Below are 267,236 nucleotides of genomic sequence, written 5' to 3'. Positions count from 1 at the left end.
TCTAGTTAAGAGACATGGCAGATTCCTATTCTTAAGGAAGGAATCCAGTTATTGGAGGATATTGGCCAGAGCTGCATCTGGAGGAAGGCAGATGTGAGAGGAGCCAGCGAGATCTTCCTCTAGGACATGAAGCCCTGATTATCCCAGAGTCCTGAGCTGAGTTGAAGTCAGGGAATCAAGCACTTAGTTAAGAGGGTCACAGCAGCACAGAGTCAAGAAGATTGTCACATGTGCTCTATCTTCCATAATTAAAGTCAGAAGTTAGCTCACAAAATATGAAAATGCATTTTGGGAAAATGTGAGATTTACTTTTGCCAAAAAGACTCATTTCAAAAGCTCATCTATTTCTTTTTTGTATGTCTAAACAGATGTCAAAGGTGCCTTGAACCACATCAGCATAATTATATTTTTCAAAAAATTCAAAGTACTAGTCTCCCGTAGAAATACACTTATGAAAATCGATGTTTCACCAAAAACTATAAAAGGAAGAAGCCGATCTCAACTGACAATTTTAATTATCAAAAGTTTACTGTTATTAAGTAGATTATTTTGCACAAATTAATGTAGAACAAATTGGAACTGGTAATTAGAAGCAAAGATAGATAGATAGATAGATAGATAGATAGATAGATAGATAGATAGATAGATAGATAGATATTTAACTGTCGTTGTAACTTACATTTATTTTCTAAACAGAATGACCTGAACTTTTTAAATGATGGAAAAAAGTTGTACCATTTTCTCCCCCACACACACATGTATATCACTAAGCTAACCAAGAATTTAAAATATTTAAATATTAATAATTATATGTAATATTTAAAATGTTTCCCTTACAAGTTATCTCATATTGGGAAATGTACAAGGAGAGCAAATATGTGATGAATCTTATACAGTAATTCTAAGATAAAATGTGTTCAAGGTGTTAACCTTGAACTGACCAATGATAACCACTAGACAGTTTCTAAATGTCCTTGTCCAATAAAAGGAACTAGGTTTTCTTAAAGAAATGGCTGACCTGGGGGCTGGGCAGGGAAAGTATGAGATGTGCCAGAAAATAAGAGAATTTTCACGAATGATGGAAACCTATGAAAAAGACACAGTTGACAATACGAAAAGGCTTTAACTGGCCAAAGTTATAAAACTTGAGAATCAAATTAAAGATATAAATGAATTATACCTCACCAAATAAGAGTCTATACTGATATAAACAATAAACAAATAAAAAGGAAAAGTTCTACCTTAGAGCTCTACTAATACATGTTGAAGAAATAATAGAATTAGCAAATTGTTATTCGGTAGCCATCATAGTAATAGTAATAATTGATTTAAGGTAAGAAGCATAAAGGAATAAAATTTTAATGTGGAACAGGATATTTATATGTGTGTGTGTGTGTGTGTGTGTATGTGTGTATGTATGCAAGTTAACTTTTTATATACATACACATATATATACACACACGCATACATATACATACACATGTACATACATAGAGAGAGAGGAGAAAGAATGGCAGAGAAAATGTGATAGAATACTAACAATGAAGGGATTTGGACAAAGGAGATATAAATTTCTATGTACTTTTTCCTAACTGTTCTGCAAAGATGTCACTGTATCAAAATTTAAAAGTTACCCCAAATTTCATCAATTCAGATCCTATTAATTCAGCCTCTAATATAGTATCTTCATTTGTTAACTAATGTTTTACTCTTAAAATTATTATTCAGGATTTGTGTAGACTTCCAATGGCTATACATTCAACACAAGAGAGCTGTTGAGTGTTTTTTTTTAAGGAGGGTGCAGCTCACAGTGGCCCAGGAGGGGACTGAGCTAGTAGCACAACCTTGGTTCTACTAGTACCACGCTCTAACCTGCTGAGCTAACCAGCCACCCCGAAAGTATTCCTTAAATAGTTTCAACATCTGGTAAAGATGAAAAACTAATAATAAAGACTAGAGTTTAATTTTTTTAAATATTAAATATTTATTGCAAGTTAACTTTTTACAGAACCAGATAGTATTCTAGGCTCTCAGGTCAAAATGACGCTTGCCAGGAAGGAAATACCAAGTGGCCATGCATTCAGTGAAGGAAGAAAGCCACTGAGCACTTGCATGTATGGGGGAAGAACAAATCCTTTCTTTGATGTTGATCAGTGTACTCCTATCAATTTTATCTACCAGTCCTTTGTGGAACACCTTTAGTGGGCAAAGCCTGTGTTCAGGCTCTGTGTAAAAGATAATACAAATAAAACACAGACTCTATCTTCCAGGAATTTAAATTTAGAGAGAAAAGAAGAGGAGGAGGAAAATGATATATTCATAATTAATGTTAATATAACAGAAAAAAATGGAACTATGGGAAAAAATAAGGAAGAAAAGATTAAATCTCACTGGGAAGTGTGTATTATGGTTTCTAGAAGGATACATGATCTGCCCCTTTAAGGATGCACCTTTTATTTTACAGCTATTAAGAGGGGATAGGGTGACCTAGACAGAGGAATCTCTTTTTAAAAAAAAGAAAAAAAAGAGTCTGGAAAAATGCAGATTATATTTTGAGAAAAGATAGTAAAAGCATAGGGTGAAGTTACAAACATAGGCCAGTCGAGTGTTCTTCCCTGCCTTGCCATTCTTTGGAATTCAGGATCCTGTGAACTCACAGAGACTCCTTCAGTTTCTGGAAGGGTACAGTTCAAGACATCTCGACAAATTAATATGAAACATGTGTTTTGTTTTGTTTTCCCATAATTCCAGGCTAAGAGTCATCAGATGCAATCGTGAGATCATAAAGATTGAGCCCTGGTGATCATTCTCATAATAAAAAGAAAATTTTATTAGACGTGAACCTGGAAATTATATCTGGCATTAAAAATAACTGTTGGCAACAGAGTTAAAAAAATGACATTTTGGTTTATTTTATGTGAACAGCACATCCATTTCTAATCAGTATTCACATAACACTAACGGCAAGGATAATGTTTTGTAAGGTTACTTTTTGCCTTGTTTATTAAAATATAAAACAATACCTGGTTTTGATAGTTGCCATTCATGATAATCTATTATAAAGACCTTTTAGGGTGGGAAACTAAAATATCTAAGCATAGACAATGTGATTGATATAAATATTGTGGAGGAGATACTTTTCTAAGATGTGACCATGGCCTGATCTGGAAGCTGGACCCAGGCCAGCAGGGGGAGACTGCTTCCTGCAAACCCACCTTGCTTTGAAACTGTCTGATGGTAATCGATATTCATTCTGACAGAAACCAGCGCCCCTCCCCTGCCTCCCACTACTTGTCAGAACAAGGATTTCATGGTAGGGCAGGACCTGGACAAGTAGAGCAGAGGAGGTGGCGTAGGTTTTCATTTGAGAAATCCTACACGAGGGCAGCGGAAAAGTAAAAGGCTGAAGAGTTCACTGATTGGATGGGAAAGATGAAGGAAAGAGGAATCCAGGCCACATACAGGAATGACGTCAGTGAGTGATGGTGACACTAACAAACAGGAGGAAATTTAGAATGGAAGGTGGTAAATTCATTTTGGTCATGCTGATCTGAACTGCTTTAAAGTGAGAAGACGTACAGCAGGCAGTTAGATAACCACCTCTAACGTTGGAGGCGTCCACAGCACATAAGTAGAGATAACCTGAAGTTTATGAGACCACACAGGGAAAGTATATACTGTAGAATAAAAAAGAAGTGTAAAAGCATGAATTGTGGGAAATACCAAGATTTAAAGGGCAGGTAACAAAAGGGAGTGTGAAACTGAGATAGAAACGAAATAAAGGCATGAAGGAAAACCAGCAAAGTTTGGGACCATGGAGTTCAGGGGGAGGAAAGAGTCTGAAGTAGAAAGAAATGACAATATGTGTTCAATGCAGAATCATGTCTCACAGTGGGCTGCTGCAATGAAGTCAGTGAGCGATAGAGCCAGAAGCAGCTTTAGAGATCATCTAGTCTGGTCTGAACCTCTCATTTTGCTAATAGGAAATTGAAGTTCAGAGAAATTTGGTGCCCATCTCATAGTGAACTACTAATGGCAGAGCTGGAGTTTGAGCAAAATCTGTTAATAGCAACACCAGGACTCACAAAAGTGTTATTGAAAGTTGGTAGTGAAAACTATACCTGAGGCCAGTATCCAGGTATTCTTAAGATAACACATAAAGACAGTACAGTTTTTACAAAAGCACTTTTTAATTTCCAGGGATATATTGGCCTGGACATCTTATGAGCATCAATTTTGCATAATTTGCAAATCTTTAAAATGTGCATGAGGCACTTTATCACAACACAGAAGGACAATGGACCGCTCCACTCCTCTCTGCTTGAGGACCAGACTCTAGGATTAGACACAGGCAGGACGCTTCCCATAGATCCCGTAACTCCCTTCCACATCCACCTCACAGTGACAGCATGAATCACTGCTGAGGGAGGAGACATTTGCAGCTATGAGACAAACAGTAGACAATTACGGGCACCTGCCTAGAAGTTAAGGTATGGCATGGCATGGTCTTCTATCCCTACCGCCACAGAAATGTGTGTGTGCGTGTGTGTGTATGTGTGTGTGTGTGTCAATAAAAATGTTTACTCTAGATATACTGAATAATTTTATACTGAGTCAATTCTTATGTTAAATAATCCTACGAAAAATGTAAACTGTTGTTTGGAAAGGGAATGTCAAGTTGGTTTCCACTTTTTATGCCAAAACCGATGAAGTGAATGTATTGCAGTCACTGTAGGTTTATTCCTTTCATAGCTTTGACAGACATTACTGAAATTAAACATTTTAATTTAAAAAATTTGAAGATTATAACTTTCGTAAAGTTGAAACAGTTAAAGGTCTTCCTTTCGGAATGGTGTTTGTGGCCTTTTTAAAGGGAAATATATGTGTTTTGTATTTTATCTATAGTAGAATTTAAAGATATATTCTGTAGACTGAAGATTTCATATGAAATAATGCTGTCAGAAAAGAAAGTCAGTACTTGTCCTACAGATTCTGAAAATGTATGGAACACGATTCCCAAAAATATAACAAGCAACCTAGCAATTTTCAGGGAACAAAAAAATAAGAAGAGTGATGTAAAGGAAATTTTCCCTTCATTTTCCACTGGGATAGTGGAAGCAGCAAGAGTCAAGGGTTGCATTCTGTTATTTTGGCAGTTACAGTGTTGGTGGTGGTGTGGTTTTCAGGGGAAGGAGGGCTCTTGTTCATTTCCAATGCAGTATTTACTGTGAGGTAATAGTAAACATAAATGTTTTGTTGAAATTTTTCATATTTTATCACATAACTCAGATTTCTTAATTATTGTATTTTAAGATAACTCTTAAATGGCAAAGCATATTATAATCAAGATTTATGAAGCCATTGTACAAAGTCATTACTTCCATTCTCCCAGATATTTTTAGGCTTTAGTAAAACATAGTTTTAGTTTAAGCAAGGAGGAGAAAGATGTGAAAACACTATACCAATTTAGACACGAACATAATTTTCACAAATATAGTAAAGATACCTAGTTTATTGCCATATGTTAAAATTCTTAAGGTAAAATGATGTTCAGCCTTTAGAGGAAGCTGTTGTGTATAGCGAACTCCACAATCTTGTCCACACAGAAAAAAGGCAATGGCTTTAAAAATGGACTAAAATACACACATCAACCCAAATGTCACATATGATGCCTTTTTTTAAATTTCCACAATGTTACCGCAATCTTGGCATAAAATGAAATAAATTCCCAAATATAAATAGTCAACCACGTTGATCTAGAGATCAGTGTTGCTTTGGAACTTTTCTCGGTATTAGATAGAAAGCACAAGTGTTGACTACTTTATAAAAGGCACTGAATCAGTTGTTACAGGATACAACAACTACACCCTGTACTTACAAGAAAATAGCAGAGTGTCTCAGGAGCTAAGAGAAACCTGAGTCCAAGCAGTGTCTCACTGCTGCCCTAATACTGACGTACCAGGTCAAATCACTACACTTACTTGTTTCATTACCTTTAAAAAATAGTGGTAGTATATTACTGCAAGTGTCCCAAATATAACTCTAATTTTCTGAGAAAGGTACAAGTTCTCCTGGAATTGGTCCACTAACAGAATACTTCCAATATAGTATTATTAAAGGTAATTCCTTATAGATCGCTAGGAAGATGCCTTGGAAGAATTAAGGATTTACGTATTTGAAACTCGGGGGAATATTTTCTTTCCAAAGACACTTTATTGATACTTATAAAAACAGGACACTCACTGTATTTGAAAACATAGATATGGCCAAACTGAAGTGATGTCTCAAGTTTGAGACTATCTATAAAATTTTGTTAAGAATTAAGCAATTTATTTCTCTTGAGATAGAAGTAAAGTCAAACAAATATCTAAGCTAAAGACTATTCAGTTAGATTTTATAATGCAATGAATTAGAATAAACAATTGCAATTAATTACCATTGTGATTTCCTAAGATAATAAAAACAACAATTTTTTGAGAAAATTTTAATTTGAAAGAAGTTTAAATATTACTAGAAAATAGAAGTGATTGTCAATCTCAATAGTCTTATCAAGAAATTATACAATTAAGTCTTGTACTTCAATCATGGTTTACCTGGCCCTCTGGTTGCAAAAAAAATGAAAGTTTCTTGAAATACTGTTAAAAAGGTTCTTTGAATTTCACACTAAACTTAAAATTGTTATTTAACATATCTAAGACTGCCATATTTTCTTGGCAATAAATCATTGGCATTTAGCAGCAGACACCCAATTCCACAGTCCTTATAGTTACTATTTCCCCCAAACTGTTCAAATCCTATCCTTAGGGTCTGTTACAGGTCCACTCCTGTCACCAACTGTCTTAGACATTCCCTACAAGCAGAGCCTGAGAAGAGGATTCTCATTCAAGACTTATTGAGTGAGTATTCTCCAGAGGAGAGGAAAGAAGTCAGACTAGGGTAGGGGTCAAAGCTAAGAGAAAATGTAGTTTCAGCTGGAGACTGCTTTCAGCCTGATCTCATAGGAAAACTCTAGAGTACAAATCACCCTAGAGTTGGTCACAGTGCCCTCTTGTCATTCAGACATTGGCTGAAGACTGCCGCTGGAGGATGGTGCATAACTTTCCAGGTGACGTGCACACCATCATCTCAGGGTGTTTTTTTAGAGAAGAGGGTCAGCTACGAACTGTTAGTAGTCAGCACTCATAGTAGCTGGGGCATGGGTATGTTAGTTGAACAAAGAGGATTTATAATACAGCATCTATAAATCACATTGTGTGCTCACCACCCAGAGTCAGTTCTCTTTCCATCACCATATATCGGATCCCCTTTACCCTCATCTACCACCACCCCGCCCCACCCTCTGGTAACCACTAAACTATTGTCTATGAGTTTTTGTTTCTTCATTTGTTTGTCTTACTCTTTTGTTGTTTTCAGTTTTATACACCTGAAACCTATGTAACTCTACTAACATTGTCAACCCAATAAACTTTAGTTAAAAATAAAAAATAAGAAAAGAGCATCTGGACAAGGTAGTGCAGCATAGACTATGGCCACACTTCAGAACCGGGTTACTAAGAGTTGCTACCTCTTCCATAATCAGGAAGTCACTCGTTTCACAACTATCTTTTCACAGCTATAATCTGTCACTCCAGCAAGGCAAATACCACACATAAGAAGCCACCACACAAAAAAATCCCTATATTCCTGCTACTAATATTATCTCAACATCCAAGCCAGATTGTTCCAATCTGCATCCAAAAACCAGATGCTCTCCACATTGCTTCTCAATATGGACAAAATAGTAGCTCATGGTCCCTGGGGCTTCTGCTAATACTCCAGCAAGGGGAAGAAGTTCCACAGATATGCTTGCCAACAGAAGCAGCAAAACAGCAAATCCAGATGCCATATGAGTACATCTGACTGACTAAGCCTAAATCACTGCTGGACTCTAATTGCAAGGAGTTTAGGAAACAGTCTTATGGTCCTTCAGCCTCTTCATTCTGGAAGGCATGCCAAAAAGAGGGAGTAATGGATGGTCAGCATCAGTCCACCATATCCACCTCCATCCACTCTTGTTATTCAGACTCTATCTCCCAATACTTAAACTTCCAAATAAAAACATCAGTACCAACAACAGGCTGACACCTAAAATAATCCAACCTATCCCCAGGAAACATGTCCTCTCAGTCTTTATATGGCGGAAAATATCTTAATTTTGCCTTCATTCTCGGGTTATCGTTTAGCTGTATAGAATTCTAGGTTGACGATGATTTTACATCAGAACATTGAAATTATATTTCACTGTCTTGTAGCATTGATTTCAGCTGCTAAGAAATCTGTTGCCAGTCTAATCAGCCTTCCTTCATAATGTATCTGGCTTTTCTCTCTGGTGAACTAGGTTTTTCTCTTCTTATTTGATATTCTTCAATTTTGCTATGGTTTATCCAGGTGCAATTTATTTTTCTCTTTCCTGATAGATCTAGGTGTACTCCTTCAACCTGAGGACTGTCTTCAATTCTAGGAAGTTCTGAGTCATTGCCTCTTTTAATACCATCGTTTGCCCTATTCTCTTATTCTTTTTTTCCTGGAATTTTATCAGCATATGTTAGTAAGTTTTTAAATTTTATCTTCTATGGACCATAGCATTCTTTAAAATTTTTCATCTCTTTATCTCTCTATGCTTAATTTTACTCTGTTTTTCATCAATCTTTCAATTAACTATTTTTCAAGTTGATGATTACATCATTCACTCTTTTAGCTGCCTTTTTAAAAACCTCAGTTTCTACAAATTTTACTACTTTTAAATATTCTTTTCTGGTTTGTTTCCAAAGAAACCTGTTCTTTTTTATATGCTTAGTCATTGCCCTTATGGTCTCAGATATTTTTGTGTCTACAATATGCATACAAACTCTAGGTTACTGCATTCTCTAACTCTTCTTCATGTCACTTATTCTGCTTGTTGTTTATCATTTTTAGATATATATGGGGGAGAAGCTTATTTTCCAAGAAAGTCGAATGTTCCCTGGGTTGTCAAGGAATCCTACAGAGCAATTTTGAGTTTTCTTCTTCCGAGCCCTGTGGGGGCTCACACGTCTAGGACCACCTTGTGTGATTTTTTTTCTCTTGGCGCCCTGAGTTAATTGGGAAGTCCAGCTCCAGCTTCTGCAGAGACAACGCCCTCGTCAGGCCTTCACAGCTCATCTAAGTCACTGACCTGTGTTTGAATTTCTTCCTTATTAATTTACCTGATGATTCCACTTTCCTTGGAGCTCTAGTATATATGTAAGGGTTTTGTTTTTGCTTTTGCTTGTTTTGGTTTTGGTTGTTATATTTTATTTGTAATTTTCATATATTGAAACTTGGGAAGGATTTCCCATATCTGCTTAGTCTGTCATAGCAATCAAAAATATTCTGTCAATGACCTGTTTGTCTTCTATTTACTGAAGAAGAAAAAAAATAAGGGCAGTGTCAACATCTCTCTCGAACTTGAAGCAGAATTGTTAGCAATAAGACTCTTTAGCTGATCTAACTTGTAATTTCGTAGATAGGAGATGGATGCTAGACAGAAATAGGAGAAGGCTCCCCATTATATTTTATTTCCCCTTTTATACACCTTCAGTTGTTGGGAAAATATTTTTGGAGAGAAGAATATCGGTCTATGCCAAACACACTGCAGTTAGAACGCAGATGTCATACTGTCTTATGGTAAGAAAATAATTTATTATATAATCGAGGTCTTTGATAAACAAAAAGTTAATGAGCATAAGCCCAGTTGCTGGAATTCCTAGTAATTTGAAAATGTATTTCTCCCTGGAGAGTCCTTTCAGCATCTTGCCACGCTTCAGCACGCTACCTCAGCCTCTTCTCCGTGTTCCCCAGTCAACACAAAAGGGACCTCACGCAAAGGCGCTTCGTCTTCAATAGAGCCTTGTTGGCCCAACCCCCAAATAACAACAGATCAAGGAAAAGCAGGCCCATATTTCTCAATAAGTAAGGGTGCTAACTGCAGGGGTCACTGACCTGCCTCATACAATTGCATTGAGACTCTCCCCTGGCATTGTTTAATTTGTCTAAACCTCAGATGTACAGAGTCCAGCTGAGCAGGGACTTCTCTTAGGTACAGAAAACTAAGAAAAGGGACCCCAGGGAACTCTTCCTTCACATGACATCAAGTGGGCATTTCCAGTTCCCCCTTTATAAAGAAGAAGAGTCAATAAGTTTGAATCCTCTGGACCCAAATGTTCCTTCTACTGGTTAGTCATATGTGTGTCAAGATTTTGAATTACATAGGGTTTTTCTCCTCCTTCACTTTCTATTCTGATTTGATTTTGATACTGTTGTTTTCATTCTTTGTAGAAGTTAACTCATTATCTCTTCTTCAATCTTCTAAAAATACAACATTAGGATCAAGTAAAACAGTAAGGGAATGTGAGAGAACCGGAGATTACTCTTCCAAAATTAGTTTCTTTGCTTTGATTTCAACAAGTTCAGGTCCTCTGCGGGTGTACTGATCCTCCAGAAAAATCTTAGGAAATGAAGTTTAGCTATCTTTATATAATATTAAATTACGGACACAAATGCCTTTGTAATTCAAATGCAACATTTGTTGTTATTGTTGTTGTTGCTTTTAATAGCAACCATTACACAAAGAATGAAGTAATTTTTCAGAGAAGATACTTTGTCCTAATTGAGGGTTGAACATCAGGAATTATTTATAAAATATCTTTCTGTATTTTAAGATTGAGCTTCAAAGCAACTCCTTTCTCTATTCTGGGGAAAACACATTAGAACTTGAAAATGAGCCATTTGCAGATGTTTTAGAGTGAGAATATGTGTTTCCTTTGAAAAACTTTTGAATATATGTCTCAGCCAAGATATAATCAACCAAGATCTGCTGATTGTTTTGGAGATTTTTTTTGCCTAAATTGATTTAACTGACCTGTGACTCTATACTAAGTTTTATTTTCTTTAAATGTGTGTATGTGATTGGCCAGGAAATTCTCAATAAATATCAATCAGAAGCTGAATCTCCTTCCTGATTATTGATTCAAGCTGGATAACAAACCAAGAAATGACTGGATTGGGTTTGGCTACACTTAGCATATTGACTCAGAGATGGCTCTAGATAGAGTAATAAAAACTTTCACATGCCAAACACTCCTCTAGGTTCTGAGGTCAGTGCTGTAGTCTCACACTTGTTCTCATGAAGTTTATGTTGGAGTGAGAGACAGATAATAAACAAGTAAATAAAGGAACACATACACAATACACAAGAATGTCAAACAGCTCTGAGATCAATGAAGATCAAATAGGTAATGTGATGGTAAAAAGGTATGTAGAAGTAGGGTTATTTAAATTGGATCATCAGGGGAAGACTTTTTTTTTAATTTATATTTTAAATTTATTGGGGTGACAATTGTTAGTAAAATTACATAGATTTCAGGTGTACAATTCTGTATTACATCTGATGAGGTATTATTGTGCTGACTTCTTCAGCCATGAGAAAATCAATGGAAGAGCATTCCAAGCAAAGAAAAGCACAAGAGCTTAGGCCCTGAAGCAGAAATAAGGTTGGAATAGTGAGCAACAGGAAGACTATATGTAACTAAGGTATATGAGTGAGGGAGAAAGTGATTGCAAATGCAATTTGGACAAGGTGGGCTCCAAAACCATGCAGGGCCTTTTACATGTCAATAAGCACTTTGAATTTGATTTTAAATGTGACAGGAAGTCATTTTGGGGTTTTGAATAAAAGCTTTCCTTGACTGTATTTATTGTGTTTCCCCCAAAATAAGACTTAGCCAGACCATCAGCTCTAATGCGTCTTTTGGAGCAAAAATTAATATAAGACCCAGTATTATATTACATTATATTATGTTATGTTATATTATATATTATAAAGACCCAGTCTTATATTATAGTAAAATAGGACTGAATCTTTGATTAATTTTTGCTCCAAAAGATGCATTAGAGCTGACGGTCTGGCTAGGTCTTATTTTCAGGGAAACACGGTATATGATCTGAGTATAAACTGGAATCAACTACAAACTTTTGACTCTTGTATCTTCATAGCATTTATCCTAACATGTATTTGTGAGGTTTTTTGGTTTTGTTTGTTTTTGTTGTTGTTTCACGTCTGCCTTCTCCCTGTAAGCTCCATCAGAGTAGGAAAGAGACTATTTTTGTCTACCACTGATTTTCCAGAAGCAAACTGAGAGTCTAGCACATACATGGTGGGTGCTCAATATATGTTAGTTGAATAAATGACTGCATTAAATGTTTATTAGCAATTCTTGTGAAGGTCAGAGGATACTGAAATAAACCTCTCCATGTAATAACTATAAGACAGTTCCATCAGGTGAACTGTCAGTTCCAGGCATTATCCAACTTACTCAGCACCACTGTGTCCACTGAGCCCAGAAAAGACACACTTTTATGTACTTTTCACTATCATATGAAATCAGTGTACTTGTTCCTAATAAGACATAGAGAACCCAAAGAATAAAAAATATTGCCAACACAGAAAGAAAATAAAACTATATCGGTAGCTCCACAGGTAGGATTTAAATAGCTATTATTTTATATGGAAAGAGCTCTATCATGATTTCTGTCGTAAGGTGCAGTTCAGCAGATTGAACAGACCAAAACTATATTAGTAAGTAAAAGAACTAAAAGGATTTTATGGCCATTCCCTTCAAGTAATTCTGCACTAAGCAGAATCATTACAGCCTAAAACTTTGAAACAATAAAACCGACAGTAGTTTCATTCAAGGAGACAATCTTTCTGCTCTAAAGACATTTAGAATCATTTCAGCGAATCAGTCTGTGTATGTCTTCCTAGAAAGAGAGGATTATAATAACCACAGCCATGCCCAGCCTCTCTCCTCAGTGGCTATCTGCTGATTCCAACCAAACTTCCAATCTACCTGTGTGTATGTCTGTGTGTTTCAGAGTTGGGATGGAGTATGCTTTTCCAGTACCTTACTTGTTAAGGAACTGAACTCATATTTGAATTTGCCAAGGGTGACCACTAAAAACAAATAACAAGGAGGTCATAAGAATATTCACATAAGCATTTACCTCTTGTGGTTTCAGGGAGGTAGGGAGAATCCTTATTATCAAAATCTATCCCATTACTTGAAATTCTCTTAGAATTTCACCTTTTCATTTGTCCACTAGAATCAAGACAAATTCAGTGGAAGGGGTAATATACTTTCATATATTTACATATTCTCACTCAGATGTAAATAATTACCTGCTATCACGATGTCCAAGTCTTCCCTGAAAGGAAGTTTAGCTGTGGAGGAAGAGGCATACTTAGTCTCTAAAAGAGGACCTGCCTGGAATAAAGGAGAGTTTGAAGGTAGCAAATACAGAATCTTTGTTCTCTCACAAACTTCCTGGGATCATCTCTGCTTAGAAGTTACACTTGTTCCTAGAAATGGCGGCCAGATACCTGAACTATTCAGGAGAGGTGATAAAATAATGTAAATTCAATGAAAGAAAAAAACGTCATGTAGAGATTGCGTGAGGGCCCAAGATCGTTGGATTATTTCGTTGGTTTCATGTTAAAAGGAAAACTTGAAACAATTTCAAAAAAGAATCTGTACTTTAACATCTACTACATTTCTCTGTGATTCAATTTCTCCTTTGGAAACTAGTATATGGTTATTTATTTGTCATAAATTGTTTTTTATCTCTTGCTATGCGCCAGACACTGTTCTTGGTGCTGAGGATACAAAGATAATGGAGACCAAGGCCTTGCTCTCAAGTTGTATACTGACCAGTGGAGAGACAGAGGGCAAATTAACAATGACAGTATAATTCATCTCCTCAAGAGTAGGCACTTTTGATGTTTTTATGTAATTCTCTGTCCCCAGTGCCTAAAACACTGGCAGGCATACAGTATATGCTCAGCATGTTGAATGTTGAGTGAATATAATAATTGCTGTAATGGAAATAACACTAATATAAGAGCTGCACACAGGAAATGGTATTTGGATTGAGACTTGAGCATTAATAGGAAATTTCCCAGTAGGCAGAATGCATACAGAGAGAGGGCATTCTTGGCAGAGAAGAGCTTACCCAGGGCACAGAAGTGTGAGCGAGCATAGTATATTCAGAAATACAGGTAAGTTAGTAGGGATGAAGCATTAAGTGCAAAAGAGGGAGTGACAAGAGATGAAACTAGAAAGGTAAGCAGGAGCCATATTGGGAAGGGCCAATTGGTTTCTAAAACAGACTTGAAATTGAACTGCACGTTGATGAAAAACACTGGGAAACTTTGATCGAGAGAAGTATATAGCAGTTCACATGTATTGAACATATGAACAGTTAGGACAGAGGGTGGGTGAATTAGAGGGTGTCAATACTTGAAGCCAGGAGACCAACTAGAGGCCACCGTGATAGCATTTGTGATAGCCCGCGAGGGCCTGAACTACGGCAATGAGGGGAGAGAAGAAGATGAGAGGACAAATACAATCAGTGTTTTCAAGTGAGACTAAAGGGCTTGGAAATTTGACCTGGAAGTGAAAAACAGAAGAGAAATCTAGGTTTTTCCCTCAGATTTGGGCTTGAGCTCTGGGGTACATGGTTGGGCGATTAGTAAAGAGAGGAAGTAACGCGGGTCACTACACCAGAGATGAACAAATCTGACAGGGTGTTAGGATCCCAATTCCCCCCTGATGGGTGGGGCCTGAAATGGATAGAGCTTGGTGTGAACATGCCCACTAATGCCACAGCCACCTTGCCCAACTCTCATGTGTTTTCATGGTCAATACAAAAGTGCTCCTGCACCTTCTTCAGCTTTTTGCTCTAATTCCAGGTCTACTTGTCTGGAGTACTGACATGTTTCTTAGGCAAAGGGCATTGTATCTCAGCCAGTGCCTGGGAGTCTTTTGATGATGCAAAATGACACAACCCCTACTCCTTCTTACCACTTCCTTTGGAGGACAATGACAGTATACTCAAGAAATCTAATCATTTGGCTATTAATATTAATCCATATAAATCCCAAAATTTGGCACATTGTTTGGATATGATCTGGATTGCTGGTCACCTTTCTCATGGGCCAGGCCTATAACAAGAATATGACCCAGGTTCTCCAAACTTTCACCATAGAGGTGTTCAGTATGCCAAGTTCACATGCAGAATAGAAAGAAAAAAAATCACACCCTGGCACCCCTACAAGAACTTAAAAAGGCACATTGGAATGGTCTTAAACTTTCAATGATAAACGAAATATCACATTAAAAAAAGGCTTCAGGTAATAACTTAAAAATCCAGGTACCTATATGTATGTTATTAATTTATTGAATCTCTTACAGTATTCTAGTATAACTAAACATTTCATTATATTGAAATATGTAATTTTTACAGTAATCATCTGTTTGTTCCTTTTCAACTGATCAGTGACTTGTTAGGAAGAGCCATCTCTCAGAATCTCCTGAGAAAGCTTTTTGTTTGGTTTTGGGTTGTTTTGTTGTTTCCTAATACACCTGCCCACATGCACTAATTAGATCTCTGAAGACAGAGTCTGGACATGTGCACTTTTTAAATTTTTCATTTTGATATCATTTTAAACTAAAAGAAAGCTGCAAAAAATAGTACAAAGAATCGCCATATGCTCTTTGTTGAGTTCTTGTTATCTGTTGCTGTGTAACAAACATCCCCAAAGTAGTGACTTAAAATAACAGTTATTTTTTAGCTCACAGATCTGCAACTTGGGAAAGTCTCAGGGGGAATACAGCACTAGCAGGGGAAGTGGATCTAACTCTAAGACGTCTCCTCCTTAGGTAGCAAATGAGTGCTGCCATGAGCTCAGGGCTCCACCTAAGAGCTGAGGACCTCAGTTCCTTTCCATGTGGACCTCTACACATAGGCTTCTCTGTGGGCTGCTTGAGCTTCCTCTGAGCATGACAGCTGGGTTCCAAGAGTGAACATGCAAAGAACCAGGCAGTAGCTAGACTGCCTTTTGTTTTCTAGCCTGGAAAGTCATATAGCATCATTTCTGCCATCCACATGCCCACCCAAATTTGAAGAGGGGAAACAGACCCCTTACACAAGTAAAAGGATGAGAGGTATTATTGTCAGTATTTTTGCAAAACACAATGTTTCACACCCAGGATCACCAATTGTTTACATTTTGCCCCATTTGTTGTATTATTCTCTCTATCTAGCTATCGATCTCTACATATATAGAATATCTATACATAGAGAGACATATTTAAGTGTGTATTTCTTTTTTTTTTCTTTTAAAATGTAATATATTTTAAAGGAGGGGCATCGTCTTATATAACCACAGTATAGTTACCAAAAATCAGGAAATTCGACATTGATACATTACTGTTATTTAATCTGTAATCCATGTTTAAATTTTACCAATTGCTCCCACCCTCTCCTTCCAAATCCTTAAAATCCATGCATGCATATATTTTTTTAATCTCCTAGGGTGATTCTGGTGGGCAGTCTTAGTCTAGAATAACATGTAAATATTTGGAGACAGATAGACCCAAATTCATATCCTAGAGTTGTCATTTACCAGAAGCAAAACCTTGAGCAAATTACTTTAGTTCTCCATACCTCAATTTTCTCATTAATAAAAATGAGAACATTGTTGGCTACATCCTAGAATTGAGGAAAAAAAATGTGTACGGCACTGGCTCCTCAACAAATGTTAGTTTTATCCTCTTTCGATCCTTAAAATTACCAGTCAAATAATCACATAGAATGTGGAGCCACAGGTGGCAGTGTCTACACCACCTTTGTTCCACCTTCACTTAACTCTAACTTCATAGTGAAGCAATTGAATAGAAATTCATGCTTTTCACCACGGCTGCAGTCACTTTTTTGGGTATATTGTTTGAGTCTAATTCATGGATTCGCTCCCACACAAACCAATTAGCTTTTGTTTTGTTCCCTGCTCTCAAAACACACCAGCTTTCTTGAATGCACAGGCAACTGGAGAATTAAGCAAGAGCAGAAGAATGAATGGTAAGGAAGTTATGCCTGTTCTCTTAGCACAGAAGTGCCCCTTATCCCTGGGAATGTGTTCCAAGTGGAGGCCTAAAACTGTGTGTAGTACCAACCCTACATATGCTATGTTTTTTCCCCATACATACATACCTGTGATAAAGTTTAATTTATAAATTAGTAAGAGATTAACAATAACTAATAATAAATTAGAACAATTACAACAATACAGTGTAATAAAAGTTATGTGAACATAGCCTCTCTCTCAAAATATCTCATCGTACTGTAAGTCCTCACTTAACCTTGTGGATAGGTTCTTGGAAACTGCCAGTTGCTATAATGGAGAGTTTAGTTCCTATGGCATATTTCTAGTCATAAAAACATCACCAAACTTCTAAATAAAGACCCAAAACACTTCAAATAGTAAACACTGAAATAAATGTGAGCTACACATACATTTCAGAGGGACTAATAAAAACAAATAAGAGAGTCATTTTCCAACTTGCTTTTCCCCGTTCAGGGTCTCAGGTGGCCATAGACCATCCACATGCTCAGGGCTCCAGGTGGGAACCCACCCTGGACAGGACCCCCTTCCATCGCAGGGCACATCAGACATTCACTCTGTCACATGCACATCTTTGGGATGTGAGAGGAAAGTGGAGTCCCCAGAGAAAACCCACGCAAACGTGGGGAGGACACGCAAGCTCCACACAGACAGTGGTCAGTCCGGGAATCCATTTTTTTTTCATCAACGTGAAAACAAATTGATGATGAACTAAATAGCATTATTCGAAGGCGTGATGTACTGTACTCACCCTTGCTGTGATGATATGAGATGATACAATGCCTATGTGATGAGATGAAGTGAGGCGAGTGACACAGACAGGCATTGTGACATAGAGAGGCTACTATAAGCATTACAAGCACTGTGATGCCAGCCACAGTTGATCTGATAATTGAAACAGTTGTTAAATGACTGACAGGCAGAAATATCTACAGCATGAAGACACTGAAAAAAGAGATGATTCACATCAGGGGCAGGATGGAATTGACATCGTGAGGTTTTATCACCTACTCAGAATGGCGTGCGTGCTATTTAAAACTTGTGAATTGTTTATTTCTGAAAATTTCCATTTAATACTTTTGGCCAATATTCGACTGCTGGTAACTGGAACCTCAGAAAGTGAAACCATGGCTAAGGGGGGACTACTGTACATATCAAATAGCACCATCCTCCAAATAGGAAGATGGTTTTTCATGGTGTATTTGGTAAGTACTAAAAAGGAAGTGCAAGCATAGATTTCTCATTGGGTCTTTCATTATCACTATTTAAACATAACCTAAAGGAAGAAAATTCTTATTGCTTTTTTTTTCTTACTGTTCAATATGCCCTAGGATGTTTACTACTATTGGCTCTGCAATTTAATCATAGCTCATTAGAGTTCTATGGGTTTTCTCTGCGAGAGATTTCATTCAAGGTGACTGTATTAACATTTACAGCTCTGTGGCTATCATATCCATTGATGATACCACCATTAAACAACCCTTTTCACAATATATAAACACTGTAGTTTAAAGGTCCCTAAGCAACTTGGTCCCTTTTATCAAGAGCCACCAGACTTTTAAATGCCTTTAGTCTATTATTTACTGTGGTTTATAAAAATGGGTAATTAATTCTTGGCACACTGCTTTAGTCTGGTTCTAACAAGTATGAGTCCATTTACATGCATGTGTGTTTAGATTAATATGAAGCAATGCTCAGGCTCATCTTCAGACTTTGTTGCTGGGAGATACAGAAGGACCCCTGGGGCTAACTCGACTTCTGTTTATTGTCATAAGAGACAACATAGATGAACATGGCTGGACTGGTCACAGTGTCAGTAACAGATCCCAACCCAGAATGCTTTACCTTAGCAGTTGAACCAGGAAAGTCACCTAAATATGTATAAACTTTGATGATGCAGATACTATTGTCAACACTGGTCCTGCCTAAAAGTCAAAGATCTTTAAGTTCTGGCCAATTTCACAAAATCACAAAACTTGGTACAAAACTGCAGTCAAAAGATGTAAACTTGCACACACAAAAAAATCAAGGGAGCCATACCGTGTGACAGATGAAGCTTTGCTGTCGATATTTTGTATTCCGTCCTAATGTATCTCGAGGCCAACACCCCTGCGGTGGTCCTGAACTCTGTACTGTCACATAACAGAGGCCAGTCTCCTCATTTAGCATCCAGGAACATTAGGATAGCCTAAAACAGCCTCGAGGAGACCCTGTGAAGAGCCTCGGTGTCCCTATTACCTCCGTCCTGAGTCAGGTTGCACACTTCAGAGTTTGTATTTTTAATTTATAGCTAATAATTTGCTTCTTTGGTGGTGGAATTCCAAACTGAAGCTATACTGCATGCTTGGGCTGGAATGACTAACTCTTCTGCAGAGATGGTCGTAGCTTAGCATCTTATTTAGATACTATGTGCTTCTTCTTAAGGGAGACAACCGTTTTACAGGTAAAAGCCTGCAGGTCACATCTTCAGTAAAGTTTTAAAGGGATAATTCTTTTAGCAATACTTCACATTGCAGATTTTAAGACATCTGCATACTGTAACATATTTATCATTGGGTAAAGTCAGTTGAGGTTAGAATAGTTTGTCAAGTGATAAGTACAACTTATTCTAATTACCAGTTAACTAGAAGCCTGAGATTTTAAAATCCCCAAATTTTAATTCTATCCAAAATATTTTCAACAGTTATGTGATTTTGTCTTTATTCCTAATTACACTGCAATAGTTGGAAGGTATAGAGTTTCAGAGACAAATAAGTATTTGTTTAATTGAGCCACTACTTTTTCCTTGAATAGCTGTGATGTTTTTACTAACCAGCAAACCCTAAAATATTCAGTACACACACACACACACACACACACACACACACATGAAAGAAGATTAAAGTATACATATAAGAAAAATTATTTTCTTCCTTTATTTTTTGAAGTTGTTTAGTCAATGCAAAATCAGTAACACAATAGATAATCTGCTAAGCAAAAGCCATACCAAATGATTCTCCTAAATTTCTTTTTCTACAAAAAGTAAATTCTGTCAAATTTTAAATAAATGACTGTTTAGACTCAAGCTTATTTAGTCACATGTGAGTACTTTTATCCTAAAGAGAAAGTTGTAGAATTTTGACTAAGGCACAGTACCAGTTGCAGCTGTGGATGAAATTGTCCAGAGTGTCTGAGGCAAAAAAACAACTATTACATCAGTGAATCCTAGCTTTCAGATACTATAAAATTTTAAGGCCAGAAAACTTTTATACTTACAAGAAATGTTTTGAAAGTGAGTGGGAGCGCTGAAATGCAAGAAACATTATATTGAGATGCAAATTGCCCTCTGGTGAAAAGGGCAGTCTGTTTAGAACTTTGTACCTTAAGATTTGCTAGATGAGGTCATTCCGTGTACTGAATAAACCAAACAAGCTGCTAGCTGATCGTATTCCCTCTACTAGAGAAACCACAAAATGCCTGCCCCATCCACAGGCTTCTTCAGCTCCATATATGTGAGAGAATCACAGCTGACTGTGGAGCAGGGTGGGATGTCGGACCCAAAGGAAACCCATGCATAGGGTGGTGAGCAGCCTGTGACATAATCTGATCACAGAGGTCTGCCAAGAGCTCAATCAAGTCTTGTCATTTTTTCTGTCTTTTTTGGATGTGTACCATCAGCAAAAAGAATAAGCAGCAGCTAGTAGGTTTGAAGCATTTTAGATGACCCTTATCTATTATGTTGGATAAAATAAGACAAAGCACCTGATTAGACACGTAAAGCAGGTGCCCCTGTATTCCATATCAAAGGAATCGTCACCATGGCAAATCTTTTATCCCCTATTTATTACCATTTGTAATAAAAGACTTGGTCACTTGGTGTATACATAAAGAATAGACTCGTATATGTATAATGTATACACATTATAACACAATAATACAATGATCACACATGAAGCCATCACCCAACCAAGAAATAAAATGTTGTTTGCCTCTGTTCATGTATTTCCTCCTCATCCCATTTTCCTGCTTCCTGTCCAGAGCAACACTGATCACTATCCTAAATGGTGTTTATCATTCTATTAATTTTGAAAACTTTGTCATAAATACTGTATGTATGCATTCAACATTAACCATACACAATTTATCTAGAGGGTTATATGTTACTTTACTTTATTTTCATATTACATTTGCTTTATTGTATTAATCTTCCATAATTTATTAATAAATTGTTTTTTAAAAAAAATTTTATAAAAGAAAACAATACCATGACCTGTGCTGCTATGAGCTTTTTCCTAATTGCTCCTGACATAAAAGTACAAAATTTTTTCCTTGGCATACCTAGGAGTGAAACTGCTGGATTGGATTGTACTCGGATGCAAAAGTTCTGCTTTTCAAGATAATGCCCAATGGTTTTCCAATGTGATGGTACAAATCTTTACAATGGAGTTTGTGAGATTCATGAAGAGTGAGTTAACGGTAGTACAAGTAAACTGACATGAAGTAGAAAATCAAATACAAGACAAGTGGCCATAAACACACAAATAGGTCAATGTCAATGTAAGCCCAGCCCTGCAATAGAGTGCTGTTTCTGGTAGATGCGGGAAGAGTAACAGCAGAGATCCAGAGCTATTGCTAGATACTGAAACATTCTAATCTCTGAGAGCTGGCTGGGTGGCACTGGGCAACACCTCCAGTCAAGTGTTACATAGAAATGGTGATGTTAGGCATTGTTCTCCCCTTCTCAACTGTATTGGGAAAGATTTATCATTTTACCATAAAGTGTATTCTTTTTCTGTTGATTAAGGAAGTCCCAGTGAACCCTACCGTTTCCCCAAAAATAAGACCTAGATGGACCATCCGCTCTAATGCGTCTTTTGGAGCAACAATTAATATAAGACCCGGTATTATAGTATATTAATTTATATTATATTATTATATTATATTATATTATATTATATTATATTATATTATATTATATTATATTATATTATATTATGACCCGGGCTTATATTATAGTAAAATAAGACCAGGTCTTATGTTAATTTTTGCTCCAAAAGACGCATTCGAGCTGATGGTCCAGCTAGGTCTTATTTTCGGGGAAACAGTAGTTTCCTAAGGGATTTGTTTTTTTATCAAAAAATAGGTATTGGATTTTATTGAATATTTTTTTGGCATCTATCAAGGTTACTATTTTTTCCTTTTATTTTTTTGCTATTAATGTAGTAAATTATTTTTTATATGTTAAAGCAATATTTCCGTTCTTCCCAGAATAAACCTAAATTTGTTGGGTTATTTTCTTGGGGATTCTGCATCTGCGCATATGAGATAAACTTTCTTTTTTTTGAAATGTCCTGGACAGGGCTTGGTATCAGTGTTACACTGGCTTCAAAAAATGAATTAGATGTTTTCCTTTTTTCTCTATTCTTGGGAAGATTTTAAGCTTTTAATGAGTCTTACTCCAATGTTTGGAAGATTTTATTAGTGAGTCCTTCTGGGCCTGGAATTTTCTTTGTGGGAAGGTTTTTGTTTCTGTTTTATTACAGTTTAAATATATTTAACATAAAATAGACTAACATACAATTTAGATTTCCTATCTCTTTCTGTACAAATTTATATATTTCAACTAAATTTTCAAATTTATTGGCATAAAGTTGTACATAATATCCTCTTTTTAATGTCCGTGTGATTTTATGTTAATGATTTTTACCTTCTCTAGTTTTTTTCTTGATCAGTTTTGCTAGATATTTATCAATATTAGTAGTATTGATTTTCTCTGGTATATATATGTTTGTTTACAATTTCGTTAATTTCTGTTCTTTTCTTAATATATTTCTTTCCTTCTACATTCTTTGAGTTTAATTTGCTGGATTTTTTATTGTAACTTTTGCAATGGATGCCTACTTAATAAAATTTCAGACTTTCTTTACTTTTGATACATATATTTAAGATTATAAATTTCCCTCAGACCACTGCTTTAGCTGAATCCCACAAGTTTTAATAATGTATTTTTATTATCTCTTATTTTTAAATATTTTGCAATTTTTATTATTATTCTACCTTTAAACATGGGCTATTTAGAAATGTATTACTACTTTTTCTGCTCTACCCAGAGAGGGGTTCATATGACATTGTTTTGAGTTTCTATCATAACTTAAAGGGAAACTCACCATTTCCAGGGCCTTTGAAGTACTGAAGGAGAAGGATGTCCTCAAATTCATTGCAGCAGAGACAGACTTAAGTGGCACCAACCTTGACTTTCAAATGGAACAGTTCATTTCAAAAGGAAAAGTGATGGCATCAATGACATAAATCTGCAGAGAACCTGGGAGAAGTTTCTACTGGCAGCTCCTGCCATCGTTGCTCTTGAAAACCTTGGCTGATGTCAGTGTCAAATCCTCCAGGAATACAGGCCAGCGAGCCGTGTGGAAGTTTGCTGCTGCCACCAGGGCCGTGCTATTACTGCTGGTGGCTTCACTCCTGGAACCTTTACTACCCAGATCCCAGCAGCCGTCCAGGAGCTATGACTTCCGGTGGTTACCGCTCCCGTGGCTGACTCCCAGCCTCTCACAAAGGCGTCTTAGGTTAACCTGCCTACCACTGCTCTGTGTAACACAGCCTCTCCCCCGCACTATGTGGACATGGCCCATCGTACAACACTGGAGGAAGCTCCCTCAGGGGGTCTCAGGTGGCGGATGCAGGCCGGGAAGTACCGCGCATGCCCGGCACCATCTCGCGTGAAATGCATGAGCCGTCACACCTGGTTTCCTTCTGCAGCGCTCCTGAAGGGACTGAAAAGGAAAGCTAGGCCGCTGCAGAAAAGGCTGTGACCGAGGAGGAATTTCAGGGCGAATAGACTGCTTCAGCTCTGGAATTTACTGCTGAGCAACCTGAGGTCATAGACTGGTCTGAACACGAGGTGCCCTCCTGCCGTGTCTGTAGTTCCTTCCCGGAGCCGGGAGCATCCGCCAGCCACTGAAGCCTGGTCCGCGGCTAAGGGGTAGGAACAACCACTGAGTGGTCTTAAGCTCTTCTTCTTCATTCTGAAACATAGAATAGAAATAATGGTGATGGGAAAAACATTTTCTAAAGAAACAAACATGGATTGCTTATTTCTATTCGTTTAGGGATTTGTCTCGCTGTATTTTTGTTATTCATTTCTAACGCCGTTCCACTGTGATCAGAGAATATACTTTGATTGAACACTTGGAAAAGTTGTGACTTCCTTGACAGTTCAGATACTTACATGATTATTTTAAGTGTTCCATGTGAACTCGAATAGAATGTGTATGATACAGGTGTTGAGTTCAGCAGGGAGTTTTATCCACACCTGTTCTTCTAGATTTCTGTATGTCTACTGATTGTTTTGTCTGTTGTATCAGTTACTGAGACAGGTATGTTAAGTTCTTTTATGATCTCGGTTTTGCCTATTTCTTTTTGTTTGTTTGTTTATGTCCATTGTGTTTTACACGTTTGGTGACTATGTATACAAATTTAGGAGTGTTATACATTCCTGGTGGACCATGTCTTTCATCCTTTCAAATGCCCCTCTTTGTTTTTGGTAATAATTTTTGCCTTAATGTCTACACTGACTTTTATTAGCATGGGCAAGCTTTCTTTTTGTTGGTGTTTGCATAGAATAATTTTCCATCCTTTTGCTTTCAACTTCTCTGGGCCTTATATTTAAGGTATATTATTTTTTCATTTCTTTTTGGTACAATATGACAATCCTGGCTCTATTTTCCTAGAATAGAGAAAGAATTTTAACTGCAACATCTGGTCCATGTACAATTAATGTAATATTGAAATATTTAGGTTATATCTACCATCTTACTCCTCCTTTTTCCTTGTCTTGCTCTATTGATTAAATCTGGCCAGCTACAGGCCAAATCTACCTACATTCATTTGTTTACATATTGTTTATGGTTGCTTTTACACTGCAATATCAGAACTGAACTGATACTTGTTAAGTAATGAGCTGTTTCACCGTAGAGTGGTATTCTAACACATGAGAAATAAAGTTTTCTGAAAATTCTTTGATATGTAAAATCTTATGGAAAGTAGGATAAAATATCTGTAATACATATATACAATAATGGAATCACATTCAGAGCTTCTAAAGTCAATATGTTAGAAAAAGGAGATAAGGAAAGAAACTCCAAAATAAAATGAACAAAAAATTTGAACATGTATTTCATGAATAAGGATACCCAAATGGCCAATAAGCATATGAAATATGTATTCAACTTTATTAGACATCAGAAAAATGAACATTAAAACCACAATTCAATAAAGCCCATCTACTACAGTGTCCAAATTTTTTTGAGGCAGAAAATAACAATTATTAGTAAGGCTATGGCCAACCAGAATTTTTATACACTGCTGGTAGGAATGTAAATTGATACAATCCTTTGAGAACTCTTTGGCAGCATTTACTGAAACTGAACATATGCCTACCTTACGACCTAGCACTTCTATGCATACCCAACAGCACTTCATGCACATGTTCACCAAAAGATGTAGACGCCAGTGTTCTTAGTGGTGCTATTTATAATTGCACAAAACTAAAAACTACTCAAATGACCATCAACAGCAGCTTGAATAAATAAATTGTGCTCTTTTTCCAGAGAGGACTATTAACACAATGTAAAGGAGCAAACTGCACGTAAGAATAAATATTAAAAACGTAACATTGAGTGAAAGAAGCTGTACACAAAAACGTGCATAGTAGATGGTTCTATTTGCATAAAGTTCAAAGTGAGGCAAAACTAATCTATACTGCAAGAAGTCAAGAAAGTGATTTCCTTCTGGAGGGGTGTGGTGACTTGGAGGAGTTCGGAGGCATTTTCTGGGTACCAGTAGTGTTATGTTTCTTGATCTTAGTACTGGTTACAGGTATGGTTAGTTTCTGAAAATTCTTCCATCTGCACACTTATGATTAGTGTACTTTTTTCTATTATGGTATTCTTCAATACGTATTTTTTAATTTTATGGAGATTTAATTTGATTAGGAGCATACTTCTACATTTAGTCATTAAGAAATAATGTGATTATTTAGACAGAAGTTTAAAATATGTCTTTACTATGCATCTGATTTTACTTTTCTCTGAGGCAAACTAACATATTTAGTATATATAGTACAGAGTAGTTATCAGTGCAATTGCTTATGCCCGACAAAGCTTCCACCACCGCTTGTTACCTTTCTTTACTATATTGTTATACATTAAATATTTGATTATGAGTAAGAAAACAATATGCTCAAGATGGGAAGAATAAAACTTCATTGTATCTCCTTTCTGAGAAACCAGATGTTAGGCAAAATAAACTAAATACAATTAAAATAAAATATATAGATGGGGAAAAAATCTCAATTGCACTGTGATTATTGGAAGCATAATTGGATGCCTCCCTTTCTAAAATATATATCATTAGATTAAAAATACTTGTATACCTTTAGGACCAACAAATTACCTAAACCATATTCAGAAATATTTAAAAGTTAAAGGGAATTGTATGAGAGTATATTCCTCAGTTCATCATGCATAGAAAAAAAAAAGAGTGTTTCCTCTTTGAAGTAATTATGCTATCATTTAATCATCAGAAAACTAAAGTGCAAATAATCCAGATTCTCTTATTTCCTTCCTTTACACTATATAAAAGTTCATGTTTTTAATGAATGAAATTAGTTGGACAGTAAACAGTGAAAGCAATTGTTGGAAACAACTATTCATTATAGCAAAATTCCTATGATCAGAGAGTTAAAGAATTTATATAAAGTTTACTGCAGTTACATTATCATATTATTTGCTATGCAAATTATAACTTCCTAAGAATACATACCCTTTTATCATCTTATTCCCCATACCTTCTAAAGGTCTGCTTTAGAGTGGTAAATGAACATGCAATGAATTTCCATCACCAAAAGGGGTTCCTTTGAGCCTCTTTATAGTCAATCCCTTCCTACCACCCCAAAACTCTGGTAACTAATGATCTGCTTTCAATCATTACAACAGTGCCTTTTCCAAAATGTCACAAAAGTAAAACCATAAAGTATGTAGTCTTATGTGTCTGGCTTCTTTCACTTCACATAATATTTTTGAGATCATGCATGTTATTAAATATATCAATAATTTGTTCCTTTCTATTGCTAACTAATACTCCATTACATGGATTTATCACATTTGCTTATCCAGTCACCAGTAGATTGATATTTAGGCAGTTCCCAGTTTGAGGCTATTATGAATATGCCATACCGTGTTTCCCCGAAAGTAAGACTTAGCCGGACCGTCAGCTCTAATGCATCTTTTGGAGCAAAATTTAGTATAAGACCCGGTGTTATCTTACTATAAGACCCAGTCTTATATAATATGGTATAATATAATATAATATAATATAATAGCAGGTCTTATATTAATTTTTGCTCCAAAAGATGCATTAGAGCTGATGGTATGGCTAGATCTTATTTTCGGGGAAGCAACGGTTATAAAGCTGTTATGAATATTTGCACATAAGTGTTTGTATGGGCAAATATTTTCATATTAGTTAAGTAAATACCCAGGAGTGAGCTTATTGGGTCATATGGTAAATGCATCTTTAACTTTATAAGAAAGTGCCAAAATATGTTGCAAAGTGTCCCTACTATTTTGCATTCCTATGTGCAGTGTATGAGTATTACAGTTTTTTCACATAGTTGCTAAAACTTGAATAGTCAGGCTTTTTAAATTTTGCTATTTTAGTAAGTGTGTAGAATTATCTCATTGTGGTTTAAATTTGCATGGCTAATAATATTGAATATCTTTTTATGTGCTTGTTTGTCATTTGTATATCTGCTTTGGTAAAGTGTTCAAATCTCTTACCCTTTTTTTGAACTGGGTTTTTTTTTTTTTTGGCATCATATTATTAAGTTGTAGAAGTTGTTTATATATTCAGGACATGATTTGTATATTCTGGACATACATATTTTGCAAATGTTTTTTTCCCAGGCTGTTGTTTGACTTTTAATTTCTTAACCATACCTTGAAGTTTTTCCTCTGGTATCATGCTCATTACTTAATTGACTCATTCATTTATTCATTCATTTACTCACTTGTTCATTTAGCAAATGCATATTGGGTACCTACTGTGCATCACAGTCCAAAAAATAAATAAATAGAAATAAATCTTTCTCCCTCTCCATGGGAAAATCATCTTGGATTAACCATTTAACACTGATCTGGAAATGTGAAATGCCAGCTATGTTACGAGCCAACATTACTTATAGCAAAAATGATGCTGGAAGGACAGGAGTAAACCACAAATATCCAGTGGGAACCCACAAGGAAGCTTTGTGGCTTCCCTGAGAGTATTGCTTTTGTAATGGGTGTACTTTTTCTTGTGGATTACTAGAAGACATTCTCATGAGACAAATACAACAAATATTATGGGACATGGACCATCTCAGCAAGTGTAGTACCTGCATCCATTGATGGGAGCTTTTTCCTTAAACCTGAGCTGTCACTTGAAGGGCTAGAGTAGAGGTTCCGAACTACTGTGGGAACTCCTATTGCTGACATACTTGATACTGTCCTCCCATTGTCTCCCACATGTCTGGCAAAGCTGAATGAATCTTGTGCTACAATGGCTTAGTGAGTCCAATGAGTATAATTAGCTACTTGAACCCAAGATTACTGCTGCTGGTCAAGCTGAGTGAGTTAGTTTCGAACATATTGCACATAATGACCAAAACAAAGACCCTGCTTTGGTTTCACTTATCTTCCATCCTAGATGGGGAAGACAGACAACAAATAAGTTCAAAATCACGTCAGATGGTAATGCTCTGTTGAAAATCCAGCAACATATGGGAGATAATGAAGGACAGTGAGGAGAAGTTGACATTTTATATAGAGTGTTCAGGGAGGGCTCTGTGACAAAATAACATTTGAGCACAAATTTCAAAGACATGAGGCAGCAATCATTGTAGATATCTGTGGAAGAACTTTCCAGGCAGAGGAAACAGCAAGTGCAGTGGTCCTTAGCAGAAATGTGGTTAGCATGTTTAAGAAACAGCTGGTACGGAGGGGCAAAGAGATGGAGAAATAAGGCCATAAAGCTATGGGAGGGCAGATCTTATAGAGCCTTATAAGCCATCTGAGATGAATGGGAGGCCTTGACGATTCTGAGCAGGGAGTATGACGGGAGCTGCCATATGAAGGACAGACAGTGAGATCCAGGATCTAAATAGGGAACCACGTTAAGCTATTGCAAGAATCCAAGTGGGAGACAGCAGGGGGCAGGGCAACTAGAACCCTGCACTGCAAGTGGTAAAAAGTGGTCAGGTTCCAGATATGTTTTGAAGGCTGGGTTTTGTGTCTGGGTTGACTTTTTGACATGAGGAAAAAGAAAAAGGAGTCAAGGTCGATTGTAAGGTTTTTGATGTAAGCATCCAGATGAATAACTTGCCACAGATTGAAATGGGGAAAAGTGGAAGAGTAATTTTGGCAGTAAAATTAAGAGTTCCTTTTGGATATGTTAGTCACTCGTTAGACATCTAAAGAGAGATGTTATATAGATAGTTGGATGCTGAGTTTCTGGAAAGCTTGAGAATACAGTATAAATGTTGGAGTCATCAGGGTATGGATGGTATTTGGAGCCAAGGAAGAAGTCCAAGGACTGAACCCAAATAAGTTGATTTAATTGAGCATAAAAATTTCAACAGATTTACAAATCTGTTCTTCTTAAGAATTTTGTGATTTTTAGTAAAGTCGCTCAAGGGGCCCTATACAAAGTTTGTGTGGAGTATACATAAACAGTCTTCACTTGCATGTGTGCTACTAACAAAAAGACAATTCCAAAAATGCAGGGCTTCAAGCTGGACGAAGATCTTGGAAAATACTTTTTTCTCAGTTTTCCTCAAAGGAGAGAAAAAACAGCATTCTTTCTCGAATGCTTATGTTCATGTCAGGACATAGTTCACATAAAAATGGACTGTTAATTCAACACAAAACATTTCACCCAACTTAATTTTTTATTGTCTCTACCACCTGTTGTTATGAAACAGAAAATTAAGTTTGCATAAAAGTCACATATGCGGGATCACCATGACCAATGATTGTATTTACATTCTTTATGAAAACAATCAGAGGGAAATCTGCATATAGCCAAAATATTTATATTCAAGCACAGAAAGGTAAAAGTTCTCAGGCTGCACAAAGAGCTCCCAGAGTTTGCCTGAGGAGTGGGGAACTGAATGCCTAGAAATAGCAGAATCTTACTTTTCACTGTACCCCTTTTGTGCTCATTGTGCATATATTCCCTTTTTAAGGAAATATACTATTTGATACAACATAAATCAGGTACAATTAATTAAATTTAAATTAAGCATAAGATCTTAATGGGGCTGGAAATACTGAGATCATCAACTACTACAGAGCCAAAAAGTCCAAATGGTTTCTACCATCATTAAATTTATTGTTTCGGGTTCTATCAACCATATTAACATTTTTGGGGGTTTTTTTTACCCCCTTTCTATTGCCCCTGAAAAGCAACTTTAATGTTATTGCTTTAGAGCCAATCATTTTTTTTTTCTTTTCCCCTCTTCTATTAGTTCTTGCAAGACAAACTCCTAACTAGGTTAAGAACATCACAGAATATAAGCATTTGAAAGATTATGATTTCTTACTACATGTAACTCAAAATAAAAATGACACTGAGGGAAAAAAAGCATTATTTTTAAAATGAAAGAAAACATACATGGATGGGTAAGTGTAGTTAACCTCTTTCTAGATTACCAGAATATTTTTTTGGAGATCCCTCTTTGCAAAATGCTTTAAGCGCCTGCTTAGTCGGTCTGTTACATAGACCAGCAGTTTTAACTGAGTCATTATCTACGTGTTACTAATCTCCCTTTTATTTATCTTTCCCTTTGATTCTTCTCTAGTATTCTGTACATACTCTCATGCACCTCACCCTAGATCATAATTTGTGTAAGGCGAAGGGACAGTTAATACCCCCCTGCTGTGTAACAACAGCAATCTGCCCATCAAAAGGTATGGAAGAGGGCATTAAAAGTAAGGAAAATATTTCACGATGAGCATATTATAGCAGATAAAACAGCTTATCTCCACAGCAGATTCATTCAAATAATATGTGATGATATATTTGTATTCATTTAGGAATCCTGATGATATTTAGGGATATCAATCATCCATAAATTTAAGACTCGGGCAACCTTGCTTCCATCTCCTGTTGACTAGAATGACAAACATCTTTGCATTAGATTGCCTTTGTTTCTCTAATTTTTCAAACTAATTATTTTAGAGTGTCCTTACTGACATCCCATATCTCTTTCTGCTTCATTATGTTCAAATTAGAGAATACTGGATCTACAGATTGATGTCGCAGCAAACCTGATTGGGACACTGTCACTAAGCTTTGCTGTTCTATTCTTAGAAGTAATAGAAGGCTTGGGAGAACAAGGGTGAATCATAATTATTTAGAGGGAAGCCATGGCTTTGTGGCCTCCCTGAGGGTTTTGCTCTTATAATGGGTGTACTTTTTCATGTGGATTCCTAGAAGATAGTCTCATGGGACAAATGCAGTAAATATTATGAGACATGAACCTTCTAAGCAAGGGTGGTACCTGCACCCATCAATGGAGTCTGTTTCCCTAAATCTGAGGTGAAGGGCTAGAGAAGAGGTTTCTGGGCTGCTGTGGGAACACTGCTGATGACACACTTGATTCTGTCTTCCCCGGGGTCTCCTGTATGTGTCTTACCAAGTTCCTACCCCAGAAGTTTGTGTTTGGATGTTGTAATGGGAAAAAACTTTTTCAGTTTTGAAGCTTATAAAATCTTTGTAAAAGTCTCTCTCTCTCTCTCTCTCTCTCTCTCTCTCTCTCTCTCTCTCTCTCTCTCTCTCTCTCTCTCAGAATTGGACTAGGACTTGGCCAGACTCCCATGACATGAGCTTTCATAAGACAACTGAATCTTTAGACTCTTCCCACTAAACAGTCTGTATATTTCTTTAAGTTACTCAGGGACTGAAAAAGAGTCATAGCTGCATGTTGTCTGGGTTCTGGTTGTCATAATAGAAAACATCTCTGAATTTTTTCTGTCAGATTTGGCCAGTTTTGTGGAACACCCAGAATAAGAGCATCACCCAGGCTTCTTTGCTCCTTGGAAATCACTTATTATTCTCTAAAATGCAGCAGAAAAGCATGTATCTAGGTAAAGCGTTTTAAAACAAGAACTAGATATTTTATTCATTCAAAATCAAATTTAGTGACTATACTAACATTTACACAAAAGGGGGGGAGTAAGACTCTTTACCATGATTTTTATTATATAAAATATGTGACTGTAATTTACTCATATATAATTCAAGAAATGATTTACTTATTTACATCAAAGATAATTCTAATATTCTTTCTTTAAATCAGGTTTGTAAGATATTTAAGGTGCACAATTTGTACATTTTAAAACATTTTTACACCTGAGAAACCATCGCTATAATCAACATCAAGAATATATTCACCACTCCCAGAAGTTTCCTAGTGTCCCATTGATAATCCCACCCTCTTGTTCCACTCCGGTGGCCTTTCCTCTATCCCCAAGCAATCAGTGACCCACTTTCTGTTATAGATTAGTTTGCATTTACTAGAATTTTATGTAAGTGTAATTAGATAACATGTAATTTTTGTCTGGATTCTTTCACCCAGAGTAATGATCTTTAGAGCCATCCATTTGCTGTATGCACCAGTAATACTTTCCTTTTTATGGCTGAGTATTATTCTATTTTATGGACATACCACAATGTGTTTATTCATTCACCGTTAATGAACATTTTGGGCTGCTTCTAGTTTTTGGCTGTTAAAAAAAAGATGCTATGAATATTTGTGTTCAAATATTTAGATGAACTATGCTTTCATTACTCTAGTGTGAATAACTAGGAGTGAAATGGCTGGATTATAAAGTAGGTGTATGTTTAACTTTTTGCGAAACCGCCGAAGTGTTCTCCTCCCTACTTCCTAATGGTAGAAGTAGGGAGGAGAACACTTTGGGAGTTCCAGTGGCTACACATTCTTGCCAACACATGATATGGGCAGTCTTTTTTATGTGGACGTATAGTGATATCTCAGTGTGGTTTTAGTTTACGTGACATTGAGCATCTTCTCACATGCTTATGTGCCATCCATAAATTTCTCACGAAGTGTCTATTAAATCTTTTGCTATTTCTATTCTAGTGCTTGTATTCGTATTAAGTGTTGAGCATTTTTGTATGTTCTGGGTAGAAGTATTTTATGAGAAAGGTGTGTTACAAATATTTTTCCCAGTCTATGGCTCATTTTTCATAACAGTGTCTTTTGAGGAGCAGAAGTTCTTACCTTTAAATAAATCCAATTTATCAATTTATTCTTTTTTGGATGGTGCTTTTGGTATTGTAGCTAAGAAAAATGTGGTCACCATCTTTGGTGTCATCTTTAAGAAATCCAAGATCACACATTTTCTTCTAGATATTTTATAGACTTAGGTTTTGTATTTAGGTCTGTAATCCATTTTGAGTTAATTTTTGTGCATCGTGCCAGGTGTAAATCAAAGTTCATTCTCTTGCACATGAATATCCAATTGTTACAGCACCATTTGTTGAAAAGATTATATTTTCCCCACTGAAATCGCCTTTGCACTTTTGTCTAAACTCAAGTATATATATATATATATATATATATATATATACACACATATATATAGATATATACATAGATATATAGATATATAGATATATAGATATATAGATATATAGATATATAGATATATAGATATATAGATATATAGATATATAGATATAGTGCCAAAAAATGTATACACATTTTAAGAAAGGAAAAAACTATTAAAATTGTAATAATCAGTATATACCGATAACAAATGATAAATACAAGTCATGTGTATACATTTTTTGGCACCCCCAGTATATATGGATTCTTTGTTATGTTCCATTATTGTTTACCTATTTTTGCACCATTACTGCAGTATCTTGATTACTATAGATTTATAACAAGTCTTGAAGTCAGTTAGTATATGTCTTCCAATTTTATCATTCTTTCTAACATAGCCTATTCTAGTCCTTTGCATTACAATACAAATTTTAGAATTAGTTTGTCAATTCCTACAAAAATGTCTACTGGGATTTTGATTGAAAATTGACTTGAATCTATAGGTCATTTGGGAGGTAGGATAATGACGTTCTAACAATATTGAATATCTGATCCATGTACATGGTATATCTCTCCATTTATTCAGGTCTTCCTTAATTTTCCCCGGCAATGTTCTTGTATTTCTAATGCTAGTGCAGTGCCTGGAACCCAGCATTAATTCTGTTATATTTTGTTGAACTAAATTTGTTGATATAAACCTATAAAGAGAAAAATCAAGCCTTATCTTCAACTTTTAATAAAAGCATGCAATATACAGTAGCCCTGCAAAAGTCATTTTAATTATTGATGCATTTTAACAGTAATGCCATTTAAAATTTTATATAACTTTATATTGATTAGCTAACATCTACTTAGACAATCTTGCTCAATTCCCAAATCAGTCGTCCTTTGGTCTTTGGCATGGTTGCTGAATAGGTTTATATATTTAATTACATTTTGATCGTGTTTCATTTCCCATCTTCTCTTGCCCTGGAGAGGCGGGTATAAAGTTAATCTTATTTTACATAAATTTTTATTAATTGTCCTTTTGTATATTCTGACCAACAATAGTCATATTCTCACCCATTCCTTTTCCTCTACCTCCACATAGTTTCTACTCCATGAATAAGTGACTTCATGGCTATATATTATCAGACTGTTCTACTCAGCATACCCCAATATTCATGAAGCATAGAACTGAACTTATTTTTCCAATGCTACAATATGCATTCAATATCTGGAACAAATACAATAATTCTTGTTTCCCTTCCTTCACTCAAAAATTATACATGTAGCAGTCTTATGCATATTTCAAGTGATTCAGACCATAATGTTTTTCTTTCCTTAAATAATTATATTTTGAAATGTATCACTGATTATTTTCCCTCATCTGGATAGAAATGATATATCTTTAAAAGTTAATTTTTAAATGCCTTAGTTAGTAATAACAATATAATATGTAGTAACATCTAATAAGAGAAATGGGTAAAAAAGCAAAACTTAAGTCGTTAAGCTATGATATTACTTTTCACAAACAGAGAACAGAGGAAGTTGGAAATTTTTATATCGAAATTTTTTTTAAATTTAGTACAAAAACCTTAAGCTGTGAATTACAAATCAGATAGAAGAAAAAAAGACTATAGGGTGGTTATATGCTTCCCATGACTTGCTGACAGGAGGATTAAATTTAGAATTAAAGTGTATAATAGGTCTAAAGAACAGGTTATCTGAAATTGTTACTTTTAAAGAAATATGCTGTGGTATATTTTAACTAATATTTAATAGTAGAAAGCAGAACTAAACAGACTAGAACAAGCAGTTTAGCAAATATTGAAAATTTACTTTGTCTATTAAGTGGAAAATAAGCCTAATTTTATTCTATCATCCTCTTTTTGGAGTTTTAAAGGTTCTACCCTTAAATTTACTTGTTTTCTTTCAACTAGTTTTAGCTATCTTAAACTGGAGGGCTATTTTTCTGAAGTGAAATCTTGGGCCAACAAGATGGGTACCATCTTGCTTCAGGAGAATTTACTTCTATCTAGGACTGGAGAACTTTACTGTCATCTAAGTGATAACATATTACAGGAGAGAAACAGACTTCAACAAATCTGTTAAAAACTATTTGACAGTGGATACAGTTAACTCTACAGTGATATCATTGCCTGTACTCCAAAGTGACGTCAAATTTATCTGACTACTAGCAGTTTTTACTCCTTATCAAAGTCCATGAGATTCTAAAACCACCTCGGGGTCAAGGCTAAGTTATTGGCCCAGCTGTGGTCAAGATAGGTCTTTATCAACAAATCAATCAACTCAGGGAGGATGGGAAGATAATATATTTTATGTAGCCAGAGAAAAAAATGAATAAATTATAGTTTTACACATATAAAAAACTAAAGCAGTATTTTTTCAGGGCATGGTCCATGACTGCCTTTTCAGAAATATCTGAAGGGACTCTAGAATTTTCATTTTTAACGAACTTCCCAAGTAATTATTATGCACATTATTATTTGAGGTCATTGTTCTGAAGTTTGTAACTTAGTCCATTAGCAAATAAGTAAAGTACAAGATACTTCTTGTAGCATATACACGATAAACAAAAAAGGAATTAGAGGAGAAATCTGTGTGGCTGGCTACCAGAAATTGTCAATGAAAATATGGAACTAAGCTGAAACGTAAGGGAAAAGAAGAAAATGCTCCCTTTAGATTTTAGAAGCAGAATGATAGAAGGCAAAGAAAAGAAGGGATAAGCCTGTTGTGTGAAAAATCTGAAAGAGAATGGCCAGAGTCTTATATAGAACATAAGGTGGGGGATAGTGGTGGTTCATACTGGATAGCCAAGATGAAATCATATAGATAAAGTAGTTTGGCAAAGGAATTTTAGTCTTGATGTGGTATTCATTTTCTTAAATTTGATGATGATATGATAAAAACCAGTTTAAGGAATTTGATCTGACAATTGTATAGATAAAATAAAAATAAGCACACACACACACACACACACACACACACACACGAGTTTGTACCAACTGGACAAACAGTTAACCAAGTTTACTATTTGTAAGTGCTGAAAAGGCTGCGTGAAAAAGTTAGACGACCTGAACTTGTCGCCAACAATTCATGGCTCTTGCATCATGACAATGCACCAGCTCACACGGCACTGTCTGTGAGGGAGTTTTTAACATGTAAACAAATAACTGTATTGGAACATCCTCCCTACTCACCTGATCTGGCCCCCAATGACTTCTTTCCTTACCCGAAGAGAAAGGAAATTTTGAAAGGAAGACATTTTGATGACAATCCGGACATCAAGGGTAAAATGTGACGACAGCTCTAATGGCCATTCCAGAAAAAGGAGTTCCAAAATTGCTTTGAAGGGTGGACTAGGCACTAGCATCGGTGCATAGCTTCCCAAGGGGAGTACTTCAAAGGTGACCATAGTGGTATTCAGCAATGAAGTATCTAGCACTTTTTCTAGGATGAGTTCACGAACTTAATTGTCCGAACTCATATGTATATATATATATATATGTATATATACATATATATGTATATATATATGTACATATGTATATATATGTATATATACATATATATGTGAATTAGTCATAGAAAACAACAGAAGCAAAAATTTAGCCAAGTAACAGCTTTACTAATAATGCACTGAGATAGATCTAGTCTCAGTGTACAGATGGAATAAATGTGAGAGAAAATATTTTCACTATCTCCACTGATTATTCCTTATACCAGAGAAGAGGACCTTATACTCAAGAATTCACTATCCTTTTTCTCTCAATGAAAAGAAACATAAAAACAGGGGGAAATCTAAAAAGTCAATTTATGTTGTTATCCATAATAAATAACTGCAGATATTTAATAGCCAAATGATTTCACAAAGGTTACTCTTCCATTTAACAAATCAGACTCAAGAAAAGTCTTGCTATATAAAAATGGCATTGCATTAAGATAATAGATACCAATTTCTATTCACTGCCATATTCTGCTCTTACCCTAACAGTGTGTCTATTGGTTCATTAAATTGGCATATAACACATAAAGATTCAGTCAATCTTTAGTAATCCAGATATTAAAAATAAACACATTCTGAAAGATTTCATTTTGCATATTACATGCATGTCTAAAGGAGCTGTTGTCTTCATAAAATTGACTTTGTCACACATGTTTTCTTTTAAAGATTAGATTATTTACGAATTCACTGTATTGCCATTATAGTAACAACTCTTCCTATTTTATATCTTTAGGACCTGATGTTGCATATATTTTAGAAACTCTTCTCTTGAGGAATTCTAAGACCAAAACACTTAGAAAATACTGGGAAGATTGCCTTGGGGAATCATTATGTGCACTTCAGGCAAAGCTTGCAGGGGAAGCAGTCAGTCTAAAAGAAAATCTATGCAAGGGAAGTGGATGAGACTATTTCTAGTAATGTGTATGTGAACAAGCTGCACTTATCATTACGGTTTAACATTTTTTGTTTACTCAATATTAACATTATGTATGTAGCAGATGATGTTGATGCCTCTACCTTTCCCTCAGCCCACCTGAGTGCACCCAAAGCTGAAGTACACAGTATCTAGCAAGCTCGCATCCCACCTCAAAGGTCTGTCTCTCTTCAATGTTTTTCGTTAATTTTGACCCAGTGTGATGAGGTAGTACTGGAATGCTGAAGAGTTAAGACCACAAGGTCCATCTTCAAACAAAAGGGGATGAGAGTTCATAGATAAATGCTCCAACCGTCCTGTCATCCAGAAGGACAGGCCAGGAGTGTTGCATTTATTTCTTAATGTGTTCCCACTAGGGTTGAACCCTAGTAGCAATAGCCCGCTCATTAACTCACGTTTTTCTTGGCTTTTCTTACCTTCTTTTCCCTCTTTCCAACTTTATTAATTTGGGTTCCCTCAAAGGTTTATCTCTTGGGGAAATCCAAACTCAGCAATGTACTAATTTAAAATGAGACCTGTTTATAGAAAATGTGTCCAAGAAATTCTGCTGCTACACAGAATTAAATTAGATCAGTCCTCCAAGGGTATCTAACAGGTAAGCCATAATTTATTTCAACACTTCTTTACCATTCATAGAGGGTATTATTATCCAAGAAATAAAATCATCATGTTTATTAATGGTCTCCAGTAATTTATTAGCATTCCTTATGTATAGTTTTGCACGTGCTACAGTTGTCAAACAGGACCTGAGTGTCAACCCCTAATGAATATAGTCTAGAATATACTGGGAGAAAATGCTTGCCGTATTTCATAGCTAAAATACGAGTATCCGTGAAGGCATATGTCAATAATAGCATACCTAAGCAGCTTGACATTTAAAATCTTGCTAGATGTGGAATTACCTGGTAGAAGTATGCTAGTGAGATAGTTATGAGTTAGAGTGGAAAAGTTAAGATGAAAGAGAATGTAGCGAGATCTACCTTATCAGTGTCTCTAAGATGCTGTATCTATCTCTCCAATGTAAAAGCACTCTGAGTTGGTAGCTTTATTTCCTGTCTTCAGTTGCTCTCTCTTATTCTTGTCCACTGACCTATTCTTTGAGTCAATTTTTTTTTTAAATCAGAGCAGATATTAGAAATGGAAAAATAGAAGAGTTATGAAGGCAGACGGATATTAGACAGTAGTTTACTCAAACCACCATCTTTTCTTCCTCACTTTCCTGTCTCCAAATCTCCACATTTAAAGCAACTTCCTCACTTTAAAGTAAAAATACAAAAAACTCTTTCGGTATTGGGGAAGTAGCATTTTACACAAGCAACGAGATGCTATTTTAAAACTTTGATAATTCAAACCTCACTTTCCCAAGTTGAGAGTATGGTTCGTAATGCCTACTTAGAATGAATAATTTATAATAAACATGCTTTTTTCTTGCTTTCATATCTCATTTTGATTTTTGCAACATTATCTCTGATATTTTGCAGAGTTCTCCAAAAGTATGCATAGTATATAACGGCAGTTATCAGAAATTCTTCATAGCATTTCATCACCTCTATCTTCCATTCCAAAATTACTGATTTTAGAGTTTCTTTTCAGCACTAATGACCATCACTAAAATATTTGGATGCTTTTTTATGTGATCTAAAAATATTAACAGTGAATGGCAAAGTAACAGAATTGCAGTCACCATAGTCCCTAGAACAAAGTCCTAATTCCTATGCACAATAGATCAGCTCCCAGAATGCTACAGTAATGATAGACATGTCTATCAACTTAAGTGGCATCACCATGTGGCGGTAGTGTAAACACAATGTGCAAATCACTTGCCAACCTTGAAATTATTCTTTATTTTGTCTTTTATATGCTATAGATAACACACATGCTTTCACATTTTTTTATAAAGATTTCATTAATATTTTATATTACTTGGTTGGTTGATTTACATGATTCAAATTCCCATAAGACAGACATAGTGTATTTACATTAATTTTTCAGAAAAATTCTAAATCACAATGTGTCTAGGTTCAAGACTGGTGATAAATAAAAAAGTATGGTCTCTAGTAATAAAATGATGCAAATATTTTTATAATTGTTATGACAAGTAAGTATGAATTTTTACCTATTATATTAACATCTTAAGAACCTGTAAGAAACAAAGTAAAGAAAGACCAGTTAAACAACAACAGAACAAGACATCTATACAATCTGCACCTAGGTAGAGGTGGAACCATAAATGAGTAAAGAAGAAAAAAATGCCTTATTTGTTCTGGGAGATCTGGAAATAAGCATAATGAAATAGTAAAATATGTGACTATTCGGCTATAATCTTAGCTTTAAACAAAAATTATATTTTACTTGTACTAAAATCTCCTCCAATTCAATAAATTTTATGTGTTTATTTTAGATACAAACTATAATTTGTTAACAAGAAATTGAGTTCATTTTCATATTTCTTTATTCCAGTATGGCCTGTGAAATTTTGACGAATAACTTGGCAAAAGTAAAAGTAAATTTGGCTTACTTCATAGTTGTTATCTATTTTCTGAACACACACACACAAAAATTATGCAGGGAATGTTTTAACTCTAAAAAGGATACATTTCTCTATAATTATAGTGCCTTATCTTGCTTGGCTGAGCAAGTGTGAAAAAGAAGCTCTCTGCATGTATGACGATAAACTAAGTGCACAAACTATTAGGAACGGATGGTGGATATTAATAGAAAAGCTGGCTGTGAAAAACTATTCTTCATTTAGTTAAATATGCTATGAAATAACAAAATAATTACAAACTAGAGAAATTGACTTTGCAGGCATCTTTGGTGATGTCTATTTAAAAAGCATCACTTGCTCTTTTTCCATTTAGTTTTTAAGTGAAATGAATTAACAGTAGAAATCCTTGAACTTCAAAAACCAACCTCTATGAGGACACCAAGTTACTTGAGATCCCCTTCATGAACCAGGTGCTATATGAATCACTGAGCCGTAAAACTGGGTGTTCCCAGCAGCCGTCCACCACCAAGTGGAGATTGCACATTTATTAGATGGGGCTCAAACAACTACTGAGGGCACAAGTAAGTGGTATCAGCAATGACTCTGTCTGGTTTGGCACACCCCTCTCACGAAGGCTCCTGGATACTCTGGACATAGGAAGGAAGAAGACAGAAAAGAAAGTAGCAGAAAAATCCATTAATGGAATGACTGGAGACATGATTTCCTGCAGGAACAGTAGTAACTAACCATGTTGTAGAGCACTCTTTCCCAAAGTGCACTCCATAGAACACTAGCTTTGTGACTGCTACTAGCTATTATACATGCACACACAGAGATGCGTCTGTAGTCAGTTAAGTTTGAGAAACTGAGTTCAACAAAATGAATTTAGTTTTGGGTCCTTGCATATTCATATATAGTTTTTCCTCACCTCTGAGATTTCTGTCCTGTGTTTGATTATATCACCAACAGTGAGTCTTCTTAATGAACTTGAAGAATTCTGTGCATGTCTATATGTCTTTAAAATATATGACCTTAGAACATGTATGTCTATAGAATATAGTTTGTAATTCAATATTCAAAAATTATGCAGGGAATTATGCAGGGAATAAGCAAAATAATGAGCTCCAAAGTCATTAGAAATAATCCTTTTCTTGGAATAATTTTGTCTGTAACTTGCAATGCATTTAGACTCAATTCTTTTAGTGTATTTTCAATTTTTAAATATTGCTGTTTCAAATTTGTTTTGTGACTATGTACATACTTACACAATCAAGAAGTTGAAGCTGTATAACTAAAAAAGTTAAAGTCTTATTACCATTTCTCCTTTATCTACCTTAATCCCTTTTCCCCTATAGGCTCTTTATGTTAATTTCTAGTTTCTCCTTTCAGTATTTATTTTTATAAATAAACAAATACACGTGCACACTCCCCTTTTTCTACGCAAGGTGATGTACAATAGATATAGATATATAGATATAGATATAGATACAGATATACATAGATATAGGTATAGGTATAGATTTATCATTTTGTACCTTGCTTTATTCACTTAACATTATATCTTAGGACTCAAACCACATTGGTGTGTAGAGAATTTTCCTCATTCCTTTATATGTCTACCTAGTATTCCATTGTGAGGTATACCATACCATTTGGGTTGTGTTTTATTTTTCTTTATTACTATTACAAATATATATACACATATATATGTATACATACATATATATATACACACATATATATGTATATATACATATGTATGTAATTGAATTTATATGTGTATATACATCTGTGTGTGTGTGTGTGTGTGTGTGTGTGTGTGTGATCTTTAGTATGCATACAGAGGGTGCCAAGGAAAGGAAAATACTGTATTAAAATTGTAATAATATATACCGATAACAAAAGATGAATACAAGTCATGTGTATACATTTTTGTGGTAACCCCAGTATATAGCACATATTATATACCCAAATACAATGAATAATATTTTGGTAATGTCATTTCTATTTATATGAGTATGTTCTTAGATTACATTCCTAGAAGTTGGAATGCTGGATCAAAGGGTAAATTAATATGTAATTTGGCAAAATATTGCCAAATTTCTTTTTTATAAGGGATGTAACAATTTTGTATTCCCATCAGCACTATACGAGAGTGCCTATTTCACAACAACCTGGCCAACAGAACAAAGTGCCCAACATTTGGATTGTTTTCAATCTGATAGGTTAGAAATGGTATCCCAACATAGTTTTAATTTGCATTTGTTTCTATACTGAGTTGAGCATCTTTAAATATCTTGACACATCTTTAAACTCAATTTTTACTTCTTCTTGTGAACTGCCTGTCTTTTTCCCATATTTCTGAAACTATTGGTCTTTTTCTTTCCTGTTTTTGGTACTTTCTTTATATATTAGAAATATAAGATGAAAATACCTTCTTCACAATGTGTGATTTTTCTTTTACTTTGTTTATGGTGATTTGCCATGCAGTTATTTTTAAATAATCAGACATATTAATCCTTCCTTAAATGAGAAGACCATGAAGTTTTAGCTGTTTCCCAAATAATGGTGATAAATTTTGAATTACCCCTGAGGATGTAATTAAGGGTCAGAAATGTGTGATGGTTTACCAGCATTCACCCATTGAATTAGAGGAAGTGGTTCTTGGGCTGGAGTCCAGCCTCCTGATTTTTTCCATTTTCCTACACTAGTTTAACTAAGGGCTCATTGGTCTCTACATTCACAAATCACCATGGTAATGATAAAGAATTATGTTCTGTTTCTTCTTCTTTTTAATGAGCAAACATTCCTTTTTGTATCTTACCTCTTTTTTGGAAACCTAACCAGGAGTAACTTGGACATTTTCTTGCTGGATGGAGAAAAAGCACAGGTGGAAATAGAAAGATGGCATTTGCAGTCCCTTCATTACACATCCCTTTCTCCACATGCAATAAAGAAGGACTGCTACATAGATATCATTTTCCATGTGCCTTACTCCAACGTTTTCCAATATTGTAGACTGTCTTATTGCACACTCTCCCTCTCCAAATTGGATATTTAAAAGTAATAGGAGCGTTTTCTACTAAAGTTGAATCTTAACATACAATGTAATCACATCATCATAACTTTTCATTCAGTCCAATCACATAAATATTGCTTGCAATAATTACTATGAACACTTTTTAAGATGTGTTAAAAGCTGAAGAGGAGAAAATAAAGCAGTACGAATGTAGGATATTTATACTTGTATCTCTGGACAACAATCGATTCAATGATCCATTTCCTACACACAAACACACACACACACACACACACACACATACACGCACGCACCCCTACATTTTTTGATGTCTGTTTACACTTACCCCAATGATTCTACTTTCTTTCTCTACCACCTTTGTTTCAATTCTGCATTCTCTGATTTCACTTTTTCTCATCTTTCTGACCCAAAATTGACCAGATGGGTTAAGAAACCAAAGAAATCAATGTAGCAAGCACTTCTTTACAATGCAATAAATATTTCACGTATTTTGGTTAGTAAAAAGGGCCAAAACTGCTTAACATGATCTTTTTTACTGCCTTGTCTTTAATATTTTAAAAGGTTTTTGTGCTCACCACTTTTATAAAGACAAATTATTCAAATAATGACTCATTAGTGTACAATTTCTTTAACTAACAATTATACTTTATTCTTTTTTAACCTTAAGAACTCAATTATATATTTGTTAAACACATTTTTAAAAATTTCTTCTATAACCAAGCAAAGCACGTTTCAGTTGCATTCACTAAATCATTGTATGGAAGAAGTATCATAAATCACAGTACTGTGTTTAATAACATATAAATCCAATTCTTCATTTATACTAAAAATTCACTGTACTGATCCATCTGTAACCAAGTACATTGTTGACGGAATCAGCACTAAAGCTATCAAAACATTATTTAATCATATAAATATCATTGGCCAACAGAAGCTAGTAAAACAGAGTAAAGTACATGCCTTGATTCTTTCATAATTGAACACTAAGAGTTCAATAAATGTTAGCCAACTGATTCACTCCAATTAATATCTTAAATTGCAGAATTATAGATCAAAGCACAAATTCTAGACTGTAAGAAATAAAATATATATCTATGGTTAAGTAATTTTGCAGCATTCAAGTCATTTTCACAAGTCACCAGATCTTCCAAATGTTTTTGAGCCTGAAAAGTCTCGCCTCACTGTTGTTCTCTAATAAGTCTCCCTGATCCTAGATGTTACTTTGTCTTTTTCTCAACTCCATATCTTTTAAAGCTGAGTGAATCTGCCCAGAGCATCATACTAATTTTCAAAGTATGTTTAGCCTACAATATTTAGCAACATGGGTCTAAATTGACCATTTTCCTGGAATTTTCCAGACAATTACCTCGACTTTCACTTTACTTTGCTTCTGTAATCATATCCTTAATATATACAAAATGTAATATGTGTTTTACATAAATGAAAATGTTTAAAAAAGCCTTAAAAGTTATAGTGGATTGAAATGTACCCTCCACCCACCCCCCAAAAAATATGTCCAGATCTTAACCCTGGTATCTGTTAATGTGACCTTTTGTGGAAAGAGTGTCTTTATGGGTTTAATGAAGTTAAGGATCTTGAGATGAGATCATCCTGGGTTTAGAATGAGCCCTAAATTCTATGGCTGGTGTCTTTATAAGAAAAAGGAGAGGGAAATTTGAGATACAGACGTACAGAGAAGGTGATGTGAAAGTGGAACAGAGATGGGTGTGATGTGTCTGTAAGCCAAGTGGTACTAAGGATAGCTCACCAGCAGCTGCCGGAAGCTGGGAGAGAGGCAGAGAATGGATTCTACTTCAGGGTCTCCAGAAGGAGCCAACCCTGTTGACACTTTAAGTTTGGGCTTCTGACCTCCAGAACTGTGAGGGAATAAACTTTCGTTGTTCTAAGCCACTAAATTTGTGATAATTTGTTGTTAGAACATCCCTGGGAAAGTAATACAAATGGTTAAACAATAAGATCAATATTAGTTGCAGAGACTCTAAAACGGGTGATTCACACGCACAGCAGTGTGTATAGGCTACCCCAACTTCCAGTTTCCACCTGCAGTTTTACTTGTACAAATTTACAAATCAGTGCTTTCAAAACTATTCAGAGTTTTCAAGCTGGACGGCTCGCATAATCCTCCAAATTTTAGAGGCTATTTGGAAAACATTCTCTTATCTTCTTATCATACCATTGTTTCCTTTTGCTCCATCTCCCAAAAAGTTTCACTCAGTTAACTGCCAAGGGAAGATTTCGGAAAGATATGTCCCCCTGTTCTCTGATGAATGCCATTTGCAACACAAAGAAAAGGATATTTCTTATGTGGTCCACCGTGGAAGAGGAGTACATACTAGACAGTTACTCTGTTCTCTCAGTCTCTGGGTTGCAGAAGAAACTCCTGGATCCCTGGAAGAACAATATTCCTCAAAGACATGCCTGAATTCTTTTGGTTGAGTTCTTGGATAGTCTATGGCTATTTTTGGTCATAGATGGTTCTCCTGAATATAGGCCAAGCAATATATTCCCAGGAAGGAATAGCATAAATCATAGATTGTTCCCAATGCCTCCATCTTAGGATTCTTTTATTGATTTGCTCAATCAACAATTATTTAGCCTCTGTTTTGATTTGGGCACTGAGTTCGGTACAGGGAACACAAAATCATTTAAGAAATGGGCCTTTCCTGTAAGTGGATAGAGGAATTAGAGAGTAATGAAATAAATTACAGTGTGGTATTAAAAAGAACTGTTACAGAGATATGGACAAAATGTTATGAAAACAAAAAGAATGGAACAACTAACTCTGCCTGGCAGGACTTAGAAAGACATCACCATATCACTTCCAGGAAGGATCTTCTGAGGAGGCTGTTGCCACATGAAAGATGTAGAAGGCAGTGGAGGGGAAATGAGAACAAAGGGGAGGGGTTGTGAAATTTTCCAGGATTCTTACACACCTTGTGAAAGAGTGTGTGTTCTCTGGAATCAAAGGGAGATTTAGCTTATTCAAATGAATCCCAATTTATATACTTGCAATGGTGAACATTAAGTTATTGAAATCTGAATTGGCAATAGCAAGAGGGGTTAGAATCAACCAGAAACAGCCAAGTCAACAAGCTACAGGTCTTCCTCCCAGTCTTGGTGGCTGCTCTGTAGAGTCCCTGAGTGCTGTTGGCTGTTTTCCTAAAGAAAGCCTGGGGCCACATACCCAGCATAGCTTTATATTACTGAAGAAGAAAATGTTCTGGAAGAGAAGAGGAGGAGGCAGCTCTAGTCCAAGCAGAGAAAAAAATCAAGCTCATCACGAAAGACAGAGATTCTAAAACAAAACATTCACATATCTTAATGCTAAACCCACTGGATTGTTTATTGTTTTATCGCCTTAGTTAATTATTGCTCAGCTCTGCATTTACATGTGCCTGTGTGGGAAGTGTACAGAGACATTTCTATAAAGCAATGAAAGTAGGTTGTAAACAAACCTGCCTGAACCCCCAGGTTTAAATAAAGGTTTTTCTGAATAATCATCCAGAAAAGTCATCTACTGTTGTAGTGAGATGCCCAGCTACAAACAAAACTTGGGTTTCTATTTCTTTTTTTATTTTCTGGTTACAAGTGTGTCAGATACTCTCCTAGGAATCACTGGAAGTGGCCCCAACCTGAACAGTAGTGGGCATCTTGGAATAGTTGGAGGCTGATGCCAAGAATGGTAATTCATTTTTGAGGCATAGAAAGTAGCCCCTTTCAGAAAGGGGGGTGGGCGGGGAGGAAGTATCCAAAAATGAAAGCTTGAGGAGTGTATCTCTTAAGAAAGTGTTGAATAGTTCCCTTGTACAGTAAAAGGGGTTTATTTCAACTTTGTTTAAGTGTTGATGAGAAAAAGCTGCTTATCTCCTAATGATCCCTGTGGCTGTGAGAAAGGGGGTTGTTGTTGGATTCCTCGGAGGCAGATGCTTAATTCAACCCTGAGCAGTGCCTGGAGCTTCTGGGATCCTGAGGGTGCGGCAGTCAAAGAACCGGGCACTGAGAAGTGGAAGTGAAGATGTGTTCATGTAACTACATCAAACGGGTAGGGCAGGTGTCATCACCCCGCTGAATCTCCATCTACCAAAACAGGACGCCACAGAGAAGGTCTAAAACTGATCAATAAAAATAACTGTAGACATAGCATTGAGAAATACGGAAGTAGACACCAGAAGAAACAACCAAAGGAGTTGAAAATGGCTCGCTTTGGACACCTGGAATGAAGATGACAGCAGGTTTGGCCAAGGGACATCCATATTTTTAATATAAACCTTTATTATAAATAATGAACATGCATTCCTTTTTCTAAAAGTGTTTAAACTTAAGGAAACAAAAGGCAAGAATACTCTGTCATCTGAAAAAAAATCCAAAACTGGTGTTTCATTTAATGATAATTAGGTACATTTCAAATAAATCCATGTATTTGCATCCCTTTTTAAAAAAATCTAGTAATTTTATATTTTTTGCATAACTCCTAATTAGCAGGTAAAAACATCCATGGACCTTCATGAATCAGATTCACAATCAGACGTAGAGGCTGGCTGCCCAGCGGCACTGGTCGGGGTTGATTTAGTATCTGCCTCTCAGGACATTTTCCTGGGTTTTGTCCATGTTTTCTCTCTGCCTCCTTGTCTAGGCCTATGTAGCCATCATTCCTGGCTTTGACTTCATCTCATTATCTCCAGAGCTGTACATCAGTGGGTCTCTGACATGACTGAACATTAAATCACCGAGGGGAATTTCTTAGAAATAGTAATACCCAGACCCACCCCAGATGAATTAAATTCAAATAACTGGGTGCAGGGCCCAAGTTGTGGCATCATTTAAAACTTCCCAGATGATGCTAGTGGTCCACCAGTTTTCCTAACCACGGCTGCAGACGCTTGTTTCTGTTGTGGCTCTGTTGTCTGGAATGCGGTGTGGTGATTAAGTCACACACACCGTATGTGCGTATGACACTCTGTATGTCTGTATGACACAAAGACATACAGAGCATGGAAGAATATTTTCATCCCTGCCTGGCCCTTCCCTGTGTCAGGGCCTTGAAACGTGCTGCTAGAGACTGAACATTTGTGTCGCTCCAAATTTCATATATTGAAACCCAATGTGATGGTGTATGAAAGTAGGGCCTTTGGGACATGATTAGGTCATGAGAATGGAGCCCTCATGAATGAGATTAGAGCCTTTCTAAAAGAGGCCCAAGAGCGCTTCCTTGCCTCTTCTCCCAGGAGAAGACCCAGGGAGAACATGGCCATCTAGGAACCAGGTAGTGAGCTCTCACCAGACAGCAAGTCTGTTAGTGCTTTGCTCTTGGACTTTCCAGCCTCTCAATTGTGAGAAATAATTGTTTGTTGTTTAAGTCAGTCAGTGTATTGTATTTTTGTTATAGTGGTACAAAAAGATTAAGGTAGTGCCTACTCCAATATGGAATCTGTCTTTATGTCTCCTTTATTAATATTAAAGTGTTTACATTGCTATCTCTTTGCTTTTGTTTTGCATATATCCAATCTATTTGGCTGAGCCCAGTAAAACAATTAGAGTAGAGAGAAACACCTAGATGATTGCGGGTAATAAAAATGTATACCAGACATATGCAGATTTTTTTTAAAAAAAATGTCTTTCATTGGAACTTGTGGAAAGTGCCTCAGTTCTTGAATTTATTTTGGTAGCAGAGAAAGGGACCTGACTTGATTCATAAGATATGGCTTCATTTCAGCTAGTGTCCCAGAAGCTATGTGAGATTTTTTTGTTTGTTTGTTTTATATGAAGTTTCCTTGGTTTTGTCTTCTTAGAAGCAGGAACTCTTCTGCCAAAAGTACATGACTTGTAGTTTATTCACAAATTTTTTCTCTGAAAGTGGTTTTATGGTGTTCTTAATAAAAACCACAATTCATAACACTTGGTTTTCTGAAAACTAAATTTATATGTATGTACAAGTATGTGTGTAAAGTATGTCTCTATCTGGTGTTTATTAAGAATTATTTGAAAATAACTCCTTTTTTCTATTATCGTTTGACTGTTTTTATGAAAATTAAAATTTATGAAAATTAACCTTTCTTATGAATATTTCTTCAAATAATTTTAGTGAATGTAACCATAAATTTACAGTTATATAATTATGACAGTTCAATGTTTACTTTTTAAATTCTAAAACTCATATTTTGTTGCAATGAAAAAAATAAGATCTAATCCAAATTAAACCTCAAAATTTCATTTTTTACAAATAACTTATATCAGAAAAAAAATAATTTAGTAGAGCTGCAAGAGACAAATAGATTCATTTTAATTTAACCCTTTGTCTTTGACCACTTTCTGATGGCAAGTAATAATAAATGGTAAAATACAGTGAACAATAATGATGCAAAAAAAGCAAAAAGACATAAAGTATTGATACTTTCTGTTCCTTTTTTGCATTGTCAGTGGATCTTGTTTTCATGTAATATATAAAAAATGCATATGCACCAGTGAAAGACTAAAGCTATGGTTAACATAATAATAACATGAAATATTTTGTAGAATTGGCGCTTCTGGAAGTGAGATGTATCCATTTTCTATACTCAGGAATTTAACTGTGGTCTGTCTAGTCCAAAGAAAGTGATAAAATTAAAGACTTTACCTGGAGGTGTGGATTGTCTATCACCTTTCAAAATTTCAAAGTAGATTATAGCAACCTGCTTAAAGAATATATTATTTAATACCATTTATGTTTTAAAAAAAGATTAGCCTCTAGAAGCACAAGTCAAATGGAAATTAATTACATTAGTAAAATTAAAATTAGAAACTGAAGAAAAGACTGCTTTTTAAAGATATAGCTCTTTTCCTATTTTCTATGCACCTAGTCAGACTTCTACTCTTATCTAAAAGTGCAAGTTCTCTTCAAGACAGGCTCAGCAGGGACCGTATTTGGGTCAAATAATTTATTGTAATACAGGATATATTACTATAACATTTTCTTCGCAAAATTGACTACATTTGATACAACTATTTTAAAAAATAGGTAATTTGTACAATAAATCTGTTGCCCTGATTTATGAAAGAAAATAAAAGTCTTTTTTCCTAAAAGGGTTTTATATACTATGCTATAATTCTTAAAAATCCCAGTTCTCCTCTTTCTAATCATCTTATGTTTTAAAACCTGTTGCACTGAAAAGAAAAGATGCCCATCTCAAGTCTCACATCCTCTGAGAGTTTCATATTAATTTCATCCTCAGTGATTTTGTCTGGTTTGTTGAAAAATGAGATGAGATATCTGGGCGGTTATTCCAGAATCTAGGAGTGAAGATAGGGAGGGAGGGATGGGACTGGTCCATTGGCTACAAGGAATAGAACAAAGAAATATACTCAAGACAGTAGGCAGGGGCATGGTGGGTTCAACTGGTGGTCTATCCAACATCCAATCCCCTCTTTCCTCTTTCCCCACCTTGATTTCAATTATCCAACCTATGCTGAACTCTAGTGATAGATCCTGAATAGTAAGCCAATCTGTATATGGCATTCCTCTCCAAATATTTTTTAATTGTTTTTTATATTTTTCAATTACAGTTGACTTTCAATATTACATTCGTTTCAAGCATATAGCATAGTGGTTAGACATTTACGTGTATATAACTGACACATGCACAAATATTTTTTATCTAGGTTTGGGTGTGCATCAGGCCCAATCAGAATGAAGGAAAGGACATATTCCATGGTTTAGGGAAAGAGTTTTTTATTTTTCTCTATTGTATGTGAGTAATGAAGGTGGTTACCCCATTTGCTGCCCGTTGTATCTTACAACCATGAAAGAAGCCAACTTAAGGACAAAGCTGACAATGGAGAGTGGAAAGCAGTCACAGAGAAAACTAAATCGTACCTTACCTCTGATCATATAAATGCTCTTCATTACTACCCTATCTATAGACATGGGTATGTGTGATAAATTTTGTCCTTATTTAAGCCCATTTGGGCTGTCATTCCTGTTACCCACAGCCAGAAGCATTCTAGTCTTGACAAAGTTATAATCAAAGTTGACAGTCCAGCTGAAGCAGCAATCTGAAGGATGTCCATATAAAGAGAGAAAGCAAGAAGAAGATATGGGACAGAAACTAGAGATGCCAAAAGAGAAAAAGTAGATTCAGAATGGAGAGCAGGGCAAGTCTAGAGCAAAGTTTCTCAACTTAGCACTATTGACATTTGGGATGGATACGTCTTTGTTGTTGGAAGCTGTCCTGTGCATGATAAAATGTTTAGCGACATCTCTTGCCTCTGCCCATTAGATGCCAGTAGCTCCCACACACACACACTGACATACACAGTATGACAATTAAAAATATTTTCAGACATTGCCAAACATACCCTGGGAGACCAAATAGCCGTTTGTGAGAACCATAGGTCTAGAGGAATTCTCTGAGGCTCTGTGACCATAGATGCATGGCTTTAATAGAGCAAACTGCAAGTTTGCCTGGGGTGGGGACAGATAAAATAATGGTATTATTGTTCAGACAATCTCCTGTGTGTCCAGTGGCACTAAATTATTGTGCCACTCATTTTGGACCTTTTATGGTCTGCTACCAATTAAGTAACTTCGTGATTTGGTTTCTTCAGAAAGAAAATGGGCACAACAATAGCTAGTCCCTGCATCACAGAGTTATTAGGAGGATCAAATAGGATAATGCATATAAAATGCTTCAAAAAGTGCCTAGCATGTAGTAATTTTAAATGAATGTTAGCTATTATTAATTATTATTAATATTTTTATTATTAGATCAAACCCATCCCCTCAGGAGCCATGGCTTCTGTGGGACTTCAGGTAATTAGGCAGAGGCTGCTGTGGGTTACAGAATCTTGGAAGTTTTTATTGACTTCATAGCATAGGGTGATAAGCAATGAGGATGTCTCAGGTTCAAGGTTCACGTGTAAGATTTTTCTGAGGTTTACATAAACAAAACAACTTTCCTCAGGATAAAAATCTTTCACCGTCCTTTCTAAGTTGACTTCTTCCTCATTCTATTAAGTGACAATCCACCTCTGTACTGGAGTGCAAGAGACAAGGAGAGAAATCCTACAAATATAACCATTTTCTCCAATACCAATATTTTTACCTGGGGAGGAGTTATGAGGGAAGAGAGTAGAGGCTCAATCTTATCTTCTTTATGATTCTCTCTCAATTCTCTTCACCTTGCTAAGCACAATGTACATTCATTTATTCAACTCATTCAATAAATATATATTGAAAATCTAGGATGTACAAGCGAGTGATGAATGTGGTTGTAGGAAATTGGTCCCAGAGCAGTGAGGGTGTGGAGGAGGTGCTGATCTTGGGACGCCTGGTTGCCCATTAAAAGAACATGGCATTCTACTCTGAGAAAGATAAGTTGGTAGGTTTTAAAAGCTTTTGCCAGAAAAGTGATCTGATTTCATGTTATGTACCTAGTAGGCACTTTATTAACACTTGTATAAATCGCATTATTAGCCAGTGTTTACTAAGAATTAACTACATGTTAATGGCTATACCAACTAAAAGCAGATCTTTGGAGGGACTTCTGATTTGGGGGTCATAAAGAGATCAGTAATTGTTCTCCCTAGAGAATAATATAAAACTAGGGGGCAATGTCAAAAATAATTAATTTAGGGGATTGGAAATTGCCAAAGGCAGACTACAAATTGAAAAGAACTTATACTTGATAAACTGTGAGCAAGAAGAGTCTGTGGCAGGAGACTGTTGCCTGGATCAGCTCCCTTCTTTCCCCCCCAAGCTTGGTGGTTAAAAAGCTGCAGCTTTGCTGTCAGAGGGCAGACTCAATTTGGGGCAAAGTTGTGAATTGAGTTGAGAATGAACAGGGAACTCCCACAGCTTTATAACTTTGAGGTTTTACTTTTGCAAGTAATTTATCAGCGTGATTCTCAAAGTGAGAGATCCTGGAAATGAGAGATCCTGGAAATGTGGCTAGTGTAAATGAGGAACGTAACGTTTTATATTTTATTTTAATTCATTTAAAATTTAAAAGCCCTACATGGCTACCGTATCGGACAGTGCAGATTTATAAATCAAAGTCAAGGATGAATGATCAGGAACCTGAGGGCAGCTGCCCCAATTAAAAATTGGGATCCACTGCCCAGTGTCAGACTGCCAGCCAGTTTTCATCTCTGGAACTCATTGATTAAAGGAGAGGCTCAAACACCATGAATAAGCACCCTGCAACATCACAGTAAAAATATATGATAATGATCCATCCAATCCTTCCTCAAAGGAACCTATAGCTTTTTATGAGGTATGCCAATTAAATTCACAGACTCATCCTAGGAAAAAGTGCTACATACCTCACTGCTGAATATCACTACGGTCACCTTCAAAGTACTCCCCTTGGGAAGCTACCATGTTTCCCTGAAAATAAGACCTAGTCAGACCATCAGCTCTAATGAGTCTTTTGGAGCAAAAATTAATATAAGACCTGGTCTTATTTTAATACAATATAAGATGGGGTATAATGTAATATAATATAATACCCGGTCTTATTTTAATATAACATAAGACCGGGTCTAAAATATAATATAATATAATATAATATAATATAATATAATATAATATAATATAATATAATTCAATGTAATATAATATCGGGTCGTACATTAATTTTTGCTCCAAAAGACGAATTAAAGCTGATGGTCCGGCGAGGTCTTATTTTGGGGGAAACATGGTATGCACCGTCACGAGCGCCTAGTCCATCCACCCTTAAAGTGTCCTGTGAGCTGGTGCATCGTCATGATGCAAGAGCCATGAATTGTTGGCGAAAAGTTCAGGTTGTTTTCATCTAACTTTTTCACGCAGCCTTTTCTGCACTTCCAAATAGAAAACTGGTTAGTTGTCCAATTGGTACAAATTCATAATCAATAATCCCTCTGATATCAAAAAAGCTTAGCAACATTGTTTTGACTCTTGATTTCGACTGAGGCAACATCGGTTGTGGAGAATTGGCTGACTTCCATTGTGCACTTTGACACTTTGTTTCAGAGTCATATTGGTACACCCGTGTTTCATCAACAGTGATAACACAGCCCAAAACATCGTCTTGCCTCTCCAAAAGGTCTTGGCAAACCTGGTATTCTCCTTTGCTTTTGTTCATCAGTGAGCTCCTTCAGGGTCATTTTTGCACACACCTTTCTCATGCCAAGATTTTCAGTTAAGATTTTCCTAACTGTTTCTCTATCAGTGTTTATTTGGTCTGCTATGCTTCTCACAGTCAGCCAACAATTTTGATGCACAATTCAATGAATTTTTGCAATGTTTTCATCAGTTCCGCTCGTTACTGCCCGCCCTGACCTCTCTTCATCAGTGATGCGTTCGCTCTCCTCAGAGAAACTTTTAATCCATTTGTACACTGCCTTTTTCTTCATAGCACCATCCCTATAAACTTGGACTAGCATGTCCCTGATTTCACTTCTACTCTTGCCAAATTTAACAAGAAATTTAATGTTTGTTCGTTGCTCTAATTCAAGCTCAGACATTCTCAGGACGGCACAGAAAAATATACAACAGTAATAATGAACATTACTCAGCAAGACACCTCCACACGTCGACATGAACACAGCTGTGAGACACTGATATACCAAGGTTATGAAACCTTAGCGAGCTGTTTGTACAGTGCTGCCAATGTAAGTGAATGGTGGCAAGTTCACGAACTTAATTGGCAGACCTCGTATTCAGGTAGCTACACCAGGAAAAAAGGAACAGTAAGACATTGAGGATTGTAAGATTCAGAGTTTAAGTTGACTTCATTTTTGTAAACAGTGACCACAGTACAGTGTCACACACACAAAAGCAGTCCAAGCCTACTGGAGATACATAGGTAGGTTGTAGTAATGAGGAAGTACAGACAATGTGTAACATACTTTTTAATGCAGAGCCGTGTTTCTCAATCTTTTGTTCATTGTCACCCTTCGAAGGAAACTTTTTTGACATCTTTTTTCCTAATAGCCTCTTCCTCCTTGAAATTAAATACTTAGCAATAAGATTTTGTTGGGTAGAGTTGAGTTTTGTAGGGCCACAAACCATTGTAATAACCAAGATATTTTCACCCTCCCCTACCCAAGAGCCAACACTCATTGTATATGGACAAGGTGAAAAGTACTATTGTAGGCGCTATAAGGAATAAAAGTCTAAATTAGACACAGTCTCTTCAGAACTCTATTAGCAAGGAGAGGATCAAGCATAATAATACAGAAGGCCATAGAAAGTAGAGTTTGTCAGATTGGCAAGATGCAGTGAGAGTTTCATTCCAAGTGCGGTTTTTGCTGCAAAGACCATTGCACCTAATTCTCTGATTTATGACAACATAAACCCACAGACAGATGATACCCCACAGGTTTGAGGAGAACATTTCTCCTGCTTTACATGAACAGAGCAGCTCTTCAAATAACTACCTTCTTTTTCACCCACTACACATCAATCAGACACCACCCATGAGACCAATAATGTTTTATTTTCCAGTAGGCTATGGGACAAGTTGTACTTTTAAGTGTTTCAGAGGTTTGAGTCGGGATTAGCTGGCATTTCTAGGAAATGATGAGAAACCTGTTCTTTAGCAGTGACTATGCTCTTGAAATGAAAGCCTCGGGTTTCAATGTTTAATTGTCATGTGGAGAAGTAGAAGCATGGAATTTCTAAAATTCCCATACTTTAAAAGAATCAGAAGGAAGTAAAAAGAATAAGAAACTACTGGATAGCTTTGGAAGATGGGCTTATAACAGGGCAACATTGGTGCCTCCTGCTATGTTGCTAGGCATCAAACTATTGTTTTTCAGATACCACCAAATTCCCTCACTCTAAAATCATAAATGCCAAAATCTTTAAAAGCAGTGGATCTTACAGACATTAACTGAATTATTTAGTATTATAACCTCTCTCTGAACACCTCTCAGAAATATTGATAATAAGCCTTCGTGGATCAAATCTATTTTTAAAAAATCCCTTGATTTCCACCTTTGGTAAATAAAGCTACTTTACAGAGCAGGTGGGTCTCTAATGCTGACTCCTTATCAGCAGCAGCCACTAACCAGAAGGAGCTGAATGATGCTCAGGAGAGGGCTAAACTGAGGATCAGAGGACCACTTGGGCTCCTCTGTAAGCTACTCTCGGAAGTTCCTCTCTGCGCTCGATTTTCCTCCGTCTTCACAGTTCATGTTCTTCTACCATTTTAAACGTTCCCGAGGATAAAATTCCAAACCCCTGGCAATATTTTTTAATTTGAAATCTATTAGCTTTTATTGTAAAATAATACATGATTCTTAGAAAATGTGAAAAAAAAATAAGCAAAAATAAAATACAGCTTAAATACTTATAATTCCAACTACCCAGAGGAAACTACTGTTAACTTTTTGTTATATATTGTTCCAAACTTTTCCATGGACCCCCCAAAAATCTAACACTATATACATACATACATATATATATATATATATATATATATATATATATAGTTTTGAATATAATATTCAAAACAATTGTCATCTAACAAATATATTTGCACAGCACCATCTATTCAAACAGCTGCATAGCATTCTAATTTGTTTAACAAATTGCTACTATTTTTATAAATACAGATAGATATGCCCTTATTTTCCCATTGCAAACAACATTTAAGGACTCTATCTGGTGCTAAATATTTGTGCATCTCTTTATTTCCTTAAGAAAATCTGTATTTTAAAACACTAGATTTTTTAAAAAAATACTTTTTCCTAGTTGTTTAAAAAAGAGAAAAAGAATAAGACAAAGAATCCTAGAATCTTTAAAAGTCATGTGGTGTATTTGAATATGGCTGTGTTTCACGGTTAATGATTTATTTGCAGTTTTTAAGCCATATACTTCCAAAAAATCATTGAAACTGGTTACAGGCAAATTTATATACATGCATATAGAAAAGCATTAAAAGTAAAAGAGATGAGAAACCATATAATGTAAGGAAGAAGCCATGAGTTAATTTTCAGTTAATTTTAATATTCTAGCAGCCAAGGTAAAAAGAAAACATTACAGGTGAGGAAATTCTTATTGTCTGATAAAAAGAAGCACATCAATTCAAAAGAGTCAAACTTTTCTGGCACTAGGGATAAAGAAATGTACCCCATGTGTCTTTATATGAAGACATTGATCAATGACAATTTTTCATCCAACATTTCTTTTTTTATAAAGCCAAGAGGACAATATCACACTTTACTTCAGGGAAAACATTTTGATGAGAAAATCTAGTATAGTCCAAGTAGATGGCTTTTGATCTAACTTGCTACAAAGATAGAACTGAGAGGAACTTATCACAATGGTCCCATGGATGGCTTGCCCCCAGCGTCTCTCACTTTAATCATAAACTGGCAGAAGCTAAATAGTTGGGGACTCCAGGACTCCCTGACAGCAGGGTCAACATTTACCTCAGATCTTTGAATTTGTTCAAAAGCCTGCATGACCACGAAGGTGAAACCCATAGAGCCAGACGGAGGTGACTGGGCCTGGAAATGTGTAAGGTCAGCTATTATGGTCAATGGGCTGCCTTGACCACAGAGGAATCTCAGGAGAATTTGAGTAGAATGAAAGCTGCCAACACAAAAGCCCTGAGGTTTCACTAAATGTGTAATGAGGCCTTGTGTAGACAGTGGGAAATTAGAGATACTTACCCCAAGGCAGCCGGTTGGGACCCCTGCTGACAATAATTAATTTGGAGCAGTAGTGCTTCCTGCTTACCCAGCCAGAATGAGTTCACTACAAAATGTACAGCCAAGTTGGCTGCATAAAAATATTTAAGATATTCACTATTTGAATGTTGGATTTCATCAGCCAAGAAAGCTCCCTTTGGTTCTTGTAACAGTATCAGGTAACCGGGAGGAAGGGCTCCCCCAATCCGTGATGGTACCACCAGTTTAGAGAAGCTGTTCACTTGCCTGTTTGCTACAGCAAAAGGACAGGCATCCAAATGATCTGAAGAATAACAATCAGGCTATTGGGTTATGTGGATGAGAAGAGAGAGTAGAACAGAGCTTCCTTTTGTCTCTATCTGAAGTGAAGCAGAATACCGTCTACCCATCTTGATTCTGCCAGGAGTGTTGTGAAGGATTCCTATGCATTGAAAAGGTCCCTATCCAATTGCGGCGTTCTTAACGCCTTCATTTAGCCATTCAAACTGAAAGACAGAAATACTGAGGAACAGAATAAATTTAAGGGAGAAGTGGTTATTTTAACCCTTACTTCAAATTCAAGGTTAAAGCGAATATTTCTGAGAAAATGACCGATGGGGAAATTATCTTCAGTAAAGATTTTCTAGAGTTGTTTTTTGCAGTTGAATCCAAGCATTTCATTCTTTCGACACTTACGTCATTGAACATGTAACTTATTTTTAAAACTGTAAAATTTTTCTTTAGATTGAATTAAGCTAAGTACTAGCAAAAGCAGTATACATTGATGCTTCTATACTACTCTTTTTAAAAAGAATAAATAAATAAATTCACAGGAAAAGAAAAATACCTATTAACATGGAACTTTTTTTATCTTTACCTTTGCTTCTACCCCAATTTTTTTCAAGAGTCTAGACCAGCGCTGTTTAATACTTTTGCTACTAGCCACATGATACTATTTATACTTAAATGTAAATAAAAATTAATTAAAATGAAATAATATTAAGAGTTCAGTTCCTCAGGCTCATAAGCCACATACGAAATGCTCAATGGCCACACGTGTCTACTGGATACAAGTTGGACTGCACGCATATCGGACATTTTCATCACAAAAAGTCCTGTTGGACAGATGTGGTCTAAACAACTTAAAAAGCGATCGAAGCCTTGCCTGTAAAGAAAATTACATGAAAACTTGCTGGGGGAAACAGTTGGCTTATAATACACCTGCTGATTAAAGAGTCTCAATTTGTTGGAGTTTAATTACAAAATGGCTTTTTTCTTTCAACTGTACCCACAAGCAATATTAGATCAAATTTATTTCTCTAGCTAGGTGATTGCTACTTTAACAATGTCTTAAATTGGTTCCATCAACATTTTCAGTTACTAGAACCATCTTTTTGCCAGTATTTAGGCCTTGATGCTATTTCTTGTTTTTTTTAATTTGAATCTCACACTTGACTCAAAGCTCTTGTCGTCTCTCATGCCTTTCCACAACCCCAAGCAAGAGTTAGTGTTTGAGGTGGAGAAGAGCGTGTAGTTTGTCTCCGAGACACCTCTTTTTCTTCCTTCTGCAGTCATTTGCCACTCTGGATTTGGGAGCAAAATGGGCATGGACTAGGGGAACTAATATTCTCCTTATTTGCGTTGCCGCCATGGCATTGGTGAGGCAGGTCCCCACTTCTAGTTTAGGCTGATTGCAACTGGTTCTGGTGGCCTCTCAGGACATGGTGGCTTCTGTATAAGTGATGTACACGTGAAGTTTCACGCTGGACCTCTCTATGACTGACATCCTCCCAGTCTCCCAAGGCCCATCCAAGGGGCAACTTACTTACTTTAGCCTCATCACAACATGTCTTCAAACACAGTCGAGCACTTCCCTCTTCTTTCCCATCGTGAGGGAGGAGAACTGAAAAGAAAAGTATCAGGAAGGAACATCCTGTCCTCTCCCTGCTTAGGTTAAGTACCTGAGGGCCTGCAAAGTAAACTAACAAGAACAGACTTAACAGGAGAACATATACACAGGTTTTATTAGTATTTACATACACCGGAACCCACAGATAAGAAGTGAAACTCAAAGAAGTGGTTAGATTCATGGGGTTATATATCCTTTCAACAACAACAACAAAAATGGGTTTGAGCTTCAAGAGATGATAAATTATGGGGAAATAACTAACAAATATATGGGACAACTAATGGAAGATAAGGGCTATTTAGTAAGGTCAGTTTATGAAAAGCCATTTTGATGTCTACTCCCCACCTACAGTGACAAGAGTTGCTCTTCTCACCCTGGTTGGGGGGGAGGGCAGGAACCAAAGGAAGATTTATGCCCTGCTTTGAGGTAGATAAATGGATGGCAGAGAATTCTCCCTGCATGTGTAGATTTTCAGTTGCCTTTAGCTCAAAGTAATCCTTATGCCAAAGTGACATGTTTGGGGGTGGAGGGGGAGTGAAAGCTATTCTAATACCATTCAAAAGCTATTCTAATACCATTCAAAAGCTTACTATACTTTTAACAACGGAATCAGTCTCCAGATTCTGCAGCTAAGTAAATATCCAGAGGAAGACATTTTTTTGCAACACCCACCCCCCCATCTTCATGAAAATTTTATTGAAGCTGACTCAGCTTGGCTCAATGGATGGAAAAGCACCACTGTCTCCTCCTCCTTCAAGGGAAAGGGAGGGAGGACCCTCCAACCATAAATTGTGAATGTTCTTCCTCCCTCAAGTTCCGGGACAGCAGGAGGAAATTGGGTGTGGGGAGTGGAAGGTAGATGGGAACTAGCAGTGGTGGTAGGGACAAATGCCACTTTATAAGCCCCAACAGTGATTAATGGTTTAAAAATACTTAGTGCCTTGTGTCTTCAGCTTTGGGTTTCAGCCACAAGACAACAAGAGAAGTCATACTCTACATTCTCTTAGTCATGCAATAAATATTAAAATCAACCTTAAATTTATGCCTTAAATTTTCCATCCTACCACAGTAAAGAAGATTGTTAGTCATTCGGAGGTATGTTCCAGAACAATTTCCAAGTCATTACAAGTAAAACAGTTTACCTTTTGATACTTGATATTTTATGGTTTCAAATTTGCTGTTTGCAGCCAACCCTAGGGGTGAAAAGCTATAATTCATCTGGATAGAGAAATGACACAGCCACCCAGTTTCTCACAGTGAGACTATATTGGCTTCTTTGACCAGACTGTGTGAGATGGAGCCAGCCAATAACTAAGAATGAGGGTAATCAGTTCATCTGAGAGGAGGCCCAGTGCAGGTCAAGTTCTACCTGAATACCTGAGGATTGCCCCTGAATAACAGGTACTTATATTTGGATGAATCAACTCTAACATAGTGGCTAAAAGCATGTGCTTCAGAGTCAAGTGCTTCAGCTGATAGTCCATTGCAAACCCACATTAACTCTGTGAACATAAGCCAATTGTGAACTTTTTGAGCCCCTGTATAATCATACCGAAAATGATGTCTCCTGTGTAGCTGTGAAGGTAATACATGGTGATGCAAATGTAAGACTTGCATTGTACTTAAACAGTTATTATTAAATTTTAAATTTGCCTTCTAACAATTAGAATGAATTATTATAAAGGCTTTGGAAGGAAGGGGGCCTAGGGGAGGAGGGGGAGGAGACATTTAAGGAAATATTTGGCACGCTAACTTGTGATCAGTAATTTTACCATTTACTATTTTACCATTTACCATTTACACACTGCCCAACTTCTGAATAGTACTGTTCTCCACCACTAGCCTGTGCTTCCCAAAGTGGTTTTATCTTCAGGCACCACAGCATTTTTGCTGTAATATTCTTTTTTTGTAAAATCACATTGCTGTATGACATTTATCTGGATTGCTTTGTCCAAAGGAACTACTGAGACTAATTGCCTTTTGGAGTGTATATCTCTTTGTGTAATGTGCTGTAAATGATAAAATCAAAAAGAGTCAGATCATAAAATTTTACATAGAAACAAATTTAATACTAAGAAAGGCCTCCTACATATAAATGTTTTTACCTCCAACACACTATTGGTAACAGCACTAGAATAAAGGGAAATCTTTTCACTGAAATGGAAATTGGACAGCAAAATCACAGTGTTAAAAATTTAAGTAAAAAAGGAATTTACTTTTTAAATTCTTGTTCATGTGGCAAAAGTCTTTGAATTAAGTTTATTTTCTATGAGAAGGCAACTCTGAGAAACTAATGTAGGCACTTGCTATGGACTGACCTGTATTCCTCCAAAATTCATATGTTGAAGCCTTAATCCCCAGTGTGATGCTATTTAGAGATGGGTCCTATAGAAGACAAGTAGGTTAAGATGAGGTCATGAGGATGGGGCCCTCTTGATGGATTAATGCCCTCATAATAAGAGAGACCAGAGAGCGCTCTCTCTCTCTTGCTCGCTCTCTCTCTCTCTGTCTCTCTGTCTCTCTGTCTCTGTCTCTGTCTCTCTCTCTCCCCCCCCCCCACCTCCCAACACTGCGTGCCATGTGAGGACAGAGAGAAGGCAACCATCTACAAACCAAGAAAAGAGTCCTCACTAGAAACTGATCTTGCTGGCAACTTGATCTTGGATTTCTAGCCTCCAGAACTGTGAGAACTATTTGTTTTGCTCTTTAAGCCACTCAGGGTGTGCACACCATGGAAACAGTGAGTTCCATAGCATCATGTGACATGAAGAATTTTTGTAGCATATACCAGGGGTGCCAAAAAAATGTATGCACATTTTAAGAAAGGAAAAAACTGTTAAAATTGTAGTACTCAATATATACCAATAACAAAAGATAAATACAAGTCATGTGCATACATTTTTTTTTGGCACCCCTGGTATTTATTCATGCACAATTTTGGATGAGAGTTGAAGAAATTTAGGGGGAAAATGCTTAAAGCTCATATGTGACTAGTTTTGTCAACATACAGAAATAATTGAAGCAAATATAATGTCATTTTGATACAAGTTTTGTAAAATTGTACAAATCTTCCTAATAGTCATGGATCAGATTGCATTACAGATTTGAGGTTCTTTTTTTTTTTTTAATTCAGGCATATAAGCTTTGATTTAATATTAAAGTGTTAATATTAATACCTTCTTCTGTTGAAGTACCATTTTATATTTCAACCATGCTGCTTTTTTATTCAATTTGAGAACTTCTGCTTTTTAATGGAGGGTCTAGACTATTTGGGAATTGTTCCTTTGGAACCTCTTGAATGTTCCTGTCCTCCTTGGCCTCAGATAATTTCCTCACATACAAGCATTGATCCATACTCAGAAGAAAACTCTAGGAAATTCTCTGCAGATCTCTGAAGTTCCCTGCAGCTCCCTTCTCTTAATCAAGTACTCTGCCCTATAAACATTTTTTTAGTTGAGATATAATTGTCATATAACATTGTGCATGTGTAAGGTGTATAATGTGATTATTTAATACATTTATATAATTGCACTATGATTACCACCGTAGCATCAGCTAACACCTCTATCATGTCACATAATTACCTTTTATTTTTTAATGGTGGGAACAATTAAGGTCTAGTCTCTTAGCAACTTTGAAATGTATAACACAGTATCGTTGAATATAATCACCATGCTGCGTATTAGATTCCCAGAACTTATCTACTAGTTGCAAGTACGTACCCTTATACAACATCTCCCCAATTTCCTCACTCCCCAGTCCCTGGTGACCACCATTCTACTCTCTGTTTTAATGATTTCAGCTTTTTTTTAAAATCCATATATAAGTGATATCATGTGGTATTTGTCTTTCTCTGTCTCATTTATCTCACTTAGCATAATGTCTTATAACCTTTTCCATCTTAGCCTACCTGATTTCTCAGCTCCATCTCCTCATCTCAGGGGCACCATCAGCTTCCACCTAGGTTCTTCCTCCCTTTGCCCTGGCCTAGAAACTCTCGCAGGCAGTAAAATGGGACAATCATAGATCTCATTTGTTTCTCCTTTCTCAGGAACTCCTTCCTTGTTTGTTTTATGTCCCATGTCTTGATAAACTATTGTTTCATGTATTTTGTTCAGATTTTGTGGTTCAGGCAAGAGGGTAAACTCGGTTCCCTGTTACTACAAAGGCCTCCCGCCTTGATTTCTAGCAGGAAGCTTAAATGAGCTCTGGTAAAGCCTTGTTCGTCGTCTCCCAGTTGATGGACATGGAATCCTTGATTGCCTTCAGCTAATTCCATGATGCTTCCCAATCCACTAATAGATTCCGATCCACTAATGGTGCAGTTTCACTTCTGCTCCAACTAGACAGTGACCTGCAGCCAGGAATGGCCCTTCAGCATGCCGCCCGCTCTTCCTGACTCCAACTAAGAACACTCTCTGGGTAGACAGGAACGCTCTCGGGGTAGGATCTCCATGACCTAGAATAGAGGAGCACAGGTGAGAGGGGGAGGTGCCAGAGCCACCCAGTATGTGTAATTTGAAGATCCTTTGCCGTTGACAATTGATGTGTTATCTTCTCATTGTACTTTCACTTAAGCTCAATGTATTCAAACCCTTTACACACTGTATATAAACTGTCTTCGAAAAAAAGACATATGACCTTCAGGCTTTTATGGCTTCTTCCTTCCCTATCCAAGGCCCTCCCCTATCATTCACAGACCAGAAAGAACATAATCCAAGGTCCTAGGCCGCCATAGTGCCCCCAACACCACTCAAATCCATTTGATACCACCAGGGGCCTCAGTGGACCCCTGGGGAGAAGCCAGTTCACCTCCCCGTGCCCTGATGTCTGCTGCCAACAGTGCCTCTCAGTCCTGTGCACACAGGGGTGAACAATTAGAGCTCAGTTTGGCCTTAGGTGATCCATTTTGGGAAGATGTCTGAGCAGTCGTCAGAAGCAGACTGGGGGCTTAAAAGCATGCCCGTGCATTTGTACAGGGAATTCCGTGGTTCTAGAGAACATGGAGAAGGTGTAGCAGTGGGGAAAGGTGGAGAACAGAGACTCCCGGTGTGCAGGTGCCCTGGCCCAGTGAGAAGGGGGCAGCGGGAGGACAGGGCACCCAGGGCAGGGGCTCCAGCTGGAGCTGGAGCTCGGTGGTGCTGCCTCGTTATAAAACTCTTATTAAGGAACCATATCTAAATGTATTTAATTATTTAAATACTTCTGGTAAGAGGCCTGGTTTTCTGTAGATAAGATAAATTACTTGGACAAATCAGACTCATAAATTTAATGACAACAAATAATTTTTATCTAAAAACACCAGAAGACTTTAGCAGAAAAATGTTTCCCCTCATTGGTCAAGTGGCTTTGGGGCAGACAGTGACTAAAATACCAAAGAAGTGTCTGGGGAGCAGATTGCCAGAACTAGAATGAAATAAAGTACGCGTCTTCAAAAACAGAATACTGGAAATCCATTTTAACTAGCATTTGTTTATGAGAGCTACAGGTGTATTTGTCTGCAAGGAAATAGTTCCAAGAAATTTTTATTCCGGTGATGGGCTTGGACATCGAATGGATGTCCTCATATAATAAGTGAATTATTAAGGAAGATCTTTATGCAACCATAAGGTGTCATGGGAAGGTAAAGAAGTGCTGTCTGCGAAGGCTTCCTTCAATTCATTTCACCTCAAGCATTTGTTCCAACTTCGCTAGAATATGAATTTGTCGTGTGGAACTAAAGGGAAATCGTCCAGATAAAAATCTGACCAAACCCTGCCAAGATAATTCCTCACTAGATTTGTTTATACACATTTGCAGCTAACTGAAAGGCAGTTTATTATTTCTCTGGGGGAGGAAAGCTTCCTATTTTGTAGAACTAATCCCAAAAGGGTTTTTGTAAATTAGTAAAATCTTTTTATTATCTGGGTGAGTAACAAAATTAAGAGATTTTTGCATGTTTCTCTTATGACATCCTTAAATACAATTCACAAACCAAATGGGAAGCATAGCTTCATTAACACATGACAGAAGGAAAAGTGTCATATCTGCAAAGAGCTTGGAAAAGTTAAAAACTGTAATATAATTTTTGCAATGTGTTACAGTGCCAGTAAAAGACAGAAACCAGGTTTGATTCAAAGTCATACAATAACAACACAGATGGAGAGCTGCCCCTTTTCTGATTCAAACTAGCTTTAGGTGATGGCTCTAAAAATGCACCTACATTCTGAAAATTAGAGCCTAATCATTGTGTTGAAATTCTGATATGGAAAACTTCATGTAGATTCAAAATCCATTAAGATTAAAAATAATTTCAATGTGTTTTTTTTTTATCTCTGAGGGGCAAAAAAGAAGAGCTGCTTTAAATACAATTTCAACTATTACAAATACTTTCCATAAATGATTGAAAAAATGATTTTAATGTTTTTAAATCACATACCTACATGAACAAAATGTTTCTTTGATAGTGACTATCAAGAAAGTGAAGAGATCATCATCCAAAAGTATTAAATCAGGAATTAAATATAGCCATTGAAAACATTAAGCCTAATATCAAAATATTATGTTTATGAAAACAAGTACAAGATTTTTTTATATTACAAACCCTGAAAGATTTTATTTGGAAATTTTAAGCACACTCAATATTTAATATCTACAAAGTATATATTTAAAACATACAAAATAAATGTAATGGATCTTTTCACTAAACATCATATAGATGCCCCAGGTCCCCTTTTGTTTACTCCAGTGTATTGTACATTATAATTTAGTAGTTTTCTATATATTACATAATGTTAATAATAGAACTGGTCATGAAGGACTATTTTTGAGAGTGAAGGTTCATAATGCAAATTTCTTTGGAGTCAGAGAGACCCAAAGGACTCAGGCAACTCTAATTCTCTATATCCCAATCCCCCCAAGGACAACTTTGGGGACTCAGAATACATGGAGTATTCAACTGCTCTGGGGGTCTGTGCCCCTAACCCCAACATTGTTCAAGGGTCAACTGTAATAGTAATTCAGACAATAATAATTCAGGTAATGGTTTTTTTGAGATTCAGAAAGTGTTTTGCATGTTTTGTGTTTTTCCTCTGGACAGGTTTGTAAATACTTTTGACTTCCCAGACTGTATATATCCCTGAGCCTAGACTTGGGAATTACTTCATGTTGTCAACATATAAAGGCATTGACAAATATGTTGGACTGCAATATGGTTATTTAAAAGCTCTTTTATGCTTGAAATCATTTTTAGTTGTAGTATTTTCTTAAAAGGATTTTTCCTTTTAAATGTAACAAGTGTTCAAAGTAATGATATTAGCTCTGGACAAATAACACAGCACTAAAATAGAAAAATCATTTCTCTTTACAAAGTATCTCTATCATTCGTTGCCTCCATGAACTGAGAAGTAATTAAATAGTATGTTAGCTTCTGTGTTAAAAACAAACATGAAAATAATCCGCCATCCTGCTAAAGGTTAACGGTTGGGAAAACGGTAAAATAAAATTGTAAGACAATATGTTAACGTTCTGGTTGGGTTGCAGATGTGATAACTTAGCATGACCAGAAGTCTTGGCAGTACTGAACTTCATTCTTTCACAACGACATGAATATAATGGCAGAGAGGGAAATGTCTTTCAAAGTGCATCCTTGATCAGGACAAATGAGTCCATTGAGGCAAAATGTGATCCGTATCAAAGACTTTTCTTTCTAGGGGTTTACACTGTCATAGAAAAAAATGAATGTAAATTTCTCACGAATTGCAGCATTACGTATTCCATGAGACATAAAAGAAGCAAGCAGTACTTCATTGTTTAGTTGAAATTGTAGACATCATTATAGCCTTCTTTCTCATGTATTATACCATTCAAAGGGATAACTGTACTTTCTTTGTAAAAATAGAACAAGACCAAAAATTACCCTCTGTGACTTTGTAATAGTTTTACTACTTTAAAGTAATGATTGAAGTAGGTCATAGAGATGGGAAGAAATGGAGGGAGGAGGCTAATAACTGGTAAATTTAGTCCATTTTGTTTGGTATATGGTTAGTCATCAGAAAAATTAAATCAATAAATTATAAAAAGCTTTTGCAATTTTACATTTAGAAGAAGACGGCAGGTATCATTTTTGTGGCTTTATTTTTTTATTTAGTTGCAATTTACATATAATGAATTGCACATATTTTAAGTGAGTTGAGTTTTGAGAAATGTATACATCCATATAACTGAAATACATACACGTATAACTTATCAGAAGGGCCCCACATTTAGTTTAGTGCTCTGCTATTATTTGCTGTCTTGAAATTCTTAATAATTTTATGTTGAACTTGTGTTTTATAAATTGAGTCTGTTTGGACAGTGGAGCAATATGTATGTGTGCCATTCTTGTCAGCCCATTCACATATGTCCTTTGCAATGCCCCATGAGGACAAAATTCGAGAAAACAAATTATATAAGTGGGAGATCAGAGGGACTCAAAGTGAGATAAGCAGGTTACCTCTGGAAATGAATAAGCATGGGCACCAACAGCCTCAGAGGCCATGCTTTCCATTCCAACCAGAACTTGCTTCAAACACAGAAAGAAAGCAATGGGGTTCTAAGAAACATCAGCGACCAAGGAACCTTCATTAGTTGGTTCATGGCTTTAGATCCAAGAGCAAAATTTAATTATTACAGCAGATCTGATACAGAGCTTCATAACTCTTCTATAAATTGGTATTCCAATTTAGTCCATATACATATATGAGAAGTATATTTTGGTGTAATTTGAGTAGGTTTTACACTATCTTATTCATTGTTTTGGCATTCTTTGAAATAAAGAGCTCACTTTACTGTCAGCAGCAGGCTTTGCTGTTCATTCTCAATCCCAGGGACCTGACTCCTGGGAGGTGGGAAATCACCTATCTTTCTCACAGCTTCTTACCACAAACCCAAGAACCCAAGTACTGTGTTGATCTAATGCAAGATGTGCTACAATAATAGCCTTTGTCCTGCGTCCTTCACCTCCTTCAGTTTCTCTCTCTCTCTCTCTCTCTCTCTGTCTCTCTCTCTCTCTCTCTCTCTCTCTCTCTCTCTCTCTCTCTCTCTCTCGGCATCGCATACATTTGTACTGTAAAAAGGAAGAGAAACAGTATAGAGTCATTCATTATAGGCCATGTGTTGGTTTATTTTGTTTTTTAAGAAAATGTCTGCTATATTTTCAAATAGTCCATCAGTTTATTTGTCTGATTAGTTTCTTACCTTGGTCTTATAGCCAAAAGTTACGTTTTGGATTTAATGTGTAAAAATCCAAAAGACCATATCCATGTGTTTAACTCTGGGATTCGAGTCTTCTAGGAGATTTTGTTTACAACTCTACAAGTTTGGTCATTAAAATGATTTTAAATTTTATGTTACACATATCCATATATAAACCAATATCTTCCCTCCCACAAACACCTGAGCCATATCCAACTCGGAAACTCTGTTTTTTGGGACTTACAAAATAAAATAGATAAAAATTTTCTTGTTAAATTCATTCCTCGATTTTCAGTTTTGAACTAAACATTTTTGAGTGTTTTTAATTCAAAGTTGAGACTTTCACCACACACGCACACAATACCAGCAACCTCACCTTGTTGCTGTGAAGTGGTCTCCACCTTCTTGCCCTCCCAGCCTCACTCACATCATCATTCTGACTGAGGCAGAAAAAGAGGTCATAGAAGGTCATGTTATTGAAGCTTCTTCCAATTTTAAGCATCCTCAGTCATTTCACAAGGAATTGGAATTTCAAGCACACGGATGGGTTTGAGGCTGGTTGCATAATGCACTGCGTAGAGCATAGTAATCGAAAAATTCTGTGAAATTGTATCGTTTGCAAAGCAACCTGAGTCTCTCTAGACCTTTTTTCTTTCTTTTTTTAATTGGGGAACAGTGTGTTTCTCCAGGGCCCACCAGCTCCAAGTCGTTGTCCTTCAAATCTAGTTGTGGAGGACACAGCTCAGCTCCAAGTTCAGTCGTCATTTTCAATCTTTAGTTGCAGGGGACGCAGCCCACCATCCCATGTGGGAATTGAACCAGCAACCTTATTGTTCAGAGCTCGCTCTCTAACCAACTGAGCCATGTGCCAGCCTCTCCGGAAGCTCAGCGGCAGCTCGTTGTCTTCAATCTAGTTGTGGAGCATGCAGCTCACTGGCCCATGTGGGAATCAAACCGGCAACCCTGTTGTTCAGAGCTCACGCTCTAACCAACTGAGCCATCTGGCATTTGTATTTGCATAAGCAGAACTAGAAAAAATATTGAACAACTTTTTACCAGTTTGAGTCACATTCAGTAGTTATTTTTCATTTATCCTTTTCAGAGCTAGAGTAGCACATTGTCTAAGAACAGGCTTTGGGGTTACACTGTCTGTTCAGTGACTTGCTAGTTGGGTGGGGTTAGGCATATTACTAACCTCCCCAAGTTTTAGATTTCTTATCAACAAAATGGGGAATCAAAGTCGATAATTTATGTAAAGCATTTAGCATAGTGCCTGGCAATAGTAAATATTCAATAAATTTTATTTATTAAAATAACAGAGCAAATCACACTAACAGTCTTTGCTAATATATACAGTATGTTCAAATCACAGATCACCAGAACAGTGGAAAGTAAGTCTTAGGATCATCCTGCAAATGGTCTGTTGCCATGAATTAGACACAGTTTGAGGAAATGTATTTTAGTCCAGGTTAAGAAATAAATTCCTAATAAACGAATGGGACTATATGAAACTTAAAAGCTTCTGCACAGCAAAAGAAACCATCAACAAAATAAAGAGGCAACCAACTGAATGGGAGAAGATTTTTGCAAACAGTGCCTCCGATAAGGGGCTAATATCCAAAATATATAAGGAACTCATGAAACTCAACAACAAAAAAACAAACAACCCAATTGAAAAATGGGCAGACAACCTGAAGAGGACATACAAATGGCAAATAGACATATGAAAAAATGCTCAACATCACTAATCATCAGAGAAATGCAAATACAAACCACAATGAGATATCACCTCACCCCAGTCAGAATGGCTATCATCAACAAGACAAATAGTAACAAGTGTTGGAGAGGCTGTGGAGAAAAAGGAACCCTCATACACTGTTGGTGGGAATGCAGATTTGTGCAGCCGCTATGGAAGGCAGTGTGAAGGTTCCTCAAAAAATTACCATATGACCCAGCAATCCCTCTCCTGGGTATCTACCAAAAAAAATCTGAAAACATTTATACATAAAGATACGTGTGCTCCAATGTTCATTGAAGCTTTGTTTACGGTGGCCAAGACATGGAAACAACCAAAATGTCCTTCGATAGATGAATGGATAAAGAAGTTGTGGTATGTATACACAATGGAATACTATTCAGTGATAAGAAAAGATGACATAGGAACATTTGTGACAACATGGATGGATCTTGAGAGTATAATGCTAAGCGAAATAAGTCAGACAGAAAAAGCAGAGAACCATATGATTTCACTGATAGGTGGTATATAAACCAAAAACAACAAGAGAACAAGACAAACAAATGAGAAACAAAAACTCATAGACACAGACTATAGTTTAGTGGTTACCAGAGGATAATTGGGGTGGGGAGTGGGAGATGAGGGTAAGGGGGATCAAATATATGGTGATGGAAGGAGAACTGACTCTGGGTGGTGAACACACAATGGAATTTATAGATGATGTAATACAGAATTGTATACCTGAAATTTGTGTAATTTTACTAACAATTGTCACCCCAATAAATTTTTTAAAAAAGGAAAGAAATAAATTCCTCAGATTAATTGAAAATACATGAAGGGCAAGCAATGAAAGTTCTACACAGTGTGATTTTTGTTCACTATAACTTTCTGAAAATTGGAATTCTTTCTCAGAATGGTCAAAAAGGCTTGTAGTGAATACAGGGACATATATTTATAAAATGCTTATAATTGGATTAAATATTTCTAGGTACTTGAATTGTACAAACTATAACTGTATCACATATTTTAGGTATCACTTCAAAAATTTAAACTAGTGCACTAGAGACTTTTGAACTGGCCATTACGAAACTCATAAAGCGTCCATCATGCCAGAACATTTAATGCTATAAAAAAATAACACCATGATTCATTGACATGTATAAACTTTATGAAGAATTCAGTGTATCTCAAGTTGCATTCTAGGAACTGAAAACCATTAAGATTAAATCCGAGCCTTCAATGAATTCATAATCTAAAAGGAAACACACAAACAAATAACTTAATGTATCTATTAAGTGCTATAATAAACATATTTAAATAGCTGGGGAAGCAAAAAGAGAGACAAAGGAAATGAAGTGGAATGGGGAGATGGTAGGAACCTAGAAAGCTAGAGAGAACTGAGGAAGAGTGAATGTATGTGGCGTGCTTGTTTTCCCTCTGACATATCATCTTTTAGAACAGACCAAAACACCCATACACGATTTTCTCACGTGGCTCAGAAATGCAAGTTTAAAGATAAACAGACCTTCCTGACCTTATCTCTCCTCCCTTACCAATCACTAATACATCCCTGACTTGTCTATCCCTGCACTTTCATTCCACTCCCTTTCATATCTACGTCTTTCCCCATTTGGTATTTGTGATCTAGTCTACCTGCAAAATTTTGGGTTTCAATGATTCCTTTCATGCATAAACAATCACAACTAATACTTTAGAATTTTCTTTTCCAATTTAGTTTCTAAATAAATATTGGGTTTCAGTGATTCCTTTCATGCATAAACAATCACAACTAATACTTTAGAATTTTCTTTTCCAATTTAGTTTCTAAATAAATAAAGATCTATATAGATATTTATTTAGATATGTGCGTACAGATATGATGAGAAGGAAAAAAAAAACTACTGATTTAAAACACACTATTGTTCAACCTGGGCGGATCATGGGAAAATTAAGACTCTTTTGTTTCACTAAAAACCCTGATAGATTGGCATATATAAATATGAGACTGGGAATACTTCAGATTTAATCATAGTGAAATATGAAGTGTGACAATTAAGTTCATGAACTTGTCACCGTTCACTTGCATTGGCAGCACTGTACAAACAGCTCGCTAAGGTTTTATAACCTTGGTATATCAGTGTCTCACAGCTGTGTTCGTGTCAAAATATGAAGGTGTCTTGTTGAGTGGCGTTCATTTTTGCTGTTGTGTGTTTTGAGTGCCGTCACGAGAATGTCTGAGCTTGAATTAGAGCAACGAACAAAAATTAAATTTGTTGTTAAACTTGGCAAGAGCAGAAGTGAAATCAGAGACATATTAGTCCAAGTTTATGGGGATGGTGCCATGAAGAAAAAGGCAGTGTACAAATGGATTAAATGTTTCTCTGAGGGGAGAGAACACATCACTGATGAAGAGAGGTCAGGGCGGCCAGTAATGAGCGGAACTGATGAAAAAATTGCAAAAATTCATTGAATTGTACATCAAAATCGTTGGCTGACTGTGAGAAGCATAGCAGACCAAGTAAACATTGATAGAGAAACAGTTAGGAAAATCTTAACTGAAAATCTTGGCATGAGAAAAGTGTGTGCAAAAATGGTCTTGAAGAACCTCTTGCATCACGACAATGCACCAGCTCACAGGGCACCGTCTGTGAGGGAGTTTTTAGCCAGTAAACAAATAACTGTATTGGAACACACTCCCTACTCACCTGATCTGCCCCCCAATGACTTCTTTCTTTACCCAAAGAAAAGGAAATATTGAAAGAAAGATATTTTGATGACATTCCAGGACATCAAGGGTACTACTACGACGACAGTTTTGATGGCCATTCCGGAAAAAAAGAGTTCCAAAATTGCATTAAAGGGTGCATTAGGCATTGGCGTCGGTACATAACTTCCCAAGGGAAGTATTTCGAAGGTGACCATTGTGATATTCAGCAATGAGGTATGTAGCACTTCTTCTAGGATGAGTTCTCATAATTAATTGTCAGACCTCATATATTAAGCATTGCTTTCTCTATAAGTAATATAAGAAATAGAAATAGAAATTTACCTTTGATTAAACTAGAGAAATCTGAACCTCCAAATCAAAAACAAAAGAAGGGTTATGAAATCTTGTGAAGGTCAAACAGGAAGGACAGGAAGATATGAAGAGAGGACGATCACAGCTGTAAAACTCTAAAAAACCAGGGGACATACTTCTCTAAGTCAGTGGCATGCCCTACGATATTTTGAAGAATTATTTCATACTTGAAACAAGACCAGTGAAGTGTGTAAGCTAATACTGGAAGCCTCCTTGGTTCCTATTTGGCATCAAGTCTGAGAGAGCGGAGCTAATTTAAGAAACGTATAGACAAGCTATGTTTCCGCAGTCTTTGGACTGGGAGATGAAGATAAAGATAAAAACAGCCTAAATGCCATTTGTAATTGATGACAAAGAAATAATAGCTAAAAGAATTTATGCAGCCTCTTGTCATAAGTAGAATTCCTGTTAGTCTGGATCATAATGCTCTCTTCTCTTTTTCAAGCTCTCCTGAAAATAGATTATCCAGGAACAATTCACCTCATTTAAAAATGAAGAATAGTTAAAAGAGAAAATGACATAGATCTATTTTTTAAAGGAGGAAAGCAACAAGGAAACTAAAAGGTGTGTAGATCAATTACCCAAGAAAAAATGACATGGGGCAAATACAAACTGTAGGAGTGTGAGATGAGTATCAAGGTTCACTTTTTCCTATATATTTACCAGTTATTTCAACCCCATTTGTTGAAAAGATTTGTTTTTATGTATCCTTATGTCAATACCATTGTGTCTTGATTACTATAGCTTCATAGTAATTCTTGAAATCAGATGGTGAAAGTCCTCTAACTTTGTTCCTCTTTTGCAGGACATTTTAGCTATTCCAAGTTCCCTCTCTCTCTCTCTCTGTCTCTCTTTCTCTCTCTCTCTCTCTCTCTCTCTCTCTGTCTGTCTGTAGAGAAAGAGAGCAAAACTTGATAATTCAAGAGACAAAACAATTGTTCATGGTATTTATATGGAATTACCCACAATCACCTCGAATATTGACTATACTGTCTTATTTTCTGTATTCTTGATCTTCTGGTATCTGGGGCCTTGCTGATCAGAGAGGAATTGCCCCTCCTACAGTTAGCTATTTCCTGGAGATAATGCAGGACTTGCCTAGGAGCATGTCTTTGATATGCAAACAACCAATTCAAGTGCATACCCTCGTCTGCCTCATTTTATCAGGTTCCTGCACTCTGGGAACACCATCCCCTTCCCCTAATCACCTCACAGCAAGGTTAGTTACTGGACAACTAGGAACCACCCCTAACAACCCAGCGACAGTTACTGTGAGAAATAGGAAAAGGAATTGATTACGATTAAGTCAGAGTGCTGTTGAAGACCCAGATAAAGTAGGAATTCATAGACATATAATGGAGTCAATCATTATGGTTTTGCAATATTCTCTACCGACATTCAGAATATCAGGAAAGTAAGCTCTAAATTAAAATGTCCTGAATTCTCAGTTGTGATGTTTTCTCTTTTCTAACTAACCAGACTATAAGGTCCTTGAGAGTGGAGATGTGTGTACACAGCTTCTAATGCTTTCAGCTCCTTGCTCAGTGCCATGTACAAATGAGTGCTTAATATGTAAATATTAATAAATATGATATGGATATTTCCTGTTTCTTCAGGTGCAGACTATAATAGTGTTAAAAATATCTAATGTCACAGGAAGTTCATTTTTTCATTCCTATCATATGAACTAAAATATGTTTCCTAATTTATTAGCACACATTAGTCAAAGTAGTCAAAGTTTTCAACTCTTAGCAAAATAAAATTAACATAACATAAAAATTCATATAACATAACAGGCATATAAAGAGTCAAAAACTACTCTGAACTCCTTCACAAATTTATAATAGCAGCTATCCAGCCTCCTGGTAAGAATGCCAGTCAAAATGGGGAGCAGGTAGAAGAAGTCTACTAAATGGAGAAAGTAAGAGATCCAGATGGATGGATAGAGAGACCCATAGATTGAACAAAAGAAATTCAGAAGAATATCCATCAAATACCCTGAACAACCAAGGTAACAAGGCAGCTCAGAAAGAAAATATAAAAATGTCCAGAAAATAAACTTAAAGATATGGAAATACGTGACTTAAATGACAGAGAATTCAAGATTGCAGTTCTGAAAAAACTCAACAAGACGCAAGAAAACTCCGATAGACAGAAATAAACAAAAATAAAATATATGAACAAAATGAATATTTTACTGAAGAGCTTGAAAAAAATCTGAAAACATTTATCCATAAAGATAAATGTTCATGGCAGCATTATTCACGGTGGCCAAGGCATGGCAACAATTGAAGTGTCCTTCAATAGATATTAGATAAAGAAAATGTGGTAATATACACAATGGAATACTACTTGGCCAGAAGAAAAGGTGAAATACTGCAATCTGCGACAACATGGGTAGATCTTGAGATTATCATGCTAAGTGAAATGTCAATCAGAGAAGTTGACAACTGTATGATTTCACTCATATGTGGGATATAGAACTGAGCAACAAATGAGACAAACAAACAAACGAAAACTCATGGAAACACACCATACTTTACTGGTTACCAGAGGGAAAGGGGGGATGGCGAGAGGTAGAAGAGGGTAAAGGGGATCAGGGGATTATATATGTGGTGACGGAAAGAGATTTGACTGGGTGGTGAACATACAATGCAATATAAAAATGATGTAGTATAGAATTGTACACTTGAATCCTGTATAATTTTATTAACCAGTGTTACTCCAATAAGTTTAATTTTAAATTTGTTTTAAAAAAAGAAAGAACCTCAGAAGAGAAGCAAAGAAGCGTATTACTATATCAAGGAAAGAGAAGACAAGAAGTAGAAATCTGTTTATTATAAAAGTGTAGTCTCCAGGCAAAGAGATAGAGCTTTAGGACAAACAGGATGGATTTTGAACCCTGGGAATTTGGGGATGTTGAGGTGGGTTCTGACTGTGAGCCATGTGACTAAGACTCAAAGCCCACCCAATTAAATAATAGAATATCAAATTCATACTGCAAACAATAAGAATTCTATTCTTTTCATTTGAACTACACAATAATTTTGCTTATTTAAAATGCTCCAATTTGGGATCAATCACACTGACATATTGTGAGTCTTGGATATGAAAGAAGCACTAAGAAAGTTCATAATGAGCATGAACTGAAATCTAACTTCAGAGATAAGCTTGACGTCAAACTCCGAAGATGGTATTTCATTATCAGCAACCTGTCTGTACCACTGAGCCATCAGAGCTGTTTGTTTGAGGTAACATTGTGTACAGCCTTTGTGTTTCACAGACAATCTATGCTACAGAAATAAGACATAGTGAATAGGAAACTTCTGAGTCATTTTGACTTAACTGAGCTCCACATAATCTCCATCCCAGTGTTCAGGCCTCTGAAGCAAACCGAATGCAAGTGGAAGGTAGAAAACGAAGATATGTGAGATCAGTGCATGAAACAGGGGTGACCAATGGTTACATATATTTTGGATCAAGTTCTTATTACAGAAATTGTATTATTGTCTTTTTTAATTAAGTGTTTATAGGAATAATTAATAACTATGCTATTATGGTTTTCAAATACTATATTCTTTCTAAACAGCCATGGAGACTTGGCTATATTCATGAAGAAATGGCCATGGATACTTGGCTATATTCTGAGGCAGTTACAAAACATAAATGTGGGTATAACTCTTTTAAGGTAGTTGTTAGTATATTCTCTTCCTCTTCCTCTTGTACGATCTCTTTTCTTTCGCAAACAGTAGCAACTACTATTGTAGTGGTTTTCAATTCTGGATTTGCATCAAAATTACCTGCAAAACTTTTTTAAAATATTGATGCTGGACCCTTATTCCCAGATATTCTGATTCTATGGAACCCATGCAGGGTCTAGAAATATATACCTTTTTCCATAGGATATTCTGAGGCACTGCTAGGGATGAAAACTCCTGTCTTAATTTTCACCCTGAACAATCTATAGATACTACATAAATTAAAAGCAGCAGGAAACCTGATGGTTTCTGTGGATATCATTTGATTCCAGGAATGACTCCAACTGAGATGTATATAACAGTATTAATGACCTTATTTGAGAGTTGGTAGGTTAATATACATCGAACTCCTCACACATCCTCAGACCTGGTTGAGGATGAGGGCTCAATGAAAAGATTTGATACCAAGATTTGATACTGGCTGCATTCACCAAGCCAGTATAGACTGATAACCAGCCTTCTCAAAGTTCTGTTTCATTATTATTATTAGTTTCAGGTGTACAAAACAATGTAATAGTTACACATTTATACCCCTCACAAAGTGAGAACCTCCCTCCCCCAATCTACTACCCCTCTGACATCGTATATAGCTGTTATAGTTCCACTGACTCTATTCCTTATGCTGTTCTCCACATCTTATGATGATAGATAGATAGATAGATAGATAGATAGATAGATAGATAGATAGATAGATAGACAGACAGACAGACAGACAGACAGACAGACAGACAGACGTACATGCACACATAGATACATAGATAGATAAAGATATGTAATAGTTGACATTCATTATTATTCAGCTTCAGGTGTACAGTGCAGTGATCAGGCATCTACACCGCCCATGAAGTGGTCTCCCTAACAAGACAAGGGTCCATCGGATACCCTACAAAATATTTACAACATTGTTGATTATATTCCCCGAACTGTCTTTCGTATCCCCGTGGCAATCTTGTGGTTACTGATTGTGCTTTGTAATCCCCTCACCTGCTCCCTTATCCCCACCCACCTCCCATCTAGCAACCCTCAGTTTTTCCTGTGTATCTCTGAGACTGTTTCTGATTAGTTTGTTCATTTATTCTAGTCTTTAGATTCCACATATAAGTGAGATCATATGGTATTTGTCTTTCTCCATCTGACTTATTTCACTTAGAATAATATTCTCTAGGTCCATCCATATCATTGCAAATGGTAAGATTTCATTCTTCTTTATGGCCCAGTAATACTCCATTGTATAAATGTACCACAGTTTCTTAACCTAAAGAAACAAGAAAAATCTCAAATCAACAGCTTATCCTTACACCTAAGGGAATTGGAAAAAGAACAGCAAAATAACCACAAAGGGAGTATAAGGAGGGAGATAATAAAGGTCAGAGCAGAAATCAATGAAATAGACACCAGAAAACAATAAAAAACATCAATGAAGCCAAGAGTTGGTTTTTGAGAAAATAAACAAAGTCAACAAACCTTTAGCCAGGCTCATCAGAGAGAGAGAGAGAGAGAGAGAGAGAGAGCCCAAATTAGTAAAATCAAAAATGGAAGAGGAGAAGTAACAACAGACACCACAGAAATACAAAAAACTAAGAAAATACTATGAGCAACTATACGCCAACAAATTAGACAATCTGGAAGAAATGAATAATTTTCCAGAAGCATACAACCTTCCAAGGCTAACTCAAGAAGAATCAAAGTTCTTGACAAAAGTGGCATCCTGTAAAGATTTAAGGAATTTACTGACCAAGGAGGATACAAAGAAAAAAAATAAGCTCTCCTCCCTCAGACAATGAAATTTGAATTATACCTGTTCTGTCTTTTCTGAGCATAATGTGACTATTTCCCTGAGAACTAGTGTGTTTTCTCTTTGTAGATGACATATATAATCTTCTCTTGTTCCCCTTTTTCTTTGAAAACCAGGAAACCTAGTTTTTTTGCCTCTAAGCTTTAGTAACTATGTAAAACACTATGGCCGGCCTGTTTATACTCTTTCTTCCCTGTGTTGTATTATTCTGTATTTTCCCTCTTTCAGATTTTATTTAAAGATTTATCATTTTATTACATGACTTAGTTTAATTTTCCATTGTGTCAGCTCAATATGGAAAGTGTTTGATGATATTGAAATCATTTCTAAATAGTAACATGATAAGCAAAATATTTTAATTCTCAGCCAAAAAAATATTGACAGGTTATCATGATGAGCCTTCCTGAGCCTCTTTGAAACTAAAACAACAAAGAGGTAAATTCTATAATCAGAAGGTGTCAGCATCACCTCCAGAGCTAACCTCAATTACAGTTCATTCTAAACTCAAATTTCTCCAAATTGGGGACGAGTAGCGCTTATCTTACTTGGTTACTTGTAGGAGGCTGGGAGATAAGATGACAGCGCAGTCACCCGGTTGTACACAGGACAAAGCACACAGATGACATTTGTAATCATAGAAACACTGATTTACACCAGCTTTCCTATTGTAATTTCCTAGAGTAGCAGCTCTTATTTTGATTAAAGTATGTAATGTTTTGACTTATCATTGGCTAGGAAGAAACCTGGTGTGTTTTCTAAAAAATTTCTCCAGAAATTTTTCAAAATCTGTTCAGAACAAAGATCGCTCAGACCCTTGTAAATATATTCAATACATATGCAAAGAAAGCAAAGTTTTTCTTTGTACTTAAAAAAGTTGTTCTCACAGATTTCTAAAGTGAAATCGCACTGGAGTCTTAGAAAATGCTTTTATTCTCCTGGTATATTGTGATACTGTTGCCAGAAAATTAATTAGAAAAGGCCAAAGGTTTATTCCTACTCATTATTACAATAACACAGAAAATGTACTCAGTAGAGAATCAGTCAGATAAACCCTCCAGAAGCCTAGGATGATTTCATCACTGCCAATACAAGGTTATATTTTACAACGTCGAATCCAGATGAGGAGAGTAAAACATAATCTGCCATCTTGAAGCTTCATCATAGCAAGAGATGGTGTGATAAACACAATGTTTACCCTCTGTCTACATCTTACCCTCAGGTATCCTATTTAGTGAAAGTTATTGTTGGAGCTAATGCCTTTTTCTTTATTTATTTTAAGAATTTGTTTAAGCAAAAAAAAATGATTCTAATTGGGCAGCGCCAAACCACAAGCAGTTAGGAGTGTTCCACCAACAGGAGCCAGAGGCAGGAGTTTTTTAGAGAAAAGGTGGAAGCAAATAAAGGAAGTTACTGATTGGCTATAGTTTAAAGCCTAGTTGGCTGCTTGTGATTAGTTGTCCTAAGGTTTCAATTTCATAAACTTGAGGCATTTACAGGCTTAGATTTTGGTTTGTTTATGTAGGCTACCTCAGCATTAGAGCCACATCAATCTAATGGCCTCCTTGTTTAATTAATTTGACAACTCCTGATAGGAAAGCCAAATCCAGACCACTTGGATGACAGAATCTGGAGGAAAAACCTATGCATCAAATTTTAAGCTCCCCAGGTGATTCCATTAAGCAGCCAAATTTGATGTCCAATTTCACATAAAACCAATTAATTAAATTATGTTTAAGTTATATATAATTAGAATCAAGACTCTCATTAGAGAATGGGTAAAATAACCCAATCAATCAATCAATGATCTAATTCAGAGACCACTTTTGGTAATAAGTGTCCTTCTTTTTCTAGTGATAATCCTTGTCTTTAACACAAGAACCTGAATTAGTGTTTTAATGGTAAAAACTGGGGCAAAGTCTATAAAATCTTTTATTATTAATTTTATTCAGGATGATTCTTGAGAAATACTATACTCTTAGATGAATTTTAGAGAGAAATTTCAGAGTCAAATCATTATTCTAAAATAAAAGAAGAATCTAAAAGACAAAATTTGTTTATAAAATATTTAAGGGGAGGGCCTATTTAAAAACACACAATTTGTTCAGAATAAAAACACAATGAGTAAATTCAAATGATTCTTGAAAAATAACTTGAACAAGCAATAATTTTGTTTTGCTCAAGAAAACTGGCATTTTAAGGAGGGAGGAAGCAATAAATAACAAAATTTATTTATCTGTCATGGATCTGTTTCTAAGGAGAAGTAAACAGGGTTTGCCATTTCCGTCTGATTTTCTGAAATCTGATTGATTTTAATTCATTGGGTAGATAGACAGTGTTATAAGTATATATAAAATACCTGAAGATCCAGGCATTAGAAATAAACTCTTAATTATACTGTGTCAACTTAATTTAGATTTTCAAAAGGAAGAATTGAGGTACAAAAACATTGAGTGACTCATTTAAAGTCATCAAGTAAATTCAGTTAGTAGCAGAGAGAGAAATAAAGTTAAAGTTTACTAATTTAGTATTATAATACTGACATTATGTCAGTACCCCAGAATCCAAGTAGGTTTACACAATAACCTCTTTTTCCACGAATGCATCTCAGTTGATACAAATTATAGTTCAAGACCCCTGCCAGAGTTTCAAATATCTCTTAAAAGAAGAAAACACTTATACCGCTTTTATAGCTCTGCTCTTTGAGATTTTCAAAACTAATGGTGAGATTTAGTCTTTTGACATTGGTGAATGGAAACATTCATCCCTGATGGGGAAGAAAGCTACCACATCCAGTAAACTGAACAAATTTTTCAAGAACGATTCATGTTTATGGAAAGATCTACATGTAGTGTTCCAAAGTCTGCCTTTTTGAGCCATCTGCTATGTCTGTCATGAAACCAGCTGCATAAACCAGCACCTGGCCTTTCCAGAAATTGCCTGTTTTGCATCCATGAATCATATCGCTGACCTCATCAAGTGGCTGCTAACTCTAATCTCGCCATCAAAATTGGAGTTTTCTGACACAGCAAGGGCAATGACTACTGATCAGGAATGGGTTGTGTAGGGAAAATGGACTGCTTGTTTTCATGAGGATACTAGCCTCAAACTGGAATCTCTATAGTAATTTCATGGTTCCCTCTTTATTTACTGCAGAGCTAAATTTTAAGATTATTGAAAAGTAAAACCCAACATTACTTACATAAAAGATGGGCAAATATGTATAGCTGAAACTCCTGATCATAGGCAATTTAGATGGTATCTGGCATCAAAAAAGACTGACGTTTCATGTTTATTTTATAGCTTGATGTTTATTTCTTTTAGCTTAATTCCATGAGCCTTATCAATTACTCCCTAGCCTATGCCAGTCAAGAAGTCAGTATCCCAGGAGAACTTAGCCTTCCCCTTATGGAAATGATTTACCATGTCCACCCCCCCCAAAAAAAAAATCACCTCCAGTGCCTTGCCTTTCTCTAAGTTGGGGAGTACCACCCAATTTCCAGACATTAGCCTTCTCTTTTCCAGAGATAAGGAATTATATCCATATAAGGACTCACCAGTTATTAAAGTCTGAGACTCTTCCTGGTCTCCATATTCTTGTTCTGTTAAACCCTATTCCCTGGTCTCTTGTCCTAATACACCACCCCCTCCAGAGCGATGCTCTAACTCTTCAGTAGCCTTCCCATGACACCTTTGACTCTGAGGTCACCATCCCTTGACTCCAATGTCAGTTTCATCTTTTAAATGTATCGTAGTACTTAGTTTTCTCCTATTTAATGTTAAGTCACTTTGCTTTCTCTAGTTTATAACCTCATGCTTCCTTCTCTGTGCCTCATCTACCAAGCTTTCTAGGTACTGTGCCATTTTTTCCTGACCAATCGTCTCTGCAGGCCACCACCCAGTACTGACAGCTGTGCATGAAAACACATATTATATACAAGCTAGGAATTATGCATATTTACCAAGTAGAACAAAGGCGATCCTTTAAAAAATAATAAATGGTCTTTACTTCACATGCAAACAAGGATATCTCTATAATAATTAAATGGGCAACTCACTGAGAGACAACTTTAAAAATAATAAATAAAACCTAGAGAGAAAAACAACGTGTTCACAACAACAGATGGTCAAAAAATACAACACATATAAAACGTTTGGGTAACAACCAATTTTCTGAGTGAAGTAGAAAAGGCCAAACAAAATACACTAGGGATCTTTGTAAACAAAACAAGATGTGCATTTTGCAGAGAATCACTTCAGTGAAATAGAAAGATACCCAACCTATAGTAATTTAAAATAATTATTTGACTCCTCTTGGAAATAACTTTTACAAAAATTGATTTTCCTCCCACTGCTCAGTCTTTTAATGAATAATGTAAACCCAAAACATTTTAACTGGTGCACTACTCAATGTGACTTGCTATAATTAGTTTCACATGTGACTCTTGTGCAATTACTAAAGAAAAATGAAGAGATCTTAAGGTTAACAATGATTTATCATGTTTTATCTTTGTTCTCACACTGTGTATGCACACACACACACACATGCACACATAAACTTTAAAATCATCCTGGGAATAATAACCAGGGTCATGTAAGTTTATATCCTTTAGGGGGCCAGGGGTCAGGACGGGTTATACAGTAATTGTGTAAAGAAACTTCCGATGTCCCTTTCTTCTTAGGAAGCAGTGGTGTTAAGGCAGAAATCACTCTTTCAGATCAAACTGGTGTCATGCCCTTGAAGGAAATATAGTATAAGGACCATGAACCTAAAACTGGAAATATTTATAACGAACATGCCTAAGAATGTGGAGCAGAGTCAATTAATGCCTGAGAGCAAGCTGGGAAAGGGGACTGAGTTGTTAGAGGGCGCTGTTGACAGTCCTCTGAGCAATGCTGCTAAGCTATTTGCTCTCTGATAGCAGTTGAGTCCACCATTTCTCAAACATAATAACAAAAGTTATCTTCCTGGTCATGACCATGAGCTGTAAATGTAAACAGATCTAGGTTAAAATCCTGCCCACTCAAAGACCATGCAAGCTCTTGTAACTTTGAACAAGTTACTCAATACTCTAAGTCTTAATTTCTTTATCTGAAAAATAGGGATAATAATACCTTCCCCATAATTACTATCAAACATAAAGCTCTTGACTCTGGTGTTTGGCAGCGAGTAAGTGCTCAACAAATCTTATCTAAAATAATGAACATTAATAATATTAGTAAGCTGATATTTAGAAGCATTCCATTTGTTTCTCCCCAGGTTTCCTTTGGTTCTCACATGACCCCCCCCGCCCAGACATTCATGGGTTGGCTGAGAGGGACCCATTGAACTGCAAGCTCCCTGGGCTACCTCCCTCTGGTTGTCAAACTCTTAACTATGTGAATACAATCTAAATCCAGGCAAGTATTTATGCAAAATCACTCTGTATTTCTGCAATTTCTGCTCTATCTTCTGTGTGTCTAGCAATTTAGTGTAAGTCCTTTGGCAGTGACAAAAAGACCTTGCCGAAGAGACCATAGGCTGAATTCATGAACAGGTTAAGGGAAGTGCCATTATCCCACCTAGAAAGGGAAATATAATTAAAAAAAAAAAAATAGACATAAACCTACTCCAGGACAAGCAGCTACAAACCAGGACATGGTTCAGTTAGGAAATCTATAAAAAGTTAACTGTAGCATGATTGGTAGAATAGCAACGTGGAACAGAAATCAAGTTCTAGAAAGAAGACAGCATCATGGATTGGATAGTTGTGATGGTTAGTTTTGTGTGTCAACTTGACTGGCCCAAGGGATGCCCAGGTAGCGGGTTAAACATTATTTCTGGTGTGTCTGTGAGGGTGTCTCCAGAAAAGATTAGCATTTGAATTGATGAACTGAGTAAAGCAGATGGCCCTGCCTACTGTGGGTGGACACCGTCCCATCCTTTGAGGGCCTGAATAGAACAAAAAGGTAGAGGAAGATTAAATTCACTCTCTATCTAACTGACTGATTGGGAGCATTGATCTTCTTCTGTCCTGGGCACGTGTGGTTCTCAGGCCTTCTGACTCAGATTGGAATCTACCCCATCAACCTCTGGCTGTCAGTCCTTTAAACTACACCATCAGCTTTTCTCAGACTCCAGCTTGCAGATGGAAAATCATGTCACTTCTCAGCTTCCAAAATCACTTGAGCCAATACTTTATAATAAAGCTCTTTATATACATATATAAAAGGTTTATTTTTATGTATATACATATGTGTGTATATATATATGTGTGTGTGTATATATATATATATATATATATATATATATATATATATATATATAAAGAGATTATATATATGTGTGTGTATATATATTGGTGTCTCCTATTGGTTCTGTTTCTTTGGGGAACCCTAACTCTAAGTAGCATATTTTCCCTTGTACCCTGTGTTAAAAGATGCAGGTTAGTAGCTATCCAAGTTCTACAGAAGAATATGTTTAGATAACTTCCTCGGCCAGGAAAACCATGTTCATTACCTGTACCAACATAAGAAAATGGGATATTGCCTCTAAAATTTTCTTACAGTTTACCTACCTCCCAGGCTAACGAGTCCACGATGAAAGTGGCCGCTAACACCTATTTTCTATATGATCCCTGTGGATAGGTGTCAGTTGTGTGACTTCAAGAGATATTAAGTTATTTCTGTAACACTAGAAGCATAACAATTGCAGTGGAAAAACAAAAATGAAAACTAGGAAGCCTTTTCCAATAAGAAGGACCCAAGCCCAGTAAAGGGCAGCACCTCCAGGTCATTGAGAATCTAGCCTGGGGTCTCTCCAAGCTCATTGAGCAATGTGCTGTAGGCCTGCTGACCTCCTTGAGACTGTAACAACACACAACTTCACAACCGTGGCATCCACTCTTGTCAGCCTGACATTATCTTGTAAATATTTCCCTAGACCAAAATACAAACTACGTTTAAAACCTAGTATCTTATTTCTTAATATTCTGCTATCTTCAATAAAAAAGCAGGCCACTCATTATGACCTGTTATTTACTTTTATAGATATTGCCTATAAAACACATCTTTGAAACTTAATGACTACGTTTTGATGTCCATTACCTAGAAAGCACTTGTGTTTGCTTCTTGGCTTCTACAGCATATCACTTTGTGTTCGAAGTGCCTAAGGAAATATGAAGAAATACATCTGAAAACATTCACAATTTTATCCAGGGACCTAATAGGAAAATATCCAAAGGACTTATTCAAAAGAATGCCAGAGTAGGAACCATTAACATGCACACACGTCTCTGGGCTCCTGTCTTGACAGCCAACTGCTTTGTGGGTGGTGGTAGCTTAAAAGAGATCTGACATAGTACGTCGTGACATGTCCATGAACATGAGCTCTAGTACAGCAAAAATAATGCGTATTTTTTATACCACATCCCCTGCCGCTCACTGTGTTAAAGCTTCACTTTTTCCATTTCCCCTTTAATTCAGTGGGATAAGAAAAAAGGCCAATCCTTGCCTTGTTCCATCTCCTTATTTCTAAACCATTAATTTATCACTTTCCTTCCAGTTGTCTTCATTTTAATTTCAAATTTTTTTCTCCAAATCACCAACTGAACTCTGAGAAGGATGGTGACCATGTAGGATAACCTAATAACTGATTGTAACTTTTCTTGTTCCCCTCAACCCTGAGAGTCATTTCCCTTCATATCCATGATTTATTAATGCATTCATCTATTCAATTCACCATGTATTGACTTCCTACTATCATGGCCAGTGTATTTCCATGCTAGGGTTGCCGTGACAATGTACCACGGACTGAGTAATTTACAATCCAGAAATGTATTGGCTTATGGTTCTGAAGGCTAGAAGTCCAAAATCCAGGTGACAGCAGGGTTGATTCCTTCTGAAGACTATGAAGGAAGGATCTGTTCTTGACATCTGGCCTGGGCTTATAGATGACCATCTTTTCCCTATGTTTCTTTACATTATCTTCCTTTTCTTTGGGTCTGGGTTCAAATTTCCCTTTTTTGATAAGGACACCCATCATGATGGATGAGGGGCCCACCCTTCTCCAGGATAACCTCCTCTTAACTAATCATATCTACGAAAGCCCTAGTTCCAAACTAAGTCACGTTCTGAGGGTTTGGGCATTAGGACTTTAATATATGGATTTGGGTCAATGAAGAGGGAGACAATTTGACCCATAATAGCCAGGTGCAATGCTAAACACTGAGGACAAAGACCCCATGTAACACCTCCCTTCCTCTCCCACAATCTAAGCAGAGGCCATTGCCTCAGACTTTGTTGTAAAAACAAGGCTCATTCCATGGAAGCTCCATCAATTGTCATCTTCTTCACCTCCTTATTATGTGTAATTCCTCACATATTTTTTGTCCTTCTATCCTTCTTTAAAACGAGTCCCTCCCATGTCCTAGATTCCAAACTTCCCCAACTATTAAGAAAACTAAAAACCCACCTTCATCTTCTCTCTCCAGCATTTTCACTTTCCCATTGATTCATTTTCCCATGCTTGTAAAGAAGCAAAGATTTTTTCATCCTGAAAATTTCATTTTGGGGGACCTCTGGATCTACCAGAAACTAGCCAAAAATAAGCCTCACTAAGCTAAGGCTTCCAAACAGTTTTGATGATGATCCCATCGTTTCTTTCTCAGACAGTGTTAAAATTATCTTGTTTTGTCCTCTACCCTCTTAAATTCATTGTCCAGGGTACTGCAAATTTAAACTGACAAAAGACGGATTACCAGGAAAAAAGGAACATACATTTTATTAATATTTGACATGCATAAGAGTTCATTGAAAATAAGTGGAACTCAAAGAATTGCTTAGGGTCCGGGGGTTTATATACCATCTGAACGAGGGTTTAGGCTTTGAGCGATAATGAATTGTGGCAAAGTGACAAGGAAATATATAGGGTAACTAATAGAAGCTAAAGGTTATTTTAGTAAGGTTTGTTTATACAGACTCACCTCGGTGCCAGCTCTCCACTTCTAGTGATGAGTTGCTCTCCTCTTCCTGGAACAGGAGAAAGGGACACCTTCACAAAGGGAAATTTTTGCCCTGCTTTTAGGCAGACAAGAGGAGGGAAGAGATCTTTTCCTGCACCTGTTGATTCTTAATTGCCTTAAGCTCGAAATAATCCTTATGCCGAAGTAGCATATTTGGGGGTGACATATCCTGATCCCCTTCAGTTTCCACATATTTGATTTTGAAAAATGTGACTTTACATACTGGTTTTTTTTGCCCATATTTCCCGCTCTGAATGAAGTAATTTCAGTGTGCACCAAGGTAAACTTTTCTAACCTATGTACAGTGTCATTGTGATATGGCCATCATGCCATCATATATTTGTCATTCCATATATTAAATTCATGGCTGAGACAGATTCTAATTTTAGAATTCAAATAGTAAGTATTTAGAATATGCTTGATTAAGAAAATCATTCAAAAGTTCAAAGGTTTACTATAGTATATATCCTAAATTGTCAGGTGTATTTCCGAGGTTTTTATCTCTATTCAATTATACTTAGCTTTTATAGATAAAACCCTCTACTTTACTTATACTTCTAATAGAAAATTTATCGTCATGAATTTTTTAAAATGACTTAACTATTATAAAAGAGTGCTGAGAAACCAGGAGGCCCCAGAGAACAGCAAATGATACACATTCATAGCTCTGATAATTAGAAAGTAAAATAAACTTGAAAGTGAGAAATGATTTTGCAGGCAACGAAAGAAAAAATTTCATTCACAAGTGAAATGCAAAACAATCAGTGTTTAATAACCAAGTGAGATATGTATTAGTCCAGAGCTGTCTCTTGGCACATGATTAACCTAATTTGATATTCAAACACTAAAATGATCAAAATGGGAAAAGAGCTTCGAAAGGAATACTAAACACAACTTCAATTGTTCAACACTCAAAAATATGTATTAAACCTCTGCCATGTTCCAGACATTGTGTTAGGTACCAGGAACATAATATTGTGTAAGCTAGACACAATTTTAATTATTCAATTGAACAGCTAACAAAGGAGATTTATACTACAAAGTGAGATACTGTTACAGATAAGAAAAGCTTGCAGTAATGTGGCAATACTTAGCAAGAGTATCTAATCTCATATACAGGATTCTTTCCCATCTTCCTAAAGGAAAACTGCCTAAAAGACAAGTAAGGATTAGTCAGAGCAAATAGAGGGGAAGCGTGTCCCAGGCAGAAGTAAAGAGAGTCAAAGACTAGTTGGGAAGCTGTTGGAATAATTCAGATGATGGCCTTAGCGAAAATGGTGGCAGTAGGGATTAAGAAATAGAATGAATTTGAGAAATATTTATGGAATAGATTTGACAGCAATTACTAATTGGTGAGAGCTAAGAGAGTGAAGAAACAAAAGAAGTCAAGAGTGACTCCCAGATCCCTCGTTTGAGCAAATAGATGATGGTTCCATGCAATGAGGCTGGGACCACATGAGGAAGAGCAGATTCAGGAGGAAAGATGGTAATGTACTCTGTACCTGCTGACATTGTGATGTGTATGAGTCTGCCACAGGATACATCTAGAGGCAAGAAAGGAGCTCAAAAGAGAGATCTCAGCTGGAGATACTGATTTGGGACTTACTAACAAATGGATGATAACTGAAATTAGTATATGACAAGATGTCCCTGAGACTCTAAAAAATACAAAGCCTAGGAGAGCACCTGGAGGATGAGGGAAAATCCAAAAAGAAGCTGGGATAGAATTAGATTCTAGGGAGCGTCTCCCTGTTTCAGTGAAAGAATAACAAAGGTCAAAATGGAGGAGTAGCCACAACTATTTATCTTTATTATTTATCAAGACCCCTTAAAATAATTATAAAGGAATAAAAGAGGTATAATCTCACTATAAACCTTGTAGCAGGAAGATACATGGTTCCAGGAGGAAGTTATCTGAGAAAAATATTTGTAGAGTTGATATTATTCTTGAGAAGGTACTAAGAACTTCAGAATATAGTAAAAACAGTCAATGTAACAAATTAGAAACATTAGTAAAATCTTCAGAGAAAAACAAAAAGAAAGATGCCTAAGAAAGGAAATATAATGATGGCGTACTGTTAGCCAGACCAAAGGTGGTTACATAGCTATAACAAAGGAAGTGGTATTTGCTGCTTTTCAAATTTCCAAGTCAATCACTCAATAAAACCCAGAAGAATTAATTACGATTACTAAATAGAATTTATATCTCATCAACCTTAACAATTTAAAGTGAAGGTAAAATGGCAGAAATTTGATGAAAAGAAGAAAGAAAAGGTGAAGTAAAATCACATAACAATGTAGACAGTCAAGTTTTATTGCCTGTAGTATGGGACAAGAATTAAAAATAAATATATTATTTAAATTTATCATGAGGAGCAAAAGTGGAATAATAACTATATTGGAATGAGGTTAAAAAATTGAGTAAATTATGAAAGTGAGCTAAATTTTGTCTGCTATAGCAGAAAGTCAATAAATCATGTCTAAAATTAATAAGTCAAGTATCTGTGTACTATATGCAATAAGCTGAAATTGCAAGAAACAGTTAAAAAACAGCATCCTCTGGGGAAGAAGTAGAGAATGCAAAGAGGTGTGACTGAGGTTTTCATTTTAAATCCTTCATTACTCTGTCATTATCAACCACGTATATGTTTTATTTTTGATAATTTTTTTTATTTTAAAGTAATGAAGTCTGTACAATTCTGCCTCCAACCTACATTTTTTCTAACTTTATTTCTCATTCCTCTCTCTCTCTCTCTCTCTCTCTCTCTCTCTCATAAAATCTAGCTGCAATCAAAATTGACAATCAAACAGAAACTCATTAGATTCTATTCCCTTAGATGCACTGTGGAGGAACACTAAGTGGAGCTGGGGACAATTAAATCCAGCTGGCATACCACTTATGTTGCCAATAGCATTTTTCTTGTAACTGCAAACACACACCACCATTACCACCACCACCACCACCACCACCACCACCACCACCACCACCACCCCTATCCCACCACCCGCAACCCACTGTAACAACACATTTATAAAAGCTGGTGCCATTTGGTCTTTGGTTTAGCCTAGATCTATGACTTTTAAACTTTCTCTGTTACAGTGAGGTTGCTCCTGGAATTCAGTTCTGTGTAGCCCTCTTTCCTACTTTAGTCACGTTCTCTTCAGCTACCTTAACATCCCATTTCACACTATTGGTCTGCCCCCAGTCCTCAAATTCTGCCAGCTTCACATATAGGTCCCCATGTGACTTGTTGGCTCTTTTCCCACTCGTCAGAATCTTACACATTTTTTTTAAGACCCACATCAAATACAAACTCCTTACAGTTTCTTCTCTGGGCGCCACAGAACTTTTCTTCCCATATATAATAGCAGAGGTCACCATGATTTGTATTACAAATTTTTAACAAAATTGTAATTTCTCTATATTTTTATACTTCTCTCAATTTTAAATTCTTTGAAGGACAGGACTATATGTTGCTCATCTCTTATCTAACATTGTAAATGGAATAATTCAATGCATATAATTCTCATTAGATGAATATTTAATTGCATTTCTTTTGGTGAGTCAATTTTCACAGATTTTATATATTGGGCAATTACAGGTTATTTTATGTAGGATTTTGGGGGGGCTCTTTCATTTTCTTCACAAGCATTTACTGCATGTGAAATAGTTATTACACTGTGGCTCTTACAAAAATTAAAGATGGCTTGTAAAATAGTAACATATTTAATGAGGTTAAAAAAATAGAGACTGAAAATTTATGTGTAGAAAGGAATCATATCTGAAAAACATATTTTCTGTGATTGAGCCTTAACTTTGTGGGGCGTATTTGTTTTTTGTTTTATTTTGTTTGCTTTCTAACATCCAGAGCAAAAAGGGAAATACCCGTTAATGTCAATCTGTATCTCTAAATATGCTCTAATTAAAAAGATATTTGGAAACTAGATGGACTTCCCAAAGAACTTTCAAACAGAATGAGGGACATACAAAAAGTACTAACATATGGGTAATTGTGATCCCAGAAGCAGAAAATGGAGCAGAAAAAATATCTGATAAAATAGTAAACTGGTAATTTCCAAATTTGATGGAAGACATAAAGTAACAGATCAAAGAAACTGAGAAAGCTCCAAGCGGGATACATTCAAAATAACCACATCTAGGCATGCCACAGTCAAACTGCAGAACCCAAAAGTAAAAGAGAAAATCTTGAAAGCATCCAGAAAAAAAATTACATAATTTGAACAATAATTAATTTGCTGACTGCTCATCAGAAATTCTGGAGGCCAGAATTAGTGGGTCAACATCTCTAAAATGCTGAAAATATAAAATAGAAAGACAACCCAAAACTCTAAATCCAGTGAAAATATCCTCTAATAAAAATATGTAAATGTCATTACTATGAACTCTGCACTAAAACAAAAGTTTAAAGAAACTCTTTAGGCTGAAGAGAAATAATACCAGATGAAAATTCAATTCTTCAGGAAGGAATGAAGAATATCAAAAATGGTAAACATGTTTCAATACAATAGACAATTATTTAATTTTAATTTATTGAAAATGTGTGTGATTTTGAAGCAAAAACTACAACACTATTGTGAGAATTACAGCATAAGTAGATGTATAATACATATGACAATAATAACGTAAGAGATGGGAGGGTAGTAAATGAATTTATAGAGTTGTAAAGTGTCCCCATTTTACATATAATCATATGATATTAACTCTAGTAGACTGTGAAAGTTAAAAATGTATATTGTAATCCCAAGAACAACCACTGAAACTGATGCAAAGATGTTTAACTAAAGATCCAATATATGAATTAAAATAGAGTTCCAAATAATATATTCAATTAATCTTTAAAAGAAGCAAGAAAGGAGGAACAGAGGAACAAAAAACAGAGGGGAAAAACAGAAAACAAATAGTAAAAAGGTAGCATAAATCTAATACCAATAATTGCTTAAAAGTTATTGGACTGAAAGCCCCAATTATAATACAGAGATTATCAGAATCATTTTTTTAAGACCCAAATATATGCTACTTTAAGGAGATACACTTAAAATATAAAAATGCAAATATATTGAAATTAAATAGTTGGGGAAAATATGCCATGCAAACAGTAAGCATGAGAAAGGCTACAGTATCTATAGTAATATAGAAAAAGTAAGTTTCAAAACAAACAATATTATCAAAGATAAAGATGGACATTTGACATAATGATAAAAGGACCAATATATCAGGAATATATAATGATCATATATGTGTATGCATCTAATAACAGAGCTTTAAAATCTGGGAAGAAAAATATGAGAACTAATGGAGCAATAGACAGTTCAAGAATCATAGTTGGAGATTTTAAAACTACGCTCTCAGCAACTGACAGAAACATGATTTAAAATATCAGTAAAGATTAAATTACATGATTTCTGCAAAAGAGCTAACACCTGATTTAGACAATGAAAGGATAGTTATAACAATGTTGTTGCTAATATTAATCTATGGAACCGTATTGATCAATGATTAACAATGTGTATAATTGGATTTGTTTGCCCTTATAATATCAGTGTATTCTGTTTAATTACTTCCTGCAGTTTTATTCTTAAAACAATGAAGAACATTTAGGTTTTTTTATTGAGACATAATTGACATGTAACATTATATTTCAGGTGTACAACATAATGATTTGATATTAGTGTATTTGGCAAAATGATCACAATAAGCCTAGTTAATATCCATCGCCATACATAGTCAGAATTTTGTTCTTGTGATGCGAACTTTTAAGATTTGCTTTTAGCAAATTTCAAATGTGCAATACACTATTATTGACTGTAGTCACCATGCTGTACATTACATCCCCATGACTTATTTATTTTATTACTGGAAGTTTATACTTCCTGACCTCCTCCACCAATTTCACCGACCCCCGACCCCCCACATTCCCACCTCTGGCAACCACCAATTTGTTCTCCATATCTATGAGCTTGGTGTTTCCTTCTTTTTTTAAAGCTGACTAATCTCTCTCTCTCTCTCTGTAATATTTTCTTCATCCATTCATTTACTGAAGGACTCATAGGTTGCTTCTAATATCTTGGCTATTGTAAACAATGCTGCAGTGAACGTAGGGGTGCATATATAATTTACGTTAGTGTTTTCATTTTCTTCAGACAAATACCCAGAAATGGAATTACAGATTGTATGGTAGTTCTATTTTTAATTTTCTGAGGAACCTCCATACTGTTTACCACAGTGGCTGCACCAATTTACATTCCCATCAGAAGTGCACAAGAGTTTCCTTTTCTCCACATCCTTGCCAACACTTGTTATCTCTTGTCTTCTTGATAGCCATTCTAACAGATGTGAAGTGATATCTCATTGTGGCTTTGATTTGCATTTTCCTGATGATTAGTGGTGTTGAGCACCATTTTATGTAATTATTGGCCATATGTATGTTTTCTTTGGGAAAATGTCTATTCAGATCCTTTGCCCATTTTTTAATTGGATTGTTTGGGGGTTTTTTGCTCTTGAGTTGTATGAGTTCTTTATGTATTTTGTATATTAACCCCTTATCAGATATATGATTTGCAAATATTTTCTCCTGTTCAATAGGTTGCCTTTTTATTTGATTGATGGTTTCCTTTGCTGTGTAGAAGCTTTTTAATTTGATGTAGTCCCACTTGTTTATTTTTGCTTTTGTTGTCTTTACTTTTGTTGTCACATCAAAAAAATCATTGCTAAGACCAATGTCAAGGAGCTTATTGTTTGTTTTCTTCTAGGAGTTTTATGGTTTCAGGGCTTACATCCAAGCCTTTAATCCATTTTGAGTTAATTTTTGTGTGTGGTGTAAGAGAGTGGTCCAGTTCCATTCTTTTGAATGTGGCTGTCCAGTTTTCTCAACACCATTTATTGAAGAGACTGTCCTTTCTCCTTTTACATTCTTGGTGCCTTTGTCATAGATTAATTGACCACATATGCGTTGGGTTTTGTTTTTTTCCTGGGCTCTCTAATCTGTTCCATTGATCTTTGTGTCAGTTTTACAGCCAATATCATACTGTTTTAATTATCGTAGCTTTGTAACATAGTTTGAAATCAGGGAGCATGATGCCTCCAGCTTTGTTCTTCTTTCTCAAGATTTATTTGGCTATTTGGGGTCATAACCCCTTAAAGACTTTTAAGCAGGAGATTGACATGAAAAAATTAACATTTAAGAACAACCACTCTGGCTGCAATGTAGAGAATACATTGAAGGAGTGAAGACTGAAGGCAGGAGACCAACTTGAAGGCTGTCATAATAATCCACACAATGAATGAGGGTGCCTTCAATAAAAAAGAGGCAGTAGGGTAAAGAGAAGTGGACAGATCCAGTATATTGTTAAGACATAAAACTGACAACTTGGACAAAGGAGAAAGGAGTCAAAAGCCAGTCTCCAGCATAGGCAGTAGGTGGGTGATAGTGCCATTTCCAGTGTTTTATAGAAGAAGAGCAGGTTGGCATAGGAGGTGATATTATCCCTTCAGGACATGTTGACTTTTAGTGCTGTGGGCATAGAAAAGTAAGTATTTAACTGGTTATTGGAAATAAGTCTCTGAAGCTTAGGAGGAAGACAGGACTTGAAAACAAAATTTTGGGAGTCATCTACATATAGAACAATTTTTTAGCCATAGGAAATGATGAGCCTACATAATGAAGAGCCTTGTATAGAACTTTAAGGAACACCAACCTTCAAAGAATGAGTGGAGGAAGAGAATTCCTCAAAGGGACTGTGAATAAGAAGCTAGAGAAACAGATAGACCCGGAGCATGAGTATCACAGAACCAAAAGAAAGGTTCAATGAAATGGAGGGAGTCAACACAGCCAATATACTGCTCAAAGATTTAGGGGGTTATGGAGGTGAATGAAAACTGCAGTGGATTGAAGAATGATTTGAGAATGGATTTTTGAAATAACCACTAATGAGAATAAGAGAGCAAATTGACTTGGGAAAATAGAAAAAAATGGGATACCCTTGAGTATCCATTTGAGGTTAGAAACCATCGATTTGTAGTGGCGTAGATCTACATATGAGTAGTTACGTGATATTCTCCAGTAGCACAAAATAGCAGATACATAAGCAAAATAATTCACAGTTGGACTATTCTAAGTTCGTGGTTTTTCCCAGAAGGAAGATTAGGACAAAGGTTCACCTAATTAAAGATTAGAAAGAAAGTGTTAGCCAAGGAATCTAAACTGAATATAGAAAAAAGTGAAGAAGGTAGACTGGGAAATATCAAAGATAGAGATATTTAGTTATTAATACTAACCAGAGAAATACTGACTGCTGTAACGAACACCAATATTCCAATGGCTTAATATAATAACTCACTCACTTGTATGTTCCTGATTAGGATAGATGAGAAATTCTGCTCCGACATAGGTTAACAGATGACCTAATTAATATCTTCAATATATGCTTTCCTAGATCACCCCTGGGCATGTTACTCAGCCAGCAGACTAGAGAATGTACACTTGCTTCTTAAACACCTGGACTTGGAATTATCACACATCACTTATACTCAGGGTCCTTGGCAAGATTGAGTGCCCCCACTTAAATGCAAGATAAGCTAAAAAGTACAACAACTTGGCTGGGCAGCCACTTCCTAGCAAAAACTCTACATTACAGAAAGAGAACATGAATCTTTTGCACAATTAGCTGTCTCAGCCACAAATTCCCTATGAGGTTGAAGAGTATAGACGGGGATCATGCCTCTAGAAGGACTGGTAGATTCGTCCCAAGAGGGATGTTTGTTTTTAGCCAGAGGTGGAACAATTCTAGGTGATGTCCCAGATATATCCACAGAAGCCCAGCTAAAATGTAGTGGAAAGGAAGGTCAATGGAAATGAAAACATCAGTAAACTTCTAGAAAATGGTACGGGTTGTTCATGTGGACCTGGAAGTCAGGATAATGGCAAGACTGAGGGTAGAGAGGAAGACAATCAGCTAATTGGTTAGTCTTTAGTGAATGAGAGGTGGTAACTGGGAGAGAGGTAAATAACCGCAACATAAAGGAGCAGAGAGAGGGGTCGCTGATGGGGGAGCCTCAGAAGGGCTAAGGTAAGATTTCATCAGGAGGTATTACGATCAGCAAGTGGCACTAGGAAAAAAAAAAAAAGGTGTAGGCTTGCCTTCCAGTGTCTCCCTGAAGTACGAGAATATCTGGGCTTCTGTTAGGTAGCTGCAAGGGAGCAGTAACCACAAAATAAGAGCCAGTTTCTATTATCAAAAGAGGAAAGAAAAATATTCATTAAAGAAATAAAATATTGATGACAGCAATTAAATAATATATTACCCCTACATTGAAATTGTGGAAATTTAATTCTCTGATTTCTTTATATTTTGCTGGATATTAATCAGCAAAGTGTCAAAGATGTAAATAACATTTACATGTTTAATGCAAAATCTGTACAAATTTACATGAGACATCTAATTTTCATTGCCATTCATTGTCATAACATCTTGGACGAGTTGCTTTTTTGAGCCTTGGATATGACCTCTATAAAATGTAAATAATTATAACTTACCCACCGAAGTCAGAAAGGTGGTCTAGACATTGCCTTGGGTTTTCTTTCACAGCTATAGTCTATTATTCTACGTAATTACAGCTAGGAAAAATTTTTCACTTGAGACCCAAGCAGTGAAATCTTGTAAACCTTAGAACTCTCAAGACCGACAGACGCATCATATATTCATATAGTGAACATAAATAATGCTGCTTACAATAAAATTTTAGCATTCTGACTTTTGATCAAGAGCCCCAACAATCAAAAAGAATGTTTTATGTAGATAGTAACTTTATTCAATATCCATAACAATGATTTTCCTTCTCTTTCTTTCCTGGAACTCTGTATTCAAATGCAATCTTACAGAGAAGACAGATGTATTATATAAAACCAATGAGCCCAAAATTGCTCCTATGGAAGTGAGAGGTAGAAGCCCGGAATTCATTCCACTTGGGGGGAAATTAGAGCACAGCTTCTTCCTGAAGGGGGCTCCTCGGAGCACAGCTAAAGTATCACAGGAAAGGAGTCCTCAGGTAGTCAGTCCTTCTTTGAACTGCCATTAAAACTTCCATGAACTGAAAATCACTGATCTGCCTATTGTCAAACCTTAATCAACTGTTCATGATTGGGTTCACTTTTTTCTACCCAGCTCAATGCCAAACACGTTGATGCTTGATCACATATTTTTTTCAGCATTTTTATTACATTCTTCTGTATGATATTGCCTTAAATCACTTTGCCTAATTATATCATGTGTAAATCTAATCAGCATTCCCTCACTACCTTATACCATAAAAATCTCCGATTTATTTTAGGACAAAGAATATATAGTTGTTGAATTTTCTAAATTGCTAGGATCCAACATCCAATTCTGAATGAAACATTAATATGTATGAGGAAAATATTGGAAGGATTCCAAAGATAGAAATACAGATGAAAATATGTGGAAATTAAAGGACATGAACCTAACTGGTCAATGAAAAGGCGATGAGAAAATTAATAACCGTGTTCAAGTTATGGGAAAAAAACATTATTCATTAATAACTTTGTAATCCTTGCATTGTCATGAGAGATTTAAGTCGGGAAACAGGGAGTAAATTCCTTCTTAATGAGAACTGCCTGGACCCCTAGTGCTACTCAGCAGTCCCAAGTCAGCAAACACCCATTTTTCTGATTGGCTTTCCCAGGCATTTGCCACATTCTTTAAAATCTATGCCACTCCACTCTGATAACATCCAAGAAAGAGATGAAAAGGCATAAATAAAGGCAATGAGAGTAGGATTACAGAACAGACGTGGCATTGAGCATGAGGAAAAGATGATTGATGTGGCCGCTTCTTAGAAAAGGAAAGGACGGTTGATACTCAGCTCAGTGAATGGTGGTGGTGGTCACCAAGACAGAGGTGCAGGAGGAGGCAGAAGGGCCAGAGGTAAGGAAGAAATGGGGATGAATGGGGGACACGTGTGTTCCTTCCCTGTTAAACATACCAAATCAGGGTGACTGTGGGACATGCACTGGAAATGTCTGGAAGGCAGTCAGATGTACAGAGAGCAGAAGCTGAGCTGAGGTCACAGATTACAGAGTTCTTGCTGTGGTTAATACCATAGGTACATAGGTGTGGTTGAAATTGGAATAGCAGGTAAAGGAGGGGTCCTCAACTTGGGGTCCATGCACCCCTGTAGCTCCAAGAGTAGTCTTCAGCAAATTCTTTTAATCCCCTACAAATACAAGATTTTGTGAGCACATTTATTTTATCTGAGAGCAGGGTCTATATCTTTCTTCAGAGTCTCAAAAATTCATTACCCAAAAAGATTTTGAACCAGAGGTCTAGGTTAAGGAATGGAAACATCTAGGAAGCATGCCCTGAAGATTATGATGTTCGTACACAAAAAAAGAATCAGGAGCACAAGAGCTGGAGAAGCTGAAAGACGCGGGGCTGGTTCCTAGAGAAGGAAGTGTTCCAAGTATGCCAACGCCCCATCCTATCACTGAGGGTACAGCTTGGATGTCAGCTCTTAGCCAGGCCTTCTCTGACCACTTACCTCAAGCACACATACATGTGTATTGTATGTCTTTACCACTGAAAAGAGAGTTCCCTGGGTCCCAGTGCCTAGAATATAAGGAACATGATATAATTATTGATTGATTATTTGACTGGTATTGGAGACCATCTGCAATTTTTAAAATTAAATTTTTATCTTTCTTTGTTCCAGAAAATAGATTCAATTCAGGTAGTTCATAAATATAGTTTGACTGAGTGACTAAACGAACAATATCTTCCTGTTCATTTTCTAATAGTACAAATAACAATATAGGCAGAGTGCCGTCATAGAATGCAGATAAAAAGGAAGAGGAGAAAAATAAAACAGTTAACTAAACAATAAAGTAATTGAGAGGATTAGTCACTAAAATTTGTGCTCTAGTCAGTTTTCTGTTAATAAAAATAATTTTTACTTATGTGATATACCTCTTTTATTAAATTCTATAATCTATAATGCAAAATAGGAATAGAGGCAGTAGTTGTCAAAAATTGCTACAAGCCCACCAAAGTGGACAATTCAAAGGGTCTTTCTTATAAGCCAAATGTTGTGAAACATAACATCCTAAGGCGTTTAGGCTCCAGATGTTTACTGAGGGAAAATCAAGTCTGCTTTCTAGCCAATCTAACCAATCTAAATGACAACAACATTCAAGTCATGAAACAACATAAAAAGTCATTTCCACAATTTTAACATGATGCTACACACTCATCTTCAATAAAATATATTATTTCTCAAAATTGTAGCAAATTACGTTATTGAATTACAGACATGTTTTCTTAGTTTTAATATTTAAGTCATCTTAATACTTGCTGTTAATAAACTGTAAGACAAGAAGAGATTCCACCTTAGGCAAAGTATTTCACTTCCTCTCTCAGATATTCTTAACAACACTTGAGTTAGACTTTAAAATACTAAATTCTACCTTCTGAGTTGTAGGTATAATGAATACTACATCAATCTGACAATAAGTAAGAGAATTTGTATATATTAAACAATGCAAATAGAAAATAGTTTCTGCAATCAAAAAACCTGTAAACTATTGCATTTTTAAAAGATTCATTTTTAAAAGATTCACCTTAAATGAATACAGCGGGGGACAGTATTTTCAAAGTGGCTGCTATGTCCTCATTTGTGTACAGACTCATAAAAACCAAGAAAGGAAAAAGGAAAGTTGACATCTGTGCATAGTTTAATGTTGGTACAGGCACAGGGCCACCTACATACCGTGTTTCCCCGAAAATAAGACCTAGCTGGACAATCAGCTCTAATGGTCTTTTGCAGCAAAATTAATATAAGACCCAATCTATTATATTATATTATATTATATTATATTATATTATATTATATTATACCCGGTATTAATTATATTATTATAGTATATTATATATCATATCATATCATATTATATTATAAAGACCAGGTCTTATATTAATTTTTGCTCCAAAAGACTCATTAGAGCTGATTGTCCAGCTAGGTCTTATTTCCGGGGAAACATGGAAGTTTGTAAGGCTCGGTGCAAAATGAAAATGTGGGATGCCTTTTATTAAAAGCAATGGAAAGTTGCCATTAAAGGTGTAGGTATGAAAATATTAATCCTTTTCCTTTCTTCCATGCTCTCTCTCCGCTCTCTTTGACTATCTCTATCTCTCTCTCTCCTCTCTTTCCTGACACAGTGTTGTTGTTTTTTATTTGCTATTAAATGTTGTTCTAAGTAAAGAAAAATTAAAATTTTAAATTATTAATATGAATGTTGCCATCCATCTTCATATTGTGCAATGCTGGTTTTAAATTCAAATATAAGAACATTTAACTCATATGCAAAATCACCAAAATGATTTGCATTTCGTAACTTGTACATTAATACTTAGCAAAACAGTGAAAATCCTGCACAAAACTAACTTAGACGTGTTATTTCCCTTCTTAATACAGCACATTCTACCAATACACTCTACCTTGGGCTCACTGAAACATAAGGAAGGATTGAAACAAAAAGGAACTATGAATCACCCTATTTTTCAGTTTCCTTCTATGTCATGCTTAGCTAGTATACGGAAGTAACAGAGTAAGAAAGGCTATGCTAGGGCTCCTAGGTCATTGGTGTTTGTGAGAAGCCATTGCCTGCGTTCTGGTTGGAAAGGAAAGTGCACCTCTCAGGCTGTCACCGCCACACTTTCTCAGTCACAGATGTGACGTGCTTACTTTGTCTTTCTCTGTCATTTATGCTGACCTTTTCAAATTAGACGATTCCGACATAAATCCCAAATCACACACTTTTAACTGCAAAATTCTGAAACCTCTCTTAAATAGCGTAGGTTGGTATCTAAAGATCAGAACTGAACCAGGACAGACTTCCTTACACACTAGACATTCAGTAATTATTGCTTATATCTTTTGCTTCTAAACAAAGAAAATCTGTTCAGCTGGTAACCACAGGCTATTTATTCAAATGAAATCACTTTAGTAGTTCAGTGAGAGAAGCCATATATTAACTTGGAGATTCTTTAAGAACTATGTATATTTTTCGAATAAAGTAAATTAGTTTATGTAAATTAGTTCAGTAAATATTTCACCAGGATGTAATATGACATTTGGCAATATTCCTTAATCCTATAACTCTTCAAGTCCTTCTACAAGAGATCTTCCCAATTACATTTGCTTCACAGCACTTAAAATGTGATCTAAGAGCAGGTGTTTAACTTAAATATACAACAGGCCCAGGTTTGGTTTTAATAATAGAGCTTGGCTTTAGGTCTTTCTGGTAAAACTTTCTAAAATCACTGGGTTTCACATATTCTATTTAAAATACAAGATTTTCCTATTCCCACCAAAAAAAAAAAAAAAGTAAAACTCGTCTCTTTTATTCATATATATTTCCTCCGTTGTTCCCTATGTTACTAATTTAAGAGAACATTTAAAACTCATAAATTCCTTCACAGATTCCTAAGACACATTTTCTCATTTTCCCAAAATAAACAATTAAAGAGATAAAGTACTTTTTATTTTAGATTACTGATTGATCTTTTTGATCACCTTGATTTCTTTTTAGCACCTGGCCAAAAGTCCAATGACAATTTTTAATGACTTTCAAAAATTTACTTTTCTGGAAATTAAATAAACATCCCTTTGCCCTGCAGTCCTCTTGCATTATTACTGTGGTGTGTTTTCCAAATTGCCAACTTGAAAAGCCATTGTAGGAGGAACTCTCGTTGTTTTTGAGCAGCGATCAGTACTGATGTACTCACTCTTCAGCAGCGTGGTTTTACCCACTCAAAGGAGGAGCAGGACCTATGTCTAAGGCCAGAAAGACTTCATTGTTTTTTCATGTCTCAAATGAGACAATAACTTTCTCACTCATTTGGACAAGGGGTTCTCAAAGTTGAGTGTGTATCCGAACCTGGAAGGCTTGTTAAACAATAAATGTCTGGGCTCCAAACCCAAATTTCTGCTTTAGTAGATGGGGAACTTGTTTCTAACTAGTTCCAAGACCCACAGCTTGAGAGCCAGTGTTAAAGACTGTGCTATAGGTCCAATAAGAAACAGAAGTTGTTACAAAAAAATTAACTCCTAAATTACTACTAAAGAAAATTAAGAAAATTAAAACACTCATACTTCTGACTAAAAATTATCTAGAACCTCACCGTATTTCTTTTTTTTCATTGCAAATGACCCTTTATTATCACCTCCCCTATTGGGGTATAGAAGCTGCCAATGACTTCCATGTCCCTAAATTCAGTGACACCTTTCAGTCCTCATCTGATCTAGTTTCTCACTTGGTCATATTTCTTTTTTTTTTTAATTAAAGTTTATTGGGGTGACAATTGTTAGTCAAGTTCCATAGGTTTCAAGTGTACAGTTCTGTAATACTTCTTACAAGAAATTTAGTAAGTAATAATGTTATGAATATCCATTTTTTTCAAATCATCAAAAATATGTCTAACATTATTATACTGCATTCATTTTGCCTTCATATTTGGAAGTTTGACCACAGCTATTTATTTTATTTTAGCTTATAGACGGTTTTCCAAAGAACATACATGTCTTTCATTTCAAAATAACACAAAATTAAAGACACTGTATTACCTTTTAGAAAAAAAATAACTAAACTAAATTAAAGTCGGCTTCACGTATGTTTATAGATTTTCCAAAAGTTGCAAAGCAAACTCTGAGTACATATAAAGTTAAATTTTTCTAAAATCATATATTATTATATGGGTGTGGTTTGCTACCAATTATTTGTACCTCTCGTTAAAACTAAGTCATATTTTTTAATTTCCAATTTGAACCATATACAATTATATCATCGTTTATGTGGTAATGTGAGAAATAGCATTTAATCAAAAAATCAATTTACCTTAGTTTCTTAAATAGAGATACTACATTAGAGAGTAAATAAGATTAGTTCTTGTGATAAACTAGTGACCCACAGTAGATTCCTAAATTTATGGTATAAATTATGTCCCAAAGAAATATTTTTCATTCATTAAAGATTTGAAACTGCAAATTATTAAACGTGTTAAAACATGTTAAAATTAAGTTTTTAGGTAAAAACTTAATTTTAATTAACTTTAGACCCTGTATATTTTTATGTTTATTTGAAGCACTTTAAAAAATTAACCACATATATAAACACTTCCTCTAACTGTTCAGCTCTCTGAAAACTAGCTTTTCTGCTGCACGCTGACTAGTGAAGATAAAGAGAATTTTGTGAGGAGAGGGACACCTTCAGACAAGGTTACTTTTCAGGACTTTGGGTTGCTTTTCATATTATGTTATTTAATAACCAAGAATGGTCTTAACAACCTCAGAAACTCATTTTAATGATTATGAGACCACCAATTCTCCCAGCTTTTCAAAAGAGTATGAATTATTACTATGATGTGGAGACTTACAAAGTCTAAATTCCTTTTTTAATTGAATTTATTGGGGGTGACAATGATTAGTAAAATTACATAGGTTTCAAGTGTACAATTCTATGATACATCATGTATATCACATTGTGTATACACCACCCAGAGTCAGTTCTCCTTCCATCACCATATATTTGACCCCTTTTACCCTCTTATGCCATCCCCCCTACCTCTTCCCCTCTGGTAACCACTAAACTGTTGTTTCTGTTCATGAGTTTTTGTTTCTTTATTTGTTTGTCTTGTTCCTTTGTTGCTTTCAGTTTTATATCCCACATACAGTGAAGTCATATGGTTCTCAACTTTTTCTGTCTGACTTGTTTCACTTAGCATAATAATCTCAAGATCCATCTATGTTGTCGCAAATGGCAGTATTTCATCTTTTCTTACGGCAGAGTAATATTCCGTTGTGTATGTACACCACATCTTCTTTATCCAGTCATCTACTGAAGGACACTGTGGTTGTTTCCATGTCTTGGCATAAAGTCTAAATTCTAAATTAACTTATAACGTTAATTTGGGCAAAATTAACAAAGATGAGCAGATTGCTGGAGTTAAAAAATAGTTACCATTTATCCTAGAGAAAATAAAAGGTGAATCCAATCATGATCATCAAGAATATGCAAGTAAATAAAGTTTACCATTAATTGACTATTTGACATAATGCACCCAGATTCATCGTCTCTCCGACCCTTCTCTTCCTAATCTTTTTAATGCATCGCTATTTTCTCAGGCTTCTCTCCTCCAGAAAAATCACCAGGTATGAGATACTAAAGTCTAAGGTGTCCCATGAGCGGGGTAATAATAGTCTCAGAGACAAGAGGTCCAGCACACTAGGTTGGCTCATTTAGGATCCATTTCCAGAGCCTCATCCCACATGCCCTTATTTTCTCTTTATTGATCCTTAGTACCCAATAGTCTGCTTAGCTTTTGTCAAGTGCCTGTTTGATTCTTGGTGTTTCCAGTTTGAATTCTGATGATTCCACTAGGATTTATTCCATAATTTCCCCCTTTATATCATGATTGAAGCTGCATTTTTCTCTAGTACCTCTTCTCCACCTCCCGTTCACTCCCTTTGGTTCCCACACATGTCCCACGATATGCCACACATAAAATTTTTTATCCTCCTATGGCAAATCAGGTAAGATATTTGACCTTTTTAAGTGTATGACTGTTTGATTTGTTTACAGATTAACAAGTTGTGAGGAAACCCAACTTCACATTTCGAAAAGTGAATAGCAGCCAATAAACATGGTAGGAATGAGGAGCTGCCCAAATCTGTCTTCATTAAGTTTTTTTTACTCCCAGATTCAATAATATGCTGTATTTGATTAGTCTCTGGAAGATACAATAGCTGAGAAATTCCCTATAGCTATTTCATAACATGCTAACATCAGTGATAGCCAGCTACCTGGAACATAATTTAGAAATTATGTTCTTTAATGTATCTTTAATCCCAAGAACTTAGATTTGGACTCTAGTAATTCTAAAAGAAAATGAAATGAGAAATAAGAAACACATTTTTCTTTTCACAATAAGGATTTCTTATTCCAACACCTTCTCATTTCAGTAGCACAGCCTGAAGAGTGTTATCACCAGAAGGAAAATAATACGACAAAATCTGTCTTTACATAGCAAAATCATAAGGCACAATTATATATTACTTTTTAATATTTGCATTGATGACTATTGTGATAATAGCAGTTACTTTTCATGTTCTTCACAAGTTCCACATACATCAACTTATAAAGCCTGACAATATTCTAATTCAACTTATATTAGTTAATGAACCATTTATTTACCACCTGTCTTTTCCTTTGCCAATCTTTCCTCAGTCCACACTCCTGTCCCCTGCCCCATTCTCCTCTTACCTGTAATCACAAATTCCACACTGCCTAAGCATTTTCAGCGTAGGTACTGTTTCCTTTTATACTTACTGTGATAGGAAACTTCTGGATTGTGGTAGACTGTGGATCTGCCCACCAATCCTGCCCATTATCCATATTCTGAGAATGTATAGTACATCACCTTCTAATCATCAAGATAAATACATAATCTAGTCTCAGATAATTGTTAGACTTTGTTCCCCTGGTCTAACACAATGCTTAGCTCAGGGCAAAACGTCTAACCTAAAATCAGAGACCTGCACCAATAGTTCTTTAATTAGAGTAAGAGATGTTTCCTTGCTTTGAGGATCATGGACCTGAAAAGATAAGAAGCAGAGGTTAATAGGAGGCATTATGTCAATCACTCAGAGAAAGTCTATCTAAGTAATAAATCAGAGAGGAGAAACAAAAGAGAATGGGAGAGAAGTGGGGGAGGAGAAGGAGACAGGCAGAAATTGACAGAAAGACTGAACCTCAGCTGAGTTGGATTTCTGTCAGCTGCACCCCAATGAGTCCTGACATGCAAAAATGGGAAGAGGATTGTTATAAGAGATATAACTTCTGTAATGTCTCCCTTGTAAAAGATTATTATATTATGTCTACAAGTGATCAAAAAGGTAGACTGAGGTTGTCATTAGTAGTGTAAAAATATTTCTGCTTTCCTCCTTCCAGCCACAGCGTTGGAGTGCCCTTCCCTTACCACGTTTGTAGTTAGGCCAGTGAAATGTGAGCAGACATGTTTCACTTCCAGGTAGAAACTTTCAGAGCCAATGTGCAATTTGTCATGTTACCTTTTTCCTACCCTGATGATTTTTACTTGACCAAATTAAGCTTGGTAACCTTATGTTGTCCACATTGCTGTTAATTAAAATTCTACGTAACTATGAAATAATTATTTTTTGTTTGACCATCAGATTTAAACACTACTGAAGGACTACAAATCTTTATATGTTTAATATCCAATGATTCTTTTCCATGTAACAAAATGTAACCTGATGAAGTCTTAAAGAAACCTTGTGCACCATTTTCTAGCTGCCCTGACCAATATGGTAGCCACTGGCCACACGTGGCTCCTGAGCACTTTAAATGTGGTTGGTCCAAATTGAGATGCACTGCGTGGGTAAAACACATACCCGACTTCAAAGACAGTTAAAAAAAAAAAAAAAAAAGAAGAAAAGAAAAAGAAAACTCTCAATTTTTATGTTTTGGCTATATTAAGTTAAATAAAATGTATTATTAAAATTAATTGTACCAGTTTCTTTTTACTTTTTTAATGTGGCCACTAGCACATTTTAAATTGCATATGTGGCTTGCATTGTATTTCTTTTAGACATCATTGTTCTAAAGTCTAAGTGTGTTCATGATTAACTATGATTAAGACTGTGTTCTTTCTGGCAGTGGCTTGCGTTTGCATGCCTTTGCAGTCACACCAAACCATAATAGCTGACTTCCACATGTTACACAACAGCCTCCTCTCCCCGACTGAAGTCCCTGCTCTTTCTCATCTTTTGCAGCACATGGTCATGAGACTAGTCCTTTTTCCGTTTCCTTTTGACTATTTCAATTCATTGCTCAGAAATTAATGTTCACTTTCATATCTAAATTCATCAACCTAATGTCTGACACTCTCCAACAACTGATTACCCCACAGCTCTCCAATACCGTTTATTTGTCTATTCTGATCTAGACCCATCCAGACCTACAAAAGATTTGCACATGCTTATCTTTTGCACTCACTTGTGTTTAAAGTTCAGTGCTGTTTCTATTACTCTGTCGATCCACGACCTTCTGTCTTTCACACTCGCTGCACAGATTTTCTCCCCTAAAAGATCTCCCTTAGTCAACTCCGCATAGCTGTCTGTACCAGTCTCCTGGATGCCCTCTCACATCTCCTTTACCACGTTATATAATTCATTGCATGAATTTTCATTCAGATTTCATTAAAATATGTTTTAGGTGATTCATAGGCATGCATTCTGGATCCATCTAATTTATAAATTACTTTGAAGCAGAGTATTGTATTTCATAAAATGACAGAGCTATAATGCATCTGAAAGATCCATTATTTGCTTTACAAGTGAGGCAGCTGAGGACCAGTGCATTTTAAGTGACTTATCAGCGGTTCTATGTGCAATCAGTGACAAAACTGGGACTGGAACTTCCTATCTTCTACTGGTACTACTGAAACGAGCCACCTTTACTTTTCTAATTTATTCTTCCTTCCAGCATGTAGGACATGCCCCACACATAAAATAGGTAGTCAGCTGAGGCGTGCAGAGGCATCGGCGGCTGGCTGATGGATAGTGCCTAGAGGGGAGGACACTGGATTATTACGCTGGGGCTGAGAGCACTAAATCTCCTGTCGGGGTGGCCCCATGGAGTGAAGAGCAATCTAAATCATAGGCAAGTGAGCGAGGGTTAGACGCAAGGCTCCTGTCACAGCAGGGACGCTGACGTGCAATCTAGACAACTGAAGAAGCTGAAGCCTAGCTATAATAACTGAGCATGTGCAGTGCATCTGTGGGGGAAGAAGGAAGGACAGTGTCTGCTCCGAGAGCAACAGGTTGACAGATATGAAACAGTGCGTTTAGTTTCTAGATCCTATCACTGGCTCAATCACAGACCATATTGCTTCTTTTATACTGTCAGTCTTGAACTAGGTAGGCTCAATATAGGCAGCATGAGCCTGAAACTTGTATGTCTTCAATTATGATCGTTTATGGGAACGAAGTCAAGCAAAGTTAATAATACCAAGCTCTACACGTAGTTTGCTCTTAACAAATGCCATAAACTAGTATTTACTTCATGAGATAGATGACACATAGATAGGTAGGTAGGTAGGTAGGTAGGTAGGTAGGTAGGTAGATAGATAGAGTTTAATGTTGAGTTGTTAAACTTATCCTCAGCTTCACACTACCACTTTTTCAGAGGATCACCATTCTGTCATGTCTCTATTACATCCCTCAAAGGAAACGCATGAATCCACATGGGACTTGATTTGCCATTTAATGGCTAATTTTCTGCTTAAATGATGTTAATGGCTTCTGATCACTTCCACCTAGGTGAAATTGTTTAGATTTTGTATAAAATATCTTTTGAAATACCTGTACTTATTCGTTGCTGTGTCCGTGTTGCACATTTTGCCTGATATTGTTCCTAAGACATCATCTCATTACAGAATTTTTTATTCATACTAAACCGTGACAGCTAAAATTGTCTTTTGGGGTGACTTAGAGGTGACGAGTATTTCAAGAATATTGCCAGATTGACAGCTGTCAATTAGAAGTGGATCCATAGGATGAAAAATGTGACAGCCTGCATTTTGGCCCTGCGATTGCACTGATTCTTAATTTATGAGTTGGTTTAATTTATGACTATCTCTACATCATGAGACTCTGACTAAGGTTTTACCAACACTGTTTCATTGAGATTTTCCCAGGTCTACAATAAAACAAACATTTAGTAAAATGGCTGTTTCCACCATTGAAAATGATGGTGGCAAGTAGGTTCAGAAGCCTGGACAAAAGCCCTAAGTGTCATTAGCTAATTTTCAAATATCATACTGCAGACCGTAGTAGTGGTTGTCAGTGGTGGTGGGATGAAAAAACCACAAGATTGGAAACTTGAGCCGAGATAGTGCAGACAGGTTCATAATGCTTATCTGGCTTGACTCACTAGGTTATTCCGAGAAGTAATTTTCAAACAGAAGGTTTTGTTATTATTCCCAGTGCTTCAATCGGTTTTAGAAGAGGTTCCAAGATAAGAAAGGGTGTTAGTCTCTATGAGTCTGAGTCAGCACCACATCTAGGGTAGAAAGCCCTGCGGTGCTCAGCCAACCCTGTGCAGTGACATCAGATTCTATCAGGCCTGTAGTGCACGTTTGTAACTGAACGATGTGGGCAGGAAGAGAAGGCTAGCAGCATACACCATCTTTTCTTTTTTATTTTTAAAACTCTTTAATGTATGTCTTCAAACTGCAAAGCAAGAAAATGAGAAAACACACTTACATTCAAATTTTAGGTGAGAAGAATTCTATTTTAATTTTCTGGCAAAAAATCAATACTTGAACATTTTCAGGGAAGTCTTTTGCTACAATGCAGTTGTTCTCAACCAGGAATAAGATTACCCCCCCAGGAGACATTGGCCAATGTCTGATGACATTTTTAATTGTGGAAACTAGGGAGTGCTATTGACATCTAGTGGGTAGATGGGTAGAGATGCTGCTAAATATCCTACAATGGAAAGGACAGCAACTCACAATAACAAATCTCCTGGCCCAAAATACCAGTAGTGCCTGTCAGTGGGTTTTTTCCACCAGTATACCTATATAAAATGAATATTCCAGATTCACTGTCTTTGCCAAAAATAAAAAAGAAGTGGTATCCTGAAAAAACAAATGTCTAACATTGTCCATTTAGATAAATATCTATTTTAGTAAAATCTAACCTAGTCTTAGTGAAATGAAAATTTATTTTGAAATTTAGCACTGATCATTTGAGATTGAAAGTACATTGAATGTATATATTTGTTAAAGAGTACTTTTTGTCTACTGGTCCACTAACTGTATATGTCTAGGATATTAGCTCCAGCAAAATGTTCAATGCTAACAAAATAACATTAGGATTACTTTGAAAACTCTATATCAACTTCTTTATGTATGTTTCCCAGCTTTACTGTTGAGGACATTCTTAGGGGGTCACCCTTAATGTGTCCCACGACATCCTTCCAGGAAGTGCTCTTTCTAAACTAAATTAAGAAATCATTAACCACTCTAAAACATTTTAAGTATTATTATAAATGATAAACACTTAATGAACGCTTATTAAACATTAAATGAGCATTCAAATTCAGTTAATCATAAAGATGTCTATCAAAAGAACAGTATCTTCCTTAAATAAAACTACTGATCAATGAACAAGCACTTGTAAAGCTTCCTATACATCATTTCTTTTCTCACGGTATTAATTACTTCTACAGGAAAGAACAAAAGCAGTGTTAATAAAACCTTGAAGCCACCGTTTAGAAATAGGCTTCTTATGGTGAAGTCAATGTAATTTAAATAGATTCTACCTGTAGAGTGGTTAGGAGGCATTAGCCTCACAAACACATTTCTCATGTCAAGGGGTTACCCTCTTGTTCTGGCAATAATTATAAAGTTGCAAAATGCTAAGAATGATATAGCCTGTTTAAAAGAAAATGCATTCCATGGAAATGTGCTTTGCATTTGCATACTCTTTTTCCCACTGATAAAAATAATGAAAATCACCGTCATGTGAATGGCTGCCATTTAGTAATCAACTATTATGCATAAGGACCTTTGCCAGACGTTCAGTATGAACTGCGCTGAATGTCCAGATAGACGTTTTCCTCCAGAAAGCCAAAGCTCAGCTAAGAATAAGCAACACAACTCTAAAGTAACAGACTATGATGCAAACCCAGCAAGCCTTTACTCCACAACCAAGGACAGGTCCTGGTCTCCACCGTCGTAAAACTGATGAGTTCAAGAAAATTTTAGATTTGCTTTTCATTTCTTTGTATTTTTTTCTTCAAACAATAACCTATCATTCAAATGCCTAAACTCAGACAGATCATAAAAGATTGCTGTGGTTACACTTTAATTCTTGCCTTGTACTTCATTCCACAAAAGAATTTTGCCCTGTTTTTTGTTCTGTTCTTTTCCTAGCCCCAAATCATAGAGGGGGAAAAATATATTTTTCATTTGTAATATATCTCTAGCTCAATTTCTTTCCAGTAGTGGGATCTTGATCAGTTCAGACGTTTGTCAGTGTTCATACACACCCTGATTTGTAGACGTCGCAGGACATAGAAACAAGATGTTTAGCATCAACAAAAGCCTGTACGTTCTCTGTCTGAAACTTTTCCTAGCTGGCTGAGCTTTGTCTGTGTTTGCGCGGGTGTGTGGGGTGTGTGTGTGTGTGTGTGTGTGTGTGTGTGTGTGTGTGTGTAAAGAAGCATATTAAGACTTCTAAGAGAAGGAGGGTGGGAAGGAGAGAGTCTGAGAGAGAGGAGAGAGGGAAAGGAAGAAAGAAAAGAAGAGGGAATGGAAAGAGAGAGGGAGAGGAAATAAGAGAGAAAGGAGGGCGGACTGCTTTATAGCTGCTAAGATTGCAGACAGAAATAGCACACAACCACCGTGAGCTTCATGCGACTCAGAAACCAAGACTAAATTGTATTCACTTTTCTTAATCAGTTGCTCAGAAAGAAGGAAATGACATCTGGTCCTGTCCTCTTCTACCTCTTGATTTTTGGAAAATATTGTAAGTATGCTCAGTATTTAATTTTGTATACCTTAGTAGTTTATGAAATGACCACAAGTACAAATGTTACTTACGTGATGCTTTTGAGATAAAAATGCTTTTTTCTGACAAAACTGTAATCTCATTTCAGAATTATTCTTCTTAATACATTTCTGGTATTTATATTAAAAACTGGAATATGTTGCCAGTGTCAGGACTTAAGCAAGACTAGCGTGCCAATATCAACCAATGCTTCATAGCAACCAATTTGTGTAACTGATATTAACAATTAGTTTATAAGTCATTTTATAATATTTTATAAGTCATTTTATAATATTTCAGGAGGAGTAGTCCCTAAACAGATCAGGTTCTAGGAATATGCCCGTTGAAATATCCTGGGAAGTCTTCACATTTGCTCTAGTTTTTATGTGGTTGTAATAGTCCGTTGTCCTAGTCCTGTGTGATTTGATATCATAGGTGTGCCTCCTCAGAGGGAGACGCATTTAAAAACTTTTTTTAATTAGTAAGGTTTTTCACTGTCCCTTAAAAGAAAAACATGGAAAAGTACAAAGCAATGAAAAACACAGACACATGAAAAGCCCAAATGGACATTTTACTTTTGCTATAATGACAACTTTTGTTTTCTCTGTGTGTGCCATAGGTTATTTTTCAGAATTTTTTTAATCAAGGGAAAGAGTCGTTCTGCATTAAACCCTATTTAAATTATATTATGTAAATAGAAATAAAATGGTTTTTGTTTCTTGGGTAATAGATGATGAGAAGGTCAAAGCAAATCAAGAAAGAAAACTTTCTGAGTAACTTTAGTATTTTGTGATCCTGGCCATGAATGAGATTTAACAAATTTAGAATTCACAAGCATGTTTATATTCCCTTATCTCTTATTTTATTTAGTTTTTTATTAAATTTATTGGGGTGACATTGGTTAATAAATTATATAGGTTTCAAGTGTACAATCCTATAATACATCATCTGTATTATATGTTTACCACCCAAATTCAAATCTTTTAAAAGTTTACAAAAGTTTGTTTACACAAAGGTATTCTATTAAGAAATGGCTCAGAATAAATTTAAATCCTTATTCTCCCAATTCTGATGGCATGTGCCACACCAACGTGATTTTTTTTTTCCTTTCTCTCCTTTCCTCCTGCTTTCTAGTACACCTCACTTTAATGGTCAAAGGAGAGAGAGAGCATCAAAGTCAAAAAAATTATCAGAATCCTAGAGAAACATTCTAGTTCCTAGCTTTCTCCATCTCTAATATTGATTACTGACATTCCCATTTTTTAACTAGGGGGGAAGAATCAAATTGCAAACACCCGCCAGAAACCGGGTGTTTCTAATTATAATCCAAGTGTTTAAACTATCAGAGTTTTGAGATTTGGCACCTACCGCCTTGTAAATCAGTAACATATTCTACCATCTCTTATTCCATTTCAACAAAATGAATAGGTTGATTAAACCAAAGAATACTTCCAAATAGGCATTCTAGTATGAGGAATTCAAGGGTAGGTGTGCAAAAGGTGTTCAGGGCAGGTTAAGAAGCAGCTTTGGCTAATGTGCTACCTACCAGTCATTTCAGGTTAGTAAAAAGGTTCCCTGCTTACATATTCTTTTTTGTTAATAAAAAATTATTTTCAAGGGTAAGTGGGGTGGAGGGTGATAGAGGAGGGTAAAGGGGACAAATATATGGTGATGGAAGGAGAACTGACTCTGGGTGGTGAACACACAATGTGATCTATAGATGATGTAATACAGAATTGTACACCTGAAATCTATGTAACTTTACTAAAATTGTCACCCCAATAAACTTCAATTAAAAAAAATTATTTTCATGAGCAGAAAATCTAAAATAGATAATAATAATGATGATTATAATGTCAAAACCCTACAACTTTTTAAATTTAAGTTCTTTTGATTTAAACTTTTTTTGATCATGCAACTGTGAGTACTAGAGAACTCCAAGCCCTCATCCTTCTCTGCCTTGCAAAAAAGATGAGGGCATAGACATCCAAGGCCCTCTGAGTGGGTGGAGTGGAGGGGCATTTGACAGGGACCCCTGAAATAGCCATCCATACCCATGACTCCCCTTTTAGTTTATCTCATCACTCAGCCTCATCTAAGAGAGGATTTCCTATGTGTCCAGCAAAAGAAGTCAACAGTGACATAAAAGGGAAGTCTTAAATCTCTGCAACTGCCCCATGGTTGTTTGTTTATTTGTTTGTTTGTTTGTTAATCCACTTTCCAGTTGCCTGGGAACAGTTGTCATGGGAGACAGCTGACTTAAGGTGCTTAGCAGCACTATCATGTACCAGCTTTGTGGTTTTTTGACAATGACTTACCCTCTCTGAGGCTTAGTTTGTAAAATGGCAATAAAATCTCTTTTACCCTGTCTACCTCCCGGATCCCCGTGTTTGTTTTTTATTACATGAATTACCTCCCTGTGTCTTCAAAACAACTCTATTCTGTAAATACAATTAAGTACACAAGGAAGGCAGGGCCCAAAGACATTCAGTACCTTCTCACACGACTCAGGGTAATAAATGCCAAGATGTGAATGCTTTGAAAGCCTATGCTCTTTCCCCTAGGCCATGAAATTCTCAGTGGAGGTAATGTGTGTAAAAGGGCTTTGCAAACGTTAAGCCCTTTATAGACTTAAGCAATTATTAGTCAGCATTTTAACCCAAAATACTTACCGAATGCCAGCTACTTGAGTAAGCAGTAAGTGGGACGAAAGGATGACCAGGCATGATTCCTGCTCTGAAAGGGTAGCGTAGAGAAGACAGCAAGTTAATCTGGGATTACCCAACAATGAGACAAGGGCACAAGGAGAGGGAGACAGTAAGATTCAGAAAACGTTTCCTTTTAGCCTGGAGAAATTCCTCAGTCTATAGTCTAGTTCGCTATATTGCGCCAGTGTGAATTTCTTAGTTTTGAAAATGTACTATGGTTGTGTAAGATTTTACCATTAGGAGAAGCTGGGTAAAGGGTATATATAAAGGTCAATAACTTGAATGTATAGAAAATTAGACTCCACCTGTATTAACCCCAGGATTTTGCTTAGAAATCACTTTGTTTCCAGCGCCTGGCACAGAGCTGTACACATAGGAAGTACCAATAAATATGAGCTTAATTCCTATGTTAGCTTACCTCGCCCTCTTCTTGGATATCTACCTATTGGGTATTTTTCTCCCCTCGTTATTGCCACACCTCCAGTAGCTCTATTTTCTGTCTTATGCCTAGTGATCCAATGTGCTCTCATCTTCTTCAATTCTGCCCCTTCACCCATCATCCTGATCAGAATGACAATCATCCATCACTGAAACCAACAGCTCTTTCCTTCTTTGGAGAGAAGCAGGGGCAAGTTGTTAATATTTCAAATTTAGGTTTTGTTCTCTATGGCAACCAAGACAAAAGTCGAGTGGAAAAAGGACTGTATACAGCAAGGTCTCCTGCTGCTAGTGCTAGAAACTGGTATTATCCTGTTAAACAGTTACATTGTATAGTAATTTGGATCTCTGATTTTTTTGTCATATAGATCCATTGCATAATTGAGTACTACCTGATTAAACTAAGGCCACTTTGTTTCTTAAATCTTCCATAATAACAAATATGTCTTTTATAAATAATCAGTGCTCTCAAAAAATGTCTAAGAATTTTTATTTGGGACAGGGCCTATTGGGGTTTTCTCACTGGCAGCTTTAGGCCACGTGGAGCCCTTGCCTCTGTCATTGTGCTGGCTCCTCTCTCCACCGCTCTCTCGTCATCCTCCCTCCACTACCCCTCCCCTATTTGCCACAGGGATTCAAGTTCTCATTCTTGGAGCAGAACAACACAGCTGTCTGCTTAGCCCCTGTCTCTGAACCCAGTTCCAGGTCTACCGCTAGTCAGGGGTGGCCCCTTTGGATGAAACTGTCACCCAGGTGATTAGTTCCAAAAAAGGACACCAGATAATCTTATGTATTCTTTAATGCAAGATTCATCCTTTTTAAAGAAAAAACACTTACAATTTGAAATCCTTTTTTGTTTTTGTTAGGAGATGGAGTATGCACTGGAACACAGAGGCTGTACAGTTATATGAGCTATTTCATTGATTAAAATATCTCGTTGCACTAGTGTCTCCTGAAAACCTTTCCTCTTGACTCGTATCTAATTCATTTAAAGAAAAATAGTACGAAGAGTTTTTTTCTGCCTCCCGCCCTCTGAGTCTCAAGTGAATTGTTGTCTAGTTGGACAGTTTCTTCTTATGTCTCTCAAGGACTTTTTTTTAACTTAAGTTTCATAAAATCAGACTTTTCTGAGTTCAAAGGTAACTTAAATTTATAAAGTACAATGCCCTTGTTTTTACATAGAAACTGGGGCCATTTAGCTGTGTTCCTTTTTGTTTTCAGCTCTGTTATCCTTTAATCACTTTTAAAAGTGGGTCTCCAAATTTCATATGTAGCATAAGAAGGGCAGGAAATATCAGAAGGGTAAAATATCACCTTATAATAGAAAGAACCTAGACTGAGGTTATGAAAATCAATTTATTATCCACCAAAATTCTGTCCTCAAAGATTGAGACTTTGCCAATACACTTAAGCAATACAATCATTTTTTCACATACCTGCATGGTAGGTACATGCTTTAAATCATCCTCACAACCACGGAGAATATGGACAGAAGAGAGAAGGGTTCTGATTATACTTTTCTCTCCCCAAGTCCATGCTTGTATCAGGCCCAGAGGAACTTCACTGAAAGGGGCTTTTAGAATTCGTAGAGTAGCGTAAGATCCGGTGGATGTTTTCCCAATCTGCATGCCCTCTCCCCTCCAGTCCATGCTCCAGGGCTATTCCCCAGACAACTACACTATCCATAAAGCTACAGTCCTTCCCCAGGCCATGCAGATAATGGATCTGGCCCTAGGAGCCATCTCCCTGAGGTGGGGGGGGGGGGGTCTTTCCGTGTTGCAAGTTGAAAAATGAGACTTGGGTATTGCCACACAGATGTCCAGTGAGCCAACAATGGACAAAACTTTGCCAGCTTCTCAGGAATAGTTGGTAGTTGCCAGTTGTCTTCCAGTTTCAAGACAGATGTTTTCTTTTCTCTAGATACCCACCCCGAAACAGCTTAGGCACCAAATAACTAGGTGCTTAACCTCACCCATTATCCCTTCCTTCCCCGCCCCTCCCCCAAAATGAATACCATCTCTTCTGTCTTCCTTCCTATGCTGAGGCTGGTGACAGAAAGAGGAGGCAGAGTTGAGACTGTTCACATTTAATAGCGTCACGCTGAACTTGTTCTTTTCCCCCCTCTCCGCACCTTAGCACGCACACAATTTCCTGAGATGGAGTAACATGTTTTCCAACTTTGTGAGGATGGAAAGGACACTTAGAGAAGCAACACAGTGCATCTTCACTGCGTATAAAGCTCCCCAAAGGTACTCAACAACTCATGATTTGGTAGCAAATAAATCCCACACTGGTAGTAACTATCCATTACCATGCCAGTCTGCTTTCTTATTTTTCGTGTGGAATGAGACTGTCTTTGAATTTTGGTTCCTGCGTTGAGATGAAGTGGGTATGTGAGAACTGCAAAGTCTCCCTGGTCACTGCCCCACCGCCTTCAAGTTTTGATGCTGCGATGTGCTCAGTTTCTCCTCCTCTTCTCTTCTCCCACATATAGTCGGTTTCGTGCCAAGCGAATTTTCTTTCCTTTTCCCAGGAACATTTCCTTTCCTGGCCTCCAAGTGGCCCAGATATTGATTTCCAATTCTAATCAACCAATTCCTTTCTCCCCTAACACTTGATTTCTGCTTTTTTATCTTAACGATTCTCTCTATTCCTTAGTCTCACCAACCCTCCTGACAAAATCCACACAAAGAGAAACTGTGCTCTCTTGGTCCCAAAACTTGAAACCAGAATTCTTATTCGTACCCGCCTCTTCTCCCTAATATCCCCTCCTCACAAATTAGGATTTTCATAAAGGGTAGCTGCCTATTAAATATACTCTATGCAGATTACATGTCTACACCCACTTTGTGGTTACCTGGATTCATGGACATTTGGGCTGATTTTTGCAGTATTTAGTAAGATGGTTCCAACATTGGACCCTCACAGTACAAGGAAGTTATGACCCTGAGTTTTCTGCAGTTGTGGCCATTTAAACACATAAATGTTACTTTACAGATTTGATATTGAAATGTTATAAATTAAGACATGCAAATGAACATGAATTGATAAATTTTGAACAAAACTTATAAATGTATGTACCTGGATCAGCTGAAAGAAATCAGAAAAGCTTTTATTCAGGTCCCATATTACAAGTATAAATTATGAAAATAACTGATTAAGTTCTCAGAAGCATAAGGCACTGGTTTCTGAGATAGAACACAATTCAGGCTGCCTTTATGCTCACTAACAAAACCTCTGATCCTTATCTTTCTTTTTTATCCTCTTCCCTCATCTTCCATAGCTCATCGCAGCCTTTTGATGTTTTAACAGATTTTTCCCAGAGCAGGCTAGAAATGCTTGACTCATTTTCAGTAGTCCACAAGATTTTCCATTTTTACTTTCCTGGTTGTGTCTGATTTGTTGGAAACTGCAAAACTGCTTCATGGTTTATAAATGTTTCTACTTTCTCACACATTTCAAACTTAGACAAGAAGACGTCATTAGTCAAACTTTCTGTTAGGTTCTCTTAACCTCCATGTAACCTCTCTCGTTGTGTTAAGATCAAGAGAGGTGGCTGGTTTGGCTAAGTTAAATTTAGTTGTTTTTTTCTCTCTGCTCTTCTGATTGCAATCCTTACCCCTGATCTTTTGAGCTCCAACAGCACAATTTATGCTCTCTGGAAAGAAGGATTGTCTTTGTTGAAATTCAATAACTTTTCTCAGTAACTAAGCATTTATCTCTAGTGTTGACCTGAAATCATGTGGCAAATCATTTGTCCATCAGATCCATTTCAATGTTAAAAAATCTGTACAAATCTTTTTGTCGTGCTGCTGACACATAGGCATCTTTTTTTCAGTTTCTATGCTAACATAGATAGCAGGTTCAGTATCTATGCTTCTCATGCTCCATTATAGTCATTACCTAGGAGGAGCTGCACAAAAAAATTAAATAGATTCATTCTCTTCCCTCTAGGTGTTCGCAATCTAAGACAAATAGATATGAACAGACACAAGCTATAATTATTAAATTAAAATGTGAACAGATAGGTCAAGGCTAAACATTTTATCATTGTGATATCTCCATACCATTGTTCCTATGGTACAGTTATAATGAATGCCTAAACAGATCAATGAAGAAGGAAAAGTGAATGTGGTACTTACTGATCAAGAAGCATGGAACATAACAAGGCGGTGTACTACGGAGGAATCAAAGAGAGAATGGTGCTGAATGGTGTTGAATATAAATAAATAGTGTTTGTGGACAGAGAGCGAGCCTACAGAGATAAAAGGTGAATTCAGTGAAATCAGCCAGCAGCCCTCGATATAGACCAGGGTAAGGAACAAGCTAAGACATGTGTCTGTTGGTGATGAGGTTAATGTAACCCTTATAAAGCCATTCTATGTGACCCAGTTTCCGAATGAGTTCACATTTAAAGAAACTTGTCTAGCATGAGTATTCACCTTTATTCATGGCTCTGAAAAGATATGAAGAGTAGTGCATCATAAATGAGCTACACAAGTCCTATTAAAGTTCTGCGCTCTCTCCTCTTCTCCATCATTCTTCAAGCGCCAGCAGCCCTTGAATCTTTTCACCCACAAGACTTCTCCCTTTGCTCCAAGGCTGTGTGTGGGGACACCCCATCTGCCTCTCGTTTCCCCATCACTCAGCCCTCCTGACGCACTCCTAACTAAACACGCCCCTCGGCTGCGAGGTCTTCCTGGGCCCAAAGTTTGTTTTCTGTTCTGACTAATTGTTTCAGGAGAATTCACCTCTCAGGTTTTGTCCTTTTTTATTTTTCGTTTTTCCTCAGAAAGCACAAGGTAGGGGAGGAGTCCAGAGGTTAAAAAGGCAATGCCAACATTCTCTGTAAGGAAATGTGAGGGTGGAGGAACATGTTATAAACTGTTACACACACACACACACACACACACACACACACACTTTAATAGTTTTCCCCTTTCATTAATATTAAGTAAATCAAAACTAGATCTAGTATATGGTTAAAAAAAAATTGTATTTTAGGCAACAAATCCCAGATATGCAGAAATGAAATTTTATGTTTCTATTACTAAACTTAGAGCTCATAACACCTACATAAAATGATAGACATTTAAATTTGCCAGTTCAAAGTAGTTTGTTTTAAAAATCAGGCACTTTTAAAAACATAAACACAATCTTAGTCATTTAAGAATTCTTACCTACTCCGCCTTTTCCCCTTCTGCCCAATAGCATCTAGGTTCAGGGGCAGCTTCTGAAATGTCAAAGTGCAAGGGCAGGTAGAGAGAGGGGCAGATGTAGGTACATCTATAGTCATTTGTCAGCTTCTTATGACATTTAACTCATTCCTCCGAATGTTGGCATCAGCACCCGCAAAGCATGTAACCACTTCCATATTCTGCAGCTACCAGCACCAGGCAATCCAGATGCTTCTAACCCAAACAACAACACAGCTTTATGTTGACTGCTCAGAGCCAGGCTTCTGAGGAAAGCATACAGACCTCACATGTCCTTTCTTGCCTGTCAGGGGTTTGGGGCTGACTCAGACCTGTCTCTAGCCTGCCCTCCACCATAGACACCCAGTCCCCTCTCCACACGCGGGCATATGGCTTCTGTTAGAGACTTGCCCTTTCCTTGGGAATCATATTAGGATTCGAGATAAGAATCACCTCTGCATAGGCAACCTCCCCCCACCCCCAAACTTTCTTGGTGATTTCCTCCCCCTGCGTTCCCCTAAGGAGTTTTAGATTCCAGAGCGACAGGATGTTTTGTTCTCACATTTAGCTCCCACCAAGTTCAGAAGAACTGCTTCGAGGCCATCAGACGTGCTTATGCCCTGCTACAGGTTGTGGAAAGACTGACTCAATGATCTATGCCCTTCAGTATTTGGTCTTGATATTTAAAGCTAAGATGGTAGAATTCAAAAACTAATCATAAATAAAAAGAAAAAAATATTCTCTCTCTCAAGCATCTCTTTTAGGCCGTTGAAAGCCATGACATTTAGGGTTTGGAACTCAGGCAATAATTTGACTATTCTAGAAAGGTTCTTTTGTGCTCTCCCTTCCCTAGGCAAGAAAGTACAAGACAGTGTACTGCCTAGTTTTGGTGGTGGAAGGATAAAAAAGGAATAATCAAGAAAGAAGCATATTTGGATCTGTCGTAAAAGCATGAAACTATAGGGGCAGAAAACTTTTCCCTTCTTTCCTCTAGATTCTTTGGCTGATCTAAAAATTAAATTGACATAAGACAGATTAACAGGAAAAAAACCAAACTTCATATATACAGAAGACCCCTTCTGTACATATGAGACCCCCCATCCACCCACCCACCCCCACACACACACACACCTCCCAGCCATCAGGTAATTAAAGCTTATATAACCTCCTGAGCTAGGCAGAAGGGAGTCTGGGACTTTAAAGGGGAAGAAGACAATTCCAGGAAGATGAAAAGAGCAAATGTTTGGTAAAGAGATGTTTGCCCTGCCCTGCAGGGAAGTCTTTCTGATACGAAAAGGTACCTCTGATAATAGCTGTCTTCCTGGGACAATCCCCTTTCTAAATTCTTTCAGACGATTAAGGGGAAGACAAAAGCTTTTCCTGAGTCTGCCAGGTTTTAATTGCTTTCAGCTCAAAACAGTCCACATGCCTGAGTAGCACACTTTGGGGTGGGGTGTGCTGCTCCCCCTCAGATTACTTGGTAAACAGGAATTATAAGCATGAAGCCACAGTAATTTGAAATCGTAATGAAATATCCTAGTAAAATATAAACTTGAGAATTTGCAAGACACCCAATGTCAAATATTTAGCTGTATTTCTCAATAATGTCAAGTGGACACAAGTGAATGTACCTGTTTACCCTCACTTTCAAAAAAATTTCTAAAGGAATATCAAAATTTTCAATATGTGCATAACGGTGGTTAGACTTATTCACTTTATCAAAGGGGTATCTGAATTTGGTATTTCTTAGGTCACACAAAAATGCGCCCTTTCTGTTTGGATTCTAACTCAAAATCATGACTCAAAATCCTGTACCCCTTCTGGGATGATACCCTCCCAACTCTTCCATTCTGTTGCCCAAACTGCTTCCTCTTATTTCACTTACCTTTTGTGTAGTTTTTATTTTTAATGCCTTTCTCCTACATTTTACTATATGCTTTCTTTTCCTGTTGTTCTAACCAACACTAACCACAGTATGATAGACGAGAGCATCAAAATGAGAAGTGTTATTCGAATTGTGAAAACTCCCAGATCGCTGTGTTTATCTGTTAACTTTCTTCCACAGATCCTTCCTGATGGAAGGTAGAAAAGCAATGGAGCTTGTGATAGACAGTCTGGCATGACGCTCTCATCCTCCCTAGATGCTGTGCTGTCACAAACACTCTCCTCTAGTTGTCCGGGAACCAACACTACTTTTAAATTTATTCTGGGGGGGATTGCTGCACATTTTTAATATCTATTTTAATGTGTTTTATTCTCCATATGTAGATACACAAAAATGCGCTAGACCACAGTTACCAGATTCTGATTATTGACATGAGTTATTTATATTGCTACAGTTGTAGTTAGAGTCAGCTACATTATTGAAGTTCTGGTTAAATGATAGACACTTGTAAGTGTTGTTTAATTAAATTTTCACATGAACCCGGAAGGGTAATGTAGCCTCACCTCTCCAGATGAGAGACTACATCTCAGACTTAGGAATTTGCCAAGATTTGGAAGTGCTTAATTCAGGACTTGAACTCAGGTTCATCTGACACCCAAGTCTGAGTTCTTCCCATTCACCATACAATCACCAAAATCATGACGCATAGTTATGTATTCTTTCTCTCATTTTATGGGATATGTGTTCGTATTCCCATTTACAGATGGGCAAACTAACCAAGCAAGTTGAACGTAGTTCAGATCTACCACTTAATTGCTTCCCCAGGCAAGAGGAGAAGGCACTGTAGGAACAGGTAGAGCGTGGGCAAGGCTGCAGGGACGGGAAAGGGCAGGGAAGGTGAAGGAGGTGACAAGGAAGGCGGGGTGGTTTAAGGGCAGGCCTGAAGCAAATGACTGGAGAGAAAGTTAGAGAAGATCATTGAACTATGTCATCATGTCTTTGTAAGCCACACTTAAGAATGTACTTCAGACTACAGTAAATGAGTCATTGGAATGGAGGTTTTCCATGGAATGATATAAAGAGATTTATTCCTTAAGAAGGAGCTCTGGCAACTTACCAAACATGGTTTCCAATGTGAGAAACTAAAAGCAGTTACTAAAGGAGGTGTGGCCATTGCATTTGAGTCACTCAAGAGGTAGAGGCTATGACCAAGCCAGGTCAGCTGCTGGGTTTTTTACATTGTTTTCTTAGGACCTTAATACATTTCTAATATATTTTCTCTCTGACCGGTACCTATAAAATAGACAAAATATGTGTGGAACACAACTCAAAGCTTTTGTTTAATCCTCCAAATGTGACAGGACTGGCTTTTCTGACACCACGCTCACTAACATCCAACTATATCTCTACTTCTCATTCCCTCAAGAGTTTGATCTACTCTGTGCCTGTATTTACCACGCCTCCTATTTCTCTTGTGTTTTCTAACGTGCTATTTTCTTCGACTGCATAGGGCTTTTGGATCCAATTTGCAAATAAGGGAATTGATAAAACATACCAGAAAGCATTGTTAGCAAAGGTGCGAGCAATAATGACTGGACAATAAATAAATGGACAAAGTGTTTATGCGCAGTCATTTGAATCCAATGGAAGGTACTGATTATCTAGAAGTACAATCTGTACTCTTTAATCGATGAGTAACTTTGAAACACAAGGCCGTTACTAAGAAGTTATTAGCCAGCAAATTTAAGATTTTTATTCAGCAACTGTAATTTCCCAACAGTGGAAAAGCAGCATGTATATAAATAATTTAAAATATCATATTCATGGAGCCACGGCCTAATATATATAGGAATATAATTTTACTCCCTCTGTTTTAATACATTTACATTTTAATCAGTAGCGCTATCCATGATAGGTTTTATGCCCAGGTGTACATTCATTACTTTATTTCTTGGGTTTTCCTTTATAAAGGACACAATGAGAGTAAGAGGAAATGATGCTGCAAGTTTAAGGCACAACATTAAAAATGTATCAGCAATACCCTCAACCCTGAGCATATTTTTAATCTCCCTAAAAGCTGTATAACCATGGTCATTTTCTCTAGAGATAGAGCTTGCCAGAACATCTTTAAAATAAAAATACTTTATATCATTCTTGAAGGTAATTATTAACTCAAGTATTGAACTAAAAGAGGTTCATGACAGAAAATGGGCTCTTTTTGCAAACTGTATACATTATATAAAAAAACATAGCTAATGACTTCTAACATGACTGGAAATGTTATAACTACAAGTCATAGAAAACTGAAAAATAGTTTCAATACATTTATGAAAACAAAAATGAATCGCCATCAGGTGGACTAAGTCATATCATTGCACTGGGTAAATTACTTTCTGTTACAAATTAAGTGCACATTTGGAAGCTGTATTGACTCTTTAAAAATAACACAGTCAGAAAATCATATACATTCTGGAGTTGTGATATTGGTGTGCTAAATAGGGTTTATACTGGGAGGCTGAAAGAATTCCATACATATGAAATGTACAAAGTTTTGTTTATTGTTTCCCCTAGAAAAGTAAATCCCATGCCAATTTGTCAATTTATAGAAACCAAACTAATCTAGGAAAATAGATTTTTGTTCCCTTGATTAATACAGATGTATAGTCTAGGTTCCAAAACTAAAATCCAATTACTCTTTAGGATTTTCACCATCATTTGATAACAAACTATAGCTGAGGTAAATACAGTATTATTCCACCAGCAGCTTTACTGAAGAGTTAGTCCTGTTTTCAAATACTTCTATTTATCTCTTTCTTTCCTTATTTTTCACTTCCTTGCATCCTTTCCTCCCCTTTCCCTAAGAAAACAGCTAAGGCTCCTTAGTCTAACTGTTCCGGAGACAAATCTGTAGTCCTAGAGTCGCTATGAAGCTGGTAAAGGGCTCACGTCTTTTGAGGAAACAAATACTTGGCGGCTGACTAACCTAGGATTAGCGCTGGGATGCTTTTGGGGGATATTTATAGAAATTGGAAATTGGGTCCTCACTAGCTGAAGCCAGTCTGGAGAGAAGGCCCATACCCATTAAGGAGATCTTCACAGCACCACCATTTAAAAGCACTATTCTACATGTGTCACATACATAGACAATTATTCATTCTCCTTTGCTCAGTTTTTTTTGTTTTTTTTTTTGTTTGTTTGTTTTTTGGCTTCCTTCTATATGTGTAGCACCAATACAAGCCTCAGAAATCAATTGTGGACAAAACAAGAAAGATCACTCATTCACCTATGGGAATTGACATTCTGGTGGCGATGGTCAAGTCACAAAAATGTAAATTAATAAGTAAAGTGTTTCAGATAGTAATGAGTGTTGTGAGGAAGAATGGGGGGGGGTGTAATAATTAGCAAGGAATGTGGAGGGACTTTAGATGGAGTGATCCCACTCTCCCTCAGGGAGAGATATTTAAGCTGAGACCTATGTAATTAGGAATAGCCAGCCATGTGACCCAGGGGAAGCACAATCCAAGCACCCAGGTCGATGGAACAACTAACACAAAGACCCTAAATTAAAACCAGATTTAGCCCATCCAGAGAACAGTTGAATTCGGTGAGGAAGGAAAATTGGAAAGAAACCAAGTCAATATACGAGAAGGAGAGGCTCATTCAGGTGAGGTTGAAAGGTGAGGATAAAAAGTTTGGATTTCATCTGAAGAAAAATGGGGTAATAGTGGGATGTTTGAAAGAGGACATTTCCATGATCTAACTTATTTTTAAAAGCTCCCTCTGGCTGCTGTATGGAGAACAGGTTGAAAAGAGGCTAGAGTGAAAGCAGGAAGTCCAAGGGAGAGAGAACCACAGCTAAGAAATGACAGCGGCGGACACTATGGGGAGGGAAGCAGAGCTGAGAATTAACACATTTGAGGTCATTGTGGAGAGACTGTCTCCAGCCCTTGCTGAAGGATCGCAGAAGCGAAGTGAGGGGCAAGGAGAAAGAGAGTCCTTTATCCATAAAAGATGAGAGAATGCAAAGAGAATTGTAAGGATCTGAGAGTCGCAAAAGGAATTTACTTTTAAAGGAGAAAAGAATATGCAGAAAAATATCATGGAATCTGTGGCTTCTCTGCTTAAAAATTCAATCCTAGAGAAAGGGTGCTTTCTCTTACCTACCACAGATGAGCATCTAACCCATTTACTGGTCTGGTCTAGTGAGCTGGGTACAGGTGAGCGGGTCAGCAGGCAGCCACTCAAAGTCAGCCCCAGGGCAACTGCAATAACAGGATATGACCAAAGAAGAGAAAATGAATCCTTCCTCACTGCTTAACCTTGTCACCTGAATTAACAGCCCATTCCAATCACAGGCTTCACTCTTAATTTGAGATGGCATTTTGGACAGACCAGGAAGATAGGCAGTCATGAACACAAACTAAGTACCCATGTTCATTAGAACTCAACCATGAATGGTTTGAGGATGGGGGAGCTCTATGAAAGATTAAGAAGCGTGTTAACTAGTTCCTGGTAGACATTTATAAGAAAAGAAAGGCATAAGCAGTATCTACTTGGTATCAGAGAAGGTCCTAGCATCGAAGTGGGCCCCATGTGACTCTTGGCATCTTAGCCAATATTTATCCCATGGTGCTCACAATGTCATGAATTGGTGATTGACTGGATGCTATAGATTCTGTTAAATATATTTTTAGCACAATTGTTAGTTACAAGAGAAGTAACCTGGAAATTAAGACCAGTGGACTTAGAAAGAAGAGAAATGCACATTTAGTACATGTGACTTCTGGGAAAGGCGGTGAGGGACTCTTTCACATCCATTAGCTTCATCTGATCATACCAGGAAACTTGGGAGGGAGATTTATTAATCCCCGTGTTCTAGAAGAGAAAACTGAGAAGTTATAAAACCTGCAGAGACACGACTGGGAACTTCTAAGAATAACCTCCCTGTCCCATGGCAGCCACACTTAGCTTGTGCTGTGAGCAGCAGTACAGGTGTGTGGAGCAAGCCTTGGGGACTTCTGTTGTCTGAGGACAATGAGGTAATTCCAAGAAAAGGAAAAAGCAGGATAGCCCAGCACTCAGATTTAAATAAGCTTCTTTGATTTTGATGAATAATAAGTGGTTGTATGGGAAAGCATTAAAATTAAGCCCACTGTAGCTGTCATTAACAAAATAATAGGTTTCATGGGAATTCTAAAAAGGAATCACTGGCCACTTAACCTGTCATCTGCAGATATGCAGTTGGCCAGTAGTCACTTCCCTGAGCTGCCTCTTAATGACATTCACAATCCTGCTTATCGTATCCCCCTAAAAAGGTAATATCCTTTCACTATGCATCATGAAACATCTATGTCATGTCCAATAAAACCTTCTCCAGCTCTTATAGCCTGTAAATGCCTTTGACATTGTCCTTTGTGTTAAAAATGGGAGGCGGGGGAGAGGAATCATAGAAACACAAATGATACGGAATGACATATCTTAAAAATAATATTTCTGGCATGAAAATTATTTCTGTCTTACATCCATAATTCTCAGAAAGCTAAAAGCACACATATGAGTACATTACATATGCACACACGGATGTATGTGGTATCTGGGTAATTTCATATTTACTCAAAAATTGTGTGGGTATATGCTCAAATACCAGGCAACGGGGGAGTTAAATATTCTTCAAATAATAAAAATTTTAAAACCTAGAAACTACAACCTGTTTCAGCTGCAGTAAATTCAATATTAAAATATTTACCAAACTTATTTTAAAAAAGACAAAAACATTTTTTTACTTTGAAAAATTTCAAACCAACAGAAATATTACAAAAGTGGCACTATAAACACTTATATGCCTTTCCCCTGGATTCACCCATTGTTAGCATTTTCCCATGTTTGCTTTCTATCTCTCACCAAACATACACACATACGTACATATTTTTTCTTGCAGAATGATTTAAGAGTAAGTTGCAGACATTTGACTCTCCACACCTAAAGACTTCAGCCAGTGTCTCCTAAGAATCGCATTCTCTAAGCCCCCATACAATTACTAAATTCAGGAAATTTAACATTGATAAAATAAGACTAATATAAAGACCATATTCATAGTTCATCAATTTGTCCTCATTATGACCTTTATAGAAAAAAAAAACACATTTTTTTCTAATCCAGGCTCCAACCCGGGATCACACCATGCATTCAGCAGCCATAGCTTTGTAGTCTCCTTTAATCTGAAGACAGTGATGTGTGATTTGAAGAATGTGGGCCAGTTGTTCTGTAGAACATTTCTCAATTTGGGTTTGTCTGGTCCAGGAGTATGTATACTCTCTTGTGTGTACCTAAAAAGTATACCTTTTGCAAACACAAGACTGTTACAAAAGTTATCATAGACATGTACCAGCTCTCCTTTTAACGTCTCTTCCCATTAGCATCAAATTTTCTTTAAAATTATGACTCAGAACTTCTTGTTTTCACGTCTTGCTTGTTCTTTCCATTGTGCTCCGCCAATCTTGAAACAAAGACATTACATTCATTTATCCTGACGAACTTTCTGAAGCCGTAACCCTACCTTGTCTTCACCTGTTTCAGGCAATCATTTTCAGGCTTCCTTTACCTAGACACACTCATGGTTCTCATGCTCCCCTCCAGGGTAGAGTCTGTATTGCTATTTTCATCGATCCCCTCTCTATCAGAAATGCATTCCGATGCAACAAAGAGCAAGACCAAACCACGGTGTGGCTTCAACAAAAAAGAATTTAATTTTCTCGCGTGAGCACAGTCCCAAGTAAGTGCTTGCTGGCATTGGAGCAGCAGTCTGGCCATCCCATGAGGGTCCCAGGCTCGTTCTGCCTTTCTATTCCACCATCCTCTGTGCGCTGGTTATTATGTTAAACATTCATCTCCTGATGCATAGAAAGATGGCCACTGTCTCGCCAGGCTTTACGTCTGTGTTTAAAGCAGGAAGAAAGGGAAAGCAATAGCTTTTCCAGAAATTCCCCCGAGAAGACTTCTACTTTGTAGATCTCATTGGTCAGAATTTGGTCACGTAGCCATGCCTCACTGCCAAGACAGCAGGGACAGCGGGAAACAGAAGTATCATTAATGTTGACGCCAGTCATCTCATCTTCCAGTACTGAATGCATCATCACCACAAACAAAATGGGAATTCCCTTATTAGAGAGAAAGGGGAAAATGGATAATGGGTAGGCACCTAAGGCTTTCTCTGACTCCTCCCAATCACTATTTAAATCTATTCCCTACTTCTTAATTCCACCCTATGTTTCTTCTCTATGTTACTTCATTTATCTTTTCTCTCTAGTACTTTCTGTTGAAAAATGAACTTTCAATTATTTTTATTAACACTTCATCTTCCGCCTAGAATCGAATAACATTATAGCAGCCGGAACTGTCTCCTTTGACATGTGAAGAAACCTGCAATCCAGTAAGATGAAGTAACTTGCCCAAATTTGCCCATCAATTTAGAGCCACAGCCAAGAATAAAACATAACCTATTAAGTCAGTAACGTAGTATCTGCCACTCAGAATACACAGTACATATTTTTCCTCTCGGCTGTTTGTTCCCTCTTTCCCATACCTTGGGTATTTAAATATAAAGTTCTCTATGAGGCTTCATTAATTCAGTTTATTTTTGTATTTATTTTTTTTATTTACTCTTTAAATATGAAGGAAGGAGAAGCTAGGGTAATAAACCATTCTCTTCATTGGAAACCATAGCTCCATATGAACCATGGATTTATAATGCTGCCTTCTCCAATACACTGTCAAGAAACAATAGGAAAATGTCTATTTAGAAGCATCATGTTTTTCTTTGACCTTGTGAGGAAATATCTTGGAATACTCAGGGCAACACAAACATGAAATGCCCCCAATGAAGCAGCATCTCATCCTTGCACTGAAAGATTTCAAAAGAGGAACAGTTTACCCAGAACAGAAGTCAGTTCAAAGGTATAACTGAGCTTGGTTATGAAAAGTAAGACTTAAGGTGAAAAAAAAAAAAAGACGTGCAGGGACACTGTCATACACCACAGAAGGGGAGGCGGAAGTGAAATGATTTTTCAGGGGCTCATAGTCAATATGGGGGACTAGTAGAGGCACAGCAGTTAAAAATGCATGTTCTAAAATCAGACAGACCTGAGTCTGAATCTCAATTCTGCCACTTAGTAGTTCTGTGATCCCCAAGTAACTTATTCCTCTATGTCTTTTACCTGTAAAATCGTGATAATATTAATAATTATTTAGTGGCATTGTTATAAGGATGAAATGAAATGAGGCATGTAAAGTGCTTAGCACAGTGCCTAAAATACAGTAAATGCTCCAAAACGTGAAAGAAAAAAACTACTAATCAGAGTGAAAAGTTAATGTAATGGATTCTTAGATTTAAAAAACTAGGTTGTGGCTAGTTGGGATGCTTTGACTATAAGTCTAAAGTATAATCTCAGGGAAGCCATTAAAAACGTATTACCCAGATGTGAGATGATACAGATTGCAATCACAGTTGAGACAGTAGGAATGGAAATAAGATGCTGAATGGAAGAGCTATTAAGAAGAAATACAACTGCCCTTGATTTAGGATCTTTTTTCCTTGGCTGCACTACTAGCATAATAAATAAAACTAACTGCTATCTCATCAGTGAGCAGGAATAAATTATGGTTGGAGAGTCAGAAAAGAGTTTTGTCATAGTTTGAGATATATGCTAGAAAGGTATAAATAGAAACTTTAGAAATTTTGACTACTCTATGTGTTGGGAAAAATGTACATTTATTAAATAAATGCTGACTGAATGCTTATCGTGGCAGAATACTAAGCCCTAAGCAATGTTTATAATAATGTCTTATCCAACTGAAGATCCCTTATCCTAGAATGTCAAAAACTTTGATTTTTTAAAACCCAGACATTAAGCAAAAAAAAAAAGAAAGTAGGAAGGAAATCATGTCCTTTTTCAGGCTCTCATTCTTAGCTTATTTGCTCACTCTTTACTCAAACGTCTATCACGTCTAAATATCTGCATTTTTAGTTATAGCTGATTCAAATAATAAATTAGAAATGGTAATTAGAGTACTGAGACTACAGAGGCAGACAAATTAATGATAGTTGAAGTGACAGCTAGTGAAGAATTGTGGAAATGGACGATTGAAAAACTGACAGAACTCCTAGGACACAAGTCCCCTCAAAAGGCCCTGAAAGCACCATCAACGTGATATAGCCCACATTCACAAGGGCATGTTAATATTGTGTTCAGTAGATTTCCAAAACTTTAGAAGTAAAGCTAAAAACAAAAATTCAGCCAGACACACCAATATAGAAACTTCTGACAAGCTTTGCTAAAAAGGGGAGACAAGAAAGAAATGGGGATGTAAGTGGTATGGGCCATGATGGGTTTTTGTTTTTTGTTTTTGGGGGGTTTTTTTTGCTTTGTCTAGTTTTTAAAAAGGAAGACATGCCAGCATGTTTTCAGGTTGTTGGGAATGATGGGGGAAAGAGGTAAAATTGATGATGCTGAGGTAAGGGAGAACCACTGAAGTGTGTCCTGAGAGGAGTGAGGGAGTGGAACCTGGAGCTGAGCTGTAGGACTGGCTTTAGGCAGCAGCAAAGACAGCTCATCCATAACAAGGGCAAGAAGGCAGAGCACAGGAGGGTGGTCCATGGGGAGATGTGTAGGGGGCACTTGCGGGGTTACTCTGCTGACCTTGCTTTTATCACTGAAGCAGGAAGATGGGAGAGGAGATGCTGGAGGTTTGAGGAGAGAAGGAATAAAATCATCACCTAGGAAACGGAGAGAATGTATGGAGGAAGGGAACAACTGCGGGTCAGTGTTAAGGACCGCCTTAGGTGTGGTCCTGGATTTGAAATGGATCATGTGCTTTTCTCCTGCCAAGATTAGCCGTACAAGTGCAGGTCTGGGAGAAACAGCTAGATGTAACTGAGGTTGTGGCTTTGCCACAAAAATATGTCTCAAAAGGGCAAATTTTCAGTGCTGCAAATCAAAAAAGCCAGATTCATAAATCTCAACTACTCTGTTTAGAGATCTACTTATTCACTCATAAAGATTTACCGAATGCTTCCCAGATATAGGCCATCACTGAGCGTGCAGAGTAAACCAAGCAGCCCCTTCCCAGACATGCCAGATGAGCTAGTCCTGCACACTTTGCTTAAAGTGCTACCTTCCTCCAGAAAGGATTTATGTGGTAGCAGCCTAGTGGCCTTTGAGTAGATAAGGTTGGAATTCATCTCAGTGCTCTGTCATGGAAAGAACCCATTGCAAATGTATTTTGAGCTCCACCATGCTTGATTTTAAATCAGTTTTTAAAAATAGGCACCCACAATAGAATATGCCATTTTTAAAATGTGGCTGCAACTAGTCATATTGAAAAATATACAATTTAGACACAAGTAAAATAGAAACAGTAAAACTCCTTTTAGGAACCTAGGGGCAAAAACATCATGGAACTTCCTTTACTTCTCTGAAATTAAAATGAACTTGAATGCCCACTTCACCATATAACAGAAAATTTAATCTACTTCCAAGTAATCCAATTACTTCTGCTCCTACTTTTTTCCCTTCAATATGTTTTGGGTTAATATTTTGCCAGTTGAAGGCGCTCCACCTCCCATGTCTCCTCGTCTCTCCAGGAATACTCCGAGTGGAGCCATGATTTTCGTCATCTAGACGTTGGTGGGAGGGGAATGTGCTTTTGGTCCTTTATGTCCACTGCTAGGTCATTCACATGGGAAACCACACCACCCATCCTTAGTTCCTGGTTCTGTGTCCTTGTCACAGCCATTGCTCCCCGACACTCCTAGTGCTGAGTCATGGAGGGCAGTCTGTACCTTCCTCCCACTCATGAGGCCTCTAGTGGTTGGCTCGCTCGTTCTGGACTACTTCCATCACCCATGGGGAGCCTGGTAGACTTCTGGACATTCTTCCATTCCAGTCCAGGGTTTCGTAAAGTAAGAGTGTAGAAAGTGGCCTTCGGTCTCTGTCCTTAAACACACCACATCTCCGTTTCTGTTCTCTTGTGGCTACACCATGTGATGGGGATGGAGATGGGCCACTGCAGTTTGTGATTCCTGTTTCCTCGCACAGGGCATAGTTTTCATCCTCTCTCCAGATTGTCTGTTTGGTCTGAGCCCAGGGGGATAGAGGTTCCCTCTAATCCATTTCCTCCTGCCTTCTGGTGGATTCTTATATCTTTGGGGGGCAGGAAACTACCTCATCATATGCTAAATCAGTCATGGTTCTACCAGAGAAACAATATATATAGAGAGAAATATATATAGAGAGACAGATATAGAGAGTGGAAAATATATATAGAGAGAGAAATATACGTATGGAATAAATCACAGATATAAGAAGTGATTTTTATGTTTATATTATTTATGTTTATATATTTATTTGTATGTATGTGCCTATGCATATATTAAGATATGTATACATAGACAGGTATAGATATAGAGTAATTCATTTCAAAGAACTGGCTTACTTGATTGTGAGGTATGGCTGGGCAAGTTTTAAATTCATGGGAAAGAGCTGTCACTGGTCCACAGGTAGAATTTCCTCTTCCTCAAGGAAATCTCAATTTCTGCTCTTATAGCTTCAACTGATTGGGTGAAACCCACCCATGCTATTGGGGGAAATCTCCTTTTCTTAAAGTGAACTGGCTGTCGATGCTAACAACATTTACAAAATGCCTTCATAGTAACCACTAGACAGAGCTATAGCCTAGCCAAGTTGACACATAAAATTAACTATCACATATACATTCTCTTTACTCTGTGCTTTATCTATAAACACTGTGTTCTATGTCCTCCAGACAAGTCAACCTTTTTGAGCTTAGAGAAAAAAAAAGCGTTATCCCCCAAAAAGCTTGGCTCTTGCAATGGAAATCTGGGCTTTTGATATTGCTTCAGCTAAAAGTTTATGAATTAATTCAGGTAGTAATATATTTCTTGGTTCTAGGCTATAACTGCCCTCCCTATGTAGCAATGAATATCACTGAATAAATGAGTGAAGACTCCTGGAGAAAACAAACCTCACGTATTATCTTCAGATGTTGTTCTACCAACTTATCAGATACCCATAAATGAGACAAGATTTTTAAAAAATCAGATCAAATTCAATAGAAAGAATTGAAAGATATGAACTTACTAAAAATTTAACGTATCACAAAACCTAACTTTTCTCAGTTTTTTTTTTTTTCTTTTTTGCTTGGTTTTCGTGGGAAGTTATTTGTAATAGGCATGTCCTTATTTTTCTCCTAAGCTAATGATATGATATCGGGAGAATAATAGTGAAATACAGCAAGGACTATTAAACTGGTAACAATAGTAGATAGCGCTCATGAAAAATCAGTCCATTTCTATGCAATCCAATTCATCACATATCTTTCATTCTCATTTATTATTCATAAATATGTATTGCCATCTTAAGCTACCATGCTATGAAACTGGTATAAAATATTATTGAATGTCAACTGCAATTGAAAAATTAAATAAACAAACAAACAGCCATGCGAACTAAGCACAGAGCATCTGCCCATGATTTGAGACGTGGTCTCTGCCCTCAGAGAGCTGACGGAAGAGACATACATGGACAGCAATTACAATACAGTGCACCATGGAGATGAGATGGGATTAGTACAGGATGCTAATAAAACAGAAAAGAGGCACATAATCCAGTCTGAGGAGGAAATGGAAGCTTTCAGAAGGAGGTGTTATCTGAATCCTGAAGAAAGCATAGGCTATTGGCAAATAAATAAGAAAACCACCCTGCCCACCCCACTGCCATTTTATTGGTAGGAGGCAGTAATGTGCATGGCACATTTGGGGAAAACAGTCTGTCCTTGGACCAGCTCTGTGTGAGGCCTTAAGTCAGACTGAAATTGGGACAGGCAATGAGAAAGGCATAATTCTGGGCACACACAGTGACCAATTTTATCTGGAGCTAATAATATAAGTTATGAGAAGGAACATAATAGAAGATTTAAAAAGAGAAACTGGACTGAGGCAATATAAAGAGATATTGAGTATCTGGATTTTGTCAGGCAAATTGAATTTTTTTGCTATTTTTCAGCTTTATGGAGGTATAGACAATTGAATTTGTTTAAAGGTTTTTTATGTGTACAGAGTATGCATATCCCAAAATCTCAAATGTAAAGCCTAAAATGTTCCTTTAAACAATTGCTTCTTTTAAACTTCTGCTTATGTTATTCATAGATTCATGGAACTAGTTCAAGCATCCTGAAAATATTCTACGGCTGATTCCTCTATTTTTGGCAGAATATACTTACATTATCTGTCCAATTTTTTGAAACCTCCAGAGATTATTTTAGTAACCCAGTCATTGTTTGATAATCCTTGTAGTTAAGAAATTATTCCTTATGACTCACATGAATATCCTCCCTGGCATTAGTGGACATAAACTGTAACCTCTTTTCCAAGTTACTCGTCAAAAACAACAACGATCACAACCTTTCAAGAGATACAACAGCTGCACAGTAATGTCTCTGGTAATGTCTGTCTACTTCTAATATCTCTTGAAATCAATTAGAATATCTCGACTAAAGATGAACTGCCACTGAGGTAATTAATTGCCTAGTCCATGCGTTGGTAGTCTGCCAGCGTGGACTGTTCCCAGTGATTCTGCACCAGTGTCTTAGTCCTGGGTTGCTCAACCTGGGCTTTATTGACATTTTAAGACAGATAAATCTTTGTTTGGGGGAGCTGTCCTGTGCATTGTGGGATGTTTAACAGCATCCCTGGGCTCTACCTATTAGATGCCAATAGCATCCTCCACATGTGTCAATAAAAATGTCTCCAGACTTTGTCAAATGTCCCCTGGGGTGCAAAATCATCCCTGATTGAGAACCACTGGCCTCATCCTACCTTGTTTTGAAAGGTCTAAAGAAAACTAACTAGTATTACAGATCAGGGTTTGTTTTTAATCTATAGCTAAGAAATCAAATTTTCACATATTTGAATTATCTCTAAATAGCTTTGGATTATTTTTTTATTATTAATAAAATACTTTTAAACACTTTTTTTTAAAGTCCAAATTTTCCTAAGCATATAAACTGCAGAGTAATATCTCTCCTTTCTTTTGAGATTATTGGTCCCATTTCCTAAAGATGACCACTGTTAGCAGTTTCTTGTTAATATATCATATCTTTATAAATGCAACTGTTATATATCCTTTATTTTATGTAAATAAGCTCAAACTGTATAGACTGTTGTTCAATATACTTTCTGTAACTTAATGATATACCTTAAATATCTTAGATCAATAGATGTATATCTATCTCATTTCTCAAAGTGTTGAACTATATATATAAATATATACATCCATAATTACACCCTATAAATTAACAATCCTCTATTACATCTGATATTTTTATTTGTTTTGTTTCTAGATATCTGAAATAGTTATTGATAATCATCACTGAAAATAGAAATTATCTTTAAAAATAAGTGGATTGAATATAGGGAAAGTTTGTCTTTGTATCTTTTGAAAGGGAGTTTGTTTTGGTTTTTGTTTATTTTGTTTGTTGTTTTTCTTCTAACAAGGTATTTTAGCAAACTACTTTTGATGATGTGAGTAATTATCTTAGAAAATAGGAATATTGCTTAGTTTCCATAGATTGTAAAAAGGATTTCAAATGCTGAAAATAAGTTACAGAATCCAATGAAAACTCTTAACCTTAGTGCTAACACAAGTCATAGCTGTACAGAATCACTATAAACATTTTAATTAAATGTGCTCACCTACTTTATTTTAAATTTAAGTGAGCAGAACTGCCTTTAGTGCAGTGACTGCATTGATTTCAGAGCAGCAATGTTAAAATTTTCCATTTTAACATTTAATGTTGTTACAGAATAGGTTTATAATTTCACTGAGTTGATTTTCATGAGTTCCCTAGACACAATTGTAAGTGCTTATGCATTTCTGTCAAGATCTGTCAACAAGTAAAAGCTAAGTTTTATTCCATTAATGATAAATCACTAGGTACTTAGCTTCTAAGAAATGTTTATTGAAACACTTAAGGATTTAGTTCTCAGAGAAGGATTCAAGATTTGGATGTAACCCAGGTCAAATCACGTCTCCCCCCCACCAAAAAAAAAAAAAAAATGATAGCCAGCCACAGCATAATCACCTTACTGTATGGAAACTGGTACAATTTCCTCAAAACCACATTATAAAAATGTTTCACTGTACTTGCTGTCTGGCTTTGGCCCTCGAATAACATTGGAACCCAATTAAGCCAAAGAAAAAGTTACAATAGCTGCACAAAGTCTAGACCATTTTTTCCTTCTCTGTGCACTACAGTTCACACAGACCCCTAAAACTCATGCACACCACATACACATTGTTTTAGTCTTTGAGGGATGACAGTAATTCATTCTCTGGCAGAAAAAAAGGAAGTCACTGATATTCACTCAATGCTTGTGTCTCACTTGGCAATCAGCATAGGTGACTGTTCCTCTGTTTCTCCATCCTCACGAAGGATTTCTAGGAGAAGGAAGAGATTTAAGAGCTTCATCAAAAATGTTTCTGCTGTTGCTATTAAAATTGTTAAGCATTTTTTTCCAAGTTGCTTTAAGCATGACTTGAATAGTTATTTGAGTTCTCATGCATTGGAGTAATTTTTCAATTAGGGTGAGTTTTTAGAAAGTTAAGTGATACATTTCTTAAATTATGAGTGATGTTTGTATGAGATGAGAATATTCGATTCAAAAACTGTCATCACAAAAATTTAATTTCAAGTACCACTTAAAGCAAGATGCATTTATGTCAACATTAAGCATTAACTTACACCATGCTAATGTTACCATAAGCGGAAAGAATAGGGCTATGGGGAGAGAGGGGGAGGAAGGGAAAGAGGAGGTAAGGGGAGACAAAAGGGGGAAGAGATGAGATCATCCTCAAGAAAAAGTGCAGCTACCAGACTGGCCAGAACTAGATCTCGGTGGCCGAGAACAGATCCAGGATGCCATTTTGCCCCTCAAGGTGAACTTTAGCTAATTGCAATGGATGATAATATTATTAGCATTGCAGTCAGGGAAAAGCTCCACCCCCCCTGTGTTGCCTTGACAGTTCCGATAGAGCCAAATAAGAACAAAAATCCATCCTCCAATGGGAAGGAGTGGTCAGTGAGGACATACCTAGGAACCCCACCCCTAAGTCTTGACTATTTTATGCCTTCATTTTTAGTGAAATTCCCAAGTCTCATTGTTCCTCTGGGCAGCTGCTCCTGTGCAGGCCTGACTGCTTTCACCATCTTTAGAGTGTACTATCCTTTTAATACATCTATCTCTTGCTTGACTCACGCAGTGCATCCTTGAATGCTTTCCTCTGATGAATACCAAGAACCCTTTTCTGGCAACACTAGTAGAGCCACATAACCTCGTCATTGTCATGCTGTCACATTCTTCAACTGTCCGCTGCATCACTAGAGCTCTGCTAAGTGTTTTCATTCAGGTCTGAGTCTATTTTGCTCCCCGATCTCTGTTGAAATTCTTAATTTTCTTGTCTCAGTGCCTTATAAATTCTCAGTGTATAAATGTAGTCATATATATTTAATATATCATTTATTGTGGTCAGAAAGCCTTCAAAAACTTATTTAGAAATATATCTACTTCTAAGCTACATACTTTCCCTGTGAAATAAGCCTAGCAACATTTGCACTAAATCTCATTTCCTTAAACTTTTCTATCTCATCTATCCACTCCTTATCTGAAAAGAGCTTGCTACCATCTTAGGACTAAATAAATTTAATTTTAAAATAAGCAAAAAGTGATTCAGATGAAACCATTTTCTTCCTCCTATCCTCATCCTTTGTGCTTTAATGCTTGGTTTTGTGTCTGCAAACACACACACACACACACACACACACACACACACACACACACACACACAGAGATTAAGTTAAAAGTATTGCTGTCTCCATTACGCTTCACATCCAAAAATCACTGAACCTCCCTTATTTATAGCCAAACTACATACAGCCATCTAAACAGAGATTCTCAGTGAAGAGTAGCCTACCAGAATAGAGAAATGGATAGAGTAAGGTATGCATGGTTTAACATACAATTGCCAATATTTTAATGTAAGTTTATATTTGGAAAAATAGTCCTTTCTTAATAGCTACAAAAAATAGTGCTGGACCAAATTATCTTCGTTGGTGGGGAGCCCCTAAATATATATTAGTTGGTACAAAAGTAATTGCGATTTAAAAGGTTAAAAATATTTGCAAAAACCGCGATTACTTTTGCACCAACCTCATATACTGTGAAGCAAAGTATATATTTACCTCTATGAGAAATATCAGCATCTCAGGAAAGGTATATGAAATATGTTTGATCATTACAACAGGGTGTAGATTTTTAAAGTTTGAGAAATCTTGGATTTATATAAATTCGACAACAGGCTGCTGTAGGTCATGTATACAAAAATGAGTTTTGGGGGTGCAGAAAAACCATAGGCATATAAGCGTGTAATTGAAGAAACAAACCCAACGATCAGTGGTTTTAAAACTTCTTAATACACTTATAAAATACATTTATTATAGAAATCAATAAGAATAATGAGGTCAAGCTGATGAACACAAAAATGTTAAACTAGTTGTTATAACTGTAATGTTACAACTGTAGTAACATTAGCCTCAACAAAATTTGTGTTCAGGATCAGACAAATATTGATGCACGCAGCGCCATCTGTTTCTTGTATCAGGAAAGCTGACACCTCCAGGACATTGTCAGCTGTCGGCTTCCCATGTCTCTTCACCAGAACTGTGCCTCTTAGCCACCCAGAAGCAAAGGAACTAGCAAGGAATGTATTTTGCTCTTCCAGTCTCTATAATTGAAGGGCAGCGAGAGAAGAGTTTGGGAATTACTATGGAATCATCAAACCAGCAATGTCTACCATGCTTGGGTTTTAAATGATTGCAAGTTTATTTTACCAACAAATTAAAAAACCTAGTTTCCTTAAGTTTCTAACTTCACTTTACAAACCTTATTGTTCTATTTATGAATCTTAAAAAATAAACCACCTTCACTCCTGTACTTTATTAATATTTAACTGAAGATGAATAAACTGAACTCCTTTTAACAATTAGTTCCACTCAAGACTAAGTAAGTTAAATAGGTTGAGTTATTTTAAATAGCATTTTATATGTAATGATTGATTTTGTTTTAAATATTTAAATGTTTGCTTAAAAATGCTAGAAAATCCAATAAAACAGATTTTAAGTATAGTAAATGTTAGTCTCTTAAATATTTCAATATTATTTATTGACTGAGTCAAATTTTCTGATAACATAAAATCAATTTTAAATTCAATTATGTTTATTTAAATTAAAATTAGTAAGTTAATTGCCTAATTCTCTCTAACATTTAAACAAAAAAACACTTTATAGTCCCAATAAGCACAGATTATTCCTATATTAAAATACATTACCAATACTGTACATTTTATTAATTTCATTATCTCTATGTTAATTCTAAAATTTATCACCATTGAAAATACCCACAGCCATTAAAGGGACAATTTTACCATACCACATGAACAGAGGTTTCGTCTCAAACAAGCTGAGGTTATTTTGGGGCCAACAGTTTTTTACCAGGACACAGTATGTGAAGTTTCTTATGTCCAGGATGACCACCTGAAGCTCTAACAGTAAGGAAGAAACTCCAAGTGCACACCCTTCAGTGGCAGTTAGTCTGAAAGTCTACATTCCTGAAGTTTGAGTTAGATCTGTATAGGGGAGGGGAAACTTTTCCTCTGCTCTCTTAGGTTCAGTGCCTGGGGCCTGCAAGTTAAAATGACAAAAGGCAGATTAACAAGAGAAAAAGTGTATTTGTATGCATCACAACAGGAGCTAAATGGGAATCTAACCTACTAAATGGTTAAAGTTAGGGACTTATATGACTGACTAGGGAAAAGGAGAAAGGGAAGGAAAGGCTTCTAGGGCAAAATAGCAAATTGGTTTCTAGGAAAGACAAATGGTTTTTTAAGAGAGCAAAGGTAAGATAAGAAAATTTGTGATAACCTTTGTTTATGTAGATGTAAGTAGAATCTTTCCCTCTTCTCCGTGGCCATGAAATTCCCCCACAGAGGAAATTTATGGTAGGTTTACTCTTGGTCTCTTTCCTGGGAGTAGAACCTTCCCAAAAAGGGAATTTATGGCAGCCTCATTTCCCAGAAGTTTCTGTTTTTAGTCAGATAAGGGAAGATCCCAGAAGACTTCCTTCTGCATCTGTTGATTTTCAAATGTCTTTAGCTTAAAATAACCTTCATACCAACTTTGGGGTTCCAAATGGGTTCCCACACCTGTTAAACAATATTTTAAAAAGTAGAAGAAGGAGGAGGAAGAGGAATGGTGGGAGGAGGGGATACAATTATAATTCTCATGCACATATAAAAATAAAATGTCTCAAAGACTTTATTTAACTCATTTGCTAGTGAGAAAACCAGTAAGATGTTACAACCAAGTCAAAGGAGAATACAAAACACACACACACACACAGATCAATAGAAATGCTGAAATAAATTTGCATAATACATGCAAAAATCACCAAGATCTAATCATCAATGTATCTCACAGTTTGTTTCTGTCAAACACAATCTACATTTCTATAGACAAAATCATTTGCATTACTATACATTTTCTACAACTTGCTGTGGTTTTAAATTCAAAGACAATGTAAGGTAGAAATAATCTAGCCCAGTAAGACTTATCTTGTTTGCCCATTTCAAAGTCTTTTACAGTATTTCCTGTGAAATCATACCTCTTTTATCTGTAACTTCTTTCATTTATGATCTAATTCAAGTAGGCAGAGTTCTGTGCCCCAAGTAAATAGCAGCCAACTTCCTTCACAAATGTCTTCACTATCACATTAAAGTTTTATTATTTTCTTATTCCTTCCACCTGACAGGGCCACGATCCTTATAAATATTGTAATGGGTAATAAATTTTGAGTATCTTCTGATTTTTCTCTGACTCTGCCTGCACTGACGACACTGGAGACATACTAAGGACATATGCAGAGAACAAAACAGAAACTTCATGGGCTTAGTTACTTCCTGGACACTGACTGGTCAGTGAACAATGGCACATTCTCTTCACTGCACACTCTGTTCCAACTTTAGTTATCAAATGCAGTTACTAAATGACCAAGATTCAATGCTCTGAGTAAACTGGCGTCTGTTCTTACCAATTTTTTATTGGTGTATCCAACTTGCAGCCTTTATAGGCCCATATGGATGCCAATTCAAATACAAAACTATTCAACTATTCAAAGGTGGCATTTCAACCACTCTTTTTTTTATTATTATCATGTAAAATTTTATTTTATACTCTTGCAAGTGCCTTTAGACTTACTTGGAAAGATTTTTTTAAATATTATCTTTGTCATATATAAAAAGAAAGAATATATAAGTGAAACAAATTGGTTAAGCCTAAAACTTTTTTATATATTCAGAACCCAACTTTTCTGGATTACTTTATTTTTTTAATTAAAGTTTATTGGGGTGACAATTGTTAGTAAATTTACATAGATTTCAGGTGCACAATTCTGTAATACATCATCTATATCTCACATTGTGTGTTCACCACCCAGAGTCAGTTCTCTTTCCATCACCATATATTACAGGATCATAGCCAATGTAGTCGGTGATTTCTCACATTCAAATAACAATACCTTTTGTGAAAGAAATTCTGCCCTATATGAGAACATGGATGAACCTTGAGGACATTATGCTAAATGAAGTAAGCCAATCACAGAAGGACAATACCTCATGATTCTACTTACAAGAGGCATTTAAAATATTGTAGTCAAACTCATAAAAGCACAGAGTAGAATGGTGGTGGCCAGGGGCTGGAGGCAGGGGGTCATAGGGAGTTGCTAATTAACAGGTATAAATAAGTTTTAGTTACACAGAATGACTAAGTTTTAGAGATCTACTGTACAACATTGTGCCTTTAGTTAACAATACTGTATTGTGCACTTAAAAATTTATTGAGCGTAGATACCATGTTAAGTGTTCTTACCACAATTATATTTTTTTATATATAAAATGGAAGAACTATAAAAACTCAATAAAACAGGACTTGCTCAGTAAGGTACTTCTGTGAGAACAGCTATTCTCCTGTTTCTTTAATGTATGAATCCATCTTTTTAAGTGAAGTAGTAATAACCATGGCAGCTTTGGATCCAGAGAGATAATTAGGGGATTATGTTATTCAAGAAATTTTTCAAGTATTAAAAGAAAGGGGGAAAACAAGCACTCCCCTTGACAAGGATGGAAGAGGCACTCCGGCCTACACAACACATATATGATTAAGGCATTGTCACCAATTTCGTGGCATTTAGCCTTTTTTTTTTTTATCCAGTTTGGGATGATGGAAAATTCTGGAGATAGATAGTAGTGATAGATGCACAACAATGTGAATGTGCGTAATGTCACTAAAGTGTACACTCACAATGTATTAAAATGATAAATTTTATGTTATGTACATTTTGCCACAGTAAGAAAATCCATTTCAATTCCAATATTGTTTTATATTCCATCCCGTAACCTAATAGTGTCACACATAGTGATCCTTTGGAAAAGCTTATGGGGGGGAATTTTTTTAGTTGTTCTTTATAATTCCTGCTTCCTGACTGCTCTGGCTACACATATGTTTGGAAGAAGGTTAGGTTACTCTGCATGAGCATCATCTAAGAGATACGGAGTTTGCAAGAAATCCATACCCAGAGAAGGCAGCAGCCAGAGAGGCTGGAAAAGGTGAATCCCCATTAGGACCCAAGCCACAAAGACTGTATAAGAAGTATCAGTCTAAAGAGGATAGTTAAAATAATTCTTATTGAAATACACTCTTATTCTCACCCCTTTAAAATTTTCAAACCATTAAAATATTTAGGTTAGCACACGACAAAAACAGTACGCAGGGGCATTTTGTATAAGTGGGGCTCCACAGAAAAAAAGTGAAAACTCGAAGCTGTTAGACTTGATGGCTTATCTGCCATTTTAACAAAGGGTGACAAATTGTGAAGTGACTAGACCTAAATCTAATTATGATGCAACATCAGATAGCCAAACTTCAGGAACATTCTACAAAATAACCTGCAATTTTCAAAAGTGTAAAAGGTCATAGAAGAGAAGGAAAGACTGAGAAACTATTCCAGATCAAAGGAAACTAAAGAAATGTGACAATTAAATGCAAGGAATGGTTGTGAACTAGATTATTTTACTATGAAGGACATTTTGGGGGCAATATGTGAAACTTGAATGGGTTCTAAGGTTTCAATGGTAGTAAGCTATCAATACTAATTTCCTGATTTTGATGGTACTAGTGTGATTATTTAGGTGAATGTTCTTGCTTATACACACCAAAATTTTAGGGGTGATGGAGCTTAGGTCAAGACTTTACTCTCAAATGGTTCGGGGTGGGAGGGAATCATTCTTTACACTGCATTTACAGCTTCTATTTAAGTTTGATATCATTTGAAAATTAAAAAGTTATTTTAAAATATCACTTACTATTTAAGATTTAGATTATATCTGTTGAATTATGCTATTAAAATGTGGGACTAATTTCATGCAGAATTATTGAAGAGCTAGTTCTGCTTCTAAATATAAATTTTAAAGACAGGACACAATATTCATGAAAATAAGTTACTCTGAGAAGAGTTTTGAAAACAGCATGAAAACACAGTTATGTCTAGTTAAAACATCTTCAAACAGTAATTGTCTGAAGATTGACAATTTATCAAAGAATTTTCTGATTATCTTTTATCTTAATAAATATATGAAAGTAGTCTCAATGCAGATCAATTTATTTATATGTACACTTGAGGTCTCTGAAATGTATGATGTTCTACCAGTGACGTCCTGTGGAATACAGATCCTTTGTTTTGATCAATTTGTTGGAAAAAAACTGATAAATAATTTAAAAATAATTTCACAAGTGGGAACACTATTTTCAACACAGCTCATTATTTCATAGATTCGACTATTTCATTCCTCACATTATGTGCTCTAAAGCCACTAAGTACAGTCAAAACCTGACTTAAATTAATTGCTTCTCTATGAGAATACCACTTGCCCCGTTATTAAAATGATTCACTGTATCTTACAAAGGAAATAGACACTTTTATTCTTTTCATGTTTTCATGATAGACTACAAGTATGTTTTTTACATAATAACTTTATTGACTGTTCAAACTATTCTGTTTTTATTTCTTCATAATTGACAGTTATTCTGGAAAGTGTCAAAGATTTACAAACTTGGTAAGGCTAATAAGCAACAGAATTATACTTGGCGTCTACAATAACCTTTGAAATTATATAAATCTGAAGTTTTACAATGGCATAGTTAACTTATGTCCATGCAAAAACCTGCACATGGATGCTTATAGCAGCTTTATTCATAATTGCCAAAATTTGCACACAACCAAGCTGTTCTTCAGTAGGTGAATGGATAAACTATGGTACATCCAGACAATGGAATATTATTCAGGACCAAAAAGAAAGGAGCCATTAAGCCACAAAAGATATGGAGGAACCTTAAATGCATGTTAGTAAAATGAAAGAAGTCAATCTGAAAAGAGCAGGAACTCTCTTTTTCCCTCAATGCTGTATGCCCAGGGCCTCACACTTAGAAACTGTCCAATATACTCGTAAGAATGAGCACATGGCATCTGCATGCCTGATATCCTCTATGTCTTCTTCGTCTTCTAGTACCAGACCAGCCTTGAATCTGAGCTAATGCAGTAAATTCGTGATTTTTAGAATGATTGGCTGAAAAAAAATTTGAAAGGAAAGAAGGGAGCTAACCTGTAAAGTATAGGCAGGCATTTCGTAGCAAACAAGGGTGGGAAGGACATTCCAGGAGGGAACCAGTATGTGAAAAAGGAAAGAGAGGAAAATCCTGGCATCTTCTGAGGATACGGAAAAGAATATTCTGTTACAATGGAGGTTCTTGGAAAATACTTGGTGTCAGGCTAGTAAGCAAGGTGAGGGTTGTACATGCTGGGAGGATATTGGGGTGCGGGGAGGGAACCACTTTTTGCAGTGCTTTCATATTAACCTTTCTTTCCCTTTCTCATCCCAGTTTCTCATGGGAGTGGACAGGATGTCAATTGCTCCCTTGGCTACTTCCCCTGTGGGAATATCACCAAGTGCTTGCCTCAGCTTCTCCATTGTAATGGTGTGGACGACTGTGGGAACCAAGCCGATGAGAACAACTGTGGTGAGTGAAGCGCCCGTAGTCACAGCAGGAACCAGAGATAAAGGGCTGAAGGGGACGTCACCAAGACCTCTCATAACAAAGAGAAATGAAAAAGAGAAACCTACATTGCAATACAAAATATGTGTCACTTAAGGAAATCTTACATTGATTTCATTAGCTTAAAATATCCGTTCTTTTCTATGTATTAGTATCACAGCCAGTATTTTAGGAAAGTGATTCTGCACATACTACGTGTACTAACCTGCAAATCTGCCCAGTTATGTCTGAAGAGGCAGAATGGTGTAGAAATGGAGAATGTGAGTTCTGAGCCAAAGTGCCTGGTTTGAGCGTGAGTACAAACAGTAGGCGATTGTGTAAACTTATGAATATTTTTTACCCTTTCTTTGTCTCACTTTCCTCATGTTGTAAAAGGGTTCAAAACTTGTAGCTATGCTAAGGGAATTGGGGAAGATTAAATGTAGAGAGTCAGAATAGTGCAGGCATACAGCAGGCACTGTTTAAGTGTTACTGCTGGCTCACGGGGATGACCAGGAGAGGACTCAACCCGGAGCAGCGACCAGGTTCTTGTCTACACACGAGAAAGAATTCAAGAGCAAGGCCGATGCAAAAAAGCACAGGAAGTTCATTGAGATGAAAGTACACACTAGAGAGGGAAGTGCGGGCAAACTCAGAGAATGAGTTGCATGGAAGAAGTCCCTCCCGCAGGGGTATTTATGCCTCCCGAAAGCTGAAGTTGATGACATCCCATTGACATGGCTCTTCGGTTTCCTCCCAGGAGGTGGGATCCTCAGTTTCCTGCTCTGTCCTCCCTATTTGGCTCCTCGGAAACTGTCATGGCATCCAGTGCATGCTGGGAGTCATAGTAACTTTTCAGTTAGGATTTTGTTCAAATATCTGAAGCCTCAAAAACACATATTTATAAAAGAACTTTAATTGGCCAGATCTGACTCACTGGAAAAAATGAGCTTTGGTTATTAATGTAAAATAATGAGATTTCTCAATCATGGGGAAATAAGGTACTATTTTTGGAAGACAAGGACATACACAATTCTAAGTGCTGTAAAATAACTGATACACTGAAGAGGCCTTGCTGTTCCCACTCCCTCAAGTATTATAGACTTTTAAAGTCACCACCTTGAAGAAATTAAACTTCAGAACACTGTCTCTAGGTGGTGGCAGTAAGAATAAGCACACTATCTAAAATGGTGAGCTTAAGCTACAATTACCTTTGATTTAAATGGCTATACATATGTGTTTTTATCCTTAAATATGTGTGTATGTGTGTTCTCTTCTTTAAATATATATATATATATAATATAATATATGTATAATACATATATAATATAATATATATAATATATATAACATATAAATATATAAAATAGATATAGATATAGATATAGCATCTTAAAGTAACTCACTACTACGTACACAAGATTTTTTTTTTTAAACTGCCCACTGCCGACCATTTCCCCTTCAACCTGCTAGCAATTCAGGTAGGGAGAGCGACCTGAGAGCTCCCCACCAATTGAAATGTTGGCAGGAAGCAGGAAAAGGAACCTGGTAGGAGCAGCAAATTCACCTCCAAAAGTAGTCTCTCAGTGAAACAGATTTGGAGACTCTTGCCTTAGTGCTAAATTTAAAGAGACCAAGTAACAAACATTAGCAATCTGTAAAGTAATAATCCTTAAAGTTGTATAAGTTTCTCAGGTTTCACCAACCAGCAAATTCAGATGGAAGCCGTACAGCATTGGAGCGTAGAGATCAAGCTGGGGAGGCCTGGGCATAAATCCTGGCTGTTTTCTTTACGGGACATGGGAAGGACAGGAGTATATCTAGGGAGTGTTAAGAGGATTCAGTGAGAGAATGTTTCTAAGATGCTTAGAGGAGTATCTAACATATAATTAGCACTCAATAAATGTTAGCTGGTGCATCAGTCAGCGGTAACTATATTACAAACTTAGTGACTTAACGTAGAAACCTCTTATTTAACTACTAGCAATTCTGTGGATCAACAGCTCAGGCTAGGTTTGTCCAAAATCAGCCGTGTTGGAATCTCTCATGCATCTTAGTAATCTGTGCACCAGCTGTGCTGTCATACCTGGGACCTTGTGTGAGGCAACCGGGTGATTGGCTCTGGTCCTCCAGCAGGCAAAGCCAGGCTTATTCTCATGGGAGAGACATGGCACCCGGCAGTGAAGCGGAAGTCTGCAGGGCCTCATCTCCTGAAGATGTAACTATAGTTACATTCATAGAGATGAATTATGTAGATTTGTATATTTGGCCCTTAATTATATTCATTACACTGAATCCTGGTGAATATTAATAGAGAGAATATAATAGACCTATTTCTTTATAGTTAGAGTTAAATTCTGATGACAAGCATGGGCTTACCTTTTGTGAAAACAACACTTAATCAGAACAGAAATCTGGCCAGTGAATCTATCCATAATGGTTTCTTTGTTTCCCCACCTCTTTGACTTTCTTTCTCCCAGTGTTTTTATCCTACTCTCTGTAGGTTTTATGAGCCATGCTCTCTCTTTCTGTCTCATGGTTTTCCCCATCTCTTGGCTTCCATTTTGACTCTTTAACTGTCCCCCATCCCGTTTTTTACTCTTATCAATTTTCCTTTCTGTTTCATACTTGTCTTTTTCTCTATCCTTTTCTCCATCAAACCAAGTCCACCACTCTTATGAAGACTTGTCTATGTAACAAATGCGATGTTAAACTGTTCCCGGTCTTCTTCTGCAAGAATTGTATAGCTCTCTTGAAGTTCACCTAAACCAGCAAATCTCCAAATGCAGTTCTGGACCAAACCCATCAGCATCATCCACAAATTTGTGAGAAATAAAGATTCTCAGGCCCTATCCCAGACCTATTGACTCAGAAACTCTGCCAGAGATAAGCTATTCGTGTCATTTTGATGCACAGCAGATTCTGAGAACCAATGACCTAAGCCCCAGTGAGCAAATTAGGCATGCATGCAAAATGGTAGCCACAGCAGAAATAAACTAGAATCAAGTTTTTAATATGGCATGCAAGTGTTTTAGCTTGCTAACAAACCCCATTATTATCAATTATCTAAAACATTTTGTCTCTATAAGAAAAACTGACACTTTACTAGTTGTAGTCATCTGAAAATACAAAAAAAAAAAAAACCACACAAGAATTCTGATCAAAACTGCATAGCTGAGCAGTGCACATGCAGCTGTTTCCATCCATGGGGAGGCTGAAACTTCCCAGGAAGAATGGCAGAATCGCACCACTGTCTTTAGAGTCCAGGTAATAAAAATTACGAGATGTAGTTATTTCTTCTTGCTTCTTATTGCTTTAATTTTCTTCACCAGCTGTAGGTTTATTTTTTCCTTCACTTTATAGTTTTTGGATAATTTAAGTTCCCCAGGCTACTCAATTTTAAGGCATCTATATTTAAAGTCTAATTAAATTAAGTCAGAAAGTTGGTTCTTTTTAGAACATGGAAATCTTGGCTTATTTGAATAAGCAGCATTAAATATATTTGCAATCACATAAAATGCACTATCTTAACATATAAATAAAAGAAAACCCCACAGCTAAAAAATCACTTTTAGAATGATCATTTATAACTTAATAGTATATTGTCAAGTAAAAATTATTTTTCTAATGGATAGGAGGCCTTTTTCCTTAATAAACCTTTTAAAATGTGTCCTAAAACATACCTTCAAAAACCTCTCCCTTGTTCTCTTAAGCTATTTAAACACTGACACCAATAATAATTATTAAAATTGAGAAATAAGTCAAATGGAAATAGTGATAATAAAATTTAGGGGAGTTAGTTTAAAAAGTGAAATACCATCAAATAAATTAAATTGATTCCCCATATATTGAACTGTAATATGAACTAATCATATTTAGAAAGAACTGTTACTTTTGTATTATCACAGGCATCTTGAACAAGTACTCTTAGTTGGGTATTTTAAGTTCCTGGTTTTCTTAGAAAACCCGTTTCTCTATAACAAAACACTTTACTGAATGTTTTAAAAAGTTAGTACAAAATGCATAAGAAAGACATCAAATCACTGAGCATTTTTCGTGTACACAATATAAGCAAAAGCAATAGATTTAAAGTTTTCAATTGAATTCACTACATTGAGATGTTTATTTAAAAGGAACTTTTTGCATTTCCAGATTAAAATTTGCTAGCATTTCTTCTTCTGTATTATAAACAGATGGCTGTACAAAGAGGGCTCCCAGGTACGATTACACAACCCCAACTTCAGCCCCTTGCTAGAGGCAGGTTGAATCATTACACCACGAAGACCCAAACTCTGATGCCTCCCTCCCCTCTATAGACTTTCTTTGAACATCCCTCACCTGCTCTACACTGTGGCAACCTTGTCTGCAGGCAAAGGATGAAGATGTTGGTCATTCTGATTCCATGTTAGTATTTCCATAATCCATAGGGAAAATGGAAACCTCTTCTGATACCTTTTGTATAATAGGTTAGTATCCACTAAAAATTCATGTCTACCCAGTACCTCAGAATGTGACCTGATATGGAACTAGGGTCTTACAGATGTAACGAAGGTAAGGACTTTCTGGTTTCCGCAAGATTTAGCCCAGGGAGGAGGAGGGGGGAAGAAGACCCTTCCCCTCCCCCTCTCTGGACCATGTCTCTTATCTAGCCTAGGAACAGCAAAGCCCAGTTTTCTTTTTTGTTTTTCCAAATCTATTATCAATGCCTAAACCTAGACCTTTGAAAATCACATAGTATTTGACTCCTTTGTTATCTGCAAATTTCTGCGTCATCCATTCCCCAAGGCAATGAAAGCAGAAAACTTCGACTGCCTACTATAGGAAAAAGGGCATACATAGAGTGCAAGGAATTCAAAAGAAGAAAAACTTTGTTAATACCCCAGAATATTTTCCTGTCCCTGGCTTGGCACTGCTAATCTATGAGAATTAGATAAACAGTATTTATTTGTAATTGTGGTGATGGTGATGTATGGTTTTTAATAGGGTTATAAAAATGTTTGAAGTGTGTTTAAGGACTCATAATTTTTAATTGGGCCTGCATTTAAAATTCTGAAACACTAAATACTCCTTCATTTTCTAAATACAGCTTTTTATACTGCTGTCAAAATGAGACAATACCAGGCAGTTTGATATAGAACTTAGCTCTTCTCGTTTTAGAATATTCCATCAAAGTTGGCCATTTGCCTTTTCTAAGATTAAAAACACAGGAGGAAAAGTGACATGGGTCATAAATATGTTTATTAATATACAACCATGCATTATATGTTAAAAAAGATTGGTTTTCTGTTATTCCCAAAGTAGCATTGGAAATACCTAGTAGCTGAACCCTTGACTTTTCTATAAACAAAAACCATGTTTTTTACCTCAATATGTTTATCTGTTTATCCAACAATGTTTAAATGTGTTTGGATTAACTCCACAAAGACTTTCCATTTTAGGACACTTCCTACTCAATAGGACACAAAATACAGTTTCTTTAATGGTTCCAATTTTCTTTAAAATATACCCAGGATAATGTTACACCCCTTAATTTCTTCAAAGAGTTGGCTCCAAAGATACTAACAGCCCAAAAAGAGTCAAATTCATTCTATCCAGCAAACTGCTATTGTCATTCCTATTTAAGGACATTCCACCCAACTAGTTGGATAAATTCCTCTGCCAGGTCAGGCTGCATCTCAAGGTTTATTCTAATAGCCCAGGGTCTCTAGGGATCATTACCGTCTGAAAAAAAAGATGCTCCACTGTGTCCCAAGAATGGGTGCTGAGAACTGAGTAAATATCTTAGAATCAGGAATGCACTGCTTTGCATAAATCCCAGCTTTATAGGTTAACCACATATTCATTCATTCATTCATCAATAAACACGGATACTTTGTAAGCTGTAGGCTTTAGGCCTTCGTTTAAATAAAAGAGATCATTGCACACCCAGTATCGTTCCTGTCTCTGACAGAGACCCAAGCCCTTCAACTTTTGATTATTCAAAATCCAGACATCAAGGGAACCTGGGGGTGGCTTCTGCAAATCTAGAAGCAGAGCCCAGAAATTTGCATTTTTACCAAACACTGCAGGTGAATATCACACCTGTTAAAGTTTTGAAATGATTCACTTCCCAATGCAAACAATTTTATTACCCAATTCAGAGCACCTAGAAAGTGATTAATTAGTCTAGAGCCGTGGTTTTCAAACTTTAGCAGGCATCCGATCAGCTGGAGGGCTTGTTAAAATGCAGTTTGCTGGGCCCCATCTACAGAGTTTCTGATTCAGTGTCTCTAGGGCCCAAGAATTTGCTTTACTTTGAAGTTCCCAAGTGATGCTGATGCTGATGCTCCTGGATCTGCACTTCAAAAATCACTACTCTGCATATACTCTTTCTTCTGCAAATGCAAAAGCAAATACTTTCCAAAAGCATTTGCTTTATATGGTATCTGATAAAAAGGGTTAAGCAAAATTAAAGATATTTCATGAATGCCTGAGTTCTCCTTTCATCACACTAGCATGTATTATTAATTCCAAGTAGGGGTATAGCATGCAGCATTTCCCAAACATATTTTACCCCAGAACTCTCTTCTCAAGGAGAATCCTGGGAAACTAGGAGACAAGCCTAATACAGCACCATGACAAATAAGTGCATGCCGGAAACTTAGACCTTTCTCATTCCCATCCAGATCTCCTGCCTTGAAACCCAGCCTCCCTGCCCCCTCCAAGCCAATGACAGGGGAATCTGTCAGCATAGGAGAGGGAGATGCATTGTCCAGAAGTCACAGTGGTGTGTCTCAACCACTTATCCACAAAACTAAATTGTAACTAGTATTTGGTGCAAATGAAATAATATTTTAGTACTTTATATACTTTATGCACTTCATGACAGCTAGTAAGAACAACATTTTAACTACATTAAAAAAGTACCTTAGTAGTCACTGAAGTATATAAAAAATACATAGATTAGGAAGGTTATTTCCTACTATACTTTCATAAAGAGATTATATATATATATATATATATATATATATATATATATATATATATATATATATATATATATTAATTGTAACAAGAGAGATATAAGCAAAGTGCCCTTAAATTATAAATTTCTTACATTAATCTCATTTGAGTGTTTTGGATACCTGATTATTGACAATCAGCAACCTCGCTAAAGAAAAGAAATATGCTCTTTCTGGCTGACAGGGTTTTTCTGTTACTGAAGCTAGCTGTCTGCTGCAATGTGACTGGGCTGACTGGGGTGAATCTCATGATGCAGTTATCCCAACACTCATTCTAAGAGTCACCTAAGGCATTAATGGAAAATATAGATCCTCAGGCCCAATACCAACCAAATAAATCAGAATCTCCAGTAGAGGAGCCTAGAAACTTGTATTTTTGATAAGTACCCCGGTTCCCAATTTTTCTTGTAGCGTAAGAGAGACTGGGTTTTCTCTAAGTGTCTTTGAGGACATCACCTCATCATTCATCCATTCAGTCATTCAATTAGCAAATATCTGTTGAGTTCATGCAGCATGCAAACCCAGATTTCTCTTGATCTGTGTCACAGCACCATTACATTCATTACATTCATTTTTTTAGCTAAAAAAATCTTGGTTAATAAATATATATATATAAATATATAATGTATAATATATGTATAATATATAATATATATGTATTATATATAATTTATGTATAATATATATGTGTGTACGTGTATATATAATATGTATATGGGTATATATATATATATATATAGATAGATAGATAGATAGATATAGATAGATATAGATATATATAGATATATACAGATATAGATATATAAATCTCAGTGTTGTTCATACAGCATTACCAAAACATACAGGAAAGCAAATCTCCTAACAATACTCTCTTAGTACAGTGCTTTTTACACTACCCTATGATGTCTCAAAAAAAAATCAAAGAATCAAATTTCAGTGAGATCATTAATAAAGTATGAAAAACCATTCTACTCACTGCCCCAATACATCCTTAAAATATAAAGGATACAGGATTTAAAATATAGAAACACATATACTAAAAGCTGTTTTCTTAAAAATGCTTACTTTCCACTTTGCAATTTTGGCTACATTTCCTAAGTTATATAGCCCTAAATTATATAAGAAAAAAATGCTTTGGGAAGGCAGAATGGAAGGTAATAACTAATTACTAAAAAGCTCGTTTGTTTGAAGATGTTGCTGTTTAAAAAGGGATCTCTCCCACATAATACATGCTGTGACTTGGGGAAGTAGAAGCAGATTTGTCCTGTTTCTTTCTGCCTTCTAAAATTCCCCACTTCCCTTCTGACATCACCTCTTAATTCTCTTCCTTTCCCTCTTTTTTTCCAACTGGTGGGGATGGGATGAGGTGCAATGAGGTAGAAAAGAAGAAAAAAAAGAAGAGTAAGATTAAGAAAGGCACAGAGAAGAGAAACAACATAAATAACTACCTAGTTTGGATTTGTTGGACTAAAATGTTGCAACTAAGGCCATATCTAGTGAACCTCTGGTATGAACAAGGGCAAGAGAGTGATGGTGGGGAACAAAAGATGAGGAAAGAGCCCTACACTATTAATGATAAAAATGTAGCAAATTGAAATAGTTCATTTGTAAAAGTTCAGTAAAGTGTAGGGCTTACTAAAGAGAAAATCAACACCTTCTGGCGGTCACGCAGCCCCATGATCAGATGAATTTCACAGTAGCAAAGAAACACAGAAATAGGCCTGTGCTCTGGAATGCTGTCACCTCAGCTAATTTCCATTGTTCTTTCCTGAGGTCCAAGGGGATGTGTTAGGAACATACACGCGAACATGAGTGTGTACCTCCTCTTCCCACAAAGTGCAACCGGCCCTGGCTGCCTACAGGTTAAGTCCTTCAGACACTACACAAAAAAATCATTTATAAAGAGAATCAATGCCTCAACATATCCAGAGCCAAATGATTTATCTTCCATATTTTATGTATAACATTTATCAATGGATAAATATTCATAACATTAATGTAAAAATTAATTTTTTAAAAAATTTTTCATAATATCTTGATGATTTGCAATGCTTTCATTGATTCCATGCATAACAATAATGATGAACTTAAATCCCAGCTAATAATGACTTCTGTTTGTTATTTAAATAAATGTTTGTATAAGTCACACAAATAGGATATAAGAGGCTCAATAATGGAAATGAAACAGATAACAGAAAAATAGGTAACAAATAGTAATAGCTAAATATTTAAAGCTGATGTCACAAAAAGTTGGAATTCTACAGGTAGAATATAAACTGATTGAATAATTTATTGGCCTAGAAAAGAAAAATTTAAATAGTGTTGTTTTAATTATTTAGTTATTTTAAATAATTATGTTTCTTAGTAACTCACTTAAACTCCTCAGAATCAGTTTCTTCATGTGTAAATGCAGATGACAATAATGACCACGTAGAGCAATTGTGAGGCTGAAATAAATTACCCAGTACAATGTTTTAGGTACTTGCTAAATATTAGTTCTCCCAGATGCTAAGTGCCAATATTGAATTTCTCTGTTAACATGGGGGGATTAAAATCTCTCACAGAATTCTTCTTTTTCATACCTAAAGACATGAACCAAGTTTTTAAAAGTGAAAACCAGCCAAAAAGTCAACAAACTCAGCTAAACCAGGAAAGACAATTTAATGCCATAAAATTCTAAACCTGGCAGCCAAGGAAACACATAGACGATTCTGGAGCCCAGTAAAGCAGAACACATTATAAGGATCCTGACCTCAGAACCCATATGGGAGAGGCCAGAGAATGCTGAAAAGTGTCACCAACATTCCCTGTAGTGAGACCCCAAAATTAAGCTACACTGAAACTCATGGGTTCAGAAAAAGTGCACTATTTTGTTCTCATTCGTGAGATTCCACTTGCGCTCCCTAAATGAGCTAAATGCCCAACCATATTTAAACCATATTTTAATCCAATAATTCATTCGGTCTCTGTATCTATCAGGGTTTAATGTAAGAAACAGAACCCACTCTATGTATGTCAAACAGAAATTAGATAATTACAAAATTTTCAGAAGGGCTCGAAGAGTGGGAGTCAGCAAGATCCCCACTGGTGCCATTAAAGCCAAGGGCACACCCCCATCACTGCAATCCAGAATCTGAGACAGCAGCTGACCCTGCTGCCCCTTCCACCAACACCACTGCGTCTTAATACTCACCAAGCGGGTAACACGTGAAATGCCCAGCCACTGCCACGCTGCCTCTTCACACAATGTCTCTGTGTTAGACACTGCTGCAGGAAAATGACCTCTGCCTCTCTTCCCATAACCAAAATACATGTGAGTGCACCCCAAGTCCTAGCTATAAAGGAGATGTGAAAGGTCTTTGTAAGCTTTTCAGTCTCTGCTACACAGGAACACACCAGTGAAGGGGGAGCAGAATGGAGGCTGAGTGAGTCAATCTACAGTAGCCACTCAGGGCTTGTTGCAGCTGTACGATACGATGGCCATGTTCCCCGTGATCTGTCCCTTCAGTGACTCAACATCCAAGTGCATTTGCCTCTCAACAACTCAAGTTGTTTTCTTTCTTTTTTAATTTACCTGTCATGATGGTCTTTCCATCCTAACACATGCCAAGAACACGGCTGCGTTTCAGTACATCTAAAGTACTGTTTCTTAAAGTGTAGTCCAAATACTGCTTGGCCGAAGAATCACCTAGAGTGCCTGTTAAAAATGGAGACTACGGGACCCAACTCAGACTTATGAAATCAGGATCTGTAGAACTGGGACCCGAAATTCACCTTGTACCAAGCTCCCAGATAAAATGTATCTCACTGAGTTTGAGAATCACTCATTTATTTTAAAGTGAGGAACATTTCCCCCAACAAACAAGAATATTTCTGTTTTCTTGAACTTTTCTGCTCTCTGATTTTTATTTTAGGAGACAACAATGGATGGTCTTTGCAACTTGACAAATACTTGGCCTATAACTACACAATGACTTTCCCATATTCCTTTGATGCAGAAACTTCAGAATGCCGTAAGTAATCAGAGTTGTTGAGTCTCCTTTTCCATGAGTCCATGGTAAGGCATCATATCTTTAAAAGTTGAATCCAACATACTTGTTGTTTTGTTTTGGTTTTTTTAAAAAAAAGGTTAGTTGTAGTTTTCTTATTGCAAACTCTATCAGACATACAGTCTTAATTTGAGTATTTTATTTAAAAATGATTCAGTGATCTTAGTGTAAAAGTAATAATGTCAGGCATTGTGAACAAACATTGCAGTCAGTCAGGGTTGTTATTTTATGTCCCCTTTTTACAGTCACTATAAACTGATATAATGGAAACTATGGAAGTAGAAGAGCAGAAAAACTGTTTGGATTTTAATGTTTGTAGGTGAAAAATCTTCTGAGGTCTAAACTATAGAGCTACAAAAAGAAAAAAAGCCTTATTGATTATAACCTGCTATGTCTAATGATATACCAAAAACCTCCAAAAGCACAGGAGAGAGTGTGGGAGGGTATAACCTCAAGAATTAAGGCTATGATATTTTAGATCAGGAAGAGCTACATAAATAACTTATTTTACATAAGTTCAGTTTATTCTAATAAATTGTGCCACTGTCAATTTGTGCCTTGGAGTTGTATTTTGATCCTAGCTTTTCAAAACCTTACTTAAAATGCAGGGGTTGAGAGGAGATCTCCTTTACAATAATTTTTCTTTTGTGTTCTACCATAAATTGTAAATGATAGCTTTTGTTTTAATTTTTAATATTTTTTGTCTTCAGTACTCAAATGAGATTAAGAAAAACTACTAACGGTCCCCAGTTTAAGGGGGTGCACACTCCTCCTGTAAATCTCACAGGTTACTCAGCCTCACGTTGTCTCCCAGAATATGAAGACCAAATTACTTGATCATTGAAAAGCTAAAAGCTTTGGGGAAAGAAAAAAGTTAACAGGTATAATTTAACTGCTAATATAATGAAACAGAAATTAATGGATTAAGCCACCTTATCTCAAAGCATAGCTTTTCGTTTCTTTTTGTTTTATGGTGTATCCTTCTCATTTCTTCAATTTTAATGGAATCTTTTTATATCTTACCTTATTCCCAAATGGAATTTAGGCAGTTTAAAATAAAAATATGGCTACTAACCGACTCAAACCATTAATATAATATAAAAGACCCAAAAAAAATTAATGAGAAAGAGAATAAAGAAGAAAAACAAGGAAATCTCCACTGAGAAAAGTTCAGTAGCTGCAGCCAAAGCTTAGTTCTGAATTTTGTAGTCATTAGGTTAAAGAGGGAAGATGATGGGCTCCGTAACTCTCATAGTGTGGTTTGTAAAGTAAAAACTAACAAATGGGAGGGAGAGGAACAGATCAAGTCAGCAGGAAAAGTAAATATTTGCCTGATCCTGAACTCTGAGAGAAATTTGTCACAAGTATAATTACACAAGAGGAATGCAGCTACACAATAAATGATGTATCAAAAGACATAGAGGTAATGTTTTTATCAGTACTTAGGAAAGAACAAATATATAATTTTTAATTAGAATTTTTTAACGACAATTTGAGGAGGGGTGGTAATAATGAAATATCTTTTTGAAACTTAAAAACAGTGTGAAAATGGAATAGAAAGTATAGTGTAAAATTTGGGAGTGATACTTGAATTAAGGTTCCTAATGTGCCACTTTATCTAAATCAGATTATTATAAACATTTATTAGAAATTAAGCTGAGAATGGCTTATAATCATTTTTGGCTAAATGAAAGAATGTGAAAAATTCACATTTATAAAGACTCTTCTCAAGAACAGTATCACAGAAAATATTCTATCTGCCATAAACTAATATTATTAATAAAGTTTAAATTCGAGGATTTGGAAAGTACAGAGAGTTGGAAAGAATTCTTTTCTCAACCATAATTTCACCACACAGAGGCTACCAGCATTAACTAGCTGGTGCATTACTCATCCTTTTTTATTTTAACACAGCTGAAATTTCCTGTACAAACCATCTTCTCATATTTTCAATTACCATTTTAGCATAATCTAAAAGCATAATGTTATGCTTATATTATTATAAGCATATATGTTATTATGTTATCATAAACCCTTTGAAATATACTATAACATACATATTAAGTGACATAATTTGCTTAATCATTCTTTTGTTGTTAGATATGTAGGTGTTTTTGTTTTGTTTTCCATTTTTCCCTATTGTAGGTAACCCTATAATTAAACATGTATGGATTATCTTAACTCAGCCTCTATAAGTAGGAAAAAAACATACTGGAATTAATGCCAATCTCCCTGCCCTCCAGTTTTACCCTTCTTACTCTCACTCTCTGGACCTTCATCTTCCCAACCCTCACCATCCTGTCCCCACAACAGAAACACACACTCACGTTCAACATGGCTTTTACCTAAAGAGACAGAGTCAGTTTTCAGAGGTTTATAGCCCAACCGGTTACATACCACTATAAAACTGTTTAAAAGTTCTTGGCAGAGACTCTGTTTACAAAAAAACACAAAGCCTAAGTTACGATCTTGTTATCTCCTGATCTTGTAAAGGTGTCTGCAGAGTTATTTGGGAGGAGAGGAAGAACACCTGTCACCCATATCTGAGCAGAGGCTGTGGCCAACTGTGCTCATGAGCAGTCATCCACCAGCTCCACCCCAGGAATCTCTACGTTGCCATTTAGACACATTTCTACGCTCTGGGAGCCTTACTAGAAAAGTCAAAACTGGAAGTCTGCAAGCAGGACATTCTCATAGAAAGTTTGATTTGTCCTATGATGTCTGAAAATGTTAAGTTAGCTATTATCGTTTTAAAAATAGGCAATTATATGTAAAACATTGTATTTCTGGCATCTTTGAGGAAGTTGGTTGACATAGCTACACGTCTTCCTATCCTAGTATGGCAACAGGTAGGAAAAGTTGTTCCACTGGGACATCTGGACACAGTCTGCAACTACTTTGCCTGTTCCCCTATAGACATTTGTTTGTAACCTCTGCTATACAGTTCAGGCCTTCAAAGTAAATGTAGAGGGGAAGCACTCCACTTTGTCCCAGGAATCATCCATTGCTCATAGATGCAGGAATCAGACTATATTTACTATGCTGACTAATAATCCCATTTTACTGTTTAGCTATATGAACACATTACTGCAAATCTCTCATAGACTTTAAAAATATTAGAGCCCATGTTTAAGACTGTCACTACAGCCCCACGTGATGGCCAAAGGCATCCATCCTCATCTTCCTCTTTCCAACACTCAAGAATAAGAATAGAATAGCTATATGTAAAAAATGTTCACTCCCGTAAATGAAGTTTTCTATATCGTCACATCCCTGCATAAGCCAAAGTAAGATCACATAAAAATCCTTTGAAAAACTCCTGAATTTTCCAGAAAAAATATCTACCAACACTACAGTTCAGTGTTTAGTTCTCCTCTTTCATGATATTTCAAAATGACTTAGTCCTCCATTAAAGATTTGATTATGCGATCGATAAATATTTTATTCTTAAGTAGCAGCTTTAATATGGACATCAAAGCCCACTACACACGCTCATGCCCCCGCAGACCTGGCTTCTCTCCTAAGGTGAGTAAAAGCAGATGATTTCTTTCATTTGCAAAAAATGGAGAAGAACCATCTGCTATTTTAAAAAAAAAGGAAAATGCATGGGCTGGTAAATCTGTATATTTTCATATCTTAATGTTCTAGCACCATTTTAATGTTACAAGCAAACTTTGGAACCTTAATTGAAAGCACTTCCCAAATTGCTTAGGTAAGACATGACATACTTTTGTGCTAAATAATTTTCATAGCTTTTCATTTCTTTCTTTTCATTACCCTCCTCTTCCTGGTCCCCGACTGTCTTCATTTCTTACTACCTCCTCTTTATTCAGTGGTCGGTTCTGTGCCCATGCAATGTCTTTGCCGAGGCTTAGAGCTTGGCTGTGATGAGACCAAATTACGAGCTGTTCCATCAGTTTCTTCAAATGTGACTGTAATGTAAGTAGAAAAGAATGGCTTCATCCTGATGGCTAGAATAGCACCTGTAAACTTGTATCATAATTAAGGCCTTGTAATTATTAATAATGCATTTTTATTCAAAGATGATGTCATTGTTCCATGGTCAATTATGATGATTACCGATATTTATTTTGCATTTATGAAATGCTAGCCCCTATTTAAATTATTCCATACATTAACTTATTGAGTCCTTCATAACAACCTTATGAAGCAGTTAGTATCACCATATTTTATCTAAACAAAATATGCCATCAGTTGTATTTGCTACTACAGAAAAAAGGCTGCCAATTAAGCTATTATATAGAGCTTTCTTTTTTCATAGAATTTTTACTTGACACATACTGGAAAAGCTCTTTGCACATAAATTTCAATCCATTCATGTATGAATAAAAGAGAAAACAAGTAAAATAAATTGGATAAAATATTCCCAGAACTTCACACTTAAAATCTAACTCTCTGAATCACATTTGACTCAGAGATGTTGATGTTGGATTTTTCCTAAGTAACTCAAACTTATGTATGTAAAAAAAAATTATCCTCGTAATAGGCAGTTTGTTGATCCAGTACTAATTTGAGTTCAATAAACTTCAGCAACACAAACACATATTTGGCTGAAACTTTCAAAAGAAATCAGTGGAGAATAGATATTTTAATCCTATATTTTTGCTGAGGTTTTTTGTTTTCATCCAGATGTTTCAGTGCTTGATGGCTCTGACTTTTGAGTATATGTGGATAAAATAGAAGTAATTCTTTTTTTTTTTTTTTAAATGGGGAACAGTGTGTTTCTCCAGGTCCATCAGCTCCAAGTCGTTGTCCTTCAGTCTAGTTGTGGAGGGCGCAGCTCAACTCCAAGTCCATCACTGTTTTCAATCTTAGTTGCAGGGGGCACAGCCCACCATCCCATGTGGGAATTAAACTGGCAACCTTGTTGTTGAGAACTTGCGCTCTAACCTACGGAGCCATACGGCTGCCCCTTCCGGAAGCTCGTTGTCTTCAATCTAGTTGTGGAGGGCGCAGCTCACTGGCCCATGTGGGAATCGAACCGGCAACCCTGTTGTTCAGAGCTCACGCTCTAACCAACTAAGCCATCCGGCCACCCCAGGAGTAAATCTTAAATTTATAAATGTTGACAAGTCCTGCCTTTTTCAACCCAAACCACATAATACAGTAACTCATATGCTTGGCATATATAAGGGATGGGGAATAGCTATGGGGATAAAATTAACAGAATCTGGGGAGTTTATCCAAATTGATAATGAACTGATAACATTAGACACGTTAAGCCACGGAGACTTTTCCAAAGGAGGTAATATTCGCACCTAAACTAAGCATGGTATTCTAGCCTCAACTCACCATAGCTCTTTTGTGTAGTAATGAGTCTTACTAGAGAAAAAGAATATTCCCTCCCCCAAATCTGAGGTCCTGTGGACAGTTTCCATGATTTAAATTCTTACTAGAACTCCTGGATATAAAAATTTGTGATTTCATTCTATTTTCAAAGAAAAAAAATTACCCTCATTGCTTGGATAAAATTACTAGAAAACCCAAACCAAAAAAATACCTGATGCCACCAATATCATTTTTCAGTTTTCCACAAATAACACTTAATTTCGTTCTTAAACAATTCAGCCAACCTTTGTAAAAGAGGAACGGAAGGAGAGAGCTAAAGGGATGGAGGAGGAGAAGGCAATGCCTAACGAGAAAGTACATGTCTCACCTAAAGGCACTCTGATTCAGAGTTGTTTTTTTAAGTTCTTCTGGCTCAATACATACATACCTATGTACATACATATGTACATATATACATTCATTCATACATACATTCATAAAGAGATGTGTGCAGATATGTGAGCCACCTCTTTTGAATGCTTGGTATAAGGAAAATAACTGGGATCATATCCTCAGTTATGATTGACTCAGAAAGGTGAGGGAGAAGAAGGGGTCCCAGAGGACTGCAAGGTTTCTCTTCTTAGTAATAGAGTGATCCAGGAGTGGGGAGACTGGTGACAGTAAGTGGGGAAGATTAGGACTCCAATTTTAGATGCTTTTTTCAATTTGAGGTTAAGAGGTCACTCAGTGGAAATTTCCAACAGACTTTTGGGGATGTGAGAATGAAGCTCAGTTTATGTCTATGACACATTATTTTATCTTGTGTTGAAAAATAGCATTTTCTTGCACTTTGCGTTGAGCAGCTTGATTCATGTTGCCCATTCTTACTTTTCTCTGCAGAACACTGACTCAACATCACACCTTCTCCCAGTCTATGGTCAGTTCCAGAGAGAAAAGGAACTCTAGGCTTTACGGCAAACATTAGAAGAAGAAATACCAAATTGTATTACTGAGCTCATTCCTTATTTTGAGTTGGAACTATCAGGGAAATATCAGAAATGGACTAAGTCAAAAATAAGTAAAGTATCAAAGAAGCCAATAATGCAAGTAATATTTATTGAAGTCGGGTTTTTTTTTTTAATATGTGTCACATAAATGCTGATAAACAAAAGAGACAAACAGATAAATATGGTTATTTATGCATTGTTCCAGCTTGCTAAACATTAACTTTGTGTGAGAGCTGACTTTAAGGTCCTAGAATTTAATAATTAAAACTATATGATCTACTAAGAGCTTTATAAAAATTAGAGCTAGCTTTGATAATAATAATAAAACTAGCAGTTGCTCACACACCTCACTTTGTGAAGAGTCAAACTTGGGATATTAAATTTTAAAATACAAGGACCTATGGTATTATAATAAAAAATATTTTGGTTTGTTCTGTTAAGTGAGAATAATAATACCTACCTCTTTCCATTTCAATGGGGTATTATGAAACTATGGATAATGCTATTTGTGAAAATATTTGGCATCATTTAGGAAAAAGAAACCTATGAATCCTAGGTACCATTAATAAAAACCCATTAATAAGAAATGTTGTTTAGGAGACCTTAAATGATCCTTCTTTCCCTGTAGAGTAACCCTCCCACTCAGGTGCAATTAACCTCGTCCTCTGGGGTTCTCTCATAGGAACTCATTTATGTCTCTTTTAATTATATGAAACATTCTTCCTTGTACTATAGAGATTGGGGTCCTAATCTTCTCTATAGGAAAAAAGGAAATGCCATAAATTCCATGGGAACTTAAAACATGGTTTTTCTATATATCCTCCAATGTCCCTAACAGCATATAACAAGCTCTAAACAATGTTTTTAAATTGAATTTACAAGTAAATACAATAAAAAAATAAAACAAGTTGATTGTTTTTTAGCCTGGGCTATAAGACTAAAGTTATTATCCAAAGAAAAAAATCTGTTTATAGATAAAATATGTTGTCATCCAAATAGAATATTAGCTTGTTAAGAGCAGGGATATTATCTTTTCTTCCCAAAATGCAAAAGGATGCATCCATACATGTTCATTGAGAAAATGAATGAGCCCGTTTTTGAGAATGAACACACTAAACTTTCATCAATATCCTTAAATCAAACTCAGATATTTAACAATTTATCTTTATACAACACAAATATTTAAACACAATGTAAAGCAGAACTGAGGATCTAAGCCAAGTGAGAATTATTAGTAGAAAAAGGATTCTCAGTTAGCTAATATAAGAAAGGAAGGAACATTTGGTGACAACCCGACAGCTAAGAGTGATTTCAAGAGAGAGTTACTATGGAGTTAATCAACTTTTGGTATTCATTCATTAAAAAAAAAAAAAAAAAAAAAAAATCATTAAGTGATGGATATGTATAGTCTAGAACAGTGTTTCTGAACTTTTTTCTTTCAATTATTGCCCCACTGCCCCCCAAAGCCTTTTTAGGCATTTTTTCCTATTTGTCCCTTCCTGTGAAATTTTAATACTACAGATATATTATATTTCTATATACCGGTTCTTTATTCATTGGAAAAGAAAATTTTCACTCCCTAAGAACCAATTTTCACCACCTTTGATCTATAACACCCTTGTTGAGAATGTATGGTCTTCTAGACTCTCGAATATTGTTTCTCAAACTAGATTCCAAAAATGTGTTCTGGGTAGTCTGAGAAATGTTTTTCTTTAAGAAGGATTCATTACTAAGTTTAAGCAACACTGGTACAAACCAACTTCACATCTAACATTGTTAGTGCCTATTGTATTACACTGTCTTAACCTGAGTTCTTTATATCAATCAAGTATTTCCAAATGTTTATCCCACGGTTGTCAACCTTCAGATAATGCAGTCTATTGCTCATTTATCAATAAGCATCTGTTACATCATCTTATATGATAGTAATAATATTAGCATCATATGAGAGGCAATCTAGTCCAAATCCATTCTTTCACAATTAACAAAAAAGAAACTGACATGGAAAGAATATGCGTATGTCTAATTCGTGAAAGGCACCCCAGCTGCAACAGTTTGGGGGTTTTCTGCTTGTTTTATTTTGTTCCTACTATATTACATTGCTTTTATTTAAAAAAAATTTTAAAATTAAGTTCGTTTCAATACAACCACAATGAGGTGGACCTGGTCAGTGTTAAGCTGCTTTTCAAATTGTGACACAAAGGAAAATCTTTTTATGTCGTTTATTAAAAATTGAAATGGGATCACTTATTGAATAAAGATAGTTCAATTGTATGTACCAATTGACAGTTTCCTTCATAAATAATTTCAAAAGGAAGCAAAGGTAGTGGAATGTTAGCAATGAAATATTGAGGAATATAAAGCTATTTAAATTCTTGAATGTGTTTTAAACAGAAAACACTATTTTTATTGTCATTCAAAACTAAGATGCTTTCTAATGTTGGGAAATAAAAAAAGAAAAGGAGAACATAACTAAAAAGTTTTTCCCAGTTTTACTATTTTTAAATTTTCTTGTCAGAATTACAGTGTTGTAACCTAGTTTAAGAAAAGAAAGTATCTTTAATAATACCAAATCAACAGACCTATTTCAACTGATACTATGACTATGACCATGACACCGTGAAACAAAATATTCCCTGAAAGCTGCTACTAAACTAAATAAAGTTTATAATGACCCATTTGTTACAGTTTCTTAAAAAAAAAAAAAAGAAAGAAAGAAAAAAAAACCTTTAAGAACCAAAATTTGCCTTTATTTCAGGTCACTTCAGTGGAACTTACTAAGAAAACTTCCTCCTAATGGCTTTGAGAAGTACCATGATCTACAGAAACTGTAAGAAAAAATTTAACTCCTGGTATTAAAATTAACTAACATTTTTTTTGCTCAGCTGTTTCTTCCCATTTCTTCGAAAACCAACACTATACCACTGCCTAAATCTGATCCCTCTCTTGGGAAATATTTAGCTGTTAGCTGAAGACTACTAGGTAAATTTTTTTTTTTTTTTGAGTAGTTCTAGAAGCCATTCTAGAAAAATCTTAGATAGCCAAAGAAACTAGAGAATGTGTGCTGGGACTCCTGCCGTACTCTGCCAAAAGGAGGAGCCTCCCGAGGTTTTACTCTGCACTGTTCTACAGTGGATCACCTTAACAACCGCTTTAGAGAAAGACGCGAAGGCCTTTTACCAGATCTGCCGTCAAGATTAGATAATGATGAGTTTTCTTCCATACATTTACAAACTCAGTCTCCACTTAAGATAGCAAGTTTTTGTGGTTTAAAACCCCCAAGCATGTTCTTTTGGAGATTCGATGCCATTTTTGCATCTGCCTTGCAGGTTGAGTTTTATTTTGGCCTTAAGTCGTATCTGACATGCTAGCTTCTCTTCAGTTTAGCGTGATGTATGTACTCTCAAAATCCATAATGGCCCAAGTGATGTTTGCGTAACATTTAGGTTATTGTCATATGCTTGAACTGTTAGGTTTAAATATTTTGTACCTGAGTCACACTATCTAGAAATCATCTCAGAATTCCTAGTTTCATTCTCATAGTAGTATTGGTTTTAATTTGAGTTTTGCGCTTGAGAAACCTGGCTCATAGATATAGATTAGATATAGATATAGATATAGATATAGATATAGATATAGATATAGATATAGATATAGATATAGATATAGATATAGATATAGATATCTGTACACTTTTCTTTAAAATAACAGAAGTAAAGCCGAATCAGAAGAAGAAAATTAATCCACTTCAGTGAAATGTTCTCAAAACCCAGATAATCTGCAAAAACTATATTTCATATTTGAAAATAAAAATGACTTTTTAGAACTTTATTCTAGATATCTATCAATCAACAGAAAAGAACTTTTCAAAATTAGGCCCAACACAAAAACTTCAAGATGATACTTCCTATGCTATCATAAGATTTCTGGAATATGAAGAATTTTTCTGATCTGTAGCACCACCTTATGTTCACATGTTTAAAAGGGGTTAGGACTTCAAATCTAAATATCAAAATTCAGGTTTATAGAACATAGTAGTTTAGCTTTTTTAAACAATGAACATTAAAGTAATTCATGAACAGCCAATTTGGTCTAAGTAATAAAAGATCAAAATAGCCTAATTAAAAAAAATTCTAATTGGTTATTAGGTGTGTAGCTTGGCTAAGCCTCCAGGAAATACAGTCTATTGCTTGCTCATTACAGCAGTTAAAAAACAAATCAATACATATTCAAGTCTTTCTATGCATTAGTGAGAAAGATACATGACCTACTGTGTGATTGGACCAAGGCATGTTCTGTGAAATTGCTAAATACAGAATAATTTAATAACTTTTTATAATCAAAGTTAGGTTTTTCATTTTGGAGAAATAGGGAATCTCTTTTAGTCAAAATTTCTAATTAATGGAGAGTTCGTTCTTATTGGCTTCTCCGTTATCATTCCTCAAATGTATTAAACAAATTATATATAAACTCAGAACACCCTAAAGGCCAATGGTGACCAGCACTGAGAGCAAGGCTTGGAGCCCTTGGTGGCCCTTCCCTCCCCCTGGTGCCAGTACACATAGAAGTGCAATGCTTCCCTGGGGAAATATGATGCAGTTACTTGTGCTCTGGTATCTGTTCTCTTTGACCTTCAGCTGACTCAGGGCCAAACTTCTAGTATGACTTGACTTACCTATGCAAACCTGCATTCTTCTCTCAACATGGTTATTGAATTTTTACTCTTCTAGTCCTGGTTCTTGTTATTTTACTCTTTGTCATGTATAATCCTTATAAATTTCCTCAAACACTTTGGGGGCAAGACTTAGGGTGTCAAATTAATAAAATTAAAGTCGATTTGCTCGGCAGATTTTTTATTAACATGGAATATGTTTGGGGGACTTAAAGATGTCACATACTTGTACTTCTGCCAGCACTGTGCTGACCACCAACAAGTTAGAGGAATTGTAGCAGGAAATGCTAAAAAGTCTGACTGCTGGGCCTGTTTTACTAGTGAGTGCCTTACTGTGCATTAAAGTTTCATTCATAGAAAAGTCAACTATTAAATTTTAGCTGTTACCTGTTCATCTTTATAAAAGTTACCTAAAGTTCCATAAAAGTTATATGAAAAGTTATATATAATAGTTGTATAAAGTTACATGATATCGATTTTCATTAAATTATTTCATTATGTTTACCTTTTGTTAATAAAAAAAGTTAATTGTTGTAAAATACATGTGACATAAATATTCCATCTTAACCATTTTTAAGTGTACATTCAGAGAGGCATTAAGTACATCCATTGTTGTATTGTCATCACCACCATCCAGCCACAGAACTCTTTTCATCATGTAAAACTGAAAGTCCGTTTTATTATGTTTTCCTTTTAATAATCATTTTCACAGGTGCCTGCAAAACAATAAGATTAGATCCATATCCATCTATGCTTTCCGAGGACTGTACAATCTTACTAAACTGTAAGTACTAGTGCCAATTACTTTGTCCATCCACAGTGTCTGGCAGCCCGACCCATCCCCCTCCATACCAGCTCCTCCTGCCGACAGCAATGCTTTGGAGATGCTGAGGGGGCTCATAGGTCACACTGCAGAAGCGAGCATGGGATGCTGAGTCACACAAGCTGCCAAGCCCCGACGTCATCACTCACTTAGCTGTATAAACTCGAGTGATTTATTTTCCTTTCTAAGCATGGATTTCCTCTACTGTAAAATACAAATCATCACAGGACCCACCTCAGTGTTGTTGTAAGAAACAAATGAGATAATCCATGGGAAGAAGTAGGCCCACTGTGCCTGGCACAGAGTAAGAACTCAGTATGCATGAGCCATGGCTACAGGAATGATGATTGAATGAACTTAATCAAAATAAGAAAACCTAGTGGTGATTAACATGTATGAAGGAGAAAAACCAAAGTCTTTCCCAGTTATTCTTTTTCTACTAATCCTGCTTTTGTGAATATATAAATATATAAAGCACTGTATGGTTAAAAGAGTAAAAGCTTTTTTAAAAATTGTGCTAAATACACATAATATAAAATTTACCATTTTAATCATTTTAAGTGTACAGTTCAATGGCATTAAATACATTCTCATTTTTTTGCAACCATCACCACCATCTATTTCTAGAACTTTTCCATCTCTTCCTCAACTAAAACTCAGTACCCATTAAACAATAACTCACCTTGCCCCCAACCTCTGACAACCACTATTCCACTTTCTGTCTCTATGAATTTGACTACTCTAGGTATCTCATGTAGGTGGAATTGCATAATATTTGTTCTTTTCTGTCAGGCTTATTTCACATAGCACAATGTCTTCTGGCATGTGTCAGAATCTCCTCTCTTTACAAAGCTAAACAATATTTCATTGTATGTATATACCACATTTTGTTTATCCATTCATTCATCAATAGATATTAGGGTTGTTTCTACCTTTTGGCTATTGTGAATAATGCTGCTGTGAACATGGGTACACACATATCTGTTTGAGTCCTTGCTTTCAACGTTTTGGGATCTTTACCCAAAGATCCCAAGTGAAACTGCTGGGTCATAAGGTCGTTCTATGTTTGACTTTTTGAGGAACTCCCATACTGTTTTCCATAACAAAACCCTTGGGCATCACTGGTGGGAATGTCATGTGAACCACTTGACACACAAAGGTTTCAATTCCTCCACACCTTCATCAACTTGTTATTTTCTGGGGTTTTGTTGTTGTTGTTTTTATAACAGTCATTCTAATGGACGTGAACTGGTATCCCATGGTTAAAAGCAAAGCTTTTTCAATAGGCTTTCTCAAATTTCCATTTCATTGAGTTTTTACCAAGCAGCTGAACCTAACATCCTCGAAGTGATTGAATGAAAAGATAACCAAAAATTCACATAAATAAACAACTCCTTGTATTTCCATTTCTGCCCTCTTGCTTTCTATCCTAACCCAAGAAACTCATTCTCGTCAGATTCCTAGCCTGTAGTATCAGAGTCTGGGATTGAGTCAAGAAGTTCACCTGATCATTTTACTAGCAAAATGGAAGAAGGCCCCTAGAGACACACAAATTAGCCATGTTCTCTTCCTTTCTATCCCGTCCCTTCTCTTTTGTATCTTAGCAAACTAGCCAAAGTCAAAATCGGACTCATTCTCATCAGACTCCGGACTAGCTTTCTCTCCAATGCAACCCGCCCCTCCACGACTGTTCAAAACTTCCTACGCAGCATCTGCTTGGTTTAATGTTCTGTGGATGTGAAAGGTAGTACAGACCTGGAGAGTCAATTTAAGGATCCTCCATCTCTTTCCATGTTTTGTTTTATTTTTTCATAGAACTGGAATATTGTTTGAGTGCTAAAGATGTAACAGACTTCCAGTTTTTCATAGGTAATTGTTAGATACTTGCTTCTCATTCATCAATAAATATTCATTAGCCCTTACAGTGTGCAAAGTCTTCAGCTAAACACCATGGATTGGGGGGAGGCACAGAAAAATAAGTCAAACGTGCTGTCCTCCAGCAGCTCACACTTCAGTGTTTCGGGCAGAGCACTGTGCTACCAGTGGGGAAGGCATACCCCTTGCTCTCTAGAAGCTTGTCGTCTAGAGCGAGGAAAATACCAACACACACCCAACAAGAGAGACTGATAAACGAGGTTACTTAGTTAAGTCCTGAACCTGTGTTGTTCAGACCAAAACTGCTATTATGATTCACTGAGAGGAGTCACCATTTGGGGTCCAGAGCAGTGAAGAATGGCTCCGAAGAGGGCTGGGCATAAACAGATGGCCATAGGGTGCAGGGGTTGATCAACTGTCTTTTCCTGGGGGATTTCTGTTGGCTTTTAAGGGAGCTCCCTGAGGTATTCAAGGGAAGTGGTGAAGCTATTCTTCACCTCTTCCTGTGCCATCTGGGGCTCCAGGTTTGCAAGGGAGGGAAGGGAGTGGTTCTATTACAGGGTGTCATCTCTTCCTACCCCTAAGCAAAAGTTACCCTTGAGAGCGGGAGGGGGAGATTTCTGGCAGGAGAAATTTTACAGGATGTCAATTTACTCTCAGATCTGTCAGAGTGGAGAAAAGAGAGAAGTAAGTGTGGTCCACATGTCTGTGGAAGTGAAATTTGAACTAATACTTGTATAGGAATCATAGAGAGGAAAACGAAGAGGAAAGAAATTGGAGTGAGAAGCGTGAACAGAAACATTGTTATAATAAATAATATGTACTGAGTGCTTATGATGTCCGAGTGCTTATGACATGCATTGCCTCAACTGTTACTACAACCGAAAGAAGCAGGTACAATTATCTCCATTTTAGAGTTGGGGAAACCCAGGCTTTCGGAAGTTAATTGCTTGCTTATGGTCACACTACAAATAATTAACAAAGCTAGGAATCAAACTGTCTGCAGCAGATTCAGAGCAGTGAATTGCTGCACTAAAGATATTGAGATAGAAATAAATATGACAAGAGGAGATGATCAATATAGTAGAAGAGAAAGTTGGTTCACTGTGCAGAAGAGTGAGAAATAAAGTTGGGTAGGTAAGGCGGGGTTGAACTCTTTATCAAGGCATGCAGTGTCCTTTTTTCCAGCACAGGCACTTGCCTGCCTCCCAGGTTTCTCTCTTGTCTCCCCTCACAGCCCCTTCATGGTGGGGCCACACTGAATTACCTGGTGATCCCATCACTCTCTCTTTATACCTTTTGCTTTCGCATAAGCAATTCCCCTGCCTAGAATAACTCCTACCCATTCTTTGCTTTGTGAATGATATGTCTGCATCCAAGATGCTCCTCAGTTGTGCCTCCTTTAGTAAACACTTCCTATTTCCTCACTCCTCCATGCTCTGCAGTCCCCAGCCAAGCAAAGCCAGGTACTTTCTCCTCTGCAGTGTCTGAGCAACCATACGTTATACTTGTCTCTTTTCCCTATGATGCTGTAATAACCTGTTCACATGCTGTGTTCCCTCTAGACTCAAAGCCCCTCAAAGAAAACAATGATGTACCTAATGTCAATATACATAGCCATAGAGTGGGAACTAAAATCAATTTGATGAACAAATAAATAGATGAATGAATAAATGATTGATTGATTGATTGATTATGAGAAAATTAAAAACTAGACATAAAAATATAAATGATGAAGAACTTTTGGAGATCCAGAGGCTGGGGAATGGCATTATGAGAAGCGTAGATAAGAAAATTTAACAAGGGTGATTATTGTTTTTCCTTTCCTTATGGTAAAATATCAGGAAGGTACAAATTCATTGTCATCATTTCTCTTTTTTCAGGTATCTCAGTGATAACAGAATAACATTCTTGAAACCGGGTGTTTTTGAAGATCTCCACAAATTAGAATGGCTGTATGTTTAATTTATGTGGCATTTTATACTATTAGCTTTTATGTTCTAAAATATATATAAGTGAATCAATTTTTTTTTTCTGCTGACAGGATAATTGAAGATAATCATCTCAGTCGAATTTCCCCATTAACGTTTTATGGACTAAATTCTCTTATTCTCTTGTAAGTACTAAAATGAAAGCAAATGTTTTAATTGAAAAAAAAGACATGAATAAAAATTACGGCTTTAACAGCATTAAATTTGATATTGTTAAAACTCTAAAAAGGCTTTTCAACTAAAAACCATCTCTTAATTATATTTTATGAGGCTATTTTGTAGTTCTAACAATTTTTATAAGATCTTCTGTCTTCTACAATGTCAGCCCATCAAAATTGAATACGACCTCACTGTTATATCTTATTGAAATAATCTTAAGCACACCATTCCTACCCTATATCAATTTTGGTAAAGAAAAATAACATTCATTTTAAAAATCACCTTTTTTCCCCACTATGCCCTATTGAAGGGCACAGACTGTTTTCCAGTTACTAACATTACTGCTTCCTCCACGTGACAACTATCATTTGTCGAATTTTGTCACTAACAAGCACTTACATATAACAACACTTACAGAAAAAACATTAGAGAAGACAACTAACTTAATAGATTTTCAAGGTTTCAAAAGAATAATGATAATGCCATGTTTGACTTAAAAAAAGAACTAGAAAAACATAACCTTTAAAGTTTCTTTTCTTTTTCAGAGCACTGATGAATAACGTCCTCACCCGTTTGCCTGATAAACCCCTCTGTCAGCACATGCCAAGACTGCATTGGCTGTAAGTTGCTATACTTTTCTTAAAGAAGTTAACTATCTTTTCTAGTTATGCCTAGTTCATTTGGATATTAAATTGTTTTTTTAATGATAAATTGTTAATATCATATCACATTTCCTCAAATTACTTTAGCATGATTTTGTTATTAAACATCCCCATTATCTAAACTAACTCTTCTAAACTTCAATAAAACATCTCTCTCTCTCTCTCTCTACATATATATATATATACTTGTAAGCAAGAAAAAGGAAGACAGAAGGGTTGTCGTGGTATCTGTATAATATCTCCTCCCCTTCCCCCTGTCGATCTAGTCATCTATTAATTTGGTACAAAAAAACTGAAGTTCCTAAATTTTACATAATGAGAATATATTTAGAATTTATTTTTGAAGTCTAATCACAATAGAATATGTTCCATGGAATTTTTTACACAGTAGTTTTGCATGTGGTGATAATTATCACTCTACCTATTCAGAACTCAATTACCCAGTAAATCAGTCTATTTAAAATACAGGTAAAAATGAAGAAATAAATAACCAAAATAACTATTAAAAAGTGCAATCAGTGAACAGCATATGCAGTATTATATGAAAACTCCCTATTTCTCATTTTGTAAGAAATTCTCAAAAGTTTTTTTGTTTAATTTCTAAGCTCACAGTGCTTAGAAAGGAACATTTCTTTTAGTAAGAAGTGACAACTATCAACCTGAATAAAGCAGGAGTAAGAAATGATATAAAAAGCAGATATAGTAATTCAAAATATACTAGTTTTGGAACAATTTAGGGGAAGACAAACATCCCCAAATCACTACTTAGTCCAGAGGGCATTTTGTTGTGACAGTACAGTATGGTTACTGGTGACAAGCTAAAGTCATTAAGGACAGGGCAAATTAAGTTTAATATACTTTGTTGTAATTAAATTTTGGTTCACATGAATACATTAACACTTATTATGTGCTCAGTAATCCAAACTTAGTAATAAGGCAGAATTGATTAATATTTACATAAATAAATTAGCAAGTAAAAATTCATGCATTGAGACCTGAAACAAGTGTGGGAGGTACTATGCATGTATAATAATAAACTTTTCCCTTGCTTATAAAAAGACAGCCATATATACATTTTCGGTAAAACTAAAAATGATTGAGATTTACGAGTATTACTAAAGACATGACCTTTTTAAATTTCATTACTAAAATTACCATCTTTAAATTTTATCACACACAATGGGATTTATAGATGATGTAATACAGAATTGTACACCTGAAATCTATGTAATTTTACTAACAATTGTCACCCCAATAAATTTAAAAAATAAAAATAAATAAATATATAATAAAAAAATAAAAAATATTTTATCTATCCGAAACAACTCATTCCATATGCATTCCTGACAAGGACTGTTACCCAATTTTAATGCTAGTTATAATACATTTTGCTTTATAAGCACTCATTTCTTTTAAAACTAATTACAATATCTTTACATGGCACATGGACTTCTATTTAGCAAAGTATAAACTAGAAAGTCTGATACATGTGTTGGCCAAAAAAAAAAAAAAAATTAACTCTGATTTATGGGAAAATACATATAAAATGAAAAGACATGACAGCCCAGGGTAATATGCTTGCAAGATATATGACAGGCAACAGATTAAAACATTTAATATAGTCCTTTCAAAGCAATAAAAAATTATAAATGCCTCAATAAAAGTAGGTAAATTTTAAAAAGAAGAAATGTAAGTAATAAATAAGCATATGAACAGATGGGGCAATAGCCAAAGGTGAACTAAATATTACGAGAGTAAAGTAATGCTTAATTTGAGATGAGACTAAGCAAGTTTATATATATGGGCAGAAGAAGCTAATAGAAGAATTTGAAAATATAGAAAACAATGAGGATATGTTATGGAGCAAAGTGCTAGAAGACATAGAAAAGGATGGAAAAATGAAATGGGATACACACACAGAGCTATGGAAATGAATGAACTAGCCTTACTTCAATCAATATGGCTCAATTGCAAGAACATAATATGAATTATAAAGAAAAACTCACAGAGGATATATACCTATCTTCTGTGTGTGTGTGTGTGTGTGTGTGTGTGTGTGTGTATATATATATATATATATATATATATATATATATATATATATATATATATATATATATATTCCATTCCAACAATATTGTGCTTAGGCTACAGAAAGCCACAAGACAATATTGCTCCCTCTCTACCAGTGAGAAAGAACTTTATAATCTAGAAAAATCATAATTTTCTCAAGCTTATCAGAGTTCTAAAAAGTGACCAGGAGAGATGGAATACATACATTATCTCACCTTTGGCAGAGCACAGGTTAAAGACTTGGCTGTGATAGAGCAGGTACAAAGAAAACTGCTAACATTTTAATGAACTTAAAAAGGTTAAATGTGGGTTACTATAATATTTTAGAATAACTGGGAACCCAACACTCAGAGGAGTCAGCTCTTCCCAACTGTCTGTTTTCCAGTCATCTCCACCAGCTCACAAGAAAAATTAGGAGAAAGTAAGGAAAACAAAAGAGAGTCCTCCTTGGTGGAGCACAGGTACAAAGCCCCACCTTCTTCTCTAGACTTCCCTTTTACAAAGCAAAAGTTTTAAGCCACTGGGAGAGGGACAGAAAATCTCCCACAGCCAGGGACAGGCATAGATCCACTGCTTCTAAAGGAGAGGTGGAAGCAAAAGCACTCTGCTCCAGGGCAAGAGGCGGAAAAACCTGTCCAGCCCAGGATCTGCACTGCTACAGAGCAGTGGGTAGTGCTCACCTGGGATGGGGCTTCTTGGGCAGGGGGAACAGCAATGCTGAGAAAGCCTCCTCCCTAAAAGAACAAGAAAACAAATCCACTGTCAAATTATAAAGCAATCAGCAGAACCAGAACCAGAGATAACTCAGATGTTACAACCACCAAAAAGGGAAATTAAAATACTTATATTAATAATTAAATGATACAGTGGAAAAGGTGGACAATGTGCATGAACACGTGGATACGTCAGCGAAGAGATGGAAGCTACTAACGAGAATCAAGAATTACTTCAACAGGTTTAATAGCAGACTAAACACAGCTGAGGGAAGAATCAATGATCTTGAAGATAGGTCAGTAGAAAGCTTTCAATTCTTAATCAAAAAGAGGAAAGAGAGTAAAGGTGGAACAGAGAATCCAAAAGTTGCAGGATAATATAAAATTGTCTAACAAATGTGTAAATAAAGTTGCAGAAAAAGAAGAGAGGGAGGACAGTACAGAGGAAATATCTGAAGAGATAATGGCCAAGAATTTTCCAAAATTAATATAATACAGCAAACCATAAATCTAAGAACCTCAAAAACACCCAAGCAGAAGTAGAAAAAATAAGCAAACAAATGAACTAGACGAATTATAGTCAAACTGCTAAAAACCAAAGATAAAGAAGAAAACTTAAGGCAGCCAGATAAAACAGGGCTATTACATAGTATAAAATAAAGATAAGACAGGCAACACTAATTAAAAAAAAAAAAAAACTGGAGAGGGGTTAAGTTAATTTTGGAAAAAACAGACTTCAGAACAAGGACTATCACCAGGGATAGAAAGGGAATATCACATAATGATAAAAGGGTCAATTCAGTAAGAAGACATACTAATCTTAAGTGAATAAGCAGTTTCAAAATGAATAAAGTGACAAGCATAAAGCTATAAAGAAAAATACTTAGGAGTCAAACGATGTCACTTAAAACCAAAAAATCCACCAATATGTGGATATTTGACATTTCCAATGTGAACATTAATAAAAAGCATATAATTGATCAAAATCGTATGGTTGGAGAGAGGTAGAAGAGCAGAAAGGAAGACAGTATATACTAATTTCATCATTTCTTATAATGGGAAATTAGTAAGTATTGTTATTCCCTAAGAGAGAAAATACAGCGTACTGGGTAAAGTTCTAGTTATTAAGGTAACTGATAGAGTATACACATCTTTTTAAATATTAAAAGAAAAAAAATTTTTTAACCAAGCTGTTTGTTGAATGTTTTTTAACCTATAAAACCATATAATAATATTTTCAAATAGCAGATTAAGATCAGTATTAGATATAGCAATAAACATAGATGGGTTAAACATACCTATTAAAAAGAAAACAAATTTCAAATTGGCTCACAAAGCAAAACCTAACTCAGTACTATTTACAAAAAAATACAACTACAAATAAGTGATTGAGAAATATTAAAACTGAAAAAGTAGTCAAAAGTAAGCATGTCAATGCAAACCAAAAAAAGAAAAAAAAAAAGCAGGCATCATATGTTTTGTCTAAACAGAATTCTGGCCAATTTGCATTAATGCTAAGGAGGACATTTAATGCAATAGTGTGCAATTTTCGATAAAAAAATTACATTTTGAGTTTATATGCACCAAATTAATTCATATAACAACCAAAACAATAAAGAAAAATAGGCATACGTAGCAGTAAGAGATAATCCACCTCTCCAGTTCATGAAAGATCAAGTAAAACCATAAAAGGATATGGAGAACTAAATAACGTAATTAATGAGTTAATGCTAATTGATGTATATCAAACTGCAGTATCCCTTCTCAATAACAGAACTGGTTTATTTGGGACAGCAATGTGCCCACCTGAAATATTATATTCCCAGACTTCCCTGCATCTAGATATAGCCATGTGACTAATCTCTAACCAATGATGTAGAAGAAATATAGTATAGAACTTCTGGGAAATTGCCTTACAGAGGAAAAGGCAGACCCTTCCTTTCCTTCCTTATCCCGAAAACAAATGGATATGATGGCTGAGCTTTAGCACCATCTTGGACCATGAAGACATGGACATCAGAACGGTGAATGTGAAAGGACTTGGGTTTCTAACAACCTTGTAAAACTACCGTACTAGCCCTGGACTGCCTAACTCTAGATTCTTTTCCTTGAAAAAAAATTCCTTGTGTAGTCATGCTGTTATAGTTGGATCTCTGTTATGTGTATCTGCACCTAATCCTAACAGATATAAACCTGCAAACAAAGAATGCCCAAAGAACATTCACCAAAATTCACCATATATTTTAGGACATACACATACACAAACCAAACTCAAGGAAACAGATGGAGGGATTAGCCTAAAGCAGGAGAAGGGTCATCTCTTCCTCTGAGACTAGAAGGAGACCAGGTACATTTACAGGTAAGTTTGTAGTTGTGGGGTAGAAAGTCAAGGGCTTTTCCCTCCTTGATGACCTCAATTTTCTCTGTGAAATAGAAGCCAGAAATGTTTAAAAGGTAGGGGAGGCTGTAGAGGTTAAGGAGATTTACATATTTAAAATGCCACTAGGGGATATGAGAGACAGTTGAAAAGAAACAGGCAAGATTATTGGTGGTTTTGGTTTTTATTATTGTTGCTCTTCAGATGGAAGAACCAAATTTTCATTTTCAGCTAGTTGTGCCATGTATAAAGGGAAAAACAAGTTGTGCCATGTATAAAGGGAAAAACAAAACGATTAGGTTCAAAGACTTATAAGTTGAAAAAAAGATCTAGACAAAAGATAAGAAAAACACCCCTTATCAGCTACCTTAGCGTTTGGAGCTAGGAAACAAGAAGCAGTTTGTATGCCTCAGCTACTACGTTTGTTGCAAACCAGATCCCTCAGTAACAAGGCCTAAAACCTCTAATTTTAGTAAGAAAGCCAGAGCAAATTTACAACTTAAGGTTAAAATAAACTGAAAATGAATTAAAACTAACAATTTAATCAAAAGTCCCTCGTGTATGCCTCATGTGTGCCTCCTACTTTATGTTTACAAATTAATAAATTAATACTAACTTAAATATTTTTGCTAGCTTAATAGAAAAAAAAAAGGTTATGTAAGTAGCTAACATCAACTCACCTAAAGATATTTTGTGAGGTTTAAGAGAGCATCCCCACCTGGTGGAAGATTTGTGGTAACAGCAATAAAACAGGGAAAGGAAGCCGTCTCTGTCACTGACAACGTACATTATGAGAGGCCAAAACCCTTGGCCAAACCTAACGACCAAAAAAAAGTAGTACTATAAGTGCTTAGTTTTCCAATTTAATAGAATAATAGAAATGTGTCCTTACAAAGGTGATCTAGAATCAAGATTTAAGATTTTAATATGATATTCCACGTAGTGCAGAAATCCTGTATACAAAATGTTTGAGTTATGGTTTATCACCTCTGTTAAATATCTATAGTGATAAGAAGCTTATTCTCTGGACACCATCGATTACTAGCTTAAATTTAAAATGTTTTGTGTCCTTCACCCAGTAAATTTTGCAATCTGATGCAACATAGAAACATTCTATATCTTCTATGGCCTGACTTCAAATATATCTCTCTTGTTTTGCTCCTCTCTGGTATAAATACACCCTTTTCTTTGATTGACTTAATTTCTAGACCCCTTACCTCCAGATCTTTCTAATATACTTCGATTTGTCAATGTCAGTTTTTTATTGCAGTGCCCAAAATAAAGCTATCACAGATATGGCATAGTAGCAGAATATACTTCTATTAATGCCACCCATTGTCCCCCTTATATGAACACTTCTGTTCATATATTTGATTCGCTATTATTTCTATAGCTCTATGCGTATGTTATATGGTGTATGTTGGGGTACACTGAGTAGATTAAGGACCAGCATTTACTTTTGAAAGTATATCCCTAACCTCAGCTAACTCTGTTCTACAAACTTGCACTGTAAACCTACTGATAAGATAAAAGAGATGTCATAAAATATAACCATGAAAAAGAGACAGATAAAACAAAATTTCTGACACATGTTGCTGCTCAGACTAGGCTCCCGATGGTGATACAGCATCACATCGGAGAGGAGCTCAAGTAGGGTCTACATTCAACTCCCTGAACTCGGAATGGACGGCCAAGGGCAGCCTGTGGGCCTCCCTCTGCACTAGCCTGTGTGACAATGGAATACAGCAAACAAGGGTATTCTCAGTGGTAAAGGCTATTGAGAAATTTTTCTGGGGAGTGTTTACGCAAGGGAGGTAGAGGCTAAACATTGTTTTGGCAGTAGCAGCTTCTGTAACAATAATAGGATCTTCTGTAGGCTGCAGCAAAATAGACAGACCACTTAGACAAATGCCATTGGTAACTCTGGACAGATGTTTAATATCGTTCACTATTAAATCTCTGTTAATAAAATCGTTATTTACCATAACAGAGGTTTTCAATTTAACTTCTCATTCTCTTCACATTTCTCAGGATGACATACGGGCCCATATGAACATGTGACACAGATGTGACTCAACCAATTTTCACTATTAACACAGAAAAAGGAACATTACATATGTATATATATATTATTTCAGCTATTATGTAAGTGGTTCCATGTAAGACTCTATATAAACAGTACATGAAAAAAGATTTTATTAGGAAGCAGATAATCCTCAACCAATTTATTGCTGTCTATGATTAAAATTTAGCTTTACTATCTTTTATTTTTATGTTTCAGGGACTTTGAAGGCAACCATATCCATAATTTAAGAAATTTGACTTTTATTTCCTGCAGTGGTTTAACTACTTTGTAAGTAATGTTTCATCCTTTCAAATAATGTTATATCTCTTTACAAACAAAATGAATCATTTATGTAAACAGAAGCTAACGTAAACATGCATAGTAATTATGGCAAATGTTTCTTCTTGACTTGAAGTTTTTTGAAACTGAAGCACATGGGCAAAGTTATGAAAGTACAAGCTAAGGGTAGCCCCAGATTCACAACATACATAAATCATCACAATGACACTATTATCTGAGACATGTTTTTCTCAACTTAAGTAATACCCATTTTAATGGAAAGAGATTCACATAGATGACCTAGAATCTGTCCTTGGATCTCAGTTCGTGAAACACTAAGTTAAAGTCTTAATCTACGACAGTGTTTGCCCTTTGCAAGTCATTACTGCAAAGATCGTGGGGGTGAGTGGGGGATTAATTACAATCAAAATGAAAAAAATACTGCAGAATGTTTACACCACTGAGTATATATACTCGTAATTGTGGACACGAGAGTAAACCTTAGAAAGTTGTTGAGTATAATTTCTCCTTATGCCTCTTGGGCCTGTTTTAAATTCACATTGTCTCTTCCATGAAAGTGAAGGATGCTGGGGCTTCCTTCAATATAAAAATACAGCTGCCTCATTTGCAGTTTATTTTTCCAGAATAGTGTTTTTCAAACTCTTTCTGAACTCTTCTGCAGTGCGTTCAGCAGTCTTCAAATGCAGGATGCTCTATATTAGTCATGCAAAATAGTTCATTTTGGGTGGCCAGTTAGCTCAGTTGGTTAGAGTGTTGTGCTGATAACACCAAAGTTGCTGGTTCGATCCCCGCATGGGCTACGTGAGCTGTGCCCACCTTAAAAAAAAAATAGTTCATGTTAATTGTCCAAAGAAAACCAATTTACACTTGAAGAAAATAACTTAAATCCTCTTTTTTTGTTCTACTTATGCTGATTTTTAAAGAAACCTCTAAATGAAGCAATCATTTACGAGTATCCTCTTGGCAGGTGCTTGTGCTTTTCTGGTCCAGGGATACTAGGATAAGGTAGTAATGGTTTGGAGTGCTGGGAGGAAATAAATACTTAAGGATGGGACAATTTCCAAGCATGTCACACAATGTTTAAAGAATTGGAAATCTTTTTTCTATGAGGTTGTTCTTTATGCTAGCTCATACAAGGTCAGACAATTAAGTTCGCGAACTCATCATGAAAAAAGTGCTACATACCTCATTGCTGAATATCACTACAGTCACCTTCAAAGTACTCCCCTTGGGAAGCTATGCACGGACACCAGTACCTACAACACCCTTCAAAGCAATTCTGGAACTCTTTTTCTGGAATGGCCATCAGAGCTGTCCTCATATTACCCTTGATGTCCTGAATATCATCAAAATGTCTTCCTTTAAATATTTCCTTTATCTTCAGGTAAAGAAAGAAGTCATTGGGGACCAGATCAGGTGAGTAGGGAGGGTGTTCCAATACAGTTATTTGTTTACTGGCTAAAAACTCCCTCACAGACAGTGCTGTGTGAGCTGGTACATTGTCATGATGCAAGAGCCATGAATTGTTGGTGAAAAGTTCAGGTCATCTAACTTTTTCACGCAGCCTTTTCAGCACTTCCAAATAGTAAACCTGGTTAACTGTTTGTCCAGTTGGCACAAATTCATAATGAATAATCCCTCTGGTATCAAAAAAGTTTAGCATCATCATTGCAACAAATTCGCGAACTTAATTGTCAGACCTCGTATACATGAAAACTGTGCAGAAAGGACCTGTCAAAAGTTACAGTCGGATTCAACATCCCAAACTAGAGACCTAAATTGGTCCAGCTTAAATTAGACTTCCTTAGGCAACTCTACCCTAAATTACAAATGTGTATGAGTGATAAATATCATGTGGGGGTATTTTGTTAGACAGACATGCTACGCCAACTGAAGAACAAACTCTAAAACAGCTACCTGTGTGTATGATACTCAGTCTGTGTTCTCAACAGTTGAGATTTTACTAGTTCCCTTGCAAAGCTCTTCCTTATTTCACTTTAAAATTTGAATAATACTTCATTTTTATCATCATTAAAAGATTTGGGAAATTTAAGATCAAAATTAGATTGGGTAATTTATCATACCACTTCAAAATATTTTGATGTGAAAAATGCACTATATGTAATTACCTTTGGTTTTGCAGGCTATTAATCTCCTTTCTAACAACTCATTTATCAGTTACCTCAAGAAGCTACAGTGTATTTTTTTTTTTTTCAGGAGAATGAAGAGAAACAAAATTAATCACATAAAGGAAAATGCTTTTGCATCTCTCCAGAAACTACATGAATTGTAAGTTTTATTAAACACATATTGATAAAAATTTTCTTTCTACTGTTTCAGTTCATACTTATTACACATATATACTTTTATACATTAAGAAATACTTATTATCTCTTTTCCTAGCGTGATTTATATACACCTCAAAACACAAAGGAATTCTGATAGCTTATAAAAAGTGTACATTAAAGAAAAATGTGAAATAAATACTTGAAGGAAGTGAGGTAAAGGAAACATAGATGCAGAAAAAGAATAAAGTTAGGGTAAATTTAACAAATAGAATGCATCCTACACAAACAACTCTGTTCCACTGTTAGAGGGACAGCACATTTGTCTTTTAAGTTTCTTAAATAGTTAGGATTCAGAGACTATAAACTAAAAAGACTCCACTTTGTCGATTCTGAAACCAAAGGATATTCTTAGATCCATAAAGAAATTAGACACCGCCATGGGTAACATCCCAAGCTATAAGGATGGAAGAGAGAGATTAGTTAAATCAGCTATTTATAATGTCCCTTTTAAAAAATCAATGACACAATTCCAAAGGGCATTAAAAAAATCTGTGAGAAGCCAAAGCATTGTGGTTCAAGCACATAGGAGCTGATTGTCAGAATAAAGTATATGTTGAACAATGGATGAAGTTCATTTCTTTCAGACAATTTTTTTTTTTTTAATAATTTTTTCAGTTGGGTTTTTGCTAATGTGTGGGCTTACAACTAATTTGATTTTGTGTTTTCTGGAAAGAATCGGGAGTGTGGACAGTTTTGACCATTAGCTGGGCAGAACGTTGATTTATTAAAACATTTTCATAAAAATTAAAGAACATATCTAGAGTGTTTCTCTGGACACCTTACCTGCATACTGAGACAGGTGGAAGGAATACATATGCCTTAAGCAGGAATATGCCTCAGGAAACAATCCTGCATTCTGCTCCAAGACATAGAAACAAGCCATAGAAACCCCAATGTTTTTCCTGTAACCATTAGCCTGTAACATTTTTTGGTATACAATGCCAATCATTCATAAAATGTGCATGAAAATCTCAATGCATAGATCTTAGAACCAAGCCTCTATTGTAACAACTCCTGGTATCTGGCAATCGAACCCTATCTTCAGCACATAGGAAATTATTTTATTCTCAATAGTAGGGAGAGAGTCCTGTAGGTGATACAAAGGCATTATCTAGCCATTAAAATACAAGTTAGTCAAAGGATCCATACTTCCCCTCATTTTATCCTACTTGAAACCACTATCTGACTATAAGATGGCAATTCCTCTAAATCCTTACCCTCATGGTGGCAGTACGGTGCAGGTTTATGTGGGTACCAGCAGCCATCGATGAACATGGAACACAAACATCTTAGTCCATAACCAGTGCTATTTCAGGTTCAGAGGTAAAGGAAAGAGCAACAGCGAGGGTAACCAAGGCCAATAATTAGTTCTGCCTAAAGCCCGCCAAATCCTATATTAAACTCTGGCCTGAAAAGTCAGATTTACAGGGATGGCAATGGAATGTTTTCTAAGAGGCAGTAGTCTTAAATGGATGGGCCTAGATCGAAAATAAGAACATGACTTTCATTTTGAGAAAAGGTGGGACTACACTCTGTGCCCCTCTAGGTCTGATTTCATCAACAGAGTTAAGGAGGACAAATAAACTGGCAATAATCAGGATTCACTTGTCACAGTAGACTTTTGTTCTAGTGGCAGAAAAGCTTTGCCATGTGCTTGAATTCATTTGTGCTTTTATAGTTAACAATTCTAGGTGATAATGTGTTTCCCGAGCCCATTCAGATATGGCTCTTGAGTCCAATTAAGTTAAGACTAACTTTCCTGAGCTGAAACTGAAAAAAAAAAGGTCCTTTCATATGTCACTTAAGATCTGGGCCCACAGTATTCCATTGCTTGATTCCTGATGTAAGAACTATATGTCAGAATTTGCTCTGTAGCCAAAACCAGCACTCCCACCAGGAACTGTCGCACGATATTGAAGTTTACGTATCCTAGTGGACTACTCTAAATCTGTTTTTCACGTCGTCTCACTAACATGATCGATGTTTTTCTTGGCTTCCCATCCAAGGAACTGGAACTGCCGCCACTTTTACCTAAATATGAAGCAGACAGATTCAGTCTATTAATAGTCTCCTAGTTGGGGATAGAAAGAACGGCTAGGCCGAATGTGTTGTATACCTGAAACCAATATAACATGGTATGACAACTATACACTAATAAATTTAAAAAAAGAAAAAGAAAAGAACAGCTAGTCCAAAACTAAGCTAGATACTGGATAGCCCAAGATGAATAGGTGTAGTTCTTACACTCAGAGAACTCACATCCTTCAGAAGCGGAGCACGTATGTACAGAAATATAATGTGACATGTGACATGCTATGATGGAAGTGTGCACGCGGAGTATGTGGGAGAACAGAGGAGAGAACGCCTAACCTCCCTCCTCACAGAGGAGTGGCATTTGAGCAGCATTTGGAAGAATGATGAGGAGTTCACCAGCAGGACAAGAAGGAAAGCTTATCACAGGCAGAAGGAAGCACCCACGCAAAAAAACATGGCGGTTAGAACACTGAAGTGCTCTCCGGCCGTGGTGAAAGTCATTTTGGCTGAATAGAAAGTGGTAGAAAATTAAGCTGGAAAGATAGACAGTGGCAAAGCATTTCAATATTTAAAGACTTTTTAAGCAGTTTCTATTTTATCTTTTAGGCAACAGTGAGTTATCAAAGAATTTAAAGAAAGGGATGGAATTTTGGAAAGATTCCTTTGACTATCACATCAGAACAATTTATCTTCATAAGTCATTCACCCACAAATATGTAAATAATGAATAGTCTCGAGGTTCAGGTGACAGTGTGAAAATAAGACATTTACAGCAAAGACATTTAGGATATTTATTAGATTATATTAGATATTTATTTTTAATTTTTAAAAACTCAATCTAAAACTATCCTTCTCTTCCAAGTTGAATAACCTAACTCTTGACTTATAAGAACCAATTTACATAACAAAAATATCTATGCTGCCTCTCCCTGTGGCAACTAATAGGATTTGGAGATGGACTGGGAAAATGGGTAGACTTTCTGTTGGCATCTCTTGATCACTATGGAGAATTCAAGCCTATTGAAACATTATTTTGTTCAGTAGAATCTGAAGCCTTTCTCATGAGAGCTGCCACTGTCAAAGCAACCACAAGAGCAACTATGGTCAAAAATCTTCTTACACCTAAGCTACAAGGTCATACCATATTAGGCAATCCAACCTCTATACATACATAAGCTAACACACAAAATATCCTGCCCTAGGTGTATGCATGATCCAGTAGATATCAGCTGTGAAAGAAACCTGCTCCTGAAATAATGCACTTGAATTTTAAAATCATAATAAATCCAAGCAAAAGAAAACTTAAATTTCTAAACCATATTTCTACTCTAATATGGCAGGAAGGAAAGAAGGAAAGAAAGGAGGGAGGGAGGGAGGGAGGGAGGGAGGGAGGGAGGGAGGGAGGAAGGAAGGAAAAAGGAAGGAAAGAGGACAATACATATATTAATTGAATTAGAAAATTGTACCTATGTGAACCAGATCAAACACCATCAAGTATTCGTATTTGTCTCTGAGGGAGTAATGAAATGGGATATTTTTATCTTTTCCCATTTTCACTCCCTTTTTAAAAAATTTTAGACTTCTGGTAATTAATATAACTCATTAATAGCATTGTTGAAGTGGTGTAATGGTTTCCTAGTAAATTGTAGAACAATAAATAAAGTCTTAAGAAACTAATATGACATGTTTGCAATTATTTCCCTAGGGATTTAGGAAGTAATAAGATTGAAAATCTTTCACCGCATGTATTTAAGAATCTGAAGGAGCTCTCAAAATTGTAAGAATTTTTTCACTTCATTTCTTTATTTTAAAATTTTTTTTATGTTTTAAATTGTGGTAAAATATACGCAAATAAAATTTACCATTTTAACTCTTTTTAAGTGTACAGTTCAGTGGCATTAAGTACATTCACATTGTTGTGCATCTATCATCACCATCTATCTCTAGAATATTTTTATCTTTCCAAATTGAAACTCATACCTATTAAACAATACTTCTCCCTCACCCCCACACACATACTAACATCCACCACTCTATGTTCTGTCTCTATGAATTTGACGACCCTAGGTACCCCATATAGGTGGAATCATACAATATTTGTCCTTTTGTGACTGGCTGATTTCACTTAGCATAATGTCTTCAAGGTTCATCCATGTTGTAGCATGTGTTAAAATTTCTTAGTATTATTATTCTGAACAATAATATCAAATTGTTAATTATATTTAATTTTATAATTAATAAATTAATATTATTGTTCAGAATAAAATCCATTGCATCTATATACTATATTGTGTTTTTCCATTCATCCACAGATGGAAATGTGGGTTTTTTCCAACTTTTAGCTATTGTGACTAATGCTTCTATGAACATGGGTGTACAAACATCAATTCAAAATCTGGCTTTCAATTCTTTTTAGTGTATAGCCTCAGAAGTACAGCTGCTGGATCATATAGCATGTCTTTCCATTTATTGGTGTCCTCTTTAATTTCTTTCAGCAACATTTTGTTTTCAAAGTACAAGTCTTTCACCTTTATTCAGTTTATTCCTGAGTAGTTTATCCTTTTGATAGTATTATAAAATAAATTGCTTTCCTAATTTAATTTTTGGATTATTCATTGTTAATGTATACAAATGCATTTGATTTTTGTACATTGGTTTTGTATTAGGGAACTTTGTTGAATTTATTAGTTCTAACAGTTTTATTTTGTGTGTGTATCAAGTCTTTAGGGTTTTCTACGTATTAGATCATGTCATCTATAAACAGAAGTAATTTTAGTTCTCCCTTTCCAATTTGGATGTCTTTTATTTCTTTTTCTTGCCTAATTATGTGGCTATGACTTCCAGTAGAATAGAGGTGGTGAAAGCCGAATCCTTGTTTCTGACTTTAGAGAAAAATCTTTCAGACTTTCACCACTGAAGGCTCTGCTCTCATGTATGGCCTTTACTATGTTAATATAGTTTCCTTCTATTCCTAGATTTGTTTCTTTTATGCAACTCATTTTTCATTGTCATTCTTCCTCTCTTTCCTTTTCTTTGTAATCACCATCTCCCAGCAGCATTCCCCTCCCCCACCTAACTAATGGTCTAATCTAGAATAAATTTCTTAAAAGGAGAACTTGCCCTGAGAAGCTCTCTTTAATCAATGATTCTTGTTTCAAGGTGGTGTTTCACAAAAATTCTGAAATTTTCTACCTTTAAATTTGGCTATACTGTCACGCTAGACTACCTCTTTGTTCCTAGCTATATAGCCTTTTATTTATCGTTTTATGTCTCACAAATTGCTACTATAATATGCCACTCTTTGATGTACGATTTATGTAAAAAATATTAAATGTGATTCTATTCATTCCACTTTTGACGAAATAAGGTTATTTTTATTTAAAGCACAGCTTATCCTAGGTAAAATGTGAAGTGCGTGTGGTTTATCTCTGGGTTCCCTACCTCTTGTCTGCTAGGAGCCATTTCTTAACAATTTCACCTTTATGCTCAAGTTGTCTTAACTCTTTATCACTAACACAATCGTAGAGTACTTACTAAGAGCCAGGCACTGTTCTAAGTGTTTTTCTTATCTCCATTAATTCATTTAAATGTTCAATGAACCCGATGAGGGAAGTGATATTACTGTACTTTTTTTGTTAATGTTTAAAAGTAACCCAAAGTCAACAGATACATTTTCTCTTTACTCAAGCAGTTTCTAGAAATGACCTATTGTTGCTTTGTTTTTTAAAAAAATACAGGAATCTTTCCTATAACCCAATCCAGAAAATTCAAGCAAATCAATTTGATTATCTTATTAAACTCAACTCCCTGTAAGTATACACTTATGCAGATAGTTTTATGATGAAATTGTTATTTATATACTAATAGCTAATAAATTCTATAAAATAAGATTTACAGAATTTTTCAAATGAGAAGCTCTATTTCCAGGATATTAGTTAAGCTCCACCAAACCATATAAGATGAATGCTTGCTGGACTGTGAACAAACAGATAAGCTATTATTTTTATCTTATGTATTTATAAACTAAAAATTAGGTAATGAAGAATCATTTTTATATTTTTCTGTAATCACCAGGAGCTTATATTGGATTGTTTGCTTTGATCCTCTGAAGGCATCTGTGCATATTCATTCCTCCATTAGCTCTGAGTTTCTAAGAATTTATATAGCCATCTTTATCCCAAAATGGACTATTCTAGATTATATAAATCATTACTGGTACCTCCCCCCCACCCCCGCAAAAAAAAAAAAATATTCCAGGGGCTAAGAATTGCATTTCATTTAAGTGTTCCCTCAGTAAAATGACATTTTATTGGAAAAATTTTATTTAAAAATTATTAGAAAAATTTCAAAAAATGTAAAACTCCTCTGCTATTGTAATATTGTTTAAAAGGTAATAATTGTTCATTTATTCCACAAATAGTTACTGGAGTAGTTCCAGTGCACAAAGCATTGTGCCATGATCTGTGTGGATCCAAACAATTCAAATAAGGGAGACATATGTGTACAAATAGAAACAAAGAGGAGTTGGGAAGTGTCTAGGGCGGGCTGAATATGAATTGTTTGGCTCAGAGTAAGTGTTAACTAACAGCATTTTATTAAATTGTCTTTCACATAGTCATTTTATTATATACCTTGTGTAACATATATTATTCTGATGATTAATTTGATATTTTTAGCAGCCTAGAAGGAATTGAAATTTCAAATATCCAACAGAGGATGTTCAGACCTCTTCTGAATCTCTCTCACATGTAAGCAGATGTGTTTCTTGCTCTTCCCCTTGATTTTGATCTTTTATGTTTCCATGTGTTTGCACTAATACATCCGTACCCAGTGCACCCAATCTAGTAACATGTCTACTGACGAATTTGCCTAAACAGTAATTAACTCTTAAAGTGTTGATATTGAGTGGGGTGATATTTAGTTTTCCACGGTGTGGTAGAATCAAAGGAGAGTTTTGCATGTTAGCGTGGAGGGAACCGTCTCAGACTTGTTAAGTTCTCCACAGCTCTGTTACCATAGCTATTATTGTTTGCCTAAGAGCTAGTAATTTGCTTCATCTGGTATAAGCACCACCAGATGAAGAAGTAGGAATTTATAAAAGCAACATAAAATAATTATAAATAAAGAATTTCTATAAATGGAGGAGGGTAGGGAGAAGTTCTCCTAAGGAGAACATGCCTGCAATGTCAGGGCATGATTGGAGCAAGTGTGTACTGATACGGTGGTAAACTTTGAAAAAATCTTTTATTCCAATAGTATATCTCATTATACCATGGATTCCATGACTTAGAAACATTTTCTTTAATTCGGTGTAATCTTATATAGCAGGTATTGAAACGATCTCTTTGCCTGGGTAACTAATTCTCAATAATTTAGCAAGTGTCATGTCAGCCACCACCACTCTATAATCTTGCTTATATTTTAAATCTAACACAGCACACTCTGTTTTTGTCTTCCAAATTCCTCAGAGGGAATGCTTATACAAGCTTCCTTGATTAAACACAACATAAAACACTCTTGACTAAATTAAGCAAAGCAGAGTTTATTGGAAGAAAATGGTGTAGCTCACAAAATTCAAGAAACAACTCAAAAAACAGACTTGAATTGAGCAGAAACCATGGTAGATCTAGGGACCCAGGCAGCAAGAGTTAAACCACAGGACGGTATACTACAATTGTCGAGCTTTTATCTGGTATTACTGAAACGCTGTATACTCTAAAGATCATTTACATTTTTTGCCAGGGTACATGGCTTTAGAGGCAATTAGATCTAATTTGAATCCCAATTTCGATGTTTATTTGAAAATTGCCTAGCAAATAATTTGCCTTCATTGAAGATCCATCTCCTCCTGGTGATAGTAATACCTACCTCATGGAGTTGATAGCAGAATTTATTCCTGAAACAGAGAAAATGCTCAATAAACAATGTTGGTGTTGGTGGGGACACAATAGTAATTGCTGATTATCCAGGTGGTGTCTTTATCAACAGGGAGGTCTCTATTGATGAAAGAATTCACTCAACAAGTATTATTGAACACCTTATTATGTACCAAAATCTAGTGTGAGAGCTAGGCATCCTACCAAGTAGTCACAGATCACACAACTTCTATAATAGAAAAGCCATGAAAGCGCAGAGGAGAAAGCACTTACTGAACTGTCTCAAAAAGCAAGATCAGTTGCAGCAACAGTAGGAGTGATGTAACCAGTGCATTTACATGGACTAAACACTAAGAACACACAGAAAGTTTCCGTGTCTGATTCTCTTGATCACATGCGAACAGGATATTTATATTCTCAGATATGTCTAACCCTTGGGTGTTCATTATGCCTATTTGCTGCTCTCACCCACACATTCTTTTATTATACAAACTAAAATCAAGTTAATGAGAAGTAAACTGAAGTTTAAAGCCTCAGCTGCCATAATGTTTTACATTCCTCTGAGTCTCGTATTCAGACATGTTCCTTCTACTGAGAAAATGCAGAAAATAAATATTAATGGATAATGACATTGGATTCCATTTAAAATCTCATTTTACCTTCTTTCTGTCCATTAGCTATTTTAAGAAATTCCAGTACTGTGGATATGCACCCCATGTCCGCAGCTGTAAACCAAACACTGATGGAATCTCGTCTCTAGAGAATCTCCTGGCAAACGTCATTCAGCGAGTGTTCGTCTGGGTTGTGTCTTCAGTTACATGCTTTGGAAACATCTTTGTCATTTGCATGCGACCTTATATCAGGTCTGAGAACAAGCTGCATGCCCTGTCAATCATGTCTCTCTGCTGTGAGTATTTCCTGGTTAAAGAGGAATTATAGTTGTGAAATACAGAAAAGCATTGCTATTAGAAAATAAGGAAACAAAGTAGAACTATGCGATTTTTAAATTTGTCTCCTTTTTGCTCATGTGTTGCTTTCACATTCACTACAATGAAAATAAAATTAGTGATAAGAAAGAAAATAAGTTTTTAAAGCAAGAAAACTCAATCACTTTACATAGATTAATGAAGCTTTCATTCATTAGTTTTGTCTCATAAAGAAGTATGAAAGCAAATGTATAAAATGTTTTATTATAAATAAAACCTTTTATGGTCACATTTTTTTCATAAAGAGCTGTATTTACTTTTTTGTTTGCATGTCCAGTTCATAGATATTCAGTTAACAGATAGTTGTTTTTCTAGTCTCTGAGCTACTAGAATCTTTTCCATTCATAATTTGAAGTATTTAAGTAAGAAAATGTTTTTAGGTCGTGTAAAGTTTTTGAAATGTGATTTCAAGGTATTATGTTAGTGAAGACTACAAAAAAAAATAAGCAAGAAATCAGTCTTCAGGGTGTTTATAGTGGCCTATAATTTATCCGTATTCCTCAAGCAAGCGTCAATCTACATAATGTTCTCCTTTTTTATGTGTGCTGCCCCATGTCTCACCCCAATCTCATGCAAAGCCTAATGTCTAGCTGGATTTTTTTGCATTGCAAACTGTGTAAGAAACAGAACTCAGAAATTGTTTACTACTTTGTATTGTTAGTTACAAAATTTTGAGTATGCTCAACTTCCCTGGTGAAAGCTTGAATATAACTGCAGTGTTTAAGGATCAGGATCAGCCTTATGATTTATACAGTGATGTGATTTTAGGAACTTTGCGTAGAATCTTGAGAACCTAAAATGAGACAGAGAAAGATATAAAAATGGAAAGTGACAATCACAGCAAACAGGTTTGTTTAGGCCAGATCTTGAATAATGTAAGCCCCCCTAAATTGTACTGAATGCAAAGCACTTCATAATTATTCATATCTTCTAAATTATGGGCCTCAAAATTCAGAGTCATTACTCTATCACAGCAACTGCTAAATTCTTTCCTCTGGGATTTTGTATGATGCCCTTAGCTTGTTAAACTGGGAGAATTTCAGTGGAAGAGGTGAACCAAATAGTAGCATCCCCATCTTTATCCCTAATCAAATGCTCAACATAATTGTATTTTATTCATTTATTCAGTACTTCTAGGTGATGGGACTTGAATGGATCACAGAACAGACAATATCTCTGCTCTCACAGACTTGTAGGTATATTAGAGGAAAACAGAGAAATTATTACATTTTAGCTGTGGAGGGAGCTATAAGAGTGGTTCTCAAAGACAGTTGAAGAAGTCCTTACTCATAAATGAATTCTTAGAATAAAAAATTAGATCCCCCCAAGATAGAAGAAACTCAGCAATTTCTTTTGCTAATACTAAAAGTATTACTGCTTATTGATAATTCCATTATGCCTATTTATTTCTCTAAATGTGTGAAATTTCCTGTTCCCTATAGGTGCCGACTGCCTAATGGGAATATATTTATTTGTGATTGGAGCCTTTGACCTAAAGTTTCGTGGAGAATACAATAAGCATGCACAGCTGTGGATGGAGAGTGTTCATTGTCAGCTTGTGGGGTCTTTGGCCATTTTGTCCACCGAAGTATCAGTATTACTTTTAACATTTCTGACATTGGAAAAATATATCTGCATTGTGTATCCTTTTAGATGTTTAAGACCTAGAAAGTGCAGAACAATCACAGTTCTGATTCTCATTTGGATTATTGGGTTTATAGTAGCTTTTGTTCCATTGAGCAATAAGGAAATTTTCAAAAACTACTATGGCACCAATGGAGTATGTTTTCCTCTTCATTCAGAAGACACAGAAAGTATTGGAGCCCAGATTTATTCAGTGGCAATTTTTCTTGGTAAGAAATTATGTATTATGTATTATAAACTTTTTCATTCAATTGTTATAGTAAATCACAATATGAATCTCATTATACCTTTTAATATTTACAAATTTTTATTTCAGATCTTTTAATCAGTTTTCCTCAATGACATTGGATGTAGAATCTATTAAAATCCCCCAAAGGGAATTTTTTTCTAAATTTCTCTTTATCATATAAATTCCAACATGATGCACCTTAATAAAAGACAAGACACTAAACACTTTTATTTCATGCATTCATCCTAATAATATTAAGCAAAATCTGTTTTAACTCTGCCTTTATAATATGAACAAATTCAAAGTAGCAATGTCAGTCTTTGGCTTGAGCAGACATACAAGTATTTTCTCTTGTAAAAAAAAATTTTACATGTAACTTAAAGAAACTGAATTATAAGGAAAAAAAAACTAGAAAGATCAAGTTAATAGGCCCAGGATATTCACTGAATCATTATAATCTAATTTTAATATGCCTTATGGTCTTTGTGTTTTCTCCTTAATAATAACACCTAACCGTATGATGTGTTTTATTTGTTTTGAAAGAATGTTTATATACATGAATAATAATCTTTGTGTTCTCAATAGGTGTTAACTTGGCAGCATTTATCATCATAGTTTTTTCCTATGGAAGCATGTTTTATAGTGTTCATCAAAGTGCCATAACAGCAACTGAAATACAGAATCAAATTAAAAAAGAGATGATTCTTGCCAAACGGTTCTTCTTTATTGTATTTACTGATGCATTATGCTGGATACCCATTTTTGTACTGAAATTTCTTTCACTGCTTCAGGTAGAAATACCAGGTACTTTTTTTTTCTTTCTATAAAGAAATAATATCTCTTTCTGCAGTGTTCTTCTAAGAAAGAAAATTAAGGTCCTTAACATTAACTCATTTCAAGAATTATAAGTCAGAGTTGTATGTACTTCAGTCTGTTCATCAGTAAAATGTTTACTGCAAGGATGCTGTTGAGTTCTTTCCACAATGCCTAAAAGCATAATTACAATTAGAGCAAAGGAACAATAACTCAAATAAATTACACTCAATGTGTTGAAATTCTGGTAATCCCATGCTTAAGATGACCAGAAAAGAAAACAGGTCAAAACGATTATCAAATAATTATTTTATTGATTTCAGAAGGTAAGAACATTTTCTTCCCAGAATGCAATTGCATAGCCCAAAGCAATTCAAATAACATTACCCCAGAGTATGAGAGATGATAGAAGGAAACACTCTTGATATTTAAAAATAATGTGCATCATACTGATTAGGATGCCTATTATCAAAAACACAGAAAATAAGTATTGATGAGGATGTGGAGAAAATGGTACTCTTGTGCATTGCTGATAGGAATGTAAAATAGCACCGATGCTGTAGAAAACAGTATGGTGGCTCCTCAGAAAATTAAACCGAATTACCGTATGGGCCAGCAATTCCACTACTGGGCATACACCCAAAAGAACTGAAAGCAGTAAATCACACAGGCATTCATACATGTTCATAGCAGCATCGTTTACAATCGCCAAAATGTGGAAACAACCCAGTGTCAACAATGGATGGGTGCGTGAACAAAATGTGTTCACAAAATTTAATATTATAAAGGGAAGAAATTCTGATACATACTCCAGCATGGATGGACCTCGAAGACATTACGCAAGGTGAAATAAGCCAATCACACAAGGACAAACATTGTATGATTCCATGTCTAGGAGGTAACTAGAGTAGCCAAATTCATAAAGACAGAAAGTTTGTAATTGGTGTTCTCAGGGGTTGGGAGAAAGATGGGATGGGGAGTTATTGTTTAATAGATACAGAGTTTCGGTTTGACAAGATGAGAAAGTTCTGGAGATGGGTTGTGGTGATGGTTGCACAAGTGTGAATGTACTTAATGCCGCTGAACTATATACTTAAAAATGGCTAAATGGTAAATTTATGTTATGTATATTTTACCACAATTTTAAAATGTGCAAAATCCTGTTCACTGTATGCATAGTGCAGTATATATTCACATATAAAAAACTGATAATTTTAATTTTGTTTTATCCCATGGTTAGCAATGATAATATCTTACATTTTATAAGCAACAAAGGAAGATAGCTTTAATTAAATTATAATAGAAATCTGAGTATTTGGTAGTTTCGTACATACCACAGTGATTTTTTAAAGATAGGTTTACCAAAGATGTTTTTACTGAAATAAGTATCTAGTCAAAAGCCTAAAAGTGCATACCTATTTTTAAAACCAAATAACCAAAAAGAAATTTATTAAAGATAAGTCTATATATTCTAAGCAATACTATCTAGTAATTATCTAGTACTATCTAGTAATTAAAACATTTGGAAAAAAGTATGATTTAATACTAAACAATATTGTTTTTCCTAAAATGGAATCATATTATGATATGTAATCACTTGGTAGAAAATATTCCTACCTAATGAAATACTTTTGTTGACATGTTCATAAAAGCTATCTAGCAACAAACCCTGTTTTTTTGCAGCACCAGCACTTCGTTCAAACACTGGCACCCTGGAAAGTCATCCTGGAAAAACATATATACTTGGTATTCAATTATATGACATGAAAGGGAAAAAATAAAGACTCAAAAGGGGGCTGGGATAGAAACAAGGAAAGGGGGGTTCTATACCTTGCAGACATCCATAAACACTAAAACTATTTCAATTTTTTCTTGCAGGTACCATAACCTCTTGGGTCGTGATTTTTATTCTGCCTATCAACAGTGCTTTGAACCCAATTCTCTATACTCTGACCACAAGACCATTCAAAGAAATGATCCATAAGCTTTGGTATAAGTACAGACAAAGACCTATTGACAGCAAAGGAAGTCAGAAAACATATGCTCCATCATCATTCATCTGGGTGGAAATGTGGCCACTGCAGGAGATGCCACCTAAGTTAATGAAGCCAGCTTTTTTCACAGACCCCTATGATTTGTCACTAATTTCTCAATCAACCAGACTCAATTCCTATTCATAACTGACTTGGAACCCCATTTCTACACAGAGAATGCTGTGGGATGCTTCTTGATGGATTTATTAGTATAAAATGAATGTCACAAAATTAATAATTTATAATAATGGCTAAAATAAATTAGCTCTCAAAGACATGAGGTTATTTGAGGAAAATCAAAGTAACTGATGCCCATATAAAAGGAAATAAATTATATTGATAATGTGGATATACTAGCACATATTTTGCATAGGAAATTAAGAAATCTATTTCAGAAAGATTTTTTTTTTTTTTTTTTTTTTTGCATTTATTGAATACCCACTAAGTACATGGCACTGCAGTAAAGTCTTGGAAGTAGACAGCATAGAACCTTTACAGTTTTCAATTGTGTTTAACTACAACAGAATATACAAAGTTCATCTACAGCTCCTAGTTTAAGGTAGAGCTTTGTCTGTCATGCATATCAATAAGAAGCACGGACACTTTTAAATGAAGATTTAGGGTTTAGGAATATTCAGCTATAATAGTGTCAGAGAAAATATGTTTGCAAAGTACAGGTATTCTGTTTTAAGAATTCATCTTAATGCTCTTCAAATCTTCATACATTTATTATTATGAAAAAGATGCTGATATAAACTCAAAGCAGCACTTCTCTGTCATTTCCTGCCCAGTTGTCTTTGTGCTTTAAATGGGAACCACCAAATGGTATTGGAAAAAGAGGAGAAGTATTGCAAAGGGTTGAATCAGAAAGCTAGGATGAGGATAGACATTTCCATCAATGGAACAGAATTTGAGAGTCCAGAAATAAAACACATTTACAGTCAATTGATTTTCAACAAAGATGCCAAGATAATCAAATTAAGAAAGAACAATCTTTTCAACAAATGATCCTGGGACAAGTGGATATTCACGTGTAAAAGAATGAAGTAGGACTCCTACCTTACATCATATTCAAAAGATTAATTCAACATGAATCAAAAACCTAAATATAAGACATAAAAGTCATGGAAGAAAACATGGGTAAATCTTCAAGACCTTGGATTTGGCAATGGATTCTTAGATATGACAACAAAAGCATGAGCAACAAAAAAGAATAAATTGCAATTCATCTAAATTAAAAACTTTTGTGCATCAAAGCACATTATCAAAAAAGTGAAGACAAACTACAGAATGAAAGAAAATATTTGGAAATCATATATGTGAGGAGGATTTAATAACCAAAATATTTAAAGAACTCCTACGACTCAACAAAGACAAGCAACTCAATTAAAAAATGGGCAAAGTACTTGATCAGACATTTCTCCCAAGATATACGAATGGCCAATAAAGCCCATGAAAAGATGCCTAACATCACTAATCATTAGGAAAATGCAAATTAAAATCACAGTAACACTTCATACCTCCTAACAGGGCTGTAATGAAAAAATAAATAATGTGTTGACAAGGATGTGGAGATTGAAACCCCTTCCACGTTGCTGGTTTTAATGTGAAATGGTGTAGCCACTGTAGAAAAGTTTGGTGGTTCCTCAAAAACTTTATAGAATTACCATATAATCCAGCAATTTCAGTCCTGGCTATAAATCCAAAAGATATGAAAACAGGACTCAAAGCGATACTTGTATGCACATGCTCATTGCAGCATTATTCACAGTAGCCAGAAGATGGAAACAACCCAAGTACCCGTCAACTGATGAACAGATAAATAAAATGTGGCATATGCATACAATGGAATAGACATGAAAAAGAATGAAGGTCTGACACATGCTACAATGTGATGAATGTGAAATAAGCTAGACACAAAAGGACAATACTAGAATAAGCAAATTCAGGGACAGAGTTTACTGTATGTGGGAGGGTTGGGATAGTAACGCCTGAGAAGTGGAAAGTATCTTGGGCAAAAAAAACAAAGTTCTGAAATTGATTGTGATAAACAACTATGCGATTATACTAAAGCCATTGAATTCGTACACTTTAGATTGGTGAATTATGGTATGTGAAGTATTAATATATCTCAATAAAGCAGTTGAAAGGAAAAAGAGCTAGAATGCACACATTCGGGAACTTAACTTCAGAAGGAAAGGTCTATACGTACATGTTTTACTCTAAAGATAAAGTAGTTGTCATCAAGAGATGGATTTACCTTCTGTTTGCCTGGACAACCAGATCGTAAGATACTAACATTTTAGCTATTCTTCTGGTCTCTAACTGAGCTATAAGAATTTTTTTGCTTTCATAATTTGAAACCTTTAAACAGGAATAAAATATTTTCAAGTAGTTTTAAATACACCAAAAATGTTTGAAACATGAAAATACTGGAATCAAAAACATATTTATTAAGTATATAATTGTATAGATGTCTTTCGAAAATAAATTACCTGAAATTTAATTCTATTAAAAATATGGATTGCTTCGAGTCATTTGTTCTTACTTGGAATGATTCCAATAAGTTTTCTACACGAGGAATATGGTACACTTTCTATAAAAATCAGAAATTAGTAGACTTGGAGTTATCACTTTGTGAGGGGTGTAAATGTCTAATCATTATGTTGTTTTGTATACCTGACACTAATTTAAAAAGTATTCAAAAAAAATCAGAAAATAGAAAGCTATAATTCTGCTTATATTATTCAATTCTCTACTTAGACTATAATTTTTAAAAAGCTTACAAAAATGAAAATACATTTAAATTATTTTATAAGATTATTTTAAGATTATTTTAATAAGTCTTACTACTAATATTAAATAATAGGATAGAAAATTATTTTTCTTAAAAAGAATATCTAAACCCGAAGAAATAGAAATAAAATTTGCTTTTAACAAGAGTTTATTTTTGTACATTTAAAAAACTGTACATTTTTAAAAACATATAAAAATATTTTTCTAATGTCAAAATACACATCTCTTTGTTACAGGAACATACTATATGCATTATCTTTAACTTACAAAAAAAATTAATCAAGAACTATGAGCTAATATGCTAAACGAAATTATTCTTTACCCATCCATTTGTCCCCTTTCATAGCCCAATTGTAGAGCCTTAGAATACAGTTCTGTACACACCTCCATATCTACAAAGAATTAAGATGCCACATCAAAAATGTCTAAAGTTACATAGTAGAGAATTAGTTGGCTTAATCGGTGACAGTGACATAAGCCACCAAAAAAAGCAAGCAACAATTAGATACAGGACAAGTAAAAGAGAACATTGTCAATGAGGTCAAATAACATGAAAAAATCACATCATTTAAATCTGATGCATTAAAAACAAAGTAACTTCTTGTTGTGTGATACCATTCTAGGAGCTGGGGATATGGAAGTAACTAAGATACAATGATTGGTTCCAGTGAACTTAGCCTAATGGAGCTGGATCTGACATTGCTAACCTTAAAGTTCCCTTTCTTGGTCTGGAAAATGAAGCTTAACTTCAAACTCTGCCATTCTTGGTATCTTCCTGCAAATCAAATAGAATCATGGTTTCCCAAGTCTGCTACTGGTAGTAACACTGTGGTATTATAGCTACTGATACAATTAACTTTCATAAAAGATTCTATGAAAGTTTAGAGGACAGAAAGTATTAAGATAAATACCGGCCAACTTCAAAAATAACATCAGTATACATCAGTATACAAAAGTGAAATCAAGAAAAATTTCATTTTGAGTATACAGAACTACTGGAGATTATCCTACTATACATATGGTACGTGTCCAAATATAAATGAGGAAGTATGAGTTATTACACAGCCTAATCAGTTGTCAGTCTTCAAAGAATCATAGCCTTCTTTCAAGAGGTCCCGCCATGTTTTAAGGAAACGTGCATTTTCTGTACATTTGAAGGCAAGCTCTTCCACTTGAGCCGATACAGCAGATGTGGCTTCAAGAAGTTTGGTTAATGAAAATGCTGCCTGAAATTAAAAAAAAAAAAAATGTCAAACAGTAGAAGTCTATTTTTTAAATTCTCATTTTATAAGTAGTCTAAAAATAGCTTAAAACCTCAAACCCAATGCCCAAGTTATTTTAAAGTTCTTTAAAAGTTAAAAATCTTCAAACTAAAACACCAGCTCTTTCAGGGTACCCAAGAAATTCTTTAATATGAAGTAAGCTTTGAGGAAATAAGTCTGCTTGAAAGATATCCATTACGTACGTCACGTATGAAACATGACAAGTCAGGGTTTTGGTTTTGTTTTCAATTGAAAATACACTGGAATCTCATGTAGTTCAAAAAGATGACTTGGACCCCTTGACACTAAGTACCAGAAGTATCTGAAAGGCTTCATCAGAAGCAACTCTTGATATTTGGGTAACAAGGGCATTGTTCACTATTTCTACCTGTGAATACTTTGGACCAGGAAAATGTATAGACCAAAGAACAGATACTCTGAGCTGACAAATAACAACAAAATCAAAACACATGCTGAAAATATCCAACTCTTGATGGAAAACTCACTTCTTAATCAAATGTTTTCTTCACCTACGATATAAAAATAATTGTTCCTAGGTAATACATCAGCACTCCATTCTACATATTCACTTAAGACCAGTCTTGTCTTGTTCAGCAAAATTTAGAAGCTGTATCAGCACTTTATTCATCTTAAAAAAAAAACCTAAAAAAAACCGAATACTTGTTGAGCCATGACATCATCGAGCTCTTTCCCGACTTTCCAATTTGCACAGGAGGGGTCTATTCCACAAAGTTCTCCCAGGAAGATTACACCCTACGTCTTACCACTTGACCCACTCAAGAGACTTTAAATACTGTGACCCCCTCCGGTGGTGTGTGTGTTAGCCTTGCAGATGAGTGAGTGTGTGTGTACACGCGCGTGCGCGCCAGTTTCTGGGACTCCTAGATTCAACAGAAAGCAACCAGACCAGGCGTTCTAGCAACCATAGGAAGGGACATGTGACTACACGGTTAATGAAACCGATCTGGGCTACAGGGGCAGCGACCAACCCCTCCAAATTGGGTGCAGGGCCAAAGCAGGCCTGAAACTGGCAACAGGCCTGAGACTGGCTCTGGGCAGGTGACCAACTAGAACCGCGAGCTCTCGCGTCCCACCGAGAGAAATCACAGCCTGATTTGAAGCACCCCCAGACAGCAAGGGCGAAGGATGAGAGGGCAGACAGAGCCAGCACAAGTCCGCTCTGTAGAGCTGAGTGGGCTCGGGTTACAGCCGCTGATTGAAACCAGAAGGCCAGGCAAAAAGAAAACAGTGAGGGATGGGGCGGGTAGAGGCATAAGCCCTAATTCCGCAACACTAAATATAAAGGCAGAATCCTGCCGGACGGGGCCTCCGGTCGCAGGCTTCCCCCACCCCACTCCCCAGCCCACACCCGCAGGGGAGAGAAGCGCCAGACGCGCCAGGTACGGTGTGCGGACACCTTGTCAGTCCCTCCCCGGCCCGACCGCAGTCTGTCTGCCGACAAGCACCGAGTGGGGACGCGGGCCCGGGACCTGTCGGGCGATACTCACGTCTCCGATCTGCAGCTCCACTTCCTCCAGCAGGTCCACCGTTGGGCCGATGCTCCTGCTCGGAACTGGCCAGTCTAAACGTACTGGGACACCAGGGGAAGATGCTGCAGCGGCATCTGAATACGAGGGAGAGAGGGGAGGCGGCGGGGGCTGCGAAGAAACCTGCACCTCCTCAGGGTCGGCCATGGAGAAGGGTAGGGACGGTGGAATCCGAACTTAGTTGCCGAACCGACACCAACTGCCTTTCAACCGCTGGCGCCCAAAGCCCAGAGGCCCTGCCTCCTCCCACCCGAAGTCCCGCCCCGTCTCCTTGTGGATGTCTGCCCAATGCCGCTAAAACGGTTCATTTTTCCGGGACAGCCAATCAGATGTCGGTTAATTTATCTTGGGCAGCTCACTGCTCCTGCGCAAAGCTCCATGCCTTGCTTAGAAGGCACTTCAGCAGAAGACTACAACTCCCAGGATGCCGTACGTGTCACTCCGTCTCCCACCGTTTTCCGGTCGTGCGCGTTGTATTATGGGATTTGAGGGTTCCTCCCACCCCACTCTGTCGTCTTCAGCACGTGTGGGCGAGACGGAGTCGGAGAACCCAATCCGCAACCTGAAGCCGCAGGCCGTTCTGGAACTTGGAGTCCCTTTCCTTTTCCTCTTTGGGTACATGACCCGGAAGCTTCTGCTGGTCATTGCGTCATGCGCGGCGCCGGCGCAGAGCGAGAAAGAGGCGGGCACGCTGTGAGCCAAAGTGGTAGGGTGAACTGGGAGGTAAACTTCAGCAGAAGGGCTGGTGCTGACTGGCGGGTGATGGTGCCCCCGGAGGCATAGAGGTCCCGCGCCCGGGGCGAGCCGCAGGCTGTCTTCTTTCAGCTGTGTCCGACCGGGAGTCCTGGTTACAGTGAACATGTTGGTGCCGCTGGCCAAGCTGTCCTGCCCGGGTGAGCGGGGACGTCGGGGAGGGATAAGTGGAGGAAGGTCGAGTGAGTAGGGAGAAACGGACAGGGTCACACCTGGGGGCTGTGGGCACCTTTCTCCTTTCATCTCTCATTTCGTCGGCTTTCTCAGGCTAAACTAGGACAAAGGTCATACTGTCTGCGCCTGGTGGTGGACCCTAGATTCCTTCCCATGGGATTCGTTGTCCCAAAGGGAAAAATTGACAACTAGGCTAAAGGTCATGAGCGGAGGAAAGTTAATCAACACGGTCTCCGGGTGGACTCCTGAGCTGAATGGTCCCAAATCCTGGTCCTGACGCTTATCCCAAAGCTCAGGTATTGTCTGTTACATTGTTAGAAATGGATAAAATAATCTTTGCACGGTTTTTCTCCGTGGTCCTGACCTGAGTTGCGTCTTTGCAGCCGTGCTAGCCCGTTCTTAAGAATTTGAAGTCTGATCTGTCACATCATAATTAACATTCATATGCTTCCCAAGTCACCAGATTATATCTGGAGCCAGAGATTTTTCTACGTTGTCTAAAATTAATTCTACGGGCTTAATCGTGTTATGGGTGCTCCTAGAGCCATCACGATGACTTGTGGAAATAACACATTAACTCTCCTTTCACTTTTTAAAAAAAGGTAGAATGATGCAGTTAGATGGTGTTTTGTTTTGCTTGAAAACAAAACAAAGCTCTTAAATTCGAAAAGAAGTTCACTACGGAATCTTGAATTCTCTCACAACTGGCTTTATTTTTTATCTTTAGTTTAATTTAGTTTTTGGTTATGGAATAAACAAGTATATATATGGCAAATTTAAGGATATCATTATGTAAATTTCATTAAAGTAGAATTTTGTCAGATTTGGTCACCATATATTAAATAAATAGAATTTTGTTTAAAGTTCTTGTTAACTTGTGCTTGTATTACTAATGTATAGCAATGCCTTTGTTTGTTTGTTTGTTTGTTTGTTTGTTTTTGCACTGTCAGAGTAGACAGATGCCATCTGCCCTACTGCCTAATTTAATTGAAGCCATTCTTGGGCCAAGTGCTAACAAAATTCCACCAAAATTACCATTTCCATTTTACTTGGATGCTTAGATCATTGCCATTTTCATAGCTTAGTGTTAGTACTACTGGCAAGGATGAGACGGACATAAATGTGCTGTCAGTGCGACTTTGATTTGGTGATGTGATGAGTTCAATGGACTTTGACCTCACTTCTCTATCAAAATTCAGCCAAGGTGTGTTAAGTGTTCAAATCTTTAAAGTGAAATGTCAGATTTGTTTTCAGAAAAGGTTAAAGGTTGTGACTTTTTTTTTTTTTACCCCCTAGAGGAAATCAGACTACTCAGTTCCAAATATTCTCAAAAAAAAATCACTAGCTGTATAAGCAATAGAATTACAGATTTGTCTGATACCAAATCATCAGTTTTCAGAAGCAAATGATACCTTCTATACACTTAAACTACAATGCATGGTACATCCTAAAGTATTTTAATAAAAATATAAATATATAATGAACATTTGTTACAACTGGTGAGTCCATATTGATGCATTATTATTAATAATAGTTTATATTAGAGTTCACTGCTTGTGTTGTACAGTCTAAGGGTTTTGACAAATGTATAAAGACATGTATCTACCATTAATTACATTGTCATACAGAATTGTTTCCTGCCCACAGATTCCTATGTTTGATTTATTCATCCCTTCCTCTCTCTTCCTGAACCCCTGGCAACCACTGATCTTTTTACTGTCTCTATAATTTTGCTTGTTCCAGAAAGTCATGTAGTTGGAATCATATAGTATAGTATGTAGCCTTTTCAGATTGACTTCTTTCCATATGAATTTAAGTTTCCTCCATATCTTTTCCTGGCAACTAGCTCGTTTCTTTTTAATAATAAAGAATATTCCATTGTATGGATGCACCACAGCCTTTTTATCCATTCGTCTGTTGAAGGCCATCTTCCAGGTTTTGACAATTATGGATAAAGCTTCTGTAAACATTCACATGAAGTTTTTTTAATCCTATATTTTCTATCTTTTATTATAATATGAACACTTAACATGAGATATACCCTCTTGAAATTTTTTAAATGGATATGATACCTTATTATTCACCATAAGTCCAATGTTGTGTAGCAGATTTCCAGAGCTTATTCATCTTGTTTGACAGCAGGTTTTTGGGTGGATTAATTTTCCACTCATTTGGGTAAATACCAAGTAGAGCAATTGCTGGATCATATGTTAAGAGCATGTTTAGCTTTATAAGACACCGCCACACTGTCTTCCAGAACAGCTGTACCATTTTGCGTTCCCGCCAGCAATATATGGGAGTCTCTTACTCCACATTCTCGTCAGCATTTGGCCTTGTCTGTGTTTTGAATTTTGGCCATTCTAATAGCTGTATGGTGGTGTCTCTGATTTGCTATTCCCTAATAATATAAGATGTTCAGTATCTTTTCATATGCTTATTTTCCACCTGTATATCTGTATTTCTTTGGTTAGGTATCTATTAAGATCTTTCGCCCATTTTTCAATTGAGTTTATTTTTTACTTGAGTTTATGAGTTCTTTGTATATTTTGGATACCAGCTCTTTATCAGCTTTGTGTTTTGTGATATTTTCTCCCAGTCTGGGTTATCTTTTTATTCCCTCATGTTGACCTTTTAATTCTTCTGTTTTATAACTCTGGCTTGCCTTTTCACAGAGAATGACACTAAAAAAGCACTAACATATTTTATAATACCACAGTGACTCATAAATGAGTACTATAATGAAGGAAAGTATAAAAAGGACTATATAATATTCAGTCACCAAATATTTATACCTATATATAGGCTAACACTGGGATTTAGCATAAACAAGGAAAAGAAAAATACTATAGGACTATGTTGTGTACTGGGGAATACAGAAAACTAAGCAATTTATGTTTACATCTTTTATTGTTCATAGCTGTTTAAAAATTTTAGTCAAATGATTTTTGAGATTTTTACCATACTTAGAAAAAACCTTTCCAAATCCAAGAGTATAAAAAAAAAATTACCAGTGTTTTCCCCATAACCGTTTGTGTGTGTGACTAAATGCTTTTTAAAATAACAGTTTTATTGAGATTTAAGTTACATACCATACGTTTTACACCAGGTGAAGTGTACAGTTCAGTGGTTTTTAGTATAGTCACAGAGTTGTGCAACCATCACCCCAGTCTATTTTAGAACATTTTCATCACCCCGAAAAGAAACCCCATTAGCAGTGACTCCCCAACCCCTCCAGCCCTAGGTAACAACTAGTCTACTTTCTGTCGCTATAGATTAGTTTGTTCTGGATGTTTCATATACAGTATACATGGAATCATGTAATATGTGTGTGTTTTATGGTTGGCTTCTTTCACTTAGGTTTTTAAGGATCATCTATGTTGTAGCATATATGACTATTTTATTGCTGAGTGCTGTTTCATTGTATGGATATATCACTTTTCATTGGTTAATTCATTAATGGACATTTGGGTTTCCACTTTTTGACTGTTATGAATAATGCAGCTATGGACATTTATTTGTATACAAGTTTTTGTGTGGACATGTATTTTTATCTTAAGTAAATACCTAGGAGTGAGTCATGGTAACTCTTATCGTTAACATTTTGAAGAACTGCCAGACTGTTTTCCGAAGTGGCTGCCCCATTTACCATTCCCACCAGCAGTATATGAGGGTTCCAACTGCCCATATGCTCATCATCACTTGTTATTATTTGCCTTATTGATTCTAGCCATCCTAGTGGATGTAAAGTGGTATCTCACTGTGGTTTTAATTTGCGTTTCCCTGATGGTTAATGATGCTGAGCATCTTTTCATGTGCTGATTGGCCATTTGTATGTCCTCTTTGGAGAAATGTCTGTTTAGCTCCTTTACCTGATTTTATTTGGGTTATTTGTCTTTTATTATTATTAGAAATGAGTTCTTTATATATGCTAGATACAAATTTATTTTCAGATATATGATTTGCAAATATATTCTCCCATTCCATGGGTTCTCTTTTCACTTTCTTGAGGGTATCGTATCCTTTGAAACACAAAAGGCTTTAATTTTGACGAAGTACAGCTTATCTGTTTTCTGTTTTGTTGCTTCTGCTTCTGGTGTCATAGCTAAGAAACCATTGTTCCCAGATCACACAGATTCACACTCTATTTTTTTTTTTTTAAATGTTATACTTTTAGCTCTTATATTTAGGTCTTTGATCCTTTTTGAGTTAACTTTTGTATCACCATGATCTTTATTTTTTAACTTTTTATTTTGAAATAATGTTAGACTTAACAGAAGAGTTACAAAGATATCACAGAGTTGCCATATTGCCTTCACCCAGATTAATTTCTTACATAGCTGTAGTATCATTATCAAAACTAAGAAATTAACATCAATGCAATAGTATTAATTAAACTACAGACTTTATTCAGATTTTTTTCTGTTTCAGGATCCATCCCAGGGCACCACATTGCTTATAGTTGTCATTTCTCCTAGTCTCCTTCAGTGTGACAGTTCCTCTGTCTTTTCTTGTCTCTCATGACCTTGACACTTTGCTGTGGACTGGCCAGGCGTTTTGTGAAATGTCCCTGCATTTGAGTTTGTTGGCTGATTTCTCATGATTACACTGAGGATATAGATTTGGGGCACATATCCCACAGAGGGGAAGAGCCCTTCTCTTCACATCATGTCAGGGAGTGGTGATACCGATATGTCTCATTGCCAGTAGTGTTAAGCTTGGTCACTGGATTAAAGTGTATGCCATGTTTCTCCACTGTAAAGGTAATAGTTTTCCCTTTCCATACTCTACTTGGTGAAAGTTAGCCACTTAGTCCAGCCCACTCTCTCAAAAGCAGGAGAATAATTTGTGGACATATCACCATATCTTTTATACTTTGACTTTCTCTGTTAAAATCATTAACCAAATGGAATTCATTTTGATATATAGAGAGAAATATGCTTTTTTTCCCAAATGACTGTCTACTTATGACTGTACCACTTAATGAATAACCATCTCTTCTCCCTGATTTGAAATTGCATTTTTATCATACACCAAATCCTTACGTTATTCCATTTCTGAACTCTTTATTCTGTTCCTTTGATTATTCTATTTCTTCTCCAATAACAAACTCTTAATTATTATAGCTCCAAATATGAGTTTTTATGTCTGTCAGGGTGGAGTTTCTGTCTCTCTTTTTTTTTTTTTTTTTAATGATGAAAAGGATTATCAAAGAGAATATCAGAGAAGGGAGTCAAAACTTGAAGATATGGACGGAGGGGAGGGTATCAGACAGAGGAATGTCCCTCGGTAGATGAGAGAGAGAAGCCTCCTCATCCAAGTGAACAGATTAATCTAAGTGAGGAGAAAAGACATCTCTTATAACTGGAGAGAATGAGGAAATGGATGAACACAAATACAGATTACATTAGAGGTCATTGCCAAGGAACTGAGAAAGTTCCCACCTAATTGCTTCTTTCTGTGAGGTTTGATCTGTAGGATGTCTGTTCCAGGTAAAGGGAGGGAGGAGATAGAGTTGAAGGGTTAAGGCCAACAGAGGCTGAGTGAACCTTGCCAATAAATCTTTGCAACCTTCTGTTTATTTCCATAAAATTCTATTTGCTAACTTAAAGGAAAATATTGCCATATGGGAGAGTCAACTTAATTTAAACAGAAACTGACCATAAAACTCATTTTGCCCGCATTGTGCCAACATAATCATTAACACTGCCTCTTATTTTTCTCAAAAGTATCTGGTTTGGATGAGAAATTACATGGTCATCCTATTTATAGCTTAAGCTTGACATGAGCTAAATTGAATAAATTAGTTTATTAGATCCTGCAAAAATATTATAATTTGAAAACATTGCTTTATGAGAAAAGCTAACTGAATTGTTCATTTAGGAAAATGTACAATCTATTTCCATTCATATCACAACTAACGGCTCTACAGCAATAGATCTAACTGTTCACTTAATGTCTGCAGTTTTGATGTGGTCAGAATATAAACAAGTTTCCAAATATAAGGCATCACACATGGAATCATACAATTTCAAACCAGGAAGGTACATTAGCCATCATCTAGTGACCCTTTACTTTTTTGGATGAGGAAACAAATCAAGAGAGGTTAAGTGATTTGTTTAAGGTTTTGGAGCTAATTAACAGAAAACTAACCAGAAACCAATTCTGATCCCCTATCTTAGATTTTTTTTGAAGTACTTTTTTCAGTCTACTCCTGAGGAAAACTAATTGAAAGAATAATAATGTTCATAATTTTTGTGCAGCGTATCAGTGCTTTCATGCCTTAAAAATTAAGAAAAATTATCTACCTCTGCGTGCTACAAGATGGTCTTCAACTTCTGCTGTACCTCGAATTACTACCCATTATACTATTTATCCCCGGGATAAGGACAAGCGATGGGAAGGTAAATAATTTGTGTACAATTGTTGAGACTTTCTAGATACTTTGTATCATTTTGTAGAGGGAAATACGTTTTTCATGAAAGTATGAAATCATCTAATACAGGTTTACGAAATGTGTTACATATTAACATTTGGGAAAGCAAACATTTGCTCAATTTATAATAATCTGAAGCCAAAAGTTGGTTTATGGAAACTAAAATAAGATATGCCCTGAACAGAACCTGAGCGAACACCCACGAATACAGTAATATACTTAATATAATTCTCATGCGAAGTAGAGGGACAATTTCTATAAATGACGCTCTGAAGCACAGTGGAAGTATTTGTGAGCCAGTGTGTGATTTTATCATGTCTTATTCATCCTGGACTTTAAAGGAGTTTTTTAAACTATTGTGTTCCTCCCAGGAGTGAGCATGGAGAGGTTTGCAGAAGAAGCGGATGTAGTGATAGTGGGTGCAGGTCCTGCGGGGCTCTCTGCCGCTGTTCGTCTGAAGCAGCTGGCTGCTGACCATGGAAAGGACATCCGTGTGTGTCTGGTGGAGAAGGCTGCTCAGATAGGCGCTCACACTCTCTCAGGAGCTTGCCTCGACCCGTGTGCTTTTGAAGAACTGTTTCCAGACTGGAAGGAGAAGGGAGTAAGAAAAACTTTTTTTTATACCAAGTCCAATCTTGATTGTATCTCTAGTTCCAAATTACTGGAATATGGGAAACCCGTTTCATATAATTCTATCTTTTAGAGGATAATTACTGATCTTTTTTTCATTTAAAAAGGGCAAAAAGAGATTGAATCGTATCAAATATAGTTAGACTTTTAAGATAGTAACTCATTTTTATATAATGCCTTCTACATGTTGTATTTATGTACTGGAGGTTTATGAGAAGGCATTATCTTGAGAAGATCTTTGAACATTTGTACCGAATAGAACACAGCATTTTGATTTTGCGGGTATTTCCTACTACTTTTTCCATAGGTGTTTAATATCATTGTTCTTAAGGAAGTGTTACATAAATTTCCTGGGACATTGTAGTATTTAAAGCCAAAGAGGATAATCTAATCTAATTTTCTGAAGAAATAAGTCAATTTGGCCTCCCATAACCTAAGCAGAAATGTCACTACTAGTATAAATGCTAGTTTTACTGTTCTCATAATTTGTATGACCGTGTTTAAAATCTTACACTCTATATATCTCAGTTTTTTCTTACATAAGATGGTTTATATCTATCCTACCTTTAAGGTTAGAATATTTAGTATCAGTGAATATACTTTGTAAAGTTAAAAAAATATGGTAAATATTTCTGTATGTTTTCCATTTGAGTAAGTTAAATTCCAAAATATTCATCTCTACTGTTCTTTCTAAAATATCAAGCTCCTTTAAACTAGAAATACTTTAATTATGCCCAATTAACTTTCTTTTTTCAATATTGTATCAGAAATAGGTATCATTGAATGATTATTGACATAATATCAATTCTAAAAGAAAGTTCTTCACATCAAAACCCTATATAGCTAGACAGATACAATCTGTCACATATATGTTAACGGTCTTTATTCAGAGGAAAAACGAGACTTGTCTTACGTTTTCATCAAGCAGGAAATTACAACTTGGGGCAAGTAGCTAGACTAAACTCCCACGGAGACAGGGAGACAGGAAGCCATCCTCCTTGATGTTCACATTTCAGAGATGTTGCCAAGGTCCCCAAGAAAGACATTCCTGAGTTGGGAAACTGGCTATTTAGGTTTTTAAAAGATTCTCATACATCTCAAAGAGACAAAGAATTTACAGTCCAAGTTTTCTAAAGAAAGTGATGAAAGAAAAATGAGGAGGGTAGTTCCTTTTACTTTTTGATACAGTTTTATTGTTATTTGTATTTGCCCTTCCAAATATGAACTACCTAAAAACTTCCTTTTCTTTCCTTTATTCTTTTCTAGGCTCCACTTAACACTCCTGTAACAGAAGACAGATTTGGAATTTTAACAGAGAAATACAGAATTCCTGTGCCAATTCTTCCAGGTAAGATATGATAAATATTCATAGATTCATAGAATTCCACAGCTGGGAGAAACTACAGTTCATCAGGTGAAATCCCTTCCTTTTACGGATGAGAAAGCTGAGGCCCAGAGATTTGGAGGACTTGTCCAGAGTTACACAGCTGCTTGTGGGAAGGCAGGACTAGAACCCAGTTCTTTTGTCTCCCAATCTAGAAGGATTGAGATAGCCTTGTAAGCCAATAGGAATTTTTAATTTAAAGCTGTAATGTTGTTTTTCATTTAATAATTAGAACTCTAGACCAAAACTATAAAATATAAACTGAAATTGTGACTATATGATAATATGAATATATTTATGCAGAAATTGTACATTGATTAGAATTTATAAATTAAGTATGTTTTTGAGATGTTTTATCAATGAAAAGTCGGATTTATAACTGAAGCATATATTTGTAGGTCTGCCAATGAACAACCATGGCAATTACATTGTGCGCTTGGGACATTTAGTGAGCTGGATGGGGGAGCAAGCAGAAGCCCTTGGCGTTGAAGTATACCCTGGTTACGCTGCTGCCGAGGTTTGTGTAGTTTGGTTTTGTTTTTAATATTCATAGGAAGTAATCTCTTTTTCTTTTGAGTATAAACCGAGAATGGTACAGAGGTTAAGAAGTAAATATTTGAGAAAAGCCACAGGATTTTAGAATTGCAAGATTAGAAGGAATCTTAAAAAATTAAATTAGAATCTCAGAAGGATCTAATCCAAAGAAGTACTTAATTTCCTCATATTGTACCCACATCAAGTGATTGTCAAACTTACAGTTGAATTCCATCAGGAAGGAAAAGTTAGTTCTCTATCTGATGGTTGGATTATTGGTAATACTCTTACTTATATTTAATAGAAATTTATTTACTCTTTTATAGTATATAGGACAAATCTATGCCCTCTTGCAAGGACAACTTTCCAATTATAAGTATGCCCTGCTTTCTCTTCTTCCCCAGGTTAAATATTCTCAATTCTTTGAAATTTCATGTTGTGTGGTTTGAGTTCCTTCATTATTCTCATTGCCCTCCTCAGAATGCATTCCCTTTTTATCCCCTTTATAAGGTGGCACCAAGAATTAATACTTCGAGCCAAGTGTAGACCAGGGCTATTACGTTCTTCATTCTAGAAACGGTTCTTCCATTAATTCCCTCAAAATAACTCCTTTGGCAACCATATCATACTGTTGATTTTCACTAAGTATTATTGAAGAAATTATTACAAATAAAATCTCCTGCCAACCCAGAAAAATCACCTCTACAAATTATAAAATAGAATAAAGACAGTTTTATTATTGAATGAACATTAAACCAAGATTGCAGTGCATGGCACCGGCAGCCTGCTAGGGAGATTGCCAAGACGGAAATCTCACCCTTTTATATAACCAGGCAGATCCAACCTACTACATACATATTGTCTGTTTCAAAAGAAAAAATAAAACTTCTTGTATCTTTTGACAAGCAGGAAGTTATAACTTGGACCCCGGCATCTAGCCCAGACTCCCAGAGACAGGATGCCATCCTCCTTGATGTTCACATTTCAAGCATGTCCCCAAGGCCCCTAGGAAACACATCCTGAGATGCAGATCTGACAGGTTTATTTAGCTTTTAAAAAGATTCCCATATATCTCAGAGAAAGAATTTACTGTTAAGTTTTCTAAAGAAAATGCTAAAACAGTCTTGATGGGAAGGGGAGTTCTCTTATTTTGGCGCCAGGGAAAATTTAAAAATACATATTTTATTTTGTTTTACCCCTACAGTATGTAAGTCAAATAAAACACCCAGGCCCTGTATTATACTTGCTACCACTGATTTCTGTTTTCCCAGCCCATGGGTATGCATTGGTTTTTTTGACCCAAGTGTGGGGTTTTACACTTCTCCTAGTTAAAATGCCTTGACTGTGTGTGCGCGCGCACACACACACTCACACTCATAGTCTCTTGTACCTCTCCTGTTAGCCTCATTTCCGTAAACGTTATCAGGTCATCATCAATAGGTTTTTGGTACTTGGGCCAGACTTCAGTTAAAGTTCATAGCCACATGCTACTGTTGATTCATTTTCAAGGTATCAAGTAAAACGTTTATATCTTTTTTTTTCATATCCATGGCTGCTAATCCTTATTTCACCTTTCCACTCCTGTGCTTTCTGTTGTGTGATTCTATTGTACATTTTGTACTTTCCTATCCAAAGGGCATTTTGGATCAGAGAGGAAACAGAAACCAAGAAAAGTTTACAGAGTATTACTTCTCATCTTCAGACTTATTGTTTTGACCAGTTTTCCCCCTTCCTTCTTGCTCCAGAAATAAACTTTAATCACCTTTGGGCCGTTGTCAGCCTCTCTGTTTTGTTGTTTTATTTTCTTTATTTTGACTTTTTTATTTTTTGGATCTCAGGTCATTTGGGACAGAGGCTTTCCCAGCACTGTTCTTCTCTTTCCACTCACCTGTTCTTCATTTGTTATAGGCCCTGAATTCAGGTTCTGTACACTTTTTTGGTATCTGAACTCTTCAAAGAGCTGTCAGTTTAATCTTACTGGGTTTTTTTGTGATCTCTTAAGTGGCTTCCCCATTTTCTTCCTAATCAAGGTTATGGCATTTCTTTCATTTCCAACTATTTGAGCTGTGTTCTTTCATACTCTAGAAGGGAGTTTATTAAAAACATGTGTCTTTGCCTGAACACTTTAAAGTCTATATTTCTATAATCTAGAGAACGTGTTCACTTTCTAAAAAAAATATGGGGCTGTTTATTGTTTCTTTTCAAGGTAGTTATGAATCCTAAGGTGATAATGAAATGTTTTCATTTTAGGTCCTTTTTCATGAAGATGGTAGCGTAAAAGGAATTGCCACTAACGATGTAGGAATACAAAAGGATGGTGCACCAAAGGTAAATGTTCTCGTAGTTATGTGCGTAACAAGCTGACACAAAAAGAATCAATTTAAACTCAGTAATTTTGTCTTGCTATATGTATACTGCATGTTAAGTGTATATTAAAATATTATTAATGTGGAATTTTTCTCTATTAAAAATATGGAAGCATCTTTGAAGTCAACATCATTTAGGCAAATAAATATAACATGTTTAAGAATTTTTTAAAAGGTAAAAACGTAACTCAAAAATACAAAACAAACGTGTGTCAAAAGTTTTACTTCACTCATTAATTAATCGGTAAGATGTCACAAATAGTTCAAGGAGAATTAAAAAAACATGCATATATGGTCATTAGCTGCATTGCTACTTCTATGGTTTTCATTTCTATGAATGAGAATCATTTGCATTACTATCAGTAATACTGATAATCTTCGGCTTGATTTCAATATCTTTTGGTACATATAACACTAATTGCCCTCCTCTCATTCAAATATAAGCCTGGGTGGTTTTCAGGTTTTCACAATTTGTATTTTTAAATTTGCAAAATAAAAACTGCAGGGATATAGATCTCACAGTCTATAAGATTCCTTGAAAAGGACAAGGAAAAAATGCCTTGCTTTCCTCTAACAACAAAAACAAAACACAAATTAACATCTTAATAAATTAATCTATTAATTTTTAGTTGTTTATTGTCCTAATCTCTCAACTAGATTAATAGACTTCATGAGGACAGAGGTCATAGAGCGTTGTTCCAATGCTTAGCACGGTGCCAGTTAATGTTAGGTCTTCAGAAAATATTTGTTAATTCGTAGTTTATCCTTCTCTCTGCCATTCTTGAACAGAATTGAGAATCTAGTCTAGAGTCTCCTCCCGCAAATCTTCCTACTTCTCACTAGCATTTTGCTTAGAGAGCAAGTGACAAAGCTCTCCAGCGTTACCCTTGTCATTGTTCCTTCTAGTGGGTTGACTGGCTATGTCAGAATCATGTGAAGTCTTGGGACTTAGTTAGGGCCCAAGAAGCTGTTTTCTAACAACCTCTCGGGGATTCTGATGCGTAGCCAGGTTTATAAACAATGATTATCTCATGCTGCTTTTCGTAATGATGAAATAATACCATTTTTCTTATATTCTTTTGTATGTTATGATTATTTTTATACTGTCATAATGTGATTATTATTTAAAATGTTTACATTTAATATTACAACAAAATTGAAGCATGCAAATTTTGTCATTCTGATATTTCATTTCTTGTGTATTCTCATGATATTTGTTCAAATATATTTTTGTGTTCAGTGCTTTGTATTTATAAAATTATTTATTTTATTTATTGTATTTATATAGATATAAAAACATAGATGAGTACAGTAGAGTTTTAATAATTTGAGCTCTAAAATATCAGTGTTTAAAATAATTGTTTTAGTACCACAGGTTTGGAGTGGGAAGAACCAAGGATTTGCTTTACTCTGTTGTTCCATTCTCTGTTTCACCCCGCATGGTTAAGCTTTCTTTCCTGCCGTTTCACTGAAACAGCTCTTGTCAGAGTCCCAGATACACCATCTTGTCACCTCAGCAGTTCTCTGTCTTCTCTTTCTTGACCTCCTACAAGGCGGCGCTGACACAACTGAGTAACTTCTTCCTTGTTGCAACCTGTATTCACTAGCTCTTCACATCACACCACCGCTTCTGGTTTTCAGTGTGTTTCACTGGCCCCTCCTCCTGTGGCCTTGCGTGTTTGTCCTCTTCTTCCTGTCCTCTAAATAAATATTGAGGCTCTAGGGCTCCGTATTGAGTCCTCGGTCTACATTTTCTCCGTAGTGACTTCATCCAGTCCCATGGTTTTAAATACCTTTTCTAACTCCCACAGTCATCTGTCCTCCTTATTCAATAGCACTACTCCCATGTCTAATAGGCATCTTATTGTAAAGATTCTGACTTGGACATTTTTAAGTTTCGGAGGGTAAGTCACTTACCCAAGGTCAGACAGCTGTTAACTCTTCAGATTAGGACTTGAATATAGTCAGTGTGGCTCCAGGACCTGTCCTTTGAACACTAAAGGGCATGTTGCCTCGAAAAGGAAGCAGAAATATGCTAAGCGATATTTTAGTTCATTAAAACTGAATTGTTTTATAATTGGTGCTGGGAAAATTGTATGTCTATCTGGAAGCAAATAGAGTTGACCTTCATTTTTTTTAAATTTTGATTATTTTTCAAACAATTAAAAAAAATCGGAAAGAAATGTAGATTGCAATTATAAGCGAGGGGGAGGATAAGCCATCCTATAGAGATAAGAAAATTAAAAACCTATAAGAGACTGACATTTATTTAACTATACAAAAACACTTCTGGATATCAAAAAAATACTATATTGATTATATCAATTGATGCAGAAAAAACATTTGAGAAGATACAACATCCATTTATGATTAAAACACTTAATAAAATAGGTATAGAAGGAAAATACCTTAACATAATAAAGGCCATATATGACAAACCCTCAGCTAATCTGATAATTAATGGTGAAAAACTGAAGCCCTTTGGTCTATGTTCAGGAACACGACAGGGCTGTCCCCTATCACCTCTGCTTTTCAACATAGTGTTGGAAGTCCTTGCCAGAGCAATCAGGCAAGAGAAAGAAATAAGAGGCATCCAAATTGGGAATAAAGAAGTTAAATTGTCACTCTTTGCAGATGACATGATGCTATATAGAGAAAACCCTAAAGACTCCACCAAAAAGCTATTAGAAACAATCAACGAATACAGTAAAGTTGCAGACTACAAAATCAACATACAAAAGTCCATTGCATTCCTATATACTAACAATGAAATCTCAGAAAAAGAAATACAAAAAACAATTCCTTTTGCAGTTGCAGCAAAAAGAATAAAATACCTAGGAATAAACTTAACCAAGGATGTGAAAGACCTATATGCTGAAAAGTATAAGACATTTTTAAAAGAAATTGAAGAAGACACAAAGAAATGGAAAGACATTCCATACTCATGGATTAAAAGAATCAACCTAATTAAAATGGCCATATTACCCAAAGCAATATACAGATTTAATGCAATCCCCATCAAAATCCCAATGGCATTTTTTAAAGAAATAGAACAAAAAATCATCAGATTTGTTTGGAACCACAAAAGACCCCAAATAGCCAAAGCAGTCTTAAGAAAAAAGAACAATACTGGAGGTATCACACTCCCTGACTTTAGCTTGTACTACAGGGCTACAATAATCGAAACAGCATGGTATTGGCAGAAAACAGACACATAGACCAATGGAATAGAATTGAGAACCCAGAAATAAAACCACATAAATATGGACAGATGATTTTGACAAAGAAGCAAAAAACATACAATGGAGAAAAGACAGCCTCTTCAATAAATGGTGCTGGGAGATTGGATAGCCACGTGCAAAAGAATGAAACCGGACTGCTATCTGTCACCATGTACCAAACTTAATTCAAAATGGATCAAAGACTTAAGCATAAGAACTGACACAATAAACTGCATAGAAGAACACGTAGGTACTAAACTTGTGGACCTTGGGTTCAAAGAGCATTTTATGAATTTGACTCCAAAGGCAAGGGAAGTAAAAGCTAAAATAAACGAATGGGACTATATGAAACTTAAAAGCTTCTGCACAGCAAAAGAAACCATCGACAAAATAAAGAGGCCACCAACTGAATGAGAGAAGATTTTTGCAAAGAGTGCCTCCGATAAGGGGCTAATATCCCAAATATACAAGGAACTCATGCAACTCAACAACAAAAAAACAAACAACCCAATTGAAAAATGGGCAGACAACCTGAAGAGACATTTCTCCAAAGAGGACATACAAATGGCAAATAGACATATGAAAAAATGCTCAACATCACTAATCATCAGAGAAATGCAAATACAAACCACAATGAGATATCACCTCACCCCAGTCAGAATGGCTCTCATCAACAAGACAAATAGTAACAAGTGTTGGAGAGGCTGTGGAGAAAAAGGAACCCTCATACACTTTTGGTGGGAATGCAGACTGGTGCAGCCATTATGGAAGGCAGTGTGGAGGTTCCTCAAAAAATTATGAATAGAATTACCATATGACCCAGCAGTCCCTCTCCTGGGTATCTACCCAAAAAATCTGAAAACATTTATCCATAAAGACACGTGTGCTCCAATGTTCATTGCAGCTTTGTTTACGGTGACCAAGACATGGAAACAACCAAAATGTCCTTCGATAGATGAATGGATAAAGAAGTTGTGGTATATATACACAATGGAATACTATTCGGTGGTAAGAAAAGATGATATAGGAACATTTGTGACAACATGGATGGATCTTGAGAGTGTAATGCTGAGCGAAATAAGTCAGACAGAAAAAGCAGAGAACCATGTGATTTCACTGATATGTGGTATATAAACCAAAAACAACAAAAGAACAAGACAAACGAGAAACAAAAACTCATAGACACAGACTAGTTTAGTGGTTACCAGAGGGTAAGGGGGGTGGGGAGTGGGAGATGAGGGTAAGGGGAATCAAATATATGGTGATGGAAGGAGAACTGACTCTGGGTGGTGAACACAATGGGATTTATAGATGATGTAATACAGAATTGTACACCTGAAATCTATGTAATTTTACTAACAATTATCACCCCAATAAATTTTTTAAAAATACTATAAAGTCTGTGGATAAACAGTAGATTGGGGGCGAAATTTGACGTAATATCAAAGCATTTATACATTGATAAGAAAAATAACAGTAGAAAAATGAGCAAAATCTAAAATATTGAAAAATTCACAGAACGGCAAATCCAGATGATCACAAATCATACGGAAAGATTCGTATATACCTTTTCTTCAGACCCATAGCTTAAATGTCATTTCTTCCAAAAGGCCTTTCCTGTTCACACTTTTCAGAATAGTTCCCTTCTGTTCTCTCATGACACCTGGTGCTTTCTTTCATAGCACTTAATCACAATTTGTAATTATATACTCAGATATTTATTTAATGTTTGCCTCTGACAAGCCTGATGAAAAGGGGTCTGTCTTTTTTTATTTGTCTCTGTGGTCCCAGTGCCTAGCATAGAACCTAGCACATTATAGGTGTTCATTTAATATTTCTTAAAAAAATAATAATAATATTTCTTGAAATAAAAAGAGATGCTGAAAATAGTCATCAGGTAAATGCAAATTAAAATAGCAGTGAGTTATCACTACACTTAACAAAAATGTAAAAGAAACAGTTATATCTGTCACTAGCTGGACTATAGGGAAAAGTGTCTTATGTACTGCTGGTGGAAATATTGTTTTAGGCTTCTTAGAAGACAATCTGGTAATATCTGGTAAAATAAAAATAGGTGTGCCCTTTAATCTAACAGTGCCACTCCTGGGAATCTATGTTACAGGGAATAAAAGCACCAGTATTGTAAGGAGATGTATACACACACACACACACACACACACACACACACACACACACACACGTGTATTTTTTAACATTATTTATTGTTGCAAATAAAATGGAAACAGTGAATGGCCATTACCCATTAACAGAATAGCTGATTAACCTATGGTATTTCCACATGAACTACTACCCAGCCAATAAAGAGAAAGATTTGAGCTATAGAGTCACTTGAAAAGATTCCCATGAAGTATTATTAAGCGAGAAAGGTAAGATACAGAAAAGTTTGTATTATATCCTATGTTCATAAAATAAACCAGGACCCAAAAAAGTGTAAGTGTATATGTATATTTATATATGTATGTGAATATATATTTTGATAAAACCATACAACTAGGTTGTTAATATAGTTTATAGATGAGAGAGGATGGAGACAAGAAAATAAAAAAGTACTGAGTAAAGTTACATGTGGGATGTCTGTGCGATATACATGTATACATATATATGACAGGTATAAGCACCACACAAGAAAAAATAGAAGTTACCAGTAAACGTGAAAGATGATCAAACTCTCTAGTAACCAAAGATAGTAGATTAATAATGAAATAATTCTCACCATTTAGATTGAAAATATTTGGCACCAAGGATATTCAGCTTGAATGCTTATAATAGTGAAACATTGGAACAACCTAAATGTCCAACTGTTGAGAATTGGTTGAAAAATTAGGGGAATCTATTTAGGCATTAAAAATGAATGATTTTTGGTGTATATTGCAGTAGGCAAATCATTTTATAATATGAAAATAGTTACAAAACCATTTGTCAGTATAAATTATTTTTTGTATGAATGTGTCTATATGCACACATATATGCAAATACGCGAATAGAGAAATATCGGGAAAGATACATTTCATGAGACTTTCCTGATTATTCTATATTTCTTTATTCAGTAACTTTATTGAGTACCTGCCATGTGCCAGACATAAGTGCAAAATATAGAGAACAAAAGAGAGAGGTAAGACTTTAATTGTAGCTTTTTTTTCCCCCTTTGGAAAAAACATTTCAGTTTTACAATATATATTCAGCAATAGAGAACAAGTAAAACTAAAGTGAAAAAGGAAAGTAGCTGAAGAATATGTTTAGTATGGTCCTGTTTGTGTTAGAAGGATATAAAATAAACTCTGTATAGTTTTATATTCATGGACATTTTCTGGCATGATATACAAGAAAGCTATTAATAGTGTTTTGTGCTTCAAATGATGGGACTGAAAAAACCAGGTACAATGGGGAAATGGCCTTTCATTTTTCACTTTATATTTATTTGTAGAGAATTTTTCAGCATGAGCATGCTTTATTTGCTTTTTAAATTCATACAAACTTAACCACTCAATTAAGTACTTTCGAAGTAAAAAAGAAAAATGTAACAGACAAGCTGTATAAAATTTAAATTAGATTCTACTCATAAACAGTACTTAGTTTTATTTCTGATTTAATATCTGTACTCTCTTCTATACCTGAATCATAGTTCAATTCAAAGCTGACCAGTATGTGAATATTTTTTAAATTGTCAAATGGTGCAATTTAACATGTTTTTATTTTTCTAGACAACATTTGAGAGAGGACTAGAACTACATGCCAAAGTTACAATTTTTGCAGAGGGTTGCCATGGACATCTAGCCAAGCAACTATATAAGAAGTTTGATTTGAGGGCCAGTTGTCAACCCCAAACTTACGGAATTGGACTGAAGGAGGTATCCGGGGTTTTCTTGTAATGTTAATTTCAAAATATGGAGCTTCAGTTCACTTCTATTATAGTATGTAATTATAATGTTGATTTAGTTTTACAGTTATATTTTTTATTGACTTGAAACGTTCGTTATGACTGAAAATATTTGGGATATTTTTCAAGGGGAGAAAATATTACTAATCAAATTCCATTACTATCCAAATTGAATCTGCATGTTGTAATTGTTTTGTCAAATGTTGCTTTTTTCAAAAGTCTGGAACTTGGAAATATTTGTAACATTGATTTCTTTTTCATTGTAATGTCGTCTGCCTTTATAGGATTTGACCTGTTATTCATATGCTGTTTGTAGGATGACCACATCCTACAAGAATTGTTTATTCAAAATTGTAGTATGAAGATACTTTAGTTTATGAAACATACACTCAGCCATAGTATACTGATCTGTAACGTAAAATTTAGTTAGATTAAGTGTTGTATATTTTCTCAGTTTGTCCATTCTCTAGTATATTTTTCCAAACCTTAGGCTTATTAGAGTGTAAAAGTTTCGTTATAATCCTTTTGTTTAAATTTATTTTTAGTGTAAAGCTCAGAAAGTTTCAAATTCTGTATATAACTAGAGTCATTAAATTGTAAATAAGGACTTAATTATTTTGGTAGATTGCACATAATATTATCTGATTTTAGACAATATTTCAAATGGAAATTATTTAAAATTTAAAACTTACCATTCTGAAAATAGGATAAACAATTTACTTCAATTAAGGAGGAGAAAGTGCAAGTGAGAGTAAAATATTATATTGAAGAATAACCTGTGTACTTGAAAGTAACAGATCTTAAGTGTACAGTTCAGTTAATTTTTATAAAGTGAACATGCTCGTGTAACCTCTACCAAGATCAAGACATAGAGCCTGACCAACACCCCAGAAGTTTCCCTCATCTCGTCAGTGGTATTTTCTATAATCACAGGAAAGTCTTACCCATTTGAGAATCTAATTAATGTCTTAATAACTTTTCTGACCTGTTTCCTTACTCTTGATTCATCGTGCTGCAGTTTAGTATAATTTTCTTTGATATTTGAAGTACTTTTTTTGTGTTTCTCTTGTTACAGTTTTTCACTTGTAATTTTCATAAATAAGACATAAACTTGGCAAGTTTTATACATTGTGGTGACATTAAAAATTTAAATAATACTAAAACTTTTTTTTTTTTTTTTAAAGCTATGGATTATTGATGAAAAGAAGTGGAAACCTGGGAGAGTAGATCACACCGTTGGGTGGCCCTTGGACAAACACACTTATGGAGGCTCTTTCCTTTATCATTTAAATGAAGGTGAACCCCTGGTAGCTCTTGGTTTTGTGGTAAGTTAGATACCCATTATCGAAATTTCTGCTGTTAGAGTCACTGAATCATCAGTGTTACAAAATGAGGGTTTTGAATCCAGAGAATATAAAATGCTTATGGCTGAAACACACGTAGCTTTCGTAATAGGAGCTACTTACTACATGCCAGGCACTGTGCTAGATGCTTCACTGAGAATTCTAAGTTTCACAAACATCCTGTGAAGTAGGTATATCCTTATTTTACTGATGGGAAAACTGCAGTCCAAATTTAAGTTACATAACCTTCCCAAATATGCCTTAAATGACAGAGGTAAGATTCACATCCAAACCTGTCTGATTTCAAAGCCCATTTCCATTATGGCGTGCTGCCACTGAAAACGAAATCAGCACTGGGTTTGAACCTATAACTTTTTTAAAACATGGGCATTTTCTCCCTTTTTGGCCACTTACATCTTTGTAGTCAGTTACATCTTGAATAATATAAGGAATGCAAAAATTACATAAGAGTTTCTGCACCTTGGAATTGGTGGCAGTTATATATAGTTCAGTGTCACGATTAACTCTGCTATGAACCATTGTTAAATTTATGCCTTATTGGTGTGTTTTGACACCTACCCAAGTGTTCAATGCATCGCCTTTGCATGGGTGTTCTAGTGACTTAATCTTTTCAAAGCAAAAAGGTTTGGTTATTAATTTCAGCATTTTGGTAATATCTTATAAAATGTAATCTTCAATATTTTTTGTCCTCTTTTTTCCTAAGTGTGATTACATCCTGTTTCTTCATTTTTGCCTCAGTCATACTGCATGTAGCTTATTTATTTCTAGAGTCGGTATTAATAAATGAAAAATAATTACAGTTCCTTTTGTAGAAACACATGAGACACCTACATATATTTTTTTTTAATTCGGACTTTGATTTTCAGAGCACAATAATTTGTTAAAATGTTCCAAATTTTTAAAGTTTTGCTGATTATAAACACATGGTATCTTTTCGTTGAGTCCTTTTCCAAACAGATTTTATTTAGTTATTTATTTAAATTTTTTCATGTACTTTGAGTACAAGAAAGTTAATGTACATGTTTTCTGAAAAATACTGCTCACATTGTTTAGCTTGATAAAATTTGAAATAAAAACTTCTAATTGTGTAAATATAATAAATTTAAATATAAAAATTTTAAGGTTGGTCTGGATTATCAAAATCCATACCTGAGCCCATTTAGAGAGTTCCAGAGATGGAAACACCATCCCAGCATTCAGCCAACGTTGGAGGGTGGAAAAAGGATTGCATATGGAGCCAGAGCTCTCAATGAAGGTGGCTTACAGGTAACTCGCCTAACTTTTATATTCCTTATTTCTGTATTATAAATTCAACATTGAAAATATAATGTTACAAATTTAAGTAAAGAGTAAAAAGTTACCTCATAGGAAAAAAAATAATTAAGCAAAGAACCTAGTGTTTATAAACTGTCACATCGTAGTTAAATAAATCACACCATGAATTTAATTTTAAGAATATATTGATTTCTAGACATAAATTCACAGGCTTTTTTTTTTAGTTTGTTTTTAATCAGAAAATTAAAACTGTGTGATCTAAGATATGTCCCTTTATTCCTTCACTGGCAGGAAACTCAAAGACAAACTTAGTTTTCAGCAAAGGTAATTAATTCATCCCAACTACCTAGTGACACCCATGCCTTTGAGGTGGACTCTGTTAGGCTTTTGCCCTTAACTGTCCAATTTTAGTATATGTTCAAAATGAACTTTATCAATTACAATTAATGTATTAAATATGTACTAATGAACAATGAAATAAAACCTAGGTAGCTAAGTGTGATAAACGCTGTTAGTACTGGTGTGGAAATAGTATTAGACAGGTAAGATGATCTTAAAAATCAGCCCTAAAACTCATACCAGATTATTTGGAGCAAGTTTCTTAACTTCTCTGGCCTTAAGGGATCAGCTGTACAATAAAGACAGTCCCTTCTGTCTCTAATATTCGAGGAATCTAGAACTGTTTTAGAAATTGGGTATCACTTAAAAAAATTAATTTGTTGTAACGGTATCATAATAGAAAATCGGGAGGGTGGGAAGTTGATTGAACCTTTAAAATGATGTTCTAAATACTTTATTACTGTAACAATAATTCATAAAGTCAAGTAAAATCATAGCTGAATTATAAATCTCTAGAATCTTAAATTCATTTGCTGTGGAATTAGTTCTCATGAAGTTGGTTTTGTTCCTAGAGTAGTAATTTGTTTGCAACAAATATTAAATTGCATATCTCTCTCTCTCTCTCTCCCTCCCTCCCTCTCGCTCTCTCTCCAGTCTATACCAAAAATTCACCTTTCCTGGTGGGTTTCTAATTATTTGTAGCCCTAGTTTGATGCATGTCCCAGAATACACCATTTTTCAGTGCAACTTTCCCTTGATCCCTAGTTCCTTAACAAAATGCCCAGTGCCACTGCCCACACAGGGTAGGATCCTCCCAGAACTTAAGAACACACCTTTTCTTTGGGCTACAAATCTTTATTCTTAGGAGTTAAGCACCAATTTGGAAGAACTTGCACTGACAATCCACCTCCTGTCTTCCGCTTCTTGAATAAAACTTAGTTAGCAGGGCCACGGGATTATTTGAGAAAAGCAGTGTCATACAAGTTCCTAACCATTATCTCTGTTCTCAGCTAGTAGCAGTCCAGAAAGTCCTTTCCCTGTTAGCTACTCTGCAATCCTGATATGATGCTTTTATCTAGGTTGTTCTGATCTTGAATTTGGTCTGAGAACCCCAATCGTAAATTCATTTCCCACATGAACTGTGAATGGATGGGACCCCGATCCTTCTTTTACCAGCATTCCTTCCCCCCTCACCCTGCACCTCCCCATTCTGCTCCTCACCACCTTTCTCCTCCACAGTTAGAATTCTCTAATTGAAGGTAGCTGTGCCCATAGATGTCTCATAGTGTCTCTTGTAGCTGATGGCAGTAGTTTTCCTGTTAACCTCCTCTCGCAAGTCCCTTTCAGCATCTTCAGCCAAACTTTTACCCCACACCGCTTTCTCAGCAAAGACTGTCACTTAATGTAGGAAGTGCTTAGAGAAGAAAAAATACAGAAGGAGGAAAGAATAACTCTGCATTGGCTCTCTTTCCTCTTCAAACTATAGATCGGAGTACATTTTCCCATGTAAACATTCTATAATTTAGTGCTACATTTTGGGGCATATATAGGCTTTTACTGGCTTTTTTCCATCAGAAATGTATATTGAGGCCCAAACTGTCTTAAAATTTATTTTGGACATTCAGCTTATTCTTAAATTAATCACAATATGTTATTTAAGGTAGTAGGTTGTGGTGATGCCATGATTAAAATGTAGGTTTCCATCCCTAGATACCAAAGTAAAATAAAAAGCGTATCTAAAGATAACATCCTTTGTAACTTACGTATTACCCAGAATGCATGTAACAGCCGATCACAATTTAGATAATAGCCATTTGGGTTTAGAGAATATTTTTAACTATGACATGCTAAATATAAATAAAAACATTTAAATATGTTAATCTTCTGGTCTTAATCTGTCTGTCTCTTGTAGGTTAGTCATGAGGAGAAGGAAAAAGTCTTCATAGAAAAATAGCAAATAGTTCTAATCCTTATTAGGGGAGGGGAAACAACTGCCTTTGCTCTATTTTTTCCCTTCAGTATATTCATTTTCTTGTATTTAGAAAAATTTTTTTCCATAGAGCTTAGACTTGAAGAGGCTGTAATTTCAAGTGGTCAGTTTTCCTTGTTTAATTTGAGCTAACAAATGCACTTTAAATGTTTCTTTCCTCAGTCTATACCAAAACTCACCTTCCCTGGTGGTTTGCTAATTGGTTGTAGCCCTGGTTTCATGAATGTTCCCAAGATCAAAGGTACCCACACAGCAATGAAAAGTGGAGCTTTGGCAGCAGAATCTATTTTTAATCAACTAACTAATGAAAATCTCCAATCAAAGACGATAGGTAAGAACTTCCTATTCACATACAGAAAATTGTCAGGTTCTTCATTGAGAGTTTTAAAAAGAAGTTAAACATATAGTCAGTATATAGATAGAAAATAAAAATAAATACAAGGAAAAATACGGAGGTGTTTTGTATGTATATTTTAATTACATACATACATTGTATCTGTCCCTTTACACAAAGCATTAAGATGTATGCTGTGTAAAGAAAACTACATGACCTACACTCTAGATTTTTACAGCAATGTTGTTTTATTCACATCAAAAGGATAGTACCACTGGTATCCCACCTACTTAGAAGAGATTTCAAGCTGGACAGTACTGTATTACGTTACATATATGGAACATATACATGCGAAGATACCTCACAAATACTGGTGTATTTCCATCTGAAACGTTTGCAAACTGCAGGATCAAGCGGCACCATTGCTTAGTGGGCGTGGCAATCAGGCGTATGACCACTTGTTTTTTAGAATTACTTAAGGTTCATTTATCACATATTTCAGTAGCAAAATACCTTGCTTGATAAAGTATTTTATACTCCTTGAGACAATTTCACTTAACATTTCATGTTTTTACTAAAAGGACTCCATGTACCTGAGTATGAGGACAATGTGAAGAAATCCTGGGTGTGGAAAGAACTGTATAGTGTGAGAAACATAAGACCATCCTGCCATGGGATCCTGGGGGTTTATGGAGGGATGATCTACACTGGAATCTTTTACTGGATATTTAGAGGAATGGAGCCATGGACTCTAAAACATAAAGGTAATTCCAACATATTTTGAGACTATGGATGTTATAATCATTAAAAACTCATGAATGGGACCCATTAAGTAGTGGAGAAAGGGAACTTTTTTTTTGGTTAGTTTTAAAACTTGCTTTGTTAAAGAAATGGCAAATTCAGTATCTTTAAGATAACAGTGTATTGTTATGAGGGGGGTAGTCTTATTTCATTGGTGTTTTTAAAAGTACTTTTAAGTTAGTGTTGTATTTTTATTCATCTTCCTGAAAACGTTTGCAGGTTCTGACTCTGATCAGCTCAAGGCAGCCAAGGATTGCACACCTATCGAGTATCCCAAACCTGACGGACAGATCAGTTTTGACCTTTTGTCATCTGTGGCTCTGAGTGGCACTAACCATGAACATGACCAGCCAGCACATTTAACTTTGAAGGACGACAGTATACCTGTAAATAGAAATCTGTCGATATACGATGGGCCCGAGCAGCGCTTCTGCCCTGCAGGTCAGTAACGAGATTTCCACCCGTACCTAAAATACAGGTACTTGCTTTAAACATGTTAGAAACATGCTTCCATTGAGAAACTTCTTCCATTGCTTGGAAATTGTAAATGACTCCTACATCCAGCTTCCTTTAGAAACCATTATTTTTATGGTTCTTGGGCTAATCAGCAATGTTAACACATTTTTTGCAGGAAACGAGTAAACTCATCCTATTGCTTTTTATACCAAAGCACGGGAGACGAGAATAACACATATTTTGCACCTCTTTTTAAACTAAAACACTGAAAGTTTCATAGAAAAATATCAAATAGATCGAAAGATATGAATATTTTACGGAAAGTCTACTTTTGGCGAGAAAATGTCAAAAAAGCCCCATGTTACAACGCGATTTGGCGGGAAAATGCCCGCTTACAAAGTTAAAATAGGAACTTTTTTGTTAAGCCCAATTCATATGACATTTCTCAAAAAAAAAAAGCTTTTGTGTGTCTACCTTCAGACCAAGATAAGCATTTTGGCACATCAAACAAAAACACCTCTTTCCATGTTCACATGACTTTTTAAAAAAATCGTCATGGCTGCTTACAAACATATATGTATACAGATGCTAAAGTACAATAGCCACATTGAGCTCAAGGAAATGGTCCCAAACTTTAAATTCATCATGAATACTTCTAGTGCTGAGTTTCCAACTAGAATTATAAAAGAGTAACTGGGTCTCAAATGAGAATAGTATTCAGATACGTAAAAACTAGTACATTCTGGAAAGGGACTAAAATTTAAGCTCGAGGGCAGAGACTCTTGTCTTTTTTGACTTTGTTTCTTAATAATTTCTGTCATCACACTGAGTTATAAACTCTGATGTGAAGGACTAGACCTAATTTGTCTTTTCAGCTATAGCACGTACACACACACACCCCCCCCCTCAAACTGCTAAACATTGAGTTCTCCTGTTAGTAAGACTAACTCAAATACTGCTGTACCTTTTGCTTTTATCTATATTTGATTTATACTAACAGCAATAGCACACAAGATCTTTGTAATATTCTCTATGGGTAAACGTTCAGAAAACAAACCTTCAAGGTTTCTGTAGCTAGTTTCCAGAACTTCCTGGGTTTTTTTTAATTTTAAAAGTTAAAGTTAGGTACTTCATATTATTATTGATTTCTCCCTACAGGAGTTTATGAATTTGTACCTTTGGAACAAGGTGATGGATTTCGGTTACAGATAAATGCTCAGAACTGTGTGCACTGTAAAACATGTGATATTAAAGATCCAAGTCAGAATATTAACTGGGTGGTACCCGAAGGTGGTGGAGGACCTGCTTACAATGGAATGTAAACTGCAACTGATTTCATTTGCAGGCAAGTTTGATAACCACTTTCTTTAAAATGTATGGTAAGCTCATTTTAAAATATTTAGAAGTTAACAAGTGTCAAAATATCTTACATCATGTACCTAATCAGAATGTTCATAAAATAATTACCTGGGAAATAGAAATTTTATACTGTACCTAAAATTGTCCCATAAAAAATTAATATTTATCTTAAATAAAACTTTATAAATGATGTAGTATCCACTTACCTCTTCAATTCTTCAAAAATTCAGTATCAATAGCAATACACTATTGGCCTTTAAAATATATTTGACTTGTTAAATCCAAGACTGCAAGTATGAAAATAAATGTATATTCTAGACTAGAGCTTGGCATCCAGCCCACCACTTACCATTTTATTGGAACACAGCAGTGCTGTACCTGTCGGTTTACACACTGTCTGGTGACAGCTGCAGGAATGCATAGTTTGTGGCAGCCTGGGATGGTCCACAGAGCCTAACATTGACTTTCTGGCCCTTTAGTTTGCTGACCCAGCACAAACCAACCAGGTTACACAGAGCTGCATCAAAGAATTGAGGGAAACAGTATACAAACTTAAGCGTTCATCTGTTTATCCAACAAGATGTGTCTTTAGGAGTTTAAAAATATGTTGGGTACCATTCTTTGAGTAATGCAGATAGCCATGAAAAACAAATCAACTTCGTTGTATTTTATAACACTTTTATTAAGAGAGAACCTATATTAGAATTTCTAAACTGTAAACAAGGGGAACTGAAATATCAAAGGATGCACATTAGGGATTATATATAACAGACAAAACCCCTTTAATTTTCTTATTGCCTTCATACAATCAGTGTATAACATTTAAGCAAATTGAATTCCTTATTAAGCAAACATTTTTGCATACGCTGCCTTCTCTTTATCTTTCTGTGCCTTTATCTTTTGTTTGACTTTCAGCAATTCTGCCTGGATAGCTGCAAAATAAATATGTAATATGAGTTATTTTTCAAAATACCCAAAAAATTAGGTTGACCAACAAACTGATGTTTTTAGTATGATAGTTAACTCCCCCTTGATAAAACAACTCCTCCATAAAGTAACTGAACCTTATTAACAGAATATTTTACTCTGAAAAAATAATCACACAAACACAAAAATCATGAAGCATAATTTTAGAAGACTCAATTGAGAGAATTTGAATTGAATTATACAGCTTTGCCTTCCCCCTCTCCATTAGAGAGGGCAGTTAAGTGCCCCCCTTGTTTTACTTTAGCAATTAAAGAGACCAAAGGTCTATTTTAATATATAACTCTAGTATCCCTATTTGTAGTTGGTTTATTTGAAAGACAAGCTTATTTTTGTCACAGCTTCCCAAAGCTTTCCTAAAACACACATTAGATAGAAAACTTAAGGCCACATTCAGCTTAAGAAATGGTCCCAAACATTGAATTCACCCTAAATACGCTTAGTGTTGCACTTTCAACTGGAATTAAAGTAACAGGAACCAGATTTCAAATGATCTGGTAGAACAAATAGTGTTCAGATATGTGAAAATCAGTTCTGGTGAGAGACTAGAATGGAAGCTCTGTGGAGACAGGGATCTTGACTTGTTCACTGCACTATGTTCACTGACAGGCATTCTGTAACACCTGCTGAACAAGTAAGTATCGAAATGGCAAAGGGTACAATGGTTCATGAGGATAAATTCTTGAAGGACAAAATGAATTTTCATTACAGAAACTGCCAACTTACCTTTATCTTCTGGTGCTATCTCCTGAGCTTTCTTAAGATCAGCCTTTAATAGGAAAAAAAAATTAAGAAAATATTAGGTGTGTGACTTATAACAGTGGTTGTCTGTCTTAAAAAACTATTAAAAATTTTTTAAAAAATGTATAAAAAATTTTACCAGTGCTTCATTGTATTCTTTTAATCCTTGCCATCCTTGAGCTCGACGGTACAGTGCTTTGGTATTTGATGGGTCTATTTCAAGAGCCTACAAAAATTATAAAATTAGTATTTTTATCTAAATATTAAATATTAAATATATCTGCTACATTTGAATTGTATTGCCTGTCAGCTTCAAATCGACCCTTCACAGCTCTGTGATAATGGAGCTGGACCCTATAAATCTCTCTGCCAGCTGGCACAGTGTTAAGTTTTATCAGTAGAGGGCGCTACATGGAAGAGAAAGCTGTTTCTCTTCCATTGTGTTCCTCTCATTAGGTTGCTGCACTGAGCTTAGTCAACAGCACACAGCCAACTCCCTGCAGGCAGCGTCCCCAAGCACTCCAGTAAGTCCCACAAGTATGGTGCCCAGTGAACGTCTCTGCACCCAGTGAATCACAGCCACCCCCACTCCAATGAGGTCTGAGTCTCAGTCCAGGGGCGTCCAGAGTTGCCTCTTCCTAGGGGATGCCATCCTCCATCCCAGCCTAGGGGAAGCAGCTGCTCCTATATTTTACATATATAACGTTAGAATTTTCTTTACTAGCCAATCCCTCATTATTCCAATCCCCCCATACTTTTATTTTAAACTTTCTCTGTTCAAATTACTGTGTGGTTTCTATTTCCTTATTAGGCCCTAACTTCTAATAGAAAGCCATTTTGAATAAAAACTTGTGTACACTCTTCTTTATTTGAAACCTATGGTATTTTTTTTTTTTAGGAGCATGAATAACTTTTAATAGGTCTCTCCTCTGAAATAAATGTTTTAAAAATACTATACTTTGTTTACTTAACATCTTTTAAAGTTCAATTCTCACATTTTACTGAAAAGGGTGTACTATCTGCCTTAGAAAGGTCAAAAAGAGATGCAGAGTGAAGACCAATCTTTTCCATTAATAACGTTTCCCCTGTGTTGTATCCTGCCTTCTAAATATAGTCTTACCCTTTATTCCACCTACCCTACCAAATTAGGACCTCAGTTTATTTCGACTTGCTCTGGGCATAACTGACCAGCGATATACATAGCTCAATGTGCAATAAACAAAAATTAGTAGAGGTGGTCTTTCTAAAATACATGGTTTAGTATGGAAAACTTTTCAAACAAACTATACAAAAGGGAGAAAGGCGTAATTGCTTTAATTAAGGAAAGTAATGCTGCCACCTTTTTAGCTGTAGTAGTATTTCTGGATGTCTGCATAAAGAGAGCCAAATAAAAAGTTCCTTGAGGGTATGGGTTTTTCTGAAAATATCTAGACTGGTGGGTGCTTAACAGGTGCCCCACACTGCTAAACGCTTCATATGTGTCATGTAATCCTTATGGCAATCCCATGAAGTATTATTTCCATTTAACATATAAAGAAATTAAGACACTCTAGAATTAGGAACTTATTCAAGATCACAGTAAGTGACAGAGGTCTAATAAAAAAACCATGCCTGACTGACTCCACAACCCTCATTCTTAATCATTCCTGGCTTTGTTTTCTAATGCCTAGCACATAATAGGTATTCAGTACGTTAAATGAATAAGTGAGCTGATGATACATGTGCTTTGAGGAAAAAAGGAAAGGTATCTTCATAGATATTAAGTAACATAAGCTAAATAATTGAATTGAGAGCAAAAACTGAAGGTCCAAAATATTTAAAGATAAAATGATTTATAAATTATGTTTCATTGAGTCTCATTAGGTCCTATGCAGTAAGACATATTAATGTATGTATTAATAATATTGCTTTTGTTTAAGTTGATAAGTCAATCAAATCCTTTCAAAAAGTTCAATATCAAACATACTTACCTCCAAACAACTGTCGATTGCTCCCTGCCAATCTGACATCTTCAGTTTACAAGCACCAATATTCAGCATGCAGCTTAAAGCTATAGGTTGCAGCTTTGATCTATCTGCTTTCTCAATAACAGCCTTTGATCCTTCCACGTATCTAGAGAACACATTTATAAAAGTAGCAAGTAATGCCACATAAGACTTACTCTGCTTCAACTATGTCAAAAAGTGTTGTCATTTGATATAAAAAGCTCATCAAATACTAATATTAATGTTCTTAATGAGAACAATCCTTTTATTAAATACTTCTTTATTTTTATTTGTTTCAGCTTTTTTCCCAGAGTGTTCAAACAGGCCGATTTAAGAATAATCCCCAAATCGAAAGATAACTATACACTATTAACACTTTCTATTTTTAAAAACCAGGTCTCTTATGTACTTTCCAGGGTAATTATGCTTAGGATCAGCCTTCCCATTGTGAGAGAGGAAATAGAATGGGGAAAGGTGAAGAACCTGTAATGCTCGTTTTGAAATGTAATTTAATATAATTCTAGCTCTATACACTGAAAAGGGCTCAGAAACAGTAAGTATACCTGGCGCCTGGAATTTGTTTTCTAAAGCCTGTCTATCCCCACTGAAAAATATCGGGGCACTTTGGAGAAACTGCTAATACTAGTTCTGGAAACAAGGTTAGTTAAGACAAGCCTTGAACATCTTGTGCCAGGAAACAAGCCAAGTGATCCCAGACTAAGAGGAACATGTCAAAAGTATGTAGAAAAGGGGGCTCGCTGGAAAATTGTGGAACCCTTTGAGCATCAAAAAGAACAATGTTAATAGTATAGTAAGTATAATAAATTTAGGGAAAAAAACCAACAACACACGTCTATACTGATACTTAAAAAAGGGTAAGAAAAGGGAGGCTCTTTCAAACAGTAGAATGCCAGCTAGTAACTGTAGAATGAGTGATAAAATTAGAAAATCACAGTTCTGCAACCATCAATGTATTAACTGATTCAGGCAAGGATCTTCAATGATGTAAAACCAATGGATAAAAGGTCAGAAACTGGAATATGCACACATCTCACAGTACCACCTCACAGAGTACTTATTATATACACAGGGGAAAAGGCACCTTTATAACAGACAGACATCTGGCTGACACCACTTTAACCAAGTGCCAAAACTCAAAATAGGCCAAACTGACACATGCCTTCAATATGTGATTTCGTAGGAAATATATATCACCTACTTAAGTCCTCTTGCCAAAATAATGTAACCTAAACCTAATCTTGAAGAAGCAAACAAATACAGATGGTATTCTATAAGACAACCTACTCAGACTTCACAAAATGCAAATGACTGAAAAAACTTGTAGAGTAGGGACTATTCAAGATGAGAGGAAACTACCGTAGAGACATAAGATCAAATGCTGCAACAGACTCTGAAGTAAAAAGAAACAAATGGGAAAATTTGAATATGGATTACATAGTAGATAATGTAGGAACGCTATTTTGGGAAGATTATAATGGCACTGAAGTTATGTGGAAGAATGTCCTCGTTTCTTAGGAAGTACTTGCTAAAATATTTAGGGGTGAAGTGTCATGGTATCTGTAACATCCTTGCAAAATGATTCTATAAAAACAAATACAGCAAAAGTTAAAAACTAGTGAACGAAGGTTAACGTATATGAGTAGTACTGATGTACTATTCATTCAACTTTTCTGTATTCTGAAATTTTTCAAAATAGGCTGGAGGCAACAAAAATGCATCTATTTCAACACACCTGGTTACTCTGCAAGTAATTTGCCAAAAATACAATAAACAACTTTTGAATTTCAGTTTATAATTTAACATGCAAGTTCTTAAAAGTAATTTATTAAAAATATTTTATTACCTTAAAACTTTCGTATATTTTTTAATGGCCATCTCCCAGTTCTGGGATTTGAAAACAGTATTTCCAATGTTTTTTAAGTCTTCTGTTATTAATAACATTTTATCTACCTGTATAAAAGAATACAAATATATTGAATTTTAGTAAGTAATGTGGTTTAGTACTCGATTCTATCATGAAGACAGACTAACACAAAAACCTCAAAATTTTAGTACCAAATATTTTTAGTAATTTAAGTAATGAAAGCTTGATTGATCTGAAAGTACTCACATCTTTTAAATCTATATCTGCATCCTCCGGGAAATCTGGATAACTGTCACCAGAACCATCTTTTGGGAATATTCCCCAATCATCACCTTCCTTCAATTCTCCGCATTCTGCAATAACGCACAACTGTAAAAATAATCCTAAATTGTAGAAGTGCACTACCATATTAATCGTATTAAAAAAAAGTTCTGGGTTTAAAAGCTATACAGCTGCAAGTCGTGTGTGACACTGTCCAAGTCCCTTTTGAAATGAGATTGATGTTAGGAGGCTCATCTGTCTGCTCTAATTACAAGAATGGCCTTTATATACAGAGGGTGCCAAAATAATGTATACACATTTTAGGAAAGGAAAAAACTGTATTAACGTTGTAATACTGAATATATACCTATAACAAGAGATAAACACAAGTCATGTATATACATTTTTGGCACGTCCGGTACATTCTAAGTAATACAACATCACTGTTTTGTAAAAGTATTTTATTGATATTCAGCAGCTCAGTATACACAAAATAAGTTGAAAATATTATCATTCTCTCCATAAATTTTCTTTAGGTGGGGCATCGCTTTCAATTTACTACTGTTTCCTTCATACACTGAGTGGCAGCCTATCTCCTGCCGGTATTGGAGTTTCCCATTCCCACTCAAAACCCTGCCGACTGGGTAGGTAGTAATATGGGCATGTTGACTGACAGGCACTTAGAACATAAGATCCTGAAGTAAATTATAGAGGATGAGGAAACAGGCCAAGAAAAGTTAAATAAGATCAAGACAGAACCACCAATTAAATGGCAGAGTCTAAACAGGATTCTTCATTTCCTGTCCTCTTTCTATTGTGTACTCATGTACACACTATGACTCAAAGTTTTTCAAGCATAGGAAGACTGAAATCACCAAATTGAAGTTGAAATAATAAAAATCTCCCTTTAAATGCCCTAATCTTTTCCTTGTAGGAAACAGTTTAAAAGAAAGTGGCAGATCCAGGCTTCTAGCCCAAAAGTCATCTTAACATTCTTCCAGCTAATAACCATCTGATCCTTTTACTTACATTTCTTTAAGATAGCAACTAAGATGATAAATGTATTTCATTATAACTTTACTTACTTTGACTGGTTTTTCACCTTTCACTTCTATATTTTCCAGAATTCTTGCCACACCCATTCCTTTAATTACTTGGCCAAATACCACATGCTTCCCATCCAGATGGGGAGTTGGAACTGTGGTGATAAAGAACTGAGAACCATTCGTATTGGAGCCTGCATTTGCCATGCTCAGTACACCCTCCTTGTCATGCTGTAGAAAAATCATTAAAAGAAAACCGGGTTAGAAGTACTAGTCCGAACTGTTCTTTTACTGACGTTACTGACCATCTAAAACTGTGTTGGACTGTAATACCATTTAGATCAAACAGTATAGTGTAATTTTACTTTGTATAAACTGCAGCCTTTAATTCACAAAATGTGGGGTTAACCATTTTTTAAACTTTTAAGAAAAGCTTACGAAACCAAATCAAGTTAACAGAAACAACAGCGGGGGCGGGGGGGGGAGGGCGGGGGGGAGGTATTCTAAATTGGCCGTATTAGGAAAAGGCTTCCACTTCATCTTTAAGATGGAGGTGCTGCTTTAAGGAAATCTAATTATTATACTTTGCCCCTTTTTATGATGCATGCTTTTTTCTGAGAAGCACTGAACAGTCTTCCCACTTTAATGGGCCTACATTATGATTCTTCCTTTACCCATCAATAAACTGGGAACAGTGATGGGTTACTCATTTTAGACCGGACATTAAATTAGGTCCTTTCCCAATCTCGAATCTAAATATTATGGCTTTCATCCCAGGTGAATCACTTCTTCAGGGATTCCCAAAAGAAACTACTGCATGCGTACACATTGAAATCAAATTTCTACTGTGGCATCCATCTGTTCAAAGGCTCTGTGAAACCCAATTTCTTCATCTTTCCACTTTATCTTCAGGCTTTCTAAATTTATTCCTTGTTGGGCCAAGCACTGCAACTCTTAATTTAGTCTTTCCACCTAAAATCCCTTTTCCCTCCAATCTAAATCTAATTCAGCTTTCAAGGCCACCAGGTTTGTAGAAGGCGAGAACTACGTGTCCTTTCAATAGGCCTCCTTTCTTTTGATCAACACTATCATCACATAATCTTAGTTTTCATCCTTCTGGTAGCTTCCCTCTTTCCTTTGCAAAAGTTTGGTGCTTTTCCCACGATATTAAATAGAATATTAGCTTTTTATTTCCTCAGCCTCCTATTGCCTGTGTCTTTCCTCACTCACATCCCTCCTTCAAACTGGCATCTGTATTTTAATTTCTGTCTAACCAAATCTCAGCCACCTCGCAAGGCCCACTTTGCCCAACTTAAGTACCCACTCCTCCTCAATGTCTTCCCGAGTAATTTGGACCATACAAATCCTACCTTTCTCCTATAGTATATAAAACCTCAGTCAATTTAGCATTTATTTGCATATAGTATTCTCCAGTTGTTCCATGTGTTTTAATCTTGTCTTCCTGGTAAGGCTGTAAATTCCTTGTCATCAAGACCTTTCATTTTTATAAACCCTTTGGTGCCAGTGACAATTCTAAACACACATAGTTGCAGTTAGTCAATACTGCTAAAAGACTGATGACATTTTCTTTTCAAGTTATCCTGATTACCTTGCTCATATTCCTCATTTCCAAAGATACCACTTTACTTTTGTACTTACGTGTCCATTCTCATAACTTGAATGATGCAATACATCCCGATTACATCCTGGGACAATGAAGGTAAGAAGGCACAGGCAGCACTACTGTCCTTTAGGAGCTTGGACACTAACCATATCCTCTAGTTTGCAAATCCCCTGACATCCTGGGTATTAGCAATGGTTTTGTTGCTCTTCAAATTCAAGCATAAAGATGCACAAGTTACTATCCTTCCAACATGAGAACATTTTTCCTGGAAACAATGTTGCCATATGATGGCCACACTTAAAAACTCATTGGCATTACTGAAGTATGTAAACCTGGTCTACACTAATATAACTATAGTATTTTTGCCAAATAAAATCATTACTGAATGAAGTCTGTCTATCTCAAAGATGCATATTTACAAATACACCTTTTACAAAAAAAGAATCTAAGCACACTTACTTGAGACATTTATTGGTATCAACAAGTATCCACACACAACACACTTTACTATTAATACCATAATAAACATGCATTTTTTGTCTACTTTACCTTATAATGGAAATTTTCATCTTCAAATTTTTCACCATAAATACTTTCTCCACCTGTCCCATTATGATTTGAGAAGTCTCCACCCTGAATCATAAATTTCTTAATAACTACAAAAAAGGAAAATAGCTATGAGAAACTAGGATATGGATGGCTTCAGCAATGTTAACTAACGAATATGTAATAAAGACAACTTCCTAAAACATGACGCTAGTCATGTAACTCTGTCTTTCCCCACCACTTTACTCTTTAAAGACTTTTCACAATCTGAGTCCAAACAGCTTTTACTGCCTGACACCCCACTACACTCATCAAACTCATTCAAATGGCACCTCCCCAATAAAATTGTCACTGGCACCCCAAAGTTGGATCTCCTAATTTTTCTCCCTCAGTAACTGTACTCTACCTCCATTTTATAACATATATCGCAATGATCTGTCTCTTTCAGCTAACAGTTAACTCCTTAAGTACAGCAACTCTGTTTTTCATCCTTGTTAAGATGTGCATTGCAGGGCACATATTAGTCACTCAATAATGTCTACTGAATAAAGACCAATTATTCCCAGTAGATTTGTTATACCGTAATGGAAGTACTTCAGCAAATAAAATCACTTGGTGTCCAGAGTTCCCAAGACCAGCCCCATGTTCAGAGATTCCCTATGACTCAAAAGGACTCAGCATTTGGTTGTATTACAGTGACACAGTCAGGCTACAGCTGGATGATAAAGGAAAAAGATACAGGCAGAGTCTGGAGGAATCCATGTGCTTCCTTACACTCTTGCCCTCCCATGAAAGGTCACATTCTTCCCCCAGCAAAGAAAATGCAGCAACATGTATACAATGTTCCTGCCCAGGAAAGCCCCCTGGAGACTCAGCACCCAGGTTTTTATAGGGGATGATCATGCAGGCATTCTGCCCAACATGTACCAAAATTCCAGACTCCCAAAAGGAAAGCAGATGTTCAGCATACAGTAGATGATCCGTAGAAACAGTCTAGGCATAGGAAACCACCTTGATGATTTAGGGAATGGTTCAAGTGCCGAGTTCCCAGACTCCAGTCAATGGCCACCCTTGCAAGCAGACCTTTCCAAGGACAGCTACATTAACACTTTTCTGCATACACTTCATTAGCATATTTTGGTATTTTATTAAACATGAAAATAAATCAACACTTAAAATATCTTTAAATCAGTGTTAATAATCAAGTTTTTAAAATGTAACTATTCATATGGTTATAGTTTGTTTAGTAAACAAGTATTTGAATGCCTACTCAACTACTAGACGCTGAGAACAAAATGATGAGAAGATACAGTTCCTGAATTCATGGAGCCTAGTCTACTGGGGGAACCATTAAGTAATCACTAAACAAAAGTATGATTACAAAGTGTGATAAGCAGTCTGAAATGTCATCTTTTAATTACATATCACATCAGGTAGCCAAGACACTGAATTTTTTAATTGGCTACAGTTTTCCCAAGCAATCTTGCCCAAGAAGTATGTCTAACTTTTTTGTCACCAGGCCGTCAAGCTATCTAATATGTGCTTATGTATCATGGCCACACCGTTTTTTCTCAATCTAATCACTGAAGAGTTCAGAAGATTGGTGAAGTTAGTTTAGTCCATTTCTCTATAAATAAATCTTAGTACCCTCCTGTAATTAATTCTATCTTTCACAGCCCAACCTTGATGAAACTGAGCTACTGCCTCAGATGTCAAAGCGTCCTGTTGGAAACTAACAGTAATTTTTAACCTTCACCCTCATAGTGTTTTCTTCCCAAACTGCTATCAAACAGGATTTGATTATAAGAAGAATCAGATTCAGAAAATTTGCACATACTTCGATGGAATGGGCATCCTTTGAAATGGAGAGGTTTCCCAGTGGTGGGTCCAATGCCTTTTTCTCCTGTACACAATGCACGAAAATTTTCGGCAGTTTTGGGTACAATATCTGCAAACAATTCTAAAACAATTCGACCAACTAAAAGAAAAAACAATGAAATAATGTCAGTATGCAAAACAAAATAAGCAAATGATAAAAGGATAAAGTATGGTGACTAAGTTCTCTTTTTTCCACGTTCTTTTTTTGTCTTTTTTCTAGTATTCAGATTTAGTCTAATGTTAAGCATCATGTACATAGATGAATTTGAAACAAATATTTTTCAACATCTTACAAGGGATCATAGATACAGTAACCAGAAAATTAGCATATAATGGACACCATGAAGTACAAATGGTTTTAAATTCTGAGTAATTTTTTGAACAGGTACTCAGCATTATCAATCACCAAAAAACCAATAGGAGAACATCAAAAAACCTTTAAGTGGTCAGGTGGGTCGAGTTTTACGTATTGCTGTAGCCTTTGTGCTCTGTGGAACCTGCCTGGTTGCAGATTCTGAAGCAAAAGCTGGAAAAGTTCCCATTCTAGATTAACTCCTAAGGCAGGTAAAAATAAACCTGGCACTAGTTTCAAAACGTGTATGTGTTGTCTCTCTCTCTCCATACGATCCACGGGGTCTCTGGATCTTGATGTCTCCGTTTGTGTACACACTGCCTGGCCATCAATTCTAACGTATTCAGAACAAGAGCAATTCAGTTACAAAGCAATATGCTAATATTCCACACGATTTTAGGAGCTTCTAAGCTGCTAACGTAGCCTAGGCAACCACGTTGCTACACTGAACTCATTTTCTCCAATGCCAAAAACGTTCACCAATCTGAATGGACCTCTAAATTAAGAGAATCAATAATAAGGAAAAAGCAACAAGCAAAAGTCGCTTTAATTTATAAATAACCCAACAACTGCTGATCTAGGTCGCGTGGCAAAAGACATGGCGTGACTGGAGCCCAACTGACGCATAGCCCACGGGTTTTCTGAATATCCCACTGCAAACATTGAATAACCTTATTTTATGCCAGCCTAATGGTGCAAGGTGGCGGGCAGGTGCAACCAAATCAGGAGAAACAAGCCTAAAGGCCACCACAATCCCCGAACCAGAAATTTCCAGAAACTTCCGCACGATTGATGGCAATGGACAAGGACATTGGCTCGACCCAACCCTGAATGCGCGGGTTTCTTCCAGCGGTCCAGTGTGAGCAGCCATCCCCTCCGCGCCCCGGAGCAGCCCCGGCCCGAACCGCACCCCACCCCACCCTTGGAGTCCCCCAAATCTGGGGAAGCCCAGCCTCGTCGGGGTCACTCCGCGAATATCAGACTGCTCACCTCGCTCGCCTCCGATGTCCACGTCAAAGAAGACTCGGGGGTTACTGGGGTTGGAGGGCTTAGCTTGGGGTGACGGATGCGACATTGTGACTTGCAGACGCCTCTGGAAGCGGACTCACAGCACCTCGTGGCTTCCCAGCAGCTGAAACCCGAGAGCGGCTCTTTGCACGAAGACCTGGAGGGGGCGCTGACGAGCCACTTCCGGCGTAAGGTCCGTGAGCCGCAGCCCGACTTCCGGCACCGCCTCCTCTCTGCGTTTCCACGCGCCGGGTCCCGCATGCTCGGTCGGGAGGTCTCTGCAGGTTTCCCCTGTTTTCTCATTCACTGAAGTTGCAGCCTCAGTTGTTTTCATTGTTGTCGCTTGTGCGTCTTCGCTTTTCCTACCATCGTTGTGTAGAAGGGCTTTGGAGACAGTCACCCCGTTCCAGCCTCAGGTCGGCGACTAACTGGTATTTGACTGCTTCTCTGAACCTCAAGTTTCTTGTCTGGAAAATGGGAATGCCAGTGCTCACCTCGGAAGGTCGTTTGAGGGTTTAAAGGAGTAAATCACTTAGCACACTGTGTGACAGCTTGCTGGTAGCTAATCAGTTGTTGCCATGCTGTCATAATTTGATCTTCCCCTTAACAGTATTCGTGGTGGAGGTTAAGCTAAAGGCTCTGGCAGCTGAAGCTGCGAGACCAGAAGGAAGCACAGTTTTGATTCCTGATAAAACTGCATTATTGTAGTCCACTTTTCCCTTACGGAATTGGTGTCAATATTTAACCTATTTTAAAGTCTCACCTCTTGAGAAAGCCTGATTTTGAAGAAAAATCCCTTAGCACTTTGTAATAGTCTAATCGTTTATTCAGTTATTTACTTCATCTCTCCTCCCGTAAGAATTAAACTCCATGAGGGCAAGAATTTTGTTTTTTTCATTGCTCTATCCCAGCACTTCTGTCTGGCACATAGTAGGTGCTCAATAAATATTTTTGAATGAATGATTTATACAGAATGCTAAAGGCCTTGAGAATATATTTATGAGACTGTTAACAAGAAATTTCATTTTTTTTGTCTTTTATTTATAATTTGAGAAGATTATAATAATTCTTCATGCTTATCCTCTCAAAGTCCGACATTAAAATTAATGTATAATGTTCATCTCTTATGACTTGATGTCCTTCGATTCTTTGGTGTCTATTTGTTGTGTTTCCCTGCAGATCTACGACAGCTCAGCACATAACTTCTGTGTCTCTTGATAAATACGAGTCAAAATAAATCTTTCTCTAACCTAGTCTCATTTCCAGGCTGCAAACTGGTAACTTACACTTTGTCTCACAAATATCAAATGATAAATTCACATTAAATTTTTTATTCTAATCTACTAGCTTAAAAATCAACCTTTAGGTTATTATTCCAAGAATTGTCACTTTTATATCATAACCTCCTAACCATATCACCCTGATGAATATCATTATAATTAACTAGGCAGCATAGTTAAGCACTTCCACTCTGCCATAAGACTTCTGAGTTTCAAATTCAATCTCTAAAACATACCAACTTGTGACTTTGGACAAGTTACGTAGCTTTTTTGTGCCTCAGTCACCTCATTTGTAAATTAGGATATTATATGTATCTTAATGTTTTTTAAGGATTAAATGAAGAATTATTTAGATGCTTTAGTATCTGACATAGTAAGTACTACATAAGCGTAATCAATTGTTGTTCATAAATAGCTAATACTTTATTATAATAGTTACTACTACCAACATATTTCAAAATGAAAGTTAAAACTGGAAAGGTGCCTCTGCATTCTCAGAAAATATAACATGATTCTTCCTGTTATACAGGTTTCTAGGTGTAAAAGACTAAATGTTACTCTCACTGTGTCTAGATTTTTCACAGTAATGTAACAGCTTTATATAAACTGTCATATTCCTAGAACCAACCCAAATAACACAATCATACCTTTCAAAACCACTCTAGAACTGATTTTTGGTGAAAAGATAAATCCTTCTCCTAGAAGACAACCTATCAGTCTGCTTACTTAAAACAAAGCTTCTGAGTTCTGAAGTCTTGCCTGTGGGTAGCAAAGAACAGAGCCAAGACCCTGCACTATTTCTTAGGACTAAGGACACAATTTCATCTGGATAGAGGAAGGAATATTTGCTCTGAGAGCCCCATTGTGATTTTTGTCTGTTCCTCGTAAGTGTGGTGGAATAATATTAACAGATTGCCTCCCCCACCCAATATTCTCTTCTCTCAATCTGTTTGCCCATCACTCAACCCCAAAAAGCACCTAGGCATTCTGTGTTCATTGCTTTAAGAGAAGGATATGACTACAAAAACAGCAAGAGAGGAAGAAAGGAGACTCTTCCTAGCTTTGGTGTTGCAAAAGGCTTGGCTTTACAAGAACAAAAAAGACTCCTAGCATAGCAAGAGATTTGCACAAAACATCTTTTGTAAGAGCATAGCTTTCCAGTGGCAGAAAAAAATAAAACTCAAACACGTGAGAATGGAAAAGCCACTCTCAGGCTCTGCCTGCTAAATTTAAGACTACCTAAGGATAATTGTAGGTTGCTAATCTAGAGCATTGAACCTATGGGAGACAGCAGAGGCCACCAGGGGACAGTAGAGTCTGTCACCAGCAGAAGTCATCTCACAGATGGAAATGGCGCAGTGGACTTTGTGCCTGAGCACTCCCTCTATGACAAGATTCTTCTAGGCGCTGGAAATGATGTGACAAAAGATACTGATTATCAGTTTACACTAACACCAGGTAAGAGGATGTGTGTGTGTTCCTTTTCTGAGCAGTCCTCATAAGATTAATTTTAACTGTTTAGTTGCAAAAGGTGTTTTTATCTGATAGAATAAAATACAATGATTTGAACCAACAAAAACGTTTTTTAAATCCTTAGTATTCCTTTCCTCCGAAGAAAAACATTTGCATTAATCTAAAAGGGCTTCTTCCTTCAATAGATTTTATGACCATCACAAACAAAAACAAGCACTTACTGATTATTGCTACGTGCCAGGCTCTGTGCTAAGTGCTTTATATACTTTGTTATTTAATCATCAAAGTAACTGACATAGGTAATCTTATTACCCTATTTTACTTATCAGATAAATAAATGCTAGAGAGGTGTAGAAAGTTGTCTGATATGATTCCAAAGCCATTTCACTATTAAAAAGATAGAACTTGACAATCTATCTTTAAAACTATAAGGTTTAAATATTGTGTAAGAAAGTACCATGGTATATAGAGGACCTGTGAGCACATTACATTAACCCTGGATTTGTCTTATCCTTACATAACTTGGCTTTGATCTGGCATCATAACATGGACTAGGCTTCTATGTCTTTTGTAAGATAGTCTCTATCTATAGAATGTGAACCAAGGTAAATAAAGAATTTTTCCATTGAAAATGAAAATCATAATAAAATTTTCTCCTAATCACTTTGTTTGGAGGTTAGAGAGTTGGTGCCAATCTTCTGGCATCTCCATGAATTTCCCTAATATGGGGCAGAGATTGAAAGCAAAAGAAACTAATAGATATGTAAGTAGCAAACCCTGGTGACTGACAGAAGGGTTACACAGCAATGTTAATAATCAATGATATTATATCTATAAGGGAATAATTCAGGATAATTAATGTCTTAAATTCATAGTTTTCACATTCCCAATAATCTTAATGTTATTTTAATGTCCTTAAGTTTATTGAAACTGGTAAGTACAATATAGAGTTCCTATAAACATGTACATGTCTTTGGAGAAAAATAATTTATTTTCATGGCAAAATCCAGTTCCTTTGGCAGAATGATTTGTAGGAATTAAAAGAGGAGTATATATAGACAGGGTCTGCAAGGGCCCAGTGATTGACAGAGACTTTGAGACGTGTTGAGGACAAACCAATGTAGGATTTTTAGCATGGTTAACGTTAAAAGATTTGCATTTTAAAAAGACTACTCTGGTTCTAGCATGGAGAACACAATTGAACGGAGACATAATGAATGTAAGGAGGGCAGTTAGCCAGTTACTGGTGGTAACAGATGACTCTAGCTTGTGCTAACATGGTAACAGTAAAGATGGATAAAAATTGATGAATAAGAAAGGCATATGGAGAGAGGGCATATGGAGAAACCAACAGCTCCAAGCAGTGGATTGGGTATGGGATGTGTCAGAAGAATGGATGAGGGATGACACCTGGCTTTCTGGGACACACAATTGGATGGATAGTGAGGCTATTTACTGAGGTGGGGAACACGGGAAGAAGATATTTCAGCGGAATACCCTAAGTGGTCTTGGACACACTGAGTTTGAGGTACCTTTGAGACATTCAAGTAGAGATGTTGAACAGTTAATTGGATATATAATAGAAGTCTAAGATCAAGATAGAAATTTAGGCGTCATTAGTATGCACATGATAATTTAATGGGGACAGCAGAGGCTACCAGGGGACAGTAGAGTCTCTGTCACCAGGAGAAGATGTGATTGCTGGGGGAGGAACATAGAGGGTGGGGAGAACAGAGGTCCTACCACAGAACCTTGAGGAACTGCAATCTTTCAAGGCCAAGCAGAGAAGGATGTGTCTGCTAATGGAGGCAGAGAAGAAAAGTAGGAAGTCAAACCAGGAGGAGAAGATGGTTTCAGGAATCCAGGGAAAGAAAGAATGTTTCCAGGAGAATGAAAAATAAATTGACTGTTAAACCTGGAGGTTAAGTACAAAGAGGACTGATAAACATCCACTGCGTTTGGTGACATGGAGGTCTTTGGTGACTTTGCTGAGATGTTAACAATCAATGGTATTATATCTATAAGGGAATAATTTGGGATAATTAGTGTCTTAAATTCATAGTTTTCACGTTTATTCCCAATAATCTTAACATTATTTTAATGTCCTTAAACTTACTAAAAATGATAAGTACAATATAGAGTTCCTATAAACATGTAAATGTCTCTGGGGAAAAATAATTTATTTTCATGGCAAAATCCAATTCCTTTGACAGAATGATTTGTAGGAATTAAAAGTAAAATAACTAACATTACTGAATACCTACGATGTGCCAGATGCTTTCATATATCTTATAAGTATCTTCTGTATCCTAATGTCAGTGTCAACTATTCTAAATAAATATTGATCACTGGTGGCGACAGTTTGAAGGTCAAAAAGGTGAGTTGGCACATAAACGTTTTAGCACTTGTCTTTCCTATGTCACATCCCACCAAAGTTGATATGTCCAAAACTTAACTCTCGTCTATAAGTCCCCACACTCAAATTACATCCTCCTCTAACTCTCTGTATTTCTTTTTTGAAGGTACCATGGACTAGAAATATTTAAGGTCTCACTCTGCAGAAAGCATCTGGCACGCAGTAAGTGCTCAGTAATGTTCATTGTCACAGTTTGTTAATTGTCCTCCATTGAAGCCTCTCAAATCCACCTCTCTCCTGTTCAGGAGCTTTTGCACTTAAATGGTCACTAATGGGTCTCCTATCTCTAGGTTTTTCCCTAATTTATAAGAAGGACATTAAATAGCATGATGGATGGCATTCCTGATAATTCCAAAAACACAGAATGTATTACTCCCCAAGATCTTTTCTTGTAGTAACCCTCAAAAATAAATATATAAATTTTTACAGGTGGCCAGAATGGTGTCTATCTAGGTGTCTAGATTTCTAGAATTCAAATTTGAAGGATGGATATATTTAGTGAAGCCACGGGGCTTAATGGTTATTATGTTCCTTATGCAATTCCTGCTGACTTTTATATGTTCTCAACTAAGCTTTTAGGTCTGTATTGTAGCTACATCATTGCGATAGCTAGTGACAATGTGAAATGAAGGATTTCAGTGCCGTTGATTGAATATTAATTTAATTGCCCTAGATACCACACCAGGAGGCAGTAAAGAAATTTGAGCTTGTATTTTTGCCCACAGAATGGAATATCTCACCTTGCTAGGAAGGAAGGTTTCAGAGAGGGTTATGACTTTTTCTCAAATTGTAACAATGGATCTATTTAAATCCTGGGATTCTGTTGAGAGCTCCAGAAATCTGTACTGCAAAATATCATCCAAAAAAGTCAACGTTGGCTATAAAAATGTGAGGCTGCTGTTTTGATCCCATTTCAGAGGAGGAAACTGGTTTAGGCTAAAGAACGTACCCCACAGCCAAGTTGTCAGAGCTGTTCTTGCTTTTATTGCAGGCCGTAAAATATGCCCCCCCGGTCACAAACAGTACCACTCTATTAGTCTACCCGGATGTTTGGGAACATCTGCCAATAATAAAAATTTTATTTTTGTCATTAGTGATGTAAGTTGTTTCTTTTCAGAAAAATTAGCCAACAGATTCAGTTGCTTCTTGAACATTCCCTTAAAAGTGATCATTGGACTATGCTGTTTTAAGGAAGCTGTCTGTGTGTCCAGGTCATAAAAAAATAACAAATCTTTTAAGCTTAAAAATGGGGAATTTAGATTGCAATGGTTGATTACACAATTAAATTGGAATTTGAATACAGAATTCCTCTGTATTCAGATTCTTGAGTCATGCCAGATATGGACTCTATGGACTTTTCATTTGATTTACTTTTATATTTAATGAACTGTTCACATATAATACAGCGATACTATTTGCTGAAGTACTTGTATTAGTAGTATAACATCTACTGGGAAGAGCTGGTCCTTATTCAGTAGATATTACTGAGTACCTAATACATGCTAGGCCTGGCACATAGTTATAAGGATGAAAAATAGAGTTGCTGTTTTTAAGGAGTTCATCATTTGCATTGTGATATATGTATAAATATGGAGGTAGACTCAAGACACTGTGGGAAAAAAGGGGGAGATCCGACTTTGGAGAGCTCTAACAGTTTTACACGGGAGATGCTGTTTGATCGAAGTCTTCTTAAATTCCAGAGACTACTTGACTAAACTAAGAGATTAGAGTCTAGAACAACACATATTAATGTCATATATATACGTATATATATATGTGTATACACACACACACACACACACACACACACACACACAGAGCATGGCCTAAAAACTGTTTATGTCTAAGAAATTAAAATGAAAAACTAGAGAAAGGGGAGAAGCTATCATTACCAAAGTCTGGGGGAGAACAAGATGGAATGTTAATAGTAGAGTATCTGATAAGAGTGAGAAACCTAGATGCACAGTTTGTTGAGAAAAATGCTTGTACAGCTTGATAGTCTGAATATGTATGTTAAATAGAAAAAGAATTCCCCATTTATTGTCAGTTTATCCAAATTTACTCAAAACTCAGAACTACAAGCAAAGCTCAGCTATAAATAAATAAATAATTCTGAAGTGCGTTCAGTATTTTCATTCCTTCTTCAAAATCTAGTCATGTTTGAGAGAAGCTTAAATGACACCTGTTGTCTACCAAAAACTCCAATTACTCACAGGCTAACTCATGAGAAATTTTCATGTGTATATGGAAAACTTTTCCTTCTAGTCATATTGTTTGCATAAGTAGATTTTTTAAATTATGAGATGTTTTAATACTTTATGAGAAATTAAATGGTAATGGACCCAGATTGTAGGTCTTCATGGGCCAAAAGAAATGCCTTTATAATTTATAGTAAGAACAATTTTATTGTTTAAAATTAATTATGTTATAAAATTTGTAGTAATTAGATTTTTAAACAGCTAATTTTTAAAAATTCTCTGGATATCTTTATTTTAGTGACAAATAATCCATTATCATTAAGTTGAAATTTTAAATAAGCACTAATATGTATTGCATGCTTACTAGGTGTCATGAGTGCTCTGTAAGCTTAATATGGATTTATTTTGGAAAAATAAGTTACACATTCACAAAGTATAATACAAAGACAAAAAGGATATATAGTAAAAAGTTTCCTGGCCACTTAGGAAATTCTTAGAAAATTTCCACCAGGCAGTTCCAGCTTTAGAGGAAATCAGTTACCATTTTCTTGAGTGGGTTTTTTGTTTGTTTGTTTGTTTGAGCATTTCTGTGATTATACAAGCAAATATGTATATGTGTTATGTAACTTTCCATCCCCCTTTTTACAAACTGTTCTACACTTGGCTTCTTCTGATTAACAATGTATCTTGGTAATATCCCATTTGATAATATAAATGTTTCCTTGTTCTTTACTACAGCATGGTGTTTGATTGTGTGAGTCCATCAAACCAGCCCATTGTACCTGGAAATTTAGGTTGTTTCCAATATTTTCTTACTGGTGGTACTACAATAAATATCTGCGTACAGTTATCAATTTGTTCATTTACAAGTACATGTGTTCAATAAATTCCAGCTAGAGGAATTGCCAGTCAAAGGCATATACTGGTATGTGCATTTATAATTTTGGTAGATATTGCCAAGCTGTTTTATGTGGTGGTTGTATGAATTTACACTGTCTCCACCATACGCTCACCACCAAATGTATTGTTAAACTTTTTGATCTTTGCCAATCGGATAAGGGGAAATGCCTTACTTATGCTTTAAATGGACTTTTTTTTGTTAATCCCTGTAACCGTAAGTGCTATTGTTATCATTTTATATATGAGGAAGTTAAGGCTTCTAGAAGTTAGATTAACTTGCTCAAAGTTACTCAGATAAAAGGTGGAAGAATCCAGATTAAACTCAACCCTGTCTGCATTTTGAATAAAACCCCTAACCATTGTGTCATACAGTATTTTCATTAAGGAACACAGACAAATAGACTTAAAACTGAAATTATATTTCTTATAATTATTTTTGACAATTCAGAACTTAATTAAAAACATATAGCCAGATTTTGCAGTATTTTAGTGTCAGCATTAATATAATTTCACTGAACAACAGATGTGTGTCCTACTTTAAAAAGCATCCTACTAGGTAGTGCCAGGTGAACCAGCTTTAATGGTCCATATGACATCACCAGTTCTGAAAAGTTTCATCCCATCACCAAAGCTTTGGCCCTCATAATCCACACCCAGTGGCCTGGTTTCCCAGCTAATTGAGCTCCACGGGATGAACTTATACTAATTGAAATAAAACTACACTAAGCCTGGAATGCAGAGGTCACAAAAATGTGCTCGAAATCTAAAGAAACCTAAAAGATAACATGAGGATTACAAAGGCACTTTTCTTCTCCATAGGTCAAAAGATTTGTGAGTAGTCAGCTCTGGTCTTCCTCACATGTCGATGGACTAAGTCTGCAAAACAAACAACCGAAAACCACATGGCTGTTCCCTGCCACCTTTGACATTATTGGAGAGAACGTGCGTGGGGTAGAGGAACTAACCACAGGAGAATCATGTGCTCACAGCATTTCAAGCTACAATTTGAAGGCATTATATATGCATTTACTGGGTGTGGGCTTTCAGCATGTTACAGGTTTGACTCGTTTGCAGCTCTCAGTGGCATGTTTGAGGTCTCTGCCAGTCAGGAGAGGTTTCACAACAAGAAAACACTGTTACCTCAACCTAAGCTCACACCATTCCAGTCTGCCTGAGAATCTCCAGGGTGGCGCTTCATATGAATGGAGAAAATGTGGAGCATTCAATAAGCGGCGTTGGGACAAATGGGGGGCCGTCTGGAAAAACGATAAAGTGGGGAGTATGTCTCACATCGTGTACCAAAATGAATTTCAGACAGATAAAAGATTTAAATGTTATCAAAAAAGAAAGTGTGAGTTAAAAAAATTACCTCAGGTGAGAGAGGCCTTCCATAGCGTGACACAATAGTCAGAATCCATAAAAGAAAATACTGATGAATCAGACTTCCGAATTTTAAAAATTCTTTATAGAAAAAGTCACCATAAATAAAATCAGACAAATGACAAACAGGGAAATTTTTATTCCAATGCATATCACAGACCAAGTACTCATTTCCATAATGAAGAAAGAGTTCCTACAAATATATAAGAAAAAGACCCACCTCTTTAGAAAAGTGGACAAAGGATGTGTACTTACAGTTTTCAGAAATGGAAGTACAAATGGCTCTGAAACTGATGTTCAGACTCCCTCAAAAGAAAAGACATGCACATTAAAAATATACTGTGATTGTCAAAAATTCAACAGTTATTCTTAGCCTCAATTTGCTGGGCTATGGGGAAAAATTGTATATTCATATATTCTTGGTGAAAATAATTTGGTAATTTGTAAATTTTTATCGAAAATACATGCTTTTACACTTTGACCCATCAATTCCACTTCAAGGGGAATGTAATTTTAAAGAGGGTGGTCAGGAAAGGAGTCACTGAAAAAAGGCAAGACCTGAAGAAGGGGGAGTGAGCCGTGCGGATACAGTGGGAAGAACGTCTCAGGCAGAACAGCAGGTGCTAAGGGGAGTGGGAAGAGCACAGGCATGTGATGGAACCAGCAAGAGGGTCAGTGTGGCCAGAGTGGAATAAGTGAGGGGGGAGAATATTGGGAGATATGTCAGAAAAGTATTGGTGGGGCAGGACGTGGAGGGTCGTGTAGGTCATTGTAGGACTTCACCTTTACTATCAGGTAAACTGGGGAATCACTGGGATATTTTGAGCAGAGGAGTGATCTGACGTGACCTACATTTTTAAAAGATCACTTTATCTGCTGTGATAAGACCACAGGAGTGGGTCAGAGAGCAGTGAGAAGGCTTTGGTGTGAGGCAAGAGATGACAGTAGATTGAATCAAGGTAACAACTGTCGAGGTGGTGATAGGTGACCAGATTATGGTATATTTTGAAGGCAGAGTCACCTGGATTTGCTGATACATTCTATTTGGAGTGGGAGAAAGAAAGAGTCTAGAATGATTGTAAGATTTTTTTTTTTTAACCTGAAAAGCTGGAAAGATGGAGTTGTCATCGATTGTGGGTCTAACCGAGGTGCAGATTTGGAAGGACGTCAGGTGTCAACATTATGGACATGATCAAATTGAGATGCTTGTTAGACCCTCGAATGGATATATCAAATAGACAGTTGGTTATATGAATTTGGATTTCTTGAGAGAGAGCCAGGCAGAAGCTACAAATTAGGAAGTCAGCAAGTATAAGCTGGTAATTATAAAGTCTGTGAACTGGATGAGATCACCAGTGGAGTTAGTGCAGATAGAGAAGAGAACCAAGAAATTATCCTATAGCACTCCATCATTTAGAGGCAGGAGTGATAAAGGGGAACAAACAAAAGGGACCAAGAAGGAGCCAACCAGTAAGGTAAAAGTAAAACCACAAGAGCATCGTATTCTAGACGCCTTTAAGTAAAGCAAATGCACCACGAAGGATGAAGTGATCAAATACTGCTGATGGATCGAGTGAGGAAGAAGCAGGCTGAGAATGGGCCATTAGATTTAGCATTGATGAACTTGAGAACACACACAGTTTTCGAGCTGGAGTAGGGTGAGTTCATGACTTGGATGGATTTAAGAAAGCAGAGAATCAAGCCTCAAGATATAACTACCAATTTACAGTAACTGTAGGAGAGAGGAACATGCTAGACCAAACCTTGAGGATGCAAGCAGCCAAACCCAGAATGCAGGAACTTCAAAAAAAATCACCTTAAAACAACAACCACGCATAAATGGCATGAGAAAAATGGGGAGGGAAACTGTTAGAGATGAAAAAAGACTTAAAGGGCATACCAGCCAGACACAATGTGTTTAGAGCCTGATTTGAGCAAATCTATAACAAAAAGATGTTTCAGAGCTAATCTAGGAATCTAGGTTATGTATTTAGATTTGTTGGGTAGAACATTGGTGTTGTAGTTGTCATTTTTTACAGTCATTATCTGTTAGAGATGTATACTGGAGTATTTTCAAGTGAAATGATATGTCTGGGATTTGCCTTAAAATACTCAGAAGCTTTAGGGGGAAAGGGTCAATAAAATACGATTGACCAAATGTTTGTAACTGTTACCTTACGAAGTGATCATCCCCATTTAAAAAGTTTGTCATTGTTGAAACTGGGTAATGATATATGGAGGTTCACTGTACTGTGTCTCTACTTTTGTGTCTGCTTGAAATTTTTCAAAAGTTTTTACATAAGACAAAAGCTTGTTTCAAGAAATACAGATATATCTTTTAGGCTATTTGCTGTAAACAGGAACAGAGATGAAGGGACGGCTGGAAGGGAAGGCAGCTTGAAAGCGTTTTTAAACATTTTCAAGGTGGCAGAAATAAAGGCATATTTGTATGTTCTGGGAAAGATGGAGTTGAGAGAGAAAATTTGACAATGCAGAGAAGGGAGAATTGTTGGAGCAAAGTCTTTGAATAAACAAGAAGGGATGAGATCGAGTGCAGACATGAAATGGGAGTACGGACGGCTTACCCATAGTAATAGGAAGCGAAGCAAGACAAAAAAGGGGGTCACAGATGTGAGGAGATGAGGAGATAAGAACTTGTTGAAATTCTCTTCTGAAACCTTCAGTTTCCTCAATGAAACAGAATGAAGGGTTATCAGGTAAGATTGATGATGGGGGCAAAATGCTGGCGGTTTGAGTGAGAAAGGGGTAGAATAGTTTGTCTCCGAGGCTGGGAGAGTGAGTGTGTGGGGAGAGGGTGTGAGTGCCAGGCAGCACTGAACGTGAGCCTGATCAGCAAGGCTTTTCCTCTGGCCACATTCCATGACTGAGTGCTGGAGACAGACAGAGAGGTGAGTTTACTGGGGTTGTGGTTTTGCTAGGTGAGAATTAGGAAGTGAGAGAGCGCCAAGGAGTTGAGAGTTGTATCATTTAAAGTAGAGCTAGATGGCGGTAACAAAGCAACCCAATGATAGTTCTATGACGTAAAGCAGATTTTATTTCAATTTTAAGCAACAGGCAGTAGTGACCATTCCAGGTTATTGGGTCTCAGCTTCAAATGATAATTTAGGGCTAAAGGGACCTTCTGTTTTGCTTCTCTTTCAAGAGAAAACCTGGGGCTTTCTTCTCACCTAAATCATAGAAACTGGATAGCAGGCACATCTATTACCGGTCATCAGGAGGGGAAGAAAATGTGAGGAGAAAGCATCGCTCCGGTTTTAAGGGCCCAGCCTGCAGGTGCCACACATTACTTAGGCTTATATTCCAGTAGCAAAACTGTAGTCCTCTGGCTACAGTTACATGTAAGGAAGCCCTGGGAATGTAGTGTATGGTCCACGACGTGCTTGGCTGCAATTCTGTCATGTTGTAAAAAGGAGGATGGATATTAGAGACAAGGAGCGCTCCCTGCAAGCCAGTACTTATAGTAACCGACCGAGGGATTCATGCTAAGTAACCAGGAATGAGAGGACCCGAGGATGAGGCGTAACCAAAAGGGGGGAGAGTCAAGGGGCTGTAGATGTCAGGAATGAAAGGACTGTTTGTGTTGGGGTACTAGCGGGAGTAGAGGTGGGGCCAGAGGCATGCTTGACATTGCGAATTTGAAGGAGTTATTGATACAGATAATGTCATGGTCTAGGGTGTGATTTCACGTGAGTGACTGACACAGGGTACAAGGCAAAATCATAGGAAGAGAAGAGGTCAAAGAGCTGAGGCCAGGCTACCTGAAGGCGGACCCAAGTGGGTCTTGAAATTACTTAGAACTAGGGTAGGAGTGCTGTTGGAGAGAGTGTCCGTGAGCCAACTGCTAGAATCTTTAAGAAATGCGGGCAAGTGACTGTGAGGGGTACTAGGTGGTAAGTCTCCTGACAGACAGTCAAAGCTGGGGGTTTTTGAGGAGGGGGAGCAGTTTGATGGGGGTGATGAGGAACAAGGAGAACCCTCTCTCCATCTCCAGGCCGGAATGTCCTACAGGATGTGACAGAGATAACACCACCACTAGAGAGAGCTCCTTGGGGAGATTCAGATTCCAGCTCCAGCAAGAAGGTGACAGGGACCTTCCTAGAGCAGGTTGAACATCTGTAGGGATTCTGCTGCTGCTGCCAGACTAGGCATAATGGTGTGTGCAGGGGAAGCGTTTGGGGAGTAGAGGAGGGGTGAGAGAAGGGAAGAGAATGAGATCACAGAGCCTTATGGGGATGGAGTAAATGAGATGGAGGGCCCAGGGGACTTGGGAGTCTCCTGGCTTCTTGTGGTGTTGGTATAAACAGGGATAAAGGGATAATGTGATTATGCTGATGGTTTCAGGGTAGATTACATTGGCAAGGCTGTGAGTGTGGTGGAGGAGGCGGAAAGTGTATTTCCAGGAATTCTGAGGCCACCTCTTGGCTCCTGCTACTTACTGAGCACAGAGGTGGGGAAACGGTGGTCTGAGTTCCAGCACAGAGTAAGAAGCACAGCTGTCATTCGTAAAGGACTTCCCCTCTCGAGGAAGGCCGGGGCTCTCCTCAGGCTCCGGATGTTTTTAGTGGCTTCTTCCCGGCCTCACTTGGGGACCACGCCACAGGGAAGTCTGTAGGACAAGCAGCAGCAAGATGAATCCTTTGCCCACACACCCCAGGCTCTGTTCATGAGGCTGTAACAGGAGTCTCACTGAGGGGGAAGATTCCTGTCGGCATGAATTCCTGCTCCCTAAGAAGTCTTCCTCCACTTCCAGGCTCTGACTCCAGAACAGAGAGGGTCTGTCGTCTGCTGGTATGACCTCTCTAGTGCCTCGAAAATGTGCCCCTCCTGGCCCCCCATTTCCCCCCCACACACACACAGTGTAGAGGCTCCACAGCAATGTCTGCTGATCTTGTCTCTGTCTACAGCGGTGGGAGGTCGGGGCAGAAGGATGGCGGCAGTCTGCAACGATGACATTTTTCTAGCCAACAGATGGAATATGAGGGGATGAAGTGATAGACAAAGTGTAGAGAGGGCTCCACCCTCTGTCCTAACAGGAGTTAGTCTTAGAGTTTAACTTATTTCTTATTTAAAAGACCAATTAAATCTGTGACATTTAGGCAGCAGACGTCCTTTCTAAAAGAAAAGTTTCAATCATCCTTGATTTTCAATGAAAATAGTGTTTCAGGAACCCTCACAAGTAGGAAAACGTTGGCATTTTCCTCATTGTCTGAGGAAATCAGAAGCATATATTTATCTCCTCCGGACCTATGAGTGAATCTGCACTGGGAGAATTCGTCTGATATCCAGGTCATCGTTAAAAAAAAAAAAAAAAATCAAACAGCTTGTGAAACCTGCCCTATGGTATAACTAAGCCATAATTTATCATCCATTTTTAAGGAATTATAATTCTTTTGAATCTTTTTCTGGCATATCCTCCAGATTCTTCCTGTTGCATTTCTAGTTTATGAATCAAGCCTTTCACTCATTTATTTATTGTACAAGTATTTCTTTCCTTAGCAACCATTCTAGCATAGCTTTATTTCAGTCACTTAGGAGGTATAAGGGCAATTCATTCCCAATCCTGCGAGAGTTTACAGCCTATTTGGGATGGAAAGAGAAAGGAAAGAAAGAAAGGAGGGGGTGGGGAGGAAAAGGAAAGAAAGAATGCATTTAAAGTGGTCAAAACATGTTTTCATCTTAAATTCGGAAAGGAACGTGAAACCCATGAAAAGAAAACTATGAAACGTTATTGTGGGAAATGAAAGTTTGCATAAATGGAGAGACTTGCTGAGTTCCTGGATGAGAAAATCAGTATTGGAACAGTAGAAAATATACCCAAATTAATCTAAGTTCAGTGCATTTCAATAAATATCCCAACCCCAAATTTTAAAACTTGACAAGTTGATCATAAAAACTATCAGGAAAGATAAATATGAGCCAAAAAAATGTTTTGGGACAATAAAAGTAAGGGACTTGCCCTCTAACAGATATAAAAACACCGTTTAAATCTATAATACTTAGTGTGATAATTGACTGGAAAAAAAAACAAATACAAGAGAATAGAAAGTCCATTAAAAAACAGCTGGAAGTTAATGCTAACTTCTGATAGAAAGTTTTTTACATGCTGGACACCAGTCATATCTGATGAAAGAACACAGTGATTTTGAAAATATAACTTGGAAGGGTAAAATTATAATGAATAAGCATTTAATTGGAGCTGAAGAAAGAGGAAGCACAGTCTTTGTTAAGTAAGCAATTTGGTAGCCTGAGGGTCACACGAAGGTGTCTTTTTACTACCAATACGTTTTGAAAGAGAAGAAACTCAGGGGAGGCAAGTAAATTCAGACAGTGCTGAGAGAAGGAATCATAGCCAAAAAGGAACAACAGAAATGGAAATTTTAAACCATTATTGAGGCCTTCATGTCAGAAAATATGTTCCCTGAAATGGAAACTTTCCATAAAGGTTTTGGTTGATAGCCATTCTGTGAAAAACAATTTTTTTGTCAGTGATATTTTTCTTTGAAATTGCATTTAAAAAAAAATCTTTATATGAGAAATTACCATATATATTGATGTCATTGTTTATGTGCTTGTTCTTCTGAAGTAATTTGCCTTGTGAGAGTATAGCATAGTAGGTAAGAGGACAGATTCTGGTGCCAGATTGATGGATTCAGATCACTGCTCAACTGTTTATTAGCTGTGTAGTTAACTTTGTGTATCAGTTTTCTCATCTGTAAAATGGGAATAATAATATCACTCCCTTCATAGCATTATTGCCAGGGGTAAGTGAGACAATAGGAAGAAAATGTCTTAGAACAAGGTCTGGGCCACAGTATGTGCTATGAATGGACTTGCTATTATTTTTAAGACATTGTGTGCCAAGCCTAAGAATATCAGAAATGACTTGATATATGAGTAAGGAACATTTGATACGCAAATTGGTTCACATTCACCTTAAATAACTAATAATCGCCATGCTATCTATATATTAGTATTCATTCAACAAATATTAACTTGTTAGCTACTGGGCTATCTGATATATCTTTTAAAATGTTTTATACTTTTTATAGTCACTAAAATAAAAGGTAATTTCTCTAGCTTCTTAATGCATAAGGTTTAAAGAAAAACATGAATCAAAATTGAATTTCTTCCAACCATTAATCTGAAATCATATTTTGCTGTCTAGTTTAATCAAATCACAACTCATGAGCTCCTCTTATGTTTTACAGGCACAATTTTTAAAAAGTCAAAAGGTTCAATAAGTGAGAAAGGCTGGCTTGCCCCATAAAGTTACTAAAATGTTGAATAAAAGTACGAGACTGTCAAAATACCTGCATTAAATTTTCTAGCTGGACTCTAGCCCTGTTTCGGTGACACTCTTACACTATTAAAGATATTGCTGAATGACCACATACGAGTGTTTTGGGTTTTTTATAACTGAATAAAATTTAACCATAGGCTAGGTCACCATCACTGGTAGATGCCAATGGATTCACATTAACTTTTTCAAGCCATTGTGTTTATGTTGATACATCGTAATAGTAATGCACGGGTATTCACCTTGGTAATATATTAAGCAATGGACCGCAGATTTGGCCTGCGCTGCCTAGTCTATAGTGCTAATGGGTTTTCCAAAGTGTTTAACCCACTACAACACTCATTAGCTCTGCTTTTGACCTTTAATGTAATAGTTAATGTAATCTCAGTTATTCTTGGAAGGAAGGGAGGAAGGCAGGAAGGGAGGCAGACATAAGATAACAGTTTTTAAACTTCTTTGGGTTTGGGGCATCAAAGAGAATCTGAAAATTATTCACTCTCTTCCAAATAAATGCCCACTCTTATAATACTTTGTATTTAATTTCAGGGCATCGGAGTGATGTTTCTCAAAATATCATCCATGAGCTATCAGCACCCAAATTTCTGGAAGTGCTAGTGAAAAGTTAAGATTCCTGAGTCCCACTGCAGGCTTACTGGATTGCAATCTCACAGGATCAGGCCCAGAAATAAGACTTTTAACAATGTCCACAGGTGAGACTATTTGAAGGTAAACTTTATTATCAAAGGAAACCCATATAGACACATACATATCATTTTAAAAAGTAAAATGGTACTAAAAGGTTTATAATTAAAAACTAGCAGTTTCTTACTCCCTTCCCCACACTCCGTCCTAGCCCTACAGGTTACCACCCTCAACTTCTCTAGCTGGTTTCACTGATATTTTCTTCCATATCTTTAAAAATGATGTGCTTATATTGCTATTTCTTGATTTGCCTTCATTCATCCTTGTCTATTGACTTCCTGCCATTGTGAATAATTACTAGAATATTGCTTCCCTACCTAAACTCTACTTTACTCTTCCATCCCCCAGAACAGTTACATGTAATTTTTTGTTAAATCAATAGTCAGTGTTACTTACTGAGACCGTATAAATATTGTTCACCGAGCCAAGTACTGCATCACAGCCACATCTCTTCTCCTGTCCAAGCTTTCTTTTTCTCTGAAGTTAATAATTGCCTCATTGTATCACTCGTTTGGTTTTCCATCTACGAATTGTTAATTTTTCCCCAACGTCCCAACGTCTCGCGCCATATGCTTATGAATAATGTATTCTTTACGCTCAAACACTTGTCTTCCATTTCTCTGAGCTGAGGCTGGAGACTTCTTCCTTCTCCTCTTCTCTGGCCTCGCTGTTTTCTAGAAGTCCTGGGACATCCCTCCCTGCCCCATTACCATTTTCCTTGCTCCTTTTCTTTGCAGAATTTTCTCTCCTATCTCTTCCATTTTCTTGTTTTAGTCCCCTGTTCAGCTAAAGGATGCCTTCCGGCTTCCTAAGAAAGAATGGAGGTATAATGTTTGAGACCTCGTATATCTGCAAATGTGTATGTTCTACATTACTTGAGTTATCATTTAGTTCGGTAAAGGATTCTAGGCTGAAAATGATTCTCTGAGCTTTCACGATAGTGTTCATTGTCTTCTGCCATCAAGAATGGCTGCTAACAACTCTGATGCTCTTCTGAGTCCTTCTGCATTTTTGGTGATCAGCTTTTTCCTTCTAAAAGGTGTGGGAATTTTTTTTTCCTTATTCAAGATGTTCTGAAATTTAACAATGATATGTCTTGAGGTGGTGTGTTGTTGTTGTTGTTCTTTTTAATGTATAGGATCATGTGCGTCCTATCCTGTCCTGCAGTTCTAGAAATTTCACTTCTGTTATTTCTTTCATGATTTTCTCCTCTCTGTGTTCTCTGATCTCCTTTCCTAAAACTCCTAACATTAAGTCACCGCATGGATTCTCTAATGTTCTCATCATTCCTCTTCTATTTTCCATCTTTCCCAACTTTATCCTTCAGGGTTTTTTTTGGAATATTTAATTTATATCACCTTACATTTAATTTCCAGGAGCTCTTTCTTGTTGTGTTGTCCATTTTTGTTGCTTCTCGTTTTTGTTTTATAGCTACAGCTTCTTTAGTGTCTCCGGTGCTATTTTTCAGTTCTAGGTTGTTGAAGTTCCTTTCTCCTTGCATTGTCTCTGCTCCCTCCACATGCCTTTTACTTCTTGGTATATTTTCCTTACCATGTAGAAGGTGTTCATCAAATGTTTAGTGATTCTTGGATTGCCCTTCATATTTAAGAATGAGACTCTAAACATTTTAATGTTTTGTTAGACATTCTCTGTGTGGGGTACTGATTTGTGAAATTCACGAGTAGATGCTGTAGTAATGAACCAGCTTTTTCCTGGGCTCTCCCAATTGCAAATGTCTGGAGAGCTTTCCTCAGTGGCCATTCTGTTTCTATGGGAGCCAAGCATTCATTCGGCCCCTTCTTTTAGTCCACTGACCAATAGTTGCCGGGCTGGGCTGGGTGAGTGCAGAAAGGAACCTGGAGTCTATTTCACATGTCGACTTTCACCAATTCCTCATATTTTGAGCCAGCACCGGCCCTCCCTGTCAGTGCTGGCACCCCCCAATTGTTGAAGCTTTAAAGAGTCTTTGAGGGGAACGGGTCTTAATCTTCATTCCTGGGTTTTGAACTCTTCCTCTTTGCTCAATTAATTACTATTCCTTCATCCACATTCCATCTTCCAAACACTTGTCCTTGGCCAGACACTTGTTGAAACCTCTAATCAGGGGGAGAGAAGTCTCACCCTCTCTTTAACTTTGTTTCTTGTAAGTTAATGCCTTTTTCATTCCTTTGCTGTCATTTTAGTGGGCTTGGGAGGAGTGGGGCGCAGGATCAAAAATTCTTGTAGACAAATCACAATTTTAAATACCAAAGTAATTCTCGTGCAACAAACACTTAAGGGTCACTGGCTAGAACACAGTGGTATTGGAATACTGCATCACTGCTGACTAAATGTGTGAACGCTGAATTGATGTAGAATTAATGATTTAAGAACAACAAGCTATGATGTTTGTTGAACTATTGACCTAGGGGTTCATCAGACCCCAAAATAAAAATCCCTGTCAAACAAACAAATGAATAAAAAAGAAAGAAAAAGGGAGGAAGAACGAAAGATCACAAACATGTTAACCGTAGCTACTTCTATCTACCCAGGTTGCAGAATGGACACATTATTATATTCATCTTTGTACTTCTCTGCATGTTCTAAGTTTTATGCACAGTGAATAATTACTGTCTGAATATGAATGAGTGTGTGGGAGAGTTTTTGTGTCTATCCCAATATCTTACCTGTAGAGGTGAACTAAAGTCCATAGAGTCTGAAATACGAACATTAATTGAACAAGCTTTTATTGAGTGACTAGACCAAAGTTACATACTTCAGAGGCATTAATAAACAGGTAAAATATTTCCTGAATCATAATCTGAAAGGCAACTATTTTTAAAAGTTTGGAAGAAGGAAGTGTCTTATGGGCAACTTTTTAAAATGAGAAGGAACAGTATCGTATCAATATTTTTACATTAATTTGTTTTTTAAAAAAAACAACATGTATCCAGTACTTACTGTCTCAGAGAATCCATGAATAGAGTTGGAGACACAAAAATCTATAATCCTCTGTCACATCCCAGTGTAAGATAGAATCCAGAGTCATGGTATAGTGGGTTCTTGAAAAACACGTACAGAAAATATAGCTGTTGGTGTTTTATAATTTATAAATTAAAGTATATGTGGCAGATTTTCTTGGTTGTTTGCACAACAGTCATTTGCCCCACTCCCCTCTTCTGTGTGTGAGAGCTTCACTTTTGTTCTGGTGATGACCCCTCCCCGATGTGATTCCGGGAATATTTTCATTGGTCAGAGGCAATCATAGTAGCACCATAGTTTGCTTGCCAGTGATTAAAAGCTGCAGAGCGTCTAAGCAAGTCAGACACGTGAGAAGAGACCACCCCCCTCTCTGTTGGACGTTGTTGCATCTGCACATAATCCCCAGGAACCATGGACACCATTTTGCTACCAGCCTGAAGAATCCCACGCGTGGAGGAAAGCAGAGCCAGGAGAAACCAAGAGAAGTAGACTCAGATCGGACATATAATGCTTGGACCCTGTCCTACCTTTCGACCTTCTGTTTTATGAGGGAAAATACCTGTTTATTAAGCCAATTTGGGTTGGAGCTTTTCTCACTTGCAGCAAGAGGCATCCTAACTTATACAGTAGGCTTTGTCTCAGGAAGGGGTTTGGTGTAAGGGGTTGAGAGAAAAAGCAGATGGCACTATTCAATGTGAGGTGATTCAGAAAGACAAAATTCATACCTAGAGCAGGATTGCAGAACTAGCTGGGTGATGCTCAGGCAAAAGGGTTTCAAGCGTAAGCCAGGAACTCAGGAACAAAAGTCTGAGCCCCATGTAGGATCAGTTTCCTAACGGGGACTTATAACCGGCTATCAGCGACCTCTTCTTTCTCCCAAAGTAAATAAATGGGAAAACTTTGGGAAGTCTTCCTTATCTAGCGATTACTACAGAGAATTATTTTGTGAGGTTCTAGAGTTTACATGCAGTAGGGACTGTGAACTTCATTTATTCATTGACTCATTCACTCAATAAATACACATTGAAGAAGGTACTACGTGCCAGGCATATCAATCAACAAGACAGACATAGTCCCTCACCTAAAGGAGTGTATATGTCCAGTAGGAGACAAAGGTGTTATGTATTTATTTTTTGGTTAGTTATGAATTATAATAAGTGCTTTAAAAGAATAGAAAATGGTGCTATAACAAACACTGGAGGGAGGGAGGGTCCTTAATTAAGAATGGAGATTGAAAGAGTCAGGCAGTCAATGTGTAAGTGACATTAAATTGAAAACTGAAAGATAAGTAGGAGTCAATCAGACCAAGAGTTGTAGAGTGTGGTGGGACTATTCCTGCCTTGGAGTCCATGTAGAAGAAATGAAAGCACACAGCGTGATTGGAGGATAGCAAGTGAGTGGGAGGATGAGATGAGATGAGTTTGGAGAGGGAGCGAGGGATCTAGTCATATAGAACTTTGTAAGCCATGCTAGGAGTTTTGAATTTCACTAAGTACAATGGGAAGCCACTAAAAAGTTTTAATCAAGGAAGTGACATGAAGCAATTTACATTTAGAAATGATTCCAGTGGCAGCTGCACATAGAATAGATTGGATATGGGGCAAGAAAGTAACCAATTACGACTATTGCAGAAATCCAGGCAGGAGATAATGGTGGACTGGACTAAGGTGGTAGCAATGGATAGGGAGATAAATGGATGTGAGAAATATTTTGAATGATGATAGGAAGCAAAGGGTCCAGAATGCTTCCTAGGTTTGTTTTTGTTTTAAACGAATGTGTAGAGGGAGACATTTTTCACTGAGTTGAGGAAGATGACAAGAGAAGCAGGATTTGGAAAAAGCAAAGATCAAGAATTCATTGTGGGATGCCTGTAAGATATCCAACTGGACACATCAGATAGCTGGTTATAAAAATCTAGAAGAGAGATCAGGTTCAGAGGTAAAAGGCTAGTGTCATCAACATGTAGATGGCATTTAAAGTCACAGGAATGGACGGGTTTGTCTGGGAGTGGGAGAGTATGGATGAGAAGAGTAGAGGAGCAAGGAGAAGAGAGACCCTAAGAAAATCCATATTTTAAAGGCTGGGGAGAGGAAGAGCTTCTAGAGGAGACTGAAGGAGTACCTAGTAAGTTAAAACTAGAAGAGGTCTTCGTAACCAAAGAAGGGGGCTTTCAAAAAGGAGGAAATGGTTAATTGTAGTGATTGCAAAGACAGAAAAAAATATCCCTTGATTTCAACACCATGGAGGTCACTGATTACTATGGTGAGATGATCAAGTGGATTGAGTTAGGTTGACATATCAGAGAATGAATTTATAGTAGATTAACCCTTGTGCCATCAGAATCCATTGGATCCAATTTTAGATTTTGAGTTTAAGAGGTTCTAACTATTTATAA

At 36.3% G+C, this 267,236-nt stretch overlaps 4 protein-coding genes, 1 long non-coding RNA gene and 1 other non-coding gene across 10 annotated transcripts; 4 read left to right on the top strand and 2 right to left on the bottom strand.

The window, feature by feature from the left end:
- Nucleotides 1-113,141: 113,141 nt before the first annotated feature.
- Nucleotides 113,142-201,568, top strand: RXFP1 (relaxin family peptide receptor 1). Of its 2 annotated transcripts, XM_074338389.1 has the most exons (18): nt 113,142-113,433; nt 147,798-147,935; nt 158,866-158,964; nt 162,834-162,939; nt 168,055-168,126; nt 170,681-170,752; nt 174,550-174,621; nt 174,711-174,782; nt 175,362-175,436; nt 182,923-182,994; nt 185,224-185,295; nt 189,094-189,165; nt 191,126-191,197; nt 192,065-192,136; nt 193,942-194,171; nt 195,693-196,103; nt 196,709-196,927; nt 198,815-201,567. In XM_074338389.1, the coding sequence occupies exons 1-18, from the start codon at nt 113,385-113,387 to the stop codon at nt 199,114-199,116; spliced, it is 2,277 nt and encodes a 758-aa protein (XP_074194490.1). In that variant the 5' UTR covers nt 113,142-113,384; the 3' UTR covers nt 199,117-201,567. The 2 variants fall into 2 exon arrangements, with proteins under 2 accessions (XP_074194490.1, XP_074194491.1); XM_074338390.1 differs by lacking the exons at nt 113,142-113,433; nt 147,798-147,935; nt 162,834-162,939 and having other exon boundaries at nt 198,815-201,568.
- On the top strand, nt 144,940-145,065 carry LOC141572979 (U6atac minor spliceosomal RNA). The gene has a single exon (XR_012498568.1). It is a non-coding gene; the product is annotated as a U6atac minor spliceosomal RNA (small nuclear RNA).
- A 327-nt stretch (nt 201,569-201,895) lies between the features above and the next one.
- LG07H4orf46 (linkage group 07 C4orf46 homolog) lies at nt 201,896-205,081 on the bottom strand. Its single transcript, XM_019733139.2, has 2 exons — nt 204,557-205,081; nt 201,896-202,991 (listed from the first exon to the last, which is right to left on the bottom strand). Exons 1-2 carry the CDS (start codon nt 204,740-204,742, stop codon nt 202,836-202,838), a joined length of 342 nt encoding a protein of 113 aa, XP_019588698.2. The 5' UTR covers nt 204,743-205,081; the 3' UTR covers nt 201,896-202,835.
- Nucleotides 205,082-205,114: 33 nt separating this feature from the next.
- Nucleotides 205,115-232,096, top strand: ETFDH (electron transfer flavoprotein dehydrogenase). The gene is made up of 13 exons (XM_019733134.2): nt 205,115-205,488; nt 211,783-211,923; nt 212,327-212,556; nt 213,852-213,933; nt 214,368-214,486; nt 216,754-216,831; nt 223,813-223,959; nt 225,173-225,313; nt 226,475-226,618; nt 229,119-229,287; nt 229,872-230,054; nt 230,311-230,532; nt 231,706-232,096. Exons 1-13 carry the CDS (start codon nt 205,455-205,457, stop codon nt 231,867-231,869), a joined length of 1,854 nt encoding a protein of 617 aa, XP_019588693.2. The 5' UTR covers nt 205,115-205,454; the 3' UTR covers nt 231,870-232,096.
- Nucleotides 232,097-232,567: 471 nt separating this feature from the next.
- On the bottom strand, nt 232,568-244,385 carry PPID (peptidylprolyl isomerase D). 2 transcript variants are annotated; one of them, XM_019733136.2, is made up of 10 exons: nt 244,196-244,384; nt 242,813-242,953; nt 240,979-241,085; nt 238,848-239,036; nt 237,748-237,870; nt 237,481-237,587; nt 235,602-235,743; nt 233,771-233,857; nt 233,617-233,659; nt 232,568-232,838 (listed from the first exon to the last, which is right to left on the bottom strand). In XM_019733136.2, exons 1-10 carry the CDS (start codon nt 244,278-244,280, stop codon nt 232,750-232,752), a joined length of 1,113 nt encoding a protein of 370 aa, XP_019588695.1. In that variant the 5' UTR covers nt 244,281-244,384; the 3' UTR covers nt 232,568-232,749. The 2 variants fall into 2 exon arrangements, with proteins under 2 accessions (XP_019588695.1, XP_019588694.2); XM_019733135.2 differs by lacking the exon at nt 232,568-232,838 and having other exon boundaries at nt 232,941-233,659; nt 244,196-244,385.
- On the top strand, nt 244,302-261,270 carry LOC141572730 (uncharacterized). Of its 3 annotated transcripts, XR_012498168.1 has the most exons (5): nt 244,302-244,629; nt 245,393-245,490; nt 246,762-246,951; nt 249,489-249,544; nt 253,300-261,270. It is a non-coding gene; the product is annotated as an uncharacterized LOC141572730 (long non-coding RNA). The 3 variants fall into 3 exon arrangements; XR_012498167.1 differs by lacking the exon at nt 245,393-245,490 and having other exon boundaries at nt 244,347-244,644; XR_012498166.1 differs by lacking the exon at nt 245,393-245,490 and having other exon boundaries at nt 244,365-244,629.
- Nucleotides 261,271-267,236: the final 5,966 nt, after the last annotated feature.

Source organism: Rhinolophus sinicus, linkage group LG07 (assembly GCF_036562045.2).
Source record: "Rhinolophus sinicus isolate RSC01 linkage group LG07, ASM3656204v1, whole genome shotgun sequence".
Lineage (NCBI taxonomy): Eukaryota > Metazoa > Chordata > Mammalia > Chiroptera > Rhinolophidae > Rhinolophus > Rhinolophus sinicus.
Note: the sequence above shows the minus strand (reverse complement) of the source record. Positions and strands in the feature narration are given on the sequence as shown.

Coding starts and splice junctions, on each gene's coding strand:
- ETFDH (XM_019733134.2), top strand. CDS start 205,455: ATGTTGGTGCCGCTGGCCAAGCTGTCCTGCCCGG. Junction 205,489..211,782: donor GGCCAAGCTGTCCTGCCCGG/GTGAGCGGGGAC, acceptor ATTTTTGTGCAG/CGTATCAGTGCTTTCATGCC. Junction 216,832..223,812: donor AAAAGGATGGTGCACCAAAG/GTAAATGTTCTC, acceptor TTATTTTTCTAG/ACAACATTTGAGAGAGGACT.
- LG07H4orf46 (XM_019733139.2), bottom strand. CDS start 204,742: ATGGCCGACCCTGAGGAGGTGCAGGTTTCTTCGCAGCCCCCGCCGCCT. Junction 202,992..204,556: donor TGGAGCTGCAGATCGGAGAC/GTGAGTATCGCC, acceptor TTTTAATTTCAG/GCAGCATTTTCATTAACCAA.
- PPID (XM_019733135.2), bottom strand. CDS start 244,280: ATGTCGCATCCGTCACCCCAAGCTAAGCCCTCCAACCCCAGTAACCCC. Junction 237,871..238,847: donor AAGGTGAAAAACCAGTCAAA/GTAAGTAAAGTT, acceptor TTATTTTTACAG/TTGTGCGTTATTGCAGAATG. Junction 235,744..237,480: donor AAATATACGAAAGTTTTAAG/GTAATAAAATAT, acceptor TGTGTTCTCTAG/ATACGTGGAAGGATCAAAGG.
- RXFP1 (XM_074338389.1), top strand. CDS start 113,385: ATGACATCTGGTCCTGTCCTCTTCTACCTCTTGATTTTTGGAAAATAT. Junction 170,753..174,549: donor CTGTACAATCTTACTAAACT/GTAAGTACTAGT, acceptor CTCTTTTTTCAG/GTATCTCAGTGATAACAGAA. Junction 192,137..193,941: donor CTTCTGAATCTCTCTCACAT/GTAAGCAGATGT, acceptor TCTGTCCATTAG/CTATTTTAAGAAATTCCAGT.